Here is a 265,651-nt window from a genome sequence, read left to right as displayed (position 1 = left end):
CATAGCCAACTCCTACCAAGTCCCAAGTCCCATCTTAATACCTCTTTGGGAGGGGAAACAAAAAGAAAACCTCCCCATGGCCGCAATTACTGGATAAATTCAGGCCCAGATCCTTTTGTTTGAACCGCAGTTTTCTGTGTCTCCAATCCCTTATCCACCGCCATCAGAATCTCCTCAATAATCGAAGCTGGTTACCATCCCTACTATCAGAAACCGACCTGGCTTCCGGAGTCTAGTTACAGTCTAAATTCTCAGCATTCAATACAAGCACTGTACGTGTGAAGCAGCCTTGCAGACCTCACCAGCTTCTTCCTAAGTCTAGTATGGAAATTGCAATTGGAAACTCCCCTTCCAAGAAAGCAGCCTGGATTTCGTCCCTTGCTTACACATTCTGGCTGACAGCTAGACTTCCTGTCGTTGACACCTAAGAAGCCCAGCACCTGGCTGAGGAAGTCTACTGACTGATCCACTTACCCCTGAGCAGAAAACAAGAGTAGGGTTAAAAGGGAAAGGGGAAGTGAACAGATGTACAGGAGGATGCAGCTACACCTTGGAAGACAGATGACAACAGGAATCCCCAACTTGGGGTGCAGGGAAGAACAAAACTTTGTTCAGTGCAAAACAAGTAAATTGTGATACAGCAAGGCTATGAAAACAGCAGGCTGTAAGGTGACCCTGGGGCCAGGCTTCTGTCCAGCTTGACAGCTCTGCACAGCTGCTGTGTGTTCCACTCCATGCCCGTCTGTTTTCTGCTGTGTTGGTCTGCTCCCCTCTGCTGCATCACATCTTTGGTGTGTTAGCTCACCAGGGAAACCCATGCTTAGGTAGAGGGGAAAAGTGTACTCAGAGCCAGAAGGGAGTTGGTTTATATGGACAAAAGTCCCCACCACTATTCCCTGATGGTCTGTCCTCATGAAAATGAGGACTCCAAATCTTCACAGTTTGGCTGCTCCAAAAGGCACTGTTCTGATTAGCCAGAATAGAGTTGCTCTGGTTGGTTGGAGCTGTGCAGTTTAGGTTGGATGGGGAAAGCCTCAGTTTTATTGGTTGAAATAGGATTTCAGGAACTCCTTTATAAGGGCCGGCCCGGATGGCAGAAACACAGTGCAGGCAGGCAGTTCAGTAGAGAGGCAGGTGGTTCAGTGCAGGCTTCTCCCTGAAGTGCAATTTGCATGAAAGGCCTCTCTGTAGAAATGGCTGCTGAGCTCTGTTTTGTTGTTTATTTTATTTACTGTACAGCTTTATCTCCCTCTACTCTGTCTGCCTACACCCACTACACATCTACCACTGCCAGAACTCAGGACTACTGCTTCCTTCCTGCCTTTGCACACCTGCTCTTATCTTCCCATTGCCTGCAACACCTTCTCCCAGCTCCACATATCCTAGATCCCACATTTTACCCTCCATACTCCCAAGTAACGCCTGCCTCCTTTTTCACCCGTTAGCCCTCACTAACTTTTAATAACACTGTATTAATAACACTTGAGATCTACTAACTTTGAGTATAGTGATTTTTTTATGTCTGAGGTGAGTTTTCCTTTTAAATCCTGCAAAGTGCTGTACGTAGTAGATGCTCAGTGAATGTCAGAGTGAATCAGATTTGTTGCAACTAATTGAAATGTAAAGAAAGAATAAATATTTGTGTTCAAAAATGAAAGTGCATTTGTTTCTACTTCTACCTTTCTCAAAATCAGTTCTTAAGATGTTTAAAGAAAGAAACAAGTCTTCTTTGTGTAATTCAGGGTGGGCCCCATAGTAATTATCTTAGACTTTGGGGGCCATACAGGTCTCTGTTGCATATTTCTCTTTTTCATTTTTTTGTTATTTAAAGAACTCTTTAAAATGTAAATATTCTTACCTTGCACGCTGTACAAAAGCAGGTGTAGTTATAGGAAATAAAGGAAACTGATGTAGGTCACTAGTTGAAGAATGCTGAAAATTGCATTGTTCCTCTTTCCCAAGTTATGGGCCACCATTTTGTCATTGTGATGGAAACAAACAAATGTCTACACTGAAAAAAGTCACACCTGGCTTTAATTTCTTAAGCTAGTGATCTCTTTGAGCTGGTATTTCCTTACAGAGGCTTAGCTAAAATGTAGGTGAAAAGTGACAAGGATAGGGTTGAATCCTTCAGATCTACTATACAGAGAGTAGTTTTAACTATTTATGACATTTTTTATTTTGGAAAACAGAAAAACTTTGTGCTTTTCTGTCGAAGTGTCTTAAGACTTGGAGGGATGTCTAGATTTTGGACTCTGATTTGGGGGCTTCCCTGTGCCTCTAGAGTCCATAAAAGTCTCAGTTCTTGCCCCACTCCCACATCACCACCTTCCAGGTAGTTGGTAACTTCTTGATACAAATTCATTAGACTACAACATAATTGAGAGGGCACTGAAGATTTATTAGTATATGCTTCCACTGAATTGGCTCAGATTTGGTGTAAAAGCCAAGGAGATTTTTTATCATAATTCAAAATGAATACCTATTTGTTCTCAGCTTTATGAAGAGCTATTGTTTCATTTGATGAATTTACCCATAAGAAACATAAGCTATATTTTCTTCTCTCTTGTAACCCCACAAGAGATGTTTTATAGAGTAGTTTGCAGTGCTATCAGTCTGTCACTTCAGGGCTATTATCTGATTATGTTAGATTAATTTCCAGACCTGTGAGGCAATGCTACCATGTGCCCACAAGATGTCTATCTTTCCCTGTCTGTAGTTTAGACACAAATTTAATTTTCTGCTGGATTTATGGCATATTAGCCTCTTTCACGTGGGAGTGGAAAGGCCACCTTGGGGCATCCCAGAGTGGGAGACATTTTGTGAGAACTGTCTGCCATTCATGGCCTACTGATGCTTGGTGCTAAGCTACTTTTCCCGTGTTTCTCACTCCCCTGGGTGATGCCAGTGTTTTGCTTCGTCCCTGGGAACCAGTAATAGGTCCCTTGCCTTTTCTTACAGCCCTTGTTCTCACCCACAAAGGGATGCAAAGTCTGAGGAGGGGAGCAAATACTGCTTCTTCATTGAAGATTGTGTTTCTTCAGAAATCAAAAGAATCCTGATTTTTTGTCTTAAAACAAGTATAGTTGGAATAGGATGCAACACTGACAAGATTGTCAAAGAGGAAGCACAGTTGTAAAGGCCTTTCATGGTTGCGGTACCTTCTTCAGGGGAGTACAGGCTCACTCTGCCTTGTAGGGTATTTTGTGAATACCAGGCAGCTGGAACAGCTTGTTGCATGAGAGCTCCAGGTGGTCTCCAGGATTTGGAGAAGGGAAGTGGTGCTCAAAGAGGATGGCAGGTGAAGGAATTTTGTCAGGGGGAGTTGGTCTGCCAGGGCATACGCCTCCTACCCCAGAGAAGAGTTGGGCAGGGAGAAGGGGTATGTCCCTTCACCTTAGGCCAGTGAGGAGTCCTGGAGTGAATCTCTCAGAGTTCCATATGTGCTCAGAGTGATTGGAGGGAACCTTAGGAAAGCCAAAGGAGGTGGGAGATTCCTGGGGCTGTGGGAAGAGAAACACTGGGAGCAAGCTGCACTTTCACCAGCGTTGGACAAAGGTAGGGGTTTTCTGTGTAGTAGATACAACATCCTCTCAATGGGAGATGTCCAGAGATCCAAGAGGAGAGCCAGAAAGGAAGACAGACATCTAGCAGGTGTTCTGGATGCCCAGGGCAGAGGCAGAGTGAAAGGAGGCAGCCTGGAATAAACTGTTGGTGCTATAAGCGCCATCAGAAGAACTGCAGCTGGATGCCCACACCTAGAAAGGGCCTGCTTTGGCCATCTCCTGTAATCCTGCACAAGCGGCAGACACATCATGTCAGCTGCACACCAAAATCTGTGTCAGTTTTTCCTGGGCACCAAGAATTCCCCAGGCTCCCTTGCGACTGACATGAGACTATGTTCCACTGGTTGGATGTCAGCATCAAGGAGTCCTGTTGGTGATGTCTCTACCCACATCTGTCCACCTCTCCCTCCACAGCTCTTCCTGAGTTGCTGTAAGGAGCCTCCCACTGCAGTAAGCAGCTGCTTCCACTTGGCTGCTGCTCCTGCTCAGCCTCTGCCCCTGGCCACCCAGCTTGGAGTCGCATCTGGCTGTGCGCAAGGGTGACACAGTGGGGAGAAGAAAGGAAGACAGGCTCTGGATTCAAATGCATCGCCTCCCCGTACAAGAGAAACAAAATTCAGACTCCCACAGATGATAATGCTCCACTGGATCTGGTCCATGCTTTGCCCTGCCCCCCTCCCCAACCCCAGCCCATCCTTTAGATCTTCTGGACAGGCTTTCTCATCACTCCAGCCTCAGCCTAAGGATCACCCGATTGGATGTTCTAAGCACAAGCCTCCCAGACATGTTACTCTCATTATCTTCAAAGCAGTATCACATGACTCCCAGGAAGAACATAAAACAAATGTAAAAGATCTGAAATGGTCTTATTTTATCCAAGCCTTGACTTTCTACCATCCCCTGTAGATGGTGAGCTTGGAGAGCGGGCCCTTGTCCAGCTTGTCCTTCCCGAAGCTTGGAGCATAAGGCAGCACTTGGCACATTGCAGGGAACGGTGAGCATTTGCTCGGGAAATGGAAGAATGTACTTCTTTCCACAACTCTAAGGAATGCATGTTGATTTACAAATGTGATTAAGTGGCTAGTCTCACATGTCACAGGGAGGAAGTGGCAATGCTGGGACTCCCTCTGAAGCCCGAGGGACATGCAGTGGCCACGGCACCGGTCTGTGTCTAGCCTTGGCCTCCACCTTGCTTTACAAGTCTCTGAAACCAGCTTATTGTCTGCACACCAAGGGCTTGCAAAAAGTATTAATGACATGGAAAGGAATGCCCCTTTCTAATGTGTCCCCAAGCTTAGAGCCCTGTGGAAATATGTGATCTGCCAGCCACCCTCTTTCTAACTAGATCTGCTCCCAGCCCTCCTCACCCTGAGTGGTCCCACCATCTCCCAAGCCAAAGTCACAGGGCTGTCTCATCTTGCTTTCAGACTCAGCATGCCAGAAGGAGTGCCTCTCCCCATGCCCAACTTCTCCCCCAGACTTCTGAGAAGCCACCAACGGCATCGATTGGTTGACTTCTCACTTTCATAAAATTCTATTATTCCAGGTCTCGAAGCTCTCCTTTCTGTCTGTGCACCTGTCTGTCTAGGCTCTTCACCATTCTGGCTACTCCCAACCCCACCTGCCCATGTTGTATGTTACTCCTGTCTTTGAGGCTGTGATTGTAAGACCCCAGGGAGCCCTCAGGTAACCTCAGGATGAGTCCACAAATATTCTGAGGGACTGCTAAAGGTAAAGCATTATTCTAACTGTTAAAGAAACAAAATCATGACTTTTGATAGAGAATGGTAAAGGAGACAATTCAGGATCGGCGTGCCAGGTGCGGGTTTTGCAGTGGGAGACAGAGAGTCTGGCTCAACTCCAAACATAACAAGGGAAAGTGGGAGTTTATAGCCGGGGAATAGGGTGATGTCAGTGGATGGAAGATTTCTAAGAGGAGACATGAAGGGTAAGGGGGAGTCTGGCCAAACTGACCTAACAGGATTCTTGCTGAAGGCATCCAACGTGTTCAGCAGTCACCAGGACAGGATAGAGGATGAGGGACCGACCAGCTTTCAAAAGTAATCAGATACTGTGCATGGGGGATTCTGGTTAAACTAACTCAGCAGGATTCTTCCTTAAATTGTGTAATGCAGAGGTGAGCGTGGAGGCCAAGGAGTCAGAGCCTAATTGAGAAGAGAGCCCTGAGGAGTTTGGTCAAGGAGAGACTCTGTCAGAAGAAGACGCAGCTACTCTTAGGGGGCTCTCATCTCCTGTCCCCACTTCAACCCCAAAAGATCTGCTACTGGGAATCCTCCAAGGTATCATCTAAAGAAAGAATTTCACTCCCCCAAAAAGCTTGGGGACATCTTTCTCAGAGCCATGGCTAAGCCATAGTTCGAGGGAATGGCTGCCCAGGCGGGGCTCAGGCCTAGGAAATCCACCAGGGCATTTCCAAAGCACAGGGTTATAGATAATCGTCCACTGTAAGTTACCACTCCAGGCTGAGAGAGGGGGTTTCAGCACAGGGTGACAGTAACAAGGCAAACCTTCAAGAGGGATCCGTGGTGAGAGACCCAGCACAGGTGCCTCAAAGGCTAGTCCACTGGCACCTGCCTAGATTAGCTCTTCTGATGCCAATCCTGTGAGGCAACTGTGAAGGAAGAGGTCCCTGGTGGACATTGTCCAAGGAAAGCGGTGCTCCTTTTGAGGTGGGCTTCCTTCTTCCACTCCGTGGGAATGAAGGGCACTATGAGTAGCGGCATCACCAGCACCCAGGGTAGCTGTCCTGCCTGCTGGGACTGCCCTGCCCCTCAGCCCCCCACCAGTCATGGAGGAAACCTAAATGCATATCACTAGGTGAAAGAAGCCAATCTGAAAAGGCTACATACTGTATGATTCCAACTATATGACATTCTGGAGACAGTAAAAAGATAGTGGTTGTCAGGGGCTAGGGGAGAAGCTTGGGTAAATAGAGGAAACAGAGGACTTTTTAGGACAGTGAAACAACTCTGATACTTTAGTGGTGGATACATGTCTTTAATACATCAGTCCAAGACTATAGAAGGTAGAGCAGCAAGATTGAAGCACAGTATAAACTATGGACTGCGGGTGGTTATGATGCATCAATGCAGGTTCATCAGTTGTAACAAATATATATATTTTTAAATATATCTTCATTGATTTCAGAGAGAGGAAAGGAGAGGGAGAGATAGAAACATCAATGAGAAGAGAGTCACCGATCAAGTCCACAACCAGGCATGTGGCCTGACCGGGAATCGAACCCTGATCGCCTGGATCCTAGGTCGGTGCTCAACCGCTGAGCCACGCCCGGCTGGGCAGTTGTAACAAATATACAACCTGGTGAGTAATGTTGACAGTGAGGGAGCCTATGCCCTTGTGGAAGCAGGAGGTACATGGGAAATCTCTGTACATTCCACTCTATTTTTCTGTGAACCTAAAAATGTTCTAAAAAATAAAACGTATTAGCGACAACAACAATAAAACACTGAGAAGAAAAAGTTGCAGGCAGTGTGAAAAGCAGCAGAAAGTCAGGAGTAAATGTGACATGTTAAAGCGTTAGAAACTAGCTCAAGGTCTGGAGTGTGCTGGGTATCGATTAATTGAGGTGGGGGGTTGGGCACAGACCAGGCCACACAGGAGATGTAAGCCAGGGCAGAAATGTTTTTGATTGTAAGGGCAAGGGGCAGTCATCAGTTTTATGAATGGAGTGGCATCTGATTTACATTAAAACCTTTTTATTGCTGCTGTCATGGAAACAGCCTGGGAGACTGGGTGTCATTTCTTGAGTTGGGAAAGAAGAATCACCTGAGGTAGGAAATCAAGGATGTGCTGCTTCAAAGATGTGTATAACTGAGAGAGGTTGCTTACTTCCTTTCTGGATTTAACAAGGAAGAATCATACAACACAATTACCTGGAAAAGCAATGTTTTGTGTTTCTTGCTGACCTTAAGAAGCCATGATCCTCAAAGCTCCCCTATTTCTGAAATTGAGGGTTCACACTGTGAGTTGGGATGGTTTTATCCTAAGATCATGAGAATATAGCGCATTGGATAATTTATCCAGGCAGAAAATGGTTGCCAAGGAGGGGGAAAAAATGTTTTTCATTTAAAATAAATGTCTAGCAATTGTTTGTATCTTAGATAAAATGATAGCAAACATCTTTGGCCAGAAGTTTTCCTTTGGCCTCATTCTCAAGTCCTGACATAAAGAGAAATGGTGCTCGACTCTTACAGTGCATTCCAGATACGTGGCGGAAGCTCCAAGACGTGTAGACGATCATTCAACCTATACTAGAGTGGAAAAAAATAGCTTAGCTTAATGTTTTTTATTTTTAAAAAATAGGAAAGTATGACTCCAAACGTCTCTTGGATGTATTCTGTTAAATGCTTGTTATATTCTGAATTTCTGCTCAAAGAAGAGCTGTTTTATCCAGTAAGAAGCTTAATGGATGTTGAGGGGAGAAAAAAATCAAATATCTATTTAAACGTGGGTTGAAATCTCTTTGAAAATTCAGAAGTCAGACCTGAGAAGGGCTTTTGTGAAGATGCATCACATCCCCGTCAAGCTCTGAAGGTAAGAACTGCAGGTTGTCAAGTCTATCTTTGTTTTCAAGAGCTAAGAAATTCAAAGGGTATGTGGAAGGGAAGGGGGATGGGGAAATGATAAGGCTTTTTTTTTTTTCTTAGCAAAAATTTAAACAATTGTGGCACTTTTGAGTAGACAAAGTTATTCAGGGTTCCACTGAGGCCAGAAATGACACATTGGCTCAAGTGACTTGTGGAATTCAGGGCTCAGCGGATCAACCTTTTAACTCTGCTGCAGCAAGCAGCCAGTCCCTCCCTGCACAGTCACAGGATGGGTGATAGCAGCTCCTTGTTCTGCATTTCTATGGGTTCTCATCCACTAGCAAAGAGAGTTATCAGTTCCTGCTCCTAACAAACAAAATCCTGCCTCCCTTGAGTCAGGTGCTCAAACTGGAACCAGCCTCTACCATTGGGAGAAGCTTAGATCTGGGTCACATGTCCTCCCCAACAGCCAGGAGCACAGCAGCACAGCCTCACCCCAAGGTCAGTATGGGTGCGGGGCAGATACCTACATGGAATCAGGCACTACTCAGGGTGGAAGACTGGATGCTGGGTGTCCCTCTCACACAAGTGGTGATTCTTGTGGACTCTGAGACTATACAGCCCACCTGTGGTTTCCACTTCACGGAAATTTCAGAGGAGCAACACTGTGGGTGTCTCATGGCTCTCTTTATGGCTAAGGTGACTGATTGTATTAGAGACTGCAACAGTAAAATGAAACCAGATTTCTTTAATTTGTCCATTCATTGGACATATTTTGTGGGCCACCATTCTCCATGCCAGTCCCTGTGCTCTGTGCTAGGACATGGAAGTACAAGCTCCCCACGTCACCAAGAGCTCACTTCTGAGCCTAATAACTCAGAATTAGGAGGTAAGAGTATCTGTTGTTGAAGTCAGAAAAGAGAAAGAAGTCCTTAAAACACCTAGTGGTCAAATATCACTGGGAAATTGAGTTACATAGCTGGATGCTTATTCTAAGAGCTTTATGTGGATAACATATAAAAACAAAGGGTTGGCCCTATACAAATAATTATTTTAAAGGAATGAGCAAGAATGCTTGCTTAGCTTAGCACTAATCTTGTTAACTGTCCAGCTGATGACTAGTTGTTCAGATTAAATAGCTATAACCAAGACACGAAAACTTAAGTCATGGCAATTAAATCAAAGTGCAGACAAAATATTAGAGATGAAAACAGACTTCTCCAGTGATACTGAATTTGCAAAGCTTTATCTATATTTGGGAAAAAAAATGACACAATGGTAAATAAATTCAAATCATATCCAAAGGATCAGGTTGTGTAAAATTAAAGCAGCTAGTTCCCCATTGTTTAAAGATAGCTTAGTGTGGTGGGTAAGGTGATTGGCAACAGCAGCCTCCTTTCATCTCCTTTCATGTATCTTTTACTCTCTAGAGAGTGTAGAAAACTAACACCACTTTGCTCATATGTCTTCATAGCTAGAATGATGGACGTGAATTAGCTTCTGCCAATTAGATGCACTCACGAAAGTACTGGAAAAAAGAAACAAGCAGGAGGTCATGTTTCTGCTGATGTGACTTTTTTCTCCTGAGTGGTGGTCCCATGAGCCATCACCAGATTTTTTAGGTGTTGAGAATCCTTTGCAGCTGTGATGACCAGAGCTGCTTCTTTTTTTTTTTAAATTCTCACCCAAGGATATGTTTATTGATTTTAGAGAGAGAGGAAAGCAGAGAGAGAAAGAGAGAGAAAGAAAGAGAGAGAGAGAAAGACTATTGGTTGCCTCCCATACTTGCTCTGATGGGGGATGGCACCCACAACCTAGGTATGTGCCCTGACAGGGAATTGAATTGAGCCACCTGGCCAGGGTGGCTGGAACTTCTTTGTACAGCTAGGAAAAGAGGTCATTGAAAGCTCCCTGTTGACACTGTTCTCCTGACACAACTTAGCACAGGTCGCCACTCCTGATCTGCTTTGTCCTGCAGTGTCCTGGGGTCATCCCTGGGGGCCTAGCCTGGAACGACTTTTCCAACCCAGGGTTCAACAATTCTGTGGACTCTCTATTTTAAAGGCCTTTTAACATAAAATTGTAATTGTTGAAATTGTTTTATTTCTTTCACTGTAACACTTACTCAAACGGAATTTGACAGCAATGTGGTTGGGGTCAGTAGACCCTCAAGGATGAGCGCATGAGACTGTATATCTTTCTTGGTTTGAACTTCAGGGCAAAGAGCATGGAATTACTATTCAAAAATGAGAAAAAACATAGGTGGCACACGATAGAGGAAAAGCTACTTAAACTGTCACCTGAAGCCACTGGAAATAAAGAGCCAATTGAAGGCAAGACGTTGGTGGGCCAGGTGGTTGCTACAGCACTGGGGCAACAGTAAGGAGTACAAGGAGGGGGTGGACTGGCTGCCTGTGGCTGAACTGAAGAGTGCAAAGAAAGTGTCAAGCTTAAGGATTTACATTCTCAGCTCCAGGAGGAGTAGACGAGGAGCTCCCTAGTCTTAGAATCATTGCCTAGCTCTATTGGCTGCAGGCCAGACATAGCCAAAAATATCATAGGAGTCCAGTCATGCATGTGCTGATTACAATATAAGTTGATTTCAAAGTATCACCAGGTCACCTTTATGAATTAAAGGGAATGATTTAGTTAACAGTGGGAACCAGAGAACTGGAATGGGGAGATCACCTTGCTAACAGAAGTTCCTCCTCCTTTGTCTGATGAGGTCAATCCTATCCACCCCTGATCTAGTTATCTGGAAAGGAATGCTAGTTCTCCCTGAGCTTATTCCTGTCTCCCCTCATCATGTCTAGACATATAGACTCCCATCCCCGCGTGCCTTAGAAGGAAAGCATAGAATCTGACCCAGGAAGAGAAGACTTACTCTTCAAAATAATTCTAGATTGTTTATATTTAATTACAGGAGAAGAAGCCTGGATATTACATTTTGGAATGGATTATAAACATGCTAAACTAGGGTAAAAAGAATGTAATTTTAGTTTGGGCAAAATGGGTCAGATATTCTAGGCTCTTACTTCAGATATACATCAACATTTTCACTGTCTATCACAACTTAGTCATCAGAAATTCGATTACCTTACTATCCTACAGGGCACTGTATTGGCTCAATATGTTGGTGCTATCATGCTCATTGAACTTGATGAACCAGAAATGTCCTGTCACCTGCAGGTCCAGATACATGCCCCAACAAGGGAGAGTAAAAGACAATTTGTTGGTCTTTGAGGCCCCACCACTGAAAAAGAGGCTCGATGCTGCAATGCTGCATCAGTCTTTCTGTATTATTATTATTTTTTTGTTTTGAGGCAGAATGTACTACATTGGGGTGTGCTGCTCTGACCCATTTATTCAGTAACTTGAAAGTCTACCAACTTTTAAAAAAGCATGAGCAGGCAAGGAGTTCTGCCATCTGGTTTCCCAGCATACGCAGTGGACCAGACCATATAGTACATGGAATCTATTGCAAGCTCTAGGAGGGGGATAGATGATGTCCCTTAGGCTTTTGACCCAAAGTAATGCTTTTTGGGGGAAAATAAAACATTTTTTTTTTTTTTCTAAAATGGCTTTTGGTTGCTATTGGGTCCCGGTAGAGATTGAATGCCTGACCATGGGACATGGTGTGACTAGAAGATCTAACTCATTGAGTCATAAAGTTTTACGTCCTTAACAGCAGTACCAGGTCAAATGGAAATGGTACTATCTTCCCAATGGCCAAAGTATATGTGCCCTGGGCTCCTGCATGTGGGAATGGTTCCTTTTGTTATTATACCTAATGCCCAACTCATAAAATTGTGCTTCTTGTTTCTCCAACTTTGTGCTTTACTTGTTTAAAGGCCTAGTTCTCAGGTGAGACATGCTGAAACCTAGATCATTCTCAGGGACATCTGATAGTACTGCCATCCAGTGGCAAAGACTAATTGAACATATAACAAATCAATATAGACAGGACCCAAAGGGCCAAAGTGTGCCAAGACTGGAGTTGCCAGTTAAATAGCAGAGGTATTTTCTGAGTGGAAAAATAGGAAGCAAATTGTAAATAATTATAATTATATAAGTACAAACATTATCTATGGCTCTGTGACTACTTATAGAAATAAGGATTGTAGTAACTACCTATAGTTTCTTTCTTGTTCTGTTAAAGTAGATAAGCCAAGTTCCCTTTTCCATATTTTCCTTTCCTCCTTTTATTTTACACATGGTGTGTTGGCTCTGGTTAACGTCTTAATTTAGTCTTTAGACAGCAGAACGTGAGACTGCGAGTGTAAAGAATGTAATCCAATGAGGTGCCAACTGACAAGATTTTGATTCTCTCCTCTTGTGGAGAAGATGGAGCTACTTTTCATTTGTGTAACAACTAAATCCATTATTTTGGGCAGGAATTTTTGATGTCACTTTAGTAGTTTGGAAGTTTCAACATGGAACGGTGTGTGTAGATAGTGAGTTGCCAAGATGGACTCCTAGGGCACATGTGGAGGTTTGGCACTCAATGCCCATTCCAAACTTTCTTTTGTGCTTTCCCAGAGGTCCAAGCATGGAACAGTGTTTCTTTCATTCCATTCCAGCTGAGGTTCTGGCTGTAAATGAACTTCTGAGAAGGAGATGCCTTCATAGAAAATTTGCCAGGCAGAAGGGTGGCAATGCTTTCCTTGCTACCACCTTGGTCATTTCAGCTGACACGCAGGACTGAGATGTTGGCTTTCTGCAGTGTGGTCCACTGTCTAGGCCGTCATTACCTGCACTCCAAAGTGTTTCCTGGTGTTTGGAATGCACCTAAGACCAGGTGTTCCTGAAGTCATGGGTTCCAGCAGTGGCCTCACAATTCCCCACCTCCCTCTTTGCTGTGGAAGCACAGGTCTTTAGAAAAGCTTTCCAGAGTCATTCCCAGGGTCACAAATTCCACTCACACTCAAGGGGAGAGAATTATATAGGACATAAGTCACTGGGGAGAGGCCACTTTAGGGTCCATCACATCACCTAAGAGTGTATTAAATATCTGTATGAATTCTTCCATTTCTTAAACATTTAAAAATTACAAAAAGAATAAATACAGAATATGTAGATTATATGAATTAATGTAAAGAAGAAAATAAAATCACTCCTAATTATTACTCTTTCTACCATAAAGAGATGATCACTCATGACACTTAAACCCATACTGGACCCAATTCTTTGTGCCAACACAGCTTCCTTCAGTCATGATTTACTGCTCAGTGTGACTGATGACTCTTCAGAACTACGGTCTGAGGCCAGTCAGGCTTATAGAGTCTCATGTGTTCTGGTAAGTGATATTTTTGAATTTTTTATTGTCACCCTGTTCAGGGTGGGGGAAGTGCCACTGGCATCAAGTAGGTAAAGCCTGGGGACTGTGTGAAACAACCTACAACACACAGGACAATCCCTCACCACACAGAATGATCCAGTGTCGAATAGCAACAGTGTCAAGGCTGAGAACCCCTGGCCTCACTCCTTACACAACAATGTGAAGCTAAAGATACTGTGGGGTATTTGGTTATTTACAAAGGTGTTCCTGTCTCTCAATCATACCTCATTGCTCAACCCAATGAAAATAAAGAGTGAAAGTCACCTGGTTTCAAAGCATCTATAGAATTCAACACTTTGTTTAAAATCACATAGCAATCTTGGTAGACATTCACATATAGTAACAGATCAGGCAGAAATCATTTTCCTCCAGAATAAAGCACTAGAGAGTGGAAGAAGATTTATTAGGCTTTAAGGAATAAAGGGAAAATTATGTTATCAAGTGACAGATCAGAATTAATCAAAGATTAGAAAATGCACACCAGAGCCAGCTCCTCTGCTGCCTCCTTCCCACAGGAGCAGCAGGCTGGCTGACCCTCTGGATTTCCGCAGTCACACATCCCAGAGCTTGAGAATGCTCTGCAGGAAGACCTTTTGGGGGTGTTTGGGGCTCAGCACTTGGAAAGAAGTTTACCTAAACTCTCCTCCCTGGAGCCTGTGATCATTGGAAAGTAACAGAAGAAAGCTGTCAAGCCAAGGGGATGATTTCAACACGCACGTCAGTGGTGAGGATGGAAACCATTTGTTCACTACAAAATCTTGGGACAGATATGTGATGAGGAACTCAAAGGATCAGAACCCTAAAAATCCCTAAGACTGCTGATTCAGCATGCTCATTCCACAGACCAGGAACCTGGGTCATGGCACAGCCACGGGGAAGGCCAGATTTGGGAGGGACAGTCCTGTGCCTCCCCGTCTTCCTGTGCCTTCTGCTCTCAGGCTGACTCAGGGAGTGGACGGACAGGCCTGAGAGAAAGCATCGGACCTCTCCTGAGCTGCTCAGAGGTGGACCCTTCTAGGCGCATCCCCGCATGGAGTCACCATCGCTAGTTCTTTACCAAAGCTGTGTGCTCCCCAGGGCAGAACTGAGTGACTGGCAGGCCAGCCAATCCGATCAACTGCTTCCCAGGCAGAGTACACAGCTGATAAGGGTTCAATGTGCCAACTCCCCAAGACAAATTTGTTATTACAGATTTAACACTACCTTCACTTAGACACAAGACTATTATTATCTTATATTATCTTATATTATATTATATTATATTATAATATTATAATTATATTATATTAATTATATTGTATTAATTATTATATTATATTATATTTATACACATTGAGAAAGGTATAGAAAAATAAATAATAAATACCATAGTATGTGTGCATATAATATGTATTTCATTCATACCCTACTTTCTATAGAGGTATATAAAGAACATATTATTTCTACAGAGAACATGAAAGATAATATTCTATAAATATGTATATACTTTATTAATATATTTTAATTTTTTTAGCTATATGACCATTGTAAATATTTTATAATCATTTTTTCACTTACCTATGAATTCTAAACATAAATATGAGTAAATCTATACCAACAAGATCATAGTTTTATCTTATGGGTTACAAAACTTTCCACTTTAATTGATTCAGCCTAATCCCTGTAATTCCACATTTAGGGTTTCTCAACCTATTGGCATTTGGGCTGGATCCTTCTCTGTGGGAGGCTGTCCTGTGCCCTGTAGGAGCCTGAGCAGCATTCCTGGCCTCTGTCCACTAGATGCCAGCAGCTGCCTCTTCCAGTTGTCACAATCAAAACTCTCCAGACTGGCCAAATCAAATGGCCCTGAGGCCAGAACCACCCTAGGTTGAGAACCAGTGATGTAATTTATTTTGTTTTTTCTTTTCCTTTCTTTTTTTAATTTTTGTCATTAAACAAAGCTGCCTGAACTTCCTTATGGCTTGTTTCCCCACCTCTCTCCAAGTATGTCCAGAGTAGAAATTCCTAGATGTTCAATTGCTGCTGCAGAGAAGAGGCATCCATTTGTAAACTCTGATATAGTTTTGCAAACTTTCTGTCACAGTATCATTTTTTTAAAAGTTAAAACACAGCTCTCCTGCAAATATAGAGCAAGCCTCTGTCCAAGGTTTCTTTGTCTCATTGAGTGAGACAATCAACAGGATGGTAGGGCTGATTCAGAAAGAAGTGGAGAGATGTGGCCCAAAAGTACTCAAACATGCTGGTGCCCACAACGCAGTGCTAACTTTTGGCGGTAAGCCTTTACAAGACTACAGGACATCTGTCATTTCCACTGACACCAGACAGGAATCACTTGCACTGCTCTCAGTTTTCTGTATATTAACACCTTGTGAAGTATCCTCATCAACAGAAAATAATCTGTCAAACCGAAAGTAGTTGCTTCAAATGAGTCAGAGAGGTCTTAGGCGACTGTTGGCCAGCACCCAGAGTATCCTTGAAAAGATAGAGCTACCCTTTGCCTGAGCCTGAGTTCTAATTTTTTTTTCTTAACCTTGTCTTCCTGAAATTTTATAAAATTTACTCTGTTCGGTTGACACAGCTCCCATCACCTTAACCAGCACTGGGGATTCTCATTCTTTTTTATTATACCCTATCGGACAGGTATTTTATTACTTTGTTTAGACTTACTCCACTGGCTATGAGGTCAGATATGTTCTCACATATTTATTGGCCATTCCTGCTCTAATTTAGTTTGCCTATTCATGTCCTTTGTTCATTTTCCTTTTAGGGAATTCAACTTTTTGTCATTTATTTATAGTTCACTTCTCCATTTAGAATACCAATCATTTGTCTTTTATAAATGTTAGAAATATTTTTCTAAATGTTCCTTTACCTTTTCATTTAGTTTTTCTTTATAAGAAAAAATTATATATAATCAGTCCCATCAGTATTTTTCCTTATGGTTTCACTCCTGTGATTATGTTGGAAAGTTCTTTCTTAACCCCAGGATTAAATATTTATCTATGCTTTCTTCGAATATAACTTAGAGGTTATTCTTTCATACTTAAATTTGTATTCCATTCAAAGTTCATTTTAAAGTAAGAGGAGAGGTGAAAATATAACTTTCCCCCCCAAAGAGCTAGCCAGTTTTCTTGACTTTATTTGTTGAATAATTCATCTTTGTATGTCTTATGGCTCAGATGTGAAGTCCCTATACAGGAGAGCATGTTCCTGGACTGTCCTATTCTCTTGATCTGTCTATTGTTTTGGCCCAGGCCATAATATGTAAATCACTGTTGATATATAATCTACTTTATCTGGCAGAGCAGATCTCATTTTAAAAGTCACAACTTTTATTTGCAAATGGTCGTGTGTCGATTTATGTAGAATTTAGATAAGTGGAAAGGTGTTCATTTTTTAAGGACAGTGATTTTTTCATTCTCTTATCAGGCCAAATATTTCCTATTAAAGAGATTTTCCTTTCAAAAGATATTTTGAAGGCATAAAATTTCCCTCTGTGCAGTTAAGCCACTTGTCTTAAATATTATTTTCCTATTCCTGAGTGTCTGAGAATGTTAAAGCCCGAGGTCATAGGGGAATGTCCAAAGGTTGGCGGAAAGCACCTGGGCACTCATGAGGGTTCAGACTCTCAGATACTCATGACTGATTGCAGGAAATAGAGTCAGCAGGTCTTTGTTAGTTTGCTTTTATTAACCTCTGAACACGTTTTCTCAAAAAATTAGAGTGGCTGGAGGAAAGTGCTTTTTGGAAGAGCAGTGCTGGAAAATGCCCGGTTAAACCATGTTGAGCAAACTTCTCTGCAGCAGAACTTCTCAAGGCTTGTAACCTGCTACCATCCTGTGACTCTCCAAGAGTATGTTGGTTACTAGACTTTGGCACCCTTCTCCAAGAAACAACAACTAACAGCCAATGAGCACCAGCTTTTTAAGCCTCGCAGCCAGGAAAGGCTATTTTCTCAATACTACTATTTTTCACACAAAACTGTGAAAAAGACAAAATGTCTCCAATAATGAAAATGAAGACAGCTGTAATGAAAGATAATCATTGACAGCAAGAACATGATCCACTCTGCCTTGGGTGGCACTTCCTATTTTTCCAAGGGAATTTCATGCATTTTTCTCAGCAGCCCCCACCATTCCTAGATGAGGATTGGAGAATCAGAATGATTGGCCCTTTTTACTGATAACATTGATGTCTGGGACTGTGGGATGGTGCAGCCTGCTCAGGATCTACATCTGTTGATTGCAAAACAGATGTTGTTAGCTTCCTTTTGCTGTGTAAAAGTTACCAGAAACTTAGCAGTTGGTGTAAACCAACAGCCATGCATTACCTCACAGACCTCCAAGTCAGAAGTCCTGGCACAGTGAGGCAGGGTTCTCTGCTCAGGGTCTCATGTGATGAAACTGGTGTTGACCAGGCTTCCTTCCTTCCTGGAGGCTCAAAAAAAGAATCTGCTTCCAACTTATGCAGGTTGTTGGTGGAATTCATTTCTTTTCATGGTTGTAAAATTGAGGACCTTAGGTCCTAGAGGTTGTGCGTATTCCTTACCAGGTGGTCACCCCATCTTCAAAGCCAGGAACAGGGGATCTTCCTCAGGAAGTTCCCTTTCCCTTTAGAGGTTCACCCAATTAGGTCAGGCTCACCCAGAATAATCTATCTTGAAGTCAACTTATTTTCAACCTGTTTTCACCTGTAAGACTCAATCGCAGCAGTACTTAGATTAGTGTGATTGAATAATTAGGGGGTGATTTGTGTACACCATGGGCTCTGGGGGACTGGTGGAAATCTGGGAGCCATCTTAGAACTCTGCCTCCCACTGTCACTCCTGTTGGCTTGCACTGGCTTTAGAAATGCCTGTGCTACTAAGATGGTCCCTGTGTGATTATGGAAATAAAAAATAAGCCAGAAGAGATTTGATCTTAATTAGTTAGTAAAATGCATGAGAACCCCAAAGATACCCCAAAGATGCTGATGCTGACAACCTGGCAAAGTTCTTCCCGTGTCTGGCAAAACCTCTTTCCTCACTGCTGCCTGTGATTGAAAGAATCTCTGTGGTGGTTTCCATGGTTGCCTTTTAATGAATATTTTTATAATTCTCATATTTGGAGCAATTCAATAAATAACTATCATGGCCCTGATGTTCTTTACAAGATGTTAATATAAATATGTTGTTTGCCCTCAATGATAAATTGAAAGAAACTACCAACACCAAACCTCCAGACTGAGACTTTTTAATGTGACTGCCCCATCATTGCATTCCAAGCCATGGTTTCCCCAGCTACACCTGACCTCACTTTCTGAGTTCCTGATTGCAAGTTTGTAAAAGTCACTCTGTTTGTAAAGGTTTTGGTGAAATCTACCTGGTGAAAAAAATTTTGCTAAACTAGACTCCTTGGTGATGGGTTGCTTGCAGCTCCCCATTTTCAGCCAGTGTTGGGGGAGAGGAAAAACCCTGGGCAGATGCTAAAGGACCATCCCGGTCCACCTCCAGGCCAAACTCCTTTCTGCAGGAACTTTCCCCTTGACTGGAGGAAGCTACCATGTCCTATGTCAACATACAACAAGCTGGGCTCCTCTTGGCTAAAGAGACAAGCCCACTGCATGGCTCCCTCTGCGTCAGTGCTATCACCAAGGACACCAGTCCTCAGCCCTCTCCTCTGAGCTCTGATGTCATAGATTCAATACAAGACTGGGGGCCGGGCTCATTTTCTCAAGCAGACCACGCTAATATCATTAAGCCACCTGGTTTTAATTTTCAGCCACTTCCCAACTGTCTACTTAGGCATGTTGAAAGCCAAGCTCATTCATTCTTTCCACCATTTCCTGGTGATTGGAGCAGTTTAATGATTGTCTTGTGAGGAGGAGAAGGGGATGCTGAGCAGGAACAATTGGAGAGTGATGAGAGAGAAGAATTGTAAGTTGGAAGAGAAACTCCAGCTCATAAACATGTAATTGGAAACATCATACTCGTACAATTACCATGTTGGGGCTTGGTTAACAGGGACTCTAAATTTATCACACTGCTGAGAGTCCACTGTGAGAAATAAAATGTTAGAATATCTGGGGGGCATTCCAGTATTTCTCAACAACTTTATCTAGCAGTTCAGTTTGTGGGAAATAGAACGTGGGGGTGATTTAAGGGGCTTCAGTGGTCCCCTCGCCCTTCAGTAAATGTACCAGCCCTGTGACAGGCTGTTCAGGTCTGAGCTCAGTTGCTGACCAGAATCTGTAGAAGGCCTCCCGTATTCTCTGAGAGAGAGAAAGCAAACACCTTGCTGGTCCCCCTCAAATGCGATGTCCTATTGATAGACTTCAGAGAACAGGGTGGTGGCTCTGAGGTCAGTTATTCTAGACACTTTCCTGTTTGTTTTAACCTTCAACATGCCAACTAAGATGTCCCATGAGCATCACAAACATTTCCTTCCTACGTCTACCTGAGCATTCCTGAAATCTTGCCCTTCAGTCGGTAGCTTCGCGCTCCACAGACCTCACTGGAGAGGTGGCTGTGGGTCTCCCCTGCCCTCAGAGCTCAAATCCAATGGCAGGATGCCCTGTTGGCTTCCCCTCCTCTGGCTCCTCTTTATGGTCAGGCCTTTTCTCCACAGACCACTGGGAGAAGATCCACCCCCAGCGTTTCTGCTTTTCCTCTTTCTGCCACTAATATCTAGTGTCTTCACAGTTGCCTGAGGAGTTCAAAACCTAAATAATATCATCCTATGCCCCTGCTTAACAGCTTCCCATTTTGCTTAAAGCAAAATTCAAATATTATGATGGCCAGTAGACCTGCATTTGCAGATGCTGCCTCTTCCTACTCCTGCCACCAAGAGCACTCCTCTCCTTTTTGTTCATGGAATGTGTCAAGTCCGCTCCCACCTAAAGGTCTTCTCATGCCTTCTCCCCCAACCTGGAGCACACCCCTATGGTGGATAGGTCTCTGTTCAAATGTCCCCTCTCCTGAGAGGCTTCCCTCCACCACAGATGCTGAGTGTCCCCAATGCAAGAAGGGCAACTGGGCTGGCACAGAGTGGACCCTCAAATGTTCGGAAAATTAACGAATGGATAACTTCCCTGATATCTCAGAAGGTTTAACCATTTAAGCCAAGAACTAAGGTAGGTTCTCAGAAGTTCAGATCATTTCAATACCTGTGGACTAAATACTCCAAGCAGTATGGGAGCTTCTGGAGCTGTGTTGCCCAAAATGGTAGCCACTAGCCACATGTGGCTATTGAAATATAAATTCAAATTAACATAAAATACAATGAAATATCCAGTTCCTCAGCCACACTATGCACATTCCAAAGGCTCCATAGTCACATGTAGCTAGTGGCTGCTTATTATGAACTAAATATTTGTTTCACCAAAATTCATGTTGAGGTCCTAACCCGGAATGTGATGACATTTGGAGATGGGTCTTTGGGAGGTGATTAGGGTTAGATGAGGTCATGAGGGTGGGGCCTCCATGATGGGATTAGTGCCTTATAAAAAGAGACACCAGGACACCCTTTCCCCTGTGCCTTGTGAGGACACAGAAGAAGGCAGCCATCTGAAAACCAGGAAGTGGGTCCTCATCAGACAGAATCTGTCAGTACCCTGATCTTGGATTTCCCAACCTCCAGAACTGTGAGAAAGAAATAGTTGTTGTTGTGCCCCCCAGTCTATGGCACTCTGTCAAGGCAGCCTCAGCTGTAACAGTGCCTATTGTGCAGTGTAGTTGTGGGCCATTTGCATCACTGCCGAAAATTCACTGCACAGAGCTCTTAGGAAATGTGGTATGAAAGATACTGTCATCCTTTCTTAAGGAGTTCAGAGTCTACTGGGGAAGGACAGATGGGTAAACACTGTTTAATTAGTCCTGGTGGGTGTGTGCACAGGTGCTGAGGACTTAGCACAGAGGCCACGGTGGGGCCCCACAGTTGCTGACTCTGAGCCCAGTTTTCATGGATGAGCAGGAGCCCTCAGGTAAAGCAAAGTGTGAGGGATCAGAGGTTAACCCCATGTGTCCTGAAAAGAAATACAAATGCAAAAAGACCTCAGCAGGAAATGTAAAACCCCAAAGAGTGTTTGCTTGCCTAATCCCCTCTCTTTACTTCTGACACATTTTGTTTAAAAGAAAAGATCATGTCACTCTTGTTCCTTGGCGAAAGTGACATATGTGGAGGTATGTCACAGTAAAAATGTTGAGGGTAGTTGACCAAGTTACTCTGTGTAGAAGCAGCTTGACTAGCATTTGTGAAATAGAAGAGATGGCGTAAGATTGGACGAGGTACCACATTGTTATGTGAATAAAAGTCTCAAGGTAAGACCATGAGGGTGGTTGACAGCACCCTTGTGATGAGCAGTGACCTCAGCTGTAGAATGGGTCCTCCATGCTCACACAATCTTACGGGCTTAACCTCCCTGATGGAGGAAACACATTTAGCCTTTTTACCACTCACCTGATGTCAATGATTTTCTTGCCAGGGAAGTGGTTATCGGACTGTGTGATATCCAGGAGTTTCAGCTATCCAAACTATCCGTCTGCTTTCCTGCTGTGACTTTGCTACCTGGCATTCATGTTTATGGGCAAAGTTTATGCCACCATTTCACATCCTGGTCTCCCATTCTCCCCAGCACCAGGCAAGATCCTTCCCAGCAGCAGGCATTTAACAAGTAGATGCGTGCCTTTTATAATGGTAAATGAATGACCCCTCCTGGTTGAGTACCCAATGCTCAGCTGGGCTTTGGCCTTGCTCTGGTTCTCCTGAACCCAATTCCCAAGATTGTGGCTAGCAGGGAAATAAGACAGAAGAGGCCAGATCCCCCAAGAAGCTCCAGAAGTAACTTTATATAATTCAACATGGATTTCCAGGGATCTGTGTGAGGAATAAATGTATCTTGGGAGTCCATAGATGGAAGGAGAAAGGAAGAAGGCACAGAAAGAGACTCTGAAACTGTTCACACGGAGAGCAAGCTGTGCATCTAACACCTGACATGTCTGTGCTGCTCATAAGAGAAATGGTGGCAGTTGTAGCGTATTCTCACAGATAAGAAGGCTCTTCCTCGCCTTGTCTGCACTGGCCATTTTTCATCGCTTTTAGAGGCTGCAGTTGCTGCCTCTATACGTTGTGCTGGAGATGATACAGCCGGCTGAGCTTCGTGTTGAATCAATGTTGGCAACCATATCAACTTTAAATTGATATTAATGTCACAGTTGCTTTTTATAGTGTTCCTGAAGGTTTTAGCAACAATAGACCAAGGCCAGCATCATGGTACCTGAACCCAAATCAAGCTTGCATTTTTCTGATGTGTATTTAATTTGGTTTTGGCATGGAGTCTCTATTTTTCTTGGGTTTTACATCATTTATGAGGTTGCATGGATACACTCTAACAAAACATCATCTATAATCAACTGAGGCTCACAGAAGAAAGAAATGTGTGCCAATTCCAACTAATCTGAGCCTTTATGGGAATAGCTGTTTGCTGTGAGTGATTGGCCAAACATCTGTGTCAACACTTTGGGAGCTGGAGATAGAGGGGTTGTTCATCACCACATTCACAGTATTTCTAGCTCTACAGAGGGGAAAATGTGCATTACAAACAAATGTCTCAACTAAGCTCCTCTGAGTGAAACCTACTCTCTTAATTAAGTATAATAATTAAAGAAGGATATTTGAATGGTGTGCGTGTGTGTTGGACAAAAACAGTTTTGCCTTGTTTCATACTAAACTTTCTAACGAAGTGACCTCCAGTCACTCCTGTGGGGTCATTTTAGGAAGAATGTCATATTCTTTTCCCCATTATACAGAGGCATCTGGTCTCACCCACCCCTCTAATCCAGGTATCACTCAGCAATTTCTGGGCTGAGAGAGGCATCCAAGCTCTTCAAGGATGGCAGGCGTGATTAAGGATGCCAGGAGAGCTCACTCATTGAACCCACTGCACAACGTTTCACACCAGAGTCAACATCTGTCCTCAACTGTTCCACGCATCCCTGGCAGTTCTCAGAGCATGTTGCGGGGGACCTGTTTCTCCCGGCCATTACCACCAGGCAGCTGCCTGACAACTCCGCTTCCTACAGCGCCCATTTACCACTTAGAGGTGGTGGGGATGGTGGGGGCCGCGCCTTGGGGCAGGAAGCTCTTCTTTTCTGCACTAAAGCGCCACCTCTTGTCTCAGGTGGCTGTCTGCTGGTCATCCATTTTGTTCCTTCGCGACATCTACCTGCCCAGTAGCCACTGCTTGAGGGTAGGACAGAATGAGATCCGCACACGTCAGCAGCCAGATAATTTTCTAGGATTTGAAAATAGACGTGGGTGTTGCTGCTAAAGAACCAGGCCACTGCCGTAGCCTGGGGGGCATGGAGAACTTTATGCAAACGGGGCATTTCTGTCCCATCTGAGTGAACTGAAAGTCCCATTGATGTTGGGTCAGCAGCTGCCTCTGTTTTATCAGCTGCATCCTGTGGGCACGAACACTTCCCCGAGCCCTCAGAGGAGGCCAATGTGAAGCCTCTGAGTCATCGGATCAACTCTCTTTAAACCTAGACACAAATTCCTTGAATTTAATAAATTGAAGTTTTAAATAAAATGGGTTTTATTACTTAATGTCTGTCCCTGTTGCATCTGGCTCCTTCGTAAGCCCCTGGACTGTGGTACAGAGAGCAGGCAATGGGAGGAGAGCCATCTGAGGTAGTTCAGTGTCAGATCCAGTGGGTCCTTTGAATTAATAACACCAGCTGGACGGGATCCAGATGCAGATTTGATCCCACTCTGGACAAGTGGTTTCATCTTTTTGTTTCCCTGAGTTTGCCCTTTTGCTTGGTAAAAGTTTACCTGTGAGGCAAGTTATCATGCAGCAAAACCAGGGACAACAGCCTAAATACAGGTATCTAGGTAAAGTCTTTCCAAGATGCCATCATTTGCTTGGGAAGAGCCCCCATCGTGACTGAAGTCATCATATGTCCCAGTGAGTTGCTCTCGACACCTCAGCCTCAGAGAGCTTTTAGCCTGGCCCTCTGCACTTCCCCCACCTGTGCTCATTAAAAAGCCTCAGATTGTTCTGGTTTTGGCAAACTTAACCGGGAAACCATTTATTACCTTTACTGAGAAGCTTAAGACAGGAGAGATGATTGGTATTTATTTTATTTCAAAGTGAATCTGGAGGCCAGGAGATACTGTGTGTCGCAGTGAGTAAGCACAACCTCTTCTGAACAGCTGTCCACAGTATCACGAGTGTTCCCGAGCCCAGCATTTCTACCTTGGAATTTGAGTGCTAAGAAGAAGTTCCATTCAATGCATATTCCTGGAAACCAGTCTGTATGTATCAGCACCCAATTTGCAAGGGGGACAGAAATGTAACGAGAGGATGCTCAGATGCTCAAATAGGTTTCACTAAGATGGAGGCTCTTAATTAATGCTCTTTTCCAGTAATTTTGTCTTACATCTCCCCAGTCCATGGGATTCCACCCCTCAGTTGTATTTGTGACTTCACTGGATGGTAGCTGGGTGAGGACAGCCTGCCTCAATGGTATATTATAAAGAGCAGGCTGACTGTTGAGCTAAAGCCTCTCACTGGCCTAAGCACCTACCATTCCCTTTCTTGGGTTCTCAGAAGATTAGAGCCTCAAGCCCCTGCATCCACTGTCCATGAAGAGGGAGCACTACTACTTCCAAATGCCTTACTTTGAAAAGAGTGTGTATTGCTAACATGTTGGTGGGCACGAGAGAGGATAATATTCCTTCTTGTCAAACATGTGGGTTAGTTCCACCCTGTAGACTCACTTTTGAATGAGCTGATTGACCCCATAATACTTAGATTGAAAGGGAAATTTTCATTACGGCTTACTTTGCTATGATGGAAACAGACAAGAAAAGCATATTTATTTGAGCATAAAATGAGAAATAACTTACTTTGGGAGACTATGTGTAAACTAATTAAAACCCTGGGACTTTGGAGCAAGCCCAGGGTGGGACATCTACGGAAAAGTGATACAGTGCTGACCCAGGGTCAGTAAGTCAGTCTTGATCATATACATTTTCCTCCCTCTATTGTGCTTGGAGTAGTGTCATGGTTTAGCAGCTCCTGAAGGAAAACTCACTTTGGTTATATTCATGCTTAGATGCCTCGGAATGTGCCTTTGGCAAGAATGGCAAGAGTTGCTCTTTGGAGCAGTTGTCCTGGGTTATGCTTTTTACTCTGGGATTTTTTTTTCATTGCATTGTTATCATTTAAGTCCTCAGAAAGGTGAACAGCTCAGTTGGCACCTTCTCTTTGCAACAAGTTGCTTCTGAGTAAATCTACTCCAGGATCCCACATCTCAATGTTCTGCGTATCTGTAGGGGAACTCTGAAACCATGTGCAGGGGTAGGGGGACGAAGTGATCACACATCCAGCCAAAGTCACTGTGACTTTTCTGTGCCTCACTCAACAACACAATGGATGCAATACTGGCACAAAGATAAAGGGGGAAGTTGAATTCTTTGGGAGAACACACAGCCCTTGTATTATTTACTAGACTTATTCAATTGCATGAAAGAATCTAATTTTACAGGAGTTGCTTTCCAGCCTTTGGACTAAATTTTGGATGTTCTAAACAAGTTGATTTGAGTCATTAATAAATTATCATAATTTATTCTATTTCCTTTTAAAATATCCACTTTTTATTAAATCAATTATATGTCTTATTAGAGCGATTGATAACCATGTTATAGAATTTAAATGCTCTATCATTTCAGCTTGAATATTCAATTTAGTTTTTATATAAAAATATCTGCAAATATAAAAGTTTTAAGTTTGTTGTCTAAAAGTTTCCATTGTATATTTTTCTTGAGATATTGTTCTTACATACAGATGGCTAAGAGACATATGAAAAAATGCTCAACGTCTCTAATCATCAGAGAGATGCAAATTAAAACCACAATGAGGTATCACTTCACATCTGTCAGAATGGCTCCATCAACAAATCAATAAATGACACATGCTGGTGAGGATGTGGAGAAAGAGGAGCCCTGGTATACTGCTGGTGGGAATGCAGACTGGTGCAACCACTATTAAAAACAGTGTGGAGTTTCCTCAAAAAATTAAAAATGGAGCTACCTTTTGACCCAGTGATCCCACTTTAAAGAATATATCCTAAGAATCCTGAAACACTAATCAGAAAAGATATATGCACCCCTGTGCTCATAGCAGGACAATTTACAATAGCTAAGATCTGGAAACAGCCCAAGTGCCCATCAGTAGATGAGTAGATAGAAAAGTTGTGGGACATTCACACCATGGAATACTATGCAGCTGTAAAGAAGAAGGATCCCTTACCCTTTGGGATACTTTGGATGAACATGAAGAATATTATGCTAAGTGAAATAAGCCAGGCAGAGAAAGACAAATATCACATGATCTCATTTATATGTGGAATCTAAAGAACATAATAAACTGATGAACAAAACAGATTTAGTGACTTAGAAGCATGGATCAGACTGACAAATCTCAGAGGGAAGGTGGGGGTGGGTGGGTGGGGAGAGATTAACCAATGAATTTATATGCATATATGCATAACCAGGGACACAGACAATAGTGTGGTGAAGGCCTCGGGTGGAGTAGAAGGGGTCAATGGGGAGAAAACAGAACATCTGTAATACTTCCAAAAATAAAGCTAAGTTAAAAAAAAAAAATTACAAAAAATTACCAGAAAAAATATTTAGTTTAAAAAGACTGGTAAAACATGCTTTTGATAATACTTTAATGATTTTTCTGTCTAAAAATAAATTAAAAAGATGGGTAAAATGAACTAAGTTGATGACACTTCCTTGCTTTTAGTTGCTGTCTGTTCTGGAAATCTATCCAGGATTGAAAAAAAACTAACAGGAGGGAACAAGGAAAGGAAGATAGCAGAAAACACTAGACCACCAACTGGTTTCACAGTGAATGATTTAAGGACAATTGAAATAGCTGAGGAGAAAGTCTGGGTGTTCTTGACTGTGCGTGCATAAGGGAGATTGAGCTGGTTTGCAGGTAGGTCCCTCTTCTTTGAAGGGCCTATTTGAACTGGTCAAAGAGGTGTGAGAGGAATCAACAGGGGTAAGGGGTTGAGGTGAGCATCTCAGGCCAAGGAATGGCTTCCATCTTGGTTGTGTCCGCTTTGCATTGAGCCTGATGTTCACAACCATCCACTTAGGAATTAGCTGGGATCCCAGCTATCTCTTCAATCCCCACATGCCACCATCCTGTGTACAAGTTGCAGCCATGCCATGGTCCTATTTAACTCTGTGTATTCCCCGATCTCCCATTGTGATTTGGCTGCTTTTCCCTGGGCTCCCATAGCCCACGGACATGGCCCACTCTCACCCACACACAGTATACAGCACATACCCTGCTGCCCCGTCTTCATCTGTTCATCTCTGTCTCTACTCTTCTTCCACACTGGGCTGTGATGGCTCCCCCACTGTTGTATCCCCTGCATCTACTACTGAATTCAGCACATAGTAGGTCAACTAATGAATGGAAGGAATACCCATCAGGCTGTCTACTCATTAAGTATCGAGGAGTCATGTATGTAGAAGAGATGTGAGCTTGTCCACACCTAACCCCTGGAAAAACCTTGTCACGATGAGGACTCAACATCTCACTAATCCCTTCTTGAAAATAACCAAATGTTTTAAAATCATTTATTTTACCAATGATTTCTTTTTATTAGCCACTTATCTGAAAATGAAATATAACTCACTGCCTTTGAACAAAAGTGGTCCATCCCCTTATCTGCCTCTTCTTGTTCCTCCTGAGGGCACTGCCTTCTTTTTATTTTGTTAGCATTCATACAGTCTTCCCTCTTCCTTTCCTCTTTCCCCTGCCTCTGAGAACGCTCATCATCACCTTGCATAGCCTGTCCCTGTAATCATAATGCATATTTCAATCTCTTTCTCTTTAACACAGTCATGTCCCTTTCCCCTCCCATAACTACAAACACTCACATACCTTTCCCCTCCACTCAAGCTCCCTCTCACATTCTTCAACCCGAACTCCCCCATGGCAGCTGGACAAGGCCAGCTCACAGTTGGGGAGATTAGGTCACTGTGGCTTGTCTATACAGCTGTGTTTCTGGCAGGGCCCCGGAACCGCTAACCCCATCCCTCATGGTGGAGCCAATAGTTTAGTCTCAGATCCGTTTTCCAGGCATACTCATACTCCTAGAAACATGACACATTCATAATAAACACGAGTCACCTAGCCCGGTAACCCAGCACCCACTTCCTGCAGGTTCCATAACTCTGCCAGGACCTTGGATTCACTGAGAGACCCTCCCAGCCGGTGGTAGGAGTGGCTCCTGTTAAGACCACCATGGCTGGTGATAGTAAGGTCTGAGAACACGGGGTTGTTTCGGGATAAAGAGGGTAGTGGCTGCTACTTCGGGGAGGAGAAGACTGGCATTCTGGGCTCATGCTGGACACTTCTTATGTGGTACTGGACACACCTAATTGGAAATTTGTGAGTGGACAAGGAGCCATAGATTGGGTCCAAACCAGAAGAATGTCAAAGGCATGCCAGAAGGGAATTGAGAATTAGGTAATAGGGAGGAAAAGGGGCTGGTCCATGACTGGGTGCTCAGTTCATCTGTGGTCACCAATAGTCATGGTTGGCTGAGGTCTACGTGAAGGCAAGGCCAAAGTTGTCAAAATAATGACTCTGCTTGAACACAGACAACACAATCAGGGGATGTCAGAGCAGGACGTGACTTTAAAGCTAGTCTAAGGCTCATAAGGCCAGACCAGTTGCCCAAGGTCACAAACATTTGGAACCGGTCTCCAAGTCCCTCTCTCCCCCAGTGGCCTTTTTGCTATTTTATTTTTAATGCCACAGCACAAACACCAAGTGTTATACAAGGAGGCGACACTGATTGTTACTCTAAATACTTCACTGCTATTATCCATGAAACCTTGTCAGGGATTTAATATAGTTTTGTGGTTGTTGGAAATTTTATATTCTGGCATCACTTAGAAGAAAACATAACTCATTTTGCAGCACCTGAGGAAGGAGAGCAGGAAATACACTGACCAATATTGTGTCTACACAGATGTGTACTGGAGGGTTTGCCAACCCTCCCCTGGCCCCTTCCTCCTTTGCCTCCATTCAATAGCTCAGAAACCGTCCTGATCTTTCATGAGCCTATCTCCGCGGCCCTCTTGATTAATCTAAGAATGGAAACCCGATCCATGCCAGGACATGCTGAGCCTCTTCCCCAGGGATTTGAACAGGAATTCCCCAATGGCGTGAACTAAACCTGTGGGTGCCATGCTTCCTGCCATTTCAAAAATGGTGTCTGGGGTCACAGTGCCCCACTGAGAGAAGCAAAGATGAGGTCCTAAAATGAGAAAGCTCGACAGCATCTACATCTGGAAGCCAGCCACCGCAGGATTCAGTCTCCCCTCCCCTTCAGGGGATGGTTATTCAGCCCTTCCTTGGGTTCTGTCAGCCAGTTAATTGATGTTCTGCTTATGCTCATTCAAGTCAGTTTTCTGTTTCTTGTCACCAAAGGAGCCTTATTTAACTGGTAGCTTTCCATTCTGGCTATAAGTATTATTAAAGAAAACTCTCTATGTAGCATTAAAGTAAACAGGATAGATGTCAATAGCTGTTTTAGGTGTAAAAATGGCACAGCCCAGGGATGGGGTGGAGAAAGTAGAAGATGAGTTTGGAATATGTTATTTTGTCAGAAAGTAAGGAAATTATAAAAACAAACAAACAAAGGGAAAAAAAGGAGAAATGAAGAAGGGGGGGAGGAGAGGGGGAGGGGGGAGAAAGAAAAGGAGGGCTTGTCACAAGGACACAGGAGCCACTGGAAGGAGCTCCCTACTAGACAGATCTGGGACAATTTGCATTCCAATATAATTAAGGATGATAATGAATTTTTACAAAAAATTCCCAAGTCCGTGTCAATATTAAATAGATACACACAATGAATGGGTGTGGGGAGCAGAGGATGTGCTGGGGAAACTAGTAACTTCAGAATGGAGGTTTTGGACCACACTGTGACAGGGAGACCAGAATCTGCCTCGGCAAGGAGGGCTGGCCAGCCCCCGGTGCTCTGGCGTGACGTGAAATAATGTTAATGTGTAATATCCCTCACGCAGTGCATAGGCCAAATCTAGCTGAGCAAACACGTGCTGAGAACACGTTGCATTGAGACAGGGAGGGTGGGATTCTGAACTGTTTCAGGTGAGACAGATGTGATCATTGAATTCAAGAAATGATCCCAGACTGCACCCTTTACTGGAGGGGAAATGCCACAAAGGACATTAATGGGTCAATTGTCAAAACTGGAGGATAGATAGTGGACTAGATAAAAGGGTTGCATCACTGTTAAATTCACTTCAGTGGGTAATTATACTACGATTATGTAAAAACATATTTGTTTTATAGGAGTAAAGAGGCATGATGTATGCAAGCTATTCTCAAGTGGCTCACAAAATTTTATATGTATATACACTATATATATCTTTACACACACACACACATACAGAGAGAGACAGAGAGAGAGAATAGATGATAAAGCAGGTGGATAAAAAGGTAACAGTAGTTGATTCTGAGTAAAGGGTATACAGGTGTTCTTGTTCTATTTTAAAACCTTTTTCTCTATTTTTTGAAATTTTATCCAAATAAAATGTTAATAACACTGCAAAAGTGGTGCAATCTATTTCCAAAAGAGGAAACCCAGACCCGTGTGGGCAGCAGGTCGCTCAGACTCACCCCTGTAGTGCAGTCTCAGTTTCAGGTTTTGTTATTTGAGTGCAGCAGGCTGCTTGCTCTTCTGCCTCTCCTTGCCTTTGATGACTTTCCTTTGCTTCAATTAACTTCCAGGTAGCAGAGGGTGAAAAAACCCCAGCTGTGTATCGACAATAAAACTTGGCTCTTGAGCTGCAGCCTTAGAAAAATTGTAAATAAACAAAACACGGGGATTGCATTTGATCTGGGAAAGGGTTAGTTAAATATTCTAGGGTGCTGGAAACAAAAAATATTTGACATTCCACGAGGTTCTCAAGAGTGATTTAGAGGATGCAATACTGCCCAGTATTAGCTGACATCAATTGGAAGGAAACCACAGCTAAAAACTAAAGCCTCAAATGTAGGAGGAAGACATTTTAAAAACATTTAGTGTCTTAGACCCCAAGACTCAGGGACCCTCATTTCTAAAGGAACAGTAGTAGGATCAATATATATCTGAAAGTTCTCATGCTCCTGGAGACACACTGACCACTGATGCTGCAAGCATTCCTTTCATCATTGCAACATCCAGAGCACAGAGCCCTCTGCAGTTTGCCACATGGTAAAGCTAAAGGGGGGGATATCAATGGTTCTCAGAGTGGGGCCCCCAACCAGCAGCATCAGCATCTCCAGGGAATGGAGAAATGCAGATGATCAGCCCCACCCAGACCTGCCAAATCAGAGCTCTGAGTGTGTTTTCACAGGCTCTTGGCAGATCCTCACATCCACTACAGTGTGAGAGCCAAAGTTTCATCTCATTTCTCAGTTTTTATTTTCATTGGAATGTCAATTACTTGAGGAGGAAGGTTTTAATCCAGCTCTATCACTCCCAATAACCTTGAGTAGATCAACTTGAATTGTTGGGCCTCATTATAAATCCAGGAAATTTGATCAGAAGACTTATTTTTTATTTCTCCTTTTCTGTTATTTTGTTTATTTAAAATTACATCAAACTGGATTCATCTAATTTGAAGGAGTTCTCAACCTTGCTGCCAAATGATATGTCAGAATTTATTTCTTTATCGATGTCTCAATAGGGAAGGACTCATGGAGCATGTTGGATTGTTTGTTGAAGGGCAGGCATGTTGGAAGAGGCTGACACGTAAAGAAACCCTCAGGTCCCCTTTCCGCCCAGGGTCTGGTGGGACCTGTGCTTGGAGAGAGGAGCTTTCTGGTTCAGCGCAATGCTTATATCTCATGGCCTGGTGTGTAGCAGATGCTCAATAAATACACTGTGATGAATGAATCAGTGAATAATGATAAAGGGTTGTTATCCTGCTTCCATGGGAAAAGGAACATTTATGCTAAAACTTAAGCTATAAACCAGAAATATCTCCATAGGTATTTTTCAGAGCTCCTGGCCTTTCTGTAGATACTCTACTTTCTCCCCAAGGTCACAGCCAACAGGGAAAGACATAAGGACAGTGAAGCACGGTGAAGTGGGACAGGTGGATGCAATCTTCAGAAGCTAATATTCCAGTTGCTCAGTTTCCTGCTATGTCCATCATCAGGCATGTATTCCTATGGTACTTGGATGCAGACTCAGAAAAAGACTTTGAAAGGTCTAAGTAGCAACGACCAAAATCAAGTCTGGAACCCCCCAGCATCAACAACCTCACATTTGTTGAGTTTCTTTGACAATCTTACTCTTTGAGTTCAAATTTTTATAAGGGTGGCCCTTTAGTTACCAGGAGTCCCAGAATCTAATGTGTCCATGATGAGGATGGTGAGAACAGAGGGACTGAACAGGAGTTAAGGCTCTGCCTTCGCTGCTAACATCCTGCACTGACCTGCGTCAACACCTCAGGTCCTGGGTGCCCAGTTTTGCCACTGCCTTCATTTTCCAGGTGCCAATCCCTAACACAGATGTTTATCATATGACTTCCGGGCAGATGAAGAGAAATGAAGACTTATGGGGCTGCACTTTCTGTACTCAGCCAGCTCTGTTTACTAAATGTGTCTGGTATCCTGGTGATGCTTTTGTCTCCTGCACACAAGAAAAGCGTTTTTAACGATAGAGAAATAGATGTCCAGAGGAGGAGGGACAACCTGTGCCACCAGATGCTGCAATTCCCCTTAAGAGCCTCCTATGTTCAGAACTCACTGAGGCCAAGATGTTCTGTTAACACACCGCACATTTCTTCAGCTTAGATTAGAAAAAGCATTTCACTGCCTTTTGGTTATTGCATTTACACTTTCTGAACCTGCTTAAATATGTGTCCCTTTATTTAGGCCAAGCTATGGGAGCTGTTCACTTAAAGAGGTTGTATTTTAAACCTCTAAGCCTAGAGATTATGTTCTGTAGAGACCTTATGCAAAGATTTTCGGTGGGGTATGATGGTTGCCAGGAAAGTCTTTATTCCATTGGTCATTTTCCATCAAATATGACAGCTGATCTCAAGCCCAACTCCTAAATGTCCACAACAGTCACTCACATGGGCAAAGGGCCCTCTGCAAAGCCTCTGTTCCCACTTCTCTTCAGGGTCTTCAGAAGGCAAGGCAACCCCCTTTCAGCAAGGGACACTCACAAAGGCAGGGTTCAGTGGACAAGGATATGTGCAACTAAGAGATTTAAAGTTCTTAGTGTGTTTACATCAGCCAACTATAAAACCCCAAAGCACAGCGAAGCAGATTTTCTTGTTTCTCTTGCCATAAACGGAGCATGTGTGGTGAAAACGTTCCCACATATTGCCTGCCCTTCTGATGCTCATCTGCAACCATCTCTCTCCTCTAAGGCAGTTCTCAGCCCACCCGCAGCCCCTCACTGGCACACTCCCCAGCCTTCTGTTGATTTGGGGGGGTGGCTGCTACCACGACAAAACCCAGCCCCTTCCACTCCCCCAGTGAAGGCACCTTGGGGCAGAAGGATCAGGTCATCCTCGGGGTGGGGCCCTTCCCACTCCTTCCTTTCATCCCATTCCTCTCGCTTTGCTGTCTACATCCATCTCTTTCTGGCACATATGTCCACTGAACAATCCTCACTCCCAGGCCCAGAATGTATCTTCAGAGGCATAACTTCTACCTCCATCCCTCCATCCAAACACACTCTTCTCATTGCTTTAGGATTTACTCTGCACAACATAATCTACTAACGGAATTTACTGTGAGATTGGAAGTTATTGTGAGATAGTGGCCAATCTAGATTTTGTGGAGCCTGAAGCTTTATAACTGGAGGGACCCTCTGTACAAAAAAAGAATACAAATGAGGTATGAAAGTGACACTTATTTAGAAAGAGGAAAGAAAGCCAAGTAAAAGACCCAGAAACTTGGTGGTTCAGGTAACTTTCTTCCTAGACCTGGTTGAGAGATTTATCAGAAATGCTTCCTGAACTGTTCCTGACTGTATCCATCCTGGATTCCCCAACCCGCCCAGAGCAGCCCAGCGTTACAGGGGGGTGGAGGCACTGAGGGCAAAGCTTTATCATCTTCACTGAAATTGCTCCTCTGGTTGCAAACAGGGGGTTGGCTGAGTTGACCAATGTACCTGATTTTGAATCCTGGCTCCATCTTCTACTAAATCTCTAGAATGCCTTGGAAAAGATTTTTTCACTTAGGGCTTTCCTTATTTGTAAATTGGGGAGAATAGGCCTTATTCCTAAGTTTGAGATGAGAACATGTATGAAATTACTTGGTGATACTTGGTATTAGGCATCTAGTAAATGGTTAACTATTAGTAATATATTTGATTATATGAACATTTAGATAGAAGTCTTCTGGTACAAAACTTGCCGTTTCCAAAGTTTATCTATGGAATCTCCCAAAGAATCAATGTTACTTAAAAATGATAAAAACAAAGCAACAATAGAAACATTAATAACACATTTCAGAGCAAAATTCACCACTTTTTCTCAAAAAGTACTTCAACATTAAATAAGCCACAGCATAACACAACATCTTTTTCTGCATAAACATTTATGTCATAAATAGTGTGTAACAGTGATGTGTCTGGATATGATGCTGCCCACAACTGATGTGGCCCTGTCCTGGGGCTGCTGAAACAAGAGCTCTCCTTGCCACCACCCTGGAAAGTCTATTTTTTCCCCAATCTCTCTGCTTTCTTCAGTCATTTCCATCACTTAGAACAAAAGACTGAAATTAAGTCCAGGAGAAGCAAGTGGTGTATAAGGAGTGAGAAGAGATGGCTGCCTTTGAGTTTTATTCCAGGTTTGGGTTTGGGGGTTTGGATCTTGAGGATGACAGTGGGACTGCTGGTTTCCACACTTGGCTGAGGTCTCAGCCAGGAAGGGCCTAAGGGCCTGACAAACACCAGTAGAAATTCCTGCTGGGAAGTTTTGCTGCCTTAGCAAATCCAGGACACTGGGGAACTACATCCATGTACCCAAATCAGGGAGGTGGGAGAAGAGTGGAGGTGAAATAAATACTTCAGATTTTTTAATGAAGTATTTCATTAAAAAAATGAAATGCTCTAACCAGCCCTCCAGAGTGGGCTCATGGCCTTAATATTCTATAAATTATAACTTACAACTTAAACTTCATTTTATCCTGTCAAGAACAGAACCATTTCCCCCAGGGAATTCTGTGTGTAGAAAAGTGTATTGTCGGGATAATTCCATGATGCTATAGACTGTTTTTATCTCCTAGCCAGCCAACCCCCCCCCCCCACCCCTAATCACATGCTGAACACCTAACCCCAATGTGGAGATATTAGGAGGTAGACCCTTTGGAAGATGTTTAGGTCCTGAGGGTAGAGTCCCCATGATGAGATAAATGTCCATATGAAAGGGATCCCAAAGAGCTCCCTTGTACCTGGTGAGGACACAGTGAGACGACCGTGCCTGAACAAGAAGCAGATCCTCGCCAGACACTGAGTCTGCTGGCATCCTGATCTTGGACTTCCAGCCTCCAGAACTATGAGAAATAAATCTCTGTTGTTTATAAGCCACACAGTTTATAGTATTTTGTGTGAGTAGAATATTTATCATGTTTACCTTCTGGAAATATAGGTACTCACAGGGGAAAAAAATGCATTTGTAAGAAGAAAGAAGGGAGAGTCCATCTGGTAAAGCAATGTGACAAAGTTTCCTCCCACCAATTACTTAATTCCTCTCTCTAGTACAGCAGTGAACACGCTTGTCCTTAGTACATGGACATTAGCCCAGGCTGTGTTTAATCATACAGTGATTTAACTGCTATCACTGATCTAATGAGTTAAATCAAAGTTTTTTCAAAGGTAGCCCCAAACATTAAAAAATCTGATGTATTTATTTCATAGCATGTCTTTCATTTTTTCCCCCTCTCTTTGGAATGTCAGAGAATGTCGACATTTCATCCTGATGTGACTTGAAAGGAATGATTGCATTAGTCAGGATAATCAAAATATGTTGTATTGTCTGGATATCTCGATTCCAAGCCTGTGTCTGTCTTTTCAGGAACACGGTGCCTCCCAGGATCCTTCACTGCAGGGCCAGCGTGGGGCTGCCCAGCTACAGATAAGGTTGTGTTCACATGTCTATTTCTTTCATGATCTGCAGCAGGATAAGACGTCTCTTAGTGCCTCCTTGGTGACACTGTGCTTCATGTTTGTGTATTTTGGGTTGGCTTATTTTCCTTTTAGGTGTGGGAAAGCCCAAGTCCAAATGGAAGTTTCTCTTTCATGATCGTAGGCTGTTTACATTTTAAAGAATTTCAACGAGTTGAGTTCACTCCAGTTTCTTAAAAATGCCATCTTATTTGTCCTCTTATAATATTGATGGCCTCCAGCTTGAGAAAAGGCCAAACGCTTTCTTTGGTAGGGATTCCTAGGATGTAACAAACTTAAGGCAACAGCAATCACAGCTTTCTGAAGGTAAATGCTCAAGTCTTGGGCTTGACAGCCAGAGGGCTGATTGTATTTTGTTTCTACAAAGAGTTAAATATTGTGATTATAAGTTATTTCTCAGGCTATAGAAACACACACCCATACACAAAAACATACACAAGTATATTCACAACCATGATTTCTACTTCATTGATGAAAATTGAGTTTTTATTTTATAAAAATACATTTCATTTAGAGGGTTTAAAATAATTTACAATGTCTGAGTCAGGAGTGACATGTTCTCCAGAGTTTAGTAACACTGAACTTTAATCGATCATTACAAGAATGATTGTGGAATTTAGTAAAATGATTTTCACAGAAAAGTAAAATATAACTTTCAGCCTCAAATTTCTCATTGTTGAGTAATTTAAACCTCTGTGACCTGGACTTCCAAATATTTTGGCCACATTAAACAAAATAAAATTGATTTGCTAACAATATCCAGTTTTGTGGATATAGTTATCCATCTACCCATTCATCCATCCATTGTTCAATCATGTATTTATTTAGAAATTTAGTGAGTAGAAATTTATTTAGAAATTTTTCTTTTCATTGTGGAAAATAATGCAGGGTATTACGTAGCATGAACCTTAGTTCATTTATTTCCCCTGCATTCCTTATCTCTGGTGAAAGTTAATTTACTTTGAAGAGTTTGAAAGAAATATAGAATTAGAAAAATGGTGGGGGCTTTGGAGGTTGTCTGAAACCACCACTGTGCCTGGGGTCAGAGTCTTTAGGAATGGTGTGGAAAAGACTACATGTTCGGATCCCCTCCAAATTCATGAGTTGAAGTCCTGCTCCCAAAGTGATGGTATTTGGAAGTGGGGCTTTTGGGAAGTGATTAGAGCTAGATGAGGTCATGTGGGTGAGGCCCCATGATGAGACGGTGCCTTATAAGAAAAGAGCAAATTAGCTCTTTCTGTGCCATGTGAGGACACAGCGAGAAGGTGGCCATCTGTAAATCAGGAATCAGGCCTTTACCAGAACCTAACCATGCTGGCACCCTGACCTCAGATTTCCTGCCTTCTGAACTGTGAGAAATTAATGGTTTTTGCTTAAGCTTCTGGTCTATGGTAATTTATAGCAGCTTGAGTACCCGAGCAAGTTGTCCAAACAGTGCTTTTTGGCAGTTTGACTCTTGGAGTTAGAACACAATCTGGAAAGAAGGTGCATGTTTGGCCAGAACCACTGGCAGTTTCTCACTCCGCCCAGGGGGTTGAGGACCATCTCATAGTCACTGGGGCCTGTGGTGGGTCAGTGGGAACAGCTTGTGCAACTGTTGTGACCTGCCTTGGCCATGGAGGAACCAAATCTTATCCATGGCGAGGGCATCTGAGAAAGTTATGTGTACCAAATGCCATTGGTGAAGGTTGAAGTCAGAATGGAGATCAATAATATAACAAATTGATTGATTGGCAAAATTAGCGCTACTGACATTAAAACCAAACCACAGTAATCAGATGAAGCAATTTATTTTCTCAAGTAAAAAGAACAAATCAGTCTTTGGGCTAAGTCTGATGTCAATGCCCTCTTTAATCCTACAGGGAATATTAGTGGTTAATGATAGGTTACAGTTCCTTTCAATAATCAAAGATCTAAAACTAAAGACCTCACATATTTCTGTGTTTCATGACACAAGTATTTCTCTTGAGTAATCTAAGATGAAAAGTATTTTTTAAATAGCTGAGTCCATAATTTTTTAAATAAAGAAATATCAGAAACATGTACAATTACAAGACCTTTTTACAATCAGTGGCGTTTCACCATCCTATGATTGATGAGATGCATTCGGGGCACTGACGTGTCACCCCACAGAGGGGCAACAGTGCCAGACTGTGTTTATTTACTGAAAACTTAAAAGAAGCACAAGACCGTTGGGATGATCAGGATTTTACAAAGGATAAGATCAAATGGGAGTGGTGCTTTAGAGTGCTGTCCAAAACCAATGTTTAGAATAGGATAAAGGAAACCCAAAAATGCAACAAAATACAAATCCATTGGCTTTTTCATAAAGATGCTTATACCAGGTGGGGCCACACTAAGATATTCATCTGGGGTGGGATTACATTTCCTTTCTTTTGAAAGTGAAAAGTTGGCACTAGAGGAAGCATCTCTTACTTGGTCTGAAGCAATCAACCCTTTTTCTTCATCTAAGATGTTACTTGGTCTCTAGGGGGAGCCCATGGCTCCTGCCCACTCCTCTACTTCCACAGCCTGAGTGGCCTGTGTGGGTGTAAAAAGGGCACTGCTATGCCAGTCTTGGCAACTAGGGATGTATAGGTTAAGTATATGTTGAAACTTTGAGTCATGTTTAGCCCCATAGTGAGCTGGCAATAAGACATGCATAGAGCACTGTGGAAGGCTTGGAACTCGGGATGGGTCTGCGGCCCAAAGGTGGAAGAGGCTGCCTTAGGTTGACCCAAAGGGGAGCCAAGGGTTGGGAGTGAGTCAGGCACCATTCAGGTCTCAGCTCTGCCTTTAGGGCTTGAGCGATGTTGGGCAAGCACTCACACACTCTCTGCCTTGGGTCCCCTGTCTGTCACTGAGCGAGAGGAATGATAAACTACCCCTTGATCACAGTATGATTTTGAAGATTAAATGAAGATATTCACATAAATGTTTTCCAAATCTGTGTATTTGTAACATGTAATATGAAAAATAAAAGTTATTTCTTCAAATGGTGTTGGAACCATTGGTCATCTGTATGCTAAAAAGTGAACCTCACATCTTATACAAAAGTATGTCAGAGTGAATCATAGACCTAAATAGAAAACCTACTTCTATAAAAGCTCTAGAAGAAGACATAAGAGAAAATATCTGTGATTCTGAATTAGAGACCTTTCACACATACAACACCAAGGCACAATTCATAAAATAAAAAACTGGTTAATTAGACTTTATCAAAATTACAAGGTTCTGCTCTATAAATGATGCTGTTAAGAGAATGAAAAGATAGGCCAGAGATAGAGAGAAAATAGTTGCAAAACCCATGTATCATAAAAGACTCCTTTACCAAAAAATCGAAACTCAAAAATAAGAGAACAAACAATGCAGTAAAAATGGGCAAAAGATGTGAAAAGATACTTTGTCAAAGAAGATATGCAGATGGCAAGTAAGTTCACAGAAAAGAGCTCAACATCATCAGTTACCAGGGAATGGATCTGTGCCGATCACTTTTCAGCAGGATGGGTGCCATCCCCTGGGAAGTCCTGCAGAGTGAGGCCTCCTGTGTCTGTCTGCCTGAAGGCATGATCCCCAGGGGAACAGGAGCTCACCTCCAGGTGAAAGATCTCTGCCGGCTCCAGTGTGAGATGAGTCATCGACTGTCCTTTGGGCAGAGGAACAGATTGGTAACCAAAGCATTCCATTGCCCCAGTGGCCCCCACCCCAGCCCCCAGGGAGGGCTCACCAACCTGGCATCAGCAGAATGCTGAAGAGGCCAGACAAGCACAGAGATACTGTTTACATTACTCTCAGCAGGATGAAAGAGACCTAAGACATTTATAGCCCAGACAGAGATATTTAGTGCTGATTTATAAATATCCTGTCAGCCTGGCAAATCCATTTATCACTCATCTTGACAATTGCCATAGCTTGTCGCTAGGATCTTAGAATAAAGTGCCTGAGAAAGGTTACAAGATTGGGGGGTTGAATCATGGGTACAAATAGAAAAAAAAAAAAAGAAAGAAAAGACAAGGAAAGGAAAAGATCAACAAACCAGACCATGCAGACAATTGGGGGCTGCTCTGGCACAGTGACTTTCTGGAAACTCGAAGGCTACCATGAAATAAAGCTCAGGAAAAATTAACTATTCCCTTCAGATGCCAGGAAACCTTGAGGAATCTCTCTCTCGTGGATGCACTGGAGTCTTTAGCATTCATTCTCTATATCCTATCCTCCCACTCATTTCTTACCATCACTCCCAAACTCTAGAGTTCACCTAACGTAGGTGTCGTGTAGCCCCAGGGAAGGCTGAGTAAAGTATTAGTCTACTTCTCCTCTTTCAAACTTCGTCTTTTTCCAGAACTGTCATAACTTTTTTTCTTCTAAATGCCTCTCAATACATTTTCTCCAGCTTACCTTTCAAAGGGTTGAAGCTGCCAGTGAACACAGAGAGCTGACCATGGAGCCACAGAGGGGTCTCTGAGGATAAAGCCCATCAAGACAGGAGTGTCAGCCCTGGGGGTGGCTGAAGGAAAGGCTCCTTGCATTGTCAGCTTATGCTTTAATTTATCTTATCATATGAGCTCTTCTCCTCTGTGAGGTTCTTGGTAGTTCTTAAGACAGCTCAGGTGTCCATGTGCTATTGACAACAAAGAAATGAGGTCTCTAAAATCTTGCACGAGGACAGGCAGAGCAGATGGTAAGAAAGGCATGGGTTGCTTTCTAGAACAAGGGACAGAGATCCAGGACTGTAGGGGATTCAACCTGCTTTGCCATGCCCATCATTGGACCTTGGGGAGTCACACTCCTGGGCTTTTAGTTTTGTGATCATCAGAATAAATAGTAGGAAAGGGAGGTTTCTATCCATTCTGGTTTGTAGGGTTCTTTCACAGAACACTGGTTCTTCTCAAACACAATGGTTCTACTTTAGCTTTTAATAAAATAAGTTACTTTTTACAAAGTCAACTGACTTATCCCAAGCCATCACAATTCTCATGGTGTCACTTTCTCAATATGTTATCTGTGTGTGCGTGCGTGTGTGTGTGTGTGTGTGTGTGTTGGGGGGCCATGTGTTCATCCAGTTATCATCACTGTCCCAGGGCAGCTACCCACACAGCTGGATTTTAATTTGCACACGTGGACACCAAATTGTTGCTTAAGTTGTCCCAGAAAAGATTGGCTAAGTTGCAGCTGGGAAAAGAAAGCGTTGCATGTACCCAGATTATTGCCTGTCAACTGACAGTCAGCTCAGCCATGAGGACCGCCCAGCCTCTAGGCATAGATGGGAGAGGCTCAGGGCCTTGGAGAGGGTGGTGGAAGCCAGAGTGTGTATCATCAAAACCTTCTAGCTGGCATTCAGAGTTGCTATTTAAGTTCCAACAGTGCAAGAAGAAAATGTTTGACTATTAAGAAACATAGATGAAAATTTATTATTCTTCAAACCTTACGTTGCCCTGCTGCCACACTGCTTTGAGCTGGTTGGCTCTGCCTTTCATCCCTGTTCAGTCACTAAAGGGAGCCCAAGCCCATCCTGCCAGCTGTGTGGGCCCCAGATCTTGGTGTCATCCTTGGCCCCTCTCTCTGCTCACACCCACATCCCGTCCATCTGCAAGTCTCCTGTCCCACCCCCAGAATGGACCCAGGCTGAACCTCTCTCTCAAAGCCTCTGCCACCTCCCATCTGGGTGGCTGAGGTCGCCTCCCAACCATCTCTCCACCATCGCCTTTTCTATCTACTTAGCTCCTCCACTCAGAGCAGTCAGAGTGACCTTACCAACAGCCGTCCCCCTTACCCACTACCTCTCTCCCGCCCTCCACTCAGCTCAGACACAGGTCAGCATGGTGTCGACAGGCTCCCCACCATATGGCACCTCTGACCACTGACCTAGCTGCCACCACCCATGCCTCCTTGCTTCCTTGACATTTTTCACCCTTTCCAGGCAGGGTCCCGCTGTCCCCCTGACCAGTGTGCTCTCCCTACGCTTGCCCAGCTCCTTCCTTTTCTCCTTCAGATCTCAAATGTCCCTGAAGGAGACTTTCCTACATAGAAGTGACATTCCTCCCTCCATCAGCCCCACCTCCAGCACTCCTCTGCACTTGTTCATTTTCTCCGAAGTACTTAAACCTTTGACATAGTGCGTGTGTGCATGTGCGTGTGTGTGTGTGTGTGTGTCTTAGTTTGCTAGGGCTCTTGTAACAAAGCACCACCAATGGAGAGGCTTAAACAACAGAGCTCTATTCTCTGACAGCTCTGGAGGCTGCAGTCCAAACACGGTGTCGCCAGGGCCGGTTCTTCCTGAGTCCTTGGGGAAGAGGCTTATGTGCAGAAATTCACCCTTCGGCCATGTGACCGAGGGGAAGTAGAAGGTAGGTAGTCTTCCTTGTTGGTGGTGTTTTTGTTTTTTTTTGGCTACAGGATTGAGGTGAGGTCTCTCAGCTCAGGGGTGGTAAAGTTACCTTGGAAATAAAATCAATGCCATGTCCTTCAGTGCAGCAGACACAGACTCTTCTGCTCCAGGACATTCCTCTACAAGGATCTGTGTCGCCATTGTGCCCTCTGACTTGGCACAAGCTGCTTGCCGGTTGTGGCCGAAGGCGCCCTCCTCTTTCTTCACAGCACCTCTTCCTGTGATGTGGGCTTCTACTCTGCTATTCGGGCAATTTTTGCTTTTTTTTTTTTTTGCAATTTTTGCATTTTTTTCTGTTATTATGTGTGCGCATATTTACATCGCACATCTCCCTAGCCTTCCACTCATTGCTAGGTAGCCCCTTCTTTGTCCTGAAGGCTCCCGCCTTAGAATCGGCTATGCCTGCTGTCCCGGCTGTGGTGCAGCTTTTTTCCATTTTCTGCTTGCAACTCTTATGCACCTCGACATTATAGGTACGTTACATGGACCAGCATATAGACAGATTTCATAAGTTAACCTGATCCCTGCAGCTTCTGTCTAGTTAGAGAAACTTCTTATTGCATAGGGAAATTCATATTTCCTAAGCTTGTGTCATCAAGTCCTTCATGATTCTGGCCTCCCTTCAAACCTCTTTAATGTTATATTTTATATATATTTTATTTATTCACATATATATTTAAATTGACTCAATTAAAAAATTGTCACGTGTCGCTTGGACTCTTCTAGAATACCTCCAGGATGCATGCTCATCTTTGAGAAGCTCCCCCAAAATTAATAATCTTTTATTTTCTAAAGTAAAAAACTCTATTTATGTCGGCCTACATGGATCAGCAAAGACTTTGCAGATCTTAATAAAAATAAATACAGGATAACAAAATTAGCAGCAGCCAAGGGCACTGGGAAAAAGAACAATGAGCGTAGAAAAGCACTGAGACTGGGCGATGCAATGCCCAGAATGCAGGGTCTATAGGACACGGGCCCAATTTTAGTTTAGGATGAACTTAGGACAGAAACAAGAATGGCTACAGTTACAGTGCCCACAAATAAAAAATACATGAGATCTTCAGAAGGAATAGGAATGTCCTGGTAATTGAGATGAGAAGAAATTCCCCCCCTGGGTCCCCATGGAGAGGACATGGTATAATGCTGGCTTCTACAGAGGCCTGGGGTAAACGCATAGGCCCCCACCTATCTCCTGTAGCGCACCTGGGCATGGCCGGGGCACACTCTGGGAAGGTGGAGGAAGCCCGCCTACCCCCTGCAGCGGCACAGCTTCGCTCTTTTCTCCCCAGTCCTGCCGAACCAGTGACAGAATGAGGGGACAGAGAAGACAGAAGACTGCCCTAATGAAGGAAAACCCTCCATGAACATGACTTCGGTCAACTGAGCTTCTAACAAGCCCTTCCTTGAGTGGCAGGGAGCTCAAAGTTATACTTGAAAGATACCTGGAGTGTGGCACTAAGTTCCGACTGAGCTAGGCTAGCTCAGTGCCCTTCATTACACATTTACACACACTCTCATGCACACCACACACAAAACACTCACACATACACACATGCACAAATGCAAATATATACACAGACACACCCACACTCGCACACACCCATCCGTGCACACGCACTCTTATACAACCCTTGCACTCTTGCACAACCACAGGGGGACTCACATACACACCCGCACTTTACTTTTTAAAATATAAGTTGCATATATATCTGTGTGTGTATCTTTGACTTGTTTACCTTCAACATCTGTCTTGGGGATACTTCTATGCTGCCTTCATTCAGCACTCAGCCTATACAAGTTCAGCTCCAATTCTGTTGCTGTTGTTGTTTTTTGTTTCAGGTGAGGTCATACCCAGATAGTCACACCAGTTGTGACTTGAGACCTGCTCTGGTATCAAGAACTCAACTTTGGAGTCCTGTATGCCTGCTGTGTCCTTGATCTTCCACTTATCATTGTGTGACCTTGGGTCACTTAAACTTTTTAAAATTTAATTTCAATGTATTATAAATTAAAACACTAGTACTATTTTATAAATTTTGAATTTCTGTTAATTTATAAACAAAGCATTTTGTCTTTCTCATAGTGAGAGGTCTGTTATAAACTTACATTATTAGCAATTTCATATGCCTCTGATCATTTATGTGCCCTAAACATGAAGTCAAAATAAAGTCTATTCTCGAGAAGGATATTTGTATAAAAATTATGTTAGTTCTCTATTTCCCAAAGGGACTGGGGACACTTTTTCTTCAGATATTTTGGAGACTTTTGTCATTTTGTACTCAAATTCTGAGCAGGCTTTGCAATTACTATCTACCTTGTACAAAGCTTGCCTATACATTTTACTTTTAAATTATTGGATTGATTTTGGTCCTAATTCGGGTCAAATGTGGAGAACCTAGACACACACTAGTGTTCAGGGGGTGGCTGATTATTTGTATTATCTCAAATCTAATGAGCAAAGCGTGAGAGCCTGGCCAGGAAGAAGCACCGCCGGTAGACAGTGTGCAGCTGCTGGAAGGAAGGGCAGGAGATAAGGGCTGTCTAATCTTTTGACAGTAAATAAGCAATTAGAAACATGCAGTGATTGCAAATGAACATGTGTTATAACTATAATTTCCAAGCTGATGACTAAATGTATTTGAGTTGTTGCTACCACTGTGGTGTGTGTGTGTGTGCGTGTGTGTGTAAAACCAGCTTCTTCTTTTTCCCATCAAATTTGGTTGGTAAAGGGGATGGGGAGGACCGATGGGTGAAATGCAAAGTGTGATCAAATGCCAGGGCTTGGCTTTAACTGCTAACTGCCCCAGCTTGGCAACAGAGAGCCAAACCAAACACACTCCAGGAATCACTGTATTAATGAGAAACTCCAGCCTCCAGGGACAGACGTGATAAAAATCTGTGTAAATGTGGGGCTTTAAGAATGTTGCCTTAAATGTTTCAGAACAATGCTTGGTTTTTTCCAGGGCAGGATGTGTGGGTTGAATGGCCTTTATTTTATTTTTTATTAATTTCCTGAATATGTAGGCAACAGTCATGTGCCCCGAAGGCCTGGGGCGGGGGTCGATCTGCAGCCGGGTAGCAGCCCGCTGAGAGAGCTACAGGATAGAGAGGAGGAAGGAGCCCGGGAGGTCACCCTGTGGGACTAGGTGGGGTCCGTGTCTGAGAGAGGGAGGAGGGGTCGCTTCCCTGCTGGGGTCTAGCAGACGCGTTATGTTCAGGTGGCTGGAAACGCTGTCTCTGCAGCCAGGGCTGGCCTTTGCTGGAAGGCCTCTTGTTCTGCAGGATGACAGAAACAGAGTTTTCGGGTTTGTGCAGCTCGCCTTATGCAGGAAGGACCTTGAGGGGCTGCATGTGATGTAGGAGAGATTGAGGAGGATCTGAAGGAAGTCGATTAGTCTTTTAATTGATTTCAAATTTATAGTGCAACGCGTAACATAAAATGAGCACCCTTCGTCTGCTTTGACCTTGAGAAGCCTGTGCTGATGTCGCAGCTCAGGCACACACTGGAAAAGTGCCTGTCATCAGGGTCATGTTGCGGGGGGCACAGCAGCAGGTGGTGCTTCTGGGAAGAGGAGTAGGAGGAAGTTCAGCTGCAGAGGGATGATTGGAGGAAGATTGGCGTCATCAAGAGGCTTGGAGCGACGGCTGGCATGGCTCAGTGGCTGAGCATCGACCTAGGATCCAGGCAATAGCGGTTCGATTCCCGGTCAGGGCACATGCCCGTGTTGCGGGCTCGATCCCCAGTAGGGGGGTGCAGGAGGCAGCCATCAATGGCTCTCTCATCATTAATGTTTCTATCTCTCTCTCCCTCTCCCTCCCTCTTTCTGAAATCAATAACGACATATTTTAAAAAAAAAAAGGCTTGGAGCCTCCATCCCCCTCAGCTGATAACCATTCTCAACTAAATCACACACACAAAATGCAAACCCTAAGTAGTAGGTAAGGAAGGGACATAGGAAGAAAGATCAGGAGTATCCTTAAAATACACAATGAAACTCTTTCCATTTGGCCCTAAGTATTGATGTTCCCTATTAGGCCAGGCATTAATCTCTTAGGATTACTTAGAAAATAATAAAATGAACTGACTCATCTTTTCGTGGAATACTTCCCTCCTTTTCTTGTCTTGCTTGAAAAGCATAGATCATCACCAGAGTCATCACAAGCAAAAGACGATTAAATTCTTGGAAGAAAACATAAAGGCATAAATTTTTATGACCTTGGATTAGGTATTAGTTTCTTAGATATGACACCAAAAGCACAAATAACAAAAGAAAGAAAGAAATTAGACTTTATTAAAATTAACTTTTGTTCTTCCAAGGACACTATCGATAAAAAGACAAATAGGCCAATTATAGAACAAATTGGCAGTTATAAAAACAGTCATGAGGATGTAAAGTACAGCACAGGGAATATAATCAATAATATTATAATAATGTATGGTGTCAGGTGGGTTCTAGGCTTATTGGGGGATTATTTTGCAAGTTATATAAATGCCTCAAAATGTTAAACATATAGTTACTACTCCTAGGTATAAATCTAAGAGAAATACTAACACTTGTACACAGTTGTTCATTATGCATGGTAACCAAAAGGTGCGAATGACCCAAATATCAACCAACTCATGAATGGATAAGCAAAGTGTGGTTCGTTCGTTACCTGCAATAAAAAGAGATGAGGCAGTGACACAGGCTACAACAGGGATGAACCCTGACAACAGCGTGCTGCGTGAAAGAAGCCAGGCACATAGCTACATACTGTATGGCTTATTTTACAGAAAATGTCCAGAGTCATCAAAGTCATAGACAGAAAGTAAATTAGTGGTTGCCAGGGGCTAAAGACCTGACTGCTAATGCTATGGAGTTTGAGGGGGCGTGATAAAAATGTTCTGGAATTAAATAGTGGTGATAGTTGTGCTCCTTTGTCAATATACCATAAAACACTGAAATGGACACTTAAAGAGGGTGAATTTTATCATATGTGAATCATGTCTTAATTTTAAAAAAGCAAAGAGGAAGAAAGCATAGTGCATGCATAAGCCATTCGTAAATAAGACGGTGGGAGTCTTATTTAAAGACCAAAGCTTTGGGTCACCATTTTTCAGGGTGTGTGTGTGTGTGTGTGTGTGTGTGTGTGTGTATACAAACATTTTGGGAGGAGTGCTATGGGTGGTAGGTTGATGCATTTGGCTCAGTTGAACCATTCCATCACCCACCAGTGGCTTCCTGAGCAAATCATTCTGTGAGGCAGGCCACAGAGTGAGGGATGGACCTGGCCCAGCTGTCACGGGAGAGCCCAAGCTCCAGCTGTGGGTTTCAGATCCAGCCCGGTGTGAGGTGGAGGGTTCAGTCACAGCCTTTGATCAACCAAATAGCAAACAGAGGAGCCTCAAGCAGGAGCAGAAGCTCCCCTCTTCTCCTCCCAGTACCCTTGCCCAGTACCACTCACATTCCTTAGCAGGGCTGTGTTACTGTGGTTGACTCCTCTAGTTTAATGCATATATGTGTGTGGGTGTCTGAATGATTCTGCCATCCTTTCACTGCAAAGACGCTTAGAGTCACAGGGTGCCTCTGTGGTCCATTAACTCATGATGTTGCTCTGACATATTAAATTCAATTTCCAATTCTTCAGAATGTCAGGAATTCCTCAAAATGAACTCCCTAGCCAATATGAAGGGCTAATGCGTTGATAAAGGAATGAGGGTTCTGTGTTTGTGAGCACCCTGCTGGACCCCTTATGGGTACTTGGGTCTGTAGAAATCCCACACAAGCTGTAGGAAACCCCACGCAGAGGAAAAGACGTGCAATGCCATATAGTTCCATCTGCTATCAATTTTTTCAGATACTTGAGGATAAATCAATCAGAATCCATTAAGGGAAAAAGAAAGGCAAGGGTGATCTGTTAGCTGGCAGGGGATGTGCAGGAGTCCCATGCCGTGTGAAAGCTGTGTAATTGTGAGATGAGTAATGCTAAGAGGAAACAAATGCATGGAGGCTTCCACAGACTCGGGGAGGCCCGGTCGGGGCCCGGTGGGACAGAATGTGGTGGGAGGTCTGGGAAAAGTGTGCTAATGTTTAGGATCAGCTTTCCTGGTGCTCTCTCCTCACTCATTACAACCCCCTCAAAGTGTCGCATCACAGTAAATTTTGCCTAAGTGGACTGGTAGATTAATCCCTTTCCTCAGTTATTTGCCTTGGAGATCCTGCCTACATCCCTGACCTCCTAGCCAAGGATTTGACTCCCTGGAGACTCATACATTTTTCTTCTGGCCTCAGATCCTTCCAGGAGAGAAGGAAGTCCCACGATGAAGCTGCCAAGCTTAATCAACTTTACTACAAATTGTATTAATACAAATCAAGGAGGTACAATGAAAATTGCTTCATACATTTGGACTGGTTAGAGACTTAATGTGGACAAAGGCAGTAATTAAACAACAATAAAAGGCTGTGCCCTAGAAATGGTTTAATATCTTTGAGAAGAAAAGCAACCTACATGGTAGTAGATTTGCCCTTGAATTATAAACTCAACTCTGGGAAGTGGCTTACCAAAATATCCCAGGAAAAATGAAAGGGAAATTTCAACTAGTTTCTTTCAGGTCTTGGGTTTGCCTCATCAAGGAGAAAATATGGGTGCACCACGCCACCCCTCTCTCCCTGGGCTGAGTAAGAGCTTGTCCTACTACTGAGATTTATGTCAGTGGAACCCATGGCTCTCAGGAACCGGGAGAGTTGGAGGGAGAGTGGCTGTTGAGAACACAGCCAGGCACCAGCTTACTGGGACAGCCTCGGACAGTGTGATGGCTCCAGGCTGTGGTAGCTGGCTCCAAAGCCATCTCCCAAAACCTAGTGTTTTAGCAGCCCTCCAGTCTGTGTGTAGCTATTATGAACAATGATGCTATGACCATTGGTGTACATGTTTTTGTGTAAACAAGTTTTCAGTTCTTTTGAGTATATACCTAGAAGTGGAGATGCAGGATTATATGGTAATCCCATGTTTAACACTTTGAGGAATTCTCGACTGTTTTTCACAGTGGCTGCAACACTTGAAATTCCCACCAGCAAGGTCTGAGGGTTCTAAGTTCTCCACATTCTCACTTGTTATTTTGCGATTTTTTTGATCATAGCCATCCTAGTGAGTGTGAAGTACTAGCTCATTGTGGTTTTGATTTTCATTTCCCTAATGACTACTAATGATTAACATTTTTTGTGTGTGTGTGCCTATTGGCTACTTGTATACTTTCTTTGGAGACTATTCAAATCCTTTGCCAATTTTTAAATTGGGTTATCTGTCTTTTTATTGTTAAGTAGTTGAGTTGTTAAAGTTCTTTATTTAACTCCTTAATAAGAGGTCTTTATTCTGAATATTAGGCCTTTACCACTGTATGGGCTGAAAATATCTTCTCATTCTTTGGGTTGTCTTTTCACTTTCTTGATAGTGTCCTACGATGCACAAATGTTTATAAATTTGATGACATCCAATTTATCTATTTTTTCCTTTGGTTGCTTGTGTTTTTTGTGTCATATTTACGAAATTATTGCCAAATCTATGACTTTGCTAATTTATATCTTCTAATAGTGGCACAGTTTTAGCTCTTACATTTAGGTGTTGATCCATTTTGAGTTAATTATTGTATATGGTGTGAGGTACGGGTCCAACTTAATTCTTTCACATATGGATACCCACTTGTCCCAGAACTATTTGTTAAAAGACTATTCTTTCCCCATTGAATTGTCTTGCTTGAAGTTTTATTATAAATTGAAATATTATCTAACTTACCTTTTATTCTAATTTCAGAGTTCTATTCAAGTTATTTCTGGGTGGTTTTCACTGGAGAGTATCTTTTTACTTTTTTGTTGATTTTAACTGTCACGTTCAAAAGGATTTGAAAATTGACACAAGTGCCATATGTTTAAAAAATTCTCATGTGTCCTCTGTAAGGAAACACATATTTTACAACAATCCTGTGCCACGCCTGAAATGCCCTGGTCTTCTCTTTGCCATGTGAGACTCAATTCCAGTTTTCCCTCTAAGGGTGCAGCTATCCCAGGCCTTCTCTCTATACCCTTAGAGCTTCTGAACTCCATGTTTTATGTGCTGCCATTACTGAAGTGTAATTATTAATATTCCATTCCTCTTCTCCCTTTTTCCTCTGGACAGATGAAAATTGAGCTCCTTAAACTGGGCACCTGGGCTGAGGCCAGACTTATGTTAGCAGGGTGTACATATTCCCTTAGCAGACCAATGCCCCATTCCCTGGAGCAGTAGGAGGAACCCTGTGTTCTTGCTTGTCAAGACTGATGGCAGGCATCACTGGCATTCTGTTGGGGTGAGTGTCCCACAGCACTAACCATCCCACAATGGCAGAGCCATCATTCATGGTGAACAATCATCCTGCCCTCAGTGCAGGTGCCTGCTTAGGCAAATGCTGACTCCTAAAGGACAACTCATTATCGGCTTAAAGAGAAGCCCTGGACATTTCATTTGATTGTTCTTGAGAAACCATAAGTCATATAATCAATGCAAGAGAATCAGGGTTTGGAAGAAAAATGGTCAGATCTGTGATCAGTCCAGTGCAGCCCTTGGTCCTCTATGATCATGAGTGGTTCCTCTGGCAGCAGTTTCCCAGGGGCTCAGGAAGCTGGAGGTTCATGTGGTCCCTTTTAGTTTCTTGGCTTTTGGTAATTTACTCCTAAGTCTCTTACTGATGGCCCATTCCTACCTCAGTCTTTCACTGTGGCATTGAGTGTGGACTCCTTTTACCCTTGCTATTCTTGGCAAGTCACATGACTCAGCTTCCTGACTGGTCCAGCCCTTGCTCAATGACTGACAAGGTCTAGGCTTGTCTTTTGAATCAGTTCCAGCCAAGCCTCCATTCACACACACGGGACTTGTGTGAGAAGGTGCCCTTCCTGTCTAGCTTCTCTCCTGCCACCATGCCTGCAGCACACAGAGCTGGTGTGCCTGTGTCACGCACTTACACACATTTTTGATGTGTTGCTTCTTTTGCCATGTTGTTGCATCAGTCTGGAGTGCCTTTACCCCTTTCCCCCAGATTCTGGCACGTTTCACCTGATCTGATAAATGGCTCCTCTTTTGGTCCTCTGAACCTGATGCCCACACCATAGTTATAACCTCAACATGTCCATTTCAGTGTTTGTTTATACCTGCTAGTGTGTTAGATGTTCATTGATTCACATTTGTTAAACTTAGGTCCACAATTAAATCAGAGAGCGGCTGAGAACAGGGGTGAATCATACACTTAACTTTTATCTTCAGAGGACAGCCCCATGCCATGCACACAGTAGGTGCTCACTCGAGTGATAGATGAACTGGATTGAATAAATCTATCTAAACACTTACTAAACCTCTGATATTTTTAGCCTTGGTGATCACATGATGTTATTGGACATTTCAAAGCCTGACTGTCTCACATGAGTTAGGGTGGGTAGAACTGGGTGAAAGGGAGTTTGTTAAGAAAAAGAGGAATCACAGGCAATTCCTGGAATGGAGCATTTCTTGGGCTTTGTGACCCTAGAACTACAAACTCTGTGGTTCTAGTGTGAAGGATTGACAGCTGAGCCCCTGGGGAATGTGTGCACATCCCATGATCTGAGAACATCCACAAAGAATGCCCCATGTGATCCAAGCCAAAGCACAATCTGCAGGATGAGAGCCCTGGCACACAGTGGCTGAAACGAACTGGGGAAGAACAGGCTTTCCTTTCCCTGGAAATTCTCTCTGTGGTAAGGAAGAATGCTTACTCAGTGTCTTCTGTCATGCTCACTGCCCAGGGAGCCTGGTTAGTAAGATGTCATGGTTGACAGAGAGAAAAGAAAGGTGTCTTCAATGATTAGCTGTGTTTTCCTTTCCAGAGATAGCAACTGGGGAGTGATTTAAGGAAATCTGAGATGTATGCATAGAGATTACTCTCTAAAGTGGTAGTTAATCATGACTGAGTCAGGATAACACTATCATAACAGTAACTTACATTTTATAGGGCTTCAGCTTTTCAAAGCCTTTTTATGTCTTTGATGTATTTACTTTTCAGGAGAAAGCCAGATCCAGCATACCAGTGTCCCATGCTTCTGCTGGAATGGGGGGTAAGTGGGGTGTGTGTGTGTGAGGAGCTATCTCTGGTGTCTCTTCCTTTTCTCTTAAGGACACCAGTTCTATGCAGTTAGGGTCCAACCATATGACCTCATTTAACCTTAATTCCCTCCTTACAGGCCTTATCTACGAACACAGTGACATTGGGGTTTAGGGCTTTCACGTACGAATTTGGGAGTACACAATTCAGTCCACAGCATGCAGTGTGCTGGAGGAGGGGGTTTCAGGGTGTCCAGGGTTCTGGGAGTAATCCTGAAGGGTGCAGAACTGAAAAAATAAGACAGATTCTAGAACATTGCACTCACTCAAACATGAGGGGAGAGAGTTAAAGCTGAACAAACATTTGGTCCATTTCTCCTTGGGGGCAGGCCCAAGTGTCATGATGGGATATTTATGTGTGCCCCAGCTACAGAAGACAAAGGGACCAGCTGGACCCAATTTGCATTTGTAGGAGGCATCTTCAGGAGGAGGGCAGCTTGGTGACCTTCACAGCCACATGAGAAGGCCTGGTTTTCCACTGGAAGGAGGTGTGGGAGCTAATGGCTTACTACAGGGCAAAGTTCTTTGGGAAAAGTGTGGAGACAAATGTGGCCCCCACATCTATTTTGATGGTTTGGGTCTAATTTCTGTGGGGAGGCTGGTCCCTCTTCAGACCCTGAAAAGACGGCGACTACCAGATGAGCAAGCAAAACAGGCAGAAATCAGCATCCCTGCCCTTCCCAGACTCTAGGCTGTCCACCTGGTGGGATCAGGGGGCCTGGGCTACAGCCAGAGCACAAAGCTCACTTGCCTCTTGGTCTCAGGACACACGGGTGTGGCTGAGTCTCTATCCAGACTTCAGATTAAAAGTCTTATGATTTGTAATCCAACCACAGACCCTCTGTGGTTTTTAGTCTCCAGCTGGGGTGCCAGCTGCCCGGGCCAGCCGTCAAAACCCCTGAAGTCAGAAGAAAAGCCTGTCATTGTGAGTCATGGGCTGGGTGCTGACACAGTGGGAGCCCAGGAGGCTCTGCTGGGGCCTGTGACCATGGAAGGGAGGCAGGTCACTGTAAGGGTGAGTCTGCAGGTACCTGGGCCTCGGCATAGCTCTTGTTAGAGACCCCTGGACAGGTTGGCCTGGAGTCTACCCACCTGGCCTCTTGGAAAATTATAGGCGGGTTCTGCTCTGCCACCACCTGGAGTCTGTGAGTATATGAGTGTAGGTGTAAGGATTTCAACAGGCCAAAATCATCCTTAAAACCCAGAGCCTTCTTTGTCTGGCTTCTAACAAAGAAAACTTTCTCCACCCAGCTAGATCCATTCTCATGACTTCCAGGAAAGTATTAGTTTAATAATAGCAAGTAAAATGAAAAGGTAGCATCTTAGAATTTTGGGAGAACTTGAAAGACCTAATTACTTTATAGATAATACATTCAGCAGCCAGAGAGATAAAGTGACTTGCCCAAGGTCACACAGGTAGTTAGTACAAAGACAGTCAGACCACAGGAGCACAGGGCACAGAGAAGGGGCTTGTTTAGTTTGTAACAGAAGCAAACACAAACCCGGCATGTGGTAGGTGTGGTAAATGGTATTGCTGTTCTGAACGGTTCATCCCCTTCTCTGTTAAGTGCAGTATATACCCCACTGCTGTCATTTGTCCTGTGGGGCCTCCCCATGGAAGCAGTAACACTAGTTGGTGAAAGACAGCTGTACCCTGGCTTTTCCTTTCTTTTTTTCTTTTTTCTTTTTTTATCTGAAGACCTGTTAAAGGTGGTGATTTTTAAAAAAAAATTATTTTTGTTTAAAATATTACAGATGTCCCTTTTTCTCCCCAATGACCTATTCCCTCCCCAGTCCCTCTCCCCACCATTGTCTGTGTCCTTGGGTTGTGCATATATGCATATAAATTCCTTGGTTACTCTCTCCCCCTCCACCTACCCGCCCTCCTCCATCCTTCCGACATTTGTCAGTCTGATCCATGCTTCCATGTCATTGAATCTATTCTGTTCATCAGTTTATTAAGTACTTTAGATTCCACATATAAGCGAGATCATGTGATGTTTGTCTTTCTCTGCCTGGCTTTTCTGATTTCACCAAACCAGCCATGAGTTTCTCTGGGCTCCCCATGTGCAGCCTGATGGAAAGAGATTCTCCACTGGCAAGATATTACTGGAGCACTGGGAGAGGGCAGAGCAAGGTTCTGGCCCCGGGAGCAGCAACTCCGGGCGCTGCATGGGCCACTGGCCTGCGAGCTGCTCCCAGAGCCCGAGGGCAGTGAGCAGCTAGGAGAGGCGATGCCATCCAGCCCACGGTCAGTGCACAGGCTGCCTCCTGCCTTAGAGAGTTTGCATATGTCAGCCCCCATAAGACTGCGAGCCAATCCCTAAACTTGATCCCCGGTGAAGAATCATGAGCAGCTCAGAATCACACTGTACAATATAAAATTTATTATAAAACTTCAGCAAATATAAATATCCAGGTGCCCATTCCGAAGGGAGCTGCACGGTGGGAAGGGAAAAATGAAAGCAGATGGAGGATGCTGGAGGCCTCCAGGCAGCTTTCCATCAGGAAATCAGTGCTTTCTTTCTGAATGGGTCTTACAGAAACAGCCAACGTTTAAGGAAAAACAATGAAAAAACTCTACAATGCACAAAAATGAAACTCGGGTTCTAAGGTTATCGTGTGGCATGTCTGTCGGAGAACCACCCACACCCCTCCCTAGGACAGAGGGGTTTGGTGTAGGTGGCGACTCTCTAAATCTGGCATAACCTATAATTCTGTCATTTAAAAAAGGAAAGCACTAAGAAATGGTTTAAATAGAGACACTCACTTGTAAATAACTGAGAAAGAGAAAACATAAAGTATAAAATCCTCTCCTCCAGCACGCAAGTCTGAAAGGGATGAAGCACCTTAGCAGGAATTTAATTTTTCCTGTTTCCAGAGGCAAAGTATCAAATTGGGACTGAGTCCCACCTCTCCCGGGAAGGCAGGTGCCCCTTGGAGATAAAACCCAGCTCTTGTCACAGCACCAAGTCCTTGCAAAGAGAAACTCTGTTGCTGGGGCGTGAAGAGGGGACCCTGGCAATGCAGCCAAGAGCTGTCCAGGCAGCCTGCTTCTCCTGGTTGGAGGCTGGGTAATCATGACCTCCAGAGGGGACCTCCAAGGTGGGAGGGAGGCTGGCATGCTTAGTGGCAGGTATTTTGTACCTATTCCTAACTTTGTGGCCTTTCTTCTTTTTACAAAGCACCAAACATTTAGAATTTAGCAAGTTCAGCTCCACTGACTTTCAGACTTGATTTAGCTGAAATACAAACACTGGGGAGCACTGCTCCTGCTCTGCAGAGCGGGCTCTGCTGCCTGCCTCCAGGTGTCAACCCAGCATGAGAGTGTGTGCTTATGTATGCACAGGTACACACACCCACACCCACACCCACGCACGCACGCATGCACACAAAGAGCCTAAACAGCTAACAGTTTTTCTTCTTTCAGCTTCCACCTTCCTTGGACTCATTCCCATGAGGACTGGACAGCTCATTGGTGCTGAAAACAGGTATTTTCTCGGCCCTGGGAGGCGGCCCATGGACTCACAGGTTGGACTTGGAGCAAGTCTCGCAGCACTGCTGGCCGTAGAACTGGTGGCCGCACATCCCATGCTGGGGCACCAGGGAGCACCAGTGCAGGTGGTCTCTGCAGAAGGTGTCTGAAAATGAGTAAACTCCCGTTAGTCAATGTCCCCATGCATGGGTGGTGGCCAGGGCCAAAAGCTCATAACTCCGCTGGCAATTCAAGGAAAATTTGTCACTGTCTTGAAGCTGTTGAGGGACAGCAGCTTTTCAGGTCAAATGGGGCCATGTGTAAAATGTTTTTATAAGGCCCTTCCTAGAAGGTCCCTGCAAACTAAGACTGTCTTGTTTTTGTGCTAATCCCACTCACTCAACCACTCATCCACCCGAGACAATGGGCTCTCTATGGACCAAGTTCGATCATCTAATTCCCTGAGTGAGTCCATCCTTGCTCTCCCCAGCTCCATCTTCTCTCTGAGAAGCCTCCAGAGACAGACTATTGGTCTCTGCAAAGGCATTTGAGGCTCTGTGCACAGGGATGGTGTTTGAGATTAATGAGGTGGGCTTTGTCTAACTTATCCCTGAATAAGGTGAATAGCCCTGTCCCAGGAAAAGACATCATGCTTTCTTAAAGCTAGACTTAAATTTGCCAACTTAGATGTCATTTCTGGGGAGACGTGAGAAATGAGGGCCGTTTTATGGAAAAACTGGAGGAGGGGACAAAAAGGGGAAAAAGGCATAGCAGAGACAAGACCTGAACTCTAGGGGTCTTAACGAGTGGGCATCTCAACTTCCTCAGGCTCTCTAAGGAACCGTTCCAGAAACTTGACAGCCCCACCCCAACATGCCAAATCACAGGGACTCCTGGCACTCACCTTTCTTCTCTGCGACAGGGCAGAAGTGGGTGTTGCAGGCCAGGGAGGCTTCAGGCTTCTGGTGAACGAAGCAGCCCACGGCCGGCCGGCCCCCCGCCAGGCACTGCACTGACCTGGTCTGCACGCCACCCCCACAGCTGGCTGTGCACTGGGAGAAACACATGCATGACAGTCACCCATGGCTGCTCGGTTCTCAGGGTGCTCCCCTCTTCCAAGCATCCCCCTCCACCCAAGCTCCTCCAGGTGGTCTCTCTCTTTGATGGTGGGTGGCTGGGATTAATTCTGGATTAATCCCAGGTACGGACAGAGGGGACAAATGCCTGGAAGTTTAGAATGTTCTTGAATCACTCATGGGCTGATGGACACAGGAAAAGGGCTCACATCTGGGGATACGGCATTGTTCCCTGGACCTGTCCAGGTGCACACATACAGAATATACGACTGGGTCATCTGAGATTTACTGTGGGCGGGAAATCAAAAGAGGGGTGACCAGAAAGGCAGAGGAACCCAAAACTGAAGCAATCCATCAGTCCAATAGAAAGCAACTCAGACTCCAGACTGTATCACACTTGAGCTGTTTACACTGAATAAAGTTTCTCCGCACCCCAAATTGAGGATTCCTCCTGGAGTTCACTCAACACCAATAGTCATCGGTTGACACTGCTCACTGAGATGCTGCTGGTGCTCTGGGTCGGGCCACTGCTCTAGATATCAGAATTGCACCAGCAAATACCTATTTTTCTTTCCTTTTTCCTTTCAGGACTGACTTCAGTTATATCTAAATTTAAGAACAGTGGTGCATAGAGTCCATATTTGTCATGACTGCAGACATTTTAACAAGTCGTCTTGTCAAGGGCCTGAAACTTTTTGTGTGTGGCCTTGGCAGTCACTGTCATCCTTCAGTCAGACAGTCCACCAGGTGTTCCCACTTAAGCCATTCCCAGACCAAATTAAAATGTGAACCACCCGTCCCTAAACCCAAATGACCGATATAATTTAAATCAGTACTACCAGGCGACAAGCTATTAAATTTGATGACAAGCAAAGCCATTTAAATCAACAGAAACCCTGCAGATCAAACGATAGAATCACGATCTTTATACTGTTACAAGAATAAACCTGTCTGGGGGCAAAGTTCAGCCAGGGGCTGGCCATGTATTATGGCCTGACAATTTCCCACAGTCTGAGTCCCAGAGTCCTGGGTACAAGTGCTTATGGCAAGCACAGCCATAAGAGTTATCACTCCCCACATGTTAAAGTCTCAAAAGATAATAGATGAGTCACACTGGATAAACATCAGGCAGGGTATGGTAAAAATGACTTATTAGACAAACAGATGGAGTATTTCAGATTGGTAAAATCTATTACAGACATGTTTTAGTCTTTTTGTTTTGGCTTAAATTAAATACCGGTGAATCTTGTTTTCCTCTTTGTAAATTTGCCTGTAGTCTCCAAATTGAGCAGAGTGGCCTGGCCGCTAGAAGGTGGGGAACCGATTTCAGGAACCACAGTTTCCCCACTGACGGAGACAACAGTCTTGAGGAACCACCTCTACTTGTCTCCCACCCACACTTCTCTAGGGACAGAGGAAGCAAAGCACCTGCCCAAGAAACACCTCAACTCCACCCCTTAGCTCATCCATCGCTTCTTCTGGTCTGACAAACTGCACTCAGAAGAAAGTTAAAGGGAAACATTTATAGCTATTGATACTTTTTTGTTGATTCACAGTAGGAAATGCTTGAAAAGAATATAGTTTAAGTGTCCCTTGCTCCAATAATTTAAATTAAACAATTTCTAATTTGAGTATCTTTGGGGGAGGGGTTCATATATTTCTAAATGAAAAACCTATGTCAGGTTTGGAGACAACTAGAACCACAGTGGAGCTGGAACATAAGCCAAGGTTAGTATGTAAGGTCCGTGGAAGGTGTTCCTCTCCCTCCCCAAGGACTGAGAGACAGGTGCCTTCTGCAGAACTCAGAGACTGGGACACAGCAATTATAATTTACAAAGTTGCAGGGCTGAGGGAGCAAATACAAGAAACAGGACCAGAAATTATGGCGGAGGAACCAGAATGTGGGCTGTGGCCAGGCTGGGATATTATGATGTTTTAAGAAGCTGGCTGATAAATAGCCAAGCCTGGGCTCACAGATAGATAGCCAGAGCTCTGACACAATGGATGGGGGGGGGGGGCATCATTTAGAGGGGATTTTGAAGTGATTTTTTAATGTTTTAATTTATCTTTATTGTTGAAAGTATTACAAATGTCCCTACTTTTCCACCATTGATACCCTCCACCCTGTACTGATTTTATTCTGGTAAAAGTTTAGCTGATATTGAAAAAGATTCCATGATGGATTAACTTGATTCTGATAAATATTTCTGTTTCTTTCCTTTGGACTTAAAGATAATAATCATGTGTCATTTTTGCTCTGTCACATTTGTTTGTTTCCCACTCAGGTCAATAGCAGGAATTCTCAATCCTTAACAGATTTTACACAAATCGAGATTAGTGGTTTCTGTGGGGCTGGGGACACAGCAGCCTGACTTGGAAGTAAACCATAGACAACTCTTAATGAGCTTGTCTGGCTGTAATCCCTCCACCCAGACACACACACACACACACACTCTCTCTCTCACTCTAGCCTGCCATTCACCAGCCATATGAGATAGGCAACTGTTTCAAATTCAGTCATGGGCAAGCAGGGAGGAAGTGAGTGGTTGGCAAGGGAGCACTGCCTTTGGATTCTAAAGATGATACCACTATACATGGGTCTAATAGAGCACACAACATCAATGGACAATGGAAACAAAACTCCTGCAACAAGTGTGTGGTTTGATTGCTCTGGGAAAGAAAAGATCTCTAAATGAGGATGAGAAGTGGCTGCCCTGAATCATTCATTGAATTTGTTTTTTCTTTAAAATTCTCACATTCAGTAAACATTCTCTGCACACTTAGTATTGGGGGCTAGGTGCCCTGGTAGGCACAAGAATATATATATTCTTGATATATATATCAAGGCACTATTACTATTGTTAACTCACCCTCCTCCTTGCCTTGTTTTATATATATATATATATATATATATATATATATAGAGAGAGAGAGAGAGAGAGAGAGAGAGAGAGCTTCTATACACACACAATGTATGAATGTATACACACACATGCAAATATATAAAACACTTAGTATAACATCTGTCACAAAGCAATCTCTGGACAGACATCAGTCTTAATGGTTATTTTGTGGCCCTATCTGTTCTCTAGCAACTCATGTTCAAGTGGGCAGCCTTGATCTCTGACGGTCATTAGGCTCGAGGATGGACAGAGCATGATTCCTGCATGACAGGGGTCCCCACTCGTGTCTGTTTCCTGTCAGTGCTTCCTTTTAGTACAGGACCCCAGAGCCTCCCCCTCAGTAAACTTAGGGTGTAGGGCACATTCCCTGGGGGGCACCTCACTCTTAGAGGGTGGGTTATGCTGAGAGCTCAGAGCCACCCCTGTCCAGTGCAGGCTGCCAGGGAGGGTTTGGCATGATGAGTGAGTGGGCAAGTGGGCGTACAGGACAAGCAGACACTGTCTAGGCTAAAATAACTTTGGGGGCAGGGAAGGCCATCACATAGGCTGCCAGCTGGGTTGTTTCTATGGCACCAGGCACTGACTAGATCTGAGAAATATTTTTGGCGAGAGACAAAGACCTGTGAAAGTTTCTTTGGAAGTGACAAAAAGACATCAGCCCAGTGCTCTTTGGGATCAGCTGCTATAATCATCGAAGGCCCAGCTTGGGGACCCCAAGAGGATACTTGCGTTGGGGCAACTTGGTGGTGCAACACCCCTGTTTATCTGATAAGCTTAGGATGTGACCTTTGGTGTGTTAAAGAAATGTTACCTGATAGGGTTCTGAGATCCTGGCCAAGGACCAAGGTGTTTATAAGGTGGAAAACCAGAAGTTTGTGGCCATGTATGACATCATTTTAATTTGCCTTTTAAAAGCCAACATTCTGCCCATGATGATGGGCTCTGACCTGGTCTGTGTTCTGCTACCCAGAGTGGGGGTGAGACAGATCAGGTGCCCCAGAGCCAGGGTGAACTGTCAGGACCATGAAGAGGTACATGGTGACTCTAGGCTGAAGTCACATGATAGGGGTGGGCCCCACAGAGAGCCAGCTTCCCCCTCTCACTAGAGTCTCTGTGCCTCAGTTTCTTCATCTGTAAAATGGAGGTGATAATGTTACCTACCTCATAGTCCTGCTGGAAGGGATAAATGAGCTGGGAGCCTCACAATGCCTAGCACAGTGCCTGTGGTGGGAGGGGTGGCCCCAGCAGGCGGCAGTCCTTATTGCTGCGCATGGCAGCGAGGCTCCCAGCAGAGTCCAAGGGCACCTTCCAGGGAGTGAGAGTGATTTCGAGGACTCTCTGCAAGATGGGCCTAGCAGAGGGGGTCACACAGGCCGCTCACCACTGAACACAACTCACTCTCCCTCTTCCTCCACCTCTTTGGAAAGAAAGAGAATCCCAAAGACGGGCCTCCCCTGTGCAAAGAAGGAAACTGGCTCACTGGCCTACAGATCAGAAAGTAAAAGAAGTTCCCTTCCCCTCCCTGCGGGGACAGAAAAGCAAAGCTCCCCGCCCCGCCCGGGAAGAAGGAAGCAGTGGGAATGCTCCAAGTGGCCCGCTGGGGGGTCAGGCAGGTCAGCCCCTGCACCCCGCTGGTGAGGGGCAGCCCCACAGAGCGGAGCGAGAAATAGCAGCAGGAGCCCGGAGAGTGAGGGCGCGGCCCAGACAGGCAGGAATCAGGAGCCAAGGGCAGAGGAGCCGAACGGGCAGTGAGGGCTGCCAGGAGCCCAAGGAAGAAAACGGGGCGAGGAAAGAGGGGGAGTTAACAGCGGTGATGGCAGATTTCTCCTTAGAGGTGAAGGAAGTGTGGAACGAGGAGGGAGGTGGGGACACGAAGGCCCCAAGAGCAACCCTGCTGGCCTCTCTGGTCCTGGGCTGCCCTAGTCTGAGGGCCCAGGCAGGACGCGACAATTCCAGGCTGTCTCGACCCCTATTCTCACTTAATTGTAATAAACCTACTATAATCCCACACCCACCTCCTTAGGCCTAATTTCTTCCCCATTTACTCATCTCCGAGGAATTCGGCCCCGGCTTTACCAAAAACATTACATTTTCCGACGCTTAATTGGGTGATGATAAAGGACAAAGCACACATGCCCTTAAAGATTCTGTCACTTTTCTAGACTGTCCTCTGCAGGAAGCCACAGGCACAGCCAGACACACAGGCACCTGCCCACACCCTGGAGAGGAGGGTCGGGAACGGCTTCGCGGGCGCTGACACCCCCCAGACACTCCCCACCAGAGCCAGCTGCCAAGGTCCGGAGCAGCGCCCCTACCTGAGACCAGGGCGAGGCAAACCAGCTGGCCCGAGGGGGGCCTGCGGCAGCAGACAAGGGGCGCTTGGGGCAGGGGAACGGGGCGCAGGCGCGTTCCAGCTCCAGGTCGGGCTGCGGCAGGTGCCAGCACTTCTTCGAGGTCAGCTCCCGGTACTTCCCAGAAATGTACTTTTCAGCACATTTTAAGAACCGCTTCTGTGTTCCCCTCTCACACGTAACAGAGCACTAAAAACAAAAGGAAACAAAAGCCGTGAGTGGAAACTATTTCGTCTGTGGCAGCTGCCTCTTTTACCAAATCCTTGAGTCAATCTCCTGATTCTATCAGCTTGAAGATTTGCAGGAGTGTAAACACTCAATGAACTTCACTGGCATTTCAAAGGCATTACAGACTCTACCATTAGAAAAGGAGGCAATCAAAAGCAGGAAGGGGGTAATTACGAAGCTATCATTTCACTGGGAAATCAAAATGTTGGGCCCGAACTGATATTAGAATGCACTGAAATTTAATACCAAGGACATGAGGTGAAGCCCAGAGCTCCATGTGTAACACCACCCGACTGCAGTGCGAAGCTGGACCCTAAAGCAGGGGCAGGTAGAGGAAACCCAGGGCTCACAAATCTTCCCCAGAAAGCCCAGGGCTCCCTGTGAAGAGAGCAAGCACACACAAGGAGCTTGCTCCCCATGGAGGTGTGCCCCCAGCCTGAGCAGTCACTGCTGAGGGACACCTGGCATGTGCGGAATGGGCCCGGGGAGAACCAGCAGGCCGGGCAGAAGGGGCATCTGCAGGTCGAGCAGGGAGCATATGGAAGGATAAGGCAAATAGGGGGCTTCCCAGGCATTGATTCCAGCCAATCCAACGTGAACAGTTTCTTCCCCAAATATAAGATCTGCCCATGGACACTGGTCTCCTGAAATAGGTCCTCTGAATTTCCCAAGGCATTGCACTCTCCTCCTGCTCGGTGTTGCGTAAGCACTTCCTGGGAAATGGCTGCAGCTGTTCTGGGGTTAGGTGGGTCCCCATGACCCCACTGTCAGCACATGTGTCCCCTACTCTCTCACTTGTACCCCATTCACCCATTCATCCCCACCTCAGCACCAACTGATGACCTTGTGAATGTCACTGGGTGGGCTGTTTAAGGACATGATCTGGAAGCTGAAGGACATGTCTAGAAGTGGGGTACCTTGAGGTTGGCTGAAGCCCAGATGGTGGCCTGAAATGGGAGGGGCAGAGATAGACAAAAGGGGGGTGGAGGAAGGGAAGAGAGAAGCAGTGAAACCAGCTGAGGAGGTATAGCCCCAAAGATCGACCTACTTCTGTCTGGACCAGGTGTATCCATCTGAGACGAGGCACACCTACCTGGGACCAGGCAGACACAAGCCACTGCAGCTTTTTGTGCTTGTGGCAGCGCTTAAGTGGACAGGCTTCATGAGCTCTGGGCTTGGGCTCCGAGCTACAGAGGGCGTCGGGCAGCAGCTGCGCCCTGGCTGAAGGGTTGGTGCTCTTACAGGCCACGGACCTCTTCCTCCATCCCTTCCCGCAGGTTCGTGAGCACTGCACAGGAAGAGTAAGCATCAGCTCCCAGTAAGGAATGGGTCAGACACTGCTGGGGGACCCAGGCTACAGGCCCTGCATGGCCTGAGAACCCAGCTCTGTGTTGCAAAGAGGGGCCCAGCTGTACCCCCTCCCCCATATCAACTCTGCCCAAGGTACCTCTGCCCAGGGTCCAGCGCTCCAAGTGGGTGGGCAGCTCTGGGGGTGGCAGGCCTGTCGGCTGGCGGGGACAGGCTGTGGGCACAGGCTGGCTGAGACCTGCTCTGATCTATAGTGGGCCCGCCGTGTGCACTGGACCACTCGGCTCTGCGTTCCACCACCGCACGTCCTGCTGCAGGTACTCCAGTTCCCCACGGACCAACTGGGAGTGGACAAAGAGACCTATAGTGAGGGACAATGCCACCACTCCAGGAGAGGAGAGCCATGTCTGTCCAAGAAGCAGCTGACATTATTTCTTATCTACAGTCTACATGTGCAAAGTTATTTTTAGTTGCCCCAGAGGTCACCCCTGACTCCAGTTACTTTTTACTTTCTGATGAGCTTTCCTGATTGTCATTCTTCCCCCTACCCTAGCTTCAGGGTCACCTGTACTTGGAAATAATTCTCTTTAACACAGCTTGTCTGTTTTCCCTCTCTCTCTCTCTCTCTCTTTTTTTTTGTTAAATGGAAAACTTCAAAGATACAAAAATAAAGGCCCTCTGTGTCCCATCTATCCAACTTCAACAATTATCAACTTATGCTCTATCCCCTATAGCATTTTGAAGCAAATTCCAATCTGTAAATATTTCAATACGCATCTCTAAAAGGATTCTTTGTTTTTTAACAGAACCACAAAACCATTACATCTAAGCATTGACAATAATCTTATATTACCTCTATATATTCAATGTTTCATTCCTGACTGTGTCATAAATGTCATAGTTTAATTGACTCTACCTGTTTGCATCAGACTCCAAATGAAGCCTCCACCTGCAATTGGTTGATGTCCTTCTTAGCTTTTAATCTATAGGCTTGTCCTTAATCTCATTATTTTTCTATTCATTTTGTTACAGAAACTGGACTGTTGATCACCTTACTGAGTCCACATTGCCTTTTTTTTTTTTTTTTCCTGATTAGAGGATTTTGCAACTTTCACCCATCCTCTGCTCTTCCTGTAATTTAGTGGTTGGGTCTAGAGGCTTGATGAGGTTCAGGTTCAGTATTTTTTTGTATGATGACTTCAAAAGTGATAACTTCAATGGGAGCTCATAATGCCTGGCCATCTTTCCTTCAATTTGTTAGCAGCTGTGAATGCTCGAGAATGTTTCTTACAGCGACTTTTTCTCTTTTCTGATTATAAAAGTTTTCCCTTTCAACATGCTGACAAGTGACAGAAGTGGGATGGAGTTGGGTCCAGGCTCGGTTCAATGGCTCCACTCGTGGGTTTCCGATATGCTATTGGCTGGCTTTGTACAAGTCAGTGTGCAGGAGGGTTGGTGGTACACGCCTGGGTGGGGGGCACTGAGGCAAGAGAGAGCCTGGAGGTCAGTGGGCCAAGAACAAGGATGCATTTGGCTGAAAGGCCCTGAGATCCCTCCCAGGGACAGCTATTTGGACTCTAAGATGACTTACTGATTTTTACTTATATTTCTTTTCCTCTTTGAGATGTTTAAGCAAAAACCAAAAATTCTGTGGAAAACTTTAGGGCCCCAGAGTCTCCACCTTGGTGGTTGTGGGAAAGAGCAGTGGAGGGAAAGGAGAAGCTGTGCTCTTCTTTCTTTAGATGGCACAGTATGACCTGCCCCCCCCCAATCCAGGAGCACAGATCTCCAGGAGCAGGGATCGCCAGCAGCCCCTCCCCAGCCCAGGCAGCACTGGGAGTCACTGCGGGCATCAGGGACAGCAGAGCCCAGGGACGCAGCCCGTGAGGCTCTGCCCTGACAGTCTGTGAACAGGGTTCAGGGGTTGGGATAGAACAGAGAGGAATGTTCTGTTTTCTCACCATTTCTGAGTATGAACTAATACAACAGCGATTTTCTCCTAAGTCTTGAGATAAGATGGAGGATTTGTGACGATGTCCCCATTCATCCTTGGGCTTAATGACCCTGCCTCTTTTCCTCCCACTCAGAACCCACTAGTTGCACTCGGGCTGAGGAACCAAAGCTACAGCTAGAATGCTTGGAGAGGTTTTGTGAGGACTGAAGTGTGGGAACCTGAGTTATACAGAGAAAACCATCAAGAGAAAGACAGAAACAGAGAGGTAACCATTGTACTTAGTCCCTCACATTTGCTTCTGGTGCATTCCCTCTCTCTCTCTCTCTCTCTCTGTGTAAATATATATATGTGTGTGTGTATATATATATATACACACACACACACATATATGTGTGTGTGTGTTTAACATGATTGAGGATAGACAGTATAGACAACCTTTAAATTCAGCACTTCCACAATTCAATGTCTAGAACAAGCATTTTTCTTATACTGAAAAGCCTTTGTAGAGATATTTTCAGAGTCTCTAATTTCACAGTATGGACCAAGGCATATGCATATCTAAATAAGGAAACAGGCAAAAGGACTGAGTTCTGTGCTCCAGGAGAGACATGACCATCCAAGGTTGTACCAGCTCCAGGGGTGCTGTTCTGCCAAGATTTCTGAGCAAAAAGACCAGTGTCATTCCGCAAGTTCTCAAATGGGTTCAATATTCACAGCCCATTTTTGGACACTTGTGAAAGTTCTCAGGATAAGTCAGTGCTGGGAGAGGGAAACTGGTTACCCTTCCTTGATGGGAAGCAGAAATGAGCTCTCACGCCAGCACTGCAGGCAGCTCTGATGTGTCCCATGTGCCTTCAAGCTGAGTTATGCCATGATATTTTTTACTTTCATTTGTAGAAGGCTTGAACTATTTTATACTGAGGTTTCTCCTGAAAAAAATTCTATTATGTGTCTAAGAAAATTATTAAAAAACCCTGTAATACAAAGTTTTATTCACATGAAAAACAAACGATGTTGGGCTTATAGGAATTGTTCCATCTCAACTGTGGAAATGCTTCCATTTTTCAGGGTCAATAAAATTACTGCCTTTTATTTCACATTAAACCAAGTAAATTATGCCTCCTTGTTATGAAACTTGGGTTTTCAGCCTCTTGGCTGTGATGCTTCTGCCCTTGGAGCCTCCCGGCTGCTTCCCCTTGCTTTTATGTTTTCTCCCATTTCTTGCATTTGCTTTCTCAGCCCTGCAGCCTTGTAAATTATAATTGCTGTGTCCATACGAGGTTGCAAAGCCGTCTTGGCTACATGCAGGCTTTTCACACTCCCTTGTTAAGTCCTCTGTCTCCACCACCTTAAGCTGTTCCAACTGGGTTGATCCACTCTCTGCCCTTCTGTTAGTCGTCCATCATTAGGAAATCCTCCTGAACAAAGATTGTGCACAGGCATATGGAAACGCCGAGTGTCTGTTTTCTTTCACAGGCAGAGCTCTGGGGAAATGTCTTAATTTTAGCTTATGATAGAGTCAAAATTCACATAAGCTTCCATGCTTTCTGAGAGCAGACATGAGGTGTATTCAGTAGTGAACCAGGGGCCACACTTGTCTCACTTTGTTGTTTTTCTTCTCTGCCAATTGGAACAAAGCAGGCAGCTGGAATTACCCAAATCACGAAGACTCAGCCACCAGCCTTCACTTGTACTTCCCTGGCCCGGGCCAGGCACACCTTTAGGGAGGGCTGATGGGAGAGGTGATGGACTTTATGCTGTCACTCAACATTTCAGGCAGGGTTTCCTGGCACCATTTGTTAGACCTTCATTATCACTCACTATTTGTCAACGGTCATTAGTTGTTTCTAAATAAAATGACTTTCTCCTCTACATTAAAAAATATTAACATTTTGGTTTTGGTTATTTAAAGCACCTTTTAGAAAATGCAAATTTCCAATGAGAGTGTTTGGCTTTGGTCAAATACCTTGTCATGAACACCACCCAGGAAGCCACAGGCTGTAACTACCCTTCAGATTCAGAAGTCACTCCTCTTGGCACAGACCAGCACCAGCTGCTGATGGCTGAGCCCCACACACAGCCATCCAGGGGCTGTGACAGACTTAGCATCAGTGAGTCACTAGAGAGCAAATAATGCTAATTCAGTTTAGAATTCAGTTTCAGTTGTTTTATTTCTCTGCCTATTCTCTTTGAATTTTCAAGACAGCACCAGTTGTTCTATTTTCACAAATAACTTGACCTTCTAGGAAGTAGCCTTTCATGGCAGTCTTGGAGGCATGACAAATATCAGGTACTCACAGCTGGATTCAGTTCAGAAGAGGTGCGTGCTGGACGCAGCAAATGATCACATTAAAATCCAACTTTGCTAACGTTTGCTCCTCCATGTCAGCAGACTTGTGCACACGTAACTTTCATGTTAGTACAGCTGTCACGACTTCCAAATAGGCTGTTCTTAATCAAATCATCCACTCTCGTGTTCCTAAATGATCTTTAAAGACCTCCGTGACCTTAATCACAGACACTTACACACTGAGCTATCAGTGGCCCAGTATAAAGACAACTCTGTGGTCCAATGGGCTGGGGATCATGTGACTTTTAAAGACAGAAGAGCCTTTCCTTCATGTGACACTATAGCACCTTCACATGTGTAAGTAATTTGAGATCTACCACACTTTTCTTCTACATGAAATGTTTTAAAGATAACAATGCTTATCCAACAATAAACAGATGCTAGTTAGAAATATCTGCCTTTTCCATTGGGAAACAGTAAGTCAACTTAAAGAGGGCCTGCAGAATTATAAACTGAAAGTGCATCAGTGGAGGTCAGAGAACTTGGGCGAATGAGGAAGGAGAGGAACTCCTTTCCTGAGCCGGTCTGGCAGGTGGCCATGGGCCCTGAGCCTGCCTTCCCTATCTACTGATTTGGACTGTGCTATTGGTCTGTGTCAAAGGACATTTCATCAGTGTCAAATGGTGCCAGCTACATTCCAGGCAAGTTCAGAGGCAGAAGACCAGCTCTGACAATGATTTTGGTAACCAAATGTGCAACTGAACGGTGTTGATATAGCCAGAGCTACTGGACAAACAGATGGCGCTCTGCTCACATGCTCTACCTTCTGGAGCAATGCACTTTGTCTCCAAATCCACCTACACTTCACTAGTAAGCACATCAGAAATGACAGTGGGTACAGAACACCCAATCATTCCCTCTACCCTGGTCTTTAGTAGGATGTTCTGGGAAAACCAGGACCCTTCAACTGTCTACCCGATGCATCCTTCCAGGGGCAATGCTTGGGACTGGCCCTGATTTTCACTTCAAACCGAGTCCATCACTGGCCACTGGTTGGCAGGGACAGGGGCAGACTTCAGAAAAAGGGAGACCCAGATGGCGATCCCAAGCCTTTGCCATTAGCACTTGGAAAATGCACCTTGACAGCTACTTCATCTGTTCAGGCTCAAAAGTCAAACCACTTTGTGGATGTGTGAGACTGACTGAGAGATTTATAATGAGCTGGACACAGGCACTGAGCTGTTTTCATCTTTAAGCGCGGCATTTCTTCTCTGAATCACACCAAGCCAAATTGAAGGACATCAAAAGCTCCCCCCAAAGGAAGCACTGTGGGTGTTAATTTTATGGACTGTGAGAAGCCAGAGGTATGTGGGTTTTTATTATTCAGAGGCCAACATGCTATTTTTACCAGATTTTCTTGTCTCACTATCCTGTCATCAGATGTTATCTTAGGAAGAATCAGTAAGATCTACAGAGCTTTCATTTACATGGGGAGACAGGAAAAACAAAATTATGAGGGACACAGAGACCAAAGAATCTGACCTCACTGTTCAAAACACCCTCAACAATTCCCTGTTTCAGCAAAAATCCTTCTGAGGTTTTCCTTTCTGTAGACCATTGAGAGTGTTTGCCTCCCATTAACTCAAATGACAGACTTCAGCTCATAAAAGGTAAAGGGAAAATCATTAGATTCAAATGCTAATGAAGTTCTGTCTCTTTGTGTGGTTGCTCTTCTATCCAGCTTCCACAGAAAACTGGAAAAAAGAAGACTGAGTGTTAGAGCTGGGAAGGACTTCAGAAATGATGAACTTTACTGGCTGTGTCTTACTTTTGGGCAACTGAGCCCCAGGAAGAAACAAAAGTCCCAGAGGTAGTGGGAGATGCAAATAGAGGAGGGGTCAGGAGTCCCCCCTCACAGTGCTGATCTCAGTGTCCACCCTACTCTACTAGAAAGAATGAGCATCTTTTCCTTCATCAGATTCAACATGGGGAGGGCAACTCCCTCTTGCTCTTCTTGCTTACCCATTCAACACCCAAGCATGGAGTCAACTGTTTCTACAACAAACACCTTTGCTATGGAATACAAAATACTGGAGCATTGGTGATATAGTGGTGAGCATAGCTGCCTTCCAAAATACTGGAGTGGTAACTACATATAGCAGACAAATTAGCAATCTAGACCAGATTGCAGCTGAAATTGAGTACTGAATGAACAGGAGGTACCTTCCTCCACTTGACCAGGTTTTCATGCCCAAGGATAGTACAAAGGGGCTGAGAGGATCCTGGTCTATTTGCCTGTGACCCAGATGGTGCTAAGACAGTGTTTTCCAAACCACAGCCAGCTGGCAGGGCTCTCACACACCTATGTGTTCCTGGTCTCTCCTTTATTCTGCAGGAATCACAAATCTGGGGTTGGGGTCAGGAATCTGAATGTGTACAAAGCCTGTCCTCCCCCAGCCTGATGATTAGGATGACCAGTAGGGTTGGGGACACGACTCTAAAGAAATACAACATCCTCCTCTTCGGGACAGTCCAAGACACTGGCCCCTGCAGATAAGCACTGTCTTTCCTCCCTCCATTGTAGTAGACTTGCACTGATGTTATTTTGTTTAACTATTATGAGAACTAGGATATTTAAATAAAACTTGGGGTGGGAAGCCTGGTGAATAGGTTCTTCTGGAGGAAGGTAGGCACCTTCATTCCCTGTCACTGGTGAATGATACAAGCCTACCCAGGTGGACCAGCCCCTGGTTCAGTGCAGCCCCCTTGGTTTTTAAGACTGTGCTCTGGACCAGCTCCTGGACTCAGACCGAGAGACTATAAAGTGTAAAGTGTAAAGTCATGCAAGCTTAGCCTCCTACCCAAAGAAAGACTACCCCAGAACCAAAGTGGCTGAAGGGCTGGGATGGACCAGAGCTGTTTCCTTGTATACTGATGGGTCCAACCTTGAAATGAAGAACTCAGGAGAAGTAACTATGCCCAATACTGACATTCTTCTAAGCCTCCCAAACTGCCCAACTTGTGAGCTGGAGAGATATTCCTATCCAAGGGTGGCTCCATGATGCAAGGTCTTTGTAAATTTACATTTTGCTTGGACATGGAAGGTTGTGATATTGGATGAATTCATAACTGGGGACATCATCTAGGTTACAAAGATTCCTCTTATACCACCGAGCTACCCAAGCAGACAAGAGGTTTTACACTGAGCAGGGCCAATATCACTTCCTACATGAGACTCCTGTAGGTTTTCTGCCTTCAGGAGGGCAAAGCATTGGGACACTCCCTGAATCAGTTTCTGTCCTGTGGGCCCTTTAGATCTGATCTGCTCTTCTCTGGACATCAGACATGCTACTCCTCTCTGCCTCTGGTCTATTTCCCACTGCAGGAGTAGCTCTCTTGTTTACTCATCTGAACTGACCTGACCAATCAGGCTCATTGGGCCTCTCCATTCTCTTTGTGAAATCACCTAGCCACTGCCCACACCATGCTGAATGCCACATGAGGGCCAACCTTGTCCATGGTTGACAACATCCTGCTGCCACCCATTGACAAGTAGGAGCACATGGAACCAGCTGAGCCTATATTCTAATCTGCTTCTGAATTTGTTACTGGAATTATGTACAAATTAAATTTGGTGTAGTCTGATGGAATATGAGCATGAAAAATGAGAAGCTTATTTCCATGAAAACAGAGTTAGATCTTTGGAATGATTCAGTGAACACTACTCATTAAACTTGCTGTCAGCTTAGGTGTGGCTGAGACCAAAGTAAAATATAGAGAAAAATTAAAAAACAAATAATTTTACACTTCAATGAATGAGTGAATAAATGAGACCAGTTTCACTCTTCTTTAAAGAAACTCAAATTGGACATCACAGGTATTGGGCATATTTTATGTAAATTTTATGTAAATTTTAAGATTTTTATTAATCAGATCCCTACTCAAAGTAAGTTTTGGCCATAACTAAAAGAATTAGTAAATGGATGCACACTTACATATTTATTGAAAATAAAGATTCAAAGTATATGTGTGTTTGTATTTTAAAATAAATGTTCCCTTAATCTTCTTTTTTCATCAGTGTGTTGAATGAGAGCTTCTTGTCTACCTGGTGAAAACCCCCAAATTTTCCCCAAAGAGCTTCTCCCCTGTGTAACCCCTGTTTATAGTGCATGCCCATCTGACATGTGACAGGAACCTAGAGCCAAAAGTCCCTGTCTCCACCCTCCTGCCCTATGTGCCCATTTTAGGGAGTGGAATCCTCCAGGCTTCCTTTCCCCTGACCATTCTATATTTCACCAATCACAGATTCTACTTCCTGATTCTCCAACAAAGCTGCATCATCCTGAACATCTGAATGAATCCAGGTCTGTGATGGTTTATCTTAGGTGTCAGGTTGGCTGGGCCATGATACCCAGATATTTGCTCCAATATTATTCTAGAGGTTTCTGTGAAGGTACTTTTTAGAAGTGGTTAACATTTTAAATCAGTAGACTTTGAATAAAGCAGATTGACCTCCATAATATGGGTGGATCTTGTCCAATCAATTGTAGGCCTTAATAGAAAAAGACTGATCTTTCCCAGAAGAGGGGATTCTGTCAGCTGATGGCCTTTGGACTTCAACTACAGAATCAACTCTTTTTTGTGTCTCCAACTTGCTGACCCATCCACAGATTTTGGAGGCTGCCCACAATGCCTACACACTCTGATAGCTGGTTAGGAAAATATACACTCTAAGTAAAAACTAGCCATTTAAACATAAACTACAAGTTACGTGGATTTAATGATTACTAACCTAATTAACTTTTTAAATTTAAATATATTTCCTATATTGAAGATGTGCCATTTTCCTAATAGAGAAAAGATAAAACATGTTACCCAAATTGCTGAGAAGATGAATATATTAACCAATTCATCATGTGATCCACTCTAAAATACACTTAATATGAATGATAGAAAGACTGCAGACCTAAACCAGGTTGAGGTTTTTCGAACTATTTGGAATATATTGCTACAACAATATTAACACTGTTATTTTGCCCTGAAAAGGGTGAAAGATAACAGAGATAACATTTTCTATTAAAACACTCACTTTGCTGGGAAAATGTTTCCATCTAACTCAAGAGCTGGCAAACATTTTACTAAAGAGCCACAGAGTAAATATTTTATAGGTTGGTGGGCCATGTGCCCTCTGCAGCAACCACTCAGCCTCACTGTGGCAGAGAAAGCAGCCAGAGACAATGTGGAAACCAATGGGCATGCCCATGTTCAAACAACACCTTATTTTCAGAATCACCATAGTCCATAGTTTGTCAATCCCAGATTCAAGCAGTTCCATGTAGAAATAACAGGATTACACACATCTGCAGAAGCCGGGAGGCAATGGGCTTGTGTGCATGCCTTAAGAAGGTAGGCATGTTGCAGTTTTAGGCCTATTCTGAGTGCAGCCAAAGCAGATTATTAGGAATAAAAGGACAAACATTGTCAGAGACAGATGTTAACAATAAAACAACAACAGCAACAAAAGCAACAAGTCCCATGTGTTAAATCGTGATATTCTAATAGAATCTTTCCAAATCTTACAGAGACAGAATGAGGCCTACAGGCCCTGCAGCTACAAGGGAAGGGAACCAGCGCTTCAGAGTGTGAATCCAGTTAAGTAAATTCAGTTTAATTCTCCCCACAAACCAATGAGGCGGTTACTATTCTTTCTTCCACTTCAGAGAGGAAAGAGTGAAGTGCAGAAAAGTCATGTAAACGGAGTGGGCTGGGATTGGAGCCCAGTGAGTCCAGCTTTGGGGCCTGGGCTCCCGTTGCTGATTTAGGTCCCTTCCTAGGCACACTCAGGGCCTGCTCTGTGCCCTGCCTGCATTGTTCTAAGTGCTTACACTGATTAACTCGTTCACACACAGGAACTCAAGTAACAATCCCAGGGGAGGTGCTGTTAAAATTCACATTTTACAGATGAGAAACCGAGGCCCCAACATGGTGAAAGCCTTTGCTGCAGGCACTCTGGCTCTTGATGCTCAAGGTCACACAGATGGTAAGTGGCAGGGCCAGGGGGAAAACTCACTCTGCTGTGTGCTGCTCAATGAATTAAGGCTTCTGCAAGGCTAGCTTTTTAGCTGGGGAAAAATCTAATGTGAGGTAGTTACCTAATATTGCTTAGTTCTAAAATGTCCTAGGAAAAATGTATGTATTTAGGAATTTTGTGGGCATTACATATCTTAATTGGACAGTTGCAAATTTTGTACCTAATTGTAGAATTTATTACTATAGGTAAAACTTGTGTTTTTCTACTTTATGTCTAAATATCCACAATGAGTAAGTAGTGTTTCGAAAAGTCCTTTATGATTCAGTACTGAATCAGTGTCAAAATACTTAGTTAAGGCCATGCTCTTTCCAAACGATTTTCCCTTAGTCATCATGACGCCCAGAGTTTCTATAACATCTGAAATATCCTTTCCTGCCCCTCAAGAGAGCCTATTAGTGGTGCTCGAGGGAAAGCTTATGTGTCTAACATAAATTTAAACATTTCACAACTGCGGTTCATTTTTCTTTCTTTTAAAATAAATGACCTTCCCACAGGAGATGGTCTAATAAGCATCTCTCAAGGTGCAAAGTGTAATTTAAGTCATGGAAGATTCACTAACCACTGCGTTCCAACTCACTTTCTCTGGATTCTCTCTTTTGTTTTGGAAGGAATGTCGGCTTCCTCTTCTATTACAGAAGTTGAACCTTCCCCACCGGGGCTTCCTTTTAGGAGAAGAATTTTAAAATGATGGCATCACTCCTCCTACAGTTTCAGGCTTTTCTGGCATTTTGCTTTAGGGTTTCTTGGATGTTCATTCTTAGATAAATACTTTGAAATGAGCTTCTCCAGACTCATGAGTCAGTTTTCTAAGAATGCTTTCCAGGTGGCCTTGTCCAGGGGATGTGGACAGTTTGAGCCCAGACCGCAGCCCTTCAGTTCCCGTGGCTTATGCACGCGACCATTCTGGGGTGCTACCAGGGTCTGGGCCAAGTGGGATTGGTCATTTAGAGCCATCAACAGAAGGTTTATATACCAAGGTTACCAGGAATTGCCATAAATTCAATTGGTTTTAAGAGAGAAATCAAAGAAACAAATTGAGCCCATATTTTACACAGAGTGGATCTGCAAGCAAATTGACACCAAGGATAGGATCAATGTCAGTATCCTGCCTAGAATTTCAGGCACATTCTTTGCTGTCAAGTAATAAAGAGAGACAGTAAGGACATCGCGGTCAGGGGGTTACACTACCCGAGTCCATGAGCTAGCCACGTCACTTTCTGAGTGTTAGCGTGCGAAATACAAACAAAACTGGTGATCTCATTTCCTTGCTTTCCCCCTAAACTCATGGAAGCACTAATGACAAATGAATGATGGGGAACATGAGACATAAACCTCCATGGCAGGGTCCAGGCAAAGACATGTGAATATTTACTGTAGTTTATACAAAAAGACAGCAGTGCTTGATCTTTTACAATGATTCCTAATACCCTCTAAGTTTTTTCTTTTAAGCTGCAAAACAGCTTCTAAACTGAAGCCCAGGTGTGAAGGAACCACATGCTGTAGATGATTTTTCTGGCCAATAGATGTCATTAAGCCAGGTGGCTGCCAAAAATATACAGTTAACATTTGATGTTGGGGTCATTCTTGGTGAGGATGGAACATTCCATTCTCTGCATGAAGGAGTTCTCACTGTGGCACTTAGAGGAGATTAATCAGAACCAGAAAATGAACACACAGAGTAAGTAGAACAATATTTATGTAACCTCCAGCTCCCATCCCTATGAAACTACCTTTTATAGTTGCATTCATTCTTCAAGACATCCATAGATTAGTTATTTTTTATTTTCTTATTATGCCCTAGGTACCCCATTGGTTGAATTTCTTTCCCATCTGGTGAGTCTTATGTATTAGTAAATACTAAAAGGTTCTGATGCTTTTTAAAATATTTAATTAAATAATGTAGCTAGTTATTTAGTGGGTTAATTAAATAATGTGGTATTCTTTGGCATCAACTCCCCAATGTAAAGCTTTAGATATTATATCACGAAACTTATCAGGTGAATCCTGTTGTGAGCGCCGTATCTACCACTCTTAGCAACACTGATGCAAGAAGATGAATTGGGGTGTGAAGAGGAATGTACTATACTGGTATCTAATTAATAATATTTGCTGTATTTTAATTGGTGTAATTTATTAGCCTCTGTAGCAAAAGAACCTAATGATCCAATGGTATTTACATTATGTACACAGATATAATAAAATACTGTTTTATATTTAAATGGTCCGACATGTGTTCCATATTCTTACAATGAGTTGGGACAGAGAAAAAAGACCCCTGTTTACAGAGCTCATTCACTAAATCAGCTGTTTTAAATGACTCAAATTGGGACAGCAGCCAACCAGTGTAGCATTTGTAATCATTTATGCCAAAATATCATATGCAGAACATAAAAATGGTGTCTGGTAGTTTAGACAGTACTATGATGTCTTTCTTTAACTGACCCTATGAGGTAAGGTCTACATTTGCACAAGTAGCCATGAGAGAATAGCATTAGCCTTCACAGACACAGGGAAAAATTTGTGGGAAATCCAATTCTTTGAACAAAATAAAAGGGTCTCCTGAAGAACCAGTGAAGGCATCTGAAAATGATGAGACCAGTGGAGGGCTGAGTGCAGGTGTCCTGTGTATGGCTGTGTATGGCTCATTGTGTATTACAGTCTAATAGGCATTAAATGACATTGGACAGGCTCTGTAAAATCTCATTGACCTACAAAAACCTATATATATATATTCCAAGTCCTGAACAATCTACAATCAGACGATCCAGGCTCATGAATTCAATTCTAAATCCCTCTAGTCTACTGAGTTCCAATAATGCTAGTAATGATGGATGGCTAGTACTTAATGAGGTGCTTTATCTGTGCTAACTCTTTAATTCTCACAGTATGTCTGTATGGTAGGAATACCTATTTAGGAGGTGGAAAATGAGGTGCAGAAATACTGAGTAATGTGCACAAGGATATGCAGGAGCATGTGGAGGAGCCAGGATTCCAGTGCAAGTGGCCTGGCTCAGTGCCTGTGCTCTGGACCACCTGAGACCCACCACTCAGAGGCCAACTGGGGGCATGTCACAAACATGGGTGACAATGGCCACTAGGACAGTGTGGCTAACTGCCAATTCTGGAGAAACCCTTCACAGCATCCGTTGCTGCAAGGAGGATGGCAGGATCATCTGCAGAGCTAAACGTGCTGTTGATGATCAACACACCAGATTCCAAGTTAATATATTTGGTAACCACAGGTATGCTACACAAATATTGATGGGTGTGGGGCACCTTTCAATAGCTTTATAAAGAAAGCACATTTCTCTGAAACTTTTTTTTTTTTTAATTTAAAAATTGTAGAGATTTTGGGAAAGATGGTGCAAGTGAGGGTGTACAGAGATTCCTTTTCCCCAAAACAAATAAATGGCTGAGAAGCTGTGAACATATCAAAAGAATCAAAACAAAAAGACTTCTCACATAACAAGTCATCTGTATTTGTTCCATAAGGCACTTGGAAAAAGCACACTGCAAGAACAAGGCCAGAAGGATGGAGACCAGCTCCATTTAGGTCTATAAAAGGATTATATACAAATGTCCAGGTCGGAACAGAGCTGGGAACCTTACATGGGACCGATGTGAAGATTATAGAGCAACCCCCACCCCGACCCCACCACCAAAAGGCACATGTATAAAAGATATATAGCACTCAAAAGAAAGATGAATGAAATAATAAAATATTCTGGAAGAAGACATACTTTATCAAATACAATTTTACAAAACAGATTACACTGTCAGGAAATTTAAAAGAGAGTAAAAATTCCATGAAGCATGACATCAAGGAAGAGATAAGATGACAGGATGACATTAAAGGGAGTGAGAAGAGAAGCAACAGAAAGACACTCCCAGATATGCAAGGAGTTAGGAGATCCTTCTTGAAAAATATGCTCAAGGCATACTCCTGTTGACTGGGAAAAGATTTAAACTATTGAACTCAAGAATGAGAATGCTATTGTATGATGACTGGCAAGGTCCCTGGATCCATTTAAATAGGTAAGTAAGTTTATACAACTGGTCAAGATTATAACAAAATTAACATGCTATCATTATTGAAAGAATACAGGTCTATAATATATTATTATATTATTAAAGTAAATTGACATGAGAAACCTGCAAGCACTTATAACAAAGATTGGGGCCTGAACTGAAGTGTGAGAAGTAGAGAATAAAAGGAGTAGAAATGTGCTAGTTGTTTATTTTGCTCAATAGGGTTTTTATAGCTTTATGTTGTGAACTTGATAAATCATAAAAGAATGGTTTAAGTATATTATTTCACATTATATAGGTAACTAAATTAGAATTAGAAATATACTCTATGTCTTCTAAATAACCAGAGCAGTAAAAAAGAGACAAGCATAAATCATTCAAAAGAAAGATGGATAAAATAATAAAATATCTGGAAGAAGACATACTTTAGAAAATATGTAAGTTAGAAAGTTACAGTAGAGACACATTAAAGAACTAAAAGTAGCAAGCAAACTTAGATAAAAGAATTAATATAAGATTAATCTATTAAAAGATAGCACACAAAATCACAGACCAATCTTATGGAAATGTATACAAATCATAAAGCAAATGCTATCAAAATAAAGCGAGTAGTACATTCAAGAATACATAATGGTCAACTGGGGTTCATAGCAGGAATGCAAGGATGGTGTGATTTATCACACATCTCAGGTCTCATTCATCTTAGGCTGCAGAATGAAATGTGCTTTTCTTTTCTTAACAAATTTAAAGTCATAAATGCTCACTTGTTTGAATGATGGAAATGTGTCCTGGTTCAACTGTCCAGTGACTTAGGGGGCTGGCATGATGACACTCACATAAACACAAAGAACTTCAGTCCACATTCAGTGTCATCTGTGCTGCCCCTTGGTTCCCATGAGTTTTAACCTTCTGCCTGTAAAGCCCAAGGACCTGTCTAGATAAGGCTGATGTTCTTGATCAAAGAATATTCACTGAGGTTCTACAGCTACAGATCCTGAGGTGAGTGTCCTGTGGACTTTCTGGCTATTTATTACATGTATATAATTCCCCAATATACATGCACACATATGTACACACATGCTCACACATACACAAATACATATATATATATATAAAGTAAAAATAAAGAGCTGTGAAATATATTTTCATATTGATTCATTTATATACACAATTTACACAATTGTCTTCTAGGTGGTTAAAGTATTTTATTGATAATTTTCTCACTATGTAATCTCCAATGGCCATATACCTCAGTCTCCTCATCTATACCATGGAGATAGTAATAGTATCTACTTACTGGGTTGTCATTAGGATTAAACGACTTAACCTCTCATTTTGGCAAGCATTAAATGCCAGCTATTACTATTTTATCACAATCATCATCACCATCATTGGGGTGGATGATATCATTGGGGTGGAACTTATATAACTTAGGAGAACTCCCCCCCCCAAAAAGAGTAAAATCAAAGGAACTTGAAATTAGAGGAACCTTAAAGCTTCAGCCTCACTGGCTCCAGGTCACCCCCTCTAATCACTAATACCCTTGTGCTGACATTGCGCATGCATCCCCTGGACATTTCTACTTCTCAGTTCAAAGTGACTGTTTAGGATCAGATGGTGAATATCACTGGCTATGAGAGAAATAGCTACATAAACATTTTCTACTATAATTTCATTTGTCTAATGTCATAGATGGAGAGAGGAAGGTGACCAACTTCTTTGGTAGGTTTGGGGCTATTCACAGGGTTACCCAGACATGGGACTTGTAGTTTTAAAACCAGGACAGTCTAGGTCATCCAGGATGAGTTAATAACCTTAGGAGTAGTTTACTTTCTTTCCTTCTTGGGATGAAACAAATTTAACCATAGATTTGTATAAAAATTTCCAATAAATTTTCTCCATATTTCAATAGTTGTAGCTTCACTTTATTACTGCTAATGATTATGATGACATCCCTACATTGCCCACATTTTCAATATCTTATGACCATTTAGTTGTCTCTCTAAACAACCACAATAGAAGCCTTTAGTGAAAGACAGTGGACTGAGTACATGTTTTTATCTCTGTTGCCTTCCCCAGTTTTAATGAAGGCCAGGAAGGAGTTTTTTCACACTGGAGAGACTGATTTGGGTGTTAGAGACAGGAAAGGTGTTAGAACAGAAACTCTGAGACTTAACCCCCGACACCTTCCCTAGTGTGTTCCAGAGAGCTGGGCACACATGCTGGCTCACCTAAGAACACACACATCTGAAAACAGAACCCTTCTCTGGAGAAGTGGATGGTCCCAAGGGAGATAACTTGGAGGTGACAGAGCAGTCGAAGGAGCCTCTCTCAGCACAGAAACGTCTAATCAGCATCTTGGTGCCTCAGTCTCAACATGCCTGGAGGGATAAGGGTTACCAGGCATTGAAAGAAGATCTCAGCATGATGGACAACAGGAAAGCCCGCCAGAGAGGGAATAGACTCTAGAGGTGGGGGATGGGGGGGGGAGAGGTAAAGAGAGAGAAAGGGAAAGAAAGACAGAAATAGGGAAGTACAACAATAAGATTTTCAAATAAAAAAGAGAGGAGCAAGATGCTTTAAAAGAAAGGTTATAATCAAAGACCACAAAAGTAAGAAAACATTTGTTGTCAGTTATTAAAAAATAAAACAGAGCAGTAAATCTGTAAGATAATAAAAATCTCCCCAAACAAAAAGATAAAGGGATGGAATTTGAAAAGAAAATATAAGAACATCAAAACATGAATCTAATGTATTAAGAATTCAGGAGGCAAGAATATAAAGAATGAAGGGGGATAGGATGCCACCCCCCACTCGCACAGTAAAAGAGCCCATTTAGACTCAGCAAATGAACGAAGATATAATGAGATTAAAGCACATGAGTAACCCAGGAATAAATAAAAGACCCTAAGGCTTCCAAAAAGGAGGAGGTAAAGGGAATCAGAATAGGAGCAGACTCCTTGGCAGGCACGGGAGATGCGAGTCAATGATGTCATGCCCATAAAACTCCAAGGGAGAGTGAATTCTCCCCCTGAACTCTGTTCTCAGACTCTCTGTCACCGGTAAAGCTGAGAAAGTTCAACTCCTGGAAACTTTCTCAGACAGTGGAAAGAGGTTGTTCCCCAAATGCGGTGTAAACCAAGACAGGCCATGGTCTGGAATCAGGAAACACTATTCCACATCAGAGAAACAGGAGGAGGCTCAGCATGACAGGTTCAGGTTGGAACAAGAATGGTGGCCCCACGGATGGGGACCCCAGAGGAAAAAACAACTGAGAGGTCCTCTGACATGTCTGACAGGGTGGGGAGTGCCGTGATAAGTCTGTGACTTTCTCACCTCCTCCCTGTCCTGTCCTAACAGCACTTTCTCTAATGAGGTGAACCCACACTCGGCGCCTCTTGCTCTTACCACTCCCATCTCCTCTGTCTTTCCCTATTTTTCCTTTTAACCATGGCTCTTACCACCTTCCAAAATATGCCATCATTTAAAAATATATTATGCTTATTGCTGACTGTGTCTCTCCCCCAGTAAGCTCCTAAAGGACAGGGACCTTTGTTCACTCACTAATGTATACCAAGAGCCTGACACACAGGAGACACTCAATTTATATTGGTTAAATGAATCTATGCACCATATGTATGCATATATAGTGGGTTTTATGTAAAGAAACTTAAGCAGACAAAATTCGGACAGTTAACTTTTGGAAAAATAAAATTTCATATACAAAAAGATAGAATCAGGATATCCTACTTACCCAGCAAGGATTGATATATAATGTTGGGAACAAGGAGTGATAATGGAATGTCCCCATAGTGCAAGCATGGAGGCCAAGGAAGCTGATGTTGAGAGAGAGCTCAGTGATGCAAGTGATACAAAATGATGCAAAAGGGCTACCTCCTCCCTTGTGAAAGGTAAGAGAGTAATCTCTAAAACCAATAAATAGAAAAATGACAATTATGCATATTACTTAGAAATATTGGAACAGATACCAGAAGAGAGAGACAGAGTAACTGAAATTGTTGCCCCTGGTTAGTGGAACTGGGGGTGGGTTGATGGGTGGCGCAGGGATGACGATTTCTCATAGTGAACTTTAGAGTACACTATGCCTTTTAAAATTATCTGCATGTTGTTACTAAATAAAATAAAAATTAATTAAAATAATAGATGTCAGAAGCAAAAACCTAGATTTAAGTTAAAATTTGAATTTTGAGAATTTAAATGGATTCTTCTCTTTAGTGTTTTTAAATTAAGAAAATATGTAATAATGCATCAAAAATTAAAAATCCCTTACTTTTGGAATTTTGTTTGACATAAAAGTGTAATAGTACTGCAGTAACGTGGCAGTTGAAGGTGGAGAGGAAATTTTTCGTGGATTCCTGTCTTGCATTGGATCCAGACAAATGTAAATATTGTAGGAGACTGTGGTCTTTCCTTTGTGATGATTGCATTCCTGGTGACCACAGTCAGAAGTATATTAAGAATTTGTTTTTAGTTTCAGGTCATTTTGCCCTGAACTTATATGGAACCTGTAGGAAAACAATTCGAGCTGCACATAAAAATGTTTTATGCTCTCATGTGGTCATATTTTTTATTTTGCAGCACTACATTGAAATGAGGTCTTGTCTTGAAAGTGGTGTTTTAATTGAACATGTAATTTATCTAAACAACTTTGCTTGAGGATCTCTTTGGCTCTGGGAATATTATTTAAAAATCTATGCATGCCTATCAAAATGCAATGAAAGATATGCAACAGTTATTGGAAACATCACTAAAAAAATAAGGACTGCTGAAGCAGAAACTCAAGGCAGAGAAAAAAGAATGGGAAAATTCTAAGATGTAGTAATTGTATTCAGACATGTCAAAAAATCTCACAGCCACATGATACAGTTAATGCATAAGTCTTACTTTCCTTCGAGACCTTAACAACTCTCGAAGGGGAGATTCTCCAGTCTCTACAACTGCTGAAGATGCTTTGCAAAGTCACGGTTTACAGGTGACATAGGAAGGCCAACACATTAACATATCAACCAAAAGTAACCTGAATTCTTAAGCAAATGCTAAGGTGAATTGCAAAATATATTATCAAATGCCTGTATCAAGTTCAGAAGTCAATTATTTTGGTTTCCCTCTTAAGCTAAAACTCTTTCAAGGTTACATGAGCCACTCATCTACTTACATTTCCTAGTCTTGTAAGGCCAGAGATTTTTTTTAACTTAGTGAAACTTTTATGAAGGTGGGGTGGGCAAAAAAGCGGCAGCTTCTAGTGGGGAAAATGACGGAATATGGACACTCATCACGGGGGGCTATACGGGAGAGATGTTTGCAAATCAACACCTTTCAGGGTGGTGTCTAAAGAGTTTTAATAACCGATTTCAAACTGACAGATTAAAAATACTTGTTCAATATTCAACTAATATTCAAACAGTCACCCTCAACCTGACCTAATTCTTTCCTGTATCTTTGTCCTACTGTCTTAAAAATACAATATGAAAATCAACACCAAAACCTAGCCTGAAATGATACATTGCCCACAGGTGTGAGCCCACTAAATGAATCACCTGGTTCTCTGGTTTTAAAAGTTGTGTTTCCAGAAACTTGTGTCCTTAGGATGGCTTCGCTTTTAATGTGACAAAGTGCTCCCTTGTCCTACTCCCAAGAGTTTATCCAAAGTTCTTCCGCACGGGGATGGGCCTAGGAGGTTTTCTGTGGACAGAGCCACGTGCTTCTAGGTCCGTCTAGACGGGCGGAGTGGGAAGCGGATCCTGTGCCCAGAGGCTGGGTGCCCTGCGAGCGGCCTCCCGCACTGGGCGCCCCCGCTTCCTGGTCAGGTCCCTGCCCACCTCCCCTTCTCCTTCCCCCTCCGCCTGCCTCTCACTCTCAGGGTGGCTTTGCTTCTTTCTCTCGGAGATGATGCTAAGGCCACCTCCCGGCCTAGTCCTGTCCCGCTGCCCCCTGGGCTGCCCTCACAGGTACCTGCGTGTCATCTTCCTGAGTCCTGCTCCCTCCCCATCCTTCCCAGAGGCACACAGGCCACTGCACCAGCCCCCACGGGAACACGACAGGACCAGCAGTGAGCCATCCCCTGCCGATTTGTTAAAATCAAAATCCAACAGAAATAAGTACAACCTATTTATTCAAGGTGCAGAAAAACCTAATAGTACAGACATTTACAAGTAAAGAGAATAAAGAAACGTAAGGCAGGCCAAGACTAAGTAAATGGAAGCTAGTGCCATGATGTTAATTTTAGATAAAAATAGAGCCTAAGTTGGAAAGCAATATTAGGGACAAGAATAGTCATTATTTAATAATAAAGAGTAATTCATGCAGAAGCTGCAACCCTACCTAACAACATAAAGGAGAATTTTAATGTTAATTATAAAATAAAATCAACAGGAGAAATTTTAAAAAATCGTAATGCAAGATCTAAAAACTCTTCTTTCAAAAACACATACATAAGATCGACAAAAAGTCAGAACATATTTGAATAAATAACTAAGGAACTTGTTCTAATTGTCATATAAATAACTTGACTCCAACCGGGCACACACACATTCCTTCATTCCCACAGGAAACAGTTATAAAAACTCCCATTCCTGAGCCATAAAGGAAGTCTCTAAAATTAAAAAAATGATATAATTTTAATTCTTTCTTTGATCTTAATATATTAACATCTGAAATAACAAAGACATTACCCCAATACCTCCATAAATTTGGAAATGTAAAACCATACCAATTTTAAGTAATTTACAGATCTGAGAGTAAAGTAATCCTGCCTAATTGTACCTAAAACAATATCTTGTGTTCTTCCCCCAAAAGTCTTGATTCTGAGTGAAGCTTCTAGTTTTCAATAAATATATACAGAAGCATTGATTAGTATACTTGCAGGAATATATAGTAGTAGACATAGATTTGTAGTAAAATCTATTCCATTTATCTGTCCATCATCTAAACAACCATCCATCCATCCATCCAGCTATCTTTCAATGATCTAACTATCTATCATCTAGCTGGCGTCTACATATTCTATCTATTGATCAATCAATCGATAGATTTATTTTTTATTTTTATTTCAAAATAGTTGAAGCGTATGCCATAGTATGTATTATTAGAGGATAGTTATGCTGAGTATGGGGTGGGGGGGCTTGGTAAATTTTAGAGTCAATCATACTGAGGCCTGGAGAACAAAATACAAAAATCTTATGAAAAATTTGGGTATTAAATTACCTAAATAATCAGGTAACTTCTTTGAAAAATAGTAGTATTCCCAAGATGTCTTTCTGCCTTTGCTCAGATAAATAAAAAACAAAAGCAATACACACAAAACAAACAAGCAGAAAGAAAACCCCGAAGTACAAAAGATTTTACAGAATTACCTAGGGCAGATTTTAGGAGTGAAATGACAAATCTCAATCTAGAAAGCTAGTTAACTTTTATATCCCCACTGATTCTGCAATGGTTTCTACATTAGTATTTGAGTGACTGAGGAAATAAGTCACATCAGTCTTGCTTATGGTTAATTCTGTTTGTCCATATTTGTAACTGGACTTTCACTAGCAATGCATTTCATCACATCATTACCAGCCCAAATGCATTTCAAACTCATTGTTTTGGTGTTAAGTGACATCTCTCCCAGGGGAGATGCAGGAAGACTATCTTTGAGATATTGGCACACCTAGGTGGTTATATAGTTTCAAGTCACAGTCCTCATACCTAAACTGGTGACTTCACAATTTCACTGAACCCCTCTCTAAATTTAGAGAATGTCAATTATAGAGATGCCATAACACTTCTGGTTTCCCTGATTAAACAGAGGTTAGAGGCCTTTCAATGGGGATACAGTGGAGAGAGGACCAGACACAGGTCAGATTACCTGGTAGAGATGGTACAGGTTACCTGGAAAGGTGGCCTCTCTCCCCAAAGAACAGGACACGGAGTGTTGGAGCCTAGAAAAGACATCTTCACAGATTCTGTAAACCCTTTCATCTGTCTGTGAGTTTTCTGAAGTTCAGCAACATTGGCACCCACCCCATAAGTGAAAATAAAAGAACAGAACTGCACCAAGTAGCCTACATTCTTCATATCTACTGTGGTTTCACAGAGAAATCTATGCCTTGACGTCATTGCAGAGCAGCTTCCAAACTCCAGGATAATACAGAACTGATTTACTAAAAGAAGAAACAGTCTAATGCAGTTCCCAAATATCCCAGAAAACAATTTTGAAATAGAAGAGGAGCTTCTGGGCAGGACAGCTATGTAATTTGTGAAATCCAGTGAAAGATGAAAAATCATCAGACATTTCAAGGTGGTGACAAAGAATGAAACAAAGTGGGGACCCTTTTAATTGCAGGGCCCTGGGTAGTTCAGGTTCCAGGCCCAGGAAGTGGGTCCTGCGGCTAGTTTATTCTCAGTTACTCAGATAATTAAATGAATTAAAATGCTCCCTTTTTTGGCAATCTCGTGAGTTAAACCCTTCCAGACACAAGTGCCACCTAAGTGATCAGGGTTTTTTTCATTCCTTTGGTGACCTTTACACACTATTGGGTGGTTAATAATTTTATGGGTCATATTGAAAAGCGATGAGACACACACAAAATGAAATCCCCCTTTCCTGTCTATAAGGAGAGCATCAGTAATAAATTATCCTGCTGGATCTTATCTTCCATTTCTATAGCATGCAACCCAATGAATGTAGCCACTGACCTAGTTATTTGGTTATAAAAGAAACCATTCTGCTAATGGGTTTGTAAGGAGTCACCACAGTATAGAAAACAATAATATGACCAAAGATCACGTGCAGTGGATCACAGAGAGAGGGTAACTCTGTACTGATTCCTAAGACAAGAAAACAAAGCATTCGATCTCAATATTTTTCATCTAAATTCTTTCTCTGCATTCCTAGAAGAATATTGCAGGGAGGGGAAAGGTATCCTTTTACCATCTGGAAAGTATTTCCTCTTGAATCTTCAATCCATTGTCCAAGAAAGCACGCATACTATGGGTTTATGCTTTGAAAACGAGCTAGTTAAAATAAATGACATGAAGAGCCACTCCACTTACATAAACTGAGAAATAGAAAGGAAATAAATATCTGTGTGATTTATAGTTTGTGTTTCAAAAGCAAGTGATAAAAAGGCCTGATTCATGCTAAAATAAAGACAGAGGCAGCTGAGCTTTGGGAGGGAGGTGAGTGCTGTGCACTGCTAGTCTGTTCCAAGGTCATTGCAGAGCCAGCCTTGCCTGGTGCAAGGAGCAGAGAGAGACCAGAGGCTGTGTGTCCATTCAGCTCCCCTCCAAAGGAGCAGCTGGGAATTGCCTAAGTACTGTCATTTAGCCTTGATGCTCCTACTATCTGGAGCCTACCAGACTTTTTAAGATCTTCCTCCAGCAAGGAGACCCCTGGACTCCTAGTACTCTGCCCCCTGCAGAGATTTACGACCTGGGATCCCCATCCTGTTAATGACTCTGGAGCTTGACACTGCTCCAGCTGAGTGAGACTTAGACACTGCCCAGGTATGCCATTTGGACGCTGACACAGGAGGTCAGGGGTTTGAAACCGGCAGAGTAGTTTTTCTTTTTCATTTAAATTACAAATGAGAAGGCTGTGGATTAAGATGTTTTAAAGATCCCAGTCCACAATCCTTTTGGGACTCTCCTACAAACTGAACATGAAACACCAGGTTGCACCCCACTGCATCCTGCCATTCAGTCTGCTGAGCGAGATGTGAGAGAATGAGCTATTGCAGTCACTCTGGCTTCGTGAGGCCACTAGAGGGACACCACAGGACACCAGGGCTCGGAGAGGGCCCCCCACCTCATTGGAGACAGACTCTAATAAGAAAAACACGCTCTCATGTTCAGAAAAATAAAACTGGGGCTTTCTGCCCACTTAATCAGGAACAAAACATTGTCAGTGTTCTGGGCAAGAGAGAAATGTATCTCACATCTCAGAGGAAAACAAAGCAGCTTTTAAATTAAGATCTATTTTCCCAATTCAATTGTTAAAACAAAACTCCACGAGGATTAATATATATAATGTAGGTTCATTCTTCTGTGCTGCGTCATTGATAGTTTTGCTTCACAGACTAAATAAGTAACTGATGTGAATTTGTTTCTTCTTTTACAGCAAAATTAAAACAGCCAAGATTTATTGCGTATTTAGCACACGTGCTGTTCTAAGAGCATTTATGTGAATTTCTCAGCCCAACCTCCGCCTATATCCCCCTAATTACATACAAGATGGGCAGACAAAGGGGGTCTGCACCCAGGTTGGTGGCTGCACAGCCCACACCTTTAACCATGTGTAGTCTGCCCGACGCATACTGTACTCTGTCTGACCCATTGGCATCACTCAGGCCCAAGTCCACTCCAAGCAGAGGTATGGGGTTGGAGACAGAGTATTTGTCCCACCTGTACCATAGGAACCTAGGGGGCCTGCTTGTCCTCCAGCCCCTGCTATTGGCTGGGGTGTGGCAGGACCACTTTTGTCTTCCCGAAGACCCCCCCAGCAGGTAAGCATGGCATTAAGTTTCTGGCCAGGATCTGTATCATCTTCGAAAGCTTTCTCTTTTAAGAGAAAATACACATATTTAAAAATGTGAGACATATAAACCAAAGAGTTACAATGGGGTCTCTGGGTTTTCGTTAGGTGACTCTGGGAGCTCTCAGTGTGTTTTCTACCTTCTGCCCCATACACCAGGTTCACCTTGCCCCAGACAGAGCCCTCTCCCCTGAATTGTGCCTTTCCTTTCAGCACACAGAGCTCCTGCCAGAATTACCTATAGCACTGGACCTGAATAAGTATAGAATATGGGACATGGAAGAACACATGTCTTTGAACCCAGATCCCTCAAAACCAGAAGCACAAACTTAGGGAAGCAGAGAAGGCCCAGTGAGAAAAGTGATGGGCAGAACAGATGACTTGGAGGGAAAGTTAGTACCTCTCTCTCCAGGTACATATGGGTGATTTTATATATTTACAGCAGAGCACAAGGGAAATCCAACGTCCATTTAAAAATCTGTCTTTGAAGGAATCAATAAGCATGAGACAAAAGGGGAACCGAGACCCGCTCCAGGGAGGCTTTGGGGAGAAGCAGGGCGTTGGCCCCTGTGACAGAGGGGAGGCAGAGTGAGGGCTGGACTCCCGGGTGGCCTGTTCGTGGGAGGAAGGGGTGGTGGTTCCCTGATCCCGCCTCTGAGGTCTGAGGTTGTGGGCCCAGAGTGTGGGATGGGAGAAGGAGGGATGCCGGAGGTGACTGGAGGGAATATCAAATCATTGTCCTGGGAGGCAAGAAGTGACAGGCAAGGGCGTTAGGATTGGCCGCCATCCTGGGGTGGCCATGTGAGATGGTGACCATACTTCTTGAGGAAGAACAGGAGCTTGTAAAATTCCTGGAGGTATTTAGCATCTGAGCTCATGTGCAGAGTGGGTGATAAGTTGAGTGTAACCAGGTTGGGTGACCAGGGAAAAATAAGGGAGGAAGAACTGGAGAAAGGGTTAAGCAGCTGCCCAGAGAAGGGTGACGGCGCTACTCATGAACTCTGGACTGGGGAGAGGACACATATCCTGGACAGTGAGGGGTAGAAATACTGGAGCCCTAGGGAGACATAAGGACAATTGGAGTGTGGATGTGGGAGCACATGAGCTGCCATGACAAGAGGCAGTGACCAGAATGGAGTGTTGGGACCGAGGTTTCTCAGGTGAGGCACATAGGAGTTAGGAGAGTGGCTTCGCTGCACCAACAGAGACCATATAACCAGGCCTCAAACCCAGGAGCTGGCATGTCCCTTTCAGGAGGAAGCCTGAGCTGGTAGGAATGTGGGGGTAGCTCTGCTCCAGGAGTTACCAGGGATCCCTGGGACTCCATCCACCTTGCAGGTTGCCCACGCCCACATGACTAGAGCTGGCTGCTAAGGCCAGGCCCGCTGAAGCCCATGGAGGGGTGAGAGGAGCAGGAGGAGGCAGAGTCTTTGCGGGACCTGCCTCACTTCTCCTGCTGGCATCCTGCCAGCCAGATGATGAGCTGGGAGGGAGGACAGGGAACCCTGGCTGAGGTAGGGCCAGTGGCTCTGCAAAGTGGTGGGTTCCCAGCTTCTAAGGGGGTAGGTGGCCTAGGAGTACAGGATTTTTCAGGGGGCCCATCCCATCACCCGAGAGGGAAGAAAGTTCCCAGCCCCTCAAATATTGATAAATGGCCTCACTGTTATCCGGAGCCAGGGACCACACAGGCCAGAGAAGGAGGCAGACTGTGCCTCACCCTCCTGTATTTTACAATAGCAGGAAGGAGACGGGAGGCTGGGAGCTAAAACATTACTATCACCGCGGTATACTATCACCCTGCCAACATGCGGATGAAAGTAAAAATCGAACTTCCACTGACATTCACAAGATTTCCCAGACAACATTTTAAAGCTCACTGGTTCAGAAGCCCTTGTGCCTTCTGCCTCTTTGCCCTTAGGGATTATGTGACGGTACTCACCGCTTCTACCCTCTAGACACATGAGCTCCTAGGACACCCCAAGTATATTTGTGAAACTACAAAACTGGGTCCAGTGTGCATGGTGGCTCTTACCTGGGAGGACAGGCAGACACTTTACAAGGCACCACCCCTGTGGCAGGCCGGGCGTTGGGATTGCAGAATGATGTATTTACTTGAAACCTCAGGTCTCTGTAGCAGCCTGCTCGTGTGGTCATCTGCCCTGTAAGAAAGGGCGAGATGCATGATAAAGACTCACAGACATGCCCCGTGGTAAAAGGAGGCAAAGAGCAAATGAAGTCTCAGAAAAAAAATTGACCATATTTGCAGGCCTTTGTGTTCCTGACCAATTGGCCAACTGTTGATATTCTACTTTTCTGACCAGTCCTTGTGATTTTTATTAGTGAATTTCATCAGTTCTAAGATACATGCATTTCCCCCCTCCATTTTAACTTCTTTAAAATAACATGGGTCTTGTAGTCGATGGCAACATACCTTTGATGAAACACACTACTTCTTTTCTATTGTTTCCGTGGTTGAAATACCAGTCGCTTTTCAAAACTAACAAATATTAACTATGCCTGACTTGTGTGTCCATTTGAGAGGTCACAGTAGGAAACAGTCAGTAATAAACCAGAAAGAAATACAGACAAAAAATAACAATAGTGAGTTTAGCACTGGAGAATTCACAGAGCTAAACACTGCCACAGTTTCAAGCCAACTGGTGAACTTTTCACAATAATGACGTAGGTGTTGTATGGAAAGAGGTCAATGGAAGTAAAAGGTGATTTGATTCTCTGTCTGCATTTACATCTCCAGCGCTATTTAGGGCTCGGTGAACATCACTAACTTCCTTCAATACTTCATCAACTTTACCCAAATAGATACTGTTACTTATGTGCGGTACCTAGAACAGTCAAATCCATGGAGACAGAAAGCAGAATGGTGGGGCCAGGGGCTCGGGGATGGGGAAGGGGAGTTAGTGTTTCATGGGGACAGAGTTTCAGTTTGAGAAGATGAAAAACAGCTAGGGATATTGTGGTGGTGACTCTGTACAACAATGTGAATGTGCTTAATGCCACATATCTGTGCACTTAAAAGTGGTTAAAATAGTACATTTTTGGTCATGTATATTTTACTGCAATAAAAAAGGAACTCTAATTAGATATTCACTTTGAAGGATGTTATTAAATAGTTCATTCAATGGAGAGAAAAAAATGAACGAAAACAACCAAACTACTATTGATTTTAAATTAACAAAATTAAAATATATCACGATCTAAAATAATGTTATCACCCTGCTTGGAAAAATTTATGGTTATACTATGCATGTGGCCCATCTGTTCTCTGCTTCCTGAAGCCCAAGCTGGGGAATGATGTCCTGCACCCAACCTGAATCCCCCCATCAGGCAGATCCTGAGTTATCTGCTGCACTCTCTGTGGTTTGGGTTTTGTGACAGACATGGAATGATCTCTGGTGGGGCTTGGTTTATGACATTTGCTGTTTGTCATTAGTTTCTGGGTCTTCTGGGTTTAGCACAGTGCCCTGCACATATCAGGTGCCAAGTATATACTTGTTGAATAAATAAGCATGCACACACATGTGCACACACCTCTCCAAGTGCATTTGTGCATGTATGTGTGTGTGCACGCACTCCTCTTAAGATGTCAGCATAATCCAATATAGGGAGATGTGTGTTCATCGGCCCTGTCCCAGGGCCATGAGAATAACAAGCTCCTTATGTAACTCCCTCTTGCTTCCAGAGTTTCGTAACCTAGCCCTGGTCAGCTAGCTCAGTGAGTTAGAGCATCGTCTGGACATGCCAAGGTGTGATCAGGCCACGAAGGCAAGTACCTCGGTCAAGGAAACCATGGGTGGCACATTTTGGGGACCAGAGCCTGCTGCCAAAGGGCTTCCTTGAGCTCATAATGGGTGAGTAGTGCATGGCAAAGACAAGCTAGAGATGCAGGAAACACTGACACCAGGTTACAAAAGTTCCTTCCTCCAACCAAAGAAAGTTCAAAGCAACGAGAAAGCTTGCAAGAATGAAGCCGGTGCAGAAAAGAATCACAGCCAAAGAAGGTGGGGGGAAATCAAAGCAGCGCTCAGTATAATAGGTATTAGAATGATGAGATGGGAGGAGGTAAAATTCTGCTACCTGCGGGGCACATTTTCATTTTTATGCAATAAGTGTGCCCAGGTCCTGGGCATTCTGCAGACATTGACTTGGGAACTTACATAAGAAATATCCTTTCTTTCGTACTACAGTCATTTACTTCTGTTTCAAAAGGAGAATTGTATGCAACATCTCACTCATTTTTACTGTGATTAAGTCAGATCACGAATAAAGGAGTAAGCAAAGGCAGGGCGAGGGGGTTGTTGGCTACGTGATCTTGTTAGCTGCACACTGTGAGCCCCACGGACCCGGCTCCCCAGGCCAGGGGGGCTCACTGTCCATACAAACACACACAGGTGAATAAAACATGACATGCCAGGTGCTTACTGCATGGACCAGGAATGCCCAAATCCCAGGTTATTAAAACCAAGATGCCAAGGCTCAACCACGTCTTCTCTTAATTGAAGGGATCCTCAGCAGCACTCAGAGAGGCAAGAGCAGGGGGCACATACCAGTTTCCACCACCCAGGGGGACTGTCCTCTGGCAGTTAAGTACCCCTGACCAGGTCAGGGAGTACTGATTTACCAACACAAGGACACCTGGAAACATTCCTGGCTGTGGATGTCCAATCAAGTCACAGCATTTTCCAAAAGATGAGATTTTTCACAGGGATATAACCTGGTGACGCCAGTCACTGTGTTTTATGCCTCGTTAAAATGGTCTGGGATCTAAACGTTAGGCAAGGCACGCTGAATGAATTTCTTAGGTCAAATCTGTTTGTAGGTGGTAGGGATGCTCGAGGTTTTAATTTAAAATTCATTTTCCTATCCCATACAAACAATAATGGACATAAAGATGGATTTAAATGTTTCTTCCTTTGACAGTTTTCAAATATCTAAATATTCTGAGAAAATAAAAATATACATAGACAGTCATATGCCCACTAGGTCCTAGGATTTCCAAGTTCTATTTTTATGTGAGGTGGTAGATAACTATGTTTTCAGATGAGTTTCCTGTGATGGAATGGGGTCTGCTCAGCCATACAGCTGAACGTTTACATAGACTCAGGTATTATTTCTCTGACTAAGGGCACATCTGTGAAGCAATTCATCAACAGAGTTTACAATCACTCAGCTATTTGTCAGAAAGAAATATCACAGAGTCTGTGGAAACGCCAGAACCAAGCCAGTTTTCTAAAATGATCCATATTAATAGATAAGAGAGGAGTATACAATTCAAAGGCAAACGTAAGAAAGTCAAGGAGAACATCCTTTAACTGGAAAGCCCAGAGCTGAACCCTGGCCATGGGAGGTGGTGAGTGTTGTGATCAATGTGACCAGGCTCTGCCTTTATCTTCAAGGAAACCAGCTCTGGCTAGTTCTTTGGAAAGCATTTAAAAATCTTCACATTTTGCCAAAGTATCTGAAAGAGGAAAATCCAGTCTTAAAGACTATAATTTTATCAAAATCCCCAAGTTTTCAATAATTCTAACTCTAGAATTAATTCCAGCTGTTGCCAAAAGCTATAGAAAACGATCAGGTAAGCAAAACTACACAGAATACTAGAAAATATTCCACAATGAATGCACTGGTCCCATGAGAAATGTGTGTCATTACTACAGCAAGTAGTAATGACATAGATATACTGTGGGCCTGTAATACATGAGCATGAAAACCCTGAAGTCAGAAGAGGGAAGATACTCAGGAAACCAGAGTGGGGGAATCCCTGATTTATTGTTCCACTTATTTATGCATTCATTGGTTGATACTCATATGTGCTCTGACCGGGGATCTAACCTGTGACCCTGGCGTATCAGGACAATGCTCTAATCAGCTGAGGCCCAGCCAGGGCCCTGATAATGTTTTTTGAATGAACAAGGAGGTGGGGAGTTTTTCAGTTGCCATTAGAGCCACTAGCTTGCTATCCAACTGTGCAGAGGGAATCATATTTTTCCTTAGAAGGCTCTTAATGTCAGAATTTAAATATAATTTGAATATTTTATTCTTAGCTTAAAATGGGAAGAATTAACATATGTCAAATTAATAGTGTTAACTTTTCAGACCATGATATTTTTGTTAATCTTCCGTTTTCTTTTATTTCCTTCATTTATTTATTAAGAATGTATGAGTACATTATTTTTTCTTCATTCTTTCGATTCTTTATGAAAGTTCTCATTTGTGTACCATTTTTACATTTAAATATAATACTATCTGAATTAATTTCTTAATTATTAAAACTTGGACTGCACAAAGCTGAAATCCACTGGCTTGAGTGTAAAATTGTCCATTTTTAAAATATCAGATAGTATTTACTATTTCATTTCTAAATTTTCAAATACTTACTTGCCATTCTTTAACAGACAGTACATACTTGCTCAGGCTGAAAAAGTTCTCATGAAGTAGCTTCAACAATCTAAACATGTGCTTCAAGTTCTTATAGTACTAACATGAAAAAGCCACCCATTGTCACGTGGAATTCTTTTGACATGTTGCTTCTTGTCATTTCCACTGCAATTTTAATAAAATTCTTAAAGTTTCTCTATGAGTTTCAGTATACAACTCTATAGACAATTTCTTTCCACTGGATTTTTTGAACAAGACCATTTGATTTAAAAACTCACTCTATATCACTGTACGTTTCATGCAAGCTTCCATTTCTCATCACCAATGTGAGATATGTAATAAGTTGAGTGACTTTCATTTGAATAACCTCATAATAAAACTATGCATTAAAAAAACCCTTAAATTAGATGAAAAGCAGAAACCATTTTGCTAAAGGACTTCCTCTGAGCTCCACGCTAACACAGATGAACTGGAGAAGGTAGGCGAGGCTTTCAAGTGATGCTCAGGACCAGTGCTCTCTTCTCTGCCTCTGGAAACGTTACTGCTGCCCTCAGGCAGACACCCTGGGTTACTCATGATGAGGACATGTCATCGCAGTACATGTCACCCCCCACCGCGCTCTGGGCACCTCCGTGCTCACCGCCGGGGGACAGAGCAGTGACCTACCTCCTCCACAGGACACGGAGCACTCGGAGCGGATGATGGCCCACGTGTAGCTGGGCTGGGCAGTCGGCTCCCTCTCACCGCCCCGCCGAGGCACCGAGTACTCCCAGGCGACGCCCGGGTTCCTTCCCTGAAGCAGAAGCTACAAAGCAAGAAGGGGGCGGGACACAGCCCGTTAAGATGGAACCACGAACGTGCGAACGCGCTTCTGTGCAGTTCAAATTACACCAACAGCCTTGGACCTACAAAAACACCAGGAGACCCCAAACCCGAGCCCCCGAACCACGAGGCCGGGGTCTACCTCCACGACGAGCGTTTCGTTGGTTGGCCCCTCAGAAGTCAAGCTCTCGGGCTCCCTGTACGACCGGCGGTAGTGGAAGGCGGCGCCTGAAAACCGGTAGCGGCCGGGCCAGTCCACCGTCCAGTGGCCGTTCAGGTAGTAGGTCCTGAGGGCATTGCGCACAGCGATGTAGGAGGTGGACACGTTCATTTCATAGATGCGAATGCTCCGCGCTCCGGAAGGGATGGTCACCATCTGATAATACTCTAGAGGAAAGCAAACGGGAGAGGAGAGGATGGGGCACTTCGTTCAGTTACTCCAGGGCAAATCCCTCAGCAGTTAGAAATGCGAGAAGAGCTGTTTTGTCCATCGGTTATATTGGTCCTATAAATGACTTTTTTCCTTTTAAATTGAAGCAAAGTTATTGTAATTTTCACTATGCCTGAGGATGATTCGAATTCAAATAACTTAGCAAGCACTTCCCATCAAAACGAAGGCTTGGGAGTAGGCAGGAAAGGAGGCAGCTGTGGGACCTGTTAATTTTTTATTCTTGACACTACTGCAGATGTCCTCCATCCCCCACCCCCTTGCCCACCTCCACCCCTTGTCAAGAGTCTGAATGCCTGCTGTACTCACTACGCCTCAAGTTCTTCCCACCAAGGAGCTCCTGTCTCCATCTTGTCCCTGAACCCCTGCGGGCCGCTGGGCCTACTCACGGTTGGTGCGGTGGTGCTTGGCATAGAGGCCCTTGTGCATCGTGCAGTCTGAGTTATTCCCTCTGCACACACCACAAGAGTCTTCCACAGCATTGGATCCAAGGATGTTGTCACATCCAACTCTCTGGGATATTCATGAGGTCACATGTCGTTCATGAAAGAAAAGATAACACGAGAGACGTCACAAACCTCAAGCAGGAAACAAACCTCCTCCCCACTATCGCTGAAAATTTCACCAATACAGGGAAATTAACAAATATTTATTGGATACCCAATATGTGCACAGCAAGACTGCAACTCTACTCTTCAGGTCCAAAGTAGGAAAACTTTCAGTGTCAAAGACAACCTGAACTCTTGAGTGTTGCTACACAGCTGTTGTATCCTGAGCCCTGAATTACGTCTATCAGGTTGTCATGTTGGAGACATGGGTCGATTTCAGACTAACATAAAGCACTTAGTACAAATGACAGGCAATGTGTCGTTACAAGGGTCCACTGGAATATGGCATGGCGCTTGTGAATCCTCTCGTTCAATGGCAAAAAAGTAGCACATGCCACATGGAGTAATTCCCTGCAGTAAACCATATAAAGGGCATATTTGTTTACCCTCTTACGATTTTAGGAGTTCTATAATTTGTACAATGCTTGCTAGTTTTATATTTACTAACAGAGTATATAGTCTATAGATATAAAAAAATCTATTCAGAAATGAAATAACTGTAGTCCACAATCTCTTCCAGTCCTTAGGGATGGATGTGTTTCAGAGATTTTAGGATTTTAAGAAGGTAACTGACATACTATGCATATAATGTTAATCAGCTTAACAATAACCCACAACCTTCGGACCAATTTATGCATATGATGTGAAAGTCCCAGATAGGCCTAGGGTAGCAATGTTTTTATAACAAAACACAGACATATTCTCACTAAGGGGGAAAAGAAAATTGACCATAGTCTCACATCAGTTCAGGGCAGGTTTTGCCACCAAATAAATTCAAGTCAGCTTATATTTTCCAGCCAAACAAACTTTCTATTTCATAGTTTTTTAAATTTCAGAATTACAAATAAGGGATTGCAACACTGTATCATTAAGAATACCTGAAAATAATGAAATATTTAACAAATCACCTAGTAATGAGACAAAACATGTAGAGACTTGAGCATTTTAAAGCTGAAAAAGATCTTAATAGAGTCACTCAGCCTAATCTTTATGCATTAAAAAGAATTACAACAAGGTCTTAGTGGGTGGTTCCACTTTACCACGGTCACACAACTTAGAGAAAACTAGAACTTTAGACCGAGGTCACTGGACTCCAGTGAATAAGAATATTGAGTAACTTCTTCATGCAACATATTTGATCTGGTCACACCGTCACTATCTTTATAATGAAATTATTCCCATAACTTACTTCTGCACGTGGCAACAAGCTCCAAAGGTAATATTCACTTAGCCACCGAGTCTTTCCCAGCCTGTCTCCTAAGTCCCTCTCCAAGGGAAGCTGAGGCTGCCGGGTGTTCTGGAGACCCCTGCAATAGCTGCAGAACAGCCTCTCAGCTCTGAGCTGTCCCTGCCTTCATTTACTCTCCAGGCTACTGTCCAGCCATGGTGCCTGATCCCACGACTCCACTCATTCCTAATCCCAGCCCCTGATCTACAGGGACACAAGGGTCACAACCCGACTCTTCATTCTGGCGTTCATTGTTCTTGTAAGAGCCCGCTCCCCACCCCTCACCCCCCAGCACCCCAACCCCTGCCTGCCTCTGGGTGCTGTGACAACTGAGTCTGGTCTTACAAACCCATGCTCCTGTGCCTGCCTCCCCAACATTCCCCTTCCAACTCACCCTTTCGGATTTAGCTTGGAAGCTCTCTTCTCCAAGGAGCCCTGCAAATCTCCCAGATCCACATCTAAGAGAGAATCAGCTTTTCCCTTCTCCCTGTGCTCTGCACCTTCATTGCAACAAACCACCGTGTGCATCTGGCTTCTCCCCCACTGGGCTGTGACTTGGAAGCAAAGGGCTTGTTTTGCTGTCTGTTCTCTAGCTTCTAACAGGATGCCTGGCACAGGGCGGACTGTCTGGAGATGTTTGTTGAATGAATGACGATCATTATTACCTCACACATCCCATCTATACAAACATTACGGCTATCCTCCGAGCATGGAGTCCCATCTTTGACTTTATTTGACAAAGAAAAGAAGAAATCAAATCCTTCTGCGATACAGTAGAGTTTGCATAAGTCCTGGTCTTAAAAAGAAATACACACACAAACACAAATAAGAAAGATACTTAAGCTCTGATCATTTTTGCTCTCAATTGCAGATAGACTTTTTTTTTTTATTTTTGCCCATAAAATAAACTCCCACATAATACATTTCAAAGACATTTTTGTATGGTTGTTTCATTAGGCTTATTTTATCCCTTTAATTTATTATTATTTAAATGTTCGCTCTTACGTTTTACTCTACTCTGTCCTTTACTTGTCTTTGTTCTTTACACAGTGGTTGGCACATAGTAGGCATTCAATAAACATTTGTTGATTTGAACCACAACATTACTATTTATTATCCTACTAGTATAATTAACTACTCTCTTGTAGAAATTTAAAAAGTCACTATAATTTCATAACAATATGCATAATTCTCACAAATAAAATTTAATACAAGAATCAAAGTAATTACTGAATTTCTTAAGAGCTAATGCGGTTGAAGAAATATGTAATATTTTTAAACTGACAAAGGGAATAACTTTTAGATGAAATCACCAGAAAACAATGCTTTCTATAAATACAATGGATTGCAAAAAAATACTGAGACAGGGAGAATATGGGTATCATCATATACTTAGGACTGGTAGATAAAGTTCACTTCCTCTCTTGATAATCCATTTCAAGGACTTATGATTTATATAGTTAAATATAAACTTTCGTAAAAACTATTCCCCTTTGTTTTCTTCTTGGTAAGAAGGGAACAGTTTATGATGAAAATTTGTCTGCCTTAGGAGATTTCATAGGCTGGAGACTCATCTACAAATATTTTCTTTACTGTGTAAGATAAGAGACCCAGCTGAAAACTTTTAAGAATCAAATTTAGCATGTGCTTTCATGATTAATAAATTTATTTACTGAAGACTAGCAAAGTCAGGAACAGCACACATATTTTTTGACCCCAACTTCAAAGTTCTACTTTTTTCTCCTGCCTAGTTATTTCTCACTGGCTTAATTTTCACTGAGTTAAAGAGTGAAAGCACCACCAAAAATCCTTTGTGTGAAACTGCTGACAATTTTCCTTCCATAATCTGCTAACTTCTTAAACCTCTCAGCATTAAAATATTATATATGTTGGGATGGGGAAAATAAATGTCACATAAGAAGGTTCAACTTATGTATTTCCTGAGTGTTGTTTGGATAATATTCCCAATTTCAAAAAATGAGATGATTAGGTGTTCTCTGAACTTATTCTTAAATTATACCACTTGAGCTACCAAGTTCAAGTTATAACAATCATAAGAATAATGCATATCTTTCTCCAACTGGAGAGTAAAATCATACATATGCTACAAATAAACATCTGGGTTTATAGTTATATTACAGAGCAAGGCTTTCTGAGTATAGTATACTTAAAAATTACTGAATTTTCTAAAAGATACTAAAATTTTTATTTCATTCTTTGGCAATTATGTGTTCATCGTGTAACATGCTTATAGAAACATCACGATCAACTACTAGGATTAGTAATTAAAAATAAGCATGGATCCACTGTCAATAAAACATCTACTTTCAGTTTTTTATCACTACTTTAAAATTTTCCTGGTATTATGTACTTGTTCTCTGTCTGGCTTGTTAATTCCTGACCACACAGCTGGTCAAGTTCAGATTAAGATTCCAGTGGCCATGGATCAAACTACCCCAGAAAAAAGCCTGACACGACCTCACATAGCGGTACCTGGTCTACCTGGTCACCACACTATCTGTCACGTAACTCTTTAGGGAGGAGGCTATGACTAGAGAGTGAGGTTTGGGATTTACCTTCCACCTGCGTGTACGGCTTCCACTTGTAGTGCCGGCCTCGGAAGCGCCTGCTGTTGTATTCCGCACACTGCACGGCGCGGAAGTCAATGCTATCCTGGGGACATTTCTGACTGTTGCAAAGCTTCAGACTGCGAGTGGAGCCCTCACAGAACTTCCCACCATGCGATGGTCTGGAACACATATTTTGCTGTTAGAAATCTTACATTCAAATAGTGACTCACCCCTTCCTTCAAATTGGGCTTATTGGAGAGATGTAGCAGATTCTGTTAAGTTGCTTACAAGGGCCAAATAAAAAAGGTGCATCCTAAGTATTTGCTGGCACTTTCTTACACATTGAAGCCACGGGCTGTGTTTCTTTTCTATTGAGTGTAGCGTTTACAACACTGGCAGAAGAGGTTTGAACGTGAAAAGCAGGTGTGTATGTATTTGCTCGTGGCCGCCTCCCACCCTCCCTCTGCAGGAGACAGGGTGGCATCACCGATCTCCTAATTCCATAAAGGAAGGGACAACAAGGGAGGACAGTGGCTCTCCCAGAATTGTACAGTTGATAGAGAGCAGAACTGAGAAAGCAATTGAACTACACCTCTTCTTTCCACTATCACCTTCCTGTGACCAGGCCAGGGCACTGGATCGGACCAGAAGGACCAGTCACACCTTTCACTGGTTGGCACTGACAGCAAACGTGCCCTAGAATTCATGCGGACCCCCAGGATGAGAGCATCCTGTCCACATGGGGAGCCTTTTGGGTCTCACATGTTAATGACAGGACTGAAATAATGGCAATATGACTCATATCTTAAACAAACCTACGTGCAAAAGGAGGACCTAGAAATCCATCCACTCCACTGCACTGGTGACTGCATTTAACGTCCTTGTCATACAGCAGGACACAATAAAAGCACATGCTGGAAAGGAACATGTGTTTGATGAAAAACCAACTATTTGTTTTTTTCACATAAAATAATTGCTCTTATAATTCTTATTCATTTGTGTTCTCTATACTTTTCTTATGATTTCTTTCTTTGTTTTAGGCAGGCCCTTGGCACTTCAAATAAACATGGTTAAAATCCCGTTCTGGAATGTCATTGTTGGGTCTGTTATTTTTTGCTGTGGTCAGGTAGTTATAAGCATCTTGTGTCAAAGAAATATCATTGTTTCAACAATGTTGGAGGGAAAAGACTTTCCTACTTAGTGTTTCTTACAATAATATGTGAAGTACAGAATGAGTAAAACTGAGCTCAGGTACAGGCACTGTTTTTGGAAGACTTGTAGCAGAGAGATGCTCACTTGTGAGTTGGGCAGTCGAGACTTGCTTACTTGGGATTAGTACAGAGGCGGTCTCTGTGGGACACCCCTCCTCCGCAGGTCCTGGAGCACGGTGACCAGGGAGACCAGTCTGACCAATGGCCATGGATAGGCTTGGGGCCTTCATCACCATATTTCACACACTGCCCTCCACGGCACCACTGAAAATTAAAAATGAATACTATATATGACCTCATGGATAGACAGGTGGGTCACCACTCTTGCAATGCTCAGCCTTGGGGAGTCTGGTACCATATGCAGACATTATGGCCCCTAACCTCTAGTAGCACATCACACAAACATACTTAATGATGTTTCTTTGTCTTTCCAAATCTAGCATTGTTCCATAAATTCATGTAAAGGGAACATAAATAGAAAAAAATCCAGCCACCTGAACTGCTGGAAACTGACACATTTAATTAAGTAGTGTTGTGTAGACGTTTGGCTCTCAAGTGAGTGGACACTGACCTCTCCTGAAAACAATGTGCTTTTCATATCTTATTTTCGTCACAGACTGAGTCTCAGGTGAAGCAATCCAGCTGGAGGTTCCACATGACTCAACACCTTGTCATTTCTGCCCGGGGGGCTGTGACTTTGCTCTACAGCACCTGGGCTCAGAGCCTGGAGGTCATAACTGATGCACGTCAGAGGTCACACGGCTTTCTGAGATGAAATAATCCACATAGAGGTCTTCTGTCCCTGGAGATGCTATCAGCTCCCCTCCCTCAAGAGAAGGGCCCATCGATGTGGATTCATGCTAACATCTATGTGGTTCCTTCACTTCTATCCTATGTAAAGGATACACAAGATCTCACATTGTATTCAGTGCTATTGGATTTTCTGCCTATGGCTTGGTATAGACTTTGAGGTTCTTAAATACAGACCCAGGCTCTGTGTTGAGAGGAGAGAAGCAATTGCCTGTCCCTTGTCGGTGGCAGGGCCTGGCCTGTGGGCTGGTAGTGAGGGGCGGGGCAATTTAGAGACACCTGATTTGTTCTGAGAGGAAAAAAATGCTGCTTTTATAAGAGGAAGGTAAGGCTATTTCAATTATTAATGGATGTATTGTTGATGTTTGATCATTGTATGAAACAGGAGTGGCAATTTCAAATAGTTCAATTTAATATTATTTAAGAAAGAAAAATTCAATTTTTAAAACATCAGTAAGTCTGAGGACTAAAGCCCCATCCACTCAGCCATTCAATTCTTTGATTCTTTCCTGCAAGCAAAAAAAAATAGTCTCTCTTTCATTACTACCTTCCTTCAACCCATCCCACAGCCCCATCCCCGCTCAGCTCAATAAGGGCATGTAGCTGGGAAAAGGTCTCCAAATCTATGCTCTGCGGCTTTAACATTACTGCTTAGTGCTGGCTCTTTACGTGGTTAAATGGTGGTTAAGGGTTCAATGTTTCCCCTTACTAAACAGGGTCAGCCGTGACCTTTGCCTGAACATCTGTGTCTCTTAATTCCAGTTAGTTCATCAATTATATCCTTGCAAAAAAGTGAAAAAAAAAAAGAGTCCTCATCAGAATACCAATATAAATATAATCTTTTTACATAAGTGTAAGTCTGCCATATATGTGAGAAAGAAGGGCTTAAAAATACCACTGCAAGAAGAGAGAGATGATTGGGTTGAAAGACTGGTGTCTAAATATGATGCATGTGCCTAAGATCAGCATCTTACCATGTCATGCCCACAAACAGTGCCTTCTGCTGCTGGCATAAATTTAGTCTCACACTTCCTTCCAATCCGATGGCACCACAGGGCTTTACAGATATCCTAAAGGGGGGGGGGGGTGGAGATCATCAGTATTACAAACGGTCCATGATAACTTACCAATAAAAAACTTAAGGGGAAACGACTGATATAAATTAAAACTGACATCTACTTAGCGGTAGATGCAAAGATAGAGTGAGAACTCTGAAGGCTCAAGTTCTAGACTTGGTTCAACTTCATTCCACCCCTGAAACTTTATCTGTTTTATTTATCATAAATTTACCAAAATTAAATTTGGGGCTGGTGGCTCAGTTGGTTGGAGGGTCATTCCATACACCAAAAGGTTGTGGGTTTGGTCCCCAGTTGGGGCACATACAGGAGGCAACTGATCAATGTTTCTCTCTCACATCAGTGCTTCTCTCGCTCTCTTTCCCTTCCTCTGTCTAAAATCAATAAAAAACATATCCTTGAGTGAGGATAAAAAAATTAATAAGTAAAATATAGCTAATCCAGACATTGCAGAGAACTACAAAAAAATTAAAATGAACAAAACAATAAAACCTAACATATTATAATTTATTCTTGTTGACTAATTTCTCCAAGTCTGAATCCCCAATTTTTAAATTAAAGATGATTATGAATCTTGCTGGCTTGTATGAAGATATGAATAAAGCTCCCTTGAACTGAAACCTGTTGACCCAGGAGCTGAGTGTCTGGGCGGTGACATGGTGCATCAGAGCTAGAGACTAAACAGCAGTGTGGTCATTCCTGGTGGTGGCTCATAGAAGCTGACTGGATGGATGGGGCATAGAAATGTACTGATTCAGGAGGTGGGTGTGCCACATAAACAACTGAATGCATGGATGGATGGATGGATGGATGGATGGATGGATGGATGGATGAATGGGTGGATGTGAAAATGGAAACACTCCTGAGGTTAGGTCAGCCAGGAGATGGTCAAGTGATTCAGTAGAGTTTGGGCTTCCAAGAAGGTAGGAAGATCTGATGTGGGTTGGTCAAGGCAAATTGGGGCAGACAGGATCCAGCCTCCTCTCTGTACACTTACGGGTGACAACACCCAACCATCAACTTGTCCTGAGGCTTAATAAAGTGGTTGTATGTGATGGGTCCCACTCTGGACCTGGCACCTAACAGGCACCGAATCAGTGTAAATTTCTTTCTCACTTGAAGGGTATGAGGGGATTCTAGGCAATCATGGCTCTCAGCCTGCTTGTGGCTATAGCCTAAGAGAGCTGCTGGTACAAATTCATGGGGCTGTGTCCAAGACACACAAAGTAAATGGTGTTAAAATGTTAAATTATTTTTATGCATTTGTCATCAGTATCTGCTCAGTACTTAGCTAGCTTTAAATAAATGCTTTCAGAGTGAATTGAGTATCTGTTGGGTTGTTCCTTTGGAAACCTGGCACAGGATGAGTAGGAATGTTTTCAGTGCAAAATAAAATGAATAATTATGATTATAAAGTACCTGAGATGACTTAAGAGAGCCACCATATGATATGAAAATACTAGTGCTAGACTCTACCATTCAGAGCATTTTCAGAATATTTTTACATTGCAGTTTTTTGGAACACTTTGTAGATAAAAAAAAATACAAATGTTAGATACTATTAAAGACAATGTCTTTTTTACTTTTCTAAGTGTCAAGTTCTCAAATATAGGATGCTGGCAATAGATAGCTCACTACTAAGGCCTGTGACTCACTAACTCAGTCTGTCCATGCCTGTGCCATCTGTGTACCTAAGCCCCATTCCAATTCTAGTCCTCTAGGCAGAAATAAATCATAGAGTTAGAAGACCCTTGAAATATCATCTAATCCATATCAAAAAGCATTTGATACCTTGGTACCCTATAGATGTAATTGTCTGCCATTTCATAAAATGTGACACTCTATCCTGGAAAACAAATGAAAATTCTAGTACCTCTAGTACAGGATTAGATAATACAATGAAAATTAAACCACAAGCAGACGACCAAACCAGTTATTCCTGCTCACTTTGATCATATTTTGACTTAGTTGCTAAATTCTGGACATAAGGTATGGCAATTGCATTAAATTCAGCATTATTGTTGTACGTCATTATATTAATGAAACTTCAGGGTCTTATTAGAACAAAGCCTTTTAAATCAAGGTTCTAGGGCCAGGGAGTTGGAATGTGAATGCTGGGCATGGGAGTAGCTCCCAATTATACAAGTACCCAGGACACTTAGGTGATCAAATTTCAAAGTAATTCTGGCGGCTCATATTTCAGATTGCAGGGTCAGGCCACCAAGCAATGCTGATGAAGCAGAATAGGTACTTGATAAAGACACAATATTTATAATAATATTTAACTCAGGAAGAAAACAAGTTGAAGCCCAAGTAGAGAGTCCACTCTTCCTTTTATTTTTGCAGCTAAGGAATACTATCTTAATGAAGGCTCTCACTTGCCATTCTAGCCCATAATTTAAGGTCTATGTTTACAAAGAACAATTTCAGTAATGTGACTTGGTTAATTTTAACATCACAACCTAACAACCCCAAAAATCATTTTCAATGACTGTGTTGAAAATTTATTGTGGTGTTTCAATATCGTGAATAGAGTGTTACCAGAATCGTTTACTCAAACTGTGTTAGACTCTCCAAAAATATAAACTGAAAACGTAATTACAAATGATGTTATAATAGAATATACAACCTATTGCAATTATTTGTTTTTCAACTTATTTTATGAGGTCAAATAAGTGATAAATTATTAAAGGCAATTATGAGAGAACAAAATTTCTAAATAACATCACTCAAAAACACAAATCCTGAACAAAATATTCATGAATCAAATCAGCAAAATAGAGAAGTAATAGATTATGACTACGTGGGGTGACCTCAGGAATGCAAGTCAGTTTAACATTCAAAAATCAATGAAAACGATCTTAAGCCTATCAATAAAATTAATCACATTAACAGAATAAAAGAGAAAAACGATATAACTAGACTAACAGGTGCAGGGGAAAAACCGCCAGAAGTTAACACATGTTTGTGACAAATCTCTCTAGAATCCAGGGTGAGAAAAGAACTTCAGTTCGATGAAGGGTAACTATGCAAAGCCAAGAGCTAACAGCGTATTTGATGGTGAACTATTAAATACTTTACTTGGCAATTATGAATATCCAGAATAAGCAAAGCGTATCTATGGTGACAAAAATCAGATCAATGGTTGTTCACTGGGATGGGGAAGGGATTGAATGGGTGGCGGCAAAAGCGAACTTTCTGGCTTAATGGAAATAAGCCCTATCTTGACTGGGATGCTGGTAACATGGGTGAATAAATTGTTAAAATTCCAATTGTACACCTTAAATGAATGCATTCCATTGTGTGCAAATATTTCCTCAGTAATTAAAAAATGTGCATGTTAACTTCTTATTTTCTATATTTTCCAAATGGTACTAGCATATCATGGATGACATAGTCCATAGTCACAGGGGAAGGTAATGTGGAAACCAGATGTATGTTTCTAGTTTGAAAGGAAACATTAGTTTTATGTGCTTTTTTTTTTTTTTTTGGACACACAGAAGAGTCACACTTAAAAATTCTTAGGAAATTCACATTATGCCCACAGAATACATGCTGATGCTGGCTGATTTATCATTCTTGGTCCGAGCTGAGGAGCTAGGAAGCCAGTTCTAGCACAAGGCTATACTTGATCTTCATGGGAGTTCTCCTTGAGTTTAGAAGAAGATGATCACGTTAGATTTAAATTGGGAACATTCCAGTGCATTCTGAAGTGTTTTGAGGTTTCTGGAGGACTACATTTGTTGTCCATCTATCTATTAATTCCATTATAAACCAGAATAAAAGAAACCTCAAAAAGAGTTACTTTCATTTAATTTATAGATAGGTCTCCTTGTGGTTCAGTAGAGTAAGTTCCTAAATCTTGATTTCCCTGCTCAGCAAGAACACAAGTCTCTGCGTTACGTGAGGAATTTATGTCCGGAGAACACACAAGGGATGTCCCTGGAGTCGCAGTAGCTGGCATCTTCTGTGAAAAACTTGCCTATGTATACTTTATTTGGATAATTTAATAATCAGAAGCCCTAGATAAGCTGCTACTTTATAGTAAATTATGCTTACAGAAGAGGAAGGTAATGGTGAACCTTGTTTTCTTAATACCACTATTAAAAATGCAGCGTATTAGTTTGCCAACTTACACCAACCAAAAGCGATTGCTGAGCTCCCACATGATAAATCAGAACGAAAGTGACCTAACAGGCCAAGTCGTTCTCCAGTGAAAACGGATACCCACAACAGTATCAGTCATCATTTTCTTTGCCAGTAAAACATGTGTTTCCTGTTATACAGGGCCAGCCCTAACATACAGGATCTGACATTTGGTAGGTACCCAATAAGTGCAGAATACATCAATGTCAGTTACACTGAATAAAACGGTTTTATGAATAATAGTGCCCTGAACATCGGCCAATAATCACTTGCCTTTTTAAAATTCAGCATGCAGAGCTTGGCCTTCTCTCCAAATTGCCACTTGCACTGCGTGTTTGCATCGTATAACTGGCCCGGCAGTTTCTCAGGATACTTGTATTCCTTCACAGGCTTTGGCTGATCAGCAAGGCATGTCGCCTGGGCAGTGCTAAAACAAAGAGGGGATGCCAAAATAATTATCAAAGATGTACATTCAATCATGCTGTTTCTTCTTAAGCAGTTTACCACATATACTATAGAGAAAAGAGGGAATTTTTTCCCCCAAGGTCCTATATAACAATTGTTGTAATTAAATTTAAGTATAGGGGCCACATTTTCAGAAATTGCTCATTTTGCTTTCTTCAGGAAGGTGATTCGTTTTTTCTTAGCTTACTCAAACTTTTCCTGGGGAAAAGTGAAATGGAATAATACAACCAGATGGTCAATGTGAGAGGCTCCTATTACAGACCACTTTTATGTACACCTTTTGCCAGGAACAGTCAAAGATGGAAATGGGTATTGTAAAAGGCAAAATGCAGTCCGCCAATTTCAAAGATTAAAATGTACTTTCTCTCCCTCTCTCTCTCCCTACCTGCCTCCTTTTCTTCCTTCCTTCTTCTTCTAGGCTAGGGGACATCTGCACAACAGATTATAGCTTCCAGAGGTTCTGTAGGAACAATTCCAACAATTTCCACCAGCAATGCTCTATACTCATGCTAATTTCTTACTAGACTTCCAAGTCAAGGAGGGAAATGACTGCTTAAGTTTACTAGCAGATGGCCAAAGACCAACTAATAATTCCTTTCTCCAAAAATACAGTATCCCCTTCCCTACCAGGAATGTACTTAAGGTATTATTTTTGCATTTGGAGGGAGAAGTGGCAAGTGTTTGCAAATAGTAACTAAATCCTACTTATAAATTTCAATATGCCAAAAGGAGAAAAAAACAACAAAACTCCTCTGTAATCACAATAAATTAATGAACAGGAGATCTGTTCAGGCATCTCCAAACTTTTCTTCATGTAATTGTCCACCTTGATTAGAATCTTTTTGGCCCCAGTCTCCATAGCCCCAGGCCCAGATTCCTCTGCCTTGGAGCCCACTGATGTATGATTTCAATTAATATCCACATACAAAAAACGTGAGGGATCTCACCAGCCACTGTGCATAAGACATTAATCCCACATGGAAGAAGGTCAGACGGTTTTTCAGAGCAAACCAAGATGTAGAGATGATGTTAAATGATAGGAAAGAGCTAAGAGTAGTGACTAGTTCACTCTAAGTGTTCAATAAATGATTTATCTATTACTGTTACTCTGATCATGATGCAAGGGCATATTTATAAGTAAAGAAAAATTAATAAAAGCATAATTAACATTTCAAGACAGGAGTGATTTGGCAAATTTTGAATTCCATAGCCCCTCTCTCTAATGGGTGTCAAATGATTTCTATATACTAGTTAGATGTCTTCCATTATCTCCCAAAGTTTACATCAGGGTTGCCAAGATTATTCCCTGTCTGTGGACAAAAAACTAGAGAAAGTCAGCTACACTGGCTCACATGAGAGATTAAAAAAACCACAAAGAGGTTCACAGGTTCAGGAACTTTAATAGTTCATGTAAATATAGCCTGTTATTTATAATTCATTCTTAAAACTGAAATCAAAGGGGACTTCCCTTCTAACTATTGTGGACTGTCACATATCAAATGGGTCCTTCTATAGACATCAGAAAACTATTAAAGTAAAAAGGACATAAGGGATGAAAATTTCCAGAGCAAAGGGAGGCACAGAACTGAACCAAACACCCAGTGCTATTTTCCTTCTCAAGAAAGGAATGTGTTGAGTCATAAGCAGCTGCCAATTAGCCAAGTGGCATAGTGGAAAGTCAAGGGCCTGAGATGCTGGGCGAAGTTTTTGGCAATCTGGTGGGGCTGGGAGATGAACACTGGAACTGAGGCTCTGCCGGAAAGGAAAGGCCTTGGTAACATCATAGGATTTTCATTGACACCACAATAGGTCTACTTCTGGGAGTAAGAACAAGCTGAATAGGCCAGTTTAGAAAGACTGGATGCTAGGTTGGCATCACCTCAATACCAAAGTGAATGAAGATAAATTGCAACTACCCTATCTGCTAAAAATAAAAGATAATATCATTATTTTGTCTTTAAATGTTTTATAAACAATGTCTTTATTTGTTCAAAATCAGTAATTTTACTAGGAGATAAGACCAAATGATTGAAGTTCAAGAGAATATACACATAATAGAGGCAGACTCACAGGAAATTCAGATACTGGTACAATCAGAAATGGAATTTGAAATTACTGTAATGAATAGATTCAAGAAAAAAAAAAAAAAAAATGAAGGCTTTCACCAAACAAATAATATATACAAAAATATGCATATGGTGTATTGTGAAAAGTTCTAATATTTACAAAATTGGAATCCATAAAAGAGAGAATAGAAAGAATGAGGCAGAATCAATATTCATAAATAAAATGGCCAAGAGTATTCAAAAGCTGATGGAATGCAGCAAGCCATAGATTTAAGCAGTTCCAAAATCCCAAGCAGAAAAGCACACATATGTACGTATGCCCTTTACAAAGAAGAGCAAAATAAAGACAAAAGTAGAATATGCCACTAAGAAGTCCACAGTAAAACAAACCAACAAACAACACTCTAATGGGACTTGTTCAGGCACAAAGGAAATGTTCTCAGATGGAAAATGGAAATGCGAGGGGTAATGAAGAGCAACGTAAAGGTAATTATGTTGGTCGCAAAGCCAAAGAGAAAAGCTCATGGCGCTGAGGATGAGGTCCCTGCCTGGTCCACAAACACACAGTGCATAGAGCGGGGGCCTGGAAGAATCCCGCACAGGGAAGATGCAGGAACGCACACATCAATGCCGGGACCTGAAAGTCAGCTCTGATTAGAGTCACGTATGAAGAGCTGAAACTCCATGTGCTGATCTCACCCCTTTTATGTCTGACTAGGCTCATGCTTGGGCCTGTTCGCTCTTGCCCTATTGGCCCAATCAGGGCACACAGCTAAGCATGGAGTCAATGAGGCAGCTTTAGGGGTGCCCCAGGGTGTGCGTGCAAGAAGGAAAAGCATGGCAGACTTTTTATAAACAATCTGCCATGATACCCACAAGGACAGAATAAGTTTTGACTCCTTTGCATGCCCTGCACCAAAATCAGGTGGCTTTCATGTGACAAGCAAAACAATAAACATTGTAGGAGACCATGGGACAGGCTATATGCATGACTTTGGGGTAAGCAGAGTGCTTTTTTCAGCAGTGCACACACACAAAATGCCTATACTGAAGGGAAAATATGGATAATTTGAACTCTATTAAAATTTTTAAAACTTGTGTTAAAGAAAATAAAGTAAGGTCAAAGGTACAACAACAATATGTCAAAATCCTTTTCCCTCTCTAATTCATAAACCATAAAATATTAATTTTGAGAGACTTTTTAGTTGTATTTCTTCCTTTCCCAAGTAAAAATTCGAGGGCCCCCAGAAAAGGTTACATCACTTGCCAAGGTCAGCACAGTAAGTGATAAAGGCCCGATCAGCCTGCCAGCTCTGCTTCCCTCTGCTCTTTCCATCACAGGACAGGACCCATTTTTCCAGTCTTAGTGTCACATGGGCTCTGCAGAAACTGCAATCCCACTGTGACTTGGTGGTTTGCTTTTCTTAAAATGAACATTATACAGCAGACCCAAACGTGAACTGAAACATACTATTTCCATTATACCCAAAACCAAGCTTAATGAGCACTAAGGTGAAGTCAAATTTTCTCGACAAAGGGTGGTATAGGGTATGGCAGGGGATCCATGCACCCCTCAAACTTCCTGTTCTGTGAGGGTCACCATTCTCATGTAGACTCAAGTGGTCAGAGGAGAGGCATATTTAATGATCAGTAGTACATGACTCAAATTTTTAAAAAATAAATTGAAGATGAGTCTATGTTGTCATGAAATTTAAAATAACGGGCTAAATTTTCCCTACATCCTAGGCCTCCAGGACACAGACATGAGTAAATGTGATGAGGTCTGTGTCTGTTCAGAGGAAATGACACATTACTCCATTGACTAGGTTGATGAATGTACTCCAAACATATATCTGTCCTTCTTGACTCTACCAAGTATGGAGAAAAGTTGTGCTGACAACTTTAGGCCAATTGAGTTTCTTATTATATGTTTTTTCCGTGTACCACATGCTAAATTGCTAATAAAGGAAATAAGATTCATCGTTACGAGTTTGCCATTTATCCTTACTCATTGTTGGGATCATATCCAAACAGCCACCTAAATTGGCGGAGCATGTAACAGTGTTTTGATTCCTTGGAAATCAGGAAGTCAGCAAACATGTCACAGAAGACGATCTCAGATTCATTAAGCTGATGAAAAGTCAGTGTTAACATGCTGTAGACCTGTCCAATTCACAACTGGTCATCTCAAGTAAAATAAATCTTTATAGTGCATTTGACAGTGAAAGTCTTTTTTTGGAAAATTTAATCTTCCAAAAAAACAAACTTGTGAGCATGTGAAATCTTGCATATTTATTTATAATCATGTGGTCCAAAGCAATTAGTAAAGCCCCTGAAAAATAAAGACATATTACTGAATTGCAACAAAAAGCTTTTACTGACTGGCACAAAAACAAATGAATGTGCACTTCACATTACATTTAGCCGTTCTAATAGCACAGGAAAAAAATGCCTTTGAATTTTAGAACCTTAATAATCATTCTGAAAATCGTGTTCTGATTTGAAGATTACAGTACATTTAGTGTCATCAGAATAATTATTCTCTGAGCATATAAATATTTTCTTTCCATGAGTTTTCCTATATTTCTTGGCAGTTAAAACACTTTTTCTGGACACTTTTATGATGCTGATTTTCACTGCACACCCATGCATCCCGTTTCCCAAGTTGTCAGAGCAATTTACAAAAATAGAAAATGTTTTTATATCTTCATCATATCTATGAAGATGAAAAATCAATACAATATTTTTGAAAAAAATCTAGAAAATTATAGAAAGAATCTGAGATAGAGAAAACTCCAAATTCTCTTTGTTAATACAGTTAAGAACACTGTGAGCCTTAAAGTAAATGTTCATGTACGGAACAACAAATGCTAAAAGGACCCCATGTGTCGTGCCAGTTGTAGAATAATGTTAACATCGCCTTTTTTGATAATAGAAATAGAAAAAAGACCACGTGTATGTTCCCAGTATATAGACTTATATTACCAAGATGCAGATACTGTCCACAAAATTCTCACTCTTCCTGGGTGGCATAAAATATGAAAAGCAGTCATCAGTCATTATTTTTTAAATATGTTTTTATGGATTTTAGAGAGGAAGGGAGAGGGAGAGAGAGAATCATTGATGTGAGAGAGAAGCATTGATCGGCTGTCTCTCATTCACACCCCGACTGGGGATGGAACTCGCAATCTGGGCATGTGCCCTGATCAGGAATAGAACCAGTGACCTTTTGGTGCATGGGGTGATGCTCCCCCACTGAACCACACTGGCCGAGGGAATCAGTCACTATTCTGCCTGAGGTCTCAGAGTGGGACTATGAGGAAGGGACCACAAGATGAAGGCCGGAGTCCCTGCAGGCTGGTGGCCAGGATGCTGGCTCAGAAAAGGTGTTGCAAGGAGAACTGAAGGAAGAGGCAGAAGTCAGGTAAACCAGCCATCGGCTCAGTGACCCGGGTGGGCATGGGGGCGCAGTCACCAGGTAACGGACGAGCAAGAGTAAAGCTGACAAAAATAGTTAGCGACCCTTCCTGAATGGTGTTCGAAAAACAAGACAATGTAAATTGTGCAACAGAAAATAAGAAGGGAGAGGAGCTCTACTGAAAAAATTTTAAAAGAGAGAGAAAAAGAGAAAAATCTGAAACCCAAAGTCAGTGAAACTAGCCAGAGAGGCCAGTAGCACCCCGAGTGGTGTCTACAGACGATAATACGGATGGCATGCTTTTGTCCTTCATTCTCAGCTTGGAGGAACTAGTTCTTAGTTTTGACCACAACAAACATGAGTTACAGAGACTTGGGAGGCAACTATCTAGCTGCTAATCTGGCACTTCTTGGGTGCGGCCAACCTGTTTTTTCTTCTGTCAACTCTGGTTGAGCCAGTGCAGGACAGGAGCCCTGCGGCTGCCTCTCCACGCTGTGCTGTCTGTTCAGTTGCTGGCATCGTGTTGTGACAAAACAAGCAGAAGTAAAAAGAAAGTGCTCCCAGTGCCTGTGTAGACTGACCCAGGATGGAGTCACTCCAGAGTTGGGTCTAGAGGAGGGCAGAAGTGGGAGGTCACACGTGTATCATCAGATATGAAAGGGTACAGACAGGTTACTCTTTATCAATTATTTTCTTTTTTGTGTTTGTATTAATATTTATAAACACTCACTATATAATGTATAAATGTAATATTGCTAAAAATGTGTAAAATCTATTTTATATATCAGATGTATAATATATAAAGTATTATGTAAAATAATGCATAATCATAAAGTATATAGAAACATTTTTATAAATGCATGCATATATATAATCTATAGTTATGTTTATATATACATATGCACAGTTCTATTTATTTTTAAATTTTTGTGCTGGTATAAGCTTTGCTTTCCTTGAAATATTGGTATTTGCCCTATTTTCTGTTAATACAAACAGATTACATCTCCTTTTTGCTGCTTTGGTTTCTAGAAAAATCCTAGATCAATTTCAAGCTTCAATATCACAGCTAAAGGTTGTCCTTTGGGATCTATACAACTGTGTTTTTTCCTTGATCTTCATTTTTTATTTTCATTTGTTTTTCTCTTCATATGACTTTGAATTCTACTAAATTTTTTGTAAGAATCCATTCCAATTTCTTAAGGTAAGCTGGTTTCATTTGTTAGCTCTTTCCAAAAATATACAATTGAAATGAGACTGATAATTCTCATACTTTCTTTGATGAATCTCAGAAATGTGAATGCCTTTAGTTGAGAACTATTAGAATCAGTAGATTATTGTGAGTCAGTGGGTTGTTAGCAAGCAAACACAATTCTTTTGTGTCTGGTACAATACATTTCTAATGAATACACATGTCCTTCATCCTGAATAATAGCAGTTCTCCTTCCTGGGGGCCAAAGAAACAATAATGTTCCCATTTCAGGATTATCTTCCACGAGGAACAGAGCTATCAAATCACAGACTGTTCCAGGTACCATCATTTGTTCCCCAAAGAATGTGTTTAGATGGGAAGAAAAGGGATGTTGAGAAGTTTAGGTTGACCTAGCACCTAAATTCTTATGCCCATGTATTCAGTTAATGTTGATTATCAGAGATAGGTCATCTTCAAAGAGCTAAGAGCTATTTTCTAAACAAATAAAATATTTCACTCATCTTTATAGGATTTGAGCCAAGTAATTTTGTTAAGTAATTACATATAAAAACAAAAATAAATGTTACAAGTTCAACAGAATTGCTATTCCTCGGCTCTTTGCATTTATGGTTCTTGGGATCAGTGGAGAGAAGTCAGGTCTAGGGTTCAGAATTCCTGGGTTCTATTACCAATTCTGCCACTAACTAGCTGGTCCCTGCAGGTCTCAGTTACTTCACCTGTAATGTGATTTGGGGTTGATGATATAGCACATGTCCCTCTCTGTACCAACTCTCTTGTCCCTTTCCTCCAGAGCATACAGGTAGACGTCGCTTTGGAGGGCCATCAGCTGAGTTCTCACTTCCAAAAATACAGCCCCTTCCCTGCACACCATCCAGTGCTCTCTTTCCCTAGCCACCTGTTGGCTGTAGTGGAGAATAAGGTCCTCCAAGAGAAAGAGCCACAGGGTGGAAGGAACCTGGGTCTCTGAATTACTGTGTGGAGCAGAGATCTCACCAACCTATACTGGCATGTGGTACAAGTGAGAAATAGTTATGATTTAAAGCCAAACTACAAACTCTAATTCATTGAGATTTGGTGGATAATCTACCTTACTAGCAGATCTAAGGATGTTTCTTAAAGTCCCTTCTTTCTAAAATTTTAAAACATGATGACTATTGTTCAGGGAGTCAAATCCCACCTTCCCAATCTTTTATACCCTAAATAAAATAGTACTATAATTGAATTTCCTAAAAATAATTCTTAAAACTACGGGATTTTAGAGCCAGGTTAAGGTTTATATATACAAGTTTTTTCTCATATTAATAAACGAATTTTGTTAAAAACAAACAAAACATTTAGGTGTGCTTTAGCATTGTGTGTATAGATGTATACATGCTAGGTCTTCCTATTCGTGGACTAAAATGTCTGGTTATAGATAGGAGGATTTAAAAAAATCTAAATGTAGACATAATATTTTGGCTTTGTAAGTATCATATGGACTTCAAGTTTAAAGGTTAAATGATGTTGGATTAAGCCTACAGGCCTCCGTGCTCTAAGGAAGTGTTTGGCAAACTCCTTGGTCATATAAATGTCTTAAGACACTTTCAAGTGGGAACCATCTTGGGGAGTCACACCAAGCCTGGGGCTGCTTGGACAGGATCAGGTTGACCAGGCACTGAACATCAAAAGCACCAAGAAATGTACGACCAGCTCCAAAAGTTCATACCTTAAAAATTTGTGCAGGTACTGGCGGCTGCAGGGTGACCAGGAGAAGACCCCATTGTGTCCAGCTAATGTAGGGGACATTATGTTGCCCTCAGACTTTTTGCACATGTTCCCTTCTCCATCATGGACCATGCCAAAGCTACGAGAGAGAGAAATGGTTCTTTCAAAACAAAGAACAGTTTCAATTGTCTAATACACACTAACAAACACATGTCAACACTGTGAAGACTCTCCTACTTTTGTGTGCTAGTCAGGCAGAAATTACAGCTTTAACAGCCAAACTGCGGAGACTACTCACGTATTCATAGGCCTTTCCTGAAGAACTACAACTCACCGAGCTGTTTGAAAGTACACACGAATATCAAAACAGAGCACTGTCCTGATGTCTGCTAAGGGAAGATGCTTTCATTATAAAAAAGGATTTCAAATGGCATGGGGAGGGCAGTTCATTTGATCTTGGCAGAGCTAAAACGGTTCTATATTCCTTCATTCCCTCTATACTCTCTTCTGCTCACCAAGGATTGTCAGAATTTCCAGTATTTGTCAGAAATACAGATGCCAGACTCTCTAACTGTGTTTGAAGCCTAACACCATTTGAATTACTAGCCAACTACTGCAAATCTTGGTGTTGACATTTTATACCAGCACCTACCTGGTACTGCTCCATCTAAGGCTAGGTCTGCACTGCCAGAGGCTGTGACAGGTGGACAGTGCTTGAGCTGAGTATTCCCTACAACCCTTTGGAGGAAGTGGCTCTATGGAACCCCAATAGGCGGCTATGGTTACATTTATCTACGGGCCTTGTTTGATGAACCTGTTATTCTTGAGTGAAAAGAAAATTACTTTGGGGCTCTGGCTCTAGCTTAGTAAATGGGGACACCTCAAACTAAAGTGGCTGTGGGAACTCTTAATATGATTCTTTACAGGTTTTCTAATCCCACAGTGTCAACCAGCACCCCTTACTGTCACTTTTGTAGCTCTGCATCCAGAAAAATCCCACTGGCTAAGTTGCTACCTCCCCCCACCAAGTGCTTCTTCTCCTTAACTTTCTAAAGATTCGGTCATCTTCACTTGCTCCAGAAAAGCAGAACTTACTCCCTTGGGAAGAAAGCATGGGGGTGGGGGTGGGCACTCTTTATAGCCCTGAAGGCTTCCTGTTAGAGCAAATATATTTTTGGAGAGTCAACCGATTGTCAGTCATTAATATCTGATACCCACTGAATCATGATATGGATCACTAGAGTAAGATTTCAAATGAATAGGAAACAGAGGGAAAGGGAAAGGGAAAGGAAAGAAAGAGAGAAAACAAAAATGGACATGGTGGTTACTTGTATCTGGGGACATTCTGCATCTAAGAATCCCATGATCAGTGAAGGGAGAGACACAGGGACAGGGACAGAAGACATGAACACTGGGCGAGTGGGCTCCAAAAGGAGGCCAGGTAATTTGTACTTGTTGCCAAGGCTAAATACACATTTTCCTACTTTACTATTTTGCTTAGAGCTCTTTAATAATATCAGTAAAAACAACAACTAACATTTGTAAGCACTCATTATTTTACAGACAGGGTATTAAGCATGCTGCCTATGTTTTTTAATTTAAACCTCACTACAAGCCTATAAGGTAGGCATAATACAACGACAGCAAGACTGAAGACTTGAGAGAGGCTTGTCCAGGGTCTCAGAGCCACGACTGGAACCTGGCACTCTAATGTCAGGGCCCAGACGGGACCCATGCAATAGGGTAACTCGAGCATGACTGAAGGGTGTATCCAAGAAATTCTAGTGTGCAAACATTGTCCAATTTCTGCAAAATTCCTACTCAGTACCAAGGGTGATGTATATGTAGTCATTTCAGCCTCCACCCATTCTCTTAAGTTCTATTAAAAGCAATCAATCAAGAGCAGAGTAACCATAGGGCAGAGAAAATGTGTCATGGCTATGGAAAAGATTCAGACTGTAATCACATATGGTTGGCTGTCTTGAGGAGAAAGTGACCAAGATGAAATACCAACGTACCTGCTCCTGGCTTGCCCTTGACCTGAATATGGAGAAGATACAGTATGGGTCATCAAGTGCCCTAGATAAATTTGTTACCAGTTTCACCTGCATTTCTAAGAAATTCAAAGTTACAGCATCCCAGGTCTGGGAACATCTTGGTCTTAAACTTTTCATCTAATGTATTTTCGATGATTCTTTCTAGCAAGAATCTCAAACTCTGCTGTGCATCAGAATATCTGAGAAATGTACTGCATAATGTGGCTATAATGAAACCTATCAGAAACCTGGTTGGTTTTTGACTTAGTAGATTGTGGGTTAGGCTCTGGTATTTGGGTGTATTCTAACACAGTAACTTGATTCTAATATCCACCCGAATCTGAGCACCACTATTTTAAGAGTTCTGTTTCCAAGTAGTACAACTCCCATAAATTGTGCTGTGATGGATGCCAGCACATTACCATGAAAGTGCCACAATGATCACATTTGATATTAATATTAATATAGTCATGGAAGAATGACTAGAACATATTCCGAAGATAAAGTTGGTATTTGGCAACCCAGAAATATAATTAATATTCAAGTTAAACATTCTAGATAATTTTTCTCTCCCATGAACCATAGTACTTTATTCAAAGTAATGATCGCCTCATATACTAATGCACTAAATATATAAATATATATATTTTTTTCTTACCTACTATCTAATAAATTTCTGAAGAACAGAGATTCTTGTTATCCATGCTCATAGCCCCAGGGCCAGTGGACCCACTAGCCCATAACAGGTTCTCCAGTCATGTTTTTAGGATGAATAAAGAACAGACCTCCAACTATGGCCTGGAGAATTATGCTCAATGTCAGATGCTTGTAATGTCTTCCACAGTACTTTCTCAAGGATTCAATTACATCAACAAGTATTTTTTCATTATTAATGATATACCCAGAGAACAGCCAAGTATATTCAGAGGTTGTACCAATTATTTCAGGCTGTTCATTAGCAGGGGCTAAGGAAATGAGAAACTCTCTAAAGAAACCACGGGTCAGTGTCATCTGGATAATAAACCACAACCTTGGCCTGATGATGGTAACCTCTGGTGGAACCCGGATGTTCTGCAACAGAGCTCTGATGCAGGTTTTTCAAGAAGTCTCTGTCATTCATAAATAGTTTGACTTTGGGCAAATTACTTAACTCTCTGAGTCTCAGATTTCTCACTTATAAAATGAGATAATAAAGCCTTCCTCACCCTGGATGGTGAGCTCAGTGGTTAGAGCACTGGCCCAAGAACAAAAGGGTCACGGGTTTGATTTCCGGTGAAGGGCACACACCTGGGTTTCAAGCTTGCTCCCCACCCCCGTCAGGTGTGTGCAGGAGGCAACCAGCCAATGCGTCTCTCTCATATTGATCTCTCTCTCTCCCCCCCACCCCTCCCTTCCACTCTGTCTGAAAAGCAACGGAAAAAATACCTTCATGTGAGGATTAACAAGACAAACAAACAAAAATACCTTCCTCTGAATACCTGGCACCCTGTATGTCACAAACTAAATTTCAGAACTTGTACTACTTATCTGATTCAAATGTGGCCTTGGTCAAATCACTTAACACTTTGGTGCCATTTGTATATATTTATGGTGTGTGTGTGTGTGTGTGTGTGTGTGTGTGTGTGTTTACATGTGTGGGTTTGCCAAAGGTCAGTGGGTTTCAAATACTTTTGGACACAGGAACAAACAATAATTTTAAGAGGAATGACAATAAATAAAATTGGTAAGAAGTGACCCTCTAATTACTGGGTTCCCTGGAGCGCAGTCTGACAATCACAAGACCAATGATGTCTGTTGCCCTGATATTCTACAAATCCTTCAGATCACCCAGTGCCTCCCTGACCCAGCTGGAGGGGCTCAGATTGATGACAGCACAGCCACAAACTGGTAGGGTACACATATCACCATCAAATGCTCAAAAGGCATCTAACATCACCAGCCAAGTATGCTTGAAGTGAATGGTATTAGGAAGCCAATCCGCTTCTATCGAGACTTCCCTAATCTTCCCCGACTGTGTCTCTTGCAATGCCTACAGCCTTCACTCTTACTCCCTCTCATGCCATGTTTATTTTCTTTTTGTGAGACATTGGGGGGCATGGATCACTAGTCCTTTTATAGAATCCTACACAATGCTCTTCTGGCAGAATGCAAATTGTGCCCAGAAAATAGGTCCATAAATGCTGAAAAAGACAGGAGACAAAATGATAGATCATGCATACTTCTGAGCACAGTAAATGTGTTTTAATATTGTCTGAATGGCCTGAAATGTTAATGCAAATTAAGTATTTCAGCATATTGTATATAATAGGGAATATTCAGCTCAAATAATACCACTGTAATTATGCCTGCACACACCCGTTAAGGATCTCACAGGCTCCACTGGTTCTGCAGACGGAAAGTCAGGTAAGAGAAGACCAGGCGACATGCCCTGGTAACTCCTAGGCTGTGGGAGAACTGCAATGTACCTGAGTCCCAGGGCGCTACCCATTAAATGACATGACTTCCCTTTGCAAGTGGGAATTTTCAAATAGATGACATATTTTCCAAAATGTGTAATTCAGTCCTCAACCTGTCTATGCCAATTCCTCAACACTTACATGTAGCAAATCACAAACCCTAAACCAGGACACTCTCCCTGCCCCACCAGCTTAAGGGCAATCCTGGCTCAATCCCACACACAAGCGGAGAACACACACCCTCGCTTCTGGTTCCAGTCTTTCTTCCTCCCTTTTCCAACACAAATCTAAACACTGGTTCTTAGCAATTTCTATTTCTAGGTCAGATTCCCCAGTATAACCACAAGAAGTTTTTGAGATGAAAACAACTAAACTTAGAAGAAGAAATTGACTGATAAGATAATCGACTGAAATCTTTCTTTGAGCTAAAGGCTAGGAGACCTATGGCCGAAAGCATGGGGAAGCACTCCTCCACCCTAAACAACGTCCTCTGAATGTAAGCAAAACTGAAGAGGTAAGTCACCTGCGAAATATGATGTTTTATACAGACCTAACAGACATATAGTTGTCTTTTAATTCTTAGGGTACCAACCTGTAAATTGGAGCTCATTGCCAAGAATAAGACAAAGGCATGTTGTTTGTGTAATGACATTTGAGCCAGATATCAAACCTGTAGTCCCTTCTTCAAGAATAGTTGTTAAATAAATGAGCTGAATAAATGTGCTTGTCTTTAGGTAAAATTTACAGTTTGATTACTGGGTCTTCCACGCCACAGCCTCTCTCATTTGATGTGCACTGAAATACTCTTCATTTGTTCACTTACTCGCTCCCCAACTCACTCCCCCCATGCCATTCATTCACATTTGCTGAACACTCAGCATGGCCTACATGCTAAGCCAGTGAAGGAAGGTGAGAGATTGTCTTGAGTGGTTCCTATGGTTTGAGAGACATGAGAAATTGCTCTGCATGTTTATAAAAAGTGCTCCATAAAGAGCAGATATTACAATTATTATTGTCATTATCGTCATAGCTATTATTATAACTCATTTTGGCATTTAGCACGCGCGATTCATTTGTACATCTTTTACATACATGTCCTGTTTCAATAAGATCAGAAGCTAGTTCACGGGAGAACTGACTCTTCAGAGCTCCCAGTTCCTCCATCCTTTGCACAATGTCCTCTAAACATTAGGTGCTCAGTACAGAGCTGATAATTTCCTGGAGGTTGATCCTATAGGGAGTGGGACTTCCCTTTATCAAATCCAGAGTGCCTGTCCTTCCTCCCATCTGTATTCCCACTTGCAAGTACCAAAACGTATCTCTTGTTGGGGAGACATTCTTTTTCCATGTAGATCCAGTCCAAGTGGTAAAAAAAAAATATCAATAATTGACTTCTAAAAGAAAATAATAGCAAACACCGATAGTTATTGACATTGAAGACCAAGAGCCTAGTGTTGGATGTATCAACTTTAACTTCAGCTAAATGCACCACCTGCAACTGCTAGCAATGCCAGTGCCCATATCTCAGCTGCTTATCTAATGCCAATTTGCTCAGCCCTCGGTGACTTAAATATTTCTTACCTTGATTGTTTAATTAAATTTAGGTATGGTTCAGAGGACAGCAAGATCCCCGTGTCGTTAAAATAATGAGAGTTTTTGAAGTTTTAACTCTAGTAGTCTATTAAAAATACAATTATGATGTAACTGAAAGCTTTATGAAGTGTAGGCACAATTTTCTGGGCACTGAAAAAGTCAATCATTACCTGTAATGATGAAGGGATCAGTAATAGGATATACAGTTTCACTTTCAGGTCATCAGTTCATACACAGCCTGAGTCTGCAAGGCCTCCATGTGGATCCATTACACACAAAGTCACACACATGTGAACGTACACACACAAACATGCACATACAGATGCCTTGAACAGGTCAGGGTGACAAGTGAGCTCAGTCCATTTTCTAAATAGGGGATGGAGACCAAATCATAAACACTGCCTTTTGTAACTTTCGTGATTTTGCAAGTAAAACTGGGGTTAAAGTAAAAATATAAAAATTATGTTTCCTGGTTGTGCATTTCTAGAAGTTTCAAGTACAGCTGCGGTATAGTAGAAAAACACCTGCACAATCACTGTCAGAGCTCATATTAATCAGGGCAATTGTAGGAAGTTAGCAGTGGGCCCCTTAAAAAAATTCATAAATGGTGGCTCAAGGTAAGGCAGTTTCCAGAATTATTAGCCCAAGAAACCTTTCCTAAGAATAAATTTCTATAAGTTACTGATAGAAATTTGACATTCTATAGGAATAAGTGTAAGTTTTTACGTAAATAGATGCCACCTGTTGCTGAGAGCTGCCTGTCCAGCACCAGCATCTGTCTGCACCAAGCTGCCAGGCTCACTGCTCACCCTGATGCTGCCCTATTTCAAAACCATCAACACCGGGAAAATGGGAACCTGGAAAGCAAACCATCTCCTACTGGGCCCAATCTCCTGTAGTACTTGCACTCCCCAAATTCTGCTCAGGACACCAATCAAAAAACACCTCTCCGAATTCTAAAAGCCACGTAAGAAAACAAACTCAAGAGGAACAAGTTAACAGAGAAGGGCCTGTCACTGCCCTCAGTCATTGGGAGTCCCCCAACAGGGGCTGACCATGGAATGAGATTAGCCCACAGGACAGAGGAGCAGGACTGAGGCAAGCGTCTGCAATGGTAGGCGCATGTGTGAGCAGGAATGTAAGGGAGATAAGAGGGTAAGGAAAGCGTAGACACATGCATTAATGTGCAGGATGAGGCACTACAACAGAAACAACAGAAGTGCTTACGTGATAACATTTACTACCTGTCAATGCCCTTCTCCTCGTATATATGTGAGTTCCCCTCACAGACCTGACCTAAGAAGTCAGTACTTCTATGGCAGCCAACCAGGAGGGAAAGGACCCTGGGCTCCACCCTCCCATGGACATGTACTTACTTGTGTCCAGACTCGTGGGCGATGGTGAAAGCCAGTCCGAGGCCTGTATCTTCATTAATCGTACAGCTGCGATATTTACTACACATTCCACTTATGGGCGCAAATCCTACAGGCATAAAGGTCAAAAGAATATACAGCAGTTTGTGATAACATAAAGGAAGAGGGTGCATTATATGGGCTAATTTACCCTCCATCCTTTAGGGAAATTTGGATCTCACCTTCATCTTCTGAAACGTGAAGTGGGAAAGCCTTGGACTCTTAACAGAAGGGCTCTTAACAACGTGGGAGTAGGGGACCTGTTCTCCCTGCGTGGAAAGCTACTCAGGGCTCTATGAGATGTTTGTGTCACAGGTTATGGCTTGAACACAGTGGAAGAGGGGTTTCACTGCAGATGAAGGAGAATTTCTGTCTTTTTCTATAAACATCTGTGTTCTCAAAAGACAGAGTAAAAACGTGCTGTGGGGAGTGGGCGTGTCAGGAAGTGCTGAGACCACCCAGGTTCAAGGATTTGCCTGGAGGACTCATAGACTCAGAACCTCATGGGTATGATTTAGCATGGCAAACAGAGAGACAGGAAAATTAGCAAACAGAACAAGTACATGAGAAGGAGTTTGGGAGAGCCAGGCATGAGCTTCCAGAGCCTACTTCCAGTAAAGCCACACAAGACATGATTAATTTCCCCAGTAACACATCATGACAAGTGTAGACTGTTGTCCACCAGGGAAGCTCACTAGAGACTCAGGCCCAGGGGTTTATTGGGGGCTGATTACATAGGCATCTTCTGCCTGGCAGGGACCCAAATTCCAGGCTCCCATGAGGAAAGGAGGTATTCCATGGAAATTGCATTATTTGTACAAATAGTTTTGGCACAGTGAGCCACACTGATCAGGCAGTTTGGTGGGAACCTTCTGGAAATCTAAGTTCTCAGAGGTCAGCTTAGGGCCAAACTCATAAACAGGCCTTCCTAAGGTCAGGTTAACCTACATTACACTGAGTCCTATCTGAATGTTTTTATAATAAAGTATCTTCCTCCCTAAAATCCCAGGGAAATATGGAGAGTTAGGAAAAAATGTCCAGGAAAGCCCTGGTCAGTAGCACACCATGCTTTATACTAACTATTTGGAAAAAATATCAGAGTGCTGCCTCTAAGATCTATTCAGCCTCATAAACATATAAAAAATTGCTATGACTGAGACATTTATAAAGAAATTTTAAAATCAGGAATAAGATATAGTTGTAATATCTCTATAATACTCATAAATGTACCATTTCTGCCACATAATGAGATATCCTTCACTCTACTGACCCCATTCCCTCAGGAAGAAGAAATGAAAGAAATTATTTCTTAAGTTAGAAGACAAGAACTCTTGAATCTGCAAGGAACATTCCCTTGCGAAGTAATCACTTTTGATGAGTAAATGCATACTTTTATGCTTGGCCTGAGTTCATACAGGGATGCAAGTTTCTTCTTTATAATTGCACTCAGCAGTGGCTACCGCTTACAGATTTGGAAAGGGGGCACAAGCTCGCTATAGAAGGCCACGGAAGGTGCATAGCACATACAGCGTCCTCAAAACTCTGCGGGACGATCTTACCCAAGGTATCACAGGGCTCATTCTTCCAGGAGCATATGTCCAGACCAGTGAGCAAGATAGCATGGTCATGGCGAGTTCCATCTTTCCCCATCAATCCAGACTGCCACTGGCAGAAGCTGCTTAAGGTGTGGTCCGCGTGATGGCTTATCACAAGCCCTGGCTATGCAGGAGAGACCAAGACCACGGTAACAAAAAGAAAACAGGGTATCATGCAACTGTTACAAGCACTGGCATCCCAGCAAACTCTCATTCACTTGGATTTCAAATACATAGGTAGATCCAAAGGGCACATAGGCTAATTTATCCATTTTATGTACTAAGACACAAAAAAGAGTTACATAAAACCATACAGATTCTGTATAGACACTTGTGTTCATTTCTCTAGTTCTGTGCTAAAATAGTTGGGATGTATTTAGCTAACCCTGAATGCATTTTCAGTGACCCATGAAAGATTATTCCTGTGTATAAAATTTTTGCATTTAAAATCTTTGTAAAACAGTTTGCAAAATTATATAAGACAACAGGATCATTTGTACGTGACTAGACACATACACAAAGCACACCCAGTCTCTGAGTGTCTACTTCATTACCAAGTTGAGTGAATGGGATTTCCAACTTATAGCTCTTCTAATATTTATTATTGTAGCGTTAAATTAAGAAACTACAGAGGCAACATATTCATGAGAAGAGGCAGGTCAATTGGGAAAGCTTTATTTCGGAAAAACAGACTGGAACTAGAGGGAAACTAGAGAGAAGACATTCAACCTTATCCACATATACAAGTTCTAATAAAGCAACAGCGAAATATCATAAGAACGTGTGAACTCTTCGGGAATGAAGAATTTGGGGGGGGCTGGAACATCCAGCAGAACAGACTGCAATGACTTGTTTGAAACTTATCTGTAGGAACATTGTGTTTTCCTATGATGGTCAGAGAAAACTAGATTAAATACCTTAATTTTAGGTCAACTTGTTTAAGGCTTTCATGACTAGAGTGTTGTGTTGGGATTTCTGTCCCTCGGTCACGCCATACGTTTTCTCTTTACAAGTTTTTGTCTTTGCAGAAAGTCAAATACACCTGAGCTAGATGTTATACATCAAAACTGGGACATGCCTTCCATTCTTCAGCGGGCGATTTCCAGGAACACTGCATTAATCAAAGTTAACACAGGTGCACGATCAAAAGATAACCTTGCCTATTCTTTGCAGCTTGGAGGAATTCCAAGGTGAAAACGATTTAATACAAGGAATAATTAACCTGTCACCTGAGAAACCCTGCTGGCTCAGCACCCCTTCTCCAGACAGACACTCACACAAAAGACAATGAGGTTGTATCTTCCTGACTATTCAGGCTAGAAACAGGCCTGTCCTTACTACCCCCACCCTGCCCAGAAAAAGAGCAGAGCCCCAGAATATTAAAGCCTCTAGGCTTCTAAGATCGTATGATCTTAGAGATCATCTAAAAATCCTTTGTTTTATAAAAAAAGAAAACTATGGCTAATGGGAGATTCTGCCAAGAAATTAACAAGGGTGGAACTGGATGCAAGGTGCCCGATTCGCGTCCCAGGCTCACTCTCCCATGTCCAGTCAGTGATCAGCTTGGGCCAAAATAGAAGCAAGAGCCTTCAAATGACTGAGAGACCCCCTATTACTTATGCCACGAAATGTTCATATATATCCTCTTTGTGAACTGAAGTGTATGTCTGGGCATTTAGACAGGGACTCTGGAATGGAGGCAAAGGAAATGCCTTTACCAAATGCTACCAAGATCCAGCATAATTTGTTTTTTTGTGTTGTTGTTTTTTTGTATGAAATGAGAGAAAAGCGCTCAACACTGCAGAATCTCTATGAAAATAAAATCCTGGGATTAGAGGTGGTGGCGGTTAGTGGGATCAGTCTTAGGAGTTGGGAGACAACAGAGTAAATCAATGCAATGCCACAGAGTACAATTTTACTTCTATGCTAGGGGACAGTTTTAGTCTTCTAGCAAAAGACACAAAGGGCTCAGTTCCACCCAGCATTCTGAAAGCTCACAGTGGCTGAAGATACATGTTGTACTTTGTCTTCCCAGTGTGTTTCCCACCCACATAATAAAGGCAGCTTCTCTATTCCATTTTCTCATAAGTAATTACATGAGTACTTCTTACTACCTCTGCACAAAGACACAAAACATCAAATAATCATTACAGGAACTGACAAGCAACTCATTGCATTAGATACAAAATATTGAAAAATTTTTGTCTCCCAAGGGAAAAAGAAGTAAATAATCCATATTAAAGAAAACAAAGCATTATTTTGCATTTATTTTTCTAGGGAAAAAGTTGCTGGTTTCAAAGCCAGAATACCTGTTCTTCTTCTAGAAGAATCAGACCTACAATTGCAATGTTGATGTTTCCTCCTATTGTTCCATCTTTGAATAAAGCAGACACCTGAAAAAGACAGGCAATTGATGTCAGTCTCCATATCTGACACCAATGTCCCCCAGCCCTCAGTCTGCCTGGAGGTCTGATGCTGAAGGCCAATCCCTGTGTTTCTTGGTGATGTAGCAATATTATGTTTCTTATACTGCCAGGCAGACAGGTATAGGAATATCTATCAACCGAAAGACCGATTATTAAATCCCTGTTGGTGCCTGGGGGCGAAAAACTGAAGTTTGGGGCAGGGGGATTCCACATCTTTTCAAACACCAATGTAGGAATTACAAAATCTCTGAATTGCTGAGTGTCCTCAACTGAATTAAAAAGAGGACTTTTTACTCATAGTGATAACTGCATAGGTAAGTACTCCCCAAGCTCTCCTGGCAAGGGATTCTAGAAGCATCAAAGAAATGCTGGGTAAAGACCAAGAAGACATGAAAAAGAGAAGGAAACAGGGAAAGGTGATCAAAGAAAGAGGCAAATATTTGAGGTGATGATGATGGTCACAGACGTAGAAGTGAATATTGGAGTGGCATTTGGGGTGACAGTCAACAGTGTGGGATGCAACAGGGAGGTGACTTGGCACTGAGATACCTCTTACCACTCTACACTTGAGGTGTAAAGATTAGAAAAACTCTACAGAATAGGGGCGACATTTGCACACATCAGAGCATCCTGGGCCCTGCTGTCCTCAGCCCTGTGGATGTGCAATGGTAGGTGCCTCAGTGTCACTGTCTTCCTCTGTTCTCTAGGAGGTCATAAACCACTTGAGTCAACCTACCAAAAATGATACTAGCAATAATAGCTATGTGGCATCATGAAATATAAAACACACTTAGGGGTACTCTGTTTCTTGAGGTAGAACATAAAATAGATTTTTTAAAACATGCTTTTACTGATTTTTTATTTAGAAAGAGAGGAAAGAGAGAAAGGGAAACATTGATCGACTGCCTCCTACTAGAGACTGAGCCCGAAATACAGGCATATGCCCTGACCAGGAATCAAACCTGTGACCCCTCAGTGCATGAGACAATGCTCAACCAACCAAATCAAACCAGCCAGGGCACAACTATTTCTTAAAACACATTTTGGTAACCCAAGATTTTGTCTTCTCTTATCTAGATGTCACTTAGGTGAAATGAGCCTCAGATACCTCTTACCACTCTTCCATAATTACTACAGCTGCCAATCTGGGGACAGACACTCTTTATCTGAGATGACATTCTAAAGAGTTGTACTGCTTTTCTAGATAAAATAATGTATACTCAATATTTGGACATTCCTAAAATGAGTATTTCTATATAACCATCTAAAAATTACACACAGCATGGTGATAAACATTTATTGCACCAAAATATCTCAGCATATTCATTTAGATTTCTGGTAACTGAAGGCATCGGACAGCAAAATAGGTTACTGGCTCAGAGAGAGGCTCAAATCTTTCACCCCCCCTTAATTTCTTATCTGAAGTTCTAAAAATGACTCTTTTGATTGGAGCACAATAAAACTGAAGGAGTTATCACAGATAAAATATTTCTATGTATGAGACATAAATCTGTAAGTAAAAAGCAGAATGTAAAACACATGTGCACATACACCCCATTAGGTGTCACTTACACACTCAGCCTCAACATGGACATTCTTACCATGTTGAGTATTGTCAGCACATAGGTGGTGATATTTTCATGGCCATGGTTCTGCATCATCTTTTTGTCAACCACCACCAAGGTCTCCACATTCAGTTCTTTATTCCTATGGGACTTCAGAAGAGAACGCTTGTGCCGTGAGCACGACTTATACTCATCAGGCAAGATGAAAAGGTCTTCCTCGGGAGGCTTGGGCATGTCTATGAGGGCCATAGGGAGAGCGAATTAAAGCAAATTCATCAGATAAAAGGAGTGGTGGAACTTGTTATATAGAAATTGAATTTAAAAAGTGAATGTTCATGATATGAACCATCTAACCCTTAAAGCTTTGTGATGCAAAACTCATGTTAAAGGGGAACACTCAATTCAAATAAAGGCCATAGAGTCTAGATGTCATGGCAATCATTGCTTTATTTAACTTTGTATACTTTTGTCCTGATTTAAAACAAGAGAGAGTCATTTTTGTTCTGTAGTGCTAGCATCTAGAAACATAATGCTCAAAGACTATTACATTAGTATAAGGATTTATGGAACAGACTGTGCAAAAGAGTTATTGTGTGCAATAAAACTCACAATTACAAGAAAGAGGGCTGTCTTGCATTGTTTCCGTATTTGAAGGATTTAATGACCTGACAGTTTTAAAGTTGACTCCTATGTCTGCACACATGATTGGTTTGTCTACAGTGTTTCAAACAGGTTCTAAACTACTTGAGACAGATCAACCTCACTGCAGAGCTGACTTTCCTAGAAAGCACCATAAATATTTACAGAACGTAATTAGAAGATAAAATATACTCTGTCCTCTTGAAGCAAGCCATTTAAAAATAGTTTTGGCATTTATAATCAGTAAGTTAACTCTAGGTTAAAAATAATTCAGTTTAGCGGATGCCTTAGAAAACCTGGTTAGAACTGTTTCATGGGAAAGTAGGTTTCAAAATACCCACAGGTGCTATGGTACTTATTCTTTCGTTGTAGGTGCCAACTGGTTATGGGCCATTCACTCCATTCCACAATATTTATGGAGCTCCTGCACATGCCCACCTCTGTTTTAAGGTGCTGGGTATAGCAGCTGAGGAAACCAGACAGCAGGGAAACATGGGGTTGGGGGAAGATGGGCTCATGGGAGGAAGGCTTAATGAAATGATGCTGGAGGGGGAAGCTGAAGGAAGTGAGGGAAGTTCCAGAAAACACTAAACTCCTATTCTTGAATTTGTGAAAGGTTCCTACATAAAATGTAAACAACACATCACCTCCTAAATCTTCATGACAAAAAATGACTTTGGTAAATCTTGGTGATAAATTGTAGGTAAATTATGTCTTGCATAGTCTGTCTTTTGATGTGGTGGGTCAAGTACATAAGTATGTATAGAGATAAATGACCTCAGCAGGAAAACTATGTGGGCTTTAATAAATCTAGACCTCAAAAATATAGAATTACTGAGTAGACATGCCAGGGTTCTTTTGAAGATGTCTGGTGGATTCTGTACTCCTCAGCAGTGTGTCATTTAATCTGTCCAGGGAACAGCTCTTAAAAAAAATGAAAACATTTACCATTATCTATCCATCTACCATGGAGAGAGCTTTTATACTGAACATGAAGATAATGGGCTCTCTTTGGAATCATCACTTAAGTTTAGTAAGGAAAGTTAATAAATGTCACCTTGGGAACAGATATATGTTGATGAAAATTAAAAATATTCCATCAGCTTATGTAAATGTTTAAATCATTAAATACATGAAAAGAATCGCCCTTACATACATTTCTTGCGTCTTCCACAGAAATGCTGCTTTTGTGGGTGCCTGAGGTTAAAGCTGTCATGCTGGTGTTGATTTTCGTGGTAGAAGAGGTGGTGATTTTCCAGTTCCCGCTGCCTCTGGACCATCAATACCTGGTGCCCCGTCTCAGCCCTTGGCTCTGTGGATCTCTTATACAGTATGTGGGAGGGGGACCCACCCCCAGTAGAGTCATTGAGTCTCCCTGTTAGGTGTGAAGGAAGTGGCTTTAAGAAGTAATCTGCTTCTTGTGTTCTTATCATGCCTGACTGGAAAAATAGGGAGGAAGAAAAAAAACACAATTATACTTCCAACTGGTAACATAGCCAGCTCTCCAAGCATTCTTTTTATTCTTTATTTACAAGCATGCCATTCCCATGTTTTGTACCCTCCTTGAGAGCACATGTTCAAGGGTTCACACACCTGGATTGAGATTTACAAATGGGAAAGGCCTGTTTCTACACTCTTCCCATCTGCACCCTTTCAGAAAGATGTGTGTGGACGTTTTATGATATGACTCCAGCAAGAGAGAGCACACAACATACTAATGTCACTTATTTTTAACCAAATAACGGAGGAGAAAGCATACATACACAAACTTACATATTAGTATAGGTATGTGTTTGTGTTTGTGTGTGTGTGTAGGTGATATTACTGTAATTAGGAACTTATTAGTAATAGGAAAGGAGCAAAGGGAAGGCCAGACATTATAGGCATGTCATTTGGGCAGCTTCACCAGGAAGCTGCAATTTCACACTCCCCAGGGAACCACCGGCCCATTCCCTGCAGGTCACTGGGGGAAGAGGTCCAACAAAGGGGAGATAGATTGCATGCACAGTAAAGTTGTGGTGACTAGGGAAGGTACTTGTCAGTCACACCTGGGAGCATAGATCATTGGCCAGAATGGGTGTGGTCATTGCAGGCCCATGAAAATTTAGGAATACATAATCCCCTAACAAAGGAATTTTCTCTCTTGGCTCTCTTTTGTTGCTCTTGTTGTTCTTGGCTCTTGGATGTTTTGGCTTCCCTGCAGTCGCCCGTGTTTTCTCCACAGTCATGTGGCCCTATGGATCCCACATGCAATGGACTAACGGACAACAGCGGGGAATACAAGCTAAGCTGATGCTGGATTGGACACTGGTCCAATATGAAATGGAAACTCTGAACACTGGCTCTGATTTTAGCCTTGCTAAGGTGAAATGGGATTTCTTCCTTAGAGGGACAAAGGGGAAATGGGACCTTAGAAACTCAGGGATGTAATTCCACAGAAATAAAAATAACTCATTCTTCCATGCAACTCTCAGAAAATTCTTGTTCTCTGGATATTGTAAAAATTCCACTCTCACTAGCAACAGGTTGGAACAAGGACCTCTCCCCACTGGTAACAGAGAGGTTCCCAAATAAATAATGAATTACAATCCTAACAGAGTAATTTTCAAAACTCTTTAAACATGAATTAATATGATTACTTTCTATAAGAGTGTAACAAAATTAATTCAGAAGAAAGAATAAAATAATTTCTTAGGGAATCAGGAAGATCTTTCTAAGCTAAATATTAAGGAAATAGGAAAAAAAGGTCATTATAAAAACATTAGAAATGTCTGTACAACAAAACACAAAACTAAAGTAGCATAAACAACACTAAAAATGTCTTAAGACAAAATTGAGACTGTACCTTTTACAGTAACAAATATTTTTAAACCTTGATAATAACAATGCTTGAAGACTGTGGGAAAAAACAGGCCCATGTGACACTCTGGGAAAGTACAAACTGGGACCACGCCCAGGAGGTGGGCCACCATAGTTATCAACACTGAAAATATACAGCCCAATTCTAGGAATTTAACTTTGAAAATCTTGCCAAACACTTTTTGTAGATATTTCTCCAATACTGATAAATCTTTATGAATGTATATTGCAGCATTGTTTGTAACAGCAAAAATGTACAAAGTAAAAATAGTAAAAACAAGAAATAATTAAAATGTTTACAAATTAATTCAGAGTCATTTTTAAAAGTATATTTGTGGAATACATACCATTAAAAACATGAGGTAATTATGTACTTAGGATAATCATAATTAAACATTTTTTCTTGAGTTCCTGAGACTGGCCAATATATCCTATATAATACCTTCCTGTCACTCCCAGCCATTCTGTAATGCTGGCATCATTATTATCTGCTTTTTGTGGGAGAAGAAATGGGGAGGCAGTGTGATTAACATGTTCAAGGTCACCTGGTTAGAAAACGTAGTGTAGGGACTTGAATAAAATCAGGGTAAATTCAGAACCAATAAGTTTTAGGTTTACAGGGTTTCCACAAGGCAGTAAACTTTTTAAAAGTATATAGTAAAGTATGTAGTTGATCCCAGCTGTGCTCATTTTGAAAAGCATGCATCTATACTTAGGGACTTTTCCTGGAAGGACTGATGAGAACTTGTCCATGTGGTTATCTCAGGGAGAGAAGGTTGAATAGGACGTGTCAAAAAGGGGAATTCTATTTTCATTTTTACATCTTTCTGTACCACTAAAGTTTTAAAAATTTGTGTGCTCTGTTACTTAGAAAAAATGTCAATGGCATTGCTGGATCATAGAATTACAGGTGAATTTTTAAAATCCTTACAAATGTAACTAAATATGGCCGTCCATTCAGAATACAATGTATTGCTCCTGAAGAATGGTCAGGTACCATTTGTAAACTCTCCAATACTGAACTCTCAGAATTATAATTGTGCTGATTTTCTCCAAAGTTATTTTGATAATTTAGTGTCCTGAGACATTTATTAGGTGCTCAAAGACTCTGACGCACAGGTGCCTATTCTAAGTATCTCTCTGATTGAGGAGCCCCAGTCTGGTTCTCACTTGGGCAGGACTTACTGTGCACCCTTGCCACCAAATGAAGTTCCATATTGGGCTGGGCTGGGCTGGGCTGTCCTGTGTGAGTCTGGATATTTGTACAATCTGGGTTGGCAGGAATGGAGAGGCACCTCTGAGATCTTGGAGATCTTGGGAAAGGACTAAATACAACTCTGGGAGACAGTAGGGTCAGGGATGAAAGATATAGAAGAAGGGGGACCAGGCTTAAGGTACATTCAGAGATTAAGCACTGGCCCTGCTGGTGCAGAAAAGGTAAACTTGGTGAATTATCAATGAGGCTATCAGCACTGTGGGGGGTAGGTCTCCTGGGGCCTAACTGCCACCTCACAGTGGAAAGTGAAATACCTGGAATTTATGCTCTGGGTCACAGAGGAGGAGGCAGCCTCTCATGCCATATTCCACATGAGTGACTTGGGAATCTTTCATGTCTCCTAGAGCTCTACCAACTAAACCAGGATACAATAATACTTTAAAGTTTGTAGTTCTATCAAGAAACAGCCAAGTGTGACATTAAGTAGTAACCAAAGTCAGTTCGGTTTCATCCTTTCTGCATTTAAACTAACCCAGGAGTAGTAGAGCCGTCATGGGTGTGTGATAACACCACCCAAAGAGGTTTTGCACTCTATTGAAGGTAACTAGTTTAAATATTAAAGTAAAAAAGAAAAAAAAGAAAATTCATCTTTGGCTTTAAAAAAACTTTTTGATACACAAACAGTGCCTCGTTCTTCAAATCACCCCTCAGAAGACCATCTGCTCCTCTGGGTTCTCTAGGCTAGATGTTATTCGGTATCTCTCGTGCAAACCTGAATGGACTCATGGAGATCAGCCAGGTGAAGCAGTCCACCCCGTGCAGAATCTCATCCAATTCTGCATTATCATCTGTGTGACCGTGGAGGATATTTACTTAGCTTCTCTGTGCAGTTCTGTCATCTAGGCAGTGGACATAAGGATAGCTACTTGCCATGAGTTCGTAAGACTTAACAAGAACGTATTTTAAACACATGACCAGCAGTAAACGTGCAAACAAAATTTGCTGAATGAAACAAAGAGTGTAAAATATCATACTTCACCCTGGCAATTCAGGAGGCTTGGGGGGGACTTTTCACTGTACAATATGAGATCTTTCTGAAGTCCAGGTGTTGGTGCACCCCATGACCACAATCGCCCTGAACGCATCTTTGCTTCTGGCGTGGTTCACTGCTTTTTACACTCTTTCTGGCTTCTTCACCTAAAACACTTGTGTTCTGTGAAAGCTGTTCCAGACTCAAAACCATTCCCTGCTTTTTCCTGGGTTCAAGACTACATTCTGGGTGGTCCAGGCTAAGAGGGACCAGATCCTCAAGCAAGAATGACCTGTCACAGCTGGTGGATTTTTGAATTTTCATTAACAAAGTAGTCAAGCATTGTACTTGTTTCATTTGTAATTCAGTCTGTTACAACAGCCTATGTTTAAACTATCCTCAGTTTCATTAAATACAGAGAACATAATAACTGATACGACATATTGAGATATCCCTTCATAATCAATAGATAACAAAAATTCTAAAAAAATTTACTTCATTATCTTGCTGCATTATTAGTTTGCAAGTTCACTTAAAAGATTAGGCAAATCATGGAAGATTAATGGTTTCTCCTTATCAAAGCTTTTCTTTGCTGAATCAAAAATATTTCTTTGAAAACTCATAAAATGTCTAGTATATGCCTGCCCACAGTAACCACTGGGATGTCAGCTGGGTGGATTATTAACCAGACTTCACAAAAGGCCAATGTCCTCCAGGCTTTGCAAAGGAGCTCTCCCGGGGCCTGCATCTCTCATGGCCAATTCTGTAAATCATTTTACACTGGGAAGCCTACCAAACACTCATGTTGCATTTATGAGGAAGGAAAAAATGTGTGTCACGTTAGTGCTGAGAAAATGCTGCTTTTGAGTAATGTAAGTAAAGAAAATGTTGAATCTTGAAAGTAGGATGTTTACTGTAATCTTTGTGTTGTTATACACAATTAAAAGTTGGTAGAGTTCAGTGGGGAGGAGGGGATCAATGGGGGGTGGGGGAAGGGGCTATGTGTAAAACTTTCAACAATAAAGATAAATAAATAAGTTGGTAGACTTCTATTAATGTGTATCTATTTATAGACACTGTCCATAAAAGTTGCATGAATCAAAAAATAAAATGGAAATTAGGAAAAAATGGATAAATGCCCAACCACTGAGCCTGTTTCTCCTGCAGTGTAAGAGGTCCTCACTGAACTGGTGCCAAGACTGTCTCCGATGACTCCATAAGCTCTTTTCAAGACAGCTAGCTGTCAATGAACATAGTGAAAACAGGATCAGGCTTATTAAGAGAAACAGGCATTTTAATTCCCTAGGAACTTCATTTTTACTCTCCTTTGTTCTTTCTCCAAGTGTTACTTGTTTTGAGAATATTCTACTTGTTCTTGTCTTCTTAGTGATGTCTCAGAAACACAAGACAATTTTAACATTTATAGAAGCCAAACTCTGCTTTTTATTTCCTAATAACCTCAGGGTCAAACGTGAACCTGGCCCAGGGCCAGTTCATCACTTTCCAAGTGCCCGAGACCACAGTAAACCTTGGTGCATGATTATTTGAGATGCTTCGAAAATCAAAATTCAGCCAAAATCTTCTAAGAAGCTAAACACCCAAAAGGTCCTCTCTTTCCCCAGGAGATTTTTGCACTGGACTTACTTGACCCTCTCGCCTTTACTGCAAACCAAAATCAGTCCAGTCTTTTAAATTCAGTCAATTTGCTCAGCTCTAAACTTGGTCACCGTTCATGTTCCTATTGCTCATCTACAGTTTCAAAATGCTAACATTCAGACACTTGTATGAGGTTTCTGCTTAAAGTTAAATGCTATAAATTTTGTTAGTTATGGCATAATTCAAGTCATCATAATCCACCAAAGAGGACAGGTCTCTCACAAATGCCAGTTTCTACCACGGGGCTATCAGGACACACCTCACACCTGAGCACTTGTTGGTACCTGGGAGAAAGAAAGAAAGAAAAAGAGAGGTGGGGTTGGAGGCAAGAGAAGCAGAACTGCAGAAGGGATCAACTGGGGGTTGACTGGAGAGTTGGCACAGAAGGATGTGTCTTCCAAGGGGGAGACTTTTTCTATGCCTTTCCCGATTTGCATGATTCAAACAAATTCATTCATTCTGTTGAATTCTACCTGGACCTTGTGACCTGGCCAAATTGGGTCAGTGTAATCATGAGCAGACGACAGGCAACAAGTGGAACTTGGGTGAAGTGCCAATATCTATACCCTACCCACACACACACCATCACAGGATGGATGGCTGCAGAGCTGAGCACGCCTGAGCCTTTAGCCAATGAGGCTTTGAATAAACTTTATGGCAGGAGGAAGCAGAGGTGTAATTTTAGGGTACAATTAATCATTGCACTAGAATTATCCCTGGCTACACCAAGTAATTATTGACAGTGAATTATTTGAGGCTATTCTGGAATCTATGTTTCTCATCTGCTATTTGAAACAGTGATTCTTTTGTCTTAAAACCTCATAACTGAAGCTTCAAGGGTGTAGCACAGTGAATGCTCATCTTTCAGCACTTGTCCTTAAAATCTGAAGAGCTCTCATGTTTGTGTTTGTCATATAATTTAAATTATCTTGCCTTACCCTATGATCTAATCTTACTACTGACATAATTTATGATTATAGCTTAGATAAATATGATTATTTGTGACTCCAGTAGCATGCCTGGCTGAACAATGAACCTAGAGTGAAAGGTGACCCTCTGCTGGGGTTAACACTTCTCCCCCACTCTATTGTTTCTTTAGCAGGTCAGGATCCTGAAGCACTGCACTCCTTGCCCTCTCTGGTTCCTCTCCAGGGAGGAAATGCTTTATCTGTGAGTTTGAACTCAAAACTGGGCACGCATAGTACAGCCCTTTCCTCTCATGGACAGTGTTCCAGAGGAAGCTCATATACTCAATGGATCTTGATCATAGGATAAGCTTAGCTGCCAGATGGGCACCACAGGTGAGCTGCTGTCCCAGGTCAGTCCCTTCCAGGGATTTCGCACATCCTGCAACTCGGTCTAATCTGAGGCCCCGTTTTAGGAAAACCACTCACTTGCACAAATATTCCACTTTTTCCAAACATGATTTTTTAATTTTTATTTATTTTTTAAATATATCTTTATTGATTACAGAGAGAGGAAAGGAGGGAGAGAGAGAGAGAGATCAATGATGAGAGAGTCACTGATCGGCCACCTCCTGCACGTCCCTGCCTGGGGATCGAGCCCGCAACCCGGGCATGTGCCCTGACTGGGAATCGAACCCCAATCGCCTGGATCCTAGGTCAACGCTCAACCGCTGAGCCACGCCCGGCCGGGCAACATGATTTTTTAAAAAAAGGAATATGTAGGTCTACCATCTGAGTTACTCCTTTTATTAACATTTCATACTTTATTGAGAATACAGGATATATGGGAAAGGAAAAGGGAAAGAAAAATATAAGGAAAAAGGGAGCTATGCATTGGGCTGTCTCAAAACCCAACATTCTTTATTTGCTCTCAGGTGGTTTATAAATTAATAGAATATTTATTATATATACTCTTATGTATATAAACATAAATAAAAATAAGTTACTTTGTCTTGGGCACCATCTGTGTGGCAGGTAATGTGCTAAGTGATTTGCTCTCTATATTACTCCTAGCCTAATAACAAACATATATAGTGAGGATTAATATTCCCATCTAAAAGAAAGTACTATTAAATGGAAATCTGCCCAACTTTGGAGAGCTAGCTGAGTGGAGTATTAAGATAAATTCAGTCTGAATGGCACCCACAGAGAGGCCTTTGCCAGCAACCATGTCGCTTCTCTACCACCTTCGTTGTTGTCCTTCAAGGGCCTTGCACCCCTGAAGAGTAATGCCAATGATGGTGTTAGTTGAGAGCATGTAGGAATTAGTTGTAAAGGTGTATTGTAAACTCTAGGATAACCACTAAGAAAAGTAGGAAAAAAAGTATAACTGATATGATAAAAAGGACAGAAAATAGAATCATATAAAGTTTTCAATTAAAAGTACAAAAAACAAACTCTTACTACGAGATCCAGCAATCACACTCCTTTGTATTTCTGCAGATGAGTTAAAAAAGTATATTCACACAAAAACCTGCACATGGATAATTTATAGCAGCTTCATAATTGCCAAAACTTGGAAGCAACCTAGATGCCCTTTAGTAAGTGAATAGATAAGTAAACTATGGCATATCCAGACAATGGAATATTATTCTGCAGTTAACGAAAAAGAGGAAAGAGCCATGAAACCATAAAAAGACATGGAGGAAACTTAAATGAACATTGCTAAGTGAAGGAAACCAACCTGAAAAGGTTACACTGTCTATGATTTCACTATAGGACATTCTGGAAAGGGCAAAACTATGGAGACAGTAAAAAGGAAAGAACAGTGGTTAGCAGGGGCTAATGTGGAGGGAAGGATGACTGGACAGAGCATAGGGGGATTTTCCGGGCAGTTAAATTACTCCATATGATATTATAATGATGGGCACATGTCCTCATACATTTGTCTAAACCCATACAATGCACAACACCAAAAGTGAGCCTTAATGTAATCGATGGACTTTGGGTGACCGAGGTGTCAATGTAGGTTCCTCAGCTGTAACACATCTACCATGTTTGGTAGGATAGGTTGCTAAAGGAGGCGGCTGTCTGGGGGTGGGGGGTGGGGTGGTGGCAGGGTATAAATGGAAAATCTCTGTACCTTCTGCTCAATTTTTCTGTTTTGCTAAAACTGCTCTAAAAAGTAAAGTCTAATAAAAAAGAGAGACTGTATTCCCTGTGCTGTACTTTACATCCCCATGACTATATAGTCAATAATATTATAATAACTATGTATGGTGCCAGGTGGGTACTTGAAATATCAGGGGGATCACTTTGTAAAGTATACACTTGTCTAAGCCACTATGCTATATGCCTTAAACCAATACAAAATAATACTGAATGTAAACTATAATTAAAAATAAAATAAAAAAGAAACTACTTAGGACGACAAAGGACTTCAGGAGTTAGGGAAAGGGAGTTTCAGCTTTAGGTAGGGTAGCCAGGTGGCCTCATTGAGAAGGTGGCATTTCAGCAAAGCCCTAAATGAGACGAGGACCTGGCTGTGAGGGCACCAGAGGGAAGGCCTGGGCCAGGCAGAGGGAACAGCCACTGCAGTGGCCCTATGGCCCAACATAGGAGTGGCTGATCTTATGTTCTTTGAAAAAGTTGACATGTGATAGATTCGCCAACTAACAACAAAAACAATAGCAACAATCCATCAGGGCCTTGTTCAAACTGGACAAAGTCACTTTCTTATTTTACCCCAGCCCTTCAGATAAAGGAACATGGGAAACTGAGCTTACCCATACCGACCACCTCCACCATCTCCCCCAGAGGGCTGTACATACCATCGGCTGATTCTATTCCTTCCCTCCTTCCAATTTTTTTCTTTACGTTTTTGAAGGAAAGGGGGGGGCATAATCTTGATCACCCCCTTGTAGGCATATCCCCTGACTTGAGAACACAATCCATCACCTCCACGGCCAGACTCCCATCTGGCTCGCTCCTGCCACCCCACCTGGGGCTCAGGACACTGCTGCTGTGCCAGCCACCACTCCTGTTCCAGGAACACAACTGGCCTCAAAGTGTTCACACCCATTCACCCTGCTTCCTGGTACACATCACCACCAGACCTCACTGGCCTGGGTCTTCCTCATCGCTCAGTTTGGAGTGACTGCATGAGGTGTGGGGACTTGTCTGCCATTGTGTTGCTCTTAGTGGTGGATCAGATGTTAGTCTCAGCCGTGTGGCTCATGTTGTGGTGCTATAACGGCAATTAGTGGCCCCTGAGGCAAAAGACTTGGTTCAAGTCCTGACTCTGCCTCTCTTCAGAGGGTGAGCTCCTGTGTGTGTGCGTGTGTGTGTGTGTGTGTGTCCCCTGAGACCTACTTCCTATATTTGCGTGTAGAGGGTACATCTATAGCTATTTCCCAGGGTGACTGCACAAATCACGTAAGTGGGAGTATATATATTTTAACAATGGCAATCAAGATCGCAGTACTTATTTTTTAAAAATGAGGGCAGCATATAGAAAGCTGCAGAAAAAAGGAGAAAGAATGTGTACAAGACTCTGTGCAGGCTGAAAAACAAAGGCCAAAAGTCCAAAGGCAGCAGGAGTGTCACAACAGAGCTGGACAGCCACTACCAGTTTGTCATGGCAGAGAGAGTCACAGCAGAGTGGGACAGCCATGACCGGGTCCTCACGGCACAGAAGTAGGCCACAGTCATGAGGTGGGAAGGCACATGTGTTTCTCATTAGAAGCCATGGGACCTCAGGGTGTTGTCACCTGGATCTACAAGCCATTGCTGAAATTATGATGTTTTTCCGCACACACTCGATCCATCCCAGTGTGCAATCCCATGGCACCCTTCCCTCTGGCAGTGGCAGGCTGCCGGCTTGAGGCAAATTCTGTTATGAGCTCACCAAGTTGACACTTAGCTCATGAGTCAGCTGTTTTCTCTATTTAGCAATGCCACTGGAGATATTTCTCTTCCCCACTAGTTTTGGTGTTGATATCTAGTCTCCTTGGTGTTGCTATCTAGTGATCTTAAAGCTGAAGGTTCCAGGAAGGTCACATAATATTCCTGTTAATCATATTAATATCAATGGCATTCATTTATTAATCACCTACTATGCCCCTGCCTCTGTCCCATGGGCTGGATACCCTGCTGTTATCAATAATCCTGAGAACACATTTGCAAGGTAGGGATTAGCAGCAACATTTTTTGAAACTGAGGCTGGAACAATCCAAATGTCCATCAACTGGTGAATAAGTAAACAATACGCAGTACAGCCTTACAATGGAATATCATTCAGCAATGAAGGTAACTAAATACTAGTGAACATGGCTAAGTCCCAACCATCATGGCAAGTGAAATAAGCCAGAGCAAAGGACCCCACACTGGCTGATTTTGTTTCTGCTGAATGCCCCCAAAAGGCCAAACTATAGAGACAAGAAGTGAATAGTGGCTGCAGGCTGAGGCTGGGAGCAGAGTGACTGCGGTTGGGCACGGGGTGATGGGAGTGGTTGAAACCTGGGTTGTGGAGATGGCTGTACAATATCACTGAACTGCACATTTAAATCGGTGAGTTTTTGTTGTGTAAATGACACCTCAGTAAAACATTAAAAAAAAAAACTGAGGCTCCAGGAACAAGGGCACACAACTAGGACACGGGGCCAGGCCTGTTGGTTTTTTTACAAGCCATTCCCTCCACACATTGGTGCTTCCTAGGTGCATAGTGGGATAAAGTCATTCAGAGATGTGTCCTTAGAAGCGACAGCCTAGCAAACAGTGCAGCACAGACTCCAAGGCCATTTAAAGGTCAGGTTTCTAGTTAAAGAGCACAGAGGCAAATGATGAAGCCCAGAGGATGCCGCCAGCCACAGGAGCAGGACAGCTGTCTGAGCTTCCTTCCCCTTGACTGTGTGGAATATTGAAAGGCTGAGAAAAGTAATCTGTCCCGTTTCATTTTCACCAGTGCCACTCTAAAAGGTCACTAAGATCTGAAATCAGCTCACCGTCTCCTCCCCACTGTCGCCAGACTGTGCCTCAAGTCCCTCACCTGTGGTATCCAGCTTCGGGCACACGACAGGCACTTCATGGACTCTCCCTGAAGAAGGGCCCACAGGTCGTGAATATTATTCATAGAGCCTGCCATCCTCTGCATATCTAGCCATGATTCTCAAAACTTTCTATCCAAGAGAATTATCTGAATAGCTCATTGAAATTCATGTTCCTCCCACCCCCAACCCTCGCATGTTCTGACTCAGCAGGTCTGAGGTGGGAAGTTTGTGCAAACTGGTTTGTTTAATAAGATTCACAAACCAATACTGAGATACACCCAGGGTATGTGTCCTGAGGGCCAAGGCCTGTACACCCTGTGCTCAGCTTCCAACCCACCAGCGCTCAGGAAGCTAGACAGACACAGCCCTTCTGCTTTTGTCAGTGTCTACCATATATTGGCTGCCTTGCTAAGATACAATTTGACTTGGTGTGAAGTTTGTTACAACTAAGTTTCCTTATTTTCAAGCAATGAAGTGGTGATTTTAGACACCAATATTTTCTGATGGTATATTAATCAATATCAAAAGCAGTACCAAGTACAACACTCTCCATTAAGTTCACTGGAATAGACTTAAAGTATGGCCAAATAATGGCTTTTGTAACATAGGCCTGGGGATGGTCATTTATACCAACACTGTATGTTCTACATGACTTCTGTTAGGCATGTAACATTCCAGGCAGTTCCTTTAAACATCCGTTACTCTGGATACCAAATCTGACCATTCACAAATTCCAGCCTCAGTTATATATATGACTGCATATACTCTCATACACATTTCAGAGTCCCAAGGGGATTATAAAAGTTATGACCAGTCCTATTCCCAGGCTGTCCGCTCAATTTGTATAATCATTATACAACGTGGCAATGCAAATTCAAAATGGGTCCACTTTAGATTGCCTTCTTAGAAGGCTGTGTTGAAGAATCTATTAGGCAAATACCACCTTTTTGTGTATGGAAATAAAACATTGGCAAACGCTATGGCAAAATTGGTCCATGAGAATGTAGAGGTCTTCCAAACAGTATCATCACAAGGGGACAGCTCACTACTGGAAACCTTGGGCAGGTCCATCACTTCCAGAGGAACAAAAAATGAAACAAAGGAAACAGAAACAGAACAAATAATGAAAAGAAACAGGCCAGGTTGGTTCCTTAGTGTGACTCACAGCTGGTCTGTCTAAACCATCATGTGGCAGTCAGCTGTTACCTTTGCCCACCAGTGAGGAAAGAATTTGATTCTCCTTGTGGGTAAATACAGCAACTTCTAATAAGCTTGGTGTTGGCTTTACTTCCCTCTCCTGTGGCCATAAAAATAGCCCAGAAATACAGACTGAGTGTGTGGCCCCATAAGGGGCTAACAGCCATCCAACATCATGCAAATATATTGTTCTGTATCCATTGGATGCTACTGCTAATTTAGGCTCCTCTATGACATAATTTCAAGTCTTTCAAACCAAAATATCCCAAAAGATAGATGAGGGACACCTACATTATCTCTCACATAATTGTGTTCAATAAATTTCTGTTGACTTTGGTTCTAATCTTGCAGGAGTCAGTACCTACTGTAAGAACTCAGAGGAGGGCATCATGATTCAGTTTGACCTTCACATACTAGGGGATTTTATGTATATTTTTAGAACAGGTTTATCCTCAAAGCATTTCTCAAATAGGTTATTTTTAACTGTCTACTTAGGACAAGGAAACTGAACCTTAGGTGGAGAGAGGGGAACAATCCAACTGCCTTAAACACTGTATTAACCAGTGACACCATGATGTCCATTGACTCATTTATCCCTGGTGTATTCACCATAATTTATACACATAAACAATGACTCCTGAAGACTATGGTATGGCCCCCAAGGAACTCACTCTTCTATAGGTTACTACTAACATGCTAGAGCCTGTGGCCATGGTCCCCACGTGAACGTTCAAAACCCATATGTCAGTTCTGCAGAGTGTAAAATATTGCTCAAATATTATAGGTAAGAGCTTGAAACACAGCAAACGATCAACCTATAAGAACTCTATGTCTCTGGTCAGATCATAGACCTGGTATTTATAGGGCAACATTCAGCCCAGTGAAGTTATTCATGCTCAGGTTATTCCACTCCTCAAAGAATCCAGTAGATTGAAAGCTTCTGGTATGTATGCATATGTGTGAGCTTCACTGGCAATGATGATTCCTAACAGGTTATATATTTTTTTTCACAAAAGAAATAAAAAAGAGAATGTCCTGAAACCAGTTCTCTATTTTCAAGTGAAACATTCATTTCCCTTGGTCAGCCTATGACGGCTAAGATAACAATGCTCTCTGAATTTGCCTTTCTGGCAATTCTCATGTTCGTTTTTGACTCAGCCATATGACATGGAATAATGCTGTTATAAACACTGTTGTTATGTCCACAAGGAAGGCACAGTGTTGGCTAGTGGAAAATTGGGCTGAATTAGGGGGACCAGCCACTATTTTAATGGGAAATTTCTGTAGCCTTCCTTGATTAGGTTTGCATTAAAAAATGCTTTAAACATATATTCTCTCTCTGTCTTGTCTCTCTCTGTTTCTAGTCTTTTATCACTAAATTATATAAATATGTGAGCTGATAAGCATTAGAATGATAAACATAGAGCTATAAAAGCCTTCACTCCGGCATTTCCTGGAGGAATCATAGCTTTCTGAGTGAGGTGGTACAGAATTATTGCACCGTTGTCCTCCAGGTAGGCATCGAAGTGATTAAAAACACAGGTTTTGTACATCTAAGTTTTTCTTTTGCTGACAATATCCAATGTTGTCCAACCAATCTATTAGACTCCAAGGATACAAATGGAGAACGTCCCTGGGAGGAGATGTGGGTGCTGGGTGGAAAGCTCATCATTTGTTCTGAGATCCAACAGATGTGTCTTGGAATCGGGGTTCTGTCCCTTGTTAGATGGCAACTTTTGGCAGGCTATATAACCTGTCTGGGCCTCAGATTCCTTTTGTATAAAATGGGAACAGAATCTTTTCTTGTATTGCTAATAAAATGCAATGCAATAGTACTGCATGCAATTAATCTGCCTGCAAAAATGCCTGGCCTGGCATACACTAAGTGCTCATTTAAATATCAATGTTCACCCTTATTTAAAATGGGTGTATTTTCATATTTTATTTGAAACCATTCAAATTGCATCACTGACACATACTTTAACACACATGATCCTATAATGAAGCAGAATTCACCATATGTTTGTTTCATAACAACTAAACATGGAATAGGTTGCAACTAGGTCTTTTCAAAATGATGACACACTGTTACTTGGGTACATTAAGCATTAGAACAGTTTTAGGTTAAAAATTGTGCCCCAAAGCTCTGGTTTAGGTGTTGGAGAAAATGGAAGGGGTAGGTTGGAAGAGGAGGAAAGTGAGATAAACAACCTTTGCATGGAACCATCACAGTCCTCACTGCCTGTTTACAATGAACAGAAAAACCACCATTTCCAAAGAACCACCATAACCGAAGCACATCAAAGCCTAAGGATGTATTTACTTTTCCTATGACAGAAAAACATCCACAGGCTACCCTTCTGGCCAAGAGCTACACATGTGTGCTGTGAGAAGATTATTGATATAAAAAGTAGTAGAAAGAATATGTGAACGGAAAGTGAATCAAAACACTATAGGAATTTGGAAAGTTAGCTCATCATAAGATAAATTCTACACATAGGATCCAACTAAACCTGATGGCAATGGCAACCGGGCTCCCCTCAGGCATCTTTGTCTCTATGTTTAGCCAAACACAAGAATAAATTATCTATGATACTTATGGACTCTACAACTTTACGCACATGTGCACTGTATCTACAACAGCTGTGTCATGGCCACTGCACCGCATGGCAGAGGCTGGAGCTGGTCATACCTCTGACCAAGGGTAGATGAAAGGGCTGAAATAAGAGAAAGGAGAAGTTGTTTCAGGTTGACTTTGAAACTAAGATCAAACAAAAATGACATCTTGGAAGTCTCCAAATCGAATCCATTTTAAACTGCATGAGATGAGGGTGAAATCTAAACTGTGAATAATTACCAGATGAGATGATTAACTTGCAAACTATACAATGGAACATGATACAATGTCAAAATGTAATTAATATGCTTGGCCTTCATAGTTGGGTAAGGATATTGGCTAGAATGGATGATGATGCCTGATTATAGTGTACATAATACTTTTATTATAGTATACATATACAAAAAGGTATGCAATTTATGAGCATATATGTAAATTTATGCCATTCAACAATCTAATTTCAAGTTATGGGCTTTTAAGACATTTGCACATTTAAATTGCAATCTTTGAGTCTGTCAAATTATTCTCACTAACTTAATTCACATTTTAAGATGTAAGTACACAAATCACTTTCAAAACTGTGTGTCCCCTTATACAAATAGGGATGCAGGCATCCCAGAAGCACGTAGCCACTCTGGTGAGGCTAAATGCTCGGTGTGCCTTCTTTTAGCCACTGGTGCACATGTGACTCAGGCCTGAGGTGAAGCTGGGTTTTGTTTACTTTTAAGTTTTTTTGAAGTTTTACTTCAATGCAAGGAGTGCATCCATTATCTTAAGTAAATGTAAGATTTTGCATGCTCCAGTCAGTATCTGGAACCCCATTTCAGAGAAAACTCTTATTTCCCATAAAGTCACTGTACTGATGACAGTCTGGGTTGCAGTCATTCTGAGACTTTAGACTTGTTTCCACCTCAAATATGTGGGTAAATAATTCTTCTAAAAGCTTCATATACCAGGGGCTCTAGTCCTTCCTCCTCTAGAGGGCATGACACTTGTATTATTATATCTTTTCAGAGGGTTAATAATGAGGAACTTAAAAGTGTTGGGGGTCAGTAATCTCAATTTTATTTAAATGCATAAGCTCATAAACTACTCCTAAAGGACAACGTATTGGATTATTAGAGGCAGAGGTAGGGAATTATGATTGAAATTAGATCCACAAATAGTTCTCAAGTAGGAAACATACAATTACATTGTGCATCTAAGCGACATTAGAAATCCATAGTAATGATACTGAATGGTGACAAAAAGGCTGCCTTATATTATTAACCTTCTTAAGGACTTAATGACTTATGTTTCTACACATGGAGCACTCGCAAGGCACAGCCCTTACATATTGCAACATCTAATATTTAGTCTCCCAAGTCTTCTACACATACTTGTACATCTCAACCAGAAAGAGAACAGTGATATAAAACATCCTAGCTTCTCTTTTGACTTAATTATTCTGCAATCCATCAATTTTTGTTTTATCACCTAACGATGACCTGCAAAGGGAAGAGTCAAGACTCCCAAGCTGCAGTGAGAGATAATCTCTGCTCATAAAACACGGTTTATAGCTCCTTTGGCTGCTGCAGGGGGAATACAAAGGGAAAATGTCAGCTGTGCTGGGCACCTCCCTCATTTATGATACCTTACTAAGCACAGAGTAATCTCCCAGGTGTTGGGAACAGAAAGCTTTCTATCAGCTGCGTGGGGATAAGCAATGGTTCTAAGAATTGCATAAACAGCAAGCTTGCATTAAAAATCGCTTGCTCGAATGATGTTTTTTTATCATCCTAAAGTGCCGTCAATAAATCACCTAAAGGTGTCTATTGTAACTAAAATCTGTTCTAATCCTATCCCCCTTTATCTGTGGGGCCTCTCTGAAGGTCAATGTGACTCCATCTCTCAGTTCTTTAGTTTTACTTGAACTTGCTTACATTACAAAATGCATAGTTACTCTCTAATTAGATTTTTATCCACATGAGATAGTTTAATAATGGGCTGGGGTAGGGGGAAGAGAACAAATACTTGCTCATCTCTTAGTATGCACCAAGCACTATGCAAAGGGCTTTAAAAATATATATCTATAGTCTCACTTAATCCTCATGCAACCACATGAGGCCAGTGTCATTTATAAATTAAGGAAAATGAAGTGCACAGCGGTGAGCCACTTGGCCAGTGAGAGAAATTTGATTTGAACAAGACTCGTCTGACTCCACAGGCCATTTTATTCATTATATTTCCCATTTGTTTATCTTAAGAAGTCATTTTATTCTGTTTCTTGTTTGAATGTATGTCTAGATGCCTTTCTTCGCACTAAAAGAATACATGTATTTCTGCTGATTTATTTCTCAGGATAACTACCACAGCCCTTAATTATAGGTGCTCCAAAATGCTTGTTGACTACCTGGGTTCTGGATTTTTGAGAAAACAATTGCTTAGTATATGATTATTTTAACTAAACAAAGTAAATATGTATTCTTTTCTTACTTTATAATAAGTGACAGCTTTTTATCTCTGAAAGTTAGCATAGAATAAATTTGCTTCATCTCTTTTTGTGAAGGATTTAGGGTGGTAAGAATACTGTTTCTTAGAAATCTGAATGTGCGGTAAACAACCCACCCTTGTCATGAATTTGATAATTAAGAAAGACATATGTCCAAGAATCAGAGACAATGTCTCTGATGGCACAGTATAGTATAAAAAGCTAATAAATAGACAAATGTCAGTTTCTTGAATCATACTTTATATAAATTGCATCATACCCTGTCATTGAAAGATTTGTTATTTAGAATTTGTGTATGCTCTCAGTCTACAACTAATGGTAAGCTAATAGAAAAATATTTGGTCCCTTCAAGTATAAAAGATTATCTTATAAGACATTCCTTTGATCTCTTTCTAGTGATTAATACATTTATTTCTGTCAATTTTAAATTTCTTACCATGTTTATTCTTAATTAGCAGAAATTCATTTAATTATCAAGTACTTTCAGTCAGTTCACCACACTCACTTTTTAAGTTTCCTAACATTCACAACTTTTGGTCATACTTTATCTAAAAACTTTACTTTTTCTACAACTCTCCCACATTCCTCCCAAGACTGACATATTTTCCACTGGGTATACCATCATCAGCCTTTCCAGATAGTAATACTTTTCTTTTAAAACTCACATTATCTCTTCTGACAATCTCCATGTTGATTCTTCCTTTCTACTCCTGTTTTACTTTCCTAGCTCATGAACATTTTTCAACATCAGTTGAAATTTTGGCAATATTTCAGATAGTTTCCTAGGATTTATTGGGTGCTTTAGAGAAACTCTCAATGACTAAAGTTTCCAGAGAATCCCTGGAGTTTGTGGCTGGAAATAAAACCTTGCATAATTCAAACCAGGGTCCAGAGTAAGTCTCCAAACAAGTGAGGAAATTCTTAAAGAGACCTGAGAACTGTGGCATTTACAAGTATCCCAACATTGTTAAAAATGTGAATAATTAGATATTAGGAGAAGTGATGTGTATTCTATGCATTAGTGCCATAACAAATATGTTTTATGCAAGAAGAGCTAAAGTTCATTCAGATTTTGTGCCAAGAACTTGATATTATTATGGATTTGAAAAGTACAATATTTAAATTGAAAAATTTACTATAAATTTAGCCATATATTTGAACTGCCAGCAGAGAATGAGTACACATGAAGATATATCTATGGAGATTATGCAATCTGAAGACCACAGAGAAAAAATGAAGTAAAATAAATGGAGCCTCAGAGAAATGTGGGAACCATTTAGACACCAACATATCTATAATGGGATATAGGCTACACCCAAAGATATTCACATCAATACATTTCATAGCAAAAATGTTGAAATACAAAGAGAAAATCTTGAAAACAGCAACAGAAAAACAACTTCTATGTACAATAAACTACTGTGAGATTAACAGCTTACTTCTAATCAGAAACAATGGAATCCAGAAGGCATTAAGATGACATATTCAAAGTGCTGGGGGGAAAAACACCCCACAGTTACAACAACAATAAACTGTCAACCAATACTTTCTATCTCTATAGAATAAATCAAAACCACAGTGAGATACCACTTCATACTCACTAGGACAGCTATGATAAAAAAATGGACTACAAGTGTTGGCCAAACTATGTAGAAATTAGAACTCCTGTTCATTGCTGGGAGGATACAAAATGGTACAGCTACTGTTAAAAACAGTTTGGAAGTTCCTCAAAATGTTAAACAAAGATTTTCCATATACCCCAATAATTAAATCCCTAGGTATAAACCCAAGGGAAATGAAACATATATCTGCACAAAAACTTGTGGCAAATGTTCATAGCAGCATTACTCACAATAGCCAAACATATTCCATAGTATTCCTCAAATCACTTATTAGGGGACTTATAGCAAAATGTTCCCAAACTCAAGATCTGAGAGCCAGGAGAAAAACTATTTATCAGTTTGGAAATTACAATGTTTTAAAACTGTAAACCACTTTTTCCAGTTGAGTGATACATACTAAACTCTTAATTCAACAGTATATTTTCACGTAAAGGTAATAGTTCCATACTAGATGAAATCAGAAGAATAGAATATTGGTTATTTCCCATCCTCAGGAATCTTGTTTTCAAAGTGCTCTCTACTAGGGTCCGCAAAGGTGTGTGAGTGACAACAAAGCAAATATAAGGGAATTCTACTGATTCCTGACTTCCATCATCCCATCAGATAGCTGGGTCAACTGAAAATCTTGTAAAAAAAATCTTAACTGAGATCTCCTGGGAGCTTAATTATAATCTGAGAGAACCAAGAACAACAATAACAACAAAAAAAGGACCCATCATTTAACTTAAAAGACTTGCCAGTTTTCTTTATATGTTAACAGATTTGGAAGATGAGGGCTGGTGTAACCATCGATGAGGAAACAAGTAACAGACTTGGCAGCCACATGAGGGACATTCCCATTCAACATTTTTTATTATCTGGCAAAAGAGAGAGGGATTCATTATCCTCCCTTTTTCTTCCTTAAAATGACTTTGATTTATCTTATCATATGGCAAAATCCCCTGAACTTCACACTCGTAAGTCTAATTGAGATCATGTTTGTAATGGCCATCTACAAAGTGTCAGTGAAGTTAGAATTAATGCATTTGGCAGATTAATGGTGAAAGCATACATATTTCTATTCTAGTGACCAAAATGTTAAATTCCAGTGTTTATTATCCAGACGATCCTTTTTTCCTGTTCTTTTTCACTTCTTTATCTTTCATGTAGTTGCAATGTACAACCTTCGTTGTTAACTCTTATTGAGTTCACAGAGAGCCAGAAATCTCAAGCTGCTGCCAGCTAAGTCTATTTATGGGACGGACTCAGTGGTCCTGGGAGAGCCTTGGCTCACAGAGACTCTAAGCCAATGAGCCTGCATCCCTGCTGGGTTAATGGGAAGCACCTCGCCCAATCTCTGCAAAGGAACCCAAGGATACTGAGCTCTGAAGGGCATGGCACATCTCCCTACCACACAGATGGCTTCCATTTCCAGTCTAAACCTTTTTGAAGAAAGCCAAGGAAGAGTTATCTGCTTTAGTGCATTATGTGAAGAGTTAAGCCCAGGAATTAAGGAAAATCTATTTTTTTGGGGAAAGCATGGAAGAAATCAGCCACACTGTCTTCATGCTTAACAAGATTGCCAAATAACCACCACCCTATCCTTGGCAACTCCCTGCTGTATCCATTCTCAAACCAAAAGCCTTTTACAAATGAAAGTAGACATGACACCAACCCATACCAAATTCCCCTAAAAAACAGAAGTTATTATTTTTTTAAATGTTAAAAGGATTTAGCATTTTCAAATATTTAGTATTTTAAGAACTTGGTTATGAATGCTCTTTCAGCACCCACTATTCACATACACATACACAAAATTCTGATATGTAGAGTCTGATTTCCCCTTTTCAAAAAAGGGAAAGACATTTAAGGTAGGCTTAAAGCCTTTTCTAAAGATGTAATAAATGTTCAAAAATCTATTTGCCAAACCTTTAACATGGTCAAGGCCTTAAAATGTTTGGACTACACATATTCACTCAGCTAAGTTATGTCTCTGTCAGTGTGACTGATTGACTTGTACTCAAGAATCTAATAAGCTTTTCTTTCCTAAAACTATGGAGACATTTTTAAGAAAAGTAAAAGACAAGCCATTAAGATTTCAGCTTAGGTCAGCGTGAGGGATATAGTATCTCCTCAGTGTCGCCAGATGCCCCTCACTCGAGGGGTCCCAGCAAAGGAGACCACATGAAGCATCCAAGTAATGTTTAATGTCTCAACCTGATATTAAGAAAATGGGGGATGCACCAACAGAATCATCAGTCCAATAAGACCAACACTGCCCTGCCATGATTCATCAACCCATTTGAAACAAACACCCTAATCTGAAAGCATGTTATTGTCATCAGAATGACAGAAGTAAAGTGCTTTCAAGCATCTGATCAAATAATTACCATGGCCAACCAGCTGAGTACAGCATTCTATTTAAAAAGAGGGCACTTCCCCAGCACTAATAAGGGACCAGTAGTTAGAATACAGCCATCCTCCAAGAAGTCAATGTCTTTAGAGGGGGCTATAAATTCTTACGCACAATTATCAAGCCTCAGTGCTTTCCCACAATTATTCTAGAAAAACAAAGGGAACAGAAAGCTGGACATGTGTGCATTTTCAAATGGGCCAAAGAAGGCAGCATGACATATTTTAGACCGATTACTTGGCAATTTTCTCCTGCTTTTAAGATCAAAGAAGTCTTCACTGCAGTAACAGAAGATCAAGCTAAAATAGTTCAAGGGAAATCGGTCATCTTTCCTCTTTCACACATCACTTTCCCCATCACCTTATTGCAGGTAGCAAGAGCTGTACTCACCAAACCTTGGCAGGTTGAAAGAGCCACCGAGGAATTTTTGTGGGATCGTAAGGAGCCTTGATAAAAACAGAAATCCTCGGGCAGGAAAGCCTGCACTGATTTAACGCCTCCCTTTCCCAGGGTCTGTACGATAAATCCAGGAGCCACCAGATTGCTGGAACTTTTCAACTCCATGTGGAAGTCATGCCTGAAGCCCTTTAGCCGAAGGTGCAGAGAGTCCACTCTGAGCTGGGCCAGTGCTCTTTTCCTCCTCTGAGGGTGTGTGATTTCGTGGGACACATAGTTGCCATTGTGGTCCACCTCATAGGGAGACACCAGATCATATTCTGAAAGTATAAGAGTAATTTCAGAATTCTCAAAAAGAATACAAAAGTTTTCAAATATAATTTATTTCCAGATGATACTTTCACTCAGTAAAAACGATTGGAGGAACTTTCAGCATTAACTCATCCCTAAGTCCAAACTGTACAATGCATAAAATCAAAGAAAAGAGGGGACAATTTTAAAAGTGGCCTTTAAAGGGAAGTCACCACTGTTCCTATAATGTGTTATAATCAATCCAACAAATTCTACAACACTTCAAAGGAAAAACAGAAAACAGACTGAATAAAACTAAAACATGGACTTTGATGATTATAAAAAATGGACTTCATAATTTTACTTTAGAGTAATTTTTATAGCAGTAAACATTTCTTCAGTCATATATTTCTGTCTTACAAACATCTTCACTGTGCTAAGAAATTTTAGCTTAAAAATGCTGACAATTTCTCAGAAAACAGTTAAAAAGACAAATATGATGGGCATTCTTTGCCACTTATTTTTTCTATTTACTTACTTAATCATTGACTATGTGGGAAGAAAGGTGGAACGCACACACATTGCTGGTTGCCCAGAGGTGAACACTGGGACATGCTCATATGTGTATTTGCTCCCAATAAAAGCCACTGCTGACCCTCCAATTGGCCTGGGCTTTTAGGGCTTGATCGTATTTCACACTCTAGGGTCTTTTAAAGGCGTGTGCCACACTCTTTTTCCTGCTCTAATTTACAGTATGCAGCCTACAACACATTTAAATAAATCATTTCTATTTTAAAAAGTCCAGGAAGCCCCAAGGAGTTATCCGATTTCTGGGCCCCCATACAGATCTGCAGAGCTTCGGTCACAGACAATCTTACACTTTGCGCTCCGTGTACACCTGGGTCACTTCCCTCTGCGAAAAGTACAGAGAGAAGCTTTGTCAGCATCCCGGGCAGCGGCCTCCACTGCCTTCTGGGAAATACTGTCGTTCTCTTCTCCAAAGAGGTTTCTCCCTTACAGAAAATTATTTTCATTTTATAACCAGGATTTGTTCCCTCAATACCATCATTAATGACATCATCTCTGCTCTCCAGAAGTCGGGGGAAAGTTGTTTCTGTCCCAAGCAGGACAGAAGTTTGTCTAGGACGGGGTGGCTTCATGCCTGGGGCAGCTCTTCCTACGGGGCCACCTTCCACACTTGGACCCGGACGTTCAGGCCATGCGAAGCTGGATTTCTCAAGGCCAGGGTCAGAAAATATCTTAGTTAATGATGTGTTAGGGGTTTAGACCTCTCAGATATCTAAGCATGTGGTATATGTGCCTCTATCTGCATGCTAGCAATCGCCCTGCACACCTTCCTAGAGGGCCCGCTGCCTACCCTGAATTTTTTCTAAACATCAGAAAATAGCAGGTTAGCATGAGAGCAGGCCTTGCTCCCAGGACGTCTCTGAGACAGATGTCAGGCTCAAGCACCAGACAGGTAGAAAGATCTACCCCTGCAATGAAGTGAGCAGTCTTCAGGCTCTAAATGCTAATTCCTATCACATGCCTCACGAGACCCTGATACTAATTTTCTCATCCTGATTCTAATGCTCTAGAATGTATATATATTTCACTTTCATTACAAATACATGCTGTTAGGAGGCTGTCTGTCAGGGCCCTTTTCAGTCTTTGTGTGAGCTAAATACAGTTCCTGGAGTCACGAGATAAAATAAAACATCCTACAGAAGTGGCATTTGGTCACAAGTTAATAGTACTGGAATCATTATTTTTTTCTGTAAAAAGGTTTGATTTGCAAACAAAACTCTTTTGTGGCAGGTACCTGTCCACATGTCCCTGCACTGTCCTGGCAGATAGCTGTGTTTACACTGGAACAGAGTGGGTGGCAGCGGGGGACAGTCAGAAAAGGCATGTTTCAGGTTTGGAAAAAGCAGAGAAGGCCAAGGATGATAAAGCACTGCCTGGAGCCTGTGCTGAGGGTCCCAGGCCTGAGGGCCAATCTAAACAAGGGGCAAACGAACTGAGGCCTTGGCTATGTTCTCTGTGATCCCAGGCTTCCCTTTTGCTCTGCTGGAGATCTCTGATGTGTGACCCCTCTAGGCCCATTGCTGGGTCCACAGGTCCATCCTGCCATACAGGTATGAATGAATGAACCAGCCCTTTGAGGGTAGCTGGGGAGATGGGCCACATGCAGATTACACAGGTAACAGGTTCTGGCAGACAACCTGACAACCAACCACTGAAATATATGTCAAAGCAGGACACTGTGCCACACAGGGCAAAATACATTGGAATCATTTCATAATTTTTAGGAAAATGAGAAAGTAAAACAAATCCAGTTAAACTGTGTGCAGTGATAGAAGACAGGGGAAAGAATCAGGGTTGTGTGTCTGGTGTGAGTATGTGATCGCCCTCTGTCCTGGGCCACTAGGGAAGACAAAAGTGAAAAGTGCGTGCCCAAACCGCCTTCCTCTTCCCCCGCTTTCTGGGCTAAGGGGACAGGCTGGTGTGACATGGCTGTGTTGTCATCTGTCATCCTGCACTCTGGGGCTTCAGGGAGTACTACTCAATCACCACTAGTCTGTCTCCACTGCAACAGAGGCCCTGGAGTGAGGACAGAAGCAAGTGGACTGCTCCAAACACTGGCTAACCCGCAAACTTATCGCACATAAAAAGATGATTACCATTTAAAATATCAAATTGTTTCCAGATGATATAAGCCATATTCTCATGACCTTTATTTTGGATGGCAGACGATATCTATTTTTTAAAATGAAGACTGATAAGCCCCTTTTACATAAACACATGCAATGTTGCACTAATAAATGTGTGGCAACCAGTTATCTGGGGGTGGGGTGGGGGTGGGAACAGGCTGGTTTACAGTATTTTCCAATTTCTCTGGTGTAAATACTCCCACCATGGCTGATTTCAATTACCAACGTGTGACATCACTGAACATGGAGTTTAGAAGAGATGCACAGCAGACCTTGGTTACATAGTATTTCCAGCATACAGATGCTATGCAAGCAAAGAACTGCTGAAGGACTGGCAGGTGCTGGCCCCAGCACCCTGGCTCTAACCTCACTCATTGTGGTCAGAGACAATACCTTTCTGAGAGTGAGGGAGGCAATGGGTGATGACAGAAGACCTCTTTCATTTTATTCCAGTGGTTCTCAACCAGTGTGACTCCCCTTCCCACCTCAGAGCACAAATGTCTGGAGACATTTTTGGTGTCCCGATGCAGGAATGGACAGTGGTGCTCCTGGAATCCAGTGGGTCGAATACAAGAAAGCTGCTATGCAGTCTTCAATGCATAAGACAGATACCAACAACAAAATGTCAACAGTGTGAGGGGGTGAAATCCTGCTGCAGTCAAAAAGTTATCCTTAGTATCAAACACAAACTCTCAGTAATGTATAAATCAATGTGGAAAAGGTCATACTTAAAGAATTCAATGAATATTCGATGAATGAACAAAATAAGTACAGCATTTCACCATACATTTATTACTATTTGGAGAGCACTTAATATATAATTGCAGTAAACTGAACATTTTAAACTAACTTTTGATCTTATGTTTTAAGATTATAATCCCCAAAACAATTGGTTTGTGATTTCGAGGAAAAACTTAGTGTGATTCCTGAACTTTGAGAATCCTTTAAATAAGACCTTAGTCCTATATAGATTATTTCTAAGGAGGAAAAACACACATGGCTGCTTGAACTACTTGATTTCAGAAGGGTTTTTGACCACAGCATCAAGCCTAGGAACACTCTGGCTTCACACTAAGGTCAGGCTCATCTGTGCATGAGCTCGGGCTGACCTGAGCAGCTGCAGAGCTGATTTTGCACACTGCACCCTCATTCTGTGTCTAGTTTTATCACGTTAATGGCCTGAAATCCACCACAGTGGGAGTAATGACCCCATGACAGCCAGCAAATGTTACAAACCAGAGCTCCAAAGAGCCTCTTGTTAAACATTTACACCACCAGGCCAGCCTGGGCACTGCCCTGCTTCATGTGATGTGAATGTTTGAGTGTAAATCAATATAAACGTCCAGAGCACAAACACAGACCCATTAGGTCCAATGAAACAAAGTTCTAAGGAACTTGTAAGCCTTCCTGGAAGCTTAACTCACTCTAGAATTTAAAAGTTAACAAATCTGTGATATGTCTCTGATCTTAACAGGAGCCATGCTATTTATTACAATGGTGAATTATAGAAAAAAAAAAATTCAAGTCTCCTACTGAGGAAAAGCAATGCTAAATCAGCCAAAATGAAATGGCTGTACCTAAAGTCCAAAAATAGAATTTATCTTAATTTAGTTACCCTTTGTTGCCTCAAAGGGTATAAGGAATTCTCTTTTGTATTGCATAATTACTTCAGATACCCAGTAAAATTTGCAATATAGTTTGAAATATGTTTTAAACTAATATTATGGCCAAGAGAATTATTGCAACTTATATAATGGAAGCCTGGATTTCCAACAGTAAACTGATCCCAGCATCACAGCCAGTGTACTCCATCTCTGCTTTTCTACGTGGAAACAGGTAACACTGCTGAGGAGAAAAAGTCTTTCTCTGGTCCTGTGAAACTGTTCCCAGACACTCACTCTCTCAGCTTAGCTTGCTACAATTAAAGACCTAAAACAAATGCAGATGAGGAATGAAGGTGGTTGATCCAACCAGCTAGACCTTCACTGGGGATGGATTGCACCTTCCCCTTCAGGTTCTGACCAAGTGAGGTAAGTGGTCGTCATGGACAATCTGGGTTCTGACACCCGCTGAGCTGTCTCGTGATTGGAGCCCATGCCAGCCAGGCTGGAGTCCAGCTCAAAGGGGCCTATTCTCCCAGGGTTTGGAAAAGCACACTTAGGCAGGAAGCCTTGGCTGCTCCTTCTGGAAAAAAATGGTTCTCTGAATATAAAACTCTTATCTTAAAGGAAACTTCATAAAGTGCTTAAAAAATCTCCTGAGACCTTCAGGAATTTTCATAATTTTAGAAAACAAAAGTTTTTACAAAAATCTCTTTTTTTTAAGTGGGGCGGGGGCAATTAACTTCTAACATGGAAAATTATATTGCAGAATGCATTGCAAGAGAAACAATAAAGAAGATCAGGGCAACCCAAGAAGGTGAACTTTAAATACACAGAGAAAAGTAATTTTTAAATATTTTATATCATTTACATCTAGCGCCCTCTGGTGGTCGTGGTAAAGGTCCTCTATTCCTGAATTCATCTGATTTATCACTTTATATACTATTTATATATTCATTCAGAAGGGGATAATTTATTTATTTTTTTTAAATTTAATCCTCACCTGAGGATACAGTTTATTAATTGATTTTAGAGAGAGAGAGAAAGGGAGAGAGAGAGGAAGGGAGAGAGAGAGAGAGAGGAAGAGAGAAACATTGATTGGTTGCCTCCCTTAGCACCGCAGTTGAGGATTAAACCAGAACCTTGGTATGTGCCCTGACTAGGAATCCAACCCATGACCATTCGATGCACAGGGACGACGCTCCAACCAACTGAGCCACACCAGCCGGGGCCAGAAGGAGACACTTTCAATAGTGAATGCAGATATTCAATTACTGTCTTTACGTAATTTTATCAAGGTGAAGAAACTACATTCAGGTATTTTGAATTATTAACTCTTTAATTCTCAAGATTTTCTGAAATAATGCTGTGATAATCAAAGCTTGTTCTTCCTCTAAAAGTCATTTTTCACGTTTACTATGAGTGCTCATTGTTGGAAATGATACAAAGCACTAATACGGAGTAACCGCCAATGGACTGGGTTCAGATAAGAACCATCTAGCCCCCCATTCCACACCTGTTCCCCATTCACCCAGGAAATGTGAAATTCACAAATGCTGCTTGTGAAACGCCCCTCGTGAGCAGAAGTAAAACCACACATTGCAGAAGGACCAGATTTGTTTTTAGGACAGACCATGGCACAGGATATGGACTTTGCTTATGACGTCACGACATGCTGGCTACCCCAATTCTTGAAGAGCATCAACTCTGATAACAAGGTGTTAAGTAGCAGCAAAAACGACTGCCTCTGAGTCAAGGACGGAGGGAAGGGGGGGGGGGGGGCGGAGAGGCAGAGTGTGCGCTTCATAACTGCTTCCACGCACGCTCTGATTCAGCCTCTCCATTCCTCCGTGGTTCTTGCCTATTTAAAAATAAAATATATTCCCTTGCCTTTCCCCCTAGTGTTGGTGGTAATAACGCCGGCGAGCTCTCGCTGTTTCCCACGGAAATACAGCGTACACGCTGGTGAGGGTGGGCGCAGGTGCCCCCGCAAGCAGCGGAGCAGCATCCTAGGAGAGGTCCCGGAGTGATGAATGTTCGCAGCACCTCCTAAAGCAGCCTTAGGGGTCACCGGCCGCTGCGCTGCAAGGACTAGCACCCCGCTCACGACTTACCGCCCCTTTTCACCCAGGCGGGCCACTCTGCAGGACCGGGCCCCTCTGCAGGACCCGGGGGACGCCTGGCGCTCGGGCTCCCCGCGGCGGCGGCGGCGGGTCTCGGGGCGCACGCAGGTGCCTGCTGGGAAACAGCGGCGAGACCTCGGTGAGACGGGGCCGCGCGAGGGGAGCCGCGGGCGACCCCGGCCCCGCCGTCGGGGACTCACCTGCACACCCACCTGCGCCAGCAGCAGCACCCAGAGCACCGCGCCGCCGGGGCCCCGCATGGCCTCGCTGCCCCGCGCGCTCCGCGCCCGCCGCCCGAGCGGCGCCCCCGAGGGGAAAGCGCGCGGCTTCATCCGGGGAAGCTCGCGAGGTCCGGGGGTGGCGGGACGGTCCGGAGCCGGGCGGCTGCGAGTGGGCACCCAGGACCCGACCCGGCCGCAGGGCAGGAGCCTTCCCCTCCGCGACTCCGCCGCCGCGCGGGGGTTATGACTGCGGCTCCGCACCGCGCGGGGGGCGGGGTGGCGGCCGCGGCCGCGGCGGGGGCGGTGGCTGAGCACCCGCCCGCACCGTGGGAGAACCGGGGGAGGGGGCTGGAGGGAGGCGGAGAGGGCCGGGGAGGGGGGAGAGGCGAAGAGGACGGTGGAGGGGAGCCGGGGAGAGAGAGGGGGAATGGGGGGGCGGAGGAGGGCAGGAGGGGAGAAAGGAGGGGGAGAGGAGAGGCAGAGCAAAGAGGGCGGCGGGCGGAGGAGAGCGCCGAGGACGCCGGAGGATGGGGGCGCTCGCCTGTCCGCAGCTGGAGCCTCAAAGGGCGCCCAGTGGTCGCGAGAGTGGAGAGGGGACCAGGGCGCCGGGCAGCGAGCAGGGTGGGTGCCCCCGCCGGTGGCCCCGCAGACCTACTGTCCTGCCACTGGCCTGGGGCTTGGCCGTGCCAAGCTGCACGGTGCCCGCCCCTCCAGACCCCCTGCCTCGGGCTGCAGCGCGCTGGACTCGCCCGGACCGCGCTAGGTCCGCCCTCCTGCCTGGTGGGGCAGTGGGCTGCTGTCTGGGGCGCCGACCTGCTGGGGAGCGCAGGGATCTGAGCGCACGGGCGCTGCTCTGGCGCCTGTGAGGTGGCGGGTGACCGGCAGGTGGAGGGAGCGCCCTCTGCCGCGCTCCCGGCCCCGGGTTTAGGCCGCCCTAGACTGCCCTTGCCGGGACTGTGTGCGCGGACTTGGCCTGGGGCAGCCTTTGGATCCGGAGGAGAGGCAGGCCTGGCAACAATCCCAGCCCTGGTTCTGCATCTCGCCGCAGCTTGTGTGTATACATGCACATGGGTGCGTTTCATTGTGAACGCTTGTGGACATGCACTTGTGTGTGCGCGTATGTACGTCGATGCACGCTTGTGTGCATGCGTGTGCGTGTGTACGAGCTTGTGCCTGACTGCACGCACCTGATAGTGCCCGTGCCCACCCTACTGGTTGCTCTACATCTTCCTGACCAGTTACCTCCCGCAGTGCTCTGGTCTGTGTCTCTCATGTTCAGTTTAGCCAAGGGTCTCACAAAGGTTCTGCAGGAGGCAGTTTCCCTTTGTCCTGAGGACAGGGCACTGCAGGCTTGGTGAGCGGGGATCTCTAATCATCTCTAATTAGGTCAAATGTAGCCTGCCAGGGCGTCAGGTTCTCCAAGGCTAGCTACAATCACATGAAGACACCCAGGGGCTCTCTTTTTATAAGTTCAAACAGATGCAACAAAAGAAGAATGGCTGCTATAAAAGGATTTAATGTTAGGATTTTTCTTTTTGTATTAGTAATACAAAAATGAGTGTCTTTCCACTGTGAGGAAAGAAACAATATTCTTTACAATGATGAGCGTTTTTCCAGTTCCTTTAGCAGTTCCCTGAATTCAGTGTTCACCCTAGACCCCAGAGTGTCTCTAGATCACACAGACCAAAGACGAACTCCAGCTTGGGGGCCTGGTTAGGAGCTGAGATGAGGGAAAGTGGGTGTAAGAATCTCCAAGAACACAGTGCAATAATGTGATTTGTGACTAATAATAAGATAAACATATATGGTCTTCTGTTTGTGGCACAGGGCTCCTAAAACCCTTGGAATTTCCCAAGTGATGAGAGCATCAAAGGTGCCTTTTGTTATGCTAATGAATGACTTTGAACCCCAGAATGTGGGCTGGTTGTCAGAACCCTGTAGTGAATTCTTCAGTGAATTCCCAAATGGCAGCCCTGAGATGGAGCTGCTTCTACTCCCTCCTTCCAAACCTAGGATCGCCTCTGTCCTTACCAATGGGTCCAGATGCTCCATCAGGCTCTCTCTGGCTGCTCTGGTCTTTCTGAGCCTCAGTTTTCTTATTTGCACAAGAATGACAGCAGTGGCTTGCAGTTGTGTTAGGGTTAGGCTCAGTGATCTACACTCATAGCAGGAAAGAGCTCAACCCTGCTCTCCCCCTCTTTCCCCAGCTACCAGGAGGAATGGAGGTCAATGTGGAGTCAAGTGTCCCCAAGGATGATGGAAGAGTTTGACGCAAGTCAGACTGTCACCGAAGAAGGACACCAGGGACAACAGAGCACATTTGACAAGGTATTTCTGTTTGCTGCATCAAACAAAGTGAGCTTGGAATAACATGCATAAACCACAGTGTTTTTCTTCCAAACAGGTCCCTGTGGTGACCTGGCATTTACTTTCGAGGAGAAGTCTGGAGGCAGTTTGGTTTTGCTCTTCAGATGGGATCCTCATAGAATCATCACCTATTCTTGCCTTTGGGTCTTTATGGATGAGTTTGGCTGTGCATTTTGTCATTAATTTTTCCTGAAACATCATAAGTATATACATTTTTTTCAGCTTTGGGAAGATATAGATGTTTATATGCTTATTATTTGGGAGACAAGCTACTCAATAAGTATTTAGTATTAAAATAGGCAGTTTAGATCATTGCTGACATAAAGTGACAAAGGTCTGATGAAAAAAATCTTTCTCAGAGCATATAATCACTACCCACTTAGCAGGCCTTATTCTGTTTCTCCCTCTTCCTCTACCTGGAATCACATCATGTATTTGCCCAGCACCTTGTGTATTGCCTTCATCCTGCTGGAAGGTCTTGCTCACAGCTACATCTGTCCCACTTAGGGCCCAGCATGTGGCCGGGGTCCATCTCTGTGAGTTGCCCTGATGAAGGAACAGGGCTACGTTCACATTTCCTCTTACGTTTTTGACAGTCAGGATAATCCATGGTTGTTGCTCTCCTGAGCAGTAATAGGAGAGCAGATAATTTCCATCCTGCCCTGAAAACCACCAAACTCTGCTTTCACGAGAGGCTGAAGGTATGAGCCCTTAGCTTGCATTTTAGGGTGCACGGTGTTGGAAGAATAACATTATTTTATGCCCAGAGACAGAATGGCTGGCACGGAAAGACGTCGTCATTCCAGGTGGAATGCCTTCTAACTGTGGACGTTTAATCTATGCCCCCTTTTTCCCGACCTTACCCCCAGAAGTCACCACAGAGGAGGCGAGAATTCGAAACTTTGTATTTTAGAACATGAAGTGGATTTAAACCTTTTAATTCAGTATCTGCCCACAATTTTATGCTATCTGAGTTTCTCCTTTGTCATGCTTCAGAGCAGAGACTGACCAGAAGGGAGGAAGAATTGACTGGATTCCAGGAAAGGATCTAAACGGGGGAGGCCCGGGTGGGTGCTAAGACCTCAGGGGCACCTGGCAAGGGACACTGTGCTCCGAGCTGGGCCATATGGAAAAGGATCTGTACCGAGCAGTGTGGCTGAGCCAAGAGGCAGAGAATGGCTCCAGGGCAGGAGTGGTGGCTCAGGCACATAAGCAGGTCTAAGAGCAAAGCCCCAACAGGAAGATCAGAGCAGAGGGCAGCTTTAATCAGTGAGAGCCTGGTTGCCTGGCAGAGATGACAACTATGAAGGCGCGAATGTATGCCCTTTGAGATGCTGCTCAATTTTGAAGATGTGACAGTGAAGCTGCTGCCACTTAATCAGCAACCTCTGGGCACCATGTGTGGTTTTGATACAAATACCAGCATGTTTGGGGCTCACAGTCCAATGCTAACCTAAACATACAAGGCCTTTCAAAGTGAGAGACAACAAGCATTTGAGAGCAATAAGAATGGCTATTCAGGATGCACTGATTAGGCAGAAGCCCAAAAAGTGTTCCAATTAGGACACAAAGGCAATGGGTGTTTATGAGAAAGGGAAGGGGGACAATGACATCAATAGAAGGAAGGCATTTCTATTGGTGCAGATAACATAACATGGTGATGCTAATTATAAACAGTGCCTTTAATTTTCAGTCTGGTAGTCATCAGTCCAGTAGTCATAATATCTGCTTTCTTGTTATTTTTGCAAACAGTTCTTTGGGACATAAGGTTGCTTTAGGACCAGCCAAAAGATTCTTTTGTCCTGTTTTAACATAAGACATGCAAGACTCTTCCTCTGGGAAGGCAGCTTTGACTCCATTTTAAAGTGGCTCTGTTTAGCCCTGGCAGGGTAACTCAGTTGGTTAGAGCATCATCCAGATACATCACGGTTGTGAGTTCGATCCCTGGTCAGGGCATATAGAAGAAGCATCCAATGAATGCATAAATAAGTGGAACAACAAATGGATATTTTTTTTCTCTCTCTCTTTCTCTTCCTTCCTCTCTCTCTCAAATCAATAAAAATTTAAAGTGGCTCTGTTTATTATTATTTGTGACACATACAATAAAATAGGTTTGTAGCTCCATAGTAAACTCTCCCTTCCTAAATTTGCCCCCAAATGTGGCAGCAAATCAAGAAGTTCATAAGGGCATGGATGCATCCAGCAAGGATTCCTGCTCAGTTGTGTTAGCACATTATGTTTATAAGGGTCTAGAGGTTGACTTAATAGCACTTTCCCAGGTGGTTCAGATTCACCTGTTTCCTTGGGAGTCCAAGGAAAGTGGGAACTGGTAGGTTCTGCACATCCTGTGTGTGTTCTAAAAATGAAAGAAATGTGTGTGTGATGGGCGTAGTTTAAGACAGAAGCAATAAAAAAGACATAGACAGTTTTTATTGGGGAGGAACCTACTGGGCTAAGCTAAATTACGGCAGCTCTTAGGCTGTTGTTGATGGAAGTCCAAGACACAAAGTACTAACAGACCCTTGCATTGCCCGCCAGGACTTGCACACATGGCCACTATCCAAAACACCAAGCTTCTGACCTTCATGTGACCCAATGCTCAGTTCTAAGTCACTTGCCTTAACTCAGTTGTCACCAGGTCTCTCAGCCTGTTCCCATGATTCCTGACTGGGATGTGTTCCTCAGACACAGCATCTGACTTGGCCTCTGCAGTCCAAGCCTTGGCCTCCCTCATCTCTCTTTGAACCCCCTTTCATGTCCTCTTTAACCCCCAAAACAAATCCTACCTGATGATAATTTATGTAAAGGCACATGGCACCTACCTATCTACCTACCTAACAAGATTCATGCATTTCAGGTGCCTGAGTGACTTCCAGAGTAAGCCCAGGCTCAGTCTTCTCCAATCCGCACTGTGGAATTAATCGGCATCACCTCCTGCTCATCGCATAAAGCTGCACTTAATCTAACTCCACCCCACTGAATGTTTTGCTGATTGAGCATGGTTTCTTATATAACTTCTCTTCTGGTGCTGTTTCTCCTATTACTGCTCAGGAGAGCAACAATCGTGAATTTTCCTGGCTATCATAAAAGGTAAGAGGAAATGTGAATATAGCCTTGTTCCTTCATCAGGGCAACTCACAGAGATGGACCCGGACCACGTGCTGGGCCCCCTGAGTGGGAGAGATGTATCTGTGAGCAAGACATTCCAGCAGGATGAAGGCAATAGACAAGGTGCTGGGCAAATACATGATGTGATTCCAGGTAGAGGAAGGGGGAGAAACAAATAAGGCCTGGTAAGTGGATAGTGATTATTTGTTCTGAAAAAGGGTTTTTTTATTATTATTATTCAGGTATGACAGATCATGAGGCGACTGTCACTGCAAATATAGTTTGTTACAGATCCAAAGGGGGGGCGGGGCACATCACATAATTGGCACACTTGGGAGCACCAGGGTCAAGAGGCAGAGGGAGGGCTGGAAAAAGTGGGCAAGAGCCTGTATTGTGGTTTCTTCAGGTAAAAACAGGTCAGGCAGTGCAGGGAGGCTTAGGGCTGGCTAGTTTGAATAACTTCAGCAGGCCCTGAGTAGGGGCAGGTCTTACATGTCTAGTATTTGGGGTGACTAAGGCAGGGAAATAGTGGCCCAAATGTAAGTGCCAGATAAAGGGGGTGGTTGGAGCACAGGCTCTGGATTGGCTGCTTTACATGTGAAAGGTGTACTTGCAGGTGAGCCCCTGAGGAGCTCTCTTTCCAGAGTTAACAAGGCTCAGGTGTCAAAGCATCAACAATATAGAAAATAAAGACATGATTAATAAACCCTGCCCTGACATGTATTCTTATATTTTAACTTACTAAATTATTTAATTTGCACACCATTTCTTGTCCAACTTTATGTTTTGCAACACCTACTACTGTTGAATGCTAATTGTAAATATTCAAAAGATATTTGTTTGCCAAAAGACAGCACAATAGAAATTTTATTTGGAATGTGGCAAAGGGAGGTTAGAGTAGCAGAGATATGGAGGTTGGTCATAAAGAATTGCAGGCACAGGGGGACCAATAAATGAAATTAAATAGAACATGCAGACTTTGTCTGCAAGACTCAGCATTTGACCTCCACATGGATTGGTAACAGTTGACTGTATTGAATCTCTAAAGAAAACTTTACAAAATGCAAAAGTGCTAGTACTTCATAAAAGAGCTGAAGGATAATCTCTTCTTTTTGGACAACTCCTATCTTTCCTCCACCTGGTATTTATTTTTAGGTCCTTATTTTTAGTACCTCCTAGAAAACCCAATATTAACTTGATTACAGTGATAGCACATGAGACTTTTCTATTAAATTAGTTGCATATAATATACATGTTTGTTATGAGCATGAGTGTGAATTCTTACCAAATGTATTTCCTTTTTGGATGTTTGGGGAATGGCATCAGTTTGGTGGCAGTGCTCACACCCCTGAGATGATTCCAGGAGACAAATGCAGAGCCAGGGACCCAGAAAACCAAAGACTCCGGGACATTTGCCAAAGCTTCACTTCAAACCAATCTTTCAAATTAGATTTGTGGATGCCTCTTATACTCAGTGGGCAATCTGGGGAATAATGGAATATTTGTACAGTATGTGTTAATCTAATGATCTATTTCCATTTAACAACTTCAAAGCGTCATAAACACAAGACACTCATTAATGCTTCCAAGTGAGGCGTAAAGCCGGCCAGGCGATTGTAAAGCTGAGCCTTGACAACACACTGCCTTTGGAAACTGCTTGTCTCCGCTGTGATTTGGGACATAACCTAGAGCAGTGATTAAACTTTCCTTTTTAGGCTCAGGATTTCAGGAATAAGCACAGCATAAGCTTTCTGTGCAACTGTCCAGAGTTCAGGGCTCATGGGGTCAGAGGAGTCCTCATGTACACATTCGCGGGGCTGGTCCTCTTGCTTCACTGATGGACACAGTGAATTATAAATAAACGTCTCTGAGCAGATGAGCTTCATGGCACATCCACCTGTTAGCGATAGAGCCCCTGAGGGGTTGCCCTCCGTGTCATCAGTTCTGAGCTCCTCTCGTCTTAGATGGACAAGTACGTCTCCTTGTCAACGTCATTTCTTCCATCTGTGCTTTTGGTGGAGCACAATTCCCCACCCCCATTTCTCTGGATTCCCCATTAACTAGCACTTGTTGAGACTCACCTGTTTCCTGTAGGTCACACATCAATCCTGGTAGGAGGAGGAGATTATTTCCCATTTTTCACAGAGCAAAACCTTAAACTCCAAAACCAGAGTATTAACTGTTTAGGGGAGTGGCAAATACAGGGCTTGAGCTCAGGTTTTCTGACTTGGATTTCATCTGATCGCCATCCAGGGTGTGGACAAGAAAGGAGTCCGATGTTAAATAGCCTGCATGGGGTGATCTGGTCATAATTTCTTAATTAGTGGGTAGTCATGTGCCCACACTAAAACTTTTTTAGTAAAAGGCTGATCTTTGCCTTAAGCAAGCGCTGTCCACTGTTTCTATGCATCTAGGTTAACACAACTTTGAAATAAGCTTAACCACTCAGGAGAGCCCACGATCTTGTTAACTATTCTGTACTCCAATCCCTGCCTTGCTTTTCCGCCTTCGTGTATCCTTCCTTACACTCCCTCCTTAATTTCAGATGCCTAGGAGAAGCTGCAAAGCTGTGGTTCTCTGAAGCATTTAAATCTTGCTTCCTGGCAGTTAGTTGGTTCAAATAAACTCTTATAAAAAATCTTCGTAGGTTTGGACGTTTCTTATGTCAACAAGTAGCAGAAAGTGTTTGAATATTAGTGATAATAGAAAGGAAGAGATGGAAAATAGAGATAAAATTCCATGGGCACAAGATTCCTGCAAAGGTAGACATCCTGGTCTTTGGAGGGCAGCCGTTGGCCCAGCCACCTGTCCTTTGCCCACAATGCCCTGCAGGCTGGTCCTGATGGGGATCAGGTGCCTCTCTCATTAAGATCTGAGACCACCCACTACAGGTGGCCCTGGTATTTCAGGGGTATTGTGAGAGCTCAGGTTCTCTCTTTCACTTCCCCTGTGATGAAAACTCATACCTTTCCCTACCCTCCCATGTGAGGGAACAGCACATGCACTTCTAATCACCTGTGTTGAGTTCCTTCCTCTCTATTCAAGGTTTTTAGGGAAGTAGAATTTTTCTGTAAAACAAAGTAAAAATTGAAATAGAGGTGCCATTCACTGAGAAGAAACCCTGAAGAGACTGTGCAGGACAAACTCAAGGCAGCACTGGTTTAAGGTGACAACCAACAGGCAAAGTGTCCCTAAAGAGCACAAACCACTTCTAGGGGGCTAAGGGCTGAGGCCAGAGCAAAACAATAGATGATTAAAAAGACAAATTACAAGCTCATCCTTCAAGAAAGACACTTCATGAAAGCCTAATGATTGACTTAATTACTAAAGTTTCTTATAAATTCATCAAAAAAATTATAGAAAATTTGGCCGAAGATATTAACAAGGACTTTATATACACAAAAGAAATATAATTGGTTAAATTGGTGGTAAATTTATGGTCAAACTCATTCACAATGGAAAAAAATGTGCATCTACATGGTCTTACCTAGAAATATAGGACCATTGACTCTCTAAGGAAGAAAACAGGTTTACCCAACCTCCTAAAAAGAGTCAGCGCTAGGTATACAAGGTTAAGAGGATTTCATGACGACACCTGATGGCAACAGGTGACATTACTGTCCCACCCATGTCTTTTCTGCCCCATCACCTACACAAGTTGCCAGACACCTGCTTCTCTTGGCCCGAGATCTGGCTCAGTGCACGTGGGAGATGGAAATACTGAGTGAACACCTGCCCTAACCAATGACTGACCCTATTGGTGGGTAAACAGCCCAGATTCCAAACTTCATGGGGACACTAGGAGGTCTGTGCAATACTCTTATGCCCAGAGTTTCCCACGGAATTAAGAATTATTTTAAGAGTAATTTATTTATTATCCTTAAATATTATTTAATAGTATTATTATCCTTCCTCTACTTTAAAAATGATTAGTTTTAAGGGAAGTCCCTAAGAAGGTTTTCAAAGGAAGTTCAGTAGGAGAGATTTACCAGAATCTTTTAAACTTTAATTTACCCACAAGTAGATCAAAGGAGACATTTTCTTCGGAAGCAGGAATGTGTGTGTGTGTGTGTGTGTGTGTGTGTGTGTGTGTGTGTGTGTGTGAAAGAATAAATTCTGGAAACCTCTCTGAGGTACGAAGAACTGGGCGAGATCCCATGTGAGAGGTGGGTAAGAGGCTGGGCTGACTGATCTGTGGGGATCCGAACTCTGCCCACTCCCTCCAGGAAAGCAGGCTCTGAGTTCATGTTGGCACAGGCCCAAGTCTCCTGTCCTCTTTGAGAATTAAATTCCAACATCATTTTTTGGGGCAAGGTTTTAATGTAGAAAAGCATATAAAACAATACAAAGTAATGAACATAAGTTTTGGCTCAAAAATAATAAATCCATTAAGAAGTCTTGATGTACATAAATAGATTTTATGGAGAATTTTTTGGAAAAGGAAACAAAAAAAAAAAAAAGGAAAGTGAGTGTACACATGTCTGCACACATTAAGCCCAGGATTAAGGGATGCCAGAGTTGCAGGCCTATTTGCATTTCAAGGTTCTTGAGGTTATAGTCACCAAAGGAATTCTTTGTAAGAAATTCTTGTTGGAACGAACAGAAACTATATGCTTGCTGCTGAGAGAATTCCTTTCAACTTGCACAGGCCCTGTATGACCAGAATCTATGAAGCCTGCATGCTCCAAGGGCCCAGAGGACCACCGCTGAGCTCATGGAATTGCAGTGAGGCTCTCCATGCAGGGGACATGGAAATCTCTTGGGTGTCACACCTTGGATGGCATTGGTGCCAAGTGTCATCGCGCACAACATGGAGACGCTGAGCAGTCCAGCTAAGAGACCCTGTGGGCTGCTGGGTGTGCTACTCATGCGAGCAACCAGTCAGTCTTACCCAGGCCCTGGAACAGGGCTCTCCCTGCCCCAAGTAAATGCTGCTTTCAACACAAACTTAGTGCTGGTCACCCAGCGATCTGTGATAGAGAATTTACTAGATTCATCTAAAACATGGACCATCATTATAACAGTGTGAGCGTTTCCTTTATCGGGGGTACTTGTGAATCCTTTGATTTGCCGTGTCTGCTCTACGGGATGTCACGGACCAGGACCAGAGTAATCCATCTAGAATGCCTCTACCTTGCCAGCCGGCTGGTGATGCCTGTGGGCATCATGTTTTTCATCTTGAGTAAACCATATAACCCCTGAGGTATCTTCACTGACAAAACGAAGACCTTGGACCATTCATTTGTTGTATCTAATAACTTTCTAGGCCCACCATTTTTCTCTTAACCTCTCAACGTTTTATTATTGTTGTAACCTGTATTCATGCTGGGTACGTAGTCTATTCATTTAAGTTGTTATGAAACATCCCACCGTATGGGCGTCACTTATTCACTGACACATCTGTCCTAAGACTATAGTGGGGAGCAGAGTCTGAGTTTTGAGGGATTATCAACCTACCACCTGGACTCCCAAACCTCAGCATCTGATTCACAATACATACAGGTCTGGCAGGAATCACCGAAGGAAATTTTCTTTAAAATAATTATTTATTCTTTACTTAGTCGATTTACAATTTCAATTGCAATTGACCCCTCCAATAATTAAAACTTCAAGGACTTATTAGTTTTACTCATGGAAAAATTAGTTTCACTATCAATAGCATTTAGGAAAAATATTCTCACTTTTCTCTTTAGGCTTCTTTGAGTGACTGACATGTTAGTGAAGTGAGAATGTGGTTATAAGGTCAAGTTCATGAGCTAAATGCTGTGTTATGTAGAATAGAACAGTGGGGGAGAAATAAGACTTTGGTTTGAGTTTGAAATTCTGAATTGCTAGTTATAGAAATTTACATGAATCATATAGTTGCTGTCAACTAATAACATAATATGTAGCTGAGAATAATTTTTTTCTTGCTCATTTTAGACTGCTGACCTTGAAAATTCCATGAGATAATATAGGCCACACTGCATAACACCAAAAACCATTAAGTAATATAACATGATGCTATTTATAATTGCAATATTCTCTAGACCTACTGTGAATTTTCATATCCATATAGATGTATATCAATATAGATGAGACCTTATCAGTGATGGAAAAATAAATGGCAGGACAATTAGGGTAGGAGAGGGCAGACGGGAGGGCCGGAAGGGCAAGAAAGGGCCCAGTCCACAATGTTGGCCTCTCATCCACTAGCTATCTTCAGCCCAGGTCTCAACTGCTCTTTTAGGATGCAGTTGATAATGATAGTTTTTACCCATAAAAGGCAAGTCACAGCAGTGAGGGCCACACTGGTTCTGGGGGCAGCTCCAGGTCAGAGTCCCAGTGGCCATAAGTAGGAAATCAGCAGGTATTGGTTAATACACTTACAATAAGAGACACATGTGAATGCTGAAACTCCCTACATAAAAACCCATCTCTAGGGAGAAAGCTGGCGAGGAGCTAGGCATATAAAAATCATATTAACAAATCTATCATTGGCTTTGAAACAATACTAATGAAAAGAAAAGTGGTTTGAAGCCACTAAATTTGGTTTGAAGCCACAATAAATTGGCTTGAATATGCTTATAGGAATTTTTGCCCAAAGCAAACAGCATCTTGCTGTCGTCTAAAATTACATTTTAGTTTAACCAAGTTTCAAGGACACAGGGTGAGGCCCCACCTGGCCCAAACAGGCCCTAGAGTTGACTGCATCTACAATGGTGATGGGGACGGTGGCTCCGAGGTCACCTTGCCCACATTGGACCCTCAGGACCCTCACTTGCAACCTGCGTGAAGCCTTAATTTCCTCATTTGTAAAAAGAAGGTGGGGTAATAACTCTACCTATTTCTAGATTCTCAAGAAAAAATAACCTCTAAGATGCGACCTCCTTAACACATACCTGTCACAGTGGTGAAAGCTAGAAGCAGTAACTGCAGGAAGAACTCTTTAGAGTCACCAGCAGAGGCCAGCTGGCCACATGGGTGGTCATCCTGTTCACTGGACAGCACTGCAGGATGTGGAGTCCACCACCTCTGGGGGTGGCCTGGGATGCGAAGGCGTGGGGTTTTGATTCTCATGTTCCTCAAGAGTTGGTCGAGAGCCTATTCCCAAAGTAGAATTCCTAAGAGATGGCCAGGCAGGTGTGAGGTTAAGACTTGGAACGGCAACTCTCATTTGGATAAAAGTTTTAGGTGCTCTTTCAAAATGCACTTGGGAGAAGCCCCAGTGGTAGAAGGGCAGATTTCCCTGTGTGCTGAGGTGTGGCTCTTAGGGACAGCTCAGGGGTCAGAAAAATAGGAAGCAAGTGTGCAGCCCTGGCGTCATGTGACCCGGACACATGGACTTGTACCTCATGGTAAATGTCACCTCTTTGAGCACTTGAATAATCTCCTATCATAACGAGAATGAATGTGGCTGACCCAGCCAAGTATTTCCTAGCGGCTGCCTTCCTTTCTTCCTGAATAATCTGATTCCCCTTATTTTATTCTCATTTGGGCATGTGGTTACCTTGAGCAAAGACTGCATGTCCCAGTTCTCGATGACACTTGGCAAGGTCAGGAGAGCAGTTTCCAGCTAGTAGAATGTTAGCTGAAGTGTCACGTCCTTCTCGGAGGTGAAGTCCTTGAAGGACGGGTGTGCTCCTTGCTGCCTCCTTCCTGCTGACTGGTACAGTGGACACCGTGGCGGAAGCTCCAGTGACAGTCTTGGAAACTGAAGCTCTGTGCTGTGTCCCAGGCTGCTGCAGTCAGATGACTGGAGCTTCTAAACCCCGTGAAGCTTCTAAGCCCCTACTCCCACCCTCCAGTGCTTTCGGACTTCTCTCTGATGAGGGAGAAACACACTGCACTCTCTCTTCAACTGTACTTCCAGGGACAGATAATGACCCTCCATTCTATAGGTCACTTCAGGTTAGGAGGCCACTCCCTTCCAGAATGACTCACAGTTATCTACACAGAAAGAGGTGAGATTGAGGGGAGAGCCAATATTTCAGGGAACAAAGGGAACAGTAATATTCTGAAATGATAGAGCAAGGAATTCATTTCACCACTTGAACCCGAGTTAATGGTGAAATAACAGCGTATAATTTTTTTCTCATTTTATTAATTGTGGTGTTTCCTACTGTTCGTGGCCATTATCAGATAGCTGATTGGAATGACTGTTACTTTGTTTGACATCAGTATGTATACAACCACCGCTTTTCCTTGGGCGTGGGGCATGAAACACCCGAGTGTGTGAGCTCAGCTTGCGGAGTAAAGCGTCCAATTCCATCTGCACTCGATTATTTTCCATACAGTGTCTCCGTCAAGCATGTGGACATGCAGAAGAGGCACTGGGGCTGTCAGACACTCCATATGTGGCCAAGCTGATTGACACCCCCTTTTGCATGATGAACAGTAGATCTTGTGAAACGGCTATCAGCAGACCCAGGGCTGCCTGTTTTTGCTGGAGAACATGGTGACTCCAGGGAGGTCTGTGTTACCCAGAACTCCCGACCTCAGTTAATAGTTCACTTTTCACATAACTTACTCCTGACCCCAGTGGTATTCCCAGTGTTCCAGTGACCGCCCTCGTCACTGAGTAACTGGGGGTGAACACAAAACACATTGCCGCAGCCCCTCCAAATGTTTCTTCTTAGGCCTCCGTGCCTTACATCATGTTGAGAATCAATTTCTCTTCAGCCAAAAGATTAATGTTTTATGCAGAGTGGACTCCTTAACCCCAAGGAAGGCAGTAGAGCACCAGGGAGGTGGGTTAGGCTTTGGGACGATCTGCTCATCCTGGTTCTGAGAGTGGCAGAGGGGGAATTGCCCACAACTGAGGGTATGCGATTCTGTCTGAGCAGGTGTAGTGCTCCCCACATGAACCAACACCCACACACACCATGTGGGGAGACGGAGGCCATGCTGCCGACTCTGGCCTATGGACATGTTTTGCTAAAGCATCTAGCTGTTTCAGGTGAAAGTGCTAAAGCATCTTGTTCAAAGCCAACCTTTAAATGCATACTGAAGTTTAAACCAGAGGGACCGACATGGGCCTGGCACTGCCCAAAGCTGTCCTGTGTGGTGGTAGTTCCCACCTTTCTGCTGGTCTCATGGGCAGAGATGCCTGTTCCCAGGCCCCAGCTTGCACCCCAGCATCTCTGCCTTGTCCATGAACTCTAAAGCCAGCAACCTCAAGGCCTTTGCACACCAGGGGCTTTCCTGACAGATTTGGCTTCAATTGGGCTCCTGGACTTTCGTTGTGTGTATTTGCCCATATTTGGGGAACCACGTTCCAACAACTGTGATGCTGCAAAGTAAACTCTTTGGTGGCGACACCAAGAGCAAGGCTGGCCTTCCTAGCAGGCCACTGTGGTGACAAGGGCTGAGTGGGAGGTGTGGCAGATAAGAATTTCAAGTTCTCTTTTTCCTGCAAAAGCCTCCCGTGTGGCTCCAGTGTTCTCTGCTTCCTGCCAGGTTGCTCCAGGCAGGTAAAGAACAACCCAGTGAACAGTAGACGCTCCCAGCTGCCCACATGGCTTCTATGAATGCCAGGCAACAGCGTTATCCATTTTGATTGCAGACTTCCAAGTGATAGCTGACAATCCTACTATGTGTCAATCCTACTATGTGTCAGAGACTCCGTTTATTGGCCTATTTAATCAGCACCATCATTCTTTGATGTAGATGAGGTGGCTAAGTATCCCTACTTCACAGGTGGGGACCCTGAGACCCAGGGGTGTAAAGGAGCGGCCATGGCCCAGGTGGAGGTTTGACCTGGTTATCCTCAGCATCTGTGCTCTTAGCAGCATCCTCCCCATGAAGCTCCCTGGTCATCCCTGCAGGTCCTCAGAGCTCTGTGGTCTAATGGACCCCACTGGTTTTGCTGGCCCTGGGTGCAAAAGCCACTGTTGCTGCTGTTACTCTCAGGCCACTGTGCATCAAGAAATAACCATCTTGAAGACAGTGATTTGGTCAAGGATTTACAAACCTAATGGGTTTATGGCACTATTCATCCCTTCCTTGCTGCTAGACTTTCTGAGTCTAGAAATAGCTGAGAATGAATGTCCTTAGCTCCACAAGGGAAAGGATCACTCATGTGCTTTCTGATGTTAAGTACGTCCTTAACCATTAATTGTTATGCTAAACACATGCTTTGAGCTCATTCCCCCACCACTGAGAAATGAGGAAATGCAAAGGAATCACCGCTTTACAGTCTGGGTCCTTTCTGAGCAGTAAAGAATGAAATTTACTTTGCCAATCTGAATGTCAATGGTCAACGCGTGTTTGTTTCAATTTTGTTCATTTTCTTTTGGAAAACACCCTGTTTTGCCTCTGCCGTTTTAGTCAAGGCACACCTCTGTGTTGGGGGCAATGTGACAAGCCAGTACCTTTGATTTTAGCTACTGTAACCAAAGTCACAGCACTGTGCGTGATAGAAATGCCGATTTAGTCCCTGGCTGACCTTGCAGTTAGCTATTGAGTGCTCTCTGTGATCAAGCTTTCTCATGTTCATATTTCCTTCTGTTTCCTATGCTCATTTAGGTTTATCTCAGATTTGAAAAAAAAAACATTTTGGTGTTTTTAATCAATATGATCAGTAGCCACGTTTTACTCTACACACGGGAGTCTTCCAGCCTCACCCCTCCCAGTGCATTTTCCTGGGGGTGCTAACAGGTGTTTCTTAATGGAAGGAATCTGTGATCAAATAAGGCTCAGAAACAGGTGGTGGGACCTCGCTGGCAGGGTTTCTTTGTGGCAGAACTGCTTCACCTTTAACCTGACCAGGGGTCCTCTGAGCCCCTGGAGGGAACTCTAGTCTCCGGCTGCACAGAAAACAGCTTCACTGGGGGCCATTGCAAAGGACTAGGATCCATTAGGTATGATTTAGGAATTGATATGCTAGATTTAAGATTGTAAAGGCAAATTGCTATGGCTTTGCTTTCAACATTTTATGTACTCCAGTTAGGGATCTAAGGCCAAGTGAAAAATAAGTGAACATATTGCGTGTTTACATCTGGAAAGACGTAAAAGGGCCAGGTGCTCTTTCAAACTAACCAATCAGTTTTCCCATCCTTCCCTGGCTTGTGCTGGGCCCTCCCCCTAACCAACGGGCCATTTCCCCAGGTTAGACATGTCCCCACTTTGGTCACCCTCTTAACTCCTACTGCCGATGGCTCATAGGAGAAGGCCCTTCCCCTGGCCATCGTGGCTTCTACTGCTCATGCCTCAGCCGAGGACTCTGTCCCGCTGTTTTATTCCTCTCTGGGTAACCCCTGCTGCTGACTGGCAACATCCTTTCTTCATGTCCGGCTTTTGGTCCCCAGGGTTTGGGCTGCAGCAGAGCCCTGGCTGTGTGAATGCCGCAGCTTCCCAGGGGCAGGCTTATTGTCCCACTCAGCTCCCGCGTTTATTAGGCTTAACATCTGCTTGTCTTCGCTCCCTTCCTTTACTAGTACTAACTAGCTACCTACGCTAACACTCTCTTGTTGCTCCTCAGGTCAGGGTGTTTTTCTTTCTCCACAACCTAAAGGTCCGTGCACGTGTCAACCAGAAGAGATTTCTGCAATCAGGCTGTCAAATCTGGCAACTCATCACGGTAGGCATACGTGGAGTGACTAATACATATATAACCTGGGATGCACATTTGCCTGCCAGTGGTGAAACATAATTTGTACCTTATGAAAAGAAGAATGAACAGCTGAACGCTGAGGTTTAAAATTAGTTTTGGCTCGTGATTTAATTCTTCTAGATTTCCTAAAGTAAAAATTATAAGTGCATGTGGTGCATGTGGGCGTAATTTGATTTCCTACAGTACCTCTTTAAACCCAGGTCCTTTTCAGCACACCCCCATTTCACTGCCTTTTCAATGAAAGGAATCAGATAGAATCTTTAGAAAGAGCACAGAACAAGAGGGAGAAAGGAGGGGAGGAAGCTGAGGGGGGGGAGTCACGGGGTTGTGGCCTCAGGCAGCCCTATTCAGGGCTGTGTCTTTCCCCAGCTTTACCATCAAGGTAATGTCATCCAGGCATGACATGCCAGGGTGCAGTCAGAATACTGCACTCACCAACCCCACTTTCACCCAGTTGTCCTGGATAAAAGGTGTGAGGCAATAAATAATTCCTAGAGTTTGATGACTTCCATTGGGGAGCATTTGGTCAAATTTTAAGGGGCACCAGGGAAAGGAAAACATACTTGTTTCCACATGTAGGTAAAAGAGTCCTGAAGGCTAGGGTGGGGCAGGGAGGGTAGCAGGGAGAGGACAGTGAGAGAAAATAGGAGCCCATTAAGAGGAAGCACGATTAAACTTGATTTTAGGAAATCTGGCAACTCTGCTGTGAAATCCTGCACTTTTCCAAGGCTCCCCCTCAAGGTGCCATGAAGCACTATGACTGTGAGTGTGGGAATGTCGTTTAGATAAGGTATCTAAATATCTTCCCAGAGATCACTGGGGCTGAGAGAATGCTTTTGTTTAATAATACCCCCTGGTTTCTTGTTTCTCCCTGGCGGCATTATTTGTTTCCCTGGGCACTTGCTTTCAGGCGAAGGGTTTATGGTTTTGTCCAATAGCAAATCCTTAAAATAGCAGACACCAAGTGAGAAGGGAGTTCTGGGCAGGTAAATAGCCAATTATCTCACCTTTCCCTATGTTTCTCATAAATCTGAACTTTATGCTAGAATTAAAAGGGCAACTGTGAAATCAGGCCAAGTGGCAATCTAGAAGCAAAATTACTAGGTGCCTGGAGAAGATAAGGAGGCAGAATGTCCACTTAGCCTGAGGGTGGATGGAGAGACGAGAAATTGAGGAAACAAAGGGAAATTAAGCACTGCACTCATACCCCCTCAGGGTCGGGACCAGAAGGTCATGCTGTTACAATGAAAAGCTGACTGCTAAGTTCAGAGATACTGGGAGACAAATGCCTTCCAAGAAAAAGTAAAAAAAAAAAAAAAAAATCCCTTCAGGTTTATACAATCCTAGCCAGCAAAGTTTAGCCTCTCAGAAAAATGTGTCTGAAAACGGGACTATAATGCAAGCCATTGTGTAGCCCCAGCCGAGCAGGGACAGCTGAGCTCTGGTCTGCAGCTGAAGGGGGTTTCCTTGCCTCTGGTGGAATTCCTTTGCCTCTGAAATGGCGCTATTCTCAAGGACACTTTTCTCTCTGGCCTATTGTTGGTGTAAGCCTTTTGTGTAGGCAATGGATCTTTGGCTACGTGGAGCCCTGCTGAGAACACTCAACAATAAACAAATGGTTATACTCTCAAGCAACATGCCCGTTATTGGAATACACAAGATACTTGTGGAACAGGCTGAGGTGCCTCCCATTCTCTCTCCTAAGCCATGGAGATTGCTTGCAAGCTTTCCACTGCATTCTGAAAACCCTAGGAGCTGCTCCTTAAATAGCTCAATGGCCTTATTCAAGTCCACTTCGGCCTGACTTTCCGAATTTGCTCACACAGGACATCAGCTGTCATCTCTACTCAGCACTTTCTCTTTAACTCTTATCTCTATTATTTAAGATTATTGTTCATTCTCCCAGCTAGTATTCTGGCTATTTCCATCTGATACCCATGATATACTCAACTCACAGAATTACCCTCGCAAACCTCCTATTCACGCCTTCCCAGCCAGGGAGCAAAAACTCCACTTTGGTTTGGGGTCCTAGGACAGTCCTGGAGGCTACAGAGTGTCTCTGAGGGACAGATCTGGGTGGATCCACTTTGGGATCCACTTTTGGGCTTCAGAGATGTCACTATCTCCATGCACCAATTTCAAAAACAATGAAAGATGGCCTGAACAGAGAAAAATCCATCTTGGAGAGGAAGGGTAGGGTCCACAGAGACTTCACACTCAAGGTTGAAATATGGAATCTAGAAACTTAAATCCTATGTCCATTTTGTTAGAGTTTTTAAAAAGGATAGATGTCATTAGCCTTTTGAAGTTCTTTCTTATAACTCCAGTTCCATAGGCTGAAATTATACTCAGTTAATGTGCTTGTCCACATTCTATGTGAGGTGTCTAATTTGTTGAATTATCATATATGCAACAGTAGTTTTGTGGTATATCTCCTAGACCTCTACCTGTATCAGACATTGTGATTTCCCTGTAATTGACTTTGATTAGCTGGTACTGTATATGTGTGTGTGTGTGTGTGTGTGTGTGTGTGTGTGTGTGTGTGTGTGTGTGTGTGACAGACAGAGAGAGAGAGAGTGAACTGTGCTTTGTGGCATGCAGGCATTCAGTAGGGTTGGTTGGTTGGGCTCCCATACGAAAGCTTTTGTCCATGTTGAATACACTAAATATACAATACAAGAAAAATTGCAGGGGGGGTCTAGGATAATGTGACTGAGTTTTGTGGGAGTGAAAAGAAAGTTCAGAATGAAGAAAAGATCTTCAGTGAAGGTCAGCACATTTGAAGAAGTAGGGACATGAGTAATAAATTTTATATAATATTTACTCAGCATTGATTATTTACTGTTTGGGATTTTTAATTAATAGACTATTTTTAGAGCAGTTTGAAGTTCATAGAAAAGTTACATGGGAAGTAGAGAGAGTTCTTGTACACCCCCTTTACTCCCACGCATTCCCATTATTATTAACAGCTTGCATTAGTGTGGTGTATTTCTTACAGCTGATGAACCAATATTGATTATTTAGTTTTAATGAAGCTGCTGACCCTTTAGTCTATCCTGGTCAGCAAAGAGTTTACTGCAGAGAATCTGATTTGAGGCCTGCAGCTGGGTCCACCCATCTTTCCTATATCTATGTAAAGATGGTCTTCCTTGCTTGTTGAATTTCCTCAGACTGAATCCTTATTCTAAATCAAAACTCACTAGGTTTGTCTGCAGGCATAATGTATAAAACACCACAGTCTGACCATGTCAGAAGGTCTTCCCATGGCCTCCATCTAGGACAGGAGCTGCCGGGGAGGGAGAGCCAGGGCTTCCTTTTGTATCACCCCCACTTCCCCAGCAAGGAGCGTTTTGTTAAACCAGGACCCTTGTACTGTGGAGGCGGCTGCATGTTAGTGGGAAAGAGTATAAATTATTTCATGAATGCATTTAAGGGACTCTTTTTTTCAAAATATGTGTAGCTTGAAACGTAGCCAATTCAACCCAACGGAATTGCTGACTGCTGAAAATGCATGTCTGGTACTCACAGTTTGTTTTAATAAAAGTTTTTCCTACTGAAAATACATATTTATTCTTCTGAGCACCCCTTAATCACAAACAGGAATGGATGGGAAATGTCAAAATGCAGAGCATTTTCCATGTTTGCTCCTGCCTTGATTTTACTTCTCTTGGGTTCCATTTAGCAGTAGGTATGAAAGTTAAAACGTTTTCAGTTGTCTCTCTCATGGGTGGAGGAAAGAATTTTCTTTCTTGAATTGGAAGTGAGATGTGAGACCCCAGTCTGTTGGGTTGAGTGGGAGAATTCCCAGTACCAGTCCTGCCTTCTCAGCTGATGACCTTGACTAGATTCTATCTGTCCAGTTTGCCACTCATTTTAATTCTGAAATGAGGAAGTTTGCATCTAAATCATCTGTAAGGGTTTTTCCAGCTCTAAATATAATTAAAATGACAATTCTATGTGCAGTTCAGGAAGAGATGGACATCAGTACTTTTGAAATACCATCTACTGGCCATCTTTTGGAAGCACCACGGGAGACAGCAATTTTTGATCTTAGTTGCCAACATTTACACTGATGACTTTTCTCTAGCTGTCCTTGAAAAAAGACAAGAAGACTTAGATGTGGGCCAGAAAACATGGGTTCCCCATCTGCCTCTTATTTTTGTTTAAATTTTGAATAAATTATTATTTTTTTTCTCATTCTCTTAATCAGTGTTTCTCAGTCCCGGATACATATTAGAATGACCTAGAGAGTTTTAAAAATACCAATGACAACTTTGGGGACCAGTTCTACTCAGCCAGAATCTCAGGGTCAGAAGCCTGAGCTTTTCTCTCTTGGTTGGAGATGGGTTGCTTCTGTTTATTTTTTCTTCTTTTTAAATTTTTTAAAATCCTCACCCAAGGATATTTTTTTATTGATTTATGTGTGTGAAAAAATGAGAGCAAGAAAGAGAAAGAGACATTGATGTGAGAGAGAAACATGGATCAGTTACCTTCCCTATGGCTCCACGAGCGGGGATAGAACCTGAAACCTAGGTATGTGCCTGACCGGGAATCAAACCCGCAACCTTTTTGGTGTCCAGGGACAACGCTCCATCCAACCAGTAACTCAGCTTGAAACTGCTTCAGTATAATAGTCCCTTCCTAGCCCTTTACAGTTCTTTCCTCACAGCCTACTCCCTTGTAATTTACGTTTTAAAGTAGTGATTCTCAAAGTGCGGTGCCTGACTAGCACCAAGAATGTCACCCGGGAAGGGGATGCCAGTTCCAGGCCCCAACCTAGCCCTGCTGACTCAGAGGTGGGCCCAGCAATTGGTGCTGGAGGGTGCCCTCCAGGTGACACCGCCCTGTGTCACAGTCTGAGAACAACCTATCTAAGGCATCAACTCTCCCCTCTGGAGCACAATTTAAACTTTCCATTTCGGCTTCATTCTGTAAGTTCCAGGTGTCCATCTAGATGTCCCAGCAGCACCTTATCCAACTCTAGGACATTTATTTACCCAATATTTATAACTAGTATGTTTCCAATTCAGTTTATGAATAACCCAGTATGATTTATGGTGAGTAGAACAAAATTCTATATTAAATTAAACTAAAATTAAACATTTCAATTTACTTATAATTAACAACCATATTTATCTGTTAACTTCATTTTTACTTTAAATCATTAGATGAGTCTTCCCAGTTTATCCCTATGTTGAGTGTTGCATATAGTTACCGACAGTTCAGAGGAATATATAAAAACCCAACCATTCTTTGTAGCTTAAGAAACCAAACTCTTATACTTCTGGTCATTAATTGGTTTCTACTAATAAGCAATTTTAAGACCAACCTTTTAAATCCGCATCAGTAAACGCATGGAAAAAAATCTTCTGAAAATGGCCTTCTCAGTTTCTTCCTGAATCTTTCAAAATCTTGACATGTGTCATTCAAAACCTAACTGATTTCTCCTGGCTTAGGCATCTAAAATGAGGTGCATCTTCATTCACTTGCAGATCAGAGTCAAATATGTACTCTGCCATCTGAATAGATACCTTCAGTTATTTGAACCATGTGAATTTACTATTTTTAAAAACTAAAAAATGCTGAATCTCCACATTGTCCTATGGCTCAGTCTTACACCTACATTGGGAAGACCTGCAGGAACATATATTTTTGTGTCTTGTACTCTGAAACACTGCCAACCTGGAAGGTCCTCTCCCTGTCTCCTTCTTTGATGGAAAGTGTCTAAAATTTTGGTTACACACCCTGACTGCAGTTTATGAAAACGTATAATTAAGATATCTTATACAGCATATCGACCAGAAATTACCCGGGAAAATTTTGTAGATGGACTGAGTTTCTAGACCAGCCTCTTAAGGTCCACTTATCCCTACGCCTGTGCCTCCCCCACCCCACACTCTACCATACCACCCCACACTGAACATTTTCTCCTTCTGGGCCTTATCCCCACCCGAGTCCCCACACCCCTGGAGTTTTCAGCTTTTTATTTTCCACGGAGGCCTCCAAAACAGTTGACTTAAGTCTTCTGAAGACACAGCCTGAACCCATTGTTACTGTGGTTTGCAACTCACTCTCTCCCCCATTAACTCTCACCTAATATACAGCTTGGCAAAGTGTTATTCATTTGCAAATCCTTTCTGCCACATCTGGAAACTACTTGGCTACTTTGGCACTGGCCCCGTCTCAGTGGGACCTTAGGACTCCCTGCCGTTTTCCAGTTTTCCTGTCATCCCTAGGCACCGGAGGGCTGAGGGCTGCTTACTCATGCTTTCAACAGGGATTGAGTATCTATTGGCACAATATTCTGTGTTAGGGGACTATTCCACATTTTTACATCAGAAAATAGGCCATTTTTTCTTTACTTAAATGTTTTTATTGCCATAGTTCAAGGTAAGAAAATGTGGTCATTAATAATGTTTGTCTCAGGCTATCACTCAAAAAATCTTGAGTTAAAATATCAGGAATTGACTCCTGATAAGAAACAAAGCCATTTCTCTTTGACATCTAACTCTCTGTGGGTGAGCATATGTTTTTATTTTCCCTGTGGGTCACATGGTCATACCTGTCCCATTATTGATTCCACAGTTGAAAAATTCCGGGCACACTGAAGTGTCTTTTTATTTTGCAATTCATACACTAGAAGAAATCAATATTTTTTTGATAGATGGCTGTGGTTAAGTCTTACAAAAAGTCTGCTTTTCTCTTTTTCCCTCCCTCCCTCCCCCTCCCCCTCCCCCTCCCCCTCCCCCCTTTCTTCTGTTCTCCCTTTCTCTCTCTCTTCCTTGTAGAGCGCGTATGTTGTCCTTACTGTGCTAGTTGCTCTAATCCTGATCAAGTGTATGGTCCCTGCCTTGCAGGTCTTTGGATTCTCCAGAGCAGCAAATTTCAGGACAAATTCTAACCGTAGCAGAGCTCATTGCTTCATTAAGGCAGGCGTGATACTGAAAGAGATAAACTATAAGAACTCTTGCTAAATTGAAGAAACATTACAGAGAAGATGGAGTTTGAATTGAAGCTTTAAAAATAACAAATGGGGGCATATAAGAGAAAGTGTGTGGCACCTGAGTCCCAGCATAAGCAGCAGAGAGAAGCAGCAACATGGGTTCAGACCCAGTTCTTTCTTTGATTGGCAGACACTTAATAAGCCACCTAACCATTAGAAGCTTCAGTTTCCTCATTTGTAACCTGGGTTAATAACATCTGCCTCAACAGAGTTGCTGTGAGGAGTAAACCAGATAATGCACTCAAAGACCTTGGCTGGGTGCCTGGGTGAGGGGGGCCCTTACTCACACAGTTATGACTGTTGGGGGAGGGCAGGGGTAATGATCTTTTCCTTCACAGTCAAACCACTCACACAGGGCCGGCTGTGCTAACTTTGCTGAGGTTGTAGAGCTCATTGGAATAACGCCATGCCCCCACCTCTAAGCATTAAGTGCCCTCTTGGGATCATTGACTGCTTCTTCTTTGGAAGGCTGTGCACTTGCTCACCAGCAGCCACCGGCAGCTTCCAGACACCAGGTGCTCCTGCTCAGCATCCTACTGGGACCAATGAAGCAGTGAACCGAGGGTGCAGGGGTCACCAGTCAGATGCTACCTCCTGGGGGAAGGAGCACATGTCCTGGGGGCCTGACCACGAGGTGTCCAGGGCCAGTGTTCCCCGCGGGGAAGGAGTGCAGAGAGTGCAACATCAGCCATCCTCTGGCCTCTCGATTCTGCCTTGTCAAGGACTTTACGCAGACCCTGGTCAGAATACACCTGATGAACACACATCAGGAAATCAAGGTGGCTCTGAATTTCCAGGCCACTCTCCACCTTCCACAGGTTATCTTGATGACAGGAAACAACCTTGAGATCACTAGGATTCACTGCCAATCAAATGGAACTTGGCTTTGGCATTGGGTTTCAAAGGGAAAAAAAGGAGGGGGGTGTTGAATGACTTAGAACAAACATAAACCAAATGCCTTGATATGATCTGATCCCACTTGGTTACAATGCCACCCTGGAAGTGACATTATTTTATTGGGTTTCTGATTCAGTGTGAGGTTGGAGATGTCGGCCCTTTAGTTCCCATTCTGAGGGTAGGTCAAGTTGCAAGAGAAGTATGGTCTAGATAGAAATGTCCTGGGAGTGTAAGAGGGGACACAACTATGTGCGTTAAATATTTGAGAAGCTTTTCCTATTTGGGCGGGGGCTGCCCTCAGACATCTCCTTCCTGGAGCACCAGCCACACCCCACACCACCGGCCCCAAATAGAAACAGTGAAGCTTTGGGATAGCTCTGCAACCGTTTCCTCTTCTTTAGTAAAGTATCAATCTGAGGATGAGGCAAATACTCCCTCTTTCTCTTAATAATTGCTTAAAATTATTGCGCTCATTCTTATTAAGGCCACGTTTGACCCCAGCTGGAGCCCACACACCGTCCTGTGGTTGCCGCTGAAAAGGGGTATTGTGAATGCTTGGGCTTAAAATGGGGCTTGTATTAAGCAAAGGCAGCCTCAGTTGGGGGGAACCAGGCTTATCACCCACAACACACTGTGGAATCTTCCCTTTTTCTTCCCACTCTCTGAACAGGTCTCTCCTCAGAGCCACCTTTGCGTGCCCGCTGTTCCCAGCAGTCATCTGACATTTCTTTTCAGGGGCTGGTGACATGTGCGATAAAGCTCTTAAGTGGCCACTCTGCACTTAGGTAGGCAAAGGTGTCCAAGAGAATGTCTCATATATTCAGCCAACCTCCTGAGTGTGAAACAGACATCGAGGGCTGCTCCTCAAATGCGGCCAGGAGGGGACTTCCCTGAAAGTGGGGAGCCCTTGGCTTTCCTCTCCCGTCGACCTTTCCTATCCTTCCAATCCCTGTAGGAGAAATCCCTTTGTTTGACATGTACATGGACATACAACTTCCAGAGCCTGATTTTCTCTCCTACTAGGACTTATAAAATCCCTTTTTAAAGGTTACGTTTTACAAATGCCATCTGTTTTCTAAATCTACAAGATAGGTTTTTCTATTTTTTTCTATTTAGGTGAGTTGAAATCCTGGAACGTACTGAGCTGGTTTAATATTTTTAGTACCAAGCATATCCAAATTGTATATTAAAGCTTGGAATGAGGAATATGAATGTTTCCCCAATATCCTGGAATTTTAAAAAGTTTCCTTTCAACTTGATGAATGTAAAAATATCTTCTAGAATGAGAGATACATACAGTTAAAACTTGAAAACATTTCTATAGTGAATTCAGTAGAATGGGATTCTTTTGTAATTGGACTAAGATGTAAGAGCCTTTGGGGAAATCATTTAACCTCATGGAAATTGGACAGTTCCTGGGCTGGCGAGGGAGGTTCACCTACAAAGGACTGATGAGAAACTTTAGAAAAATATACTTTCCAAAACAATTATGGATTTGAGTGTGGTAAGGATTGTTTTTTCAATAATCACTCCCTGGCAGGGCTGAATAGGAACTGGGTCAGAGGCAGGGATAGTCTCCCTCATGCTCTTTTCATGGAGCAGGATCAGATTCAGGCACCTGACAAAGGAACCCAGTGGAATGAGAGCCTCTTTGCGAAATTTTCCAAAACCTTTGAGTCAACTCTCTTTGTGTTCTCAGGACACAAAGATTTGCAGACACAACCCACGGTGATTGAAAAGATAGCTTTTCAGGAAAAGAACAAGGGAGAATTTCAAAAAATAGAGCAAGACACAATTATATCAAGGATATGTGCCCAGGTTAGTAGTGCTCAGCTCCTTGGATTTAAGGCACCGCTGCAGAGAGAACAGGGGTTCAGGCAGAGTAGGCAGCTACGGACTAATCGCAATCATCACAAGGTCATTACAGTCCTAGGAAGGTCCTCTGCATTTACTGCTTCAAGCTCACCCTCTCTCCTATTCTTGCAAGAGAAAGATTGCTGCTGCTAGTTCATGGATAGCCCAGCTCAGACTGCTAGGGCCCGACTTCTCACTGTGGATCCTGTGAGGACTGAACAACATGCAGGGAGATTGGCAGCTACTCTGTGATGTAAGTTGCCTTCCCTGTCATCTCTGGCCCTCTCTATGTCACACAGCAAGGTGGCCCCTGATGGCCTCGATGTAGAGGCAGTGTGGTTCCAGGGGTGCAGGGTCCTGTTCACCTTCCTGGGGCTGAATGACTGCCTGTGGTTGTGAGTAAACCAAACTCCTAAAGCAGTTTTTTGACAATTTTATCATGTGACTCTCAGGCAAAACAAAGGGGTGGGTGGTAAGACAGACAGCAAAAGACAGAAACACATGTCTGCTAACACGCATGCATATGCAGATGTATATGTGTACATACACAAATATGTGTGTATATAGTGTGTGTATACACCCCAAGCCCCACATACACCCACATCCTTCAGCCTTGCTCCTCAGCTTGGCCTGCTCAGGTGGATGACCAAGGATCGATTGACAGATAGTCTATACATAATCATCCCTTTGTACCTGGGACCATACCACGAAACTGAAAGTTCACCTAAACTTTGGCAATGTCAGTCTTCAAGCTGTGCACTTTCCTCTGTTGTTTAAGAGGGGCAGGACTCTGTGATAATTATGGTGCACCCCTTTCTCTAAACTCTAAATCTAGTGATAGAATAAGACCTGAGCAGAGGATCTTTGAATTGTGTTCAGGAAGGATGGTGAAGCTACTACAATATACCAACAACATTCTTAGGTATCTCTCAAGTTGCTCATACTTTCCATAGGCCTGTAGCCAGCTACAAATCTACAAAGTATACGAAACACTGATATAGTGAAATAAAATGTTGCCATCTGAAAAATAAATACATTTTTAGCAGGTTCTAAAATAGGTTATCAACCATATTTTGAATTCTTAGCTAGTCTTCTCTCACTATTTGGACTATCTTAAGTTAAAAATGTTTCTTTTAAAACTTACATTCATACCCAAAGGTACCTAGCTACAGGTATATCTATCAAACATACAGGTGTGAGTGTGTATCAGGTAGTTGTCACTTGGAATGTGCAGAGCAGTACAGATCCACTCTGGGATTCAGAGCCAGCCCCTTTATCATAAATGCTACTTCTGGAACCCTGCTTGGCAGGATCCCAAGGAAGGGCAAAGGGATCGCGGTTGTCTCAGAAGCAGATGCATCCTGCTGCTTTGCTATCTTGGGTTACAAGAATCTCTGGGTGATAGACAAATTTAGAATGCATTTGTAAACTTAAGGTCACTGTATGAAACAAATTGGTCCTCATTGAACTTTCCCAGTGGGCATATTTCCATTGAAGTATGGGAATTTATAATTATATTCTTTTATAGAATGGCCACTTTTCTCAAGAATGTTTGAAGTTCAAGCTGAGAACCCTGGATTATTCAATTTTCCATCCCCAAAGTGGAATTCTATAATAGCTCCTTAGACATCCATTTCCCAAGCTCCTGTGTGTGAACTCACCGAGGTCTGAGTGAGAATCTCTGAAGACAGTTCAGAGTTCAGTCACTTACTGGGTGTAAAGCTCCCATAGCTCTTAAGTGAGGTAGGGCAATTAATTTCACATTTTTATTGAAATAAACCAATCCCATCTGTATGTTTGTTATTAAATATCAAGTACATGACCCTTACTCTCAAACACCCCACACTGGTAAGTTTAATTAGGCACATACTAGTTGAATAAATGGCCATTATGTTAACTTACTTAATCCCCAACTATCCTTGCAAATGCACTGCTGTTGGACCCATTTTGTAGATGAGGAAATTGAGACACAATAAGTATTTTGACTTATTTACTCAAAGTCACACCGTCAGGAAGCTCCCAAGCTGGGCTTTGAACCCAGACAGTCAGGCATCCAGAGAGAACTGCTCTAGGCACTTTGGCAAAATTCCTGTATTTCTCTCAGAACTGAGTGTCCAGAGGAATAGGACAGACAGGCCTCTTGCCCTCCATGGTACAGCACTTCAGCCAGAGAGGCAGGTAGTAGACCCATAATCACACAAACGTCTTTCTGTTGTGAGCTCTGTGATCAACTCGCCTCCTGTCCTCTTGCTGGTGCTAAACCTTGTTTTCCAACAGGTCTACCCACTGAGAACTGTCTCCATAGTCACACACTTTCCAGTCACGTGCACCCAGAAAGAAAACAAAGTCAGTAATATTTTGTATGTTGGACATCTTTCTTTTCTATAAAGCATCATAAGCTACTTGCTAGAGCACAAAACTCAGTTTCCTTATATAGTCAGCCCTCTGTAGCCATATGGGTTCCACTCCACAGGCTGATTCAACCAGCCACAGATGGAAAATATTTTTTAAAATGCTACGTGGTTGCTGACATGTACTATGAGTTAGTTCTATGATGGTTTTGTCTGTACTGAACACATACAGGCTTTTCTTTGTGTACTTATTTCCAAAATAATACAGTATAACAACTACTTATATAGCATTTACATTGTATTTAGTATTATAAGTAATCTAGAGATGATTTAAAATGTACGGGAGATTTTGTGTCATTTGCTCCATTTTATATAAGGGACACAAGCATCCATGGATTTTGGTGTCTGTGAGGGGGAGGGCAGGGTCCTGGAGCCAATTCCCTGAGGCTACCAAGGGACAACTATACAGTTATAACATTTAAACCAAAAGTATTTAAACCATATTGCTTCAAGTCTATCTTTATTTTATTTTTTTAAAATATATCTTTATTGATTTCAGAGAGAGTAAAGGAGAGGGAGAGAGAGAGATAGAAACATCAATGATGAGAGAGTCATTGATCGAGCCCGCAGCCCGGGCATGTGCTCTGACCGGGAATTGAACCCCGATCGCCTGGATCCTATGTCGATGCTCAACCGCTGAGCCACACCCGGCTGGGCTCAATTCTATCTTTAAATTCCATTTTTACAAATTAAGGCAATGCACTTGAATCTCAATAATATCTTAAAAAGGTACTAATACTAATATATCAAAACCCAACGTGAGATAATGGAACAGAAAAACATTTTTGTGTTAAATTAAATGTTCCTTATAATTATTACAGATTAGTTAAAGAAGACTTGTCCAGTGCCCGCTCTGGGACCGCTGACATGCCGTGATGTGACAAAAGCTACCCAGATGAGTCAACAAGCTGTGTTCTCCAAATTCTAGTGGGAGATGGGCCGGAAGTGCAAAGATGATGTTGAAATTGAGCGTCAGACAGTATGGAACAGCTGTGCTATCAACTATTGAATCAAAGTTTCATTAAACATTTGTCACACGCCATTTAAACTAAGATGACACTAGGAACAGAAAACAGATTCCTTATTGCCCAAGAGAGTAAGGCCAGTAATTATCATGGGAGCCATCAGAAAATGGGTAAATTCTTTGGTTCTTGGAAGAAATACTTTGAGTCAAAGTTGGAGAAACAAGAAAGCAAGGAAAAAAGCGTGACACAGACATAAGGGGTCAGGGTAGAGGGTAGAATGGGTGTTATTGCTCTAGATTCCAAAAAGCCCCATTTTATTAGATTTATGACATAATCCATGAGGATTGTTTTATTAATTTTTGAACAAAGATAATGAACACAAATAAACTTATAATTTATATTGGCTTATATTTTTCTTTTGTTATTTCCACAAGGGCACAGATTCACTTAGGGGAGAAATAATACAAATGTTAATACAATTTATGATGACCATGGGAATGTATAATAATTATTTTTTTCCAAAACATGGCCAAAGCGGAGCTCCAAAAATTGTTGTTTTCCCTCTCCGTATCTATAATTTTATAGAAAATCATTTTTTTTTCCCTGTTCTCTAGGAGGATAATTTATTTTCCAGGCTAAAATTAAATTTCAGATATCAAATTTAATGAGAAGGCATCACCTCATGCTATGCTGTAACTCCAGGGCTCACCTCCTGTGTGCTAAGTTCATTGGGTTGGTCTCAGCTGCAACAGGGGTCGCGTGGGAGGGAATGAGGCTAAAAGTGATTATTGTGACAAAATTACGCTGCTTTTCTACATGGTGAGAAAGAATTAGGAGTTTGTCGCAGTAAAGACAAAAGGGTCTGTAAGCAGGAGTTGGACATACGTTGAGTTGCTGTTTCGGAAGATAATTCTGGAGGCAGAGATGGGGATTTGGTGGAAGGTCCACCAATAGCTGAAGGCAGAGTGGCTGCGTTATTAGAAGATGTGGAAGCTCCTCGGCCGTGGAGTGGAAGGAGCAGAGCCTGGTATTTTCATTGGTAGAGTCCAAAAGGCTTAATAATCCAAAGAGAGCTGTAGTAAAGAACCACAGCATCCTTTCCTTCTATTACAGATCTCTTTTAAAATTTAATGAGAATATACTCATTGCATATTATTATTTATGATTCACTAGGATGAATTTTTTATCTTCACAGTAAGAAAATACAAAGGTTTTAATGTTTTTTTTTCCCTCTTATTCCCATGAAATCGCTGACATTTGATTGAAAGGACAAACATAAATGAAGCTGAAAAGTCCCTGTCACAGAGGCTGCTGAGCAGCATGGTTAGCTCAGGTCCTTCTGCTCCCTACACAGCATTGTCATCACTCCTGCCCCATCACCAGCACCAACCCCACCATCCACGGCCACCATCCCTGCAGTGGTGTAGGTAAAGGGCTGGTTGACGCCATGTAAAAAAGGAAAACTAGGTTTTCACAAATCGGTAATTTTTTTTTTCTCTTTCTTAGCTTATTTTCAAAGTTTACATTGTGGGCCCTGAGGAAGAAGAGGCATGCAAAGAAGGGCTCCTGGTGGCTAACTGGGCTTAAAGTTAAAAAGCAGAGCCTAGAAGTCATTTCTACACAAAGGCCTCCTATGTAAAATGCCCTTCAGGGAGAAAGCTGCACAAACGGTCGGCCTCCTGCCCTAAACTGCCTCTCTGCCCTGTGTCCCTGTCCCCTTTGCCAACCCCTATACAGGAGCTCCTGGAATTGCATTGCAGCCAACAGGACTGAGGCTTCCCCAGTCCAACTGGAGCTGCACAGCCGAATCCCCATCAACATCACCAACCAATTGGAGTGGCTCCATTCTGACTAATCGGGACAGTGCCTTTTGGACCAACGAAGCTGCAAAGATTGGGAGTCCTCATTTGCATGAGAACAAACCAATCAGAGGCCAGGGGTGGAACTTCTGTCTATAAAAGCCAGCTCCCCTCCGGCTCTAGGAGCACCTTCCATTTCCAATGAAGAGAGAAACCTGTGTTTCCCCAGCTTGAGCTGAAAACACCGACAGGTCTGATCAGATCGCAGTGGAGGGCGTCAGACCAAGCCCATGGAGCAGAGCAGAGCCGTCTAGCTGCAGAGGTGCCTCACCCCAGGGCCGCCGCACTCTAGGGCTGCCTCTCTCCAGAACCACCTCTCCCTAGGGCCTCCTCACAGCTAATGCTCTTCCACATTCTGCTGCTTCACAGTTGCTTGGTAACACTGCTGAGTTCTTCCATAACCATGCTGTGCTTACAGTCATGCCGTTTCACAATTGAGCTGTTTGCACCAAAACTGAGGATTTCTTTTGGTGTTGAATTGTCGCCAGCAACCATGGGTTGATAACATCAAGTCTATCTCTCAAACAAGCCCTACTTTACTGATTCAGCCTACATGAAAATTTTCTCCGACTTCTGATTCCTCTTGAAATGGTGTGAATCAAAGAAAGAATAGTTGAGGATTGCCAAATGAGCACCCTTTCTTTATATATAGTTAGTTTTGTGATATAAACTTTTATTCTTAATAATCTGTAAATGTAATTTCTTACCAACAAATTAGGTTACAGTGGCTGTGTGATTATATAAGATGCCTCTACATGTCAAGCTTCAGTTTTTTAGTGAACATGAAGTGTGTTTTATGTTTCTAATAACACTGGAATGAGGAAATTAGAGCTATAATTATTTTCAGATTTGCCAGGCAATCTGAGTCAGCTAAAAATGAAAATGATAAATTTATTAAAGTAGTTAATTAAAAGAAAAAATGGAATAATAGTCTATTGTGCATGAAGTTATCTTAAAAGATAATAAAGCATACATTAAATAATTTATAAATTTAAAAAGTTAACTATTGAAATAGTATTATAGAAAAATGAAATAAGATAAGGAACAGCTCTCAGGAGTAATGGCAGCTATGCCAGCTTCAGGAAGCAGCAGCAGAAGATTCTCAAGAAGTAAAATAAAATGAGAGGGCCAATAGTGTTTGGAAACACTTGCTTTTCCTAGTAGAGATAAATGACTATTATTGGTAATATAGAAAATTGTATTAAAATTCTGAGAAAAGCATCAGAATGCCATTTATAAAATGAATAATTCATAGTATTTGGTAAGATTTTAAATAAAACTTGCTGATATAAGACGAAACAAGGACAGCTGTTTATTGCAGGCATCGTAATGAACCTATGACCTTTGGAAATCAGTATGGCGACATATGGGAAAGCTCTAAAGATAGCTAAAGACTCTGAGCTGTTTCAAAAATCTCCTAAGAATTTGTAAAATGAAATTATTTCCCCAAATGTGATACACCAACTTACCTCAGCAGCATTGCCAATGATAGCAAGCAATTTTAAATATTCTAAATAGCTAATGTTAGAGGAAAGATCTTAGTTAAGTTGGTTAGTTTATATATAATTACTTATAGCACACTTCTTTCCATAGAATATTAGAGGCTGCTTACAACAAAACAAATATTTGTTAAAAGAGTAACCGACGTAGCAATGATAAAATAACAATTAACAAAGGAAAGGCATACCTACCGCAACTACAAGAGTCAGCATAATTTCCGTGAATGAATTTTAGCAGGGCGTAGGAGCCTGCTGACATCTTAGGTGAGAAGGAAAATTAAAACGTGCAGAATTTCAGCTATGAGAAAGGAGACACCATCTGCCATTCTAGGGGACACAAAGTCTCCTTACTCCCAAATTCCAAAAGAACGTTGTTATATGCCAGTTTTACAGTGTTACAAGGAATAATTATGTTACTTAAAATGTAGTGGCCTTTTTTCTTCTTATGATTAGTTAAGCACATGGAGTAACACCACAGAGAGGCACGTGAAAGTGAAAGATGTGTTGCACACACAGGTCCTAGAGGAGGAGGCACGGCCGGCTTTGCAGGGGCCACACGGGGGGAGTACCCAGCAGGTGGGAGGTGTCTTCAGGGAGCGCAGGGTGGAGCGCACAAGCACAAAAGGAGTGTGTGTGTGTGTGTGTGTGTGTGTGTGTGTGTGTGAACAGGTAACAGGCACAGGAGGACAGGAAGGGAACCTGTGGCGGGGGCCAAGCTTCCCACACTAGTCACCTTGGAAGAGATTGAGGTTCAGGAGTTGGAAAACCCCGCAGTTATATCCCAACCTGTTCTTTCCTCTGCGTGACGTGGGAAAATTCACTCAACATTGTTACACTGCAGTGTCTCAGTGTCAAAATGGGATAATGACGTAATGTTTTGACACAGGTGCTGGGTATGTGGTCTCTCGGCTCTCTCAGTCACCCTTTGTCTAACATGGGTGATGATTTTAATTCATGGGTCAGAAATGCTTAAAATGTTTTAGTTACCAAAGACCTCTCACAATGTCTTTGAAGCTGGTGCAAATTCAGGAATTATAAATTGATTTGAAATTATCCTGAGGAAAGTATGTGAGGATGGTATCTCGTGTTTGTGCTCTGCTATTAAAAGAAAAGAAAAGAGGAGATAAAGAAACTGGAGATTTAGTGTGTGGCAAGTAAAGAAAGTTCTAGACTTGCCCATGATTCAAGGTTAGTCTGGCTGCTTCCCGTCAGTGCTGAAGGCACGAAATTGATTCCTGTTAGATTTGAATGACATTTGTATGACAGAATTTACTTTTTTCCTCTTAATGGCATAGACAAGTTTGATAGTAATAACGTGGAATTGAGATATTACACCCCAACCACCTTGTTTTAGGCTAAAGAGGATGATTGTAGTGTGTGTTAGAGTAACGGATGTTCAGCTTGGTATAAATTACAAGGTCACAGGACAGAGAAGGTGCAGGACAGGAACGTGGTTTTCCATGGCTAATGAAATCACTCGTGGGGTCAGAGAGACAGTCGCCCTCACTGAGCAGACAGGGAGGACAGGAGTGCGGGAGTCCTGGCAGGGGCAGAGGACCCCCTGGGATGGAATGGATCTCCATTTGAACAAGGACCACTGCCTGTGGAATCCTGCTGAGCTTGAATCCTCACTCAGGACACCTGGGAGTCAATGCTTTTCTTTGTCAAGGAGAGAGAAAAATGTGTCTAAGGAGACCTCCTGGGGTCTGGCAAAAACTCACTTTCGAGGAGAGACACTGACATCCAATTCATAGCTTCTTCAGGAAACTCCGCAATGACAATTTTTGGCAGCTCAGGAATGTCTAAGAATTTAGTTCCAGTCTGCTAGCACAGAGCTGTCTCCCCCGACTTGCCAGCCCCACACGGTGCGAACACGCCATGAATCATTCCTGGACTTTCTCTTGGCTTCTGCCTCTTTGCTCTCAGTCAGTAGGCTGACCTGCATCCAAGAGCCTTCCCTAAACCTGTTTAAAATCCCATAAAACACGGACATGGCATTTATGGGGAACAGGATGCCAAGTTACATGCAGTGAAAAGGCTAGGAGCAGTTACTTGTAAACCCTGAACCTCTGAATGACAGGATTGTGTTGCATACTAAAAGGATAAACAGGGACTTAGGTCTGGATCAGATGAGACGTAAATACTATGCACAGCACAAAGCAAAAAGGAACCTGACATTGTCCAGGGAAAAAATGCAAGGAGAAAATATTCATTTCCATTTTAAAGGCTAGAAATCTTTATCTTCCCTTCAGTTACAAGGGAGATTTAGCCTGTTAGCCAGTGATTTGCACAAATTAGTGACATTTTGTTTCAGTGGATATCTGGAGGCTATTTGAGAAAGCAAACATTTGTCTGTTTTCTGTTTGACAAGTATGTGGATCAGAGCAGATTATAAGCTTAAAAATGTTACCAGTGCCAAAGTTTCTAAGCAAATTCAAATTCTCATTTTTCATAGTTGTTCCTGAGTTTTATAGTTTTATAAATGTATTGCCAAAGTTAATTCACTGTAATTTATATTTTGGTTGATATTGCAATTTAGTATTTTAAAGTTTTATTTCCTAATTGGTTGTAACTGACATATGAAAATATTTTTAAAAATTGATTTTGCAAGGATTCACCTCACTGAATAGTTTCCTTGATTATAGCAGTTCTCAGTTGATTCTCTTGTTATTGTTTTTCCAAAGTACAGAATTACATTATTAGCAGTTTGCAATTTCTAATTGATTTTAGCTTCTATACTTTTCAGCTTTGTAACTTTTCTTATTATTTCCTACTGGTTTTAATTTATATAGTTTGATGCTTTGTTATTTAGCTCATACATTTTCAAGTGTAATAAATAAGAAAACAAGAGAAGCAACAGCTTGCACATCTTTGAAAAAAGTCCTTCACCATATTTAAAACTGAAAGAAATATTTTGAAGGTGTGGAGGCAAAAGAACTCCACAATATGATAAAATACGAACTATATGGACACCCCCCCCCCCTTTTAAATCTCTAATTTTGCATGGTTTTGAGTGAGGATATGTCAGAAAATTAAAGCAATTGATTAGAAATTTTCAGTAAAAAGGAAATTATAGCATTTAAACTATAATTTCTTAACATTTTAGATGAAAGCTCACATGTATGTATATGTATTTGTGTACATGTGTACATACTCTCAAACACACATGGGTGGTTTTTTTTTGAAATAAGTAGTTTTTAAAAATCATGTAATTTTTACTGTCTTCATTTAATTGATGTAATATATTTCAAAGTCACTCAAAACTAAATTTGTTTTGTTTTTAGTGCATTTTAGACAAGTTGAACCCATTGTTTTAGACAATTCACCCTTTGCAATAAGAGTTGGCTGTGTATGCATTTGGCCCCTTAGCAACTTGAGCCATCTCATTGGGCCCTGAATGTCTAATTAGAGTGCAGAGGATGTTTTTATCCTCAGTAAGTAAATAGGGGTTAATGGTTTATCCATTTGTTTCCTGTTGCTGCTATAATACATTGACATAAACTTGTTGGCTTAAAAGTACCTTAAATTTATATTTTCTCACCATTCTGGAGGCCAGAAAGAAGCCTGAAATCTTTTTCACTGGACCAAAATCAAGGTGTCAGCAGGGTCACACTCTTGGAGACTGGGGGTGAGAACTGGTTCCTTGCCTCTTGCAGCTTCCGGTGGCTGTTGCATTCCCAGGCTTGTGGCCACATGGGTCCAATCTCTGCCTCCTCAGGCACACTGCTTCCTGTTCTGAGTTAGTTGAATATCCCTTTTTAAAGATACATGTGATTGCATTTAGGGGCCATCCAGATAACCCAGAATACTCTCCCCATTGAAAGATTCTTAACTTAATTACATCTTCAAAGATTTTCCCCTTCCTTTTGTCATTTAAGCTAACATTTACAGGTTCCAGGGATTAGGAGGTGTTTATCTGTGTGTGTGTGGGGTGGGGGACATTTTAAAGCCTACCACAGCTTAGTAAGTTTCCTTTTGTAAAACTAAGTAATGTCAGGATACTGCTTTTAGAACCTAAAATATAATTGTTAATATTAGATTTATGTTTGAGATGTGTATGTGAATTTTTGAGCTAATTTCAAATGTCAGGATCCAGATGCCTTTGTCTAGGTACAGTGACTGGGCACTGGCCAAGGATTCTGACAGGGTGAGAACTGGCATCGATTTTTCTTAGGCACAGGTGGGTCAGCATGCCTTGTAGCTCACTATGTATTTTACTGTATATTTTTCCCTCCAAGTATGAAGGATAAGTAACAAGTGAGAATAATATTCAAGGCTCTGAGTTGCCCTTAGCCAGTAACCACAGCCCAAACACTTGCCCTTTCCCAGCCTGCCTCTTCCTCCCCTGATGGGCTTCTAGCAGCTCGAGCAGATGCTATGACAGTTGGTTCAGTGTCCCATCCAGCTGTCCTGTCTTTAAGATAAAAACATCTGGAAGAAAAGTTAAACCCTCTGGCAATTTGGGGGAATACTTTAACTCTATGACGCCAACCACGAAGCTTTTAGGAACTGAGGGTAGATGCAGGGGATCGCCAGCCCCTTCCTCTCCAAGCTTGAACAGGAAACAGCACTTATGTGGATAAAGTGATAGTGTACCTTTCTCCCACAGGTGTTTCTTTTTAAATTAACATAATTGTGAGATGCTTGAAAGATACACAATCAAAAGAAGGATCATTCTCTTTTCCCATGGGAATTATCAGAGTATGTAAGTCTCTTTTGTTTGATATTCCCAGTAAGGGATGTGGAGATTCTGGCCTGGGAGAATGAAACACCAGCTGGTGAAGATGTAAAATGAGATCTTCCTCTGTCTACTGATGACAGGGTTTGAAAGAGTTAATAAATGTCTACCCTGTCTTCCCAATGGGCATGGATTAAGAGGTAGAGCAAGGGGATGAGGGATGGAGAATAAAAGGGCTGTTTTTATGTTAATCAGGCTGTTTGCACAGAACAGCTTCCACTTCTGCAAGCATGGCTCCCTGTTCAGGGGCCTTGAGTTAAACTCAGCCAGTTAATTGGTTGAGATGCCAACGGCAGCCTCTCCTTGTCCTTGAAAACATGTGACATAGAGGATCAGAGAGTGAATGCTCATTTCAGACAGATTTCCAAACAAGACAGAGAGCATTTCCTGGACCTATGTTTGCCAATCACATCATTCATGGTGACTCTTTTTGGGAGGGTAAGGAGACCGAAAAGAGATGCCAGGAGAGTCCAAATTAACCTAAAAGAAACACTCCACATGGAAAGATAATAAATCTATCTATTAAATTTGACATCATCTCCTTACATGCCTGATTTATTTGGGTTAAGCCAACTTTTACATCATAAAAATGCCAAAATTTCTCCAAGCCCCCAAAGCACCACAATGAAGTCCCATTCCTCAAGCTAAGCAAGGGTACCTTGGGGCTCTCTATAAGTGGGTGGCATGTGGTAGCAATCAGGATATCAGCCAAAGCATGACCTTGGGGCAGGAAAAGAGTCACAGAAGTGCCCTGGCTCTGTTTTACTCAGAGCAGAAGTTGTTGCTGATAAGCATGGCCTTGGGTCATTGTCTCCAGGTATAACCTGGAACATATATAACAAGAAAGAATTTATGGCAGGCAAACCATCGCAAAGATGAAGGAGAAGCTGGGGTGGGTCAAAGATAGAACGATGAGGACCTAGAGATTAGCATCAGCAGGAAGCCACTGCACCCATCCAGGCCAGTGCATACTGGGGAGGTGTGACTGAGCTGAAGCTGACCCCAGTGGCTCTTTCTGGGGATATGGGGTTACCACACAGACACAGCCACTGGAAGCAGACAGAAGGAAGACAAAGCTGGCTTATCCCTTCCCTCCATCATTCAGCCCCCTCCTTCCTCACCCTAGTGCCTGGCAGGACCACAAACAGCCAGTAGCAAATCGACCAGAAGCTAGAAAAGTCAGCTCGGAGCCATCAGGCCTGTAGCTCAAAGTTAAGAACAGAAGGCAGAACCAACCCGAGGGCCAAGATGCCCAGAAGTCATAAACAAGAAGAACAATTTTCTATCCCATTTTTAAATCAGGGAAGCATGTAATACTTTAGAAAGATTTCCATAATCATGGCTATTTTGCTTAAGTGGATTTAAAGTGGAAAGTTTCAATAACTTAGAAAATAGAGAAGAATATAAGAACCAGAGCAGTTTGACATAATTTGGTAAAACAGTATAAAGCCTGAAAAGGTCCAGAGGTTTTGAGTGTCATTACATCACAGTGAAATGTAGTAAAGTATTATCTCAATTTCACTAGATGTTAAATTAAAAAAAAAAAGAACTTCAATCTGTATATTCTATTTGGAATGGAAAAACACAAAGTGTAATTTTTATAAGCTCCTCAGTATTTAAAGGATAACAAAGATTCTTATTATGGACTATATGTTTGTACCCCCCTCCAAACTCATATGCTGAAACTCTGCCCCCAAATATGAGGGTATTAGAAAGTGGAGCATTTGGGAGTTAATAGAGTCAGATGAGGTCATGAGGGTGGAGCCCTCATGGAAAGGATTAGCACCCTTATAGAGTCAGGAGAGAGCTTGTTCCCTCTCTGGGCTGTTTACCAGTTGAGGGCAACACCAGAAGTCAGCAACCCAGGAGACAGCCCTTGCCAGACAAGACCATGCTAGTACCTTGATCTTGGATTTCCCAGCCTCTAGAACTATGTAAAAAAAATTCTATTTTTATAAGCCACTTGTCTTATGATATTTTGTTACAGCATCCAAAACAGACTAAGATGATCCTCTTCTTAACCAATCCCTAGTCAGGATACTCTGAGCTCTTTTCCAACTAGGCCCCATCTTTGGGCATGTTTCAAGAGCCCAATTTTAGCAAGAATTCTGCTAAGTCAGTTTATCCAGAATCCCCCACCCTTGCTATCTGATCACCCTTGATATCTGATAAAATTCCTCATCTTTCATCATTCTCTAGACCAGGTCTGTTGCTTATATAAATCCATACTGCAAAGTCAGAAATATAACAAAAGATTTGAACAAACTCATCAGGTAAAAATAACAAATGGCAGAAACAAGAAGAATGGTAAAAAGAAAACAAAATTCAACATGATGGAAATATATGCTCTCTACAGGAGACACATTTTAGATTCAAAGACACAAATAGGTTGACAGTAAAATGATGGAAATGTATATACCCTGCAAACATATACACCATATTTATTTTAAAATTAGACAAAATACTTTAAATTATTGTCACTCAAAATGACAAAAGGATTAATCCATTAGGAAGATATAACAATATAAGAATTTAAAACCTATGAACCTAACAATAAGCAAACTATAAAAGTAAAAAGTCCATCTGATCTAGTGTGTTATTTAGGGTCACTGTTCCCTTGTTGATTTTTTGTCTGGAAGACCTATCCAGTGAAGTCAGTGGGGTGTTAAAGTCCCCGAGTATGACTGTATTGTTGTTAATCTCTCCCTTAAAGTCCTCTAGAAGTCTTTTTATAAATTTAGGTGCTCCTATATTGGGTGCATATATGTTTATAAGGGTTATATCCTCTTGTTGGATTGATGCCTTTAGTATTATGTAATGATCTTTCTTGTCTCTCATATGGTCTTCATTTTGAAGTCTCTTTTGTCTGATGTAAGTATTGCTACCCCAGCTTTTTTTTTCATTTCCATTTGCATGGAAATTTTTTTCATCCCTTCACTCTCATCCTGTGTGAGTCTTTTGTTTTGGGGTGGATCTCTTGTAGACAGCTTATATTTGGGTCATGCTTTCTTATCCAGTCAGCCACCCTATATCTTTTTATTGGGGCATTTAATCCATTTATATTTTAGGTTATTATTGAAAGATACTTATCTACTGCCATTTTATTTCTTTATACCTATGTTTCTCATTCTCTTTATTTCTCTTTCTAATTATAGCAGTCCCTTTGACATTTCCTGTAATGCTGTTTTTGTAGTGATAAAGTCTTTTAGTCTTTTATTTTTGTCTGGAAAGCTCTTTTATTTCACCATCTATCTTGATTGATAATCTTGCTGGATAGAGTAGTCTTGGCTTCAGATCCTTGTTTTGCATTACCTTGAATACTTCATGCCACTCCCTTCTGGGCCTGTAGAGTTTCTGATGAGAATCAGATGACAGCCTTATGGGGGCTCCTTTGTAGGTAACAGGTTGCTTTTTTCTAGCTTCCTTTAAGATTCTCTCTTTGTCTTGAATTCTTGGCATTTTAATTATGATGTGTCTGGGTGTGGGCCTCTTTGGGTTCTTCTTGCTTGGGACTCTCTGTGCCTCCTGAACTTGTGTGACTTTTTCCTTGAACAGGTTAGGGAAGTTTTCTGCCATTATTTCATCAAACAGGTTCTTTAAACCCTGCTTACTTTCGACCTCCTCTGGCACTCCTATTATACAAATATTGTTACGTTTCATGCTGTCCCACAGCTCCCTTAGACTGTCCTCTTGTTTTTTAACTGTTTTTTGTTTTTGGGTCTCTGAGTGATTTTTTTCTACCCTGTCTTCTAATTCACTGATCCACTCCTCAGCTTTTTCTAATATGCTGTTTATTCCTTCCAATGTATTCTTTACTTCTGCTATGTCATTCTTCATTTCTGACTGGTCATTTTTCACAGTTTCCATATCTCTTTTCATGCTGTTGAGTATCCTTATAATCAGTATTTTGAACTCTATATCTGAGAGATTGCTTATCTTCCTTTCATTTGGCCCTTTTTCTGGAGACTTCTCTTGTTCTTTCATTTGGGGCTTCTTTTTGATCTCCCCATTTTGGCTACTTTTTTGGGGTTTGTTTTTAAGTGTTAGGTAGATCTGCTAGGACTCTCAGTCTTTTTGGAGTGTCTCTGGTACAGGCCAATGTCAGACACAGTTTGTGACTGGCCCTGAGTACCCTGTTTGGAGCTATCAAGAACCCTAGGCTTGAGGTCTCCACTGCTGGGGCTGGGTGCATTTGGACAGGACCAAGATGCACACCAAAGTCTGCTTTTCTAAGGCGGGGATCGTGAAGCAGAGCAGGCAAAGACTCAAAGCACCCTGAGCTATGCCTCTGCCTGCGGACTGATTAATCTGATTCTCTTAATGACCCTCAGGCTGTAGAAGCTTCACAGGGTGGGGTGGCTGGTTGTTATTAGTCTCTTAACAAGCCTCAGGCTGCAGAAACTCCTCTGGGCAGGGCGAGAGGCTTTCCAGCAGGGTGGGGCAATTGCTTCCCCCCTTAGGCAAAAGCCCCAAATTTGCCACCCAAGAAAGATGTCCCCCCCCAGTCTGGGGGTAATGACTCGGCACAGGAATCCAGACGGGCGTCCCCTGATCTCACACTCCAGAGCCCACAACCCCAGACTTTCCCCACACAGCTCCAGTCTACTCCACTCCCCCTCTGCCGAAGCCCAAGGTGAGTGGCTGCACAGGAAATGTTGTGCATGGGCCCTTTGAGAGGGTGTCTGCAGTTCTAGCTGCCTCTGCCTGGCAGACAGAAACCCAGTTGCTTTTCGCAGCCAGATGTTATGTGGGCACCTTTCTCAGTTCTGGTGCTCTGGGCTGGGACACCCAGCCTGGGGTTTAGGCCCCAGAGTCCTCAGTGGGAACCCCCCACAGCTGAAATATCCCTTGGGACCTTCAGCTGCTGCCCGTGGGAGCCCGGCCAGCCCTCTTGTATGCCCCCTTCCTACCAGTCTCTGTGCGGTCTCCACTTTTCCTCCTTGGTTATAGGGGTGCTCTCCAGCTCGTCTTCGGTTGGTTTTTAGGATGGTTTTTCTATGTTTTAGTTGTAAGTCCACATTGATCCTGGGAGAGTGTTAGCGTAGCTCCCACTCAGTCCGCCGCCACCTTGGATCTCTCATGTTTTGCTTTTTCAAGGAAGCTCGTTTATCATATTCTGTTGGTTACAGTTGGTGTCTTTTGAATTTATATGGTTGCAATTGGTTTTTGAGAGGATGGTGTTAGGACATACAGCCACATAAACACACACATACACACATACTCAAGAGACCTGGCATAGTAGTGAAAGTAATGTTAAAGATATCGCGGATCCAATGATGAGAAGCTTATTTTTTACTCTCATGTAAAATTCAAAATAGTTTTCTGGTGGGTGTGTACTTCTTCCCCAAGTAGTGATTCGAGAACACCTGTTCCTCCTATCTTGGAAAGACTTATGACTGGGTTATGCTTGTCTACAAGTGAGTGGATAAAGAAAGAGCCTGGCATGTCTTGGGTATGAAGTATTGATATTACAGGTACTGTACCTCATGTGTACTCATGTCCATTGTCTTAAACTCAGTCAATTCTGTAGCCACATCTAATTTCCAGGGACCCTGTAAAATTCCATGCCACTATGAGGCTCAGGGAAAAAATGACATGGATGAAGTGAACAGCTGACCTGTATGCCATAGTTGGTTCTCATTCTCTTTTTAAAAATATATCTTTATTTAATTTATTTATTTTAAATATATCTTTATTGATTTCAGAGAGAGGAAGGGAGGAGGGAGAGAGAGATAGAAACATCAATGATGAGAGAGTCATTGATCTGCTGCCTCCTGCATGTCCCCGACTGGGGATGGAGCTCGCAACCCGGGCATGTGCCCTGACTGGGAATTGAACCAGGATCTCCTGGATCCTAGGTCGATGCTCAACTGCTGAGCCATGCCTGGCTGGGCTCTCATTGTTCCCTCATCCAACAAACAGTGTGATCTTGAGCAAAACCTCAGCCTGTTTTTATTTTGGTTTCTTCAGTTACATATTCAGAGACATGGGCCGGATGACCCTTCCTTACAGGGTCTCATTTAACCCCAAGGTTCAGTGCTAAATAAACCAACTTCAATAACTGTTTAATGCAAAGGCATACAGGTACTGGTCCCCAAACACAGAAATAATGATCACAAATTTACATAACTTATTCTTGAAAAAATTCATTTCTGCAATTAAAAGAGAAGCAGAATTTTAAGTTTTGTAACAGAGTTGCATGGCAAGTCCAGTATTTGGTTTGGCATAGTTGAGTGGATGTCCAAGAGACCTGGTGAAGTTTGGAAAGCATGCTCCAAAAAAATAAGAAAAAAATTATAAGCCAGCCAAGCCCATATTTTTCTGGAATGTGTTTGTAAACAAGTCTGTTTCCGTGAGAATTGCCCTGATTTTTGGAGCTTGTGCACACAAGTCATGTTTTCAGAGAATCTGCCTTTGATCCATAGGGGGCCCCACTGAACCAGCTGCTGCCTCCTTACCTGGAACTGACCAAAACCCTGTGCTCAGCTGATGGGAAATAATATGTTGACTTTAGTTAGTGTATCTAGAAACTGAAGGGGGTGATGTTGAAAATAGGCACTGTCTATCAAACTTTCAATAATCATTTATAGACTTCATGAGCAAGCCAGGCATTGTGAGGTATTTTCCCACCCGCAGGCCGGCTTATAAGAAACCTTCATCCTGTTTAACAGTTTGTGCTTGTGAATCCTCAGACTAAACAGTGTGCTCAACAAACAAAGCAAACAGACACAAAACAGATCTGTTAAGTAATACAAACACCAGCTTATGGTCACCGATTTATGAAAGAACAAAACAAAACAGTGGGGTAACTTTAAAGAAATGATTCATGAAGCGCTACCATCTTAAAATCTGCCATACATTTAAAAAGTCACTCATGAACCATCAGTTTTGTACTGAGTCCTTATGTGACCGGCTCTATATTTGCCTGTAAGTCAAAGAAAAGCTGCAGATCAAAAAAAAAAACCCCAAAAAACCTTCTCCAATCTAAAATATCTGGGTGCATTAGACACAGTGACCCCCAGGATTGACAAACCTACTCTTATTTAGCTATTAGGAGAGAGAACAGAATGTTGCAAATTGGCTATGGAACATGAAGTGTCTAAACCACCTTGTGTGAGTGATGATCCTGCCCATTTTCAAAATGGAAAAGAAGATACTGAAGAGAGCTTGAGTTGCTGTCTTCCTAACAAAGTGGAATTTTCTGGACTCCTGGAAGCACACCATGGTGGCCATATACAGCAAAGCTGGTCACCTGTTCTGTTGCCACATTTATCTTATTTGGGTGAAGAGGGCCATTGGTGAAATATTTATTTGATAAATTGATTAATCAGCCTATTATCTACCTTTTTATAAAAATGATTTAACAAGCTAACAAAAATACTTTCAATATAACAACATAAAATAATTAAAATTGCTAAGTGGGAAATTAGACAAACACAAGGTAAAGCCAGAGTACGATATGATTACTTCCACTCTGGTTATCCCCTGTAGGAGTACTATCTATCTTTAATTTTTTTGGGGAAAAAAAAGGCTCAACTTTCCTACTTACACAAGTGGAAACCCATTGCTCTCGCCAGCTGTCCCAGGGCTCCCATGACTCCATCTTTCTCCGTTTCCTTCCCTTAAACTGATTCCTGCAACTGTGAATTCTTCTCTGAGTTGGGGGGGTCCCTCAAGCTCCATTAGTCACTAGGACTCACAGAACTCAAACGCTGTTATACTCACAGTTATGTTTTATTACAGAGAAAGGATACGGAGTAAAATCAGCAAAGAGAAAAGAGACATGGGGTGTAATTACAAGGAGTGTTACATGTCACCTTTGTTTTTAAAGCTCATTGTGTTGCATCACTATTTTTCTCATATGTCTTGACAATGTCCCAGGGAGAAAAAGACACATGTAATGATGTCTATTATGGATGAGAAGACTGAAACATCAAATTGTTCACTTAAAAGTCCCTGGTCAGTAATGAAAGTGAGAATAAAAGCCATGTTTACACATTACCAGATCATGAGAGTTATTTATTTAATAACCAAACAGCTTGATATCCCCTAGGAACCAAACACTGAAGTAGATATGGGAGTGAGAAAAGAATCTAATTCAGTCCAGCAAAAAACCCAGGTATGAAAATAGATGTGACAAATTACAATGTGATAGATATATGCTATAATATCAATATATGCTTAATTAGTACTTATTTATTCATTATTTTGAAAGAAATATGTAGATTACCTACCATATGCCAGGCGTACTGTTAGTGTGGGCAATAAAGTAAAGAGTATAAAATATGTGATCCCTGATACCCAGACCTTGCAGCCCGGAGAAAAAAAAGATATGTAAGAACACAAATACATAATTATTATTATCATTATCATTATCATTACGTCTCCTCCTGCTGTAGAGGAGGAGTATAGGACACTGTGAGAGTTTGTAGAAGAGCCCAGAGCTGTGGGAACACAGGGGATATTTGTTACTATTGATGATGGAACCACAGTATTGATATTAGTATAACTTCCTTCTACTTTCTCAATATCAATTTCTAAGGGGGCCAACAAAAGAACAGAACAGTGAACTAGCTTAAGAATCCAAGGACCTGAGTACTAGTTACTACCTGGTTTACTTTGGACAAAACATTACAGATAGGCTGTGAGGTTTCTGGGGGTCTTTTCTAGCACTGACTTTTCATTTGTTCCCTGAAAGTCTATTTAAACACTCAAACATTTGTTAGAAAACTATGTGAATTCATTTGAGTAATCTTGAAACTAATATCACAAATTGCCTCTAATAAACTTTTCGAAGTGAAAGAAAGATGATGCCCCAAAACATATATAGATAAACTCTCCAGCTTATGGAACACACGCTGTCTACAGAACAGTGTGGACCTAAAGCAGCTATGTGCAATTTGATATATACTTTAGCTTAGTAAAATTGCTAAATTGTAAATAGGCTATCTCTGCCTTTATTTGTGATGTTACCATAGGGAATGGCTTCATGGTCTGACTTCCAGTCTGAATACAGAAGTGTGAGAGGCGAGCCTACTGTGAAGAGGGCACATCTCTCACGTCCTAACCCATCTTTCCGCAGTGCCTGAGGAATTACAAGTCTGGCTCTTATCCCTTACTGATTGCACTGCCTTTCCTATTTATTCCCAACATTTGGGAGGTAATGTTAGCTATTACCAGTTGTTAACTGATGCTATGATAAGAGACTAGCAGACCCTCGATGACAATGCACAGATCCTTGAGACACATCTGAAGCTCTTTGTAATGGAAAGTCACCCAAAAGACCACCGGCTGCTGGATGACACTGTCACCCCTCCACAATCATGCTTAGTTGTTTTCAGTCTAGAACTATGATTTGTAACATTTTTTTTCTTCTAGTCTTGAACAAATATTGAAAGTTATTCCTGGTATATATAAAAATCAGATTCCACTATTCCTATTTTTCTTACCATATTTCATATACACGTTTTCTGTTTTGGTCTTTAATTAAGCTGCTTCCAGCAAATGACTCAGTCCACTCTGCACTTATGAGTGTGACCGAGATCTGTGGTTCCCAAACTTCAGCATGGAGTAGAATTACCTAGAGGCTGTTAAGTGTCATTGAAACCCAGCAATCTAGACCACCTTCCACTGGGTGTGGACTGCATTACTAGCAAGGTGTGGTGGGGACTGTCCACTCCATTGTCTGTCACATGATCGGAGCACAGTGCCACATGGATTACCTCCCATCAGAATCTTCTCACAATTCAATGAGATAGGTGTGGAGAGCAGCAAACATTAAAATAAAAGCCAGTTCCTTTTCTTGTAAGTGCATTTTAAATATGGAAGCAAAATAAAATAAATGCCTTGGGTTTTACCTAGATTATACTGATAGAATAGAAGCAATATTAATATTCACTTGAGCACACTGATATATCCCTTAACCAAACAAGTCTCCCTGAAACTTTAGATTGACTAATATTGCTGCTTTAAATCACTGATAAATATCCCAAATTCAAGATTTCTCCAAAAGACTTTGTCTCAAATTTTAAATTTGAAAAAAAAACACACACCCTCAGATTGCTTGACCTAAGTGAAATCAATAAATCAGCCACACACCCTATTCAAAAATGTGTGGACTCAGGAGTTCAGAGCTTGCATTGCAGTGTAATGAAGTAATGTTAAAAAAACACAAACAACTCCACCCATTTCACTCCTCCTTAGCTTCCGCCTTAGCTTACAGGTGGCTTGCCAGAAGAAAAGAGACCAAATACCAAAAATTATTCCAGACAAGTCAGGATCTTGGAAAAGTAGCTGGCACAGGAAATTATTCCAGCTCAGGTCCCTCTGAGAGAGGCATGTTCGCACAGAAAAGGAATACACATGTTATTTTGTAAATGTTCTTTGATATTTTCATTTATGACATTGCGATTAACTTTCAAGTAATCGTATTTCAATTAATGATGAGTATTATAACTAAAATTAGTTGGTTACTTTTATAGGTTCTGAATAATATGATCCACGAGAAAAAATAGAATATTTAACACACAAATTTGACGTTTAATTTTTGGTAGATCTTTTTGATAGATTTGGATTTTGAAGATGTTATTTATATAGTCATCATCTCTGTGTTCCAAGGTCTATTTTTGCAAATTATGAAAAGCCCACCCCATTCAGTGCTTTTGTACTTATTTCTTTACTTTTATTCTTTAAGAAAATAAAGTGAGGAAGATATCTTTCTAAAAATTTCTCCCCACTTTTTATTTCTGAGGAGCACTCCACTTTATTGTCAACCATGAGATGAAATCAGTTGATATCTGCAGAGCAAGTAGAGAAAAATAAAGGGTCTACTCTTGGGGAAATTTATAATATTAAGAAAGTACAGAGAGAGGGGTGATTTTCATCACCTTCGACCAGAAGACAGCATTCAGGCTGGACAGCATGGAGGTGTTAGCTACCCCCCCCCCCCCCCCCCCTTAGAGGGATAGCAAGAGGGAAGGTGATCAGATGCTCTTGGAAAGTGCAAGACTTCAGCCCCACAAAAGTTGTAACTCAGTGCTTGAGAGTGTGTGCAGAGTATGTAAAGATATAGAGGAATTATTTTTCCATGAGAAAATGCTGAATTGTGGGAGAGGAGCAGATGAGTGGAGGAGGCAAATGTTTTCTAATTTCAAAACTGGGAAGAGGAAGAATTCCAGAGACAATGGGACATTCAGTTCAATATTGATTAGGGACAACGTTGAATAAGTCATTATTAGCAGGCTGATGAGCACTTAAAAAGGAGCGGAGGTAACAAGATCTGGCCCAATTAATTTCACAAATATCAACATGTTTTTGTGTTTGCTAAGTTTGCTTTGCTGGGTGCAGGTTCCATAAAGACTAATGAAGAGCGATACTTGAACTTCAGGAGCTCATTCCATGGTTGCATCAGAGAACATTAGAATTTGGGCTTCCTACGTTAGCCCTGCATGTGGCTGTCCATTTGATGTTCTTTTGCATTTGATGAAACCATATTTCAATAGGTCAGAACTGCCTTAACAATCTACTTAGACACAGCTACTAGTTAATTGCTGTCAATCAAAAGAGAAAATCCTAAAGCACATACCGTTGTGTCCTGTTCTGTATCATGTGTTCACTTCTATTCAGTGGTTTGGATCAAAGTGCATGCACATGTGCGTGCCCCCCCCCCCATGCTTATAAGATTTCACATGACACAAACCTGGGAGGGATAGTTGATATAGTAGATGACAGAATACAACTTCAGAATTATTCAAAACAAGGGAACTGGGACCAAGAAAGTAGAATGAAATTTATCTGGACAATGTACATTTAGGAACTTCTAGGAATTCATGGGTGGTTGTTCACAAGCTTGCCGGCAGTCACGCTTTATACTTTTTCCGGATTAAAGCTCACAAACCCTAAGTGTGCATTTATAGAAGTGCTAGTGTTTTGATTTTAGGAGGCAGTGGGGACAGTGTCTGTGCCAGGCAGGCTGGCTTCTCGCATCCAGAGCAGCATGGCTTCTGACTTCTACACACCCACAGAGAATGCTTGCAGTGAAGGGGATGAGGGTGGGTGGGAGGCCACACACTATGAAGAGCCCTTGATTTGGGTCACCTCAGTAGGTAGGACTTGAATCTGAACAGAATAGAAAGTGGTAGCCACTGTCCCACAGGTCATAGTGAGCACAAGTTGATGCACTTTATTTGGAATTAGATCATGGCTTCACTCTATTGAATGTGTGTGAAAAACCACCTCCGTGAGGTGCTGAGCCACTGGTCATGAAGCATATTCAAGCCAAGGCTGGGGGGCCCTATGTGGGACAATGTAGAGTGAATTCTATATGAGGGCAGGGGGATAGGATTGAACAAGCTGATTCCTGGCCCTTGTAGCTCCAATATTCTCTCCTTTCATGATCTGAGCTGGCCAGGTGCTCAAGGCTCCCTACAGCACACACACACACACACACACACACACACACACACTCACTCACTCACTATTCTACTCAGCAGAGAGTCTAATTTGGAGGAAATGAGAGGTGCCCAAGTCTAGTTTCTAGCCTCTTACTGTAAACTCTGTACCCAAAGTCTAATCCTCTCCAGAGACCATCCAGCAACACAGCATCTTGTCTGTGGTGTTTCCCATTCCCATTTGCTGCCGTTGCAGTGAGAGCTAGTCTGGGATAACAAGCTCACCTTCAGGTTTTAATGAGACTTCGGTTTCATTAGGGCTTCTCCCTTCTTTGCTTCATTTTGTTCCCTATGGCGGCACTTTGGATGTCAAAGCAATGCTTGTCCCACACCCAGTTTCTGGATTAGGAGAGCATAGGTTCTGAGAACCTGATGAAAATGTCTATGGACATTTAACAAAGGAAGTCTATATTGTAATTGGTGATTTTTAACATTCTTCCACAAGAAAGGAATAGCAATTTTTTTCCGGATAAAACAAAAAATATAACAGGAAGAAAAATGTAATAGATGAAAACTTGAAGATTAATTGAAGAAGACATGAAACTCCTCTTTCTCTCTCTTTATAAAGTGAGTTAACAGTTATAGAACATTTTGAAAAGTATGAAATAGTAATGATAACACTCTTTTATTAAACATGGTATAATTTGGTAGCTGATAATAAACACAATAATCATCCCATATTTTACCTCTGAGGAATGAGCTTGTGAGCTATATCAAAATTCCCAGCCTGTGTTTACTCTTTTATGAAAAGGGGAAATGCTGAGAGAGAGCAAATAGCTGTATCATTGATCAGTGCCCTCATCTATTTAGGATTCTAAGATGTGGTGTGGTCCAAACTCAGGCAGTTTTCTTGGCTGGATTTCTCATTCCTTCATCCATCCATCCATCCATCCATCCATCCATCCATCCATCCATCCATCCCCCCACCCACCCACCCATCCATCTGCTCATCACTTTTTTACATGACTCCTTTGATGTGCATTTCTTCTTGTTTGCTTTTCTAGTTTTAATGGTGCAGATGACAGTCCACACATTCTGGGGACGTTGATCTTTAAGTCTCACAGAAGAAGCATTAACAGAATACAAACAGCAAGGCCAGTCCTTCAGATGGACATTAACAAGTTGGCAGCCTCATGTTTGCAGGACTGAGGTCACATGGGCGAGAGACTGACGCCATGGTGAGCAAGACGAGTCCTTGTGTGAGGAATCCACACCGTACTTTGATGTTAAACATTCTCGTCTCTGTTTACAGAGCTATGGGCAGAGGGGAAACTGGGCCCTGCTGTCCAGGGCTGGGGAACGTACTGTGGTACATTGGACAGCATGTTCTCTATCTGGTATGAAAACCATACACTGTTAAAATATCAAGAAAACATCCTAAAGAAGGTTCCAATTAGATGGATATTTTTACTCAGATTTATTGGTACTGAGGGAGCATAACTAAGTCCTGAACCAAGCACAGTTGTGCAGAGTGAGTCCAAGCCAAGGAAATTTAAGAAAATGGAAACATTTAATCCTTAGTATTAGAAATGTGTTATTTATTCAAACCTCATTTGAACTAACACATGAAACAATAGGAAGAAGTAGAGTTGAACACATTTTAATAGGCTCATTTATGCAAAGGATCTGGAATGGGGATAAAACTGGGATCACTGGGGATCTGAGCATAGAAATAAGAAACTTTATAAAGAAAATATCTGTAATTGCTCTTGTCAATATACGATTAGATTGGTTCAGAAGAAGAAATGCCTACCTTTTTTGGTGCAAAGCAGGAGAAGTTATTAAACTTTCACTTGCACTTCATTAATCTCATAGATTTTATGTGAAGCTTTTTTTTTGACTGCACCTTTGCTTAATTCCAAATAGGCAATTTGGTCAGGAATGGTAATTGCAAGCAATTAAATAACTGAAGTTCTGCAGAATGTAGTTGTTGGAATATCCTCGTGTTAATAAACTTCACAACATAAGAAGTGGAATTGAGAAGCATTACCATTAGAGACAATGAATATTTGCAAGTGCATTTCTATACCAGGTGACCTTACCAGCTGTCTTCACCCTAGATCCCTCTGTTGCTTCTGTCCCTCAGACAGTCCTCCTCTTCTGCTTACCCTTTGTCAGCTTGATCGATTCTACCCCTCAGAGCTTTGCTGCTGCTGTGCCTTCCACCAGGAGTGCCCTTTCACCTCAAGCTGCTTGAAAAGACTCTCTTACTTCATGTTCTAATAAAAATGTCACTTTTGTGATTTTTTTTTTTTTTAATCTGGACTCTGCTGCTCAAATGTGAGCAGAAGCTATTTCCATGGGTGTTGAAGGACAAGCTTTCTCTGGCCTCCTTCCTCTGCTGATGTTATAGGGTATTTTAAATCTCTCCCTGGAGGGAATGAAGTGTTCAGAGGAGGCTAGACTATTTCTACTTATCTTTGTAGCTTCTAGGTGTCTACTGGCTGCATGGTGGAAATTGTCCTTTTTGAACATCAGGCTCCTGGCCATGGACCTTTCCCATGACAACATGTTGCTGTTCATCCTGCCATGGGAGGTGAGCCATGGGTTAGGAGGAATGGGCCTTGCTCCTGACAAGGGTGAGAATGCACCACTCAATGCCGAGAGGGGAGCGAACAAGGCTATTTGATCACAGGGTCAAATGTTCAGTGAATTAAAATAAAGCCAAATCAAATGCTTGTTTTTAAGGACTCAGATAGTTTGTGACCAGAGAGCAACTACTACAAATTCCACTTTGATGGGCCATTCTCCACAAAGTCCAACTTCAATGACTCCCCAGTGGCTGAAATGCATCTACTGTCAGTTGACCAGGGAACCTTTTCAAGAGCAACTTTTTTTGGAGATACTACTAGGTGTCAGGTATCATACAAATGGAATTGCCTCTCATTTCACCCTCAAAATGACCCTTTGAGATAAATATAATTAAAGGCATAGGGATAGGTGTCAGTGTAGCACAGGTGTGGGCATGGGCATAGGAGTGCCTATAGATACAGGTTTAGGTATAAGTATAGGTAGGAAGCTCACCTGAAATGTTCTCAGAGAGTGGAAAGACCTGCCTCAGTTCAAAGCTTCATAAGCAGAGCATCCGCAAGAAGGCACTCAGGGAAGACCCACTGGTTTTATTCTAATGACATTACCCACAAATCAAAGGATCTTTTTTGATGGGGTCCTAGGATGACCAAGAAATCTGGTCTTTAAATATGGGAAGGAGGGAACAATTTCTCATGTAAGTGATCCAAGCTCAGTGCCTAGACATAATTGCCCCCATTAGCATAAAAGGCATACTTCAAAAAGTGGTTACAAGTTAGTCCTTAAAGTAACTGATTGACTCTGAGTGGCTAAAAAATTAAGAATCAACCTCTAATTTAGTTGCTGTTTACTGGGCTATTTTCCTGACATTTCCCGACTTTGTTCCTGGGTATCTCTTATGGTGGTTTTCTTTTTATTTGCTAGCAATTTATGGAAACTATGAGTTAAACAAACAGTCTTACTCAAGTAGTTTAATATGGTGAGGCTGAAATAGCCTTAAAGTGGAGTCATGAATTTTAGGTGGTTTCTAGAATAAAAGGCTAAAGGACATGTTATTTCTCTCTGGCCTGTAACTCTTGATGCAAATGCTGTTGTTTGACAAACTCTTTGTAATTTTTATAATGAAAACAATTGGCTGAGCCTTTTGAAGCTGACACTGAGTGAAGACCTGTGAGTAACCTTGCAGTCAGAATAGAAAATTACTACTTTATGGGACAATATGGGTGGCCGAAACCCAAATCCCCAAGTATCCAGTTAAAGCTTCTAATGGAACATTACATATTGTTTCTAAGAGAATTGGGTAGAATGTCATAACCTTTTATAAATTTTAACATTTTTCACTCTTCTTAATAACATGAATTTTTGGTAATGCAGAGCATCCTTGCTATTATTTAGGGAACACTTCCCGAGGAAGTGAGGGATTGGATATTTATAAACTGCCTTTAACTCTAAGGCATGCCTTGACCTTTTCAAGGACATACATTATCCTTACCAAGCATGACACAATTAGAAATAAAGCATGTTAATTTTTTTTCTGCATAACAAATTATCAGAAACTTAACATCTTAAAAAACTATCATTTATCAGCTCATAGTTCTCTAGGTCAGAAGTCTGGGCATGGTGTGGCCAATTCTCTCCTCAGGGTCCCATGAGGCTGAAGTTGAGGAGTTAGCTGTACCATGTTCCCTTCTGGAATCTTCAGGGAAGAATTAACTTCCAAGCTTGTTCAGATTGTTGGCAGAATTTTGTTCTCTGTGGTTGTAGGACTGAGGTTTACATTTCCTTATTGGCTGTCAGCTCGGACCTGTTCTCAGTTCCTAGAGCTATTCCCATTTTTCACCACGTGGCCCCCTCCATCTTCAAAGCCAAAATTGGAAGACCTTTCTCCTACTAAATGCCACCCATTCTTTCAAATCTCTCCTACTAAGAAGAGTTTATTTTAAATGTTCATCTGATTATGTCCATCCCAATAAAATAATCTCTTTCTCTTTAAAGTCAACTTATTTAATACCTTAATTGCATGGAAAAAATTCCCCTGCATCAGTACTTAGATTTGTGTTTTATTGACTAATTGGGTGAAAATGTGCAAATGCCAGGGAATGAAATCTTGGGGGACATCTCAGTATTCTGCCTACCACAAAAAGGAAAAATGACCACGTAATTTGCACACTTGAATTCTTTTATTTAGCACATATTTACTGTTTCTCTTCCACATTCTGACCGCATCCTGACTATAAAGCAGAGTCCTCATGAGCTTTTGAGTTCAAAGCATTACATGAGCAAGGGCCATATAAACACATAATGATTAATTAGTATAATAAATGCTATAGTGTCTTAAATATACATCATGGACTTTCAAGTACTGGTTTAACAGAAACAAAAGTGATATGAAACACATTTAAAAATTAAACCAAAAGGATTTGATGATTAATATCAAAAGAAGTGGGAGAAATCAATGGTTTCTGGCAATTAACTGGGAACAAATATCTAGAAACTTAGCCATTAACGAGGAATGGAAATACAGAATAAGGGACAGATTTGGAGAAAAATAATTATGTACAATTTGACAGGCTGAGTTTGAAGTTCCAAGAGGACATCAGGAAGGTTTCTGAGGGTAGTTCTAGTTCTCAAGAGAGATTTGAGCTCTGAAATGCTGATGCTATTATTCAAAAGTGGAAACTGAAAGCTGAGTGGAAGAGGTAAGCCAGCCTACCTGGAGAGACTGTGCAGAAAAATGACAGAAGACAGTTAAGGGTGGACTTTCAGACAACACTGGTATTTTTCTTAAGACCTGATTATTCATAGGTATTCATTTTTCCTGCAATTTGAAATTTCTTCCGGCTCATGTTCTCATTATGTTGTGTTTTCTTCTTCCATTTCCCTCAGGTTGTGCTATACTTGATGTAGGGACTGGGCTACAGTAGCTGCTCCATGACTGTTTGTTGTTGGATTAATGATAGACTTGAAAATCAGATCTCCCCAGATGGTTACTTATGCCTAACAACTGTGCCAATTCCTCATACCAGATGAGATAATGTATTTTAAAGTATCATAAACTCAAAATCATTCTAATAATACAAATTATTACAAATAGTGGAAGCAAATGCAACTAGTCCAGACAAAATGGTAAAAGGAAGGAGGCTCTGAGGTTCTCTGGAGATTTTTTAATTAAGACATCAGTTTCAAATTAAGGTAAGCCTGGGAAATATATGCCAACTGAATGGTGGGGTGGGGTTATTACAGGTATGAGTGGTGGAAGTTAGTAAGAACCATTGCCCCATAAAGAGGAGAATCTTTAGATAGAATTCCATTCTCTCTTCTCAGGAAGCCCTCTGGAGTGCTCTGGGAACTGGAATTATTTAGTCTACAACAAATTCCCTAATATTGGCAATAACCAAATCCAAATCTAAAAGAAGTTTCACCTTAGGGTGATCTTCCAAGGTCTCCAGTGTACAGTTTTGTGCCCTTTGAAATGTCTCACTTTTTCTCATGTAGTCACCGCCTTGATGTCTAGTTCCTTGGAAAGAAATGGGTGTTTCAGTTCCTCTAAGAGTGTTTCTTGATTGGCTGCTAGCTTTTCCTCAAGTAAATTTTCAGCAAGCCTGACATCTCCCAAAGTTTCAGATCTCCTGGGACTCATATCTTTAGACAATATTCACACCAGCTTCATCCGCCCAGTACTGATTCTCACAGAACAGATCACTCAGTCAGCTAAATGCTTAATAGTATGTTCCTTGCATATTTGTTTCTTCTGGTTTCATTTTTAATCTCACCACAATTTTGTGGATTGCTCAAGCCCTTGTAAGTGTTTCAAAAAATGCAGACTTTGAGCTGGGGGAAATATGAAGATGGGCCTCAAGGGGTCTCAGCTGAGAGAAAATCAGAGAATTGCAGGCAAGGAGCTGGCCATGTGGACAAGATATGATCCATATTTGATGTCTGGTGGGTTGAAACTTGGTTTTGTATAGGCTATACATTTGTAAATAAATTTAGTGTAGTAATTGCTTCTATGTATTTATGGTAAGACTGTCATGCTTGGCTCTACATTAATACACATTTTATGTCCTTATAAATATGTTGATTTAAATGGGAAAACTCAAGTACCCAACTCTCACCCAGTGGAGAATAAGAACCGTCTATGAAAATATATGTCTGAAACTTAAAATAATAATAATATGTCTATTCTATTTGCAAGACAAGAAGAACTCTTTCCTTTTACTTCATTGCTGGACTTGTCACCAACTTTTGATTCTTCCATCATAATTTATTCCATATGTCTCTCCTTCTACTACCATCACCCTAGGTCAGGCACTCACCACCTCATATCTGATTGCCATTGAAATAAGGACAGAACTGACCTGCCGGGAAGAGAAGAATTTAATAGTGCAAAATAATGACAAAAGATTGATGTAAGACCCAACTTACTCCCTTCATCTATATTTTCGCTCCATTCTTTTCTTTTTTCCCTCCCTCCCTCCCTCCCTCCCTCCCTCCCTCCCTCCCTCCCTCCCTCCCTCCCTCCCTTCCTCCCTCCCTTCTTTCTTCTGTTCCTTCCTTTCTTCCCCCTTTCCTTCAGCAGGCATATATTGAACACAGATCATTATAATCTACTCACTGAGTTCACAAAGATAGACAGTAAAATCCACATCCTCAAAGGAGGTTATGCTCAAACACTGTCATAAATGTCATGGCAGAGAAAAGGGGAACTATCCACCTTGCATGCATTCTGGGACTTTAGGAAAGGCTTCCCGGAGGAGGATTTGCCATCTAAGCTGAGAGTTAAAAAAAAATGAATAGCTGGTGAGCAGTGAAGGGAGAGGACACTACTCTAGGTCCAGAAGTAGCAGAAGCCTGGAAAAGTTCAGAAGAGAATGGAAAGCTCCTAGGAGAATATACACCTTCAGGAGGGCTTGAAATTAAGTTCAAGAGAAAGAGAGGGCTGCAGAGGGAGGCAGGAGGGAGTTATTGATGGACATTCCAGTCCACGTTGAGGAGTCTAGATTTATTTCTAAGTAAAATGATGAATGACTGGAGGCTTTAACACCAGGGGAGGCATGAGTGGATTGCTCTTTCTCGTTTGTTTATCCCCCTAAAATGTATGTTTCTGAAAAGCAGGGACCTTGTTTTGCTTATAGAATCAAGGATAATGCCAGGCATGTAGTAGACACATGACAAATGTATGTTAAATAAATTAATGGGCGTGTATTTTTTAAAGCCTCAAGTACAAAGAACTATCACAGTGAGAACCTTTTGTGGGTTAATCAGGTGTGCAAAGCCATAAAAAATCACTTACACAATTATGTAAGAACTAAGGTATATATTTAAGTAATAGGATATGTAGCATGAATGTGGCCTTTTTTAGTCAGTAAAAGCATCTTACTATGACATTTTGCAGAGCAGCTGGAATAAATGTCCACCACTGAGGAGTCTGCTACTGAGGTAGAAGGGTCTCCAATTCCACAGAGAAAAGCAATAAGGTATGAAAAATAGATGATGGTTGTACAAACTGGTCCCCTACAGTAGGGTCTGTGGCTTCCTCAAGCTGTGTTATATGAAATGGAAAAAGAAGAGCTAAGCTCTCTGGCTGCCTCAGATGTCATAAGACTAGTCAGTCCACTGTAATAGTCTCCTAAGACATCTTTCTGGTTTTCATCTCCACTCCCACATTTCTGGTCCAACCAACCTGCACTCTATCAGACTAATGCTCCCCAAGCACCCATTTCATCATGACATTGCCTGGGTTAAATAGTTATAACCTAGACAGCATTCATCTAACAAATATTTATGATTTGGCAGCCTGGGCTGCTGGGCTACAACAAAGAAAATGTGAATAAGCCATTTGCACTGTCCTCACAATGCTCAGAGCCTGGGGAATGCTGGAGGAAGGGGCCACCGTGGTTAGGAGCTCAGACTCCTGCTCTGGGCAGGATGAGTTTGTCATACTCACTGATGTATGAACTTTGACAGGTGGTTCATCTTATGGTTCTCCAATTTACTCATCTGTCAGGTGGAAATCGTGGTTGCATCTCAGAAGGTAGTTGTGAGATTATACGTGAGAAGGCAAGCAAGGAGTGAATTACATGCAGAGTTAGTAGGTATCAGAGTGGTCCTGATGTTGTCATCCAGGTGATATAGAATGATATTCATTTAAGACAAGCTTTGGCCTGGCTCTGGATTATCTTGCAGACTTTTAGATTGACTATTCCAATGAACTATATTCTCAATCTACATAGCTGTTCCCGCCTTACTTCCTTTCAAGTTTCAACCATAAGAATGAAGCTGTGCATCTACTTAGAGTAAGACAGAAGGTCTCAAGAAGGCCAATGCACTTGCTTGTTTCTCTGTCACATTCCAGCAAGTCCTCCTCCCGCAAGTGTTGGTTCTAAGTAGTCTTGTGAGGTCAACCTACTGTTAAAATTCACCCAGATCTAATTACATCTCAAGTATGTGGAGATATGGTGTAGAGAGTAATATAAATAAATTAAATTGATGTTTATTATCATGGCTGAATATTTCATCACATGTTTATTTTCACTCTCAATTCACTCTTGGGGTGTAGTTTATCATACCAAAGTTTGGGATGAGGTTGTTGAGACTCCTGAAGATGAGATGCTTAGTCCCCAGTCACTCAGCAAGTGTTAGAGTCACTGTTCTCATCTTTAAAGCCCAAATCCTTGTACTGTCCTAACTCTAAGAAAAGCATAAATCCATGTTTTGACTGCCTCCTTGGGTCTATGTAGAGGTTGGGTCTTTCAAAACTGACAAAGAGCCTTTCAGAATTTGAGTATGGAGACAAACCCTCTACGGAGTGGCAAATCATCAGTTCAGGATGGTCTGTCCACACTGCACAGCTCTGACAAGCTGAGTAACAGGTATTGCTTACAAAGTCATTTCAAATAGAACCAGTCTGCTAGTTATTAAGTGTCTGGAATCTATTTTCCCGGTTTTTAAGTAGCCAGAATTTGTTGCTAATATAGTCAGAGTCAGCATTACACCGGCTGCTCATAAATGACTTATTTAGAAAGAGGCAAGACATGTTGTGACTTGGCTGTCTTCTGTTCTTTGGAGATAAGGTAAAAGTTCCTAGTAACGAAACATGAAAACAAACACATTACCGTTATTTAACATATGCTATAAGTAAATAAATAAAAAATGCATATTTGCCTTCTTTTTCTCTGACTTTTATTATTTCCTTTGAACTAACACATTCCCCCAGCTGTCGAACACATGTTTTTCTGGTGAGGGAGTCATAGGGAGGAGCAGACCCGGCACGATTCTCTACCATTTCCATGCCCAACACGTTAGCATTAAGTTGATGAGATTACGCTCTGACACTGCCCACATGTAACAAAAGTTCTCCTATGGTCCAGTAATTGATGCAGTTCAAGGAATCCCGGTGTGTTATTTACTACAGCACAGAAGTGAAAGGTACCTTTCCCAGGTTGGCCCATAATGTAGCCAACTGGTGACAAATACTTTGCTTTCTTAAGGGCGAGCATCCTGTCCTTTGGGTCATGCTGCTCATGGAAGGCAGAATAGCATGGTGAATATAACTGTGCACTCTAGAATGCAACAGTTGAAAATGAATCCTGGCTCCATCAGTAATTGTTCTACCTGAAAAGTTGCCCAGCACAACTGTGTCTCAGTTTCCCAATGAAATAAATATACCTCTTACTGTGTTTGAAGAGGTTAATGGAATTAATCACATAAACCCTGAGAGCAGTGCCTGACCCATGTAGCATTATAGACATATTAGCTACGATGATGGTGGTGATGATGATAATTGGATTATGTAGAAAATCTTTGACAAGCAGATCCATTAATTACAGTTCAACAGAATTAACACAAAGGATGACGGTTATTATATAGTCATTTTTATTATTTATTATGATTTATTTACTTCAATAAATAAAATTATGCGTATTTAAAGGGTTCAGATAAACCTAGATAAATATAAAATATATCTTTTCACTTGTAACTTCAGTTTTGAAGAAAAATATTTTAAAAATTTAACTTTAGTTTGGTTAAAAGTTATACGCTATGATTCAATTATACAAATGTAAAACTTTATTCTTTATTTAAAAATATATCTTTATTGATTTCAGAGAGAAGAAAGGAGAGGGAGAGAGAGAGATAGAAACATCAATGATGAGAGAGTCATTGATCAAGCCCACAACCCGGGCATGTGCCTTGACCAGGAATCGAACCCCGATTGCCTGGATCCTAGGTTGACACTCAACAACTGAGCCACGCCTGGCCGGGCAAAATTTTATTCTTAATGATTAAACCCAAATTTTCCATGAGTCTCTTTCTACTCATAGGATTAAATATTCAAGTTATTGGTCTATTTCAGCTAAGGTTTAAAATTTGTGGGCATAGAAATCTTATCATGCTTTAAATACCCGTTTAATATTCACAGGATCAGTAGTTATGACATCTCTCTCATTTCTGATATTTGTAATTTGTGTTTTCTATTTCATTGTTATTCTGTCTATAATTTATCAATTTCATTGTTATTCTTAAAGAGTCATACTTTGATTTTATTATTTTCCTAATTTTACTTTTATTAACGTCTGCTCTCGTTTTTATTATTCTTGTGGTTTTTTTTTTTTTCTATTTACTTTAGCCTTAAAGTGATCTTTCTTGTCTTGTTTTCTAAGGTGGAAGCTTATACCCTTGATTTTATATCTTTTCCCTAATATGTGTATTTGATGCAAAAAATGTCATCCTAAGCACTGATTTTGCCATGTCCTGCAATTTTTGGTGTTTTATTTTCATCTTCATTTAGTTCAAAATATTTTTTAAATTTCTCTTGGGACTTTACCTTTGACCTATGTTAATTTAAAAGGGTGTTGTTTAATTTTCAAATTAAACATATTAGACAATTTTCCAGCTATCTTTCCATTATTGATTTCTAGTATAACATCATTGTTGTCTGAGAACATAATTTGCATGAGTTTGACTTGTTAAATTTGTTAAGGTATATTTTAGGGTCAGAAATGTGATTTATCTTGCTGAATCTATCATGTAGCTTAAAGATAATGTGTATTCTGCTGTTAGTGGATGGAGTAGTTTATAAAAGTCTATTAGATGAAGATGATTGATAGTGCTGTTCAGGTCAACTATCTTCTTATGCCTGCTTGATTTCACAATTGCTGATAGAGGGTTGTTGAAATCTGCACCTATTATAGTATTTTGTCATTTCTCCTATCTGTACCATCAATTTTTATCTCACACACTTTTGCAAACTGACGTTAGAGTCATACCCTTTAGAATTGTTATGTTGATATCTGATTTAGGAAAGAGAGCATTTGGGGTGTGGTAGAAATAATTCTAAAGCTTTCTTTCCAAGATTCCCATCTGCTGGTTGTTTACCCAAGCACTAGTATAGGTATTTCTGAGAAGGGCTTTTGCCAGTTTTGGAAGTGCTAACCGGCCTTGGTATCACGATCATCCCTCATCCTCTTGCACTTCAGAATTGTGAGCAATAGAATAGCATGTGAAGCACTGATTATTGCAAAATAATATTAAAATAGCAGCCTTTCAATAGTAATGGTGCATTAGAGAAGGGTGTCTGTATCTGAGGTCTGAATGTTCTACTTTGAACCCAACTTCCTCAGCCAGAGTATCATGCTGGCTTCTCATGGAGGGATGTTGACTGTGGCAGAAAGCTCTGCAGTGCTCAGTTGACTGCTTGGAGGAGGAAGCAGAGGGGGGAAAGGTTTCCTTGAGGATAGGCAAATCCAGGAAAGGGTGCAGCAAGCCAAAAAATTCCAATCCAGCTTCATCCCAGTGACCTTCACCTCAAACCTAACAGTAAGCTCTGTCCTTGGGAAAGAGCAAGTGAGTGAGACCTGGGCAGAGGGGACCAGAATGTTCTCCTTGATACTGGGGCATGGCATTGGAGGAGATGGGGACCAAGTGCTAATGCCAATATTCCATTTTTCCTCTCTGCCCTGTCTATCTCTCATACTCTAGCTAAGACCTCATGATATAAAGACCCAACATGCCCCAGGCTGGTAGATAATCAGCTGCCTCCTTTGTTGTCCATTCCTCATCACTAGGGTGAAAACAACTTTATGTTCAACATTTTGGCCATCTGACTTGTCCATACACTGACACCAGAGTAGTGAGTGTTGCTGGAGAAATTGCACACAACTGTGCCCTTTGGGCCAGTATGTCTTTCTGTATCTAGTCTGTTACATCCTCAAAACTGATCATTGACTTCTTCAATGTGTATCCTCCAACAGTGCCCTCTCCCATTGGTCTACTGAACATTAGCAATATTTACTAGTCCGTTAGTCCCTGCTACCCCTCAAATGTGACTTTCCATCTTCATGAAGAATGCAGAGGCACCCAGGACCAAAGCCTGGAGTTGTAGTCTCCTTCCTGCAATTGATCGCCATCTGTGCTCTTCCCTCTGCCTTCCCTCCCCTCATTCTCAGATCTGTTCTACACACTTGCTCTTTTCTGGCCCTTCAGGTTGCTTCTCTTTCTTTCTTCAAATGGTCCTTCTTCATTGTTTTTGCCCCATAGAAATACACTCACATCTGCACTATAAACAACTAACTTAACATATAAATGCCCCAAACCTCTTGGTCTTAGTCCTTTATTCACGTACTGTCTTCAATTTCTTCTGTTTTTTCATGGCTGTATTTCTATAAATACAGGCCTGTACTTCCTGCTTCCTCACCTTTGGTTCAATGCATCCCAGGCATGATAATCTGTTTTACACCCCACACCAACAAGGTTACAGTGAGTAACCAGTGAACCAACCAAATGGGCCCATTCCATCTTTGCTCATAGCATCATAAATTTGACACAGTTGACCTAGAAACATCCTCCTTCATTTCTTCTTCTTTTTTTTTTAATGTGTGTTTCTCTCTCTAGGTTTTTGCTGCTTCTCTGCTGTTTCCTTCTCAATCCTCTTTGAAGAGTTATTTTACCTACTCCACCTCTCAAGTTTTGATGGTCTTTCAGTCCCTGCCCTCAACTCTCGTCTCAGGTCTCAGCCTCTCCCTGGCCAACTGGACCTTTATTTCTTGAACTGCCATGTCTATCTGAGTTCCTTGAACCTTTCTTCACTCACTTTTTTTTTATATGTATTCAGACATTCTTCTAATCTCTAAATTTATGCACCTAATGGGTACTGGACTTCTCTGCCTAGCTATCTTCAGGCTGGGTACTGTATGAAAAACGTGACTCAGTGGACAGGTCATTGTTCTCCACCAAGTCTCCTAGTAGAGAAAACAGAATGTATGTGCAGATCACCAGACCTTAAGCGAGCCTGGGACAGCACTTTATGGAGTACACCCTTTACAAAGTCTATTCTGTCTGAGGTCATGGGTAGAGGTCCCCGGAGCTGCTTGGTAAACCATGGCTGTCATCTTTGAAGACATCTTTCCTATAGAGTGGGCATACTGCATCATCTAACAATCTGTGCAAGGTGTTAGATGTACCTATTGTGCATAACTCCTAGTGAGTACCTCACAAACTACACGTAAGCTGCTTAGCTACCTGACCTGCATGAAAACCTAACCTGTTTCAGCTGTTAAGCCCTCACTATAATTTCAAGCTTAGCTATTAATGTTAACTGAAGAGTCCACTTCATAATATTGATGGTGGGACATGAAATAAGCAGGAACAGCAATGAGCTCTGATACTCCTGATGATCCAAGGAGCTCATCCATATTTTGCAGGTGTGTCAGATTTTTCCATGAGGACTCTTTCAAGAGGTGCCGATTTGTTATGGTCTGGACCCTGTTATATTTATTATGATGGTGGTTTTGTTTTCTCTCTTTTAATAAAAATATATTTTAAATATAGCTCTTTTTCATGCAATTTTAAATAATCTCTCAAATATACAGTTCATAAACTTGTTCAAAATGAGCTTAATAGTCCCTCAACTTGATTAAACCTTAGACAGATTTCTTCCTTTGTTGGCCTTGACCTCCCTTGTCTTTGAGCATTTCTTTAGAAAACATGAAATTGTAAATTTTTCTGCACCTTTGGTATATATGGAACTCTTGTTAAAAGCCTCTTGCCAAATTTTCAACCCAGCAATGTCTTTCTCAAGACCTGGGAGCCATGCCTTTGAAATGTGATCATCAAGGAAGATAGAGCCCTATCTCCCAGTCTCTGTGGGAGGGTGGGAGCCTAACTTCGAAGGATGACAGTTAGCAAATACATATAGCCTAATCGCAGACAGAAACATTTTCAGATGCAGAATAACTCAGTGTGCTGGACACACCCCATTGGTCAATCTCTCCCTTCACATCCTTCAGTACTTTCCCCAGGTCCACTTCAGCTGATTAAATAAGCCCCACCACCCTGTATTTCAGCAGAGTCGAGCTGAGACTGAGTTTTGGTACCTGTCCTTTATTGCAAACGCCTTGAATAAAGTCCTCTTTGCCTGTTTAACCTTGTCCAGTGCAGTTTCTGCTTTGACAGATGACTCTAACCCCGTTGCATTCTTCTATTTTTCCAGATATACCAGGTCAATGATGGTACTGCAGAGTTTTAGGAAAAAGTCTGACTAACAGAAAATGGAGTCCATGCATAGTCAACTATTAAGTATGTAGGCTGCATGAGGACACTGGCTATAAATAGCGAGACTCAAGAACAATTTCATCCATAGAAGTTTTCTTTTTTACTCCGCTGACAGAAGAGCACTCAGTGTTCACTTTCTGTTGTGTTCAGATGCCTGTGTTTCTAGGACTTAATAGTTCAAACAGACTTTCTCTGTCTCTCACTTCCATGGCGGGGCCATTTTTACTGGACAACATACCTCTCTGTACACTGAGCAAGGATAAAAAAAATCCCTGGATAAAAAAAAAGAAAAAAAGAGATCTCTCTCTGTTTCCTTTGGGACACCACATTCTTCTAAGTAAATTGTGATGCTCAAGGTCATCAATCCTGAGCCCCTGGGGAAGATAGGGGACTCTGTTTGCTTGTGGACATCTCTGGATCTCCTTCTTTATCTACCATTGTCCTCTCTTTTTGTATCCTTCCCAAAAACTCATTTAGATTTTCCTTGGGCACCTCCTTCCAACTGGTTCCCAAAGGATCTTGTCTCTATAATGTATCGTTCACACAGCACAATTAAATCTGTGTTTCGAGATGTGCTATAGAGAAAATTCTGTCCTTAAATGCCCTGTGTTTTCAGCAGATACAACTTTCACCCTTGTACATTGGAGCCACCTACATTCACTCTATTAATCCCAGCACCCATTTATGATAAGTCATATATGGCTAACTTGCCATGACACAGCATGATAGGATAGCCACTGGGAATTTTAAAATGGGCTCTGAAACTTTTAAGCCTTTTTCTGCATCTGGATTTTCACTTGGAATCATCTGGCTGTACTTTATCAGATTAGGTAATGCCAGAGAAGAAAAGCATCCCCACCTCGAAAAGCATACCTCCAGGGCTTTGTGGTGAAAGAAGCATTTGTTAAATAAATACATTTGTGATTTTTTTTGACCAAAAACTGTATTAAAGTTCGGTAATTAGAGGAATCAGCATGAAAAATTGTGCATCGTGCAATCCAATCTCCCTCGTGAACCCAAACAGTTGGAACCGCATCAAGCAGCTTTCACTAATCAAATAAAATGGATCCATCAGGGCTATTAGTGTATCAGTGTTTTACTCTTAAAGTAGCGAGATACTGCAGATGATTTTGGAATCATTTTAAAAACTAAAAGCAAATGTCTACATCTGAATGGGCGGAACATGTCTCCAGGAGAGTACCACTCCCCCATGATAACACACATATTCATGTTATTGCATGAGTCAGTGCCATCTGTGTTCTCTCTCTCTCTGTCTGTCTATGAAATTTTAAGAGGAAAATACATTTCCAAGACGTTTTTAATTCTGGTACTGTTTCATTTTGTTTTTCACCTGAGAATTGTATTTTAGGGTTTAGATTGGCCCCAAATTTTATGGGCCACTTTGTACATTCTGTTCTTTAAGGCTATATCAAGGGGAGCATTTTAACAACAATGCTATTTTCAATGAAAATGACACCAGAATTTGACTAGTAGTTGAACATATTCTGTGGATGTCTTTCCAAAGCAGAATGGCTCTTTTTTGTTTGTTTTTTTGCAGTCACATATCTGGGCCCAGTTTTATTTGGGCACATAGATAGTGTGGAGGGTCAAAATGTATTACTGAAGGGTGGGAGGAAAGTGACTGAATACCCTACGAGGGCTGGTTGGCATGTAGTTAACTTCATTGACTCCATTACTCCAAGTAGGTGTCCAGGGCCCAGTGCTCATCATACCTGTGTCACAAATAGAATAATCCTGTTTCCTCTCCTCAACAATATCTGCATCCATTGGGAAAAAACTTAAATTCAACACACAATGACAACCAAAACTGAACAAATGATTTGGAAGCATTTCTGGTTCCTACACTTCTATTTGTCATCAGTGTTTGCATATTGGGGATGTTGGTTTGTGTTCAGAACTTATAGTGGTGTCTGTGACACAGTGCAGAACCAGAAAAATCACTCACAAAAATGTATTTTCAATTATTGTGTTGCCATGGCAAAGGAGGAGTACTAAGAATATATTGGTTTTATAGTTACATTACTGATCACAAGATGGATGAACAAAACAATCTGAAAACAAACTCTTATTTTAATTTAAAAACAATTACGAAAGCCTGTTAAGCAGGTAATAAAATAATTATATATTTGCATATTCACTACCAAATAGAAAGCAACAAAGTAGAATAAATTTCAAGGAATTCCCATGGACACTGCATTGAAGTATAAACCTTATTTTCTTACTTTATGACCTTTGAAATGTGAATATTTATTTTGACTAACACTACTTATATATAAAAATATTTAATGAGAAGTTCTTGTAATTAGTACCAGCACTGTTATTGACAGCCATTTCAGTGTGCCAACTAACATTTTTTTCTTGGCTCTGTACTTTCTGAATCATTTGATTTATAAATTGTCGAGTTTTTCTGCATCATTAATCCTCAAGACCATATCCAGACATGAAATTCATTGTTCAAGTTTTTCTTTTTTAAATCAAAATGCTTATCTTTGCTTATCCTCAATACATTTATTTTTATATCTAATCCAAAGATCCTTGGCTTTTTTCACCCATTATTGCAGGTGAAGCATTAATTCACCTTTCAGATGAGTTATGACATGTAGGTGAGTGCCTTGCACTTCTGTTGTCCATATTGAGCCCAAGGTCAGGAAGATTTCACCTGCAGCCTCTGATCACAGTAGATGTCCCAACACACGACCCAGAGTACAGTGGAGTAATGTTAAACTCCTTAGTCCCTGGAGATGCACAAGAAATATCACTGTATTAATAGGCTCTAGAAAGTCTAAACTTGAACAAAAAGGGAGAGAGACGTTTACTTAACTTAGTGTTTCTCAAACTTTTTTGACTAAAGAATACATGTGAAAATGTTTTCTCTTTTTTAATGTCAAGAAAACTGTGTCACCTTGACATCATTTTAGGAAATGATGCAAGTTTGCACCAAATTTAAGAACTTAATGAAAAATTAGTGGAGGTGAAATAATCTAACACTGTTTGTTTGCCAAGATAGTTATGATTAACAGAAGGAAAAGTGAAGGGCAACTTTGTCAACTTAATAAGCCTCCAAGTCCAAAGGAGTCTTGAATGGCTCTTAAACACAGGAAACAAAGTTCAGATATGCACTTTAATTAAAGCAGAGATTCAAAGAAATTTTAGAAATATCTATGGCCAATGATTTCAGCCACTGCATTATTTAGGTCTTTCATGCTTAGTTAATGTTTTTCATTTGGATGGGGCCACCTAGCTCTTTGGGAGAATAACTCTACTTCTAAAAGCTGTTTAGAATATGCCCCAGATGTAGCAACACAGTCCCGAGAATTCTGGGGTCAGCCAGAATTCCTGATTAGTTCGTTGCATCAGTTTGGGGTGCCAAAGGTCGTTTGGAAGTCCTTGAACTTTTTCTGATTTATACAATTTTCATTTCACTGAATACTGGAATACTTAAACCAATTGTTACAGTGAAAATCAAACTTGACAACTTCTTGCTCAGTAAGTCCATTTCTTCTACATTTACTATTTGTAAAACACACTGTCAACTAGAAGCTGGTGGTGATCTCATCTCTCTCAAGAATGTCACCATTGATTTATCCTTTTTAGCCCCCCCTTGGAAGTGTTGTGTGTGACATTTCTTAATACTAAAATGTATAATAACAAAATAATTACAGATACAAATAGTGTATTTTCTGTTTTGTAGACTCGGGTAAAAAGAGCAATAAAAGAGGAAATACTATAAATGAGTGTCTTTGTTGCTTAAACTATCATAACAAAATACATAGACTGGAAGCTTTAAAAACAGAAATTTATTTCTCGTAGTTCTGGAGGCTGGAAGTCCATGATCAGGGTGCCGGCAGGACCAGGTTCTGGTGGGGATGCACGTTCTGGCTTGTAGATTCCAGCCTTGTCGCTGTGTGCTCATAGGTCCATTTTTCAGAATGTGGGTATGGACAGAGTGAAAACAAGCTACCTGGTGGGCCTGATCCTCATGGCCTCATCTAACACTAATCACCTTCTAAAGGCCCCATTTCCAAACACCATCACATTGGGAGCTGAAGCTTCAATATGTGATTTTGGACTGGGTGTTGTGTTGGTCTCAGCCTATTAATAGTGATGCTCTTGGCTTGGAACTCGTGGGGCACTCGCCCAGGCCTGAATTACTTTTAGCAAGCCCCCCACAGACATTTCCCCAAGCAGAGCCAATGCTGGGCTGGGCTGGCCCTGTGCAGGATACACTTCAGCAAAAACTGTCAGGGAAATTTGAAGAGCAAAACTTATTACTCACAGGTCCTGGAAGGTACATATAACACCTGAGGCCATACAGCAGGGTTGTGGGGAGACACAGAGAGAGAGAGGGAGAGAGAGAAAACAAGGACCTGGGCTCTGCCCTTATGAGATTGAGGGTTTAGGGTTTCCTGTGTTCACTCTTTATTGATAAATTTAAAACATAAAAACAAGACCTAGGGTGTGATAAGGTGAAGCAAGTTCCCTCAAATGCTCAGTTATCTGGGTAACCCAGGGCTCTCTATATGGGGTCCTGGGGGTCAGCCTAATTCCTTATCTGGTTGCTTTGCTGGTAGCTATGTCATACAGCTGGCCGTATGTTGATACGAGATGGATGTCTTGGGTGGATGCCTCAACAATCAAAAAACTTTAATGACAGTCCCTTATGCTATGAGAGGGAGTCAAACATTCAGTTCATAACAGTAAGCTATGTAAAATTGCATTCAGTTTAGGAAGCAACACAACATCACCCAGCATCTTTACCTTTCCAGGCTCAGCTTCCTCAGTTGTTCCAATGATGGCTCACCTGTGCTGGGTTCCAGGCCCTTTGAGAGATTCTAGTCGTTGTAAACACCCCAGTCTGTTCACAGCCTTTGTTACACAGCAGCTTCCAGCACTGCACAAATTCAAAGTGTGCAGTTGCAAAGAATGCCACTGTCACCTTAATTAGTGCAGGAAGGAACTAGAAGTGCACTAAAAAGCCTTGTAAAGATAATTTTTATTGATAGAACTTGTCATGATTTGCTATATTTATAATAGAAGGAACTCTTACCTTTTGAGACAGCATGAATGGATCTGGAGAGTATTATGCTAACTGAAATAAGCTAGTCAGAGAAGGAGAAATACCATATGATCTCACTTATATGTGGAATCTAATAAGCAAAATAAACAGATGAACAAAATAAAACCACAAGCATGGATACAAGGAACAGACTGACAGATGTTAGAGGGGAGAGCAGGTGGAGGGGGGCTAGATGAAAGAGGGTGAAGAAAGTTGCCAAAGAACATATATACTTAGCCCATGGACATAGACAATAGTGTGGTGATGGCCAGAGGGAGGGGGCTGGGGGCTGGTTGGAGGTAGGCAAAGGGAGAGGAAATGGGGGACATCTGTAATAGTGTCAACAATAAAAAATGTATATTAAATTCAGGTAAATAACTATTGAAATATGTTATAGAAGTGGTGAAATCAAACAATTTTTTAAATACCTCAAGCTTACCCTTTAAATGAGAGGAAGGAGACTTCATTGCACTGATGAAAAGAGTCTCTTTTGTATGGGCTTCAGGCACACATAGTCAGGGACTAGCTACTCACAGTCAATGTTTCAGGTTTTGGCCACAAAAGCAAGGAGACATGTCCACCTTAGATTTAAGCTATGGTCAATCCTAGTGCCAATTTTCAGGAAAAAAAAAAAAAAAAATCATGCCAATGTTCCCCAAAGAGTGCTTTTCTATCTGTACAGTGCCAGAAAAAAATGCCAGCTATTAGAGGCCTTGCCCCTTGTTATGGACCAAATCATTGAAGCCTTAACCCACAGTGGGACTGTATTTAGAGACAGGTCCTTTAAAGAGGTGATTATAGTTAAATGAGGTCGTAAGGGTGGGGCCCTTATCCACTATTACTGGTGTCCTTACAAGAAGAAGAAAAAAAAACACCAAAAATTTGTGTGCATAGAGAAAAGGCCATATGAGGACATCACAAGAAGGCAGCTTTCTGCAAGCTGAGAGGGGAAGTCTCAGGAGAAACCAAACCTGCCAACACCTTGATCTTGGACTTCCAGCCTCCAGAAGTGAGAGAATAAATGTCTTGTTTAAGCCACTCGTTTATGGCATTGTGCCATGGCAACCTGAACAGACTAGTGCACCACTGAACATTTCTGATGATTCCTAGGTGGTGGTATCTTGATCTGTTCCTCCTAGGTTTGGAGCTGCATCATATATACCTGTGGAAGATACTTCAGAATGTTTAACCATTAGTATGATAAAGGACAGAGTCTCTTGTTTAACCACTCTAGTACTGGGCTGCTAGTCAGCTATAGAATGTTTGCAAAGATGTGTGAGACCCCCAGATACCTATCAACTATCACCAGGCTCTTGCACGCCAAGGGCCACACACAGAGAAACATAGTATCTGCCTCAAAGAGCTTGAGTGGAATCTAACAATAGGTATTGCTGACCTGATTTGGGGTGATTTATCTTTGGCAATGGTTTTTGGATTTTTGAGTGACTTCTCATTCCTCTGTTTCTAGAACAACAACAACAAAATATTGAGCTCTTACAATGAGTCACTGAGAGAGACCCCTTCACCCAGATTGCAGTATGAGCTTCTACTCTAAGCTGAGACACGGTGGTCTCTGTGGTCTTTGCCATCGATCTGGCACGACAGGTCTAGAGTTAGCCTTCCCACGTTCCTAGAGCTGGGAAGGAATCTTGAAGATGGTCGTCCCAATCAAATGTTGCAAATTCATTTGAAAAGTGCTGTGTCTGTGAATGTCTTCTCTTAGCCACTGCACACATGTGACTTGTTCGCATATTTTTGGACTGCCTGGCATGAGTCCAGCACATTTCCATTCTTGCTTATGTGACTGCTTCCTATGTCCACCTGCCACATGGTGGACATTGGGATTCACAGATGATGTTGTCCGTCCACTGATGCTTATGTCTTCCTAATTTAGCTAGGATGCTTCCCAATTTTTATCTAGTCAGCAATGTGTTCAACTTCTTCCATAAAATGTGCACCATGCTGTACAAGATGATACAGCTCACTTTGCACGAGTTGGGCTTCAGCAAGAACATTGTGTAGAGCCACAGGGAGACTGTAACTCCCTGAAGGACAAACTGTGTGCTCAGGCTACAAGGCCCAGGCCTTGAGACTCTTATAATCCCTACTCTAGTGGCTCATACATATTAAATGAGGCTCTTCTCTGCTCATTGTTCAGTTATACAATGGCTCCACTTCCTGTCTTGCTTAATAAACTAAAACTTTCTGAAATGTGTAGCCTAAGGATCTGCATTTTTAACCAAATCCCGTTCTCTCTATTTCTCAACAGAGAACAATAAAAATCCAGCATTACACAATGTGGCAATCCAATGAGGAAATGAGAATGAACTTGATAAGCCACATGATCCAGAAGACATTTTTCAGGCTTTTTTCTGTTGTGTGACTCAATGATTTTTTTTTTCTTCTATTCAGAGTTCCCATTCTAGGCAGTGCCATTGGATATGTCCAACTTGACAACGTCACTTGGTCCAAGAGTGGATACATGGACACACCTAGGTCAGTCCTAGTGCCTTAGTCTTCCTTTTTCCTCTCCTCTCTGGCTCATCTTGTTTGTCCAGATTTGATTGCTACACAGGTAGGGCCTGGGTAGGGCTTTCTGAGATGCCTGGATATCTGGGAACAAGAGCACGCCAGGCCAGATCACTCTCCCATACATTGGCTAAAGGCTGGTGCACACTCTGGGCAGCCATGTTCTGTGAAATACAAATCCAGTTGCCAACCAAGCCTGACAGAGCCCAACGGCCAAAAACACCATGCTCACTGTTTTATAAGAACCAATATTTTTTAGTTGGGTTATGAACTTCTGTGATCTTATTACTACTGCTTTTACATATACACAACCTAAGAATGACATCACCGTCATTTCTGGACTTAAACTTTTTCTGTGCGGTTGAGTATATTGCAATTCAGAGCCAACGGAGGTAATAACTCCAGGAATTATTTGGGATCTTGATAACACAGTCACTGCCTAATTGTAGAACTCAGTGGGGGATCTATCTAGGCCTAAAGATTCTATGTCAATGGAGCTTTGATTATTTTTATTAAGAGAGTGCATCCCTCCAATGTGGTTTTACCTCGTGTCCTCTGATCTGGGCCCTTGTGGAGGTCTCCAGGGCACCCACTAAAGGGAGGCTGAAAGGGTTCCACAAACCACATAGGCACTGTGATAAGAAGAAAGTAATTGAGAATGTATTCCAGGAAAATCAAATAGTACAGGGCTTTGAGTGATGGGAAAACAGGCAGCTCAGCAATTTAAAATTGTAAGTCTGTATTGAATTTGTGACAAGTGACTAAATTGAGCCTTTGACTCATCCCTTGCAAATTAAAATGTTTTACAAAACAGTACCTCTCCATGCCAAATGCATTATTCTTGGTAACCAAACATTTTATGTTTCCAATAGCAGAAGAATGGGGTGTCACTGCAGATGGATCTAAGGTGCTGGCTGCTTGGGCACATTCCTGACCATGTCATGAAATTGGAGCTCCTGATGCTCTAACACACTTGTCATTTCTTCATTAAGTAGATAAAAACTATTTCAAACTGTGTTTTGGAGTCGAACAGCATTATTTCTCTCTGGGAACTCATTAAAATAAGTCTCCTGCTTCGGACCTGGGAGTAGAATATTAAAAGTACCGTTTTGGCTCTTGGCCTTTCAGGAGTCAGAATATAAGCAGTAAAATACAGAGGATCAAATTGTTCCTCAGGAAAAAAAAAAAAGTATATTTTAAATAAGATTATGCAGAGCCAAAATAATAAATCATGTTGATGGTGAGAAATAAAGACGCCTGGTATGAAAGCTTTAGTCAGGAGGTCGGGGACTGAAGCTGTTATTGAGGGTGGGGCTCGCGGAGATTTCTGCCATTAGGGAGATAAGGGGACCAACTAAGGCCCAGGGGAAATGAGGATGCCTTGTGGGGTGACTCACGTCATAGGGAGGAGGCGATGCTGTCTCAGAAGAACAAAGTCATAAATCCACTCGACATAGGCAGGCACACCTGAGACTGGAGAGAAGCTTACCTTTCTACAAGTCATGACTTCTACAAACACCCTGGCAGACGAAGGGGTGCGCTTTATTTTAGATATGGTTCGAGATGGAGAACTGTGCTCTGCAAGGGAAGGCCCCCTCCTACCCCGCTCACTCCTTTTTACCCGGCCTTGGTCGTGGCTTTGGTCAGGAGACTCTGAGGCAGCCGTGCATGCTGGCTCTCCACCTGCCACAGAAAATGTTTCCACTGTCAGTGGCTGCTGGGTGTGGGGTCCAGCAGTGGTTGCATTGCAGAAAGGGGTGGAAATTCTTCTCTGTTGCTGGGAACAAAGAAATGAAGGGCAGAGGCAGGGACTCTGGGGATGACTTAGGAAGGGAAATAGCAGAGAGAAGGAAAGGAAAAGGGGAGCAAGGAGGTGCATGTGTATCTCGGCATCTGGAGTATGAAGGAGGTGCATCCAGGTAACCATGGGAAGGATAGACTATTGAGTATCCAGGGTTGAAAAGAAATCTGATGAAAGAGTCAAGTTAGATGCCCACGTTGCACCCCATGGAGAAACAAATTCTGGATGGTTTAAAAGTCTGAAAACAAGGAAGCAAAAGTATAAAATATTATTTGTAATTGATAACCTTGGAGTAAAAATGGCTTTTCTTGAAAACAAATAAAACAAAGAAGTGGTAATAAAGAGGGCTATAAAACAGAGGTTGGAAATTTCAAGCACCAGCCTCGACAAAACTATTTGGCACAATATCTATAAAATATAAAAGAGACCTTGCAAAGCAGAGAGAAACACACTGAAGCCCAATGGAAAACCAGGTGAAAGGCTGAGGCGGCAAGTTATGAAGAAATAAACTGACAGGGCCAGCTCAGGGATAAAAAGGCCGCTCCTTCCTCGATATTTGGGAAGACACAGGAGCAGCAAGCAGCTGCCATTCCCACATGGTGAACTTTTGAAAGCTTGGATGTTGAAAATATCCAGAGACAGCAAGAAATGGTGAAAACTGTCATAGGTGGTTGACATGAGTAGACATATCCACAGCTTTTGGGAAGAGTTTTTGTTACAAACTATTAAAAGTTAAAATACACACATACTTTTGTGAACAATTCCACTTCAAGGACAATTCCTCAGAGATTCTCACATCTATAATCATTCATATATATATATATATATATATATATATATATATATAACAAATGTATTGCAGCAGTGTTTGTGATCACCGCTAAAGGGAAGTAATTCAATGCCCATTAAAATGAAAATGCACAGCAAATGAGGCTTGCTCTGTCCACCCTCTGAAAAGCTAGAATGAGGGAGAACCCAGGAAATCTGGTTCTGGAGGAAGGGCTGGGGCCACAGCCGGACTGACTCTGCATAAACCTGTTTCCTGGTTCTATCTGCTGCATGTGCCCGAAGGTTTGAAATAAGAAATAAATGTTATTGGTTATAATGGTTGGCATTGCCTTCTAGGTATGTTTCCACCAAGGAGAAGAAAAGAGATGCAGCAGTTTCTCCTGTTCCTGTTTTGATTCATCTCTTACCTCAGCAGCCAGACTGTAAACTTAAAAGGGGTGGGAATAAATACTGTCATCCTTTTTCTCTCCTGTCACCCCTGCCCCTGGAGCCTGGACTACTGTTAGGCAAAGGACATTATTAACAGACTTTGCTGACTGATTTCTTTATTCATGGTAACTCTTATTTTGGGGTCACTTTCTGTTGCCTTGGTGAGTCCTATTCCCTCTCTCTTAGGTCTGCATGCCTAGATGGACACAGACATCTCCTACTCCCAGGGGGTCAGCTGTGTCCTGCCTCAGGGTTTCTTCTTGAGTGGCCTCAGGGCTGGAAGCCCAGGCTCTGCTTCTCAGAAGCAAACTGTGAGTTCATGCTACCCACAGCTGGGCCAAGGGGACCCTGGTGACATGAGGCCCGCAGCTGGGCACTAGTCAGGGTTCATGACCATTGCTTCATGTGCCTTTGTCTATTATTTTCTGAATTCAAAAGCTTTGGCATCTTGCAGCCTTGATGACCCTAGAGGAATTACTCCTCTCAGAGTTAGCTACCTGACTATTCAGTCATCTCTAGGAAAGTATAGTAAACCACTAGCCCCAGGAGCAAGCCTTTTGAGTGCGAACCACCCAATTCAAGGTCTATAAGTCCAATCACTGCCTGTATGGGCTCTCACTCGAGGCCACTATCCTCCTGCGCTAATTACCACAGGGCCAGGTACCAGATAAGGAAGGGCAGCCCCTGGGCCCCAGAGCCTGATGAGTTTCAAAGTAGCCAGTTGTAAGCCTACTCATCCTGTTTCATTCATTTGTTCCAGCAGAAACCACAGTAAACCCTCTTGCCAGTGCATTCCTATCACTCCGTCTGACTCCTGATGGCCCTGGTGCTTCCCCCTGTGGCCCTGCATGGCAAGGCATGCTTCATGTCTCTAGGGAACTCTGAGCACAATAAACTTTGTCTTTCACAACAGTCATTTCCATACCTGCATATCTTACTGTACCTGATTAAAGCAATTCCTAGGTGCCCTTAGGTCACCTTTGGCTTACAGGTGCTTTCTATGGCTCAAGTCAGAAAAATTCACCTCCCTTTCAGGAGAAGCCTTAGGCCCTTCAGGTTGGGAAGCCACTTGGGAAGTGTCTCCACAAGCATGGGGACACAAAGTTTCAAGGATAAAAGAAAACTTCCTGAGAAGGATTTTCAGTCAAGGAAAGAGGCACTGTGGAAGGCATTGTGGATGTATGTTGGGCCAGAAAAAGAGAATTCAAAGAGGCCATCCCAGAATTCCAGAAGTTAATGGTGGAGAAGAAATCAGCCATGGGTCAGGGCATCCTGATGAGGGCATGTGGGCTCAATCAGAGGAGCAAAGCTGAGGTCAGAGGCCAAGCAATTGGCCAGATTGGGGATTGGTGAGATGTCAGAAGAAGTCAGGCTGTCTCCAGGTGGGTGCCTTTTTGGGTGCCTGAATCTGCTTTGGAATGATGTCCAGATAGGCACCGGTAGCCATTGCTCACACAACATGATTCAGAAGAAAAATGAATCATTATTGATGACTTTGGGTTGTGACTCACACTGTAATCTTGCTTTAGAGATTCTATTCATCTTTAAAGGGATTTGCAGTTTGATCTTTTTGTTCCCAAAAGGAAACATCATTGACTCTGTTAAAAGTGTCAGCCCTGATATAGTAATGTATCTGATATCATTGCTTTTAAGGTCATTACAAAGCACAGACTGGCTTTTGAAGATAAGTAAGAGAGAACCCACCATTGCTATTGTGTGCCAACTGAATAAGACATGGGAGCTTTTATTTTTAGTGGTATAATTTAGAGAATATCCCTTATCATTATGTATCGGGCATTGTAATTGGTTGTGCAGAGTGTGTCCTGCCTCAGTTCAGCTGTGATTTTCCAGAACTCACAGCAGTTGGCACCACGTCTTACCCATACAATGAAGCCTATATGTAATTCTTAAATTGAGTTCAGACCAACTATAGAAATCAATTACTTGTCAAATACCCCATCTGACACTTACTCCAAAGCATCATTGCTGACCTTTGTTCACTCTTCCCAGCTGTGCCTAGCCATGAAGAAGAGGAAACTGTTGCAAGGATGGGAAGTGAAAAGGAAGCTGATAGGTGGTGGGCGAGGAAGAGAGTTTCCATGGGATACTGGCCATGTGGTGAAGCAACTGACACAGAAAACATGGTTTTTGCATCAGCTCTTCTGTTCACGAGGTCTGAGACACATATGCCTCCCACATTTCCAAGTCTCAGTTTGTGCATTTGCTAAAGGTATGTTCTGTGCAAGCTGCTGGGAATTTCTGCCCCAAAGGGGGCTATGTGTCTCTCCTGTGATTTACTTATGACTATATCCTTCTTTTCTCAAATGACACCCTTCATCCCCAAACTGAAAGGATACTGTACACATAGGCAGTAAACTTTGCTCCTTAGTCCTAGGAAACCACACAGGATCCATGCATTATACATTCACAGTTCTGCTTACAAATGAGCCCACGGACAACTTGTTTCAGAAAAGTGGAAACAAAATTTGAGACATAAGCCTATCAGTTCCCTAAATTTTAAAGCATTTCTTTAGGCCCTGTCAGCTTTTTATTAATTGAAAGACTGTTTTCTATTATAAAGTCATAACATCTACTACTGTGACAAAAGTTGAGGCTAATTTTGTTCATAAATATTGTCCATGTAAATTAGAAAATGCAGTAGAAACAATGGCATAAAATTCAGAAAAATAACGGAGGTTACAATGTCGCTCTTAGGACTGACTGCCCATTCAGGAAATCTAGTAATATATTGATTATGTAATACAAAAATTTGTATAATCATAACACATTGATTTAGACATATTCTATAAATACTATGAGCTGTAGTCAAAGTTCCAGCCTGATTTGTTTACATGTAACACCCCACTCACGTGTGGAGTGGCATAAAATAATTAACAATCCACATCTTCAGGGAACTTATAAACAGGAATTAATATTTGAGGTTAATAAATTTCACTTGGATAAAATGTTTATGTATCAAAGAGTGTGATTCACCTGCTACCCTGCATTGAAGGAAGCCCTTTTCTTTACTATTCTGGGCAGTAGGTAGCCCTGCCCTGTGCTCACAAGGAAACTAATTCTCTACCTTCTAAGGCTGTTCTCTGTACAAACATCCTTGACAAGTTGGTCTGGAACAAATGGAGCCAGTGCCTCTGCTCACAAGATGTGTGGAAACATGAGAGACCTGTGCAGAATGGCCTCCCAACTATCACTATATCCACCATGCCTATAAGAGTCATGAGCATAGCAACTAGAGTCATTTGTCAAATATTTTTGAATGTATTAACAAATGAATGAGAAGCCAGAGATGACAGAGATTCATGACAGCAGTCTGACAGGTAAGCCAACCAGCTTGGCGCCACTCCACCCTCCTTACATTCAAGCCACCTGCTGAGAATGCATTTCAGAGGTCCAACTGTAGTCAGCTGTTGGGGCATCTGGTTGCTTCTATGCACTGGGCATTTACAAATTTGTTGTGCAACACTTGGAGAGTGCCTATGCATGAATGCCAACGGTAATTTTAGCCTCAGCTGGTGGCATCCCCTTGGCCCCCAACTACCTCCTCAAGGCAACACCAGCTGCAGAGGGCTTGCCAGGCAGGTCTTTCCAACATTTAGGGACTGAGTCATTTGATTTAATTAGCTCTCCTCAATAGAAGTACCAGTTTGGACCATTTGGAAAAAAGGAGGTGTTGATGTATGTGCTCTGGAAAAAGGGGAGATAGTTTTAGGCATGTCCCATCATTGGCATGTTCCCCTTCCCTGCTTTAAGTCCTGGGAGCTGAGAGATTAGCTCCTGACATAGTGATTTTCATGCTGCACCTCATAACAGTGGGTTGCCCCTGACTGGAAGGTCTCCAGGCCTGCCAAGGTTGTATTGCTATTACCATAGCAACATGGCATTGTACAGAGAAAGCCATTGTCTTGTCTTACAGGGCTCAGTGTGGCCTCATGGGGTTGAGCCACCTTGTGCATAAAATGTCAAGGGCTAGGTTTTGTGTGCAATGTTTTATTTATTTATGGATGGTACCAATGACTAGGAGAACCTCTCTAGGAGGTGACTTAGATATCATTGAATCTTTGAACTTGAAGAACACTTTTAAAGTGAATTTTTGAGAAATGTGTTCTGAAATTTCATCTAGGAAGCTTTTTATGCCGGGAGTTAGGTACTCAGGTATTAAAAAAATTGGCCACTAGTGTTTACAGTATGTGTATATATATATATATGTATATACACTGTATATGTATGGTTCTGAAAGCAACTGCTGCAATTGCTTCATGGGTAGGCCACTAGCACATAGGTGAATGAGCAACTATTGTTTGAACAAAATAAAGGCAAGAAACCTAGCTAGATGATTTTGTTTGGACTTTCAATAACTAACTCCAGCAAAAATTTGCAGCATGGATTAATACAGAAAAAGCACACTTCATGCTTACAGGAAAACTCTCCTGTTACTTCTAAGCAGTTTTAACACACTCTTTAGCATTGTAACTAAAATGGCTCAGAACCCTGACTTAGACAAATGTTAGAAGGCTGTGGCAAAGAACCAGAAGTTAGATTTCATGGCAGGCATGTGAAACAATGGTGTAGATATGCCAAATGCCACTTTTTTCATTTATTTCTTCACTTAACCCATCTTGTACTTTTCCTAGATGGCAGGCTCTGGGGACAAAGCAATGATGTTAGCAGCCAGGGTTCTTTTTTAAGGATAAAATTCAGTGGAGATATTCATAAAAGCTAGTGAATAATTACAATGCAGGGTGACAATGGGTGATTACAATGCAGGGTGCTAAGTGCAACCAAGAGGAAGAACACATGGCTGTCAGAGCAGATGGGACATTGCTAACTTGGATCTCACGATCCAAGGGTTATGGTGTCCAAACTGAGAGTTGAAAAATGAGTAGTATTTACATAGGGAAAGAATGTAGGAAAGTCAGTCTTCAGGGAGGAGACATGTATGATTTCTGCAACTCTGCTGTATTCCTAAAATCCTGACCGACTATTAAAGTATAAAAGCTACACTGATGACATCATTGGTCTTGATTTCAGAAAATGAATTTTCTGTGGCACTGAAAGTAAAAGATAATAGAGAAAAAGGAAAGAAAAATGGGTTTTGTACTTACAAAATACAAGGCACTATAAATGATCATTTGTATGGGTTATCACACTGAATTCTGATGATGTATCTCCAGCAATATCATCTCAGTTGCACTGAAGCTCAGAGCTTAAACTGCCATCTCAGGAACCACACCTGGCTTGTTGTCATGTCTAGATTCAAACACACACCTGTTTGATGCCAAATTGGGGGTTTCCACTCTTCCATGTGACTCTGTCTGAAGCTTTTCAAATTAAAACTAGAGCTTATTTCTAAATATTATTCATTTAGTCCCATGGTATTCGTACAGGTAAATTCAGAAAACTCCAACATCTAGCTCCCTGGCTTCTAAACAATCAAGTTCACTTCTCACTCGCTTCTTGTACAAGGATGTCATGTCGGTGGCAAGATCCTTTCTATAGTGAATCAGGACTCGAGTTCCTGCCATCTTGAAGGTCAGCTACCTTCAGATGTCAAGGTCTTACAAGATCACTGCAGACAGAAACCATGTGCAAAGGCCATGAGGGGGATTTTCATACATCCACCCTGTAGTGGAGAGAGACTCTAACATCCACTGTCTAGGACTCAGCCGCAGTGACACGGACACACCTAACCAAGATCAGCCGGGACACTCAGTCTAGCTGTGTGAGGAGTTAATGTACCAGGCTTGTCATACATGGTTTTACACACAAATTACAAAAATAGAGTTTTTTTCTTTTTATGATAGCACTATAAAAAATCAGATAAAACAATATGAGGCTATTACATATATTCATAAAAATTCAAAGACCTATCCTCTGAAATTTATAGCCAAAGAAAAATGTCTATAGGCTAGTTAATTGTTTTTAGCTTGGGTTCCATTTTGACTGCCAATCAGCCTCCTGTCTGAAATGTGAGTTGTTAGGAAATTCAAGCAGCTATTTGGGAAAATAAGGAGTCTATGTGGCTGTTATTTGGACCTAGTATTAGAGTCACACAGTTCCTCATTACAGTTTTACTGGGGGGAAAAATAATTTTCCAATATTCCTAAGAGCATTGATTTATATGGAGAGGTCCAGTTGAATCTGGCACTCCTAAGGACATAATCATCCTTGTGGGGCAATGAGAACAGCAAAGCGGTCCCTGGTGGTACTGGCTTGGTGTGGGGCGGACTTCTCTGTACTGTGAGAAAAATTCAAGGTCAGGGCCAAGAATATGCACTCTGGACTAGCATGGATGCTCTACAACTTAAAAGAAGCCCCTGGGTACGTATGGGTTAGTTTGAAATAAAATATATATGTATTTAAATCACCTAAGAGTTGAGGTGTGAGAGAAGTCCATTAGGCTACCTTGGAGTTTAGAGCTGCAGGAGAATGGAACTTTTCTGTGGATGTCCCAGTTTGTCGAGCTACAGGGCCTCCTGGGAGGTCCTCATCTTCTCCTTTGAGCCCCACAAGTGCCATGAAGGCACCCAAGTTTCTTCTGGCCACCTGTGTTTAATTTCTCACCAATATGTATTCAAGCCATTGTGGGGAGAGAGAGTTGTCATGTATGCCATTCTCCCAGTTTTGTCTAGCTTCCTGCAGCTTACCCCTCCCTGCAGTGAGAACACACACACACACACACACACACACACACACACACACACCCCTAATTCTTTCTTTCTCAAAGGTGACTTCCTAAATTACACAATGGCATGATTGATACAAGGTTGGAACTGAGAGCTCATGCATCTGAGGATTGTCAGCCTCCCTCTGTGTTCCTGTCATATAGAATGCCAGCTGCTCGATGTACATATCTTGGCTCAATTGTTCCACAAACCATCTGCCATGACTGAGCTAAACTTCATGTTTATTTTAAAATGTGCATTGTTTGCCATTTTTGTGCCAGGCAGAATTCCAGGTGTTTCCCCATCTATGTCTCATTTAATTCTCAGAACAAACTCATTAGATACACATTATGGTTCCTATTTTATGGACCTGAAGCTGGGAGCACCTAGATGTGGAAAGACGTTCACTTCAGGCCAGGCCCATGTGCTATCTCGCCAAGGAGGTTGCAGTGAAACCCAGGAGGCTTCTCAAAACTTCTCCACAAAAGCATTTAATTTAATTCTTTTCCTAAATTGAAGTTTTTTTTAAAGAAACTGGAAAAAAAATTTCTACATAATTTCTTTACAGAAACCTCAAATCAATTAATATGATGACAACGTCTTACATTTGTACAGCAATTTTAACTTTTAGGAACAATTACACAAACCTTATTTCAATGAAGATTGTGAAAACTCTTTGAATTCACTTACGAGTCAGCACATTAAGTTACATAATTGCAAATCTGGGCGACCCCAGCAGTTCTGGTTACATATAATAGTATTGCTTTAATAGTTGTTTGTCCTTTGTACATCAATATGACAATAACATTTAAGATATTTTTATTGTAGTGGATTATCATACATGGATTGCAAGTGTACAGGTTCATGGTTTCACCCTTGTAACCACCACTCACCACACACTGGAAGCCTCTCTCATTCCCAACTCTGCATTTTCCATCTTATCTCTTCTTCATTTTTTAAATTTATCTTTATTGTTGAAAATATTACAGATGCCCCTTTTTTCCCCATTGACCATCCTCTCTCTTCTTGGTCTTCATACACAGTGAATTGTGTGGTACTGGCTTCTTTTACTCAAACTTTTATATGTGAAATCTCTCCCGGGTGTTGTACGAATCGCTAACTTGTTCATTTTCATTATTATATAGTATTTCATTCTATGATAACACCACAATTAATCCATTTTGCTCTTGGCCAATATTTGCATCTTCACAGTTTGAAGCTTTCGAGAATAGTTCTTGCACACACTTTCAGTGTGCCTGTGTGTGCATCCCTGGTGAGTATCTTAGGGGTAGGGCTGCTGCATCATAGACTGTGTGTGTTCAACTTTAGCAGATGAATGCTAGACAGATTTCTGAGATGGTTTTGACTTGTCTGTATGCCGTCAGTGATGATGAGCATTCCAGGTGCTCCAAGTTCACCCCATAATAAGGGGTTGTCAAGAGTGTGTATGTGTGTGTGTGTTTGCATAATATACACTACATAATAGTATACATAGCATATACTTGCATTATATATAATATGCACAGCTCATGTATATAATGTATATTAGTTTATATGTGTGTGTGTCTGTGTGTATATATGTGTATTAATTTTAGATGTAATCAAGTACTGGGTATGTTTGAAAAAAAAATCTATCTTCTAGGGATACACTCTGAAATACTTGCTGAAAGTTAACTTAGGGTTGACAAGTGAATGGGGAGAATGGGGATGGTGCCATGGTTGAGGCTGGGTGATGGCATATTGAATTTGACTAAACTGTTCTGCCTACTTTTGTGTATATTTGAATTTCTTCCTAATAACATAGACACACATACAAACTAATATATATGATATATAAACTATTATACACTATACATTATATAACACATATAATATATATGATATCTAATTGCTTATATATCACATATAGTGGTATTACACGTACTGTATATACAGTACACACACACATTTATACATATATATTCATATATATATATTCCATATACCCTTATCCACTATTATCCTTAAAATAAATCCCTCTTCTTTCTTTATTTTTATCTGTACCTATCCATACTTCCTATAGGTTCTGTCCCTCTGGAGACCCCTAATTAAAATTGCTAATATGGCTTATCCATTAATTGTGTACCTGTTTTTCAGAGGGAAACACAAAGATTTGAGCCAAAGCTACAAATCCCTAATTGTGGAACTGGGGGCATTGGTTGGAAGTTGAAGGCATACAGACCTACCTTCTGTTCTGAAGTCATCCCACCCCGGAAGTTGCCTCTTCCCCTTACTGTAGATCTCTGTAAATGCTGCTTTCTAACTATGGTTGCAGCTGTGTATGAAAAAGGCTAGGGTTTGGAGGTAGGCATCTCTTGTTCCTGGCATCAGAGCTGAGTGAGATCAGAGCTTACTTCCAGGGCTGGTGCTAAAATCATAATGCCTGGCCCCAGGGAGTGATTATAGCCTGGCCATAGAGAAATTCACCCTCTGTCCCTGGTCTCCTTTTACTGCTGGGCTGGCCCTTGATTGCAGTCGATGGTTACCAGATGTTCTTGCTTGCATGAGTACCTCTCCCTCCTAAATATTATGCCCCATCCCTGCTCAGAAGTAAAAACGACTTCAATGCAGAGCTTGCATCCCACCTGGCAAGCCCCTGCCACATGTAAATGGAAATCAATGATTTTATCTTAGATCTACAAGAGAAATATTGGCATGGAGATTCACAGTTCTTGAGGCCTCCTAGATATGCAATCAATGAGGAAAACATTCTGTACTATTGGGCACCTGGTAGGCAGGGTGTAGACATGGGCATTTGGGACTAAGGTGGTGGCGATTCTCCAAATGATGGTCAATTAGCTGCTTCATAGCAGAGGCAGGAAGAGTCAGAGGCCCCACACAGTGATGAGCAACATGCAGAATAACAGGGCTTCTAACTCAACAAGAGTATCTCTTTTGTTTACTAAGTATATGAAATTCTAGATACAGATTTAAATATAATTATAAACCACATCCTCTAATAGATTTTATTTAAAAATTACTATTTCAGAACATCTGTAAAGCATCAATTATATTCCCAACCCCATGCACTTGAGAGAAGAAAGTGTTCTGTCCATTGTTTCATGTATGTGTGTGTGTCTGTGATACATTGCAGCATGACACGGTGTGTGGTGCAGCGATTCTAAATCAGACTCTACCATTGGTTTACCTCAGGGAGCTACTTAACTTCCCTCTGTCTCAGCTTCTTCACGTGTGAAAGAGGAACAATAATGGCGTCAACTAGTATGAGTTGTTGAAATGATTTAAAAAAGATAATGTATTTGAAGCACTTAGTAGGATACCTAGTGAATGATACTTATCATTGTCCAGTGTTTCATTGTATGGTAATTCTAGAGCACTGGTTTTCATTTGGGGAAAAATTTTCCCCCCAGGGGACATTTGGCAATATCTGGAGATATTTTTGGTTTTCACAGTTGGTGAGTGTGCTTCTGGGATCTTGTAGGAGGAGGTCAGGAATTCTGCAAAGTGTCCTAAATGCACAGGATAGACCCCACATCAAAGAACTACTCATCTCAAAAATAAGTAGTGCCAACTTTGGGAAACCCTGCTCTAGAGAGAAAAAAGGAGAGACAAGAAAAATACAAGGTGAGAAACCGACAGTCTTGAAGGGTGTGGTTTCTAGAACATTCTTTCTTCGTTTCTGTGAGTAGGGATTAATCTTCTCTTCATGTTCTCTGAGACTCTGGAATTCTGAGTTTTCTTTTTATTCATTAATGAAATTGGAAAAGCTCAGCTGTTAAGGAAAACTCTTTCTTCCCTCATGGTCCAACAGAGAGCATGGCATCAGGGGACAAGAAGCGACACGATTCTTTCTGGAGATCTCTCCATCCTGGCAATAAATACCTCTTTCCAGGGTCCACTGTAATGCCTAGAGGTACTTAATATTCCCAGATTATGCCTCTGAGCAGCACCATTTAGGTTTGGAGCCTACATTTCTCAGGCGATATTCTAATGTACACAAAACATGCAGAGAAGCATGTGAAAAACAGGGAGATTTCCACGAAAAATTAGCCTGTGGAATTTACAGATGCATCATAAGTATCATCTCTATGATCGCAGTTGATTTCAACACTCAAGGTTAATGGTTGGAAATGTATTTGAAATGACAGAATTGGCTATTGGTCTTCTGGGTTATTGCCACAGGCAAAGCCTATTGCTAAAGTATTTCTATATCCCCAGTGGCCTAGATCCAAGAACAACTAGATGTCTTATGCAGCGAGATCCATAAAACCATGCTGGAAAGAATTACTCCTGGTACTACCACAGCAAACAGCTAGTTGCCTCAGGAATGGAAGCCCATACAACATCACTACACATTGACTCCCAAGCAGTTGCCATATGAAACAATCCATTGGAGCAGATGAGTAGAATCAGTGTATGGCACACAATGGACACCCTGGCTCCTAGGCTGCTTGCTTAAGGGGGATGTCACATCCTATTAAAATACAACCCCACCAATCAGTAAAATTGACCCCTTAACACCAGTTGTGATGGCATCAGAAAGGGAAGAGAACAGAGTGTGGAACCAGCAGCCTTGCTGAAAGTTTGGGTCCTTGCAAAGGGATGCCTTTAACTTGCAGTTCAGCTCAGCTTGTTTCTTTATGCTCAGCACTTCTCTCATCACCAAGGCCCCAGCCATCACCACATCACAGCAAAAGCCACATCCAGGGTGTCTCCTTCTCCAAGGCTACCCCAGGTGGTCTTCTCTACTCTTAACACCCTGCCCAGGCTCCCTAGATGATACAATTACCATTGAAGCTGCCTTATGAGGGGGTAGTGAAGCTCATTTGGTGACCAGAGCCACACTTTATCTAATTAGACTGCTAGCAGAAACATTTAAACGTGGGATGCATAGTGGCCTTCAATACTTTGTGTCTTTGACTCAAGCCAGGACTTCAGAAAGATAAAAATGCGATGGCTCTTCCTAGGAGCTTTGGAAATTAGTCTCCAGAAGCATTGGAGAACTCCGCAGTCTCTTCGTTTCTATTGTAATGTATCTCAAGAAATATTCTTATGCTAACTATATTTAACTGTAAAAACAGAAATGTAGGTGATAAAACATATAGTGTTATTTATCTTTGCATATTTCAAATACAAGCTATGGCGTTTGACTCTGTACATGGCTCCTGGTTGGCTCACAAAATTTCTCAGTCTGAGGAGAGGCAGCATGCCCTCATGCAGATTGAATCAGCTTTCTGCCTAAACACATCACCCAGCATCACTGTCCTTTACCTCCTTAGGCCATTGTACTCCGTATGTCACTTCTCCATTGTCAGGGACAATAGCCCCAGACCAGGAAGTGTACAGAGGTGGCAGCAGTGGCCATGCACGTTCGTTAGTGAGCCATGAATCATCCTTGCAAGCTGGCTTATAATACATGTGAAATTAAACAGCTATATATTAATCTCAGTAGATCTCTTTGCTCAGGTTGTCATGGTTTGCTACACTAAACAACAGCAACCCTATCTTGATACACAGAACATATGTTCTAGCATCACCCCAAAGGCAGCCTAATCGTCATCTGAGTCCCTGAGTTCTGATGACACACTCATGTCTGTTTAAGCATATTTAATGGGAAAAAGATAATCAGTGACAACATTCATCCCCAGGAACAGAGATATGAATTAGAATGTCTTAGCCACATACCATTTATTGTGACAGATGGGATTGTTGCAGCCCCCAAACAGAGGGATTTTTTAAAAATAACTTACATTAGAACTTAAAATAAAACTCTCAGCGTATATTTTGCCATTACCAGGCACTTGTTGTCAAAATATCCTATTCCCCGAGTTCGAATGCTCTCAGCTGAGCTAGAGCCAAGCTGCCACATCACATCAGTACACACTGCTCCCCAAGCTTCAGACTCTCTTCTCCCTGCTTTTTGGAAGAGAGGCCTGGAAATCTTTATCTGAGGTGCCCTGGGTAGTGAGCTGATCTCATATCACTGTGAATGTATGAGTTAAGGAGTGGTTTCAATGATCTGTCCTGTGGTGATGACTCATGGATCTGTGGCTACAGTTGTGACTTTTCATTGGAGTGTTAATTTCCTCTGTTGCCACCTGCTGCTGTTGATAACAGCCTGGCCGGCTACAGCCGCCAGGGATACAGAATGCTGGGACAGGAGTCAGCTCTCCATTTCCATTCCTAGTCTGTCTTCACTCTCACTCTCCTGACATCCTCCCCAATGCTGCAGAGCCATGGTCCTGAAGGCAGTTCTTGCTATGCTACACTTCCATGCAGCGATTTTGGAGGCCTCTTCTCTGACCACACAGTTAGCTCACAGTTCCTCAGCCTGGAGGTCAAGGCCACGACTCCTGCCTCCATTTGCCATTCAGTCTCCACTCCAGCCATCCCACCCACGGATATTATTGGCTAAGCTATGCTCATTCTCTCACCCCAGTCATTTTTCTCTCTTCTATTCCTGTTTCAGAAATGCCTTCACTCCCTGAGTCCTTTCTGCCTGCCCCAGGAATACATTTCAAGTGGGTGTCTCCTCTGCCAACACTGCTGAGGTCTCCCCTCCTGCAAGTGGGGTTCCATCTTCTCAGCCCCCATAATATTTTGCTTATTTATGGTACTTTTGCATTTCCACTTGAAGAGCTTCCTTTAATTCCTTTTATTTTTGGTAGCGCCATTCTGTTTGTGAGTAATTCTTTTAGCCTTTTATGTATGAAAAAGTATTTTACTTTTAGTATTAAATAATCTTTTCTCTGGGATAAAATTCTAAACTGACAGGTTGTTTTTTTTTTTTGTTTTTTTTTTTTCAGTACTTTAAACATGTTGCTGCCCAGTTGTCTTGCCTGTTTTGTTTCTAACAAGAAATCTGCTGTTCTCAATAGTGTCACTCTTTATCTAATTATTTTTTTCTTCTGACTGCTTTTAATATTTTATCTTTATCACTGGTTTTGAGTAGTTTGATTACAATATGTCTTGGTAGAATTTTCTTCACATATTTTAATCTTGTGTCTCATTAAGTTTCTTAAATTTTATTACTTTTTCCTCCCTCCCTCCCTCCCTCCCTCCCTCCCTCCCTCCCTCCCTCCCTCCTTCCTTCCTTCCTTCCTTCCTTCCTTCCTTCCTTCCTTCCTTCCTTCCTTCCTTCCTTCCTTCCTTCCTTCCTTCCTTCCTTCCCTGTTCATTTTCTTTCAGAAACTTCAATTACTTGCATATTATTCTGCTTATATTTGTCCCAGAGGTCACTAATGCATGAATAATTTTTATTTAATTCTCTTTTGTCCGTGTTTTATTTATAGTTTACAGTAATATGTTTTAAAGTTCACTAGTTTTTTCCCCCATACTGTCTTACCTACCATTATTCCCATCAGTATATTTTAAAATCTGACATGTTGTATTTTTTATCTCTAGAAATTTGACTTGGGTCTTTAAAAAATCTTGTCTCTACTCAGCACTTTGAACATGTGGAGTATAGTTATAATAATTGTTTCAAGACATTACCTGTTAATTGTAACACCAGTTTCAGTTGACTGACTTTTCTACTCCTTACAAAACATGTTTTAATCTTTATTTGAAACGTTGGTGAACTTTTATATGATGCAAGGCACTGTGGTTTGATCTCGTGTGTTGGGTAATTTTGGTTTCTCATCAATACCCTTGAGCTTTTTCTTGGGATGCCATTAATTTAGTTGTAAATAGTTTGGTACTCATATGTATTTCTTTTAAAGGTTAAACAGTCAGTCTAACACAGGTCAATCTAAGATTTGATCAGTCTAAGACAGTGGTTTTCAACTAGGAATAATTTTGTCTTCAAGGGACATTAGGCAGCATCAGTGGGGGTTATGGTAGGAACATCTAATGAGGTAACATCAGGGGTGCTGCTGAAGATCATACAACGCACAGGACAAAAATCCCATAACAAATAATTATTTAGACCAAGATGCCAACAGTGCCTAGATTGAAAATTGCTTGTCTGGGGCTATCATTCCTCATGACTTAGACAAGACCCTTCTATGTACTCTGCCCAATATCCCATAAATTATAAGTTTTTCTTCTCTGGCTGGTGGGAACAGGCACTATTCTCAGCCGCATGCGAGTCTCTGATGCTGCTCAGGCTCGAGTAGATTCCCTGCATGCTTGTGCTAATCACACTCAGCACAATGCTCCCCAGGGACCCTCTGCATGGCTCTGGAGAAAGTCTCTCTCAGTGTTTTCTTCTCTCTGCTACTCTGTGCTGGTCATTAGCCCTGCCTGTGCCGACTTGGGCCTGCAATTTCTCCTCAACCCAGGGAGTCTGCTGTTCTCTGGTGGGGTCCCCTACTTTTGCCTGGGCCTAAAAATTATTTCAAGGAAAGACAGAACAGTATCATTGGTTTCTCATCTCTCAGGGATCATTGCTTGATTTTTCAGTCTTGACAAGGTGTATTTCATGCATTTTGTCTATTTAAATTAGAATTTAAATAATGATGTTAATATAGTACAATACTTTCAAAGTTACACTTACAATGCCTGTATTAAATCAATAAATAATTAATATGTTTTTGGCCTTAAAGTATGAATTGTTAATCTGGGTTGAATTTAATTTTTATTAAATAAACTGCAATAAATAAGAAAATTTGGACTTTAAAATTGCAAGGCAAAATTATTAAAATAAGATAAAACAGAGTCCAATAAAAACTACCTACCAGTAAGAAATATAATAGTGAGTTTCCTTGGCATTAAGACACTTCTTGAGCCCTTGAGATTTATGTCAGAACTTTAATTTGTAGTTTCTTTGAGAATGACTTAGAGGGGCCTAATTTTACATTTACGTACATGAAACCATAGAGTGCCATTGACATAAAAATAAATTAGAAGAATCTGGCACACTAGTCCTGCCTATGATCCACCCCCAAAACCATTCTTGTAAAACATATCTGCTTATTGACTGTCCTTCCGCTCCATTTAATTGTTTAATCCTACATTTGATGTGTGTGTGTGTGTGTGTGTGTGTGTGTGTGTGTGTGTGTGTTGGTTTCAGTCTCAAAAATCTGCAAAGTCCAAGATGTCAAATTTCATGGGACTTAGAAAGAGAAGCTTAGAGAGGAAACAGTGCTATGATGCTGTTCAGCCACATCACCAACATCCTCAGTTGCAACAGATTTATCTCTTTAAATCTAGCCTTGCTTCGTAACCTTTTCTCAAGGTCTAGTCACAACTTACTAATTGATTTACATAGAAAAGTCAATCAAAGAATAAAAGCCTCATTAATAATTGTATCATTTTTTTCTCTTTCCTTTGTGTTAGGCTTAAAAGAAAGTCAACCTAAGGCATAACTATTGCTTGCATATAAATTCTCATATATTTATCTAGAGTTGTTACATTTTTTATAGCAAAGCCAGTTCTATATTATAAAAAAGTTTACTCAACTATATAATTAAGTTTAGATGTGGAAATTGTAAAGGATTCAATTTCAGTAACTTGATTGAAAACATGTTATATCACATTCAGTGCCCTTAATTATCTTGCGTTTCTTGCCGCCTAGCTGCAGCAGGAGGAGAGCTGACATGTGTCTCACATCACCCCGCACCTCCACGTGCTCCGGTAGGTGACTTCAGCATTATCTGTGCTTTGGCACTTTATGGTTGTTTATTGAGCTGAAGAAATTAACATGACTCTAATAAAACCGCAGATGTTAATTAGTTCTAATTGTCGAACTGCCCCTGCCTTGATGTATTACAAAGACGCAGACAAGATGTAATGCGGGGATCTGGAGAATTTGATGACACTTGTGTTTGTGCTCACTTGTGTGCATTAAAAAAAAGAGAGAGAGAGAGAGAAATCTGAGTCAGGCTAAGGAGGGAAGAGTAAGGGTGAAAGCATTACACTCTAACCCAGTAAGAATTCAAATGTTTTCAAGCCAGCTTGCTTCAGATGTGTCCTTCAGCTCGTGTCAAGCCTCCCTTTCTCTTGACACAGTGCCTGGATGCAGAAGTAGACATTGGCGTCCCCACTTTTTTCAGGGGGAGAGCTAGTAATACCGATGCCCTTCCAGGCTTAAGGACAACTCCCCTGAAAAGAGGAGCTGTTTGTTGGATCAGCAGACTCTGGTCCTCTGCCTCTCCCACTGCTGTGAACCTTCCCCTGGCTGGACCTGAGATCCAGGCCCTGTGCCCAATGAAAGTCCGGCATTTCTGTGGGGGCATTTTCATGGAGACAGCCACACGGCAGGAAACCCAAGGGCTTTGAGCCCCCATAATGTGCACTGGGAGACTGTTGGTCTGCTGGCATTAAGGAGAGTGGAGCCCAGGGCAACAGGCTGGTGGGGTTGGCTGCTCTTACCAAGGGCGGGAGTGTCAGAGTGACGACGGGAAACAAATAAGCCCAGAGCTCCCACTCCATGACAAATCCCGAAAACCAGTCTCCTACCGGGAAGAAAATGCCAAATAATAATTCTGACTCCCTGCAGAGCAATGTCTCTGGGGTCTTCCACATCTGTAACTGACTATACAATACAAGATTGTGACTTCATGTTAAGTTTGAAACTTTATTATTAAGTAACAACCTGATATTGGAAATGACAAGCAGAAAGTGTCTGGTCTCCACTGAATACTAATTGCTGTGGTAGAAAGAAGTGTCAGGGTCATAAAGACTGTCATCCTTTGGCCGGCGTTTCTGTTACACACAAGCTGGTTACATTCCTTGTCCGCACATGTTTCGAATCAAGCAGGCATATAAATGAACTATCTAGCTCCAAGCCTCTCTTACACTTGGCGCAGAGTGACACTGACAGCCGTCCTTTCCCAGCTCCCTTTGTGCTGGTGGATGCTCTGGGGAGAAGGAGGCTGCAGTTGGTCCAGGCCTGCTTCCTGGCGCCCAGGGGTGGAGAGCAGGTGGTTACCAAGCCCTGGTGCTCGCTCACCTCTCCTGGCTCACATCTGACTCCTTTCTTTGATCTCAGGACCCTACCTTCCCATGGACCCAGGGGAGCACTCTTGTTCTCCCCCCTGCCGCGTGAAAGCACATGAGGATCCCCCGACTGAACCTCCCTTTGGTCTCTTTGACTATTTCACCCCATTAGGCAATGGGAGCATCTGCTCACAGGCTAGCCTCCTTCCTCATGTCCTCTGAGAGACATCTTTTCTTCCACACCCTTAAGTGGAATTAAGCAGCCGTCTTACCATCCGCTGAAGTTTGAGATGAAGCTGCCATGAACACCAGGATCATAAGATTGTTTTGATTCACCCAAGAAAATGATTTCAGCACAAAACTTACTCAATCTGAGTGTTTTTCTCTCCTTTCCCCACAATCTCATTGGCCATCAGTTTGGAGGTGTATGTGGACGCAGGTGCCAGTAGAGGGGAACTTGAGGGTCCAGAGCTTCCATTTTAGCCTGGTTGTCATTGACGTTGCTCAGAAATAAGTGACTTTGGAGCCAGGAAGCAGGCAGCCTGGGCAGCCCTCTTTCCTTATGCCAGGTGTCCAAGCAGAACAAAGCGCAGAGCCCGGGTGAGCCTGCTGGGGAAACGGTGCTGCCCCCCGCCTGCTGCCCGAGGGGTGGGCCCCAGGCAGCCTCGCGGGTGCCCGCGAGGTTCCCCGCACGAGGAGCAGGCGCGGCAGTCACCTCTCAGCCAATTCCCTCGCCGAGTGTCTTCTCTCATCCTGAATAAACCTCTAATGAACGTTTCGGTGACATTTTATATTTATTTAGTATTTAGTACTTAGACTTGATCACTTCCTAATTTTGACTACTTGCTCTTATATGAAGGAAAGGTAGGAAAGGAGTCGTTTCCCATTAAATGCTGCCAACAGGCATTGCCTGGGGAATTTTTTTATTCTAACTGGGCAGCCTGCAGTTTCTGCCCCATGGCTGAAATGGGCAACGTTCTATGTCGCCTCCGTCTTGATATGTCATATATACCCAACCTTCTTTTCGGTTCCAGGACTCAAGGCATTCTGATGTTATGGTTTACAAGTGCGTATTGGAAATGGTTGTCAAACGTTGGGAAAGTAAAGAAAGAAGCCCCATCCTTGACGCATGGCCGGGTACGTGCTGTAGTGTTCTTGGAAACACAAGTGCATGACAGGCTATTCTTTCCCATTTTAACCGGATCTCCTCATGTGTCCCGAGCAGCCCTCGCCTTCCAGTGGAGACCAGACACTTCTTAGGAAGCATGAGTGGTTCACCTCTCACTCCTTTATCTCTGCCACTAGGCCAGGGGTCAGCAAACTTTTTTCTGTAAAAGGATAGACAATGAGATTTTTTTTCTTTATAGGCAATATGGGCTCTGTTGCAGTTACTCAACTTTGCAAGTAGTGCAGCAGCCATGGCCCATGAATGGATGGGCATGACTCTTTTCCAACACTTTATTTATGGACTCCAAAATTTTGATTTCATGTAACTGTCGTGTGTCACAAAATATTATTATTCTCTTATTATTTTTTAAAACATTTAAAATGTAAAAGTCTTTCAGCTGTGGACCAGACAGGGCAAGCCTTTTTAAAGCCTTCAAGAGACTAACATGAGAAGGAAAAAACTTGGGCATATTAAGTTACCTTCTTAAATACTTCTCTCTCTGGGGTTGGGGTCTCAGGCTCCAAGGAGAGTTCTGTTTGCATTTGTGCAGTCACTGAACAATAGACTCTGAGACACCATCAAGTGGTAACTATAATCTCAATTAATCTAGCTAAGTTAGGCTCCTGTGAGCATATACAGCCCAAAGAGTGAACTAAATATTTATACTAAAAATCAACTAGGAGAGATGTCTATGTAGCTGTCAAAAGCCTTATTAAATCACAGCTGGGTTTATCAATAAAACCCATCTTTTATTGTTGCTGTTTTTGATGATGAAGTTGTTCTATTTTAAATTAGTTCAAATTATATTAAGACACATCATTGAAGGGGCCTCTTAATTTATGTGCGAATACTTCTCATTTGGATCTGTTGTCTTATTTCCTTTATCTTTTGTATATATGATAAATCTAGAATCTCCTCGATTGTTGTTGCAAATCTCATGCCTTGGCAAGTCCGTGCTTGGCATTTTTCCATTGCTTTTACTGGGAATGCATATTCACAAAATAATTCACTATTTTGAAAACATCCCACTATGAGGAAGGAGGGGAAAGATTTCTTCCTTTAGTCTTATATCAAATTTTACTTTAAAAGTCCTCCAGTCTTTCTAAGTCCCTTCCTTCAACCTTGAAATTTTGAATTCTTTAGAAATGTTCAGAAAACATCAAGCTATATTTTTAATTTTGCTTGACATAATTTAAGAAAAGAGACAATTTATGCAGATTCCAACTTGGTTGGAAATTTCTATGGAGATACTTCTTTGTTTCAAGGGGAAGACTATTCTCATTTTATGGAAATGTTTGGGATAGGATAGATTTGAATAGAGGCTTCGATCTCTACCTGTATTTCTGCCGCACTCTGAGCAAACTGTAAAAGCAGAATAAACTTCAGAAAAGAACGTTTAAGATAAACTTTGATGTAAGTTTCAAGGTGATGCTGTTGAGAAGTTTGACTTTTCTTGCTCAGGTTGGCTGTGGATCGTATCTCCCTGAGACGTCTGCTTTATGGTGTCTCTGTGTAGTAGCAATACGCCCTCTGGGTACATCTGTCATCATGCAGAGGCCCCTAATGAGTCCTCTATACTGAGGTTACAGGCAAGAGGGTCTGTTAGCTTAGTGGGATAGACCTTGATGCAGACAAGGCCTGCAGCTGGAGACTCCTGGCTGTGCTGAACATTTCTCTCTTTTACTCTATTCCTTTGTCACCTATCTCACTCCTGAAAATATCCAGCTTTCTCAAAAACACATGCCTTTGGTCACAAGGGGGACTGGGTGGGAGATTGTGGCTAGACCAGTTCAAATCCATCACCCCTGGTGGGAAACAACTCAAACCACATGGCTCGGTGGCCCAGAGCCACCCAAGTCATCCATGTGGACAGAGGCAGCATGGTAATTACTAAGAAAGAATGGACTGCCAGGATGTTTTCCGTGTCTCTTATCTGGGCTAGTATGTTTAATTCTTTCCACTGCTCTTGCTTGTTTCTGCATCATTTTAAGCGTCGTTAGGAAATGGGCAAAATCCATTTATCATTTTAAATTGCACAATACTGAAGCTATCAGTCAGCATGCTGGAGAAGTTAAAATGCAATTATTTCAATAAGGGATAAGGCCAATCCATAATATTTACATGCATTTCTTCCACACGTATCCATGGGCATTTACTTGCAAATAGTTGCAGTTTATTTTTGGTGCCAAATAAATATTTATTAAATATGATTGTGAAGCATAGCTTACGTAGGTCAGTAAAATTGTTCATATAAATGCAATTTTACATAATAAAATAAGATCTATTGATTTGAATCTAACTTGAATGTAACAACTTTCTTTGTTACACAATTTTTCCCAGATGTCTTCATTCAGAGAGTTTACAGTCTTCTTTTCCTTTCAATTACTTACATTATATGAAATTCTATGAACATCTCCATCTCCCATCTTTTTTTGGTTATGTCTGTTCAAAATGATAAAGGGAAAAAGGAGCTTCCCTCTCTAGCAGGGTGTTTGCCAGGGCACAGAGCTCAGCTGCATTTCCTGGCTTCTTGGAGGCTCCCAGGGGCCGTGGGACTGCAGTGTGGTCAATGAAGGGACAGCACCACTTCAGCGATGGGCTCCTGAGCATGGCCCTTGCAATCCTCCCTGTGCCCTTCCCCACCAGCCGGCTGGCTGCAGTTTCCTGTGAGGGTGCTGAGGACCCTGGGGATGGGCTGACACAAGGTGGAAAGACCCTAGATCCCCAAAACTCAATGTGGAAGTCCAGCTCTCCAACCACACCAGCCCTGAGGGGTTTCAAGGACATGACCTTCTCCTTCAGCCACAGGGGCAATGTGGGTGGGGCTCAGCCTCCCCTGCGGGGCAAGGTATGTGTTGAATGCCCGAAATGAAGATGCTAACTCACTGCAGGGTGCATTACACATAGGCAATCAATACACAAGTATAGAGCAGATGGAAGACTAACGCTTTTAAATTTTTTTATTTAAGTATAGTTGGTATACAATCTTATATTGGTTATATTAGTTTCAGGTGTACAATATAGTGATTCGACATTTTTATACCTTACAGTGTGATCACCACTCATCACCCACTCATCTGTCAACATTTAAATTTATTGTCATAATATTATAGACTAAAGATTTTAATTTAAGCTTCCAACTTTCCAACATCTGGAAAAGCATAATAATATTTAACATCTACATTTTGAAAGGAATCTATTTATCCTGCACACTACAGCCCACTGATTCTACAGAACACAATTTGTCAAATAAGTACACATTTAAATGTCATTGAAATTCAGTGCTGTTTTAAGAAAATCTATGTTTCTCTTCTTTTGAATTATGGTCACATGTCTGTGTCTAGCTTGGGCTTGAAGTCTTGTTCACTCTGCAAAGACTGCAAAATACTCCTTTGTCCCTCGGCTTGTCACCTGCTTGGGGGACCCATGTGAGTTTAGAATCTGCCATTGCATAACGAAAATGGAAATGTAGGTATCTCTTGGTTATCAGGTTTCTACGAGAAGAAGTATGTTCCTATCCAATAGGATGTTTTCTATAACATTCCCAAGATTTAAAAAAAATCCACTAACATGGGCTTCATAAATATTGCCTACAGGGCCACTCTGTGAGTTTTTCTCACTGTGTATTTCCTAACCCTTCTCACCAGTGACGTGAAGAACTGACATCATCACCCGTGTGCTCATTGTGATACACTGTAAACGGTGCTGGAAATCATGCTCTTTTTCTTTATAGCTACTTTTTTTGTAAAGTATTGAAGGCAAGTCATCGTCATATTCTATGGTGAAAGGCTGAAAGTAACACAACCAAGATCTATCGGACAAGTCTGGCTTCCCTTCCCCAGTGAAGAGAAAGCATCTCCTAAATCTCTTCTAACCTGATACAGTTCATTTCTGTGGACAGAGCAAGACCTTATGTCTTAGCATGAATCTGAAGCACTGGGCACATAGTCTTTTTTACCTTCTCACCACTTAATAATTGCCAAATACGGGTTTTTATCTTCCTAGTCTTGGTAGGATTAAATCCTCACTGGGATCATGCTTGATTCCAGAACAATCCTCTTGCTTTGTGCAGGCACAGCCACTATATCTTTCAGGAGGAAAGAACAATTCATATATACATCATGAGGTTTGCTCTAGACAGCTGTGGGAGTGCAAACCCCAGATGTGATGTGCACATATGCAAACATGGTGACATAAATGTTGTAATATTAGATGGTGGGAATGTCCAAGGCCGGAATGGGGACTGTGTTTATCATGCTGATGTGAATTGGGAATGCCTGGAAGGGAGGGGTAGCTCTCCTTGGCTGGTTGGGGAGATTAAACTCTGGCTATGGCAGGTGGAATAACTTAGGTCTGTATGGTAGAATTACAACGGGCTACATTTACAGACACAGGAAATTGAAGAACCTGGAAGAGTGGATCCCATTGGGCAAGCACCGGTGGCCTGGGAGGAGATGTAAGATTGGAGAATTAAGTACATAGAAGAATAATAACCAAGGCTTGGGGATCTGATCCCAGAGGTACAGGCCAAGTTCGTGAGGCAGTGTTGAAAACTGACCGAAGTGAATTCATCCTTTCAGCAATTGTCAAGTTTTTGGATAAACACCGTCACTAACACTTCAAAAGTGGTGGGGTGGTATGACTTCTCTGCATAAGTATGCCACCAGGTCATGATACAAAAATGACAATCTCAGTATCACACAGTTATTGTTTGGCACAAAAACACCTCTTCAACCTGTCCACTAAGTGAGTAAAAGTTCTGATTGCCATCTTCAGGAACTCCAACCAACACTTCGCATAAAAACGTTGCTTGGAGGTGGCTCCAGGGATACCATGAAGGCAGGACCAGCTGTCCTGGAGCTGAGTGAGAGGACAGAGCCCTGACAAGGTGGAGGGACATAGGGCAGCCTGGCTTCAGAGTCACATGAGCCCATGAGCTTGCCAAACTCAAACTTGAAGATGCCATCAGGGTGCAGAGAATGAACAGAGATGAGGGAATAAGTGAGTCCTTCCAAGTCAAGGACAAAACATTGAACAAACACCCAAGAGGCTACTGCTCATATAGGAGATTCAGAAATCCCAGCCAGGACACGTGAGCATAAGCAGGTACCCTTTTCTATTCCTGAGCTGGGAGGGGAATGGAACTCAGATCAGAGAGTGGAAGCAACCAGCAGCTGGAATATGCAGAGAAAAGGGGTGAGGACACATCATTTAAACCCTGGCATCCTGGACTCAGAGTGCATGAAGTGGGAGGTTGGCATAGAGCAGTGTGCTGGAGTTGGCACACAACCAGGGGGATGTAAGGATATTGCCTTTCTCATTTGGCTTGTGTGGGATATGATTTTTGTTTTAACAACACAACATATGGTAAAATAAGAATATTTGTTTTTAATTAAAAAAATAAAACACAGCAAATTATAATTTAATTGGAAACACACACATAAATGAACTACCATACATCTATTATTTTATTTTCCTATAATTTTTAAGTGCATAGCCTTAGTCTTTTTAAATAGTCGCGATTTTTAAAGTACAATTTATATAGGAAAACAAGAAAAATAATTTAGTCTTGCATCACCTGTCTTGTTTAAAATTTTATTGTTGCACATGAAAAAACATAAAACATGAAACTTCACGTGGGGACGGTTTCATCATTTGTAGTTGATATGGATTTGTGCCCCACAAACACAAGGATACTATTAAATTCTATTTCATGGGATTTCCATCAAAAATGAAAGAAAACTTTATGAATATATTTCTATTAGTGGAGCTTTACTGAGGACATCCCTGAAAGGGAGAACATTCATTTTGATGAGGAAATCTTCCAGTGGTTGTACACATCTGGGGATTGGAAGATATTCTGTAGAGCACTTTCTAGGGCCACATGTTTTAAAAGTCTTTTCTCCTCCATCACCACAGGCATGGGTGCCAACACCTATGGGTCATGTTTCTATTACAGGACCTCTGACCTGAGTCTCCGCATGTGTCTTATGAATTGAGAGTAGGGACAGCTACTAGTAACTTAATTATACAAGGATATTATTGCAAGCCCATTAAATATATCAGCTTAAATTACAGGTTGCATGTATCCCTAAGCAACTCCACTTACTAGATTCCTAAAATGTTTATTGCCATTAAATATCCCCAGCCATGAGGGGAAGCTAGGCAAGGGGTAGTCAGAATGGAATTGACCCCAATTTCAGTTAACCTCTTACCTTGGAAAACTTTATAAAATCATGTGACCACACAAGCAGGTTGATGCAGCCCATCCTAGGGGCCCATGGGCCGGCCAGGGTGGGGACTGATAGAGAAGCTTCAACTTCACTACTCATTCTTAAGAACTGGCAAGGTGACATGCATATAGTCTTGATAAGTGTTTATTGAACAAATTAACATGCACAAAATGAACGGCACAGGAAAGGAAGACAACACTGGCTTCAGGCAAAGACCTTCAGCAGGTCTCACACTTAGCACTGCTCCAGCCTAGAACAGGTGCCTCACTTCCCAATAGCAGGGACGCTGGTCAGGAGGCTGTGTCCTATGGTGTGCCCAAGTGAATGGGGAGGACAGCTCCTCAGGAGGCTGCGGGTCCATGCTGCTTACAATCAGGGGTGAGATCCTCCTTTCTACCTGCAGGTGAAGGTGTGAAGAGACAGACCCAGAAAATCAGATGTTGTCATCTCCTTCTTGACCAGCTACTGTCCTGAAAAGTTGGGTACCTGGGCATTTTACTAATACTTTTTAAAAAATGTATCTTTGTTGTTGAAAGTGTTACAAATGTCCCCCTTTTCTCCCTCATTGATCCCCTCCACCCCGAATCCACCCCCACCACCCCCAGGCCTTCTCCACACTATTGTCTGTGTCCATGGGTTATGCATATATGCATAGAAGTTCTTTGATTAATCTCTCTCCACCCACTCCCCTACCCCCTCCTCCCCTCTGAGATTTTTAAAAAAGTTATCTTGATAAATACTGATGTGTTTCTGATATATTCTTAAAAGTAGAGGCATCGAAAAAATATTAAGCCATGAAAAAGATGATTTTTAGCTAACAGTGAGCCTAGAGTAAGCCTCCATGCTTAGGTATCCTGGAGACAGCCAAGGGGCCTGGACAGAATGAGCTCTAAGTGTGGGTGGAAACACTGGCCTGCCTGCTGCATCTTATCCTGTGATTTCTAATCATGTTTTGTGGGAAACCCGCATTGTGCGCCAGGCTGGCATCATGGGTCCAAGTCTTGTGATGACAAGTTGCCCCCTCCCCCGAGACCTGAGCCACTCTCTGATTCTGTTTGGATCACAAGCCCACTCTGGTTCTATTTTGTTGATGCCTAGAGACAATAGTACATATATTTTTCCTTTTGTGTTGTGGTGGCTGAAAAAACTCCAGTCACAAAGATGCAGTTGGAGGGTGAAATTCCTCCCAACTGAACCCAGCTGCATATATACGACCTAGAATATATCCTTAGAGACAAAATGCTTAAACTCTCACCCACAGCAGACAATGAACTTCGCAGTGGGAGGCACTACAACGAGACCCAGGGCACTAACTACATGGAGCCCAACATGTGTGACAGGCATGGCTCGCTGGAAATAATCTGAGGTCAGTGATTAGGTTTCCAACATGAATGAATAACCACCTTTGCAGGGCTATATATTGCATCTCTGGTTCTGAAACAGCCATACTCTTTGGGGATGAACTAATCCTCTCTGACAAGGAAACTGAAAGAAATTATTTGTAACAGATTTATAAGTCTCATGGGATGTACAGTATACTTTCAAATGCACTAAGTCATATTTCTTCCAACCTACAAACCACCCCACAGACAGTGCAATATTCTAGGGAATGCTTGTGTCACAGGAGAACTCAGGAGAAAGAGATAACTTCTGGAAAGATGCTGGTAATCGTGAAGGTACTATAGAGGGGACAGTATGGAGTCAGTGGAAAAAATAGTTTATTATTTCCCTGGAGGGACTTGATTTAACAGAGATCATTTGAAAAATATGCATCTGTAGGCACTATCAGTCTGAGAACAGTAAATGCAGTCTCTGAAAACATGATCATCATAATCATAGTATGATTAACAATCATATTTTTCAGGGGGTGGAAATTTGAGAATATTAAAATGAGAGCAGTGGAAATAATCAAAAGGTCAGAAAATAGGTCTAATGAACAAAGGCTACCTGGAAGATGGTGGCTGAGCCGAGAGGGAAGAATCAGAGTTGGTTATTTTAGGTTGTAGGCCTGGTGGACATATATTCAGGAGCAAAGAAGATATGGGTGAAAGATTATAGCAAAGAAGAAATGGATGTTAAAAAGAGAAGAGACCTCAGAAACTACATCTGAGGGCCCCACCTCTTCTGCCAATTAGAATCCTTGAGGCTAAGGACCAGAAATGTGTTTTTTTCATTAGTGAGCTCATTGATCACCAAAATGGAAGTCCACGAATTACTACATCTCCTTGCTATTTCAGACAGACAGTTAAGGTAGCTAGAAAAATAAAAGGCATTCTGATTTCATGCTTAGTTAGGAATTAGGAAATTCTCCGTAGATTCTGTGACATCGCATCTGAACCACAACGAGACCCAGGTCATTAATACTGTGGAGCCCAACAAAGAATTCCTTCCCTGTCTTTCGTGAGATGAGGGCCAGGGTGCCAGGTTAGGTACTGGTGGAAATGCACATCAGAGGGGCTGTGCAATCCCATCTATTCCTG

General features: G+C 42.1%; 1 protein-coding gene and 1 long non-coding RNA gene across 2 annotated transcripts; one reads left to right on the top strand and one right to left on the bottom strand.

Annotated features, from left to right (window-relative positions):
• Window positions 1–54,930: 54,930 nt before the first annotated feature.
• ADAMTS16 (ADAM metallopeptidase with thrombospondin type 1 motif 16) lies at window positions 54,931–161,914 on the bottom strand. The gene is made up of 23 exons (XM_081133690.1): window positions 161,740–161,914; window positions 161,531–161,654; window positions 154,805–155,130; window positions 132,538–132,820; window positions 130,779–130,978; window positions 129,061–129,144; window positions 126,716–126,875; window positions 125,121–125,226; window positions 117,661–117,798; window positions 109,070–109,223; window positions 104,549–104,644; window positions 102,880–103,028; window positions 101,560–101,732; window positions 99,649–99,779; window positions 97,537–97,660; window positions 96,842–97,086; window positions 96,544–96,682; window positions 91,514–91,640; window positions 64,720–64,921; window positions 64,366–64,560; window positions 63,009–63,233; window positions 57,619–57,766; window positions 54,931–56,880 (listed from the first exon to the last, which is right to left on the bottom strand). Exons 1-23 carry the CDS (start codon window positions 161,869–161,871, stop codon window positions 56,765–56,767), a joined length of 3,777 nt encoding a protein of 1,258 aa, XP_080989816.1. The 5' UTR covers window positions 161,872–161,914; the 3' UTR covers window positions 54,931–56,764.
• LOC308555408 lies at window positions 161,390–172,601 on the top strand. The gene is made up of 4 exons (XR_013998541.1): window positions 161,390–161,678; window positions 163,968–164,088; window positions 166,985–167,217; window positions 171,884–172,601. It is a non-coding gene; the product is annotated as an uncharacterized lncRNA (long non-coding RNA).
• The last annotated feature ends 93,050 nt before the right edge of the window (window positions 172,602–265,651 follow it).

This window comes from Miniopterus schreibersii (assembly GCF_964146895.1).
Source record: "Miniopterus schreibersii genome assembly, chromosome: 3".
In the NCBI taxonomy this organism is placed as follows: domain Eukaryota; kingdom Metazoa; phylum Chordata; class Mammalia; order Chiroptera; family Miniopteridae; genus Miniopterus; species Miniopterus schreibersii.
The sequence above is the reverse complement of the archived record's forward strand: the minus strand, read 5'-3'. Positions and strand labels throughout refer to the sequence as shown.

What these genes read in the sequence shown, in the direction of transcription:
- ADAMTS16 (XM_081133690.1), bottom strand. Translation starts at nt 161,871, where the DNA reads ATGAAGCCGCGCGCTTTCCCCTCGGGGGCGCCGCTCGGGCGGCGGGCG. An exon ending in CGCCTGGGTGAAAAGGGGCG is followed by an intron (nt 155,131 to 161,530) that starts GTAAGTCGTGAG and finishes TTATACTTTCAG; the next exon opens with AATATGATCTGGTGTCTCCC. An exon ending in TGAGCCCTGTGATACCTTGG is followed by an intron (nt 125,227 to 126,715) that starts GTAAGATCGTCC and finishes TTATGCCTGTAG; the next exon opens with GATTTGCGCCCATAAGTGGA.